General features: G+C 52.2%; 8 protein-coding genes across 9 annotated transcripts in view; 2 read left to right on the top strand and 6 right to left on the bottom strand.

The window, feature by feature from the left end:
* MYH7B (myosin heavy chain 7B) overlaps positions 1–18,646 on the top strand; it is a 35,434-nt gene extending 16,788 nt beyond the window's left edge. For both annotated transcript variants that reach the window (XM_068149769.1, XM_068149770.1), the window contains 28 exons: positions 292–462; positions 1,474–1,653; positions 1,740–1,872; positions 2,756–2,832; positions 4,651–4,738; positions 5,425–5,542; positions 6,149–6,272; positions 7,465–7,601; positions 8,024–8,279; positions 8,730–8,972; positions 9,278–9,454; positions 9,659–9,804; positions 10,296–10,386; positions 10,993–11,382; positions 12,008–12,134; positions 12,945–13,063; positions 13,308–13,504; positions 14,347–14,696; positions 15,239–15,363; positions 15,675–15,790; positions 15,949–16,141; positions 16,224–16,427; positions 16,548–16,673; positions 16,839–17,009; positions 17,303–17,407; positions 17,738–17,833; positions 17,934–18,071; positions 18,515–18,646. In XM_068149769.1, the coding sequence (XP_068005870.1) occupies positions 292–462; positions 1,474–1,653; positions 1,740–1,872; positions 2,756–2,832; positions 4,651–4,738; positions 5,425–5,542; positions 6,149–6,272; positions 7,465–7,601; positions 8,024–8,279; positions 8,730–8,972; positions 9,278–9,454; positions 9,659–9,804; positions 10,296–10,386; positions 10,993–11,382; positions 12,008–12,134; positions 12,945–13,063; positions 13,308–13,504; positions 14,347–14,696; positions 15,239–15,363; positions 15,675–15,790; positions 15,949–16,141; positions 16,224–16,427; positions 16,548–16,673; positions 16,839–17,009; positions 17,303–17,407; positions 17,738–17,833; positions 17,934–18,071; positions 18,515–18,523 (4,407 nt within the window). In that variant the 3' untranslated portion in view covers positions 18,524–18,646. The remainder of the gene's footprint in view (positions 1–291; positions 463–1,473; positions 1,654–1,739; positions 1,873–2,755; positions 2,833–4,650; positions 4,739–5,424; positions 5,543–6,148; positions 6,273–7,464; positions 7,602–8,023; positions 8,280–8,729; positions 8,973–9,277; positions 9,455–9,658; positions 9,805–10,295; positions 10,387–10,992; positions 11,383–12,007; positions 12,135–12,944; positions 13,064–13,307; positions 13,505–14,346; positions 14,697–15,238; positions 15,364–15,674; positions 15,791–15,948; positions 16,142–16,223; positions 16,428–16,547; positions 16,674–16,838; positions 17,010–17,302; positions 17,408–17,737; positions 17,834–17,933; positions 18,072–18,514) is intronic.
* Positions 18,647–18,983: 337 nt separating this feature from the next.
* Positions 18,984–70,554, bottom strand: TRPC4AP (transient receptor potential cation channel subfamily C member 4 associated protein). The gene is made up of 19 exons (XM_068149768.1): positions 70,380–70,554; positions 53,611–53,739; positions 53,244–53,360; positions 49,974–50,031; positions 48,825–48,880; positions 46,019–46,147; positions 41,840–42,041; positions 39,533–39,721; positions 37,721–37,863; positions 33,589–33,720; positions 32,931–32,989; positions 29,239–29,340; positions 28,768–28,851; positions 28,364–28,454; positions 27,906–28,046; positions 26,531–26,639; positions 25,295–25,407; positions 23,801–24,007; positions 18,984–21,576 (listed from the first exon to the last, which is right to left on the bottom strand). Exons 1-19 carry the CDS (start codon positions 70,512–70,514, stop codon positions 21,439–21,441), a joined length of 2,334 nt encoding a protein of 777 aa, XP_068005869.1. The 5' UTR covers positions 70,515–70,554; the 3' UTR covers positions 18,984–21,438.
* A 3,145-nt stretch (positions 70,555–73,699) lies between these two features.
* EDEM2 (ER degradation enhancing alpha-mannosidase like protein 2) lies at positions 73,700–85,296 on the bottom strand. Its single transcript, XM_068149767.1, has 11 exons — positions 85,140–85,296; positions 84,953–85,063; positions 84,799–84,838; positions 83,773–83,878; positions 82,235–82,360; positions 81,197–81,408; positions 79,950–80,091; positions 79,331–79,455; positions 77,574–77,718; positions 76,177–76,298; positions 73,700–74,343 (listed from the first exon to the last, which is right to left on the bottom strand). The coding sequence occupies exons 1-11, from the start codon at positions 85,244–85,246 to the stop codon at positions 73,852–73,854; spliced, it is 1,728 nt and encodes a 575-aa protein (XP_068005868.1). The 5' UTR covers positions 85,247–85,296; the 3' UTR covers positions 73,700–73,851.
* A 5,063-nt stretch (positions 85,297–90,359) lies between these two features.
* Positions 90,360–95,764, bottom strand: LOC137447109 (PHD finger protein 7-like). The gene is made up of 9 exons (XM_068150378.1): positions 95,602–95,764; positions 95,185–95,276; positions 94,997–95,095; positions 94,607–94,731; positions 94,071–94,233; positions 93,878–93,984; positions 93,539–93,652; positions 93,268–93,386; positions 90,360–93,095 (listed from the first exon to the last, which is right to left on the bottom strand). The coding sequence occupies exons 1-9, from the start codon at positions 95,609–95,611 to the stop codon at positions 92,359–92,361; spliced, it is 1,566 nt and encodes a 521-aa protein (XP_068006479.1). The 5' UTR covers positions 95,612–95,764; the 3' UTR covers positions 90,360–92,358.
* A 3,187-nt stretch (positions 95,765–98,951) lies between these two features.
* MAP1LC3A (microtubule associated protein 1 light chain 3 alpha) lies at positions 98,952–117,992 on the bottom strand. The gene is made up of 4 exons (XM_068149766.1): positions 117,882–117,992; positions 105,446–105,501; positions 102,132–102,238; positions 98,952–100,259 (listed from the first exon to the last, which is right to left on the bottom strand). The coding sequence occupies exons 1-4, from the start codon at positions 117,919–117,921 to the stop codon at positions 100,097–100,099; spliced, it is 366 nt and encodes a 121-aa protein (XP_068005867.1). The 5' UTR covers positions 117,922–117,992; the 3' UTR covers positions 98,952–100,096.
* Positions 117,993–122,924: 4,932 nt separating this feature from the next.
* Positions 122,925–131,537, bottom strand: DYNLRB1 (dynein light chain roadblock-type 1). The gene is made up of 4 exons (XM_068149765.1): positions 131,443–131,537; positions 127,766–127,841; positions 124,969–125,136; positions 122,925–123,465 (listed from the first exon to the last, which is right to left on the bottom strand). Exons 1-4 carry the CDS (start codon positions 131,443–131,445, stop codon positions 123,422–123,424), a joined length of 291 nt encoding a protein of 96 aa, XP_068005866.1. The 5' UTR covers positions 131,446–131,537; the 3' UTR covers positions 122,925–123,421.
* Positions 131,538–136,997: 5,460 nt separating this feature from the next.
* ITCH (itchy E3 ubiquitin protein ligase) lies at positions 136,998–224,202 on the bottom strand. The gene is made up of 24 exons (XM_068149763.1): positions 224,114–224,202; positions 191,255–191,345; positions 185,850–185,988; positions 183,512–183,636; positions 181,807–181,944; positions 176,197–176,239; positions 173,489–173,658; positions 170,777–171,026; positions 167,375–167,470; positions 165,823–165,997; positions 163,446–163,512; positions 161,868–161,952; positions 159,669–159,797; positions 158,887–158,959; positions 156,909–156,980; positions 155,788–155,876; positions 154,619–154,778; positions 153,326–153,459; positions 149,674–149,814; positions 144,462–144,582; positions 142,317–142,421; positions 141,997–142,093; positions 141,223–141,295; positions 136,998–139,598 (listed from the first exon to the last, which is right to left on the bottom strand). The coding sequence occupies exons 2-24, from the start codon at positions 191,322–191,324 to the stop codon at positions 139,499–139,501; spliced, it is 2,652 nt and encodes an 883-aa protein (XP_068005864.1). The 5' UTR covers positions 191,325–191,345; positions 224,114–224,202; the 3' UTR covers positions 136,998–139,498.
* Positions 224,203–244,425: 20,223 nt separating this feature from the next.
* Positions 244,426–276,415, top strand: AHCY (adenosylhomocysteinase). The gene is made up of 10 exons (XM_068149764.1): positions 244,426–244,517; positions 246,311–246,501; positions 250,846–250,921; positions 253,949–254,101; positions 256,405–256,517; positions 262,243–262,450; positions 264,758–264,845; positions 267,431–267,548; positions 273,304–273,498; positions 275,414–276,415. Exons 1-10 carry the CDS (start codon positions 244,490–244,492, stop codon positions 275,543–275,545), a joined length of 1,302 nt encoding a protein of 433 aa, XP_068005865.1. The 5' UTR covers positions 244,426–244,489; the 3' UTR covers positions 275,546–276,415.
* The last annotated feature ends 2,052 nt before the right edge of the window (positions 276,416–278,467 follow it).

Below are 278,467 nucleotides of genomic sequence, written 5' to 3'. Positions count from 1 at the left end.
CAGAGGGGTTGGACTCAATCTCTTTGGGTTCCTTCCAGCCCCTAACATCCTGTGATCCTGTGAGCTCTTGTCTGGAGCTCTTGTATTGATTGCTCTGGGGAAAACAGGCAGCTCACAAGGACTGTTCTGACGTTGCTGCAGCACAGCTCCAGTGATTCCCTGGCTCCCTGCTCTGGTAGCAACCCAGCTGAGCCTGGCAGAGCTCCCTCTTCCCACCCAGACAAAGCAGAAGAGTGAAGCCCTCACACCTGCAGCTCCTTCTTCTGATGCAGGCCTGGTTTGTTCTTGCAGTTCAACAGCTTTGAGCAGCTGTGCATCAACTTCACCAATGAGAAGCTGCAACAGTTTTTCAACCACCACATGTTTGTCCTGGAGCAGGAAGAGTACAAGAAGGAAGGCATTGAATGGGTCTTCATTGACTTTGGCCTGGACCTGCAGGCTTGCATTGACCTGATTGAGAAGGTGAGGCATGAGGCAGGGCACAGGCATGGGGACTTGTGGCAGATGGCTCATCTGCAAAGACTGGAGCAGTGAGAGGTGCTCTGCTACCAGAAGTGAAATGATTCTCTCCTCAGCCAGTGGCAGGAGCCCATCTTTGTTGACCCCACAGCTCAGATTCTCCAGCCCACTGAGTCCCTTTTGACTTTATGAAGCCACAACAGTTCTGTTCCTAGCCACCAGTGAGCCACAAAACCTTCTGTGGGCTTTTCTGCCAGGGAACAGGGATCTCTGCCCCCTGTATTTCCTCCCCACTTGCTGCCCCTCAGTGCCTCTCACCTGAGTCAGTGCTGATTCAGAGCAGCTTGTCTAAAGGATTTCTACTGTTGCATGGAGGGAACTCTTCCTTTCCTTGCAAAGGAGGAAACCTGCCAGGAGCTCTTTAGCTTGGAGAGGAGGAGCCTGAGGGGAGACCTCATTCATGTTGATAAAGATGTGCAGGGTGAGTGCCCAGAGGCTGGGGCCAGGCTCTGTTGGGTGCTGCCCAATGCCAGCACAAGGGGCACTGGTGGAAGCTGAGGCAGAGGAAGCTCCATGGAGGAAGAATTATTTCCCTGTGAGGCTGACAGAACACTGGAAGAGGCTGCCCAGAGGGGCTGTGGGGTCTCCCTCTCTGGAGATATTGAAGACCTGCCTGGATGTGCTCCTGTGTGAGCTGGTGTAGGTGATTCTGGTTGGACTGGATGATCTCTCAAGGTCCCTTCCAGCCCCTAGCATTCTGTGGTTCTGTGAACCTGATGGGCCTGGGCAAGCCCCTGTGTTGTGCAGGCCTGGCCAGTCCCACTCTGGCTGGCTGGAAGGCAGATGGAGCCTGGCTGCATCAGTGGTAGCTTGTCCCATGGGCAGTGCCTTGCACCCTCTGGCTGACTGCCAGCAGGGCCTCCCGAGCCAAGCCTTGCCCAGGGACTGCCCCGTTCTGGGATGGGACCTGCTAACACCGAGCTCAGAGCTCCCTGCACCACCTTCTCTCTGCAGCCACTGGGAATCCTGTCCATCCTGGAAGAGGAGTGCATGTTCCCCAAAGCCTCTGACATGTCCTTCAAAGCCAAGCTCTACGACAACCACCTCGGGAAGTCACCCAACTTCCAGAAGCCCAGGCCGGACAAGAAGCGGAAATACGAGGCCCACTTCGAGCTGGTGCACTATGCTGGGGTGGTGAGTCCCCTGACAGCCCTCCCACCACCTCCCCCCTGCCCTCCTGCAGGGCTGCCCTCACCTCTGCCCCTCTGCTCTGCTGCCAGGTGCCCTACAACATCGCTGGGTGGCTGGACAAGAACAAGGACCCCCTGAACGAGACAGTGGTGTCTGTCTTCCAAAAATCCCAGAACAAGCTGCTGGCCTCCCTCTATGAGAACTATGTGGGCTCTACCTCAGGTGAGGAGCATCACCACCCCTGTCTTGACCTTGTTCTCTCCCTCCCTTTGCAGCAAACCCCCCTCAGCCCCACACCCAGCTGCTGCTGCAGCATTTCTGCACACAGTAGCCCTGGGCCAAGGGCAGGCCCACGGTGCCCTGGGCAGGTTGGTTCTCTAGGCATGCAGTGCTGGCCTCGAGGCTGCACTGGGTGGCTAGAGTCACAGAATCACAGAGTTTTGTTGTTGGAAAAGCCCTCTAAGATCATCCAGGCCAACCAGCAACCCAACAGCACCATGGCCACTCGACCATGTCCCTGAGTGCCATGGCCACACATTTCTTGAACACCTCCAGGGATAGGGACTCCAGCACCTCCCTGGCAGCCTGTGCCAGTCCCTGACCACTCTTGCAGCAAAGTAATTTTTCATACTCTCCAACCTCACCCTCCCCTGGCACAACTTCAGGCCATTTGCTCTCCTTCTCTCACCTGATAACAGAGAGAGGAGACCAATCTCCACCTCATTGCAACCTCCTTTCAGGAAGCTGTAGAGAGCAATGAGGTCTCCCCCCAGCCTCCTCTTCTGCAGACTAAACAACCCCAAGTCCCTCAGCTGCTCCTCCCCAGCCCTGTTCTCCAGCCCCTGATTAGGGCCAGGCTGAGCTTGTGCTGTGGAGCTGCTCTGTGACTTCCTATGTGTGAAGCGGCCTCCTGGTACCAAGAGCTGAGGAGCAGACTAGAATGGACCAGACCAGAGCTGGGTGCTGTGGGAGGTGTTTCTGGTGGCACTACCATCTCTGCTTTACAGCAGGCAGGGGCTCTGGGTGTCTTTGGGGTGCTCCTGAGCGCCCCCCAGGCCGGGCAGCTGCCTTGCTGGTGTAATGACTCACTGTTTCAACCCAACAGAGGAACCTCACAAGCCAGGGACCAAGGAGAAACGCAAAAAGGCAGCTTCTTTCCAAACTGTGTCGCAGCTGCACAAGGTAGGAGCCAGCTCCCCGTGCCAGGCCATGAGGGAAGCACGTTCAGAGTGTCCCAGTGCCAGCCCCACCTCCCTGCCACCGCTCTGGGGTGCGCTGCCCGTGAGCTCCTGGGGCTGCAGCACCGCCGGGGCTCCCGCAGGACCGCCACTAGCAAAAGCTCCTCTCGTCCCTGGGCGAGGGGCCTGTGCCTGGCAGAGTCCCAGCCCTGTCCCCATGCTGCTGGGCAGGCTGCAGGCTGGCAGAGGGTGGCTCCCTTGGGGCTGGGGCTGCCTCTGCCCCGTGTCGGCTGGGCTGCCCAGCAGCTGCTTCGCCTCTGGGGGAGCGGCAGTTAAGACTTGTAGTGATGTTTAGCTGATGTATCACATGAACATCACTTTAAGTCTGTGCTACTTCTCTCCTCATTCTGGTCTTCGGGAAGGACAGCCCTTGGGCAGAAGAAAATGCAGGAGGATCTTGCAGGTCTCTGAGAGCAGGCAGCTCTCTGCTGTCCCCTCCAGGGAGGTGACCTGAGCTACTTTACAGCTTGGGCTACCACCCCAGCCCTCCTCCCATGCTCACCACAGGAGATAGTTTGCCCACCCCAGAGCTTAAGCAACTGGAAGCTTAAGCAGGGAGGGGGGTGTGAGCCAAGAGCTGTGTCCTGTCCTGACAGCCTCATGATGACCACAGGATGTTAGGGGCTGGAAGGGACCTCTGGAGATCTTTGAGTCCAACCCCCACACAGCAGGACCCCAGAAACCAGTGCAGGTCACACAGGAACACATCCAGACAGGGCTGGGGAAGGCTCCAGAGAAGGAGACTCCACAACCTCTCTGGGCAGCCTGTTCCAGTGCTCTGTGTCCCTCACAGTAAAGAAGTTCCTCCTCATGTTGAGGTGGAACCTCCTGTGCTGGAGTTCCCATCCATTGCCCCTTGCCCTCTCACAGGGCACAAGTGAGCAGAGGCTGTCCCTGATCCTTCCTTCCTGAGCCCCAGCCCTCAGATACTTACAGACAGTCTTCTCCCCTGATGCCAGGGTGCACTTGTCTCAGAGCCCCCACCTAGGGACACAAAGGTTTTCTTCCTTCTGGACAAGTCACAGGCCTTAGGGAAAGGTGTCTGTGGTGAGAAGTTGCTCCATGATGATGTGGAGCTGTGCAAAGGCTTTCCTGTCCCCAGGCTGGTCCTGGACAGGCTGAGTCTGTAGGAGCAGCAGGAGGCAGCCTGGAAGGATCAAGGGTGCAGATGCCTTTCCCACAAGAAAAGGCAGGGCTGTGGCTTGGCTTGAGCCCTGCCTTGCAGACAAAAGAAGGCCAAGGCTGGATCAGCAGGACCCTCTGTGATGGGCAAAGGGCACAGGCAGCACTGTGGAGGTGCAGGGAACGCTTGATGAGATGAGGTCTGCAGGCAGTGTGGGTGCCAGTGCTGGAACTGCAGGGTGCTGAGCACAGGGCAATGGGCACCAGCAGAGCTGTGTACCAGGAATATGCTCAGTCCTGCCTCCCTGTCTCTCCCCTGCAGCAAGCCTTTACCTGCAAACACTTGAGAAGCATCTGGCTCCTCTTTGGCACAGCAAAGCCTGCAGGTGCCCTTTGGCAGGTCTGCCAGCCCAGTCCCCTCTGCCCTCGCTCACACCCTGGCAGGAGGCAGTGGTCCTGCAATGGGGCTGAGGGTGTCCTGCTGGCAGGTGGCACAGAGAGCAGCCAAGCAGGAGTGATGAGTAGTAAGGGCTCTCAGGGTCTGCTCTCTGCCTGCCCATGGGGAAAAGGGGCTGGAGAGGGGTGTGGTAGGGGAGCAGGGCTGTCACCTCATGCCTCATCCCCTGTGTCTGCCCTACAGGAGAACCTCAACAAGCTGATGACCAACTTGCGCTCCACTCAGCCCCACTTCGTCCGCTGCATCATCCCCAACGAGTCCAAGACCCCAGGTATGCAGAGCCTGAGACACCTCTGGGGGCTGGCAGGGACTCCAGCTTCTGCCCAGTCCTTTTCTTGCAGCACCTCTGCTGCCACTGAGACCTGGTCCCACCTCATTGTGGGAAGCCCTGTGACCTCTGTCAGTCTCCTCTCCTGAGGAGGACTTTTTGCCAGGCTCCCCTGCTGGCTGAGCAGTGACAGTTGTGCTGCCTTGAACTCAGGTCCAGCAGGCACAGCTGAGGCTTTCATGCTGACCTTAGAATCATAGAACTGTTAGGGTTGGAAGGCACCTCAAGGCTCAGCCAGCTCCAGCCCCCCTGCCATGGCCAGGGACACCTCACACCACAGCAGGTTGCTCACAGCCACATCCAGCCTGGCTGCAAACACCTCCAGGCAGGAGGCTTCCACCACCTCCCTGGGCAACCTGTGCCAGTCTCTCCCCACCCTCATGGGGAAGAGCTTCTCCCTAACATCCAATCTCAATCCCCCCATTACTATTTATGTTCCCTTCCCCCCAGTCCTCTCTCTCCCTGACCCCCTCCAAAGTCCCAGGGCCCAGGCTGCAGTGCTGGTGCTCAGCTCAGGACCCAGAGCCCTGTTCAAACCCAGAGTTTCCAGTGTTCAGGCCCCTGCTGCAGCTCCATTTCTCCCATCCTCTTGGGGTGAATGTCTGCTCCATCTCTGCTCTCACCCACAGGAGCCATGGATGCCTTCCTGGTGCTGCACCAGCTGCGCTGTAACGGCGTCCTGGAGGGGATCCGCATCTGCCGCAAGGGCTTCCCCAACAGGATCCTCTACGCCGACTTCAAGCAGCGGTAACTCCCTCTTCTCCCTTGCCCAGCAGCCATCACACCTTCTGAGGGCACACAGTCTGCCTCTGCCCTGCTCCCCAGCTGCTGCAGGGCTGGTCTGAAGCACTGCAGCGCTCCCAGTGCGTGCGGGGTTTGGGATGGCTCTGCCGCTGGCTCTGCCGTGCCAGCCGTGGACAGTGTGGAGCCAGGAGTGAGGAGGCAGGGGGCTGGGGATGCTGGAGGTGCTGAATGCAGAGCTGGAGCAGATGGGGAGTGGCAAGCCTCAGGTCCTCTAATCCTGGCTTAGATCTCTGCTCTTGAGATGCTTACCATTTGTTACCTGGCCCCATCCAACCTACCTGGCCTGGGTAGGCCCAGGCCCAGTGGTCTCCTCCTGCACAGTCTGCCTTGTGTTCAGGGACTGAGATCTGGCAGGGTTCCCTGGTGTCTGCTCTGCAGCAGAACCCATCCTGTGCCAGGAGCTCCTGGTTCACACATGGCTTCAGCCTGGGTGGCAGCAGTGTTGCTTCCAGGGGTGGCTGCCATGGCTGGGGTGCAGGGATGATCCTGGAGCCATCAGCTCTGTGCTGGAGTGCTCTTGCATGTCCTCCCTCTGCTCTGTCCCTGCAGCTATCGTATCCTCAACCCAGCAGCCATTCCAGATGACAAGTTTGTAGACAGCAGAAAGGCAACAGAGAAGCTGCTGAGCTCCCTGGAGCTGGACCACTCACAGTACAAGTTTGGTCATACCAAGGTGAGAGCAGGCAGTGGGTTTGGGGAGAGAGACATTAGCCTTCCTGTCTCTCTGCAGTCCCAGTTTGCTCTCCATGCCCAGCTTGTTCACTGCCTGGCCACAGCCCTCCTGAAGCCTGTGCTCTGCAGGCTGAGCATGGCCATTGAAGGGATTGAGGAAGGCAGAGGAAGAAACAGCTTGGGAAGTTACAGGCCTGAGCAGAAGGTCACTGTTGCCAGACCTCATTCCACCCAACACAGCAGCTAGGCCCTGCTGGGGGATGTGAGGGGATGTGCTCAGGGCTGGAGGTCTGGCACCCAGATCCTTTTGTGGGGTTCAGCACCAACCAGTGCAGAGTGTGGGTGCATGCCCAGGCAGCCCTTGGTGCTTGTGTGACCCCAGTGCCAATCCAGGCCGGAGAGCAGCCCTCTGGAGAAGGACTTGGGGATGCTGGGGGGTGAAAAGCTGGAGATGAGCTGGCACTGTGAGCTCACAGCCCAGAGCCAGCTGTGTCCTGGGCTGATCCCCAGCAGTGTGGGCAGCAGGGGCAGGGAGGGGACTCTACCCCTCTGCTCCACTCTGCTGAGACCCCACCTGCAGTGCTGGGTTAGCTCTGGAGTCCTCAGCACAGCACAGACATGGAGCTGTTGGGACAGGGCAGAGAAGGACACAGCAATGCTGGGAGGGCTGGAAGCCCTCTGCTGTGAGGCCAGGCTGAGGGAGTTGGGGTTGTGCAGCCTGGAAAAGAGAAGGGTCCAGGGAGACCTTCTGGTGGCCTTGCAGTGCTTAAAGGGCTGATCAGAAAGCTGGGGACAGAGTTGAGCAGGGCTTGTTGTGACAGGCCAAGGGGTGATGGTTTGGAACTCCAAGAGGCAGTTTTAGACTCAAGAGAAGGGAGAAGTTTTATCCTCTGAGGGTGGTGAGGCCCTGGCCCATGCTGCCCAAAGAGGTGGGAGATGCCCCATCCTTGGAACCATTCCAGGTGAGGCTGTCTGGGGCTCTGAACAACCTGCTCTAGCTGCAGCTGTCCCTGCTGACTGCAGGGGGGTTGGACTGGATGAGCTTGGAAGATCCCTTCCGAAGCAAACCAATCTGTGATTCTGTGACCTCTGCTCTGGGCCACGTCTGGCCCAGGTCTGCCTGGCAGGTGTTACCCCTGAGCCCTCTGTTCCCTCTGCTGATGACTCCCTTGTCCTCACCCACCTGCCTGCAGGTGTTTTTCAAAGCTGGCCTGCTGGGCATGCTGGAGGAGATGCGAGATGAGCGCCTGGCCAAGATCTTGACCATGCTGCAGGCCAGGATCCGTGGGCACCTCATGCGTGTGGAGTATCAGAAGATCATCAGCAGGAGGTCAGTGTTGTGGTGGGGAGAGCAAGAGCAAGAGCTCTGTGTGTCCTCTTGTTCCTTCCTCACCCTTCAGTGGGCTCACCTGTGGGGCTTGCCTCTGTCTTACAGTGGCTGGGTAAGGCCCTGAAGGGGTGGAGGTAGACCTGTAAGAGGTCTGGCATGGGCCTGGGTCAGTGCATTTAAGTGGGGAGAGCCTTTGGTTTCCACTAGAAGATTCAGAGTGATGTAGAGTGAGGTGACCTGGCAGCCAGGCCACACCACCTGTCCTGCTGGGGCAGTGTGCCTTTCATTCAACATATCACCATTTGTCCTCCTGGTGAAGAGCAGAGCCATGCCCAGGCCTGCAGGAGCTGGGTCTCTGCTGCAGTGAGGATGGGAGGTGGACAGTCTCCAGCCATGATGATGCTGTGCTTGTATCCCTCCAGGGAAGCCCTCTACACCATCCAGTGGAACATCCGGGCCTTCAATGCTGTCAAGAACTGGTCCTGGATGAAGCTCTTCTTCAAGATCAAGCCTTTGCTCAAGTCTGCTCAGACTGAGAAGGAAATGTCCAACCTGAAGGAGGAATTCCAGAAGCTGAAGGAGGCTCTGGAAAAGTCTGAGGCTAAAAGGAAAGAGCTGGAAGAAAAGCAGGTCTCCATGACCCAGGAGAAGAATGACCTGGCTCTCCAGCTGCAGGCAGTGAGTGCCTCCTGCTCTTTCTGGGTGTAAAGATGGTGCAGGGTCCATGGGTAGAAGAAGGAGCAAAGTGTGCTAGATCCCTCCTTCAGCCTCCTGCAGGTTTGAGAGCCTCCCATTGCCACAGTCTGCTTGAAATGCAATGTGAGACTTGGTCAGACCTGCAGCTGTGTCTCAGACCTGCAGCTGTGTCTCAGACCTGCCAGCTCGGGGCTCCCGTGGGCGTCTGTGCCCCTCTGGCTCTGGGAAGGGTGATCCCCACACACTGGTGTGGGGTGGATGACAAACAGGCAGTAACTGGAGCTGTCTTTTCTGTTCACCTGAGCACCTTGGGCTTGCTCTGCCCCTTCCACAAGGAGAGCTTCCACTCTAGGCTGGCACAGCACAGCTGAGAGCCTGCCGGGGTGGTCCTGGGGCAGGGCCTGAGTGCTGGTCCTCCTGTGCCTGCTCCAGGAGCAAGACAACCTGGCAGATGCAGAGGAACGCTGTGACCTGCTGATCAAGTCCAAGATCCAGCTGGAGGCCAAGGTGAAGGAGCTGACTGAACGCCTGGAGGATGAGGAGGAGATGAACTCAGACCTCACTGCCAAGAAGCGCAAGCTGGAGGATGAGTGTGCAGAGCTGAAGAAGGATATTGATGACCTGGAGATCACCCTGGCCAAGGTGGAGAAGGAGAAGCATGCCACGGAGAACAAGGTACCTGCCCTTCCCTGCAGGGTGCAGCCCCGTTGCCCTGGGGCTCAGAGCTTGAGAGGACATCAAAGAGGAACAGCAGGGACAAAGCTGAGGGCAGACTCCTCTGCTGTCCTGCCCTTTGGTTTGGGGCCTTGGCAAACAGCAGGTGGAAGCAGCCTGGCCGAGGGGACAGAGGCTGCCTGCCTCTGTGGTGCCAAGCTGCTGGTGACCATGGCCTCCTGCCTTTCATGGGTCAGGCTGCTCTCTGAGTTTTGCATGCCTCTTCTCTGAGAAGTTGTGCTCAGGTTCTGACCTCACTGGTCTAGGTTAAAAACCTGATCGAGGAGATGGCTGCTCTGGATGAGATCATTGCCAAGCTGACAAAAGAGAAGAAAGCACTGCAAGAGGCCCATCAGCAGGCCCTGGATGACCTGCAGGCTGAGGAAGACAAGGTCAACACCCTGACCAAAGCCAAGGTCAAACTGGAGCAGCAAGTGGATGATGTGAGTCAAAGGGCACTGCCAGTGAAGTGAGGGAGGTTTGAGTCACACTTTCCCTCGTGGGAAGCAGTCCTGGGCTGAGGGAACAGCTCTGGAAACCAATTAGGCTCTCAGGGCTGGGTGAAGTTCCTACAGCAATGGACATGGGGGAGGCTGGGGCTACAGCAGGTCCTTCCCCTCCTTATCCTCTCTCTCTTCTTTCTCCAGCTGGAAAGTTCTCTTGAACAAGAAAAGAAATTGCGCATGGACCTGGAAAGGGCAAAGAGGAAGCTTGAGGGAGACCTGAAGCTGACACAGGAGTCTGTAATGGATCTGGAGAATGACAAACAGCAGCTGGAGGAGAGACTCAAAAAGTAAGTTACTTGTGTCTGGGCTGTGTGCTTACTCTGCTGGGCCAGGGTCCACCTCTGACACTGTCTCCTGTACCATCCTCCTAGCTCAGGAAGTGTGGTTTGATGAGTACAGGTTTCATTGCTCATGTCCCATTCTCATTGGAGAAGAGGAGAAAAACACCTAGAGACCTTACAGGGGACACCTCAGAACTGGGCTGCCTTCCTCAGAGCAGTTCATCAGCTGCTTCTTAGCCCTGCAGTCCTGCTCCTGTGGGTTGGGTTGTCATAGTAGCCTCATAGTAGTATCACAGTAGCAGTCAGGGTTGGAAGGGACCACAAGGATCATCTAGTTCCAACCCCCCTGCCATGGGCAGGGACACCCCACACTAGATCAGGCTGGCCAGAGACCTCTGTCCTCTGGACCTGGGTGTTAGAGGGTAGGGAAAGATCTTCTTGTGGCTTGGCAGGCCGGTGTTTGTCTGACCCAGGGGTTCTGCCTTCTCTCTGTACAGGAAAGATTTTGAGATGAGTCAGCTGAATTCAAGGATTGAGGATGGGCAAGTGACTGAGGTCCAGCTGCAGAAGAAGATCAAGGAGCTCCAGGTGTGGTGGGAAAAACTGTTCTCAGAGCTCAGGAGTCCTAAATTTCCATCAGATATAATGTGCTGGGGAATCTCCATGGGCCAGGCCCTCTGCGAGCACAGAGGCATCTCCTTGGCAGGAGAGTGAGGGAAAAAGCTGGCACTGTAAGCAGGAGCCAAGCCCTCTGCCAAAATGTGATGGGCCCAAAGTGCAAGAATAAACTCTTGGGGTGAATGCTGGCACCAGCATGAGGAGCAGCTTCTTGCCCAGACTGGAGCTCTAAATCCAGTGCCCAAACTGCAAAGTTCCAAATCTACCATGTGGGGCTTCTTTCCAGCAGAGACATGGCCCCCAGGTTCAGGCTGTGTGCACTGGGGGTGCCCACTGAAGGGAGGGTGCTCTCAGCCTGGCTCCTGCTGGCTCTCAGAGGAGAGCAGGAGCTCTGCCAAGCAGCAGCCTCCAATGCCTACCTCTGGGGATCCCGAACCAGCCCAAGCGTTGTCCCCAGGCTGGTGGCTGGCTGCTGCCCACCATCAGAGGAGACACTTTGCTCCCCTGTGGAGAGCAAGGATGCTGGGGCTTCAGCTGGTGCTTGGGACACCCACACCTGCTGTGTGTGTGCGGCAGGCCCGCATCGAGGAGCTGGAGGAGGAGCTGGAGGCCGAGCGCGCCGCCAGGGCCAAGGTGGAGAAGCAGAGGGCGGAAGTGTCGCGGGAGCTGGAGGAGCTGAGCGAGCGGCTGGAGGAGGCCGGCGGCGCTACGGCCACCCAGCTGGAGATGAACAAGAAGCGGGAAGCGGAGTTCCTGAAGCTGAGGAGGGACCTGGAGGAGGCCACCCTGCAGCACGAGTCCACGGCGGCCGCCCTGCGCAAGAAGCACGCCGACAGCGTGGCCGAGCTGAGCGAGCAGATCGACAACCTGCAGCGCGTCAAGCAGAAGCTGGAGAAGGAGAAGAGCGAGATGAAGATGGAGGTGGATGATCTCTCCTCCAACATCGAGTACCTCACCAAGAACAAGGTGGGTGCTGGTGCTGTAGGTGCTCAGCTCTTCTGTCAGCTGCCTGCAGCGTGTTTGGCACGGCTGTGTCCATGGGATGTTGTCCTAGGTGGGATCATCGAATCGTGAAAGGTTGGGAAAGGCCTCTGAGATCATGAAGCCCAACCTTCTACCCAGCACTACCATCACCACTAAGCCATGTCCTGAAGGGCCTCATCTATTGTTTCTGAGCACCTCCAGGGATGGTGACTCCACCCCCTCCCTGGGCAGCCTGTTCCAGTGCAGTGCAGCAAAGACATTTTTCATAGTATCCGATCCAAAACCTCCCCTGGTACAAGTTGAGGCCACAGAGGTAGCTCTTCACTGTGGCCAAGTTCCTCTTTCCTGCTAAGTGTAGCTTGTCCCTGTGACACTGTGGCTTTGCTTGCCCTACTCAAGTCTGGAGGATCTGGGAAGGCATTTCCTGGAAGGCTGACTGCAGAGATCCACTCTTAGCTTAGCAGGGACACGAGAGCTCCAGCAGGCTCTCTGCCATGTGTGACACGGCTTGGCTGAGGAGGGCAGCTGGCTCCTGGGGTGATGGAGTCGCTGAGAGCTTCCTGGGAGGTTGGTGCTGGGCCTCAGAGGCTCTGCTTGGTGCCTGCAGGCCAATGCTGAGAAGCTGTGCCGCACCTACGAGGATCAGCTGAACGAGGCCAAGGCCAAAGTGGATGAGCTGCAGCGGCAGCTGAACGACGTCAGCACGCAGCGGGGCAGGCTGCAGACCGAGAACGGTAGGGGCAGGGAGGGGCAGCTGAGGGGGGGAGGTGAGGGGCAGCTGGACAGACTTGTCCTGTCCTCCCTCTGCCACAGACAACAAACATAGCAGTGGAGGGGTGTGGGATCACAGGATATTAAGAGTTGGAAGGGACCTCCTGAGATCATCGAGTCCAACCCCCATGCCAGAGCAGGAGCATAGAATCCAGCACAGCTCACACAGGAACTCATCCAGACAGGGCTGGAAAGGCTCCAGAGAAGGAGACTCCACAACCTCTCTGGGCAGCCTGCTCCTGGGCTCTGTGAGCCTCACAGTGAAGAAGTTCCTCCTCATGCTGAGGTGGAACCTCTTGTGCTGGAGTTTATATCCATTGCTCCTTGTCCTATCCCAGGGAGCAAGTGAGCAGAGCCTGTCCCTGTCCCCTCCCCCTGACCCCCAGCCTCAGATACTGATGGACATTTATTAAATCCCCTCTAAGTGTTCTCCTCTCCAGACTAAAAAGCCCCAGGGCTCTCAGCCTCTCTTCTTAGGGCAGTGCTCCAGTCCCAAGGATGTCCTTGGTGTGCCTCCACTCAGGCCTCACAGAGGTGCTGGATAGCTTGGCAAGGAGGAGAGGACCTCTGTGGTGATGCCAGTTGCACTGGGGCATGTGTACTGAGCTTAGGCAGCCAGAGGAGGGGTTCCTAGCTGGCCTACTTTGCCTTCAGCTGCTGGCACCTCTGCCCATGGGCCCCAGTTGGGCCTTCTGGAGGTCTCACAGGCTGTGGGCAGTGTGGGCCAAAGCAGGCTGCAGCCCTTCAGCTGTTTTGGCTCTGTTTGAACCCAGGGGAGCTTAGTCGGCTGCTGGAGGAGAAGGAGTCCTTCATCAACCAGCTGAGCCGTGGCAAGACCTCATTCACACAGAACATTGAGGAGCTCAAGAGGCAGCTGGAGGAAGAGACCAAGGTGAGGCTCTGGGGCATGGCTGCTCTCTCAGTGGCACAGATCTGAACGGGAGGTGTCTCTTGCTGTGGCAGTGGCCCAGATTCTGGGACTGGGGAGGTGGGACAGAGCCTGCACACAGGAGGCCCAAGGGCCGCTCTTAGCCTGGAAAAACAGAAGTTTCCTCCTGCTGCCCCAGGCCTGGTGCCATGGTTGGTGCCCTGCAGCCTGGGCCAGCTGCTCCTCTCATGAGCTCTCCCTTCCTCAGAGCAAGAATGCCCTGGCCCATGCCCTGCAAGCCTCCCGGCACGACTGCGACCTGCTGCGGGAGCAGTACGAGGAGGAGGTGGAAGCCAAGAGCGAGCTCCAGAGGAACTTGTCCAAGGCCAACGCAGAAGTGGCCCAGTGGAGAACCAAGTATGAGACAGATGCCATCCAGAGGACAGAGGAGCTGGAGGAAGCCAAGTGAGTGTCAGGGGACAGGTTTCCATTCAAGGATGGATTCTTCCCCGGCCCCAAGGGGAGGCTGCACCCTTCTGCCTGCACTTGAGGCCGCTGGGGCAGGCTGCAGCCACCCATCCTTGGAGTGCTGGGGTGGTGCTGGGGTGGTGCTGGGGTGGGGTGGGATGGCCCTGGGGTGGGGTGGCAGATGCTGGGCTGAGGTGGTGCTGGAGTGGGATGGTTCTGGGGTGGGGTGGCACCCGCTGGGGTGGGATGGTGCTGGGGTGGGGTGGGATCATGCTGGGGTGGGATGGCACCGGGTGGGATGGTGCTAGGGTGGGATGGTGCTAGGGTGGGATGGCACTGGGGTGGGGTGGCAGATGCTGGGCTGAGGTGGCGCTGGGGTGGGATGGCCCTGGGGTGGGATGGTGCTGGGGTGGGATGGTACCCGCTGGGGTGGGGTGGGATGGTGCTGGGGTGGGGTGGCAGATGCTGGGCTGAGGTGGTGCTGGGGTGGGATGGTGCTGTGGTGGCATGGCAGACACTGGGGTGGGATGTCAGATGCTGGACCGGCAGAGGCTGGGGAGGGCTGGTGGACGCCAGGGTGGGCTGGTGCCGGGGTAGGTGGGCTGGTGCCAGGGTGGGATGTCAGATGCCAGGGCGGGCTGGTGCCAGGGCTGGCAGGTGCCAGGGTGGGATGTCAGATGCCGGGGCGGGCTGGTGCCAGGGCGGGCTGGTGCCAGGGTGGGCCGGCAGAGGCCGGGGCGGGCTGGTGCCGGGGTGGGCTGGCAGGTGCCGGGGTGGGCCGGCAGAGGCCGGGGCGGGCTGGTGCTGGGGTGTGCTGAGGCTGGGGCTGCCCTGGGCAGGAAGAAGCTGGCCATCCGGCTGCAGGAGGCCGAGGAGGCGGTGGAGGCCGCCCACGCCAAGTGCTCCTCGCTGGAGAAGACCAAGCACCGCCTGCAGACGGAGATCGAGGACCTGTCGGTGGACCTGGAGCGCGCCAACGCCGCCTGCGCCGCGCTGGACAAGAAGCAGCGCAACTTCGACAGGATCCTGGCCGAGTGGAAGCAGAAGTATGAGGAGACCCAGGCGGAGCTGGAGGCCTCGCAGAAGGAGTCACGCAGCCTCAGCACCGAGCTCTTCAAGCTCAAGAATGCCTATGAGGAGTCCCTGGACAACCTGGAGACCCTCAAGAGGGAGAACAAGAACCTGCAAGGTAGGATTGGGCTCAAGCTCTGCCCCGGGACCCTTTGCCCGGGGTCCTGCTCTCATGGGCAGCCTGTGGCCTCCCTGTGCTCAGCCCTGAGGTGTGCTGGGGCTCAGTTGTAGGAAGGGAGCAGACTTTGTGCTTGGCCAGGCCTCACCTGTTCCCTCCTTGGAGGGATGCAGCAGCCCAGCCAGGGAGCCAGTGTGTGTCCTGCCCTCTTGCTCAGGGACACTCTGGGCAGTGTCACTTGGCTCTCATTTCCAAGTGGTGCACGTCTGGCTGCCCAGAGTGCCCTGGCCATGGCATGGCCCTGGCTTGGGGGTGTTGCTCTTGGTCAAGCAGGTCTCCATGGACGCTTACCTCCTCTCCCACACCCTCTCCTTCCCCCAGAGTATAGGGGAATGCTGCATGGCCCAGAAATCACCCCAGGCACAACTCTCCAGGGGCTTAGGGGGACATCAGCTGAGACTGGCAGGGGGATGGGGGAGACCCCTGGGTGGGAATGACCCCATAGACTTGTTCCTGACCAAATGCTGTTCTGTCCCTGCCAGAGGAAATTGCTGACCTGACTGACCAGATCAGTATGAGTGGCAAAACCATCCATGAGCTGGAGAAGCTGAAGAAGGCACTGGAGAATGAGAAGAGCGATATCCAGGCAGCTCTGGAGGAGGCTGAGGTGGGTCCCACCCATGCTTTTGTGTGCCCATTGCCCTCACAAGCCACTGGCCCACCCTGCAGCTCTGGTTGGATGCTGCTGGAGTAGAAACCCACAGTGCTGGCACGTTGGCAGTCCTGAGCTGGGCTGGCACCCCTGAGGACCTGCTCATGGGGGTTGTGCAACCACAGCAAGGCACTGGGGGTGGCCCCACCTGCCCTGCTCCTCATAGCTCTGTGCTGGGAGCAAGGCCAGGCCAGGCTAGGCTAGGGTGGGTGGATGAGGAAATCCACTCCCAAGGACCACCTTCTCATGGCTGCTGCTGTCTCTAGGGAGCCCTGGAGCACGAGGAGAGCAAGACGCTGCGCATCCAGCTGGAGCTGAACCAGATCAAGGCTGATGTGGACAGGAAGCTGGCAGAGAAGGACGAGGAGTTTGAGAACCTGAGGTGTGTGCTGAGAGGGGCCAGGCTGGGCCAGGGCCGTGGGGCCAGGCTGGGTCATAGCTGTGAGGACAGGCTGGGCCAGGGCTGTGGGGACAGGCTGGGCCAGGGCCGCCCTGGGCTGGGTGTCCCCTGGTGGACAGGGCTGCTGCTCCCTCCCACAGGCGCAACCACCAGCGTGCCATGGACTCCATGCAAGCCACGCTGGACGCGGAGGCCCGGGCCAAGAACGAGGCGGTGCGGCTGAGGAAGAAGATGGAGGGAGACCTGAACGAGATGGAGATCCAGCTGAGCCACGCCAACCGCCAGGCCGCCGAGTTCCAGAAGCTGGTCCGCCAGCTCCAGGCCCAGATCAAGGTTGGACCGGCACGGGTCGGGTGGGGCTGGCGCCGGCCCCGGCCTCCTCCCCTGTCCCCGCTGAGCCCTGGCTGCCCGGCAGGACCTGCAAATCGAGCTGGACGACACCCAGCGCCAAAACGACGACCTGAAGGAGCAGGCGGCCGCCCTGGAGCGCCGCAACAACCTGCTGCTGGCTGAGGTGGAGGAGCTGCGGGGGGCTCTGGAGCAGGCCGAGAGGAGCAGGAAGCTGGCAGAGCAGGAGCTGCTGGAGGCCACCGAGAGGGTCAACCTGCTGCACTCCCAGGTAAGGGACTGCCGGATCTCGGGGTTGTGCTGGCACCGGAGTGGCAGAAGCCTGTTCGGCGGCTGGGCCACTGGCCGCCATGCAGATGGTCCCAGTGGCATGGCCCTGCTCTCTCCACAGAACACAGGCCTGATCAACCAGAAGAAGAAGCTGGAGGCTGACATCTCCCAGCTGAGTGGAGAGGTGGAGGACGCGGTGCAGGAGTGCCGCAACGCTGAGGAGAAAGCGAAGAAGGCGATCACCGATGTGAGAGCACAGTGGGCATGGTGCTGGGTGCCTCAGCATGGGGTCCCAGCACCCTGTGGGGCTGGTGGGTGGGAGTGGAGGGTCTCAGAGCTTTGCCATTGATCCCTTTTATCTGACTGGGCTGCCTGGCCTTGTGGTGATGGCTCTGTGCTCTTGGCCTTGCAGGCTGCCATGATGGCAGAAGAGCTGAAGAAGGAGCAGGACACGAGTGCACATCTGGAGAGGATGAAGAAGAACATGGAGCAGACCATCAAGGACCTGCAGATGCGCCTGGATGAAGCAGAGCAGATTGCTCTCAAGGGGGGCAAGAAGCAGATCCAGAAGCTGGAGGCTAGGGTGAGGTGGCAGGGGCAGAACCTTGGCTGTGCCACTTAGGAGCAGGTTCCTGGTGCTGCCCCTGTGGCTCTGCAGGGCACTGGCACTGTCCCCTCCCTTTGGGGCCAGCCTGTACCACAGTGGGACTGAGGGCAGGGAGGGGCAGTCCCTAAGGTCCTGCAAGCCTGGGGTCAGCACCAGCCCTTGCTCGGGGTGGCTCAGCCTTGGCTGTGGCTGCTCTGACGTAGGGAAAGTGATCTGGCCTCAGCTGGGGCTGGGGAGCAGAGCACTGAGCTGGCCTCTCCTTCCCCCAGGTGCGGGAGCTGGAGGGAGAGCTGGATGTGGAGCAGAAGAAGATGGCTGAGGCCCAGAAGGGCATTCGCAAGTACGAGCGGAGGATCAAGGAGCTGAGCTACCAGGTACCAGCACCAGGCACAGCTCCAGCCCAGCAGGACTTGGCCCAGCTCTCCCTGTGCTCAGATCCTGGTGTTCAAATCCCTGCTCCAGTCCAGACCAGCTCTGACTTGTGCTGGGACCAACAAGGGCAGGACAGACTTCTCCCTGTCCTGGAAGCCACCAACTGCTCTGTGCCTGTGTCTTACTCCTTTGCTGGCACCTCCTAAAGGAGGTGCTGGGGAGCCAGGGCACATGGGCTGGGTGGCTGGGTTGGTGCTCCGTACAGCACCACTGGTGCTCTGGGATACTGGGGAAGCTGGGGCCTGGAGCTAATGGTGCTAGGGCACTTGCAGGCTGAGGAAGACCGGAAGAACCTGGCCCGGATGCAGGACCTGATCGACAAGCTGCAGAGCAAGGTCAAGAGCTACAAGCGGCAGTTCGAGGAGGCGGTAGGTGCCCGTCCCCACTCCCCGAGTAGAGGACAGGTTTGGCCTTCCCTGGGCTGGCTGCAAGGGCCTCATGCACCACCTCTCCCCTATGCCCATGCAGGAGCAGCAGGCCAACTCCAACCTGGTGAAGTACCGCAAGGTGCAGCACGAGCTGGACGACGCCGAGGAGCGCGCGGACATCGCCGAGACGCAGGTCAACAAGCTGCGCGCCCGCACCAGGGAGGTCATCGTCTCCAAGGTGAGGCCACCCGGCTGGGGGGAGCTGGGGGCACAGAATCATAGAATGCTTTAGGTTGGGAAAGTCCTCTAAGATCGCCAAGTCCACCACTAAACCATTTCCCTTGGCACCACCCACATCAGCACAGCATTGAAACCCCTCCAGGGAGGGGGACTCCAGCACTGCCCTGGGCAGCTTGTTCCAAGGCCTTGACAACCATTCTGGGGAAGAAATTGTTCATGTCCAACCTAAACCTCCCCTGGTGCAACTTGAGACCATTTCCTCCTGTCCCATCACTTATTCCTTGGGAGAAGAGGGCAGGTGATCTGCCACACCTGGAGCCAGAGGAGCAGCTGCATAGCCCATGGTCACATCCTACCCAGTGCTGCCATGGCTCTGCCATTGGTGCCAGGGTGCTGCCTGCCTCCAGGCCCTCACCAAAGCCCTTTTGGTTTTGTTTCCAGCACGAGTAGCAGGAGCCTGCCTGCCTGCCCTGCCCTGCCCTGTCCCCAGCTGCCTGTTGAAGGTTGGAGGCAAATGGCTGCAACAGTCACTGCCAGCTTTGCACCCTGTGAATAAACACAGATCTGCCAGGACTTGCTCTGCTGTGTCTGTCATGGGGGAACAGGGGACAAAGCTTGGAGCCATGTTTGGTACTAGCAGAAGGGCACAGACCTCCTCTCCTGCTCTGGCCTGCTGGTCCTGCATGGGCACAGGGGAGAGGTGGGTGCATGAGGCCCTTGCAGCCAGCCCCCCAACACTCTTCAGCCCCTCTTAGCTGCAAGGGAGCAGCGCTGAGGGCAGAAGAGACCTCCCTGAAACCATCATTCTTGGGAAGAAGAGAGCACAGCCCAACTCCAGCCCTGCAGGGCAGAGGGGAGGGCTGGGGACGGCGCCGGCCAAGGGGCTGCAAAGAAAGACATCTCCACTCACTTCTTTAAAATAGATTTCTTTAATAGTTTCCATTCAATATGCTTATTTGCAGTTAGTAAATTGGCATTAATCTGGGCAGCAGGAACCTCAGCAATCCAGAGGATGGTTAGTGACAGGGATCCCACCTCCACCCCCCTGAGCTCTCCCCAGCCCCGCGCTGGACGCTTCCTCTCCCTGCTCTCCGTAAGACAAAACGAGGATGAAGGACAGAGCTCTTGGTCCCTTCTCAAAAGGAGATTCTTGAGGCATTTGGCCTGGACAAACAAGCCCACAGCAACGTGGCCCTCACTCAAAAATGTGCCTGTGACCCTCTCTGCCAGCTCCTGCCCCTGCCCGCTGCTGCGGTGGGTTCTTCCCTGTCCCTTCTCTGCAGCCAGCCTGAAGGCAAAAGCAAAGCCGAGCTGCCTCTGGCAGGCCAGGTCCCCAGCTCAGCGTGCTCCCACTGCTCAGGAGGAGGGAGCCAGGAGCCAGAGGGCAGCTGGCAGGATGCCACAGCCCAAGCAGGCACAGCTTGGACCCTGACTGTAGGTTCTATGAACACTGAGATGGAAAGGAGACTCTGCAGGGTTCTAGCAGCAATCAGTGGATGCACCAATTAACTAGACTAGGGAAAGGCATCCCTCAACTGAAAAGCCTTTTAATTTGAAGCATTTATTTAAGTGTACACCTATTACAGTTAAGAAGCAAAAGATACACCAAAACCACAAATACCCAAGGAACAAAAAAGGTACAGATGAGAAAGAAATGAGCTCGGGGAAGGGAGGGGGCAGAGTGGGGTGACCCCACGAAGAAGACAGTTGCAGCTGCTGTAGCCAGGAGCTCCCCAGCACAAAGGGTGAGCCCAGGGTAACCTCAGGGGAACAGTGCAGAGCTTGCCCAGCCCCTAGGGAGGGACACAGAGGGCCTCAGGAGCTCCTGCAAGGCTCCAGGTTCCACACCAGCTCAGCAGCTCTGCCCCACAAGCAAAGTACTGGCTGCGAGTCCACAGCAGGACACCCAAGTGTGAGATGGGTGAGAGCAGGAGGGTGACTGCTGGAGGACAAGCCCTGCAGCTGGGGTCTCTCCTCCAGGCCCCAGCACAGGGAGCCTCAGAGCAGGACCCATCCTGCCAGCAGCGCCTAGAGGCAAACTGCTACAGCTCTGGGACGGCCTCACCACCTGTCCCGCTCCAGAGCCTGGGCAGAGCTGAAGTCATCAAATAAGTTAAGGAAAGTGAAAAAGATTCAGATGCACATTCCAAAGGGAACTGGTTTCTTCCAGCTGGAGCTGCAAGACACCTAGGTTTTGACTTGAATGCAGTGGCTCAGAGGACTTCAGGCTCTATTCATTCCTGGGAACGCGACTGTGGTGGAGCCACACAGTCAGTGGCGGTGAGCAGGCAGGGCCTGCGTGGGTTTGGCCATTCACCCAATTCCCCCTTTTCCCAAAATATCCTGCAAACTTCTCTTCAACCAGGAGTGTTTATTCCCAGCCTTTCAACACATTCTGATTAAAACAGATCCAGGATAAAACTTGACACCTCCAGCAAATATTGCACTTCGAGATTAATGTGTGTGTTGAGATTAAGGACTGACAGCAGAGACTGGCGGAGGACTTCCAGGCAATAGGAGGTTAGCATATCAAGAGCAAGGGGTCCTGAAAAGGATTTTTAAAACCAGATTAGTCACCCAAGAAGGGACAAGCTCCAAGTTTAGAAAACATGAGTACATTTTAATGCTAGTGGCTCCCAGGAACAAGCCAACCCCTGCTGGGATCCCACCGCTGCTGACATGCCTCTGTTCTCCGCAGTGCTGCAAAACGCCTTCAGGTGGAAAGGGTCTGCAGGGAAAGACAGCAGGAGCAGAGGTTCTCCTAATGCACAGACAGACAGATTTAGTACCAAATGATCCAAAAGGAGATGGTGAAGAGGTGACTGGAGCTAGGGCTCTCAGGAATTAAAAGCACACGCACACACGCTCACACCCCAACCAACCCTCAACCCCTGATTCCCAGCCCCGACGGAAGAGTTACACCCAGAGGGAGTCCTCCTGGTGGCTCTGCGTGTGGCTGGCGTGCCAGGGTCCCAGCCAGACCAGCTCCTTGGACCTCACATCTGGAGAGCAATTTGTGTGCTTTTGGACCTGCTAAGTTCTGGCAGCCAGAGATGAGCCCCAAGTCCATCAGCACACAGGGAGCATCCTCGTGTGTCAGAGAACCCCCCGGGCCAGCCTGGCCGGGCTGGCAGGCAGGACAAAGGAACAGCCAGAGGCTGGGTGCTGCAGGTCAGTAATTGTTTTATCCCAGAACACCTGGAAGGTACATCCCTGAATGTGTTGCCCAGAGAGCTTGCCAAGCCTGGCCCGGTGGGGGTCGGGTGGGGGGCTGGGGGCCGCACACACACAGAGGACACGGCGGATCCCTGAAGTCCACGGGCTGAGAGGTACCCTCGGAGCGCGGGCGGCAGGCAGGGCGCGGCTCACTCCTCGGCAAAGTCCCTGTCAATGTCCATGTAGGCCTCGTCGATGTAGCTAACTATGGCACAGGGGGAGGTCCGGTCTGGACTGAGCAGTATAGATACAGTCTCTTTCCAGTAGGTAAAACTAATACAGGAGCTCTGTGGGAAGAGACGGAGAGGTGGTTAGCGTGCCCCGTGGGCAGCGGCCGCGGCAGCAGGCCTGCCAAAGGATGCAGCAGAGAGAACGGTGTCCAGAGACAGGATGAGGGGCAAGGGGAGCAAGCTGGAGCAGAGGAGGTTCCAAGGGAACAGAAGGAAAACTTTTTCCCCACTGTTGAGGGTGACAGAGCCCTGCAGCAGGCTGCCCAGAGAGGTTGTGGTCTCCTCCTCTGGAGACTTTCATAACCTGCCTGGATGCATTCCTGTGTGACCTGTTCTAGTGACCCTGCTCTGGCAAGGGGGTTGGACTTGATGATCTTCCCAGGTCCCTTCCAACCCCTACCATTCTCTGACTCTGTGATTCACCTCCTGTTCAGCCTGACTCCCCAGCCACACAGCTGAACACACCTCCTTCCCCATCCACCTCATCCTCCCTGGGGTGGATGCTGAACCACCTGCCACTTCTACAGCCAGCCTCTCACTATCACAGAATCATTTAGGCTGGAAAAGGCCTTTAAGATCATCCAGTCCAACCCTTCTCTATCTCTACCAAGCTGGTGACAAACCATGGCCCTCAGCACCACATCTCTGCACTCTTTGATCACTTCCTGGGATAGGGATTCAGCCACCTCCCTGGGCAGCCTTTTCCAGTGCTTTGAGAATCCTTTTAGTGAAGAAGTTTCTTCTGCTCTTCAACCTAAACCCTCCCCTGGTGCAACCTGAAGCCACTTGGCCTTCTTGAACCTCATCCCATGGGCCTTGGCCCATTGATGCAGCCTGTCCAGGTCACTCTGTAGAGCCTCCCTACCCTCAAGCACATCAACACTGCCTCCCAGGTTGGTGTCTTCTCTTACTTTACAGAGGATGCCTCAGTCCCCTCATCTAGGTCATCATAAGACATTCAAGAGAACTGGCCCCAGCACAGCCCTAGGGAACACCATTAGTGACCAGCCAGGCTTTTTTGGCAAGCACAGCCCTGCCAAGAGCAGTGCAGGGTGGCCACCACCCCAGCCAGCCTGTGTGGGCCAGCAGGCAGGGCTTGCCTGTGAGTAGTACACACACACAAGCCTAAGCTTCTCTGCTGCCCAGTCCAAACACAAACTGGGACACTGCAGGGCTGCAGAGCAAGTGATGCACCCTGTCTGCTCACATCCCTCCTGCATCACTCTCTTAAGGCCTCTCCAGCAGCCCTACCCCACATGATGTACAACCCAAAGCCTTTACACGCTGGACAACTCCTGATTTCCATGCCCCCGGTGGCTGCCCACACAAGCAGCACCACAGTGTGCAGACAGCATGACACAAGCCTGAAATGCAGCAATGGCAGAGCTTTGGTCTCAGCACCATCTCCTCCTCCACAGCCCAGCAGCACAATGGATGTGTCAAACCCTGGCACCTGAGCTGGCCCCATGTTTTGCTGCAGCTCCCCAGCCCAGTACCGACCCAAGCAGGACATGAGCTGTGCTAAATCAGGCTGACAGCAGTGTGCTGCACATCTGCATTGCTCAGTGGTGCTCCCTCCATCACACTTTTCCTTTCTGAGGAACTGAAGCTCCTTATCTTAGCTACTCCCAGAGCTCTACACTGCTCCTGGTGAGGTGCCTCATCTCTAGCAGGCTGCCTAGAGTGCTGTGCTCAGGTCACAGCTGTGGGGCTGCCTGCTGCAGGGGACACACACCAGAGAAAGGCTTTTCCACCACAAATCAGACAGAACACACATCTGTTAAAGCTGCTACCCAGTCACTGAAAAGTCATGAAATAAACCTCTGCAACCTCCCTTCAGCCTCCTAGGGCATGTGCAAGGGAGGCACTCTCTCATCACAGGCTGTTTCTGCCTCTTCTCAGGGCCCCAGACAGAGCAGCTCGGAGCAGAAACATGCAGAGACTGCTCTCCACAGGGCAGCTGCCTTCTCTTCCAGCAGCTGCACACCAGGAAGAGAGGAGATGGTCTGGTTAAGGTGCTAACTAGTATGGGAGCTGGACTCTATCCTGCCTCCACATCCCTGTGCAGGGCTGCCAAGTCTCACTTGTGTGTGCCAGAGCCAAGAGCCAAGGTCTTGTTTGCAGCTCTTACCCGCAGCACCCGAGGGACCTGACCTGGTGAGGCGATGAAGTTACAATGGGGGCAGAACTTGCTCCCTTCTTTCCCTCCACCACCTCTCCCCTCCCCATTTCTGCTGGGTGAGCAGCAGCCAGCCATTGCCAGGGGAAGAGCTTCACCTACATTTTCTAAGCAGGTGCTGTCTTTGTCCTTGTTGAGGTAATGCTGCTGCCAGAAGCGCAGGAGGCTGTGGAAGTTGTTGAGGATGAAGCCTGGGTACTTCTCCGTGTACTCCATCTGTTGCAAAGTGCGCAGGTAGAAAGGGAGTTTGTCTTTCCTCCGGGCCAGCATGAGGATAACCAAGCTGGTGTTCAAACAGCTGACGTTCTCCTGCCAGGAGAGATGGCACAGAGCTCACAGGGCAGCCCTCAAAAGGAGCCAGCAGCCCTGTGCACCAAACGCGCTCGGGGGGAGCGGGCAGGGGAGGTGCTCCTGGGCGGAGCGAGAAGGAAAGGACACAGAATGGTTTGGGTTGGAAGGGACCTTAAAGATACCTAGGAGATCATAGAGGAGAGGCTGAGGGAGCTGGGGTTGCTTAGCCTGGAGAAGAGGAGGCTCAGAGGAGACCTTATTGCTATCTACAACTACCTGAAGGGAGGTTGTAGCCAGGTGGGATTGGTCTCTTCTCCCAGGCAACCAGCACCAGAACAAGAGGACACAGTCTCAAGCTGTGCCAGGGGAGGTTCAGGCTGGATGTTAGGAAGAAGCTCTTCATAGAAAGAGAGACTGGGCATTGGAATGTGCTGCCCAGGGAGGTGATGGAGTCACCATCACTGGAGGTGTTTAGGAAGAGCCTGGATGAGGCACTTGGTGCCATGGTTGAGTTGATCAGATGGTGCTGGGTGATAGGTTGGACTCCATGATCTCAAAGGTCTTTTCCAACCTGGTTAATTCTATTCTGGTTTTTTCTATTCTAGTTCCAACCTCCTCTGCCACAGGTAGGGACACCAAGTTGCTCAAAGCCTCATCCAGTCTGGTCTTAAACACTACCAAGGATGAGGTGTCCACACCTTCTCTGGACAACATGTTGCAGTGTCTCACCACCCTCACTGTCAACAATTTCCTCCTCATCTCCAGTCTCAATCTCCCCTCTCCCAGCTCAAAGGCATAGCCCCATGCCCTGTCACTACAAGCCCTTGTCAAAAGTCCCTTCCCAGCTCTCCTGTAGCTCCCTTTTAGGCTGCTACAAGGTCTCCCTGCAGCCTTCTCTTCTCCAGCCCAAACAGCCCCAACTTTCCCAGCCTGTCCCCATGGTGGAGGTGCTCCAGCTCTATGATCATCTTCATGGCCTCCTCTGAACCCTCTCCAACAGATCCACATCCTTCTTGTGCTGGTGACCCCAGAGCTGGACACAGTACTGCAGGTGGGGTCTCACCAGAGCAGAGGGGCACAATCACCTCCCCTGACCTGCTGCAGCCCAGGACACAGTTGGCTCTTTGGGCTGCCAGCAAACATTGCCGGTTCACATCAAGCACCTCCTCAACCAGCACCCCCAAGTCCTCCTCTGCAGGGCTGCTCTCATTCCACAGGGGTCTCCTCAAGAGAAGCTGGGTTTCTCCCTGCTCCCAGCCCCGTTCATCAGCACAGAGTTATCAGCAGGAGAAGCACAGAGTTTACCTGTGTGAGTGTCTGGACGTGGATAATGTTGATGAGACGGAAAAGGAAGGACATCCGCATGGACATCTGGGACATGTAGGACAACAGGCGGCACTCCGACAGCACCTCTGCAACTGCAGCAACACAGTCAGCACCTGCCCCCACAGCTGACACTGGCCCAGCAAACAGGGCTGTAAGCACCTGGGGCTCAGGCTGCAGCACCAAACCTGCCAGGGGGCACTTTCCCACCTAAGCTCAACAGCTGCAAAGGGCAGACTGAAATCCACAGAACCGGTTCTGCTGGAAAAGGCCTTGAAGATCATCAAGGCCAACCAGTAACCTGGGTCAGCAAAGCTACACCACCTCCCTCAGCACCACATTTGGATGGGGAGGGTAACAACACTGGAGCAGGCTGCCTAGAGAGGTTGTGAAGTCTCCTCTGTAGATCCTCAAAACACACATTCTGGGTGGCTCTTCTCTGGCAGTGGGGGTTGGACTCGATGAGCTTTTCAAGTCCCTTCCAACCCCTACCATTCTGTGACACCTATGCATTGTTTAAACACCCCCAGGGATGGGGATTCAACCACCACCTTGGGCAGCCTGTTCCAGTGTTGAGAATCTTTCCAGGGAAGATTTTTCATCTTATATCCAACCTAAACCTCCCCTGCTGCAACTTGGGGCTCCTTGGCCTTGTTGAACCTCATGCCACTGGCCTCGACCCATCAATCCAACCTCTTCAGGTTGCTCTGTAGAGCCTCCCTCCCCTCAAAGCAGACCAACACTCCCTCCCTCACTTGGTGTCTTCTCTAACTTTACAGAGGATGCCTCAATCCTCTCACCCAGGTCATCAACAAAGACTATAAAGAGAGCTGGCCCTAGCACTGAGCCCTCAATCCCCCTGGCCTCAACTCACCAATCCAGCCTGTTCAGGTTGCTCTGTAGAGCCTCCCTCCCCTCAAAGCAGACCAACACTCCCTCCCAACTTGGTGTCTTCTCTAACTTTACAGAGGATGCCTCAATCCTCTCACCCAGGTCATCAACAAAGACTATAAAGAGAGCTGGCCCTAGCACTGAGCCCTCAATCCCCCTGGCCTCAACTCACCAATCCAGCCTGTTCAGGTCGCCCTGCAGAACCTTCCTACCCTCAAGCAGATCAACTTAGTGTCATCTTAATGTGACTGAGGGTGCCCTCAAAAGCCCTCATGCAGATAACCATTATCCCCACCTACCACAGGCAGCTCCCCTCTCGTTCTTTACCTTTAGCATCAGACTGATTCTCGAAGCGGTCCAGGGACAGCGTAATGCAGCGAACGAGCATGTTGGAGTCAACCAAGGAACTGTTGATCTGATTCAGAAATATCTGGAACTAAAGAGAAAGACTTTTTATTGGAAGGAACCCCCCAAAAAAATCACCCCCTTCCCCTCCCATCTGCCATGAACACTCACAAGAGGACCTTTTATCCCCTCGTGAGAATGTATATGGCCAACCGGTGTGGATTACACTGCAAAGGGAAGAGGTCAGCGAGCCCAAGCAGGAAGAGCTACCAACAGGCTTTGGTCAGCAGGGCAACAAGAAGCGGTCTCCAGATTGTGAACACTGCCAAGAGTTTAGTCTTGAAGGTTATTGGAGAAACAGGCTTGAATTCTGAGCACAAGCACCTCAAACATGCACTTCACCAATGTATGGCTCCACAGAGGTGGACAATTTCCCCTTGCCCCCAGAAAGAAGAGTTCTGAATGCCAAAAGACTCATGGTCAGTACCCTTTGGTTATCTCTAGCAAGAGCCAGAGGACACACACGGCCCTGGGCTGTGCTATCACTGCAGGCCTTTGCAAACAGCCCCTCTGCCTTCTTGTAGGCCCCCTTCAGGTACTGGAAGGCCACTAGTAGGTCTCCCCAGAGCCTTCTCTTCTCCAGGCTGAGCAACCCCAGCTCCGCTCTCTGCTTCTGTTCTCTAGGGTCTGCCAGACCTGACAGCAAGCAGAGGAAAACTACAGAGTAACTTAAGCAAGAGAAGGCTTTAAGAAGGCTCAAACCCCACCCAGCTGAGTGCACAAAGTGCCCAAAAGCATGAAGGCACTTTGCACAGAGAGCTGCCCACTCCTGAGCTATGGAACTAAGTTTTCAGGGTAACTTCAGGGTGACTTTTCAGGGTAACTCATCAGCCATGACTTCTGAAAGGGTCTGTACATTCAAATAACATCCCAGGTAAGATGTGACTCTGCAGCACCAACTCTTGATGAGCTGTCACAGTGCTCTACAGGAAGAGCCTCCCCCTCAAGCTTCAGTAAAATGTTTTTTTGCAGAGCTTGTCTCAGTATCAACTCTCAGCTTAACCCAAATCCCTGTGACTTGACAAGAAGTCTTCTACCACCTCTCAGCCCTCACCTCAGTCCTGCCTGATCATGACCAACGTTTTCTGAAGACCTCAGGGCTTGCTGACTCAGAGCAGCTGGGAGCCCTGCAGCACCATCCACCCTTTGGCAGCTCACCCTTCGGGGTTTTCTGTGTACCAAGCTCAGCAGCCACACCGAAGCCAGCAAACTAACCCGAGCTGCCCTGGTTCTAAGAGCATTTGGCTCTCAGAGGGTGCAGTGTGACTCAGTGGGGACAGCCTTTACAAATGCTCACCTTCTCATCTGTGTTGATGTACTTGTTGAACCTTTTGAATGCATCAATATTGAATTTCATCAGTTCTCCCAGAAGGTCAAAGTAACTCTGCAGCACGTCCCGTGATTTGCACTCGCTGTCAACAATGCAGTAGAGAATATGCTGCCATGGGAGGAAAAGAGGTTACTGCCCAGGCCAGCAGCAGAGCACAGCCTCTGCCTTACTCACTATTTAGAACTTTGAGCTGTAGGTTTAGTTCTTAGATGACAGAACTAAAGACATCCACAGGGGTGAGTCTCCTGCTAAATGAAACCTCCCCAGTGCTGCAGGCTGTGGGACTGCCCACCCCACCCCACGCTTGCCTGCCTGCCACCAGCTGGATTCACAGCCAGTATTTCACACCACATCTTCACTCCCCTTTGAATTCATTACAGAGAAATCCTTGCTTGCTGTGGAGACCACAGAGGAAGCTCCATTACCTCCAGAAGCCCTCTCTTTAGCAGGAACATCTGGTCTGCATAGGAGGTGGTGCCTCGAAGAAAACTTTCAACTGCCCTTGCTTGCCAAAACCTGAGGAACAGCAGGAAAGAGGTTTCAGCTCTGGAGCAAGGGGAATACTTCAGCACAATGATGATTTAAATCAGGTTTCCTTATCTGTTTCATCCCAGTCTGAAGCTGGAGTCAGATTTGTGGACCCTGCAGAGCAGCCCTGGCTCTACTGGGGATGAGGTCTGGTGTTCTCCCTCATCTGCACTGCCAACCGTGGCCAAGTGCAACAAGGCCAGAGCTTTTGCTTAGGGTTTCCAGTCATTTCCAACTGCTCTGAACAAATCAGCTTCCCAGTCAACTCAAACCAGCATGTTACAGTGCAAAGTGAGCCCACCTGAAGGAGGATTCAGCTGGCTCCTTCTTCATGACCTGAAGCAGTCTGGTCAGCAACCCTCTTTTTCCGTCACAGACAAGACTCCTAGAGCATGGGAAGAAATGCCAGTGTGAGTGGAGGGGCTGGCAAGCACTGTGCCTTGGAGAGCACTGACTCCAGAGCTTTGAACCACCCAAGTCCCAGTATTAAACACACAGGACAACTACTCATTCACAGAATGATTTGGGTTGGAAGGGACCTTAAAGATCACCTAGTTCCAACCCTCCTGCCATGGACAGGGACACCTCCCACTAGCCCAGGCTGCTCCTCATCCAACCTGGCCTAGCACACCTCCAGGGAGGGGGCACCCACAACCTCCCTGAGCAACCTGTTCCCCAAGACTGAAATTAAACTGTGGGGGACAGGAGGACCTCAAACCTCTGCTTGTAAAACACTGGAAGGTGCTGACCTAAGACCTCTCTCCTGACTCACCTGTCTGTGTTGACAACTGCATCCACCTCAGGGATGTTGGCTTTATGGGAGATGGCACTCAGCTCATTAAGTTCTTGGCTGTTTAAAAGGAGGTACTTGTTCCTAAAGAGAGACAGTGGGGGGGAGGGGGGAAAAAGAAGAGATGACTTCAAGAGGCAGACAGCTGTGCAGTTCTGTGAAGAGTAAAGCCATGTGCCACTGAGGGCTGCAGGTCCAGGCAACCAGCTTCCACCTCTCCAGCTCTTTAGCCCTTCACACTCTACTCCCCCCAAACACAACACCCTCCCAAAGCTTGGCCAGCCAGCTGCCTCCCAAATCATAGAATCATAGAATTGTTAGGGCTGGAAGGGACCTCAAGCATCATCTAGTTCCAACCCCCCTGCCATGGGCAGGGAAGAAGGATGCTGGAAAAGGCTCCTTTGCTCTGTCCCAGTGCCACAGAGCCAGCAGCACCTGCACAGACAGGCAGGAAGGGAAAAGGGCTTTGGGGAAGCATCAGCCCTGCAGAGTATGGAGGCCAAAATCAGGGCTGACTGCTCCAGCACAGGGCAGCAGCCACAGATAAATCCAGCACAGTCCAGCAGCCAGAGCAGAGGAGTCCTCCAGCACTCAGAGCTTGTGTGTACCACATCTCAGCTTCAGCACTGACCAGCTCTCACAGGGTGGTTTATTGCTGCCATGCTCAGGAGCTTAAGCTTTGTTGTGTTAATATTTGCTTTGCAAAACCTTAATGGTTTGCTGGGTTTCAGAAGACTTCAGTAAGAAACTTTTTCACAGCTGCCTCCAGGCTCTCTGTCTTATAGTGACCATGATCTTTATCAGTAATAGAGCTCAGCCAGAAAGCAGACACTGCCACAGCAGTACTGAATCATCCCAGGAGCTTATTACTCTGAGCAAACTGGAAACAGTTCATGAAATGGAGAAAATGGTGGAGGAATGGACAAAAACCCCAAGGACCCTGCATGAAATTCTCTATCAAATATAGAATAGAATAAACCAGGTTGGAAAAGACCTCAGAGATCATGGAGTCCAACCTATCCCCCAACACCATCTGATCAACTAAACCATGGCACCAAGTGCCTCATCCAGTCTTTTCCTAAACACCTCCAGGGATGGCGACTCCACCACCTCCCCAGGCAGCACATCCCAATGGCCAACTTCTCTTTCTGGGAAGAACTTCTTCCTCACCTCCAGCCTAAACCTCCCCTGGCGCAGCTTGAGACTGTGTCCTCTTGTTCTGGTGTTGCTTGCCTGGGAGAAGAGACCAACCCCCACCTGGCTACAACCTCCCTTCAGGTAGTTGTAGAGGGCAATGAGGTCACCCCCAAGCCTCCTCTTCTCCAGGCTAAGCAGCCCCAGCTCCCTCAGCCTCTCCTCACAGGGCTGTGCTCCAGACCCCTCACCAACTTTCTTGCCCTTCTCTGGACACCTTCCAGCATCTCAACATCTTTCCTAACCTGAAGAACCCAGAACTGGACACAGGACTCGAGGTGTGGCCTAACCAGTGCTGAGCACAGGGCACAATGACCTCCCTCCTCCTGCTGGCCACACTGTTCCTGATGCAGGCCAGGATGCCCTTGGCCTTCTTGGCCACCTGGGCACACTACTGGCTCATGTTCAGCCTACTATCAACCAGTATGGGTGTGCAAAGAGAACCCAGTCAGAAGAACACAGCAGCTACACAGAAGATAACTTCTCAGAGCAGAAGGGTGATGGGGATGCCTTCTTGCTCCAAACAATGTCTTCCAGATTGGTGCCCACTGAGGCTGCATGTGCAGCTTCTTTTCATCTGCATCCCCAGGTTTGTGTGATGACAATGCAGCCTCTCTCTGCAGGCAGCAGGGAGCCCTGCAAGTCTGGTCTGCACACAGTTTACTGGAGCTGCTGTTAGTGCCCAGGCACTTGCTCTCAGCTTGTCCTCAGCTAACTCAGCTTCTCTGTGATTCCATGGAAAGCTCACCCAGCTGTTTAAAAGCCCTGAGCAGATTTCACCTGCTCAGATGTTACAGCTGAAAGCTGTTCTCTGTTTAAATGAGTCCAAGGGCTTTGCAGTAGCTGCTTAACCACAGATCATTTGGGGTTAGAAGGGACTGCCAGAGATCATTGAGTCCAACCCCTGTGCCAAAGCAGGATCACCCAGGGCAGGTCACACAGGAACACATCCAGGTGGCTTTTGAATGTCTCCAGAGGAGACTCCACAACCTCTCTGGGCAGCCTGCTCCAGTGTTTTGTCACCCTCACAGTGAAGAAGTTTTCCCTTATGTTTTCCTCTGCTCCAGCTTGTACCCATTGCTCCTTGTCCTATCCCTGGACATCTCTGAGCAGAGCCTGGCTCTGTCCCTGACACTCCACCCTTCACATCTCTATCAACATCAATGAGATCATCTCCCAGCCTCCACCTCTCCCAGCTCAAGATCCCCAGCTCCCTCAGCAGGGAGATATTCCACTGCCTTGAGCATCTTTGTGGCTCTGTGCTGGACTCTCTCAAGCAGTTCCCTGAGGTCCTTCTTGAACTGAAGGGCCAGACCCAGACACAATATTCCAGATGTGGCCTCACCAGGGCACAGGGGGAGGAGCCTCTCTCAACCTACTAACCACACCCCTGAGGAGACTTTATTGGAGAACTTGGAGTGCTTCCTGGGCAAGCAAGGTCTTGCATGGAAGATTTCCAGTAGGGCTGCCTTCCCCTTATGTTTAGAGCACATCCAACAGCTCCTCCTTCCTAAAGCTAACACTCCACATCCAAGAAGGCTGATGCTTCTGATCTGCATCTCTAACAAACCCACCCACAGCTATCACCCTGCCTGTGGGCAGGGCCAGCTAGGCAACAAGTGCCATGTGCCCCCAGTGCAGATGTTTCCAAGGCCTGGGACACCATCCTGCAGGACTGAATCACAGCAACAGGACACTGGTAGAATGCCAGATGTGATTCTGCAAGTCAGAACAGAGCACCAAGACCTTGGTTTCAGGGGTACAGCACCACACCTCAACTACTCTGGCAGACTCAAGCTCCTTAAGTATGCTTTTTGAAGGCAAACAGAAGCTTTCTCCCCAGGTCCAACCCAGCTTCCTGTTGGCTAGCTGACAGCACATTGTTCCCTGAACACATCCCTATCCAGTTTAACCAGGTCTTCTCCACTGATGGCATTTACACAGTGATCAAATCTTGCCAGCTTTTTTCACAAGGCAGAAGAGTGTTGGTTAACCTCTCCAGGGGTCCAGTCTTTCACCCTCCTCTCTCACCAGCCTTTGTTTCATGCTTGATCCACTCTAGATCAAACCTGCAACACGTCCCCACGGGGTACACATGCTCTGGTGAGCACACTGGCTCACCACCAACTCTCAGGGAGAAGGCAGATAAACAGCATCATGAGAGCTGCCTCCTTGTTTCTTCAGCCAGAAAATGTTAACTCCTCCTATCAGTGTTTCAGTTTGTTCCAACATGGAGCAGCAAAGGCCTATTTTTGACCACCACAGACATATTAAGACACTGTCCACTGGAGGGAACACCCTTAGCTTCTTCCTAGCATGAGCTGAAAGGCAAACGAACATCTGGGTCAAGTTTAAGAACAGTGTAAGTGCTACTTCACTTCAATATTTAAGGCCAAGTTTCAATCACATGGAAGCCACACTGTGCCTTGGACACCCAGGGTTAACTGCACCCACCCAGGCCACCAGCTTTGCATACTCACTCATGGTGATCACTAAAGCTCTGCAGAAGCCTCAAGAACTGGATCTTTAGAGTGATGTCCTACAATAAAAGACAAGAAAGGGTCAAAAAAGTTTTGCTTCAGTATTTTTGGGGGGGATATCATTAGGCACCCAGGGATGTGAAAGAGCTGAATCCAAACTTATCCAAATCAAAGCTGTCTGGACAGCAGAGCAAGTAAGCTGCACAAATGGAGAGGGCTGCACTTTGCAGGCCAAAACAGAAGTGGAGGCTACCTCCAATTGTAGGCACACAATGGTTAATAACTTCTTAGAAGCTCAGCACTGTACTGAATGACCCAGGCTAGCTAGGGATGGGGGGAAAAATCCAACCCAAGAAAAACCCAACCCAAAAACCCCACCTGGGACCCATTTTGTATTCTGTGCTAGACCCAATGAGATTTCACTTCCTTCAGTTTTGGTTTATCTTCTGCTTTTGGACTCCAGGAACCACAGATGTTACTCCTCTCCCAGTTCCCAAACTAGGAGAGAGGCTGCAGTGCCCTCCACTGAAGGGCTAAGGTGAAGCAAAGACCAAGCTGAAGTGAAAGCAGTAATTCACAAGCCCTGTGCTTCACAATTCCTTTCTTACAAGCACCCAGTGACTCAGTGCAATCCCCCAGCATTCAGAATGTTACTCACTGGGCTGCAGTCACAGTTTTGGTTGTGTCCATGCAGAACCAGGGCTGAAGCAGAGTGCTTTCTCCAGATGAGTTTGTCAAACAAGTTATTGAGGCCAGGGATCAGCTTGAACTCTGCTATCATTTTGTGAACCTGCAAGACAAGAGCAGTCCACATGTTGGTTGCTGCCTCCAACAGGGAGGGAAAGTAGCCTGGGAAACAGATGGGCACAATTATGGCATCCTCTGGCAAAAAGAGAGGGAAGGAGGGAAGTCCAGCATCCAGCCTCTGTGTGTTGATGTGCACACTAACCATGCTGTATCATGAGAGCAGTCTCCATTTGGTGGGCATGGAGAGAACACAGACATCCTGAGGAGGATGAAGGGGTTGGAATATCCTTCTGATGAGGCAAGGCTGAGGCCTGGGGCTGTTTAGTCTGGAGAAGGGAAGGCTTAGAGGGGATCTTACTAAGGTTTATAAAGATCTGAAGAAGGGGCCAGGCTCTTTTCAGTGGTGTCCAGGGACAGGACAAGGGGCAGGCAATGGACACACAATGGAACACAGGAAGTTCTACCTGAACACGAGGAGAAACTTCTTGACTGTGAGGGTGCTGGAGCCCTGGAGCAGGCTGCCAGGGAGGTTGTGGAGTCTCCTTCTCTGGAGGTTTTCAAAACCCATCTGGATGTTTTCCTGTGTGACCTGCTTTCCTGCCTTAGGTGATCCTGCTTTGGTAGAGGGGGTTGGACATGATCACCAGAGGTCCCTTCCAACCCCTACCATTCTATGATTTGGGGAGAAAGCTGTTAGCCAGCAGTTCAGTTAGCCACTGTGCCTCTGGAAGTGGCTTCAGACATCAGGAGAGCACTTACAAACCACCAAAAGTCCATCAATACCTAACTTCTATGCATCACAACACTTAGGTGCCAACATCACAAGCCATCCACTGAGGGTCCTCTGCCTTTAGTTCACACTGCTGAAGCTGAGGCAGTCCTCTGAAGACCACACAATTTAACAGCATCACTGAATTCCAGCATGGTGGGGGTTGGAAGGGACCTCTGGAGACCACTTAGTCCAACCCCAGCTCTAAAGAAGGGGCACCCAGAATGGGTTGCCCAGGATCACATGCAGGCAGGTCTAGACTCTCACCACAGAAAGAGACTCCACAACCTCTCTGTTCCAGTGACCTAGGCAGCAAAGCAGAGACCAGCAGCAACACAACCACACTGCACTTCAAGCTTTGCTCCTTAAGGCTAAGGGAAAGTTGAGCTTCTTCAGAGAATGCAAATGCCAAGTCACTCTTGGTTTATTTACCAGTCTGCCCAGCTAGGACAGGGGAGATCATGATGAATTTGAGAGGCTACAGAGTTACTCATGAGGGGGAAAAAAAGGCTAGTAATTGTGGTGTGCACAGCTGGTAAACAGCTGCAGTTCAAGCTTTCCCACTTCTGGTGTAAGGAAGGTGAAAAATGAGGAACAGCAGAAACAGAGAGTAGGACTCCTAGCAGCTGTAGGGGCACAGGACTGGGAAGTCCAATGTGGTGTAAAGATCAAGTGCCCAAAGTAGTAATGGTAGTAATTCACAGAATCACCAAGCTTGGAAGAGACCTCAAAGATCATCAAGTCCAACCTGTCACCACAGACCTCATGACTAAACCATGGCACCAAGTGCCACATCCAATCCCCTCTTGAACACCTCCAGGGATGGGGACTCCACCACCTCCCTGGGCAGCACATTCTAACGGCTCTCTGTGAAGAACTTTCTCCTCACCTCCAGCCTAAACTTCCCCTGACACAGCTTGAGACTGTGTCCTCTTGTTCTGGTGCTGGGTACCTGGGAGAAGAGACCAATCCCCTCCTGGCCACAACCTCCCTTCAGGTAGTTGTAGAGGGCAAGGAGGTCTCCCCTGAACCTCCTCTTCTCCAGGCTAAGCAACCCCAGCTCCCTCAGCCTCTCCTCATAGGGCTGTGCTCGAGGCCTCTCAGCTTCCTCATTGGAGAAGGCTCCAGGGAGACCTCCTGGTGGCCTTTCAGTACTTAAAGGGGTTGAACAGAAAGGTGGGGGCAGACTTTTGAGCAGGGCCTGTTGTGACAGGACAAGGAGTGATAGTTTGAAACTAAAAGAGGGAGAGATTCAAACCAGAGAGAAAGAACTGTTTTACGGTGAGGGTGGTGAGACCCTGGCTGTCCAGAGGGGGGGTTGATGCCCCACCCCTGGAAGCATTCTGGGTCAGGCTGTTAGGGGCTCTGAGCAACCTGCTGGAGTTGCAGATGTCCCTGCTGAGTGCAGGGGGGTGGACTGGATGACCTTGAAAGGTCTTCTCTCACCTAAAGCATTCTGTGGGTCTGCTGCAGACACTGCTCTTCCTTGCTTACTGGAGCCCTCCAGGCAGAGCAGCTCAGCTCTAGCTGTTAACCTGCCTGCCTCTCAGGAAGGAGGATGATTCCACTGGGGTCAGACAAGCCTTGGAAAACCTGACATAATTAAGGACTGGAGGATGCATCGTGCAGGGGACAAAACATGTTTGGGATTGTAGTAACTTGAGTCAGCCCTTGAGACGAAGTCAACATGCCAGCTTCAGCCTCAGCCAGCTTCCCTGCTGGCATGGGGGCAGAAGGAACAGAGGAAGAACAGAGCTGTCTTCCCAGGAAATTAAAACCAAAGTCTGCTTCCAAGCTATTTCAGCAGCCCACTTTCTACCTTGTCACACTGGCCAGCAACACACCAGCAGTGAGGCAGGGAAGGCAGCCAGCACCTCTAGCTCCTTGAAGAGGGAGCAGCAGGACGAGTGCAGGCTGCAAGGAGTTTCTGCAGGAGCTACAGAACTGCATGCTGGTGCTGAAATCAGGCAGGGGATCAATTATCTGGCTTGACACAATGGATTAAAACAACAGCCCTCCAACAGATCCATGTTCTGGGAGCTGCAGCTGTGTCCTGGGTTTTCTTTCCTTTTTCCCCTCCATTTGATTTTATGCCCAACAGAAACAGTAAAGAGAACAGCCACAGGAGTCTGACTTTCTTATGGGAGTGATTGTGGCTTCTGCCAGGATTGTGCACTTCCTCTGGTTTACTGTCAGGCAGAATCTACTTCTTTGTGATGCCAAGCATCCATTTGTAGCTTCAGAGTGAACAGGTTCAGGACTGTACTACAAACACAACCTCTGTCTTACATTCAGAGATTTAAGGGCCTGCCTGTGGCAGGTACTTGGGACTCCAGCAGTGGGAGGTCACTAACAAAGAACAAAACCACCAAGATAAATGTGCTCAAGCAACAGCCCCCTAACAAAGCTCCTCTTGCCTAATGCAACAGCCCTTCAACAACTCAAACCAGTTTGATCCTCCCAGTCTCCAGGGCATCTCAATGCCCCTGCTATTCCAAGCTGCTCTGTTGAGCTGAGCAGACTGCCAGTGTTGGAAACCTGTCAGAATTGCACCAGGGGGTGGCTTTGCTCTTCCCCTCACAATGTGCTTCTGACCCCTTTAAACCAACTGCAGCCAAGCTGCAGCAACTGGCTCTCCATAAGGCTGTGTGAGGCAGGGAACAAATTGTTTTCCATTTCTGAAGTAAGAAATGCAACAGGAAGAGCTGAGTGGGGATTTCTAGGCAGTGCCTGCTGCAGGCAGCACTGAAATGTGTCCTCCCAGCTGAGAGTTTAACAGCTCGCTCACACTCAGCTGAGACATGGGAACCTACTGCAAAACTCAGCCTGCCACAGATCACCCCAGAGAATTTCCAAGCAGCCAAAAAAGGCAGGACCTGAAAAGTCTCTTTCCAAGAGGGTCACCAGTGCAGCAGGAAGGGCATCACCTGACTGCAGCCCCTGCAGCATTCAGGTTACCCCCACACCCTTCCTCACGCAGAGAGGTAGGATGCTCAGCCAGGAGGCATCACCCTGCATCAGAGCAGCAACTCTGCAGAGAGTTGCTGCACAGACACACACTCTGGTCAGCACAGCCTGTGACCAGCCCTGCCCAGCGCCTCAGCCTGCTCCCAGCAGTGGAACACTGCCCGTTTGTTCGTGCAGCGACGGGATTTGCCCGGCTTTATGCCTCCCGCTCTGCCCTGCCTGTGTCTGCGTCCATGACCTAATTAACAAGCACTGAGGTTTAAAGAGACACCAACCTCTGCACACGTGACCCTGGCCAAGTGCTCACCTGATTCCTTTGTCTCCCCATGAGCAGCACACACAGCACATAGAGCACCTCCAGCTTGTACATGATCTCGTGCATGATCTTCATGGACTGCGGCAGCTGCGTCCGCGTGGAGGTGTTGGCCAGGCCGCTCTCGTCCGAGGACTCTGAAGGAGATGGCAGAGATGGGAGCCTGAGGCAGCCTCAGGAGTTCACACAACCATAGAATCAACCAGGTTGGGAAAGACCTGAGAGATCATCAAGTCCAAACTATTACCTATCACCCAACACCTCCTGACATCTAAACCATGGCTCCAAGTGCCACGTCCAATCCCCTCTTGAACACCTCCAGGGATGGGGACTCCACCACCTCCCTGGGCAGCACATTCCAATGGCCAATTCCTCTTGCTGGGAAGAACTTTCTCCTCACCTCCAGCCTAAACCTCCCCTGGTGCAGCTTGAGACTGTGTCCTCTTGTTCTGGTGCTGGTTGCTTGGGAGAAGAGACCAACCCCCACCTGGCTACAACCTCCCTTCAGGGAGTTGGAGAGAGCAAGAAGGTCTCCCCTGAACCTCCTCTTCTGCAGGCTAAGCAACCCCAGCTCCCTCAGCCTCTCCTCACAGGGCTGTGCTCCAGACCCCTCCCCAGCCTTGTTGCCCTTCTCTGGACACATTCAAGTCTCTCAATGTCCTTCTTACACTGAGGAGCCCAGAACTGGACACAGATTTCTTACTTTTACACTGATACACTGCAGATGTAAGTGCAGCAACCCTGCTTCCATCTTCTTCTCAACTCAAAACAGTGACAGAAAGCCAAAAAAAATAAAGCAAACCAAACACCCAATTTGAATGCTCCAGAGACAAAAGCAAGCTGCAACTTCACAGGAGATAAAAACCAGATTGTTAAAAACAGTTACTTAGTTTTTCCATACTAAGCTAAGTGGCATCAGTGAGCTAAAATAAGTAGGATCATCCATCTGAATGTAGGGTGTAAGGTAATGATAGGACTGGGGGGAATGGAAACAAACTAGAAATGGGTAGATTCACATTGGATGTTAGGAAGAAGTTGTTCCCCATGAGGGTAGTGAGGCACTTGCACAGGTTGCCCAGGGTGGAAGCTTCATCCCTGGAAGTTTTGAAGGCCAGGCTCTCTGGAAGCCCTCTGCTGTGAGGCCAGGCTGAGAGAGTTGGAGTTGTTCAGCCTGGAGAAGAGAAGGCCCCAGGGGGACCTTCTGATGGCCTTTCAGTACTTAAAGAGGCTGATCAGAAAGCTGGGGACAGACTTTTGAGTAGGGCCTGCTGTGACAGGACAAGGGGTGATGGTTTGAAACTACAAGAGGCAGCTGTAGACAACTGCTTACTTTTTCCATACTAAGCTAAATGGCATCAGTGAGCTAAAAGAAGTAGGATTCTCAATCTGAATGTAGGGTGTAAGGTAGGACTGGGGGGAATGGAGAAAAAAAACCTAGAAATGGGTAGATTCGGTTAGGAAGAAATTCTTCCCCATGGGGGTGGTGAGGGACTGGAACAGGTTGTCCACAGAGATGGGAGATGCCCCATCCCTGGAATCCTTCCAGGCCAGGCTGTCTGGGGCCCTGCTCCAGCTGTAGATGTCCCTGCTGACTGCTGGGGGGTTGGACTAGAAGATTGTTAAAGATCCCCTCCAACTTAAATCATCCTATGAACATCTGAGCCGTGCCCAGATGCTGACACATTCATCCCTCATGCCAGAACAGAGGAATTATGAGCAGCTGGAAGGAAAAGCAACACAGGGCAAACAGCCACGGTTACAACACTCCTCAGCCACCGGCGGCTCCAGGAACGCACGGGCAGCTACCTGTACTGCTCTGCTCTGCCTCTTCATTTGCCACCCTCATCAGCGCATCGAGTACCAGGGCATTGTCCAGCCAGGTGTACCACTCCTCCAGCTCCTGCAGGAAGCTGGAAGTCCCTGTTGTCTCAGACACCTTCCGTGTGGCCAGCTTGCACAAGCGCTCGATGAAGCCAGGGATATTCAGCAGCGTAGCTGGAAAAGAATTTGAGTCCAGCTGAGTGTCACCAACACAACAGTCACCAGGCCCTCTTATACCACAAGGTACCAGAACATCTACATTAGCAATACAGAACCAAATCCCATCTGGGTAAAGTGATCCAAAGGTGGCAGCAGACAGTGCAGTCTCCTGGGAAGGACGGGAGGGAGCGTCCATACCCCAGGCATAATTCAGTCAGCGTTATACTGGTTTGTGCTGGACTTGCACTGGAAGAAACTAAGTTCTAGCCTACTTTAACTGCTTCTTTCTGGCCAACTCTCCTTTGCTGGCACTGCTGTTTCCCAATCCAAAGTGAGTCAGTATCAAGAAACTGATCTGGCTCAAAATGAAGCTGGCAGAAACAAAGCAGCAGCCCTTGGAAGGGGCAGCCCTTGGAAGGGGCAGCCCCACCATCCCTTTCCTCTCTGCGAGGTCACCTCCTTCATTTTGCCTCCTGTGGCATTTGTCTCCCAGCAAACAGCACTGCAGGGGCTGGGCAGAAGGCTGTCAGCTTTTTTAAGTACTACTTTCCTGAATTAGCTCATCATGGAGCAAACCAGATGGGTAACACATGAGAGCAGCCCCAGTTAGAGGGTTTTAATTGTTGAGGAACTGCACCCTTAGAAACAGCAGCTCAAGGACAGAAGTCACTGGACTGCAAAATGCTGGGGGGGGGAGGGTGCTAGGAGCTGCATTTTGGCTTGAAGTTTTCACAGAATAATTTAATTACAGGATCTGCTGATCATAGATAGATGGCCAAGTCTTCACAGCTGCAGATGAAAGTGGAAAACAGCAAGTATTTAGCCATGAACACTGTGGAAGAGCTGCGAGCTTCTGCCTGCTGGTAGCAGCTCTGAAAGAATAAGCTCCCTGATGAGTTTATTGCAGTGAACAGTTTTAGATACAGTCTCTAATTGTGGAAACAAAAAATGATTAGTTAAACATTGACTTGGCTGAGTTCAGCTCTCTGGGATTCAAGCTTGTTCAGTTCAACTAATCTAAATTAAACTTTGCACCCACACCAACACACTGTCCATTGCTCTTTCCAAGCAGGCTCTGGCAGAAGCACAGGGCAGAAGACAATAAGCTCCTCCTCCTTCAGAGCTTCTCAGCTCCTGCCTGCCACCTCTAGCTGGGTGCTGTGGAGGTGGCAGTGGTTACAAATGGGGCTTTGCTGTTGAGGGCTAACACAGAACGTCAGGGGATGGGAGAATCAGCTCCAAGTTGCCTTTCTGCACTTCCTAACTCTGTTTGGCAAGGGTCTGTGCAAGCACCTGCCTTCAGAATCCAAAAGCTTTTCAGCATAGCATGAGCTGAAAGCAGAAGGTTCTACACTGAAGGCTACTTTAGAAAGGAAGGTCGTGGATGTCCCCTCCCTGGTGCTCAAGGACAGGTTAGATGAGGACTTGAGCAGGCTGGGCTGGTGGGAAGTATCCCTTCCCACGGCAGGGAACTAGATGAACTTAAACCTCCCTTGCAACCCAAACCATTCTATGAATCTATGAAACCCATACTCATCCTTCCAGGCAAGACTCCTGCACCTGAGAAGTCCTCAACCAAATAAGGAAACCTGCACTGCACCCAAAGTTGAAGCTGAGATTAGGCAGTGGTGGTGACAGGGGGCAACTTGATGAATAATAACAACATGCCCTTGCTGATAAAGACAGACATCCTGCTCAGGCCAGCTCCAGATAAAATCCAGGAGGGAACTGCTCCAGCAGCAACCACACTGCATGCAGCTTCAGCTCAGGAATTCACATGGTAAGGAGGACACTGAATTACTGAGAGCTGCTACAGGGAAGGGACCGGGGGAGAGAAAAGAAACTCAATTATTCTAAGCCACTCAGTTCACTGGGGAGGGCTGAAATGCCAGAAATGAACTCACCTCCTTACTAACACCATGTGAAACTGAAAGCTACAAAGTAGGTTTTGTTAACAAAAGAAGATTGTTTCCAGGAAACTGCCGGAGGAAAGTGAAGAAAGAAAAAGGCTTTGTAAGGCAGAACGTTGACAGCAGCCTGTGGAAACACATCCTACAGCTGTGCCACTGAGAAGAGGGAAGCTTTACAGCCCTGCTGAGATTCCCCTGCCTGGGTGCACAGTGTAACAGTTACCTTGGTTGATTTCAGCTCGAGAAGGACCCAGGTTTTTCTTCTGCTGGGCGTTTTTGGCCAGGAGCGTGTGCTTGTCGTCACTGCCCGTGTCCAGCTCAGAAATGGTGACAGCCAGGATCCTGCAGAAGTTGGCAAGCTGCTGCTGGTCAAAGCTGGATACAAGGCTTGCAAGATTGGGAATATCATCCAGTTGTATCATTTCCTGGGGAAGGCAACATCCAGTGAGCAAGGGGCAGGAGAGGTTGAACACAGACATCGACCTTCCCCGGAAGAGCTGCCTGGGGTTTGAAAATCAGCAAGGGAGAAGCAAGCAGCAGTACCAAGGGAAGAATCTGAGCACAGCAGTCGTTTACCACTGCTGTCACTATGTTTATCAACTCCAGGAAGTAAAAATACCCACATTTCAAAGCCTGAGCATTTAAAAAAAGGCTCCCAAACTCCATGTAGTTAAAAACCCATCCAAACCACCAAGGAAAGCCACAACCTGATTCACACACTGATCACACACAGCTTGCCAGGGAGGTAGTGGAAACCTCATCCCTGGAGGTGTTTGCAGCTAGGCTGGATGTGGCTTTGAGCAACCTGCTGTGGTGTGAGGTGTCCCTGGCCATGGCAGGGGGGTTGGAACTGGCTGAGCCTTGAGGTTCCTTCCAACCCTGACAGTTCTGTGATTCTATGATTCTAAGCTTTGTGCATCTGAGTGCTGAGCCCAGCTCCTCAGCAGCTGTGGCAGCTGCCTGCTGTGCTCTGTGGCAGGAGCAGCCTGATGTAGAAGAGAATAGAATTAACCATGTTGGAAAAGACCTTTGAGATCATCAAGTCCAACCTATCACCCAACACTATCTGATCAACTAAACCATGGCACCAAGTGCCTCATCCAGGCCCTTCCTAAACACCAAGTGCCAGGTGCTGCACTTTGGCCACGGCAACCCCATGCAGAGCTACAGGCTGGGGTCAGAGTGGCTGAGAGCTGCCAAACAGAGAGAGGGACCTGGGGGTGCTGATCAACAGCTGCCTAAACATGAGCCAGCAGTGTGCCCAGGTGGCCAAGAAGGCCAAGGGCAGCCTGGGCTGCATTAGGAATAGTGTGGCCAGCAGGAGCAGGGAGCTCATCCTGCCCTGTGCTCAGCACTGGTTAGGCCACATCTTGAGTCCTGTGTCCAGTTCTGGGCTCCTCAGTTTAGGAAAGATGTTGAGTTGCTGGAGCGTGTCCAGAGAAGGGCAACAAGGCTGGGGAGAGGCCTTGAGCACAGCCCTGTGAGGAGAGGCTGAGGGAGCTGGGGTTGTTCAGCCTGGAGAAGAGGAGGCTCAGGGGTGACTTCACTGCCCTCTACAACTACCTGAAAGGTGGCTGTAGCCAGGAGGGGGTTGGTCTCTTCTCTCAGCCAAGCAACCAGCACCAGAAGAAGAGGACACAGTCTCAAGCTGTGCCAGGGGAAGTTTAGGCTGGAGGTGAGGAGAAAGTTCTTCACCAAGAGAGCCATTAGCCATTGGAATGTGCTGCCCACGTTGGTGGTGGAGTCCCCATCCCTGGAGGTGTTCAGGAGGGGATTGGATGTGGCACTTGGTGCCATGGTCTAGTCATGGGTCTGTGGTGACAGGTTGGACTCAATGATCCTCAAGGTCTCTTCCAACCTTGGTGATACTGTGATACCTCCAGGGATGGGGACTCCACCACCTCCCTGGGCAGCACATTCCAATGGCCAATCTCTCTTGCTGGGAAGAACTTCCTCCTAACATCCAGCCTGAACCTCCCCTGGTGCAGCTTGAGACTGTGTCCTCTTGTTCTGGTGCTGGGTGCCTGGGAGAAGAGACCAACCCCCTCCTGTCTACAACCTCCTTTCAGGCAGATGTAGACAGCTGCAGTGTGAGGTGTCCCTGCCACAGAGTCTCACAACTAGACGATCCTTGAGGTCCCTTCCCACCCTAACAACTCAGTATTTATGCATTGGAAAGTTTCAACTTCATTTTTCTCCCCTTGAAACTCAGGTGACAGCTGACTTCTAGATTATTTTTCCTCATTCCCCCCTTCCCCCCTCCCCCCCCCCCATCCAAAGATTGTTTTAATAGAAAGCTTTTGAAAACAGCTTTCAGCAAACAGCATTTCTGGTCAGCTAAACTAAGCCTGTTTCCTAGCTCAGGAAATGTGTCATCTTCAAATTCACCCCAAAAATGCAGTTAAGAAAGAATCCTCTCCACAGAATGCTTGAGGGTGTTGATCAACATCCAGATGAAGATGAGCCAAGGATGTGCCCAGCTGGCCAAGAAGGCCACCAGCAGCCTGGCCTGGATCAGCAATAGTGTGGCCTGCAGGACCAGGGCAGGAATTGCTCCCCTGTACTCAGCACTGGAGAGGTCTCACCTTGAATACTGGGTTCAGTTTTAGGCCCCTTACTCACTTCAAGGAGGACACTGAGGTGCTGGAATGTGTCCAGAGAAGGGCAATGAAGCTGGTGAAGGGTCTAGAGCAAAAGATTTGTGAGTAGTGGCTAAGGGAACTGGGATTATTTAGTATGGAGAAAGGGAGGTTGAGAGGAGAGCCTCTGGCTATCTACAACTCCCTGAAAGGAGGCTGGAGCCAAATGGGGGCTAAAGAAATGGCCTCAAGTTGCACCAGGAGAGGTTTAGGTTGGATACTTCTCCACTGAAAGGGTTCTCAGAGACTGGAACAGGCTCCCCAGGGAGGTGGTTGAATTCCCATCCACAGAAGTGTTTAAAAGAGGCAGAGAGGTGGTGCTGAGTGCCATAGAGAATGATTGGACAGGATGGTTTCTAAAGGTCTTCTCCAACCAAAATACTTCTGCAAGTCTGTGCACACAGACACACTGCATTCAGGCTTTTCCCAGGGTTACACATCCTTGGCACTAAGGTCTAATAGTGCTTGAAAGAAAGGTCAAAAACCTCATTTGTGCAGAAGACCTAAGTGCCCTGTTCCCCCAGCCTACAACTTCTGAGAGAGGTGACAAACCCCAAGGTAAGAGAGCTGCATGGGAAGCCCTCTTGATTTTGGGACTACCAAAATCCCTGCAGTGTAATCAGAAGGCAAGGATGAAACATGAATTTACATGAGGTTCATGCTCCTCATCTGAGATCATAGTATCATTCAGGGTTGGAAGGGACCACAAGGATCAGCTAGTTCCAACCCCCTGCCATGGGCAGGGACACCCCACACTAGATCAGCCTGGCCACAGCCTCACCCAGCCTGGCCTTAAACACCTCCAGGGACAGGGCCCCAACCACCTCCCTGGACAACCCATTCCAGGGCTTCACCACTCTCATAGGGAAGAACTTCCTCCTCACCTCCAGCCTCAATCTCCCCACCTCCAGCTTCATTCCATTCCCCCTAGTCCTATCACTCCCTGAGATTCTGAGCAGTCCCTCCTCAGCCTTCCTGGAGCCCCCTTCAGATACTGGAAGGCCACAATGAGGTCACCTGGGAGCCTTCTCTTCTCCAGACTGAACAGCCCCAACTCCTTCAGTCTGTCCTCATAGCAGAGGTGCTCCAGCCCTCTGCTCATCCTCCTGGCCCTTCTCTGGACACCTTCCAGCACCTCCACATCCCTCTTGTAATAGGGGCTCCAGAACTGGAGGCAGTACTCCAGGTGGGGTCTCACAAGGGCTGAGTAGAGGGGGAGGATCACCTCCCTTGCCCTGCTGGCCACACTTCTCCTGATGCAGCCCAGGCTCTGATTGGCTTTGCGGGCTGCAAGTGCACACTGAGAGCTCATGTTGAGCTTTCTGTCCACCAGCACCCCCAAGTCTCTCTCCTCAGGGCTGCTTTCCAGCCAGTCACTGCCCAGCCTGGATTTGTGCCTGGGATTGCCTCGACCCAGCTGCAGGACCCTGCACTTGCTCTTATTGAGCTTCATGAGGTTGTCTTGTGCCCACCTCATGATACAGGTTTTACTTTCATGACAGCCAGGTACCCACCCCCATCATCCTCTGCAGTGATGTTACAGCATTACCAGTATGACACCACACACACATCACTTGGTTTCTGCATGAAATGTGCCTGAAGTTAATGACCACTGGGAACAGTCAGGTTTCAAATGAGCTACAAGAAGCGAGAGTGTAGGCTTAGAGGGTTATCAGCAGTAGCTCTTCACAGGAAGAAGGTTTTTTTTCCCCTCCACTAGCCTGAAAAGCCATACAATCAGAATGCAGAAAGCACTAACTAACCTTTTTAACTCCCAGGATATCTTCAATGAGTGTTGCAGTCTGGAGGAATGTCTTCTTGTTTGTCATCAGAGTAAACAGGAACAACACAAAGTCGTTTCTCTCTGCCAGTCGCCTCGTGACACCTTCCGTCTAGAAAGCAGCAAAAGGACACCCAGACCAGAGTCAGAGCCCACCTCAGGAAGCCACACATTAGAGGCACAGGTAGGACAGTCCCTACAGATGATGTGTTACCAAATCAGCTACCCCTGAAAGCGGGAAACCTTGTGTTTATGACAGCCAAAAATAGCTCCGGTCCTTGCCTGGAGTTAGCATGAAGCCTGCAATCCCAACAGGCTCCAGGATGAGAGGCTTCATCTCAAGGCAGTTGTTTACTTGCCTTGAATCAAATGTAAACACTGCATGCCTGGAAACACATCAGAGAGGCTTGTCTCTGTTTTCCCAGACAAGCTGCAGCCAGCTCCAGTATGGAAATGCCATCCCCAGATTTCCCCTGAACTCTCAAGCGTTGCTCTTGGCTGGGCAGCATCTGAACGACGGGAACCAAGCCTTGGCCTCAGTGACCTCAGTGACAAAGCAGGAGGCACACTACAGCATGAACTAAGGTTCAGCACTAAGTTCATAAAGGCCAGCTGTCATGGGCTGACCTCTGCTGAGAGCACAGGCAGTCTTCTCTGCAGTTAAATGTCAATCTTGGTGTTTGCTGAGCTGTCTACTATCTGTGACTGCTCACCAACCCAGACCTGCTTACATACTGCCCCAACATGGACTCACAGGAATAAAAACAGTTAATACAGCACAGAAACACTGAATCCTAGCATGGTGGGGCTTGGAAGGGACCTCTGGACATCATCTCCTTCAGCCCCACTGCTACAGCAGGGTCACCCACAGCAGGGTGCCCAGGATCACCAGGTCCAGGTGGGTTTGGAATCTCTCCAGAGAAGGAGACTCTACAACCTCTCTGGGCAGCCTGCTCCAGGGCTACAGCAAACTCAAACAAGTTTCTCCTCATATTAAGATGGAACCTCCTGGGTTTCACTTTGTGCCTTTTGCTCCTTGTCCTATCACTGGGTACCACTGAGAGGACTCTGGCCCCAGCCTCTTGACCCCTGCCCTTTAAGTACCGATCAGCGGTGATGAGGTCCTCTCACAACATCCAGCACACAACTCCTGTGACCCTGAGCACTTCTCGTTGGAGAGAGAGCAGAGATACTGCAGTGGATTAAAACAGCAGCCAGCACATCAACTGCAAACTTGTTTGATAGTAGTTTGTGTCACATTCAGTTTGCAAAAGCTGCATTACTTGTAGTTAAAAAGGATAACCAAATCAAGAACCAAGTGTTGCCTCTCTGCCCCCTCCCTTGTGGCCACAGATACTCAGGAGGGAGAACATGAGCTGTTAAGACTGAAGCTCTGGAGATGAGGTTGATGTTTTTGGAACAGCTCCAAGCCAGTAACTGCCTTTCTCTTTCAATTTTTGTTAAACAATGCTCCCTAGGTTATGACATAATCAGAAGTGGGATTAAGTAATCCTGAGGATGTTCCCTGCATGAATCATCAGAGGCCTGCACTTTCAGCTGCAGTACTGCAGTCACACTGTATCCTACCACCCTAGAAGTGCCTGCTTGGGGAAGGCCTTAAGGTCATTGAGTCCAACCTAACATCTCTCTGTACACAACTGTTAGACCATGACCAAGGAGGAGAGAAGGCTTAGGGGAGACCTCATTACCCTGTACCAGCACATAAAGGGTGGCTACCAGGAGGATGGAGACTCCCTGTTGACAAGGAGTCCCATAGGAAAGACAAGGGGTAATGGGGACAGGTTACTGCTGGGGAGATTCCCATTGGAATCCAGATGAAAATGTTTCCCCATGAGAACAGCTGGACACTGGAACTATCTCTCAAGGGAAGCAGTAATTCCCCTACACTGGACAGTTTGAAGACTCAGCTTGCAGGGTGCTGGGCTCACTTCAACTGGCCCAGCACCTAGAAAGGTTGGACCAGCTGATCCCTGGGGACCCTTCCAACCTGGCATTCTAGGATTTCAACAGGCCTTTAACTCAGTGTCCATCCCAGCACTGGTCTGTCACCAACTGAATTGCATTAATAACACTCAGCCCAGGAAGGAGTTGCAGGCTCAAACAATCTCCTTTGCCAGCCCCACTACTCAACAGGAGCAGCTGTAGCTTGGCTTAGCTGGCATCCATTTCCAGGTCTGAACACAACAAAGCCTGGCTCAGCCTTCCCATGGAAGCAAAGATACAGGAAGGGCCAAACAGAAGGATTTAAGCTTGACAAGAAACCAGAAATTACGGGAGTAACACATCAAAATATAGGGCAGTCCTCTACTGAACTGAAGGAGTTCCAGTTCCTAACAGAGGCCTTCCAGTACCTGAAGGGGCCCTACAAGAAGGCTGGAGAGGGACTGTTTACAAAGGCCTGCAGTGGATGAGAGGCAATGGTTTGAAATTGGAGAAGAGCAGATTTAGGAACAAATTCTGCACCATGAGGGTGGTGGAAGACAGCAACAGGTTGCCCAGGGAGGTAGTTGAGGCCTTATGCCTGGAGATATTCAACTTGCATGCTCCACAAGGCTCTGAGAAACCTGATCTAGTGGAGGATGTTCCTGCTCACTGCAGGGAGGGGTTGACCTAGATGACCTTTGGAGGTCCCTTCCAACCCAACCCATTCTGTGATTCTATCAGTTAAGTGCAAAGTTTCCCAGCACTCTTAAATCATGCTTGTTAAGAGCCTGTGTGTGTCCTTCTCAAGCAAAAGAGGAGCCCTTCCCCACAGCAGTTGTACTTACACAAATACAGGTGTTGTACAGTATGCTTAAACAGTCCTTGATGAGGTCATCACTTACTGCAAAGGAGAAAACAGACATTCACCAGCTGTCCATGACCAAGGAACCCTGCTGTCCCCAGCAGTGACATGGACAGCTACAAAACCAGTGGCAATTTCAGGCTGCCAGCTCAGCTCACACGTGCAAATGCCTTGGAGGTGAGAAACCAGAGGGTCAGAAACACTCCACACCTGACCTGGTCCCATGCCTTCTTCCAGGACTGCTACCAGCACTGCCCACCCAGGCCTGCACGCAGGGCTGTGCTCATGGTCTGCTGCACTTTCACTTGCACACAAAATGCTAGGGGTGTAGAAAGAATTTCAGGGAAACCACCTCAAAATCTCTCAGTGTGAGAAACTCCTGAGATCCATTTGTGCCAATTCTTAGGCAGAGGTGGGGGGGGGGGAGAACAAGGGCAGTGCATGCAGTTTTCATCAGGAATTCCCAGAAAAGCTTTCAGTCTGATTGACTCCAGCATCTTCATATTCCAAACATGTCTTCAGTACAGACATGCAACAGCTGCCTCCAGCTCAAGTTCAAGTTATTTCACCTTTGAAGTTCCCTGCCTTGAGGGGCATGGGAAGTAACCATGACATTTCCCCTCCTCTGGTTCAAGGAACCAGCAGATGACAGACAGCAGAAGGGCAAATACTAAACCAGAGCTGCCCCAGCAGGAAAAGTGCCCCACTGGCAAGTTCTCCTTACAGCAGCTGGGAAATGAGTAGTCTCTGGGAGTCACTCATCAAAACAGCACACTTTTCATTAGCTCACAATCTCTCCATCTCCTATTACACTGACAATGGTCTGTGGCTTATTATTAATAGTTGTTAAGCGGAGCTACAGCCACAGCAACAATAAAAGCTTCCAGGGATTGTAAGTGTACTGGATCATGCTATGCTGAGCACATGAATGCTCCTGGGCTGTGCTCTGCAGCAGGTGACCATCCTAAATCCCACCATCAGCTGGGAACAAAGGAAAGCATGATTCATTTTGGAACAGGAACTTGCTGGGATGGAAAGAGAGTCACAGAAGAGGAGGAATTTCGGGCTGAAATAGGACACAAGGCAAGAATTGGAGGGGGGGGAGGGGAAGATAAGACACTTATTTACTTACTTTTCTGCTTCTTTTTCTGTGTAATGAGAGTTGGTCTCATGAGAATTTCTACTAGGAGCTGTAAAACAAGATGAAGAGTGAAGAGAAGAATCACTGAGACAGCAAGCACCATTTCATTTGTCAGTGACAGCCCCAATTTCAGCCTTTGCTGAAGTCACAGAGGTGAGTAATGGAAGCTCCACAGTCAAACCCCAACCAGTGTCAAGATTATGCTGACCAGAAATAGTTGCATTTGCCCTGAGTGAATGCTAACAGCTCTGCAAAACAATCTCCCACTGGCAAGTGTTAAAGAACTTGAGTTCACAAGGACTACCACTCCACCTGTAGCCAGGTCACATCAAGGTTGGCTATCACACACCTTCCAGAGCAATGAATCCTCTGCCAGAAGCTGCACAGAGATGTCAGTTTGGAAAAGGCTCTCCCTAAGTATCATAGTACAGTATCATAGTATCAGTCAGGGTTGGAAGGGACCACAAGGATCATCTAGTTCCAACCCCCCTGCCATGGGCAGGGACACCCCACACTAGATCAGAGTGGACAGAGCCTCAGCCAGCCTGGGCTTAAACACCTCCAGGGATGAGGCCTCAACCACCTCCCTGGACAACCCATTCCAGGGCTTCACCAGTCTCATGGGGAAGAACTTCCTCCTCACCTCCAGCCTCAATCTCCCCACCTCCAGCTTCATTCCATTCCCCCTAGTCCTATCACTACCTGAGATCCTGAGCAGTCCCTCCCCAGCCTTCCTGGAGCCCCCTTCAGATACTGGAAGGCCACAATGAGGTCACCTCAGAGCCTTCTCTTCTGCAGACTGAACAGCCCCAACTCCTTCAGTCTGTCCTCACAGGAGAGGTGCTCCAGCCCTCTGCTCATCCTCCTGGCCCTTCTCTGGACACCTTCCAGCACCTCCAGATCCCTCTTGTAATAGGGGCTCCAGAACTGGAGGCAGTACTCCAGATGGGGTCTCACCAGAGCTGAGTAGAGGGGGAGAATCACCTCCCTTGCCCTGCTGGCCACACTTCTCCTGATGCAGCCCAGGATCTGATTGGCTTTCTGGCTGCAAGTGCACACTGAGAGCTCCTGTTGAGCTTTTTGTCCACCAGCACCCCCAAGTCTCTCTCCTCAAGGCTGCTTTCCAGCCAGTCACTGCCCAGCCTGGATTTGTGCCTGGGATTGCCTCGACCCAGCTGCAGGACCCTGCACTTGCTGTGCTTCAAAACACATTTCAGGGCCAGACAGAACTTAGCTGATGAGACTGAAATATGGAGCAGCTAAGTGCCAGCCACTGCCTGAGTATGTCCTGGTTTGGGTTGGAACACAACTGATTCTGCTCAGGGATTTCACTCCCAGCTCAGTCTCTGCTCAGTGCCAGCACTTTCTGAAGTTCAGGGCAGGTCTGCACAGCCAGGGGCTGCTTCTAGCAGGAAGAGGCTGCTGGGCAGAGTCACTGCCAAGGGCTGGGCTACAGAAAGGCTCTGGCTTAGACTTGCTCCTGGGAACACCAAGGACACTGCCATATCTTGTGTCTCAGCTTGGAGTGTAGGAGGTCAGATTTGGCTCCTGCAGGGAGGAGCAGACAGGGCAGGTAACCCTCAACTGCCCAACAAGAGATTGCATCCCATGGATGCTATCTTCAGGGTCAAGCTGAGGGATCACCAGGGTGAAGCCTCTCCTTCACTGGCCAGTGTCCCAGAAGGATTCTGTCCCTTCTGCCTTCAATCCCACTCCATGTGTTTCTGAACTCATTTCTACAATCCAGCTCCTGAATTTGGTGATCATCTGCTGCTGAGCCCAGTCTGGGACTCCCCCCAGTTCCTGCTCCCAGCATCAGCTGTGACAATGGTGACATCATTACCACCAGGGGTTGGGTTCCATATTGGTTTGTGTCTCTATTCCATTGGATTGTCCTCATTTCCATCCCAGCTGGTTTAGTTTCTCCCCCTTGGGAAGGCAGAGGGGTTCACAGAGAGCCTCTGTCACTCATCCAGTGGCCAGCCCACCCCTCACCCTAGAGAGTAAACTTCCAGATACAGCTCCAGACATGCAGTGCTGTCTCATTTTTGTCTAAGCAATGTTAACACTCAGCTCTCCCACACTAGGCATATGGTTCTGTTCAACACAAAAATGATCTCTAGCTGGTTTAGCCTGGACCAGCCCAGACACTGCAAACTGTTGAGTCCTCCAGAGTTACTCATGCTTCACAGTTCAGAGTAACTGCAACACAGAGCCAGCACAGGGCACACAGAACCAGATCAGACACCTCCCTACCAAGTGTGACTGCAGGATTGTCAGGAACACAGAGCACTGCCTGCTACCACTGCCTTCAACCACATCCAACCCACTCCTATCAGCCAAATCTCTGGCTCTAGCACCAGATAATTGCAGTGTAGCTGGGGAAGCTGGTGGACAAGAAGCTGGACATGAGCCAGCAATGCACATTTGTAGCCCAGAAAGCCAATGGCAGCCTGGGCTGCATCAAAAGCAGCATGGCCAGCAGGTGGAGAGAGGTCATTCTGCCCCTCTGCTCAGACCTCATCTGCAGTGCTGTGTCCAGTTCTGGGGACCCCAACACAAGAGAGGCATGGACCTGCTGGAGAAGGTCCAGAAGGATGATCAGAGGAGTGGAGCACCTCTCCTAAAAGGACAGACTGAAAGGATTGGGAATGTTCAGCCTGGAGAGGAGCAGGCTCCAGGGAGACCTCAGAGGTGCATTTCAGTATCTGAAGGGGACCTACAGGAAGGCTGGAGAGGAACTGTTCAGAAGGGCCTGTGGTGATAGGACAAGGGGCAGTGGTTTGAAACTGGAGCAGGAGAGATTTAGGTTGGACATCAGGAGAAAGTTCTTCACAATGAGAGTGGTAGAGAGGTGTGAAGTACTGGAACAGGTTGCCCAGAGCTGTGGTTGAGGCCCCATCCCTGGAGACATTCAAGATCAGACCTGCTGTGGCCCTGGGCAGCCTGATCTAGTTGGGTGTCCCTGGGGGTTTGGACAAGATGACCTTTGAGGGCTCCTTGCAAGCCAATGCAATCTGTGACTCTGTATCTGATAAGGAAAGAGAATCATATAAGGAAAAGGCCTCCTTTTGATGACCTTGGAAGATCCACCCTTTGCAGAGCCTGAAGCAGGCACAATTCCACTGCTTTCCAGCAAACTGGCAATGCCATTCTGTAGCTGGGATTTGGGAGCTCCAGAGGTCTCAAAGCCACATCCTGCTCAGTGCTGAGACTGCCATGCAGAAGCCTTTTGCTGCTGGGGAAGGACCCCACACTTACATCGACTCCTCCAAACAAGTCAAATGTGTATGTGTTGGGGAAGGTGGACTCTTGAGCAGCTTTCCTGTCCTCTGTCACAAATGCCATGGCTTCCATTGAAAGAAGTGGGGAAATTTCCTGCAGGAAGTAACATAAATTAGTTAATTAATAAGGAAATACAAGCTGGTGCCTACAGAAAACTGCTCCCCAGTGGAAACCCACTTGTGTGACCTACTGGTTAGTCCCTCACAGGCATCCCCAGCTCTTGCCCACCAGCCAATTCAGACCTCAGCAAGCAATCAGGTTCAAAGAGGAAAAGATGCCCACAGCAGAGTCTAAGGAAAGCAGCAAACCCAAGAAAAGCCTGGCAGAAGAGGACTGGCAGTACCTTTAGGATGCTTTGGCACTGGGAGAAGTCGCTGTTGGGGTGGCTGTGTTCATACAGCTTCTGCAGTAGTAAGGGGATCCCATTCCATTTTGCTTGCTTGTCTCTCTCCTTTAACAAGGCCTCTGTGATCTGCAGAGGAAGAATGCAATTCCCATGTGTCCAATCCTTCATTACCAGGAAAACAACCTCAGCACCTCCCCAGAACACCAGTATCAGAACATCACAGCAAAACCAAGCTGCTTGTGGAGAGCAGCACTATGAAATCCAGCCCCACTGCCCAGGCAGCATTGAGCCAGGACTGCTGGGTACAGAATTCTCCATGTGGTCAAAGTCTCTTCTGCAGGACATGGCTTAAAGCAGCTGTAATCATTCTGAGTACTTCATCTCATTTTGTGTGTTTATACTGATCACCTGTTCTAACATGGGGACACATTAGTCTCCAAATCACTCCATTAATAGAACTCTGGACACTTCACTGCCTGGGGAAATGAGTGCCCTTTACACTAGCAGCAGTGACACTGGTCCAGGGGAGACTCAACACTGGGGATGGAAAGCATAGAATCAACAAGGTTGGAAGAGACCTCAAAGATCATCAAGTCCAGCCTGTCACCCAACACCTCATGACCACTAAACCATGGCACCAAGTGCCACATCCAATCCCCTCTTGAACACCTCCAGGCATGGGGACTCCACCACCTCCCTGGGCAGCACATTCCAATGGCTAACAACTCTCTCTGCGAAGAACTTTCTCCTCACCTCCAGCCTAAACCTTCCCTGGTGCAGCTTGAGACTGTGTCCTCTTGTTCTGGTGCTGCTTGGCTGCTTGGGACAAGAGCCCAACCCCCACCTGGCTACAACCTCCCTTCAGGGAGTTGGAGAGAGCAAGAAGGTCTCCCCTGAGCCTCCTCTTCTCCAGGCTAAACAACCCCAGCTCCGTCAGCCTCTCCTCACAGGGCTGTGCTCCAGACCCCTCCCCAGCCTCGTTGCCCTTCCCTGGACACCTTCAAGTCTCTCAATGTCCTTCTTAAATTGAGGGGCCCAGAACTGGACACAGGACTCAAGGTGTGGCCTAACCAGTGCTGAGCACAGGGCAGAATGAGTTCCCTGCTCCTGCTGGCCACACTGTTCCTGATGCAGGCCAGGATGCCCTTGGCCTTCTTGTAACTTGTTACACTCAGCAAGTGATGAGCATCTCCTCAGCCAAGATTCTGAAGCCATTACTGGTCATAGCAGTGACCCAAATCACTAAGATTCACAAGCAGGCCCCAGAAGAATGGATCAAAGCTACAGGGAAAATGTCTTCTGCAGTCATAAATGGAGACCAACAACTACATCAGTGGAACCCCACCACTGGTGTTATCCTCTGGGAAGCAGGCTGCAACCATGACTAAGAGCACCTCAGTAGTTGCTACTACAGTTGGGCAAACCTCCTCCCAATCTTCCTCCTTCTCCTCAAAGTATGGAAGAAAATTCTCAATAGTCACCACTGTATTTCACACCAGAAAGAAAAGGAGCCAGCAGCACAAGGCTACCAAATATTCTGTTTAGAAGCCACAGAAGATGTTTTGAGGCCTGAACTCTTCCAAGTTACTTTATAGGATAGTAGGAGTTGGAAAGGACTTCTAGAGATTGACTCCAACCTCCCTGCCAAAGCAGGGTCACCTAGGGCAGGTCCCAAAAGCAAGCATCCAGACAGGTCATAAAGCCTTCAGAGAAGGAGACTCCACAGCCTCTCTGGACAGCCTGCTCCAGGGCTCCACAACCCTTACAGCAAAGAAGATTTTCCTTATGTTGAGGTGGAACTTCTTATGCTCCAGTTTGCCCCTTGTCCTATCTCAGGACACCTTTGGAAAGAGCCTGGCCCCTTCTTCTTGACACCCACCCCTCAGATCTTTATTAAAAGATCTCCTCTCAGCCTTCTCTCCTCCAGACTAAACAGCCCCAGGTCCTTTCCTCCTCAAACAGCTCTTCCACTCCCTTCATTATCCTTCTAGCCTCTCTTGGACTCTCTCCATCTGGTCCCTGTCTCTCTTGAACTGAGGAGCCCAGACCTGGGCAAAATACTCAGATGAGGCTTTACCAGGGCAGAGTAGAAAGGAAGGAGAACCTTCCTCTTCATTAAGTTCACCATCCACTCAATGCTGACTGAAACATCTTTTCTTAGCAATGCTCCAGAGCAACCCCACAGAGGGACTGATCCTTGCATGGGAAGGTAAGGCAGACAGCAATTATAGCCAGCAGGATTTTTCACAGCCATACAGAAAGTTTATTCCCCCTCCAGATGAAAAGCAGAACAAAGAAACCCCCAATCCTCTGGGCAGCAAGACTCTCCAGGCATGGAGCATCCCTGCTGTAAAGACAGGCTGAGAGAGTTCAGGCTGTTCAGCATGGAGCTGAGAAGGCTCTGGTGAGAGAAACCTCCCAGTATTGGAAGGACACTACAGGAGAGCTGGGGAGGGACTTCTTACAAAGGCAGGGAGTGACAGGACAGAGGGTGACAGCTTCACACTGGAAGAAGCTGGATTTAGATGAGACATTAGGAAGAGACTCTTCACAAGAGTGGTGAGGCACTGGAAAAGGGCAAGCTGGGGAGGCTCCTAGCCTGGAAGGGTTCAAAGCCAGGTTGCCTGGGGCTTGAGCAGCCTCATCTAGCAGGAGGTGGCAGGTGGGTTGCAATTAGATGATCTTTAAGGTCCCTTCCAAGCCAAACCATTCCATGACTTCATGAGTCAACTCTGCCCAGTTTTCCCTTTTCTCTGCTCTGTGACTTCTCAGTAGGAGCAATCACCAGCACTGCAGGAGCAGGGCACAGAGCTCCTCCTCCCTTGCACAAGAAAGGCAAGGCAGCCAAAATGGCTTCTCCTGTGAGTAATGGTTCAGCTCCTTTGAAGTCACTAATTTCCATCTCCCCCTTGTAATACTGGGCACACAGACAGCAAGAGGAGCTCCACCACTACCCCATCCCAGGTGTGGGAGGAGTCCACAAGCCCACGAGCAGTGGGAGGAAGCGGACTAATTGCTGGGTAAAGCACAAAGAACACACAGCAAAATGCCAGGGAAAGAATCCAGCTCGCTGGCTCCAGCTGATGGGGAAGATACCACAGGCAGAGATGACGTGCAGGAGCTGCAATCTCGGCTCCCAGCAGCACAGCTCAGAGCTCAGCAGCCAACTGCTCTCAGAAAAGGTCAAAAGCTCTTCGTGGATGTTAAAACCTTGCCTGTGTTCGGCACTCAGAACCTGAGGATGGGATCACAGAACCCTTTTGGCTGGAGGCCTCCAAGATCATCAAGTCCAAGCATTACCTAACTCTACCGGTAAAGTCCGGCGCTAAGCCACATCCCTCAGCACCACAGCTCTGCCTCTCTGAAACACCTCCAGGGATGAGGGCTCCACCACCTCCCTGGGCAGCCTGTGCCAGTCTTTGAGAACCCTTTCAATGAAGGAGAGGGACCTGGGGGTGCTGATTGACAGCTGCCTGAACATGAGCCAGCAGTGTGCCCAGGTGGCCAAGAAGGCCAAGGGCATCCTGGCCTGCATTAGGAATAGTGTGGCCAGCAGGAGCAGGGAGGTCATTGTGCCCCTGTACTCTGCACTGGTTAGGCCACACCTTGAGTCCTGTGTCCAGTTCTGGGCCCCTCAGTTTAAGAAGGACATTGAGAGACTTGAAGGTGTTCAGAGAAGGGCAACAAAGCTGGGGAGAGGCCTTGAGCACAGCCCTGTGAGGAGAGGCTGAGGGAGCTGGGATTATTTAGCCTGGAGAAGAAGAGGCTCAGGGGTGACCTCATTACCCTCTACCACTACCTGAAAGGTGGTTGTAGCCAGGAAGGGGTTGGTCTCTTCTCCCAGGCAGCCAGCACCAGAACAAGAGGACACAGTCTCAAGCTGTGCCAGAGAAAGTTTAGGCTGGAGGTGAAGAGAAAGTTCTTCCCAGAGGGAGTTATTCGTCATTGGAATGTGCTGTCCAGGTTGGTGGTGGAGTCCCCATGCCTGGAGGTGTGGGGATTGGATGTGGCACTTGGTGCCATGGTTTAGTCATGAGGTCTGTGGTGACAGGTTGGACTCGATGACCCTCGAGGTCTCTTCCAACCTTGGTGATACTGTGACACTGTGAAATAAGTTTTTCCTAGTATCCAACCTACACCTCCCCTGGTGCAACTTGAGGCCATTTCCTCTTGTCCTATCACTTATTACTGGGGAGAAGAGACCAACTCCAACCTGGCTTCAATCTCCTTCCAGGGAGCTGTAGAGAGCCAGGAGGTCTCCTCTCAGGCTCCAGGATAAACACCCCCAGTTCCCTCAGCTGCTCCTCACCAGACCTGTTCTCTAGTCCCTTTGCCAGCTTTCATTGCCCTACTCTGCACCCACTCCAGCACCACAATGTGCTTCTTGGTTTGGGGGTAGGATCCATCTCCACTCTCATTTTTCTCCCTGGTAAGGCTTCTGAGAGGCAGTCACTTGTGCTGATCTGCACAGAGCTTCCAGAACTGGAATTCTGAAAGGATGAAGTAAATGTTTCCTTGCTCTCATCTTCTTTTAACTGCTTTCAAAATAAAACACCAAAAAGAGCTTCCCCTCTACTCCCCCCCCCCCCTTCCTCTTGATTCAATCCATGCCTTCAGTTTCCTTGCATTCTCCAGCTTGTGGTCCCAGTTCTTTACTTAGGAGGCTGCCCTGGCTCTGGGTATTTCCATTGTGGTGAGGCAGCATTTGCCAATGCAAAGATTTGGGATTCTGGGTGGGGGGGAAGGGATTAATATTCAATTAGGTTGTATGGAGCTGCCTTTGTTTGCAGCAGTGCTGGTTAAAACTGCAGCCCATGATTTCTGTAACAGCAGCTCCTCCTTGATGGTTTTCATTTATAAACAAAGCCCTTCTTGCTCTTTTTGGGCAGACATTATTGAAATGGCAGCAGCAGCAGCACTGGGGCTTCTGAGGCCCCTGTTCCTCTCCCAAGATGCCCTGTAACATCTTTATTGATGATCTGGATGAGGGCATTGAGTCCATCAGCAGTACATTTGCAGGTGACACCAAGCTGGGGGCAGGAGTTGATCTGCTGGAGGGTAGAGAGGCTCTGCAGAGGGACCTCAACAGGCTGGACAGATGGGCAGAGTCCAAGGGCAGGAAATTGAACACATCCAAGTGCCAGGTTCTGCACATTGGCCACAGCAACCCCATGAAGTGCTACAGGCTGGGGTCAGAGTGGCTGAGAGCAGCCAGGCAGAGAGGGACCTGGGGGGGCTGGTCGATGGTAGGCTGAACATGAGCCTGCAGTGTGCCCAGGCAGCCAAGAGGGCCAATGGCATCCTGGCCTGCATTAAGAACAGTGTGGCCAGCAGGAGCAGGGAGCTCATTCTGCCCCTGTACACTGCACTGGTGAGGCCACACCTTGAGTCCTGTGTCCAGTTCTGGGCTCCTCAGTTTAGGAAGGAGGTTGACTTGCTGGAGTGTGTCCAGAGAAGGGCAACGAAGTTGGTGAAGGGTTTGGAACACAGCCCTGTGAGGAGAGGCTGAGGGAGCTGGGGCTGCTTAGCCTGGAGAGAAGGAGACTCAGGGGTGACCTTACTGCTCTCTACAACTACCTGAAGGGAGGTTGTAGACAGGCAGAGGTTGGTCTCTTCTCCCAGGCAGCCAGCACCAGAACAAGAGGACACAGTCTCAAGCTGCACCAGGGAAGGTTTAGGCTGGATGTCAGGAAGAAGTTCTACACAGAGAGAGTGATTGCCCATTGGAATGGGCTGCCTGGGGAGGTGGTGGAGTCACCATCATTGGAGGTTTTCAGGAGGAGACTTGACAAGGTGCTTGGTGCCATGGGTTAGTTGATTAGGTGGTGTTGGATGATAGGTTGGACACGATGATCTTGAAGGTCTCTTCCAACCTGGTTTATTCTTTTCTATTCTAAGATGTTTTGGTCTTATCCAAGCAAGGGAGTCCTGGTGCAATCCAACACTGATTTCTTAGAGCTTTCCTTCCTTCACTGAGCAGCTCAGGATAAACTAGCCAAAATCTCACACACACAGCTTGAGGGGTTAGGTATTTGGCAAGAAGGGGAGGCTGCAGGAGCCCAGTCAGAAATTAAAAGCAAGGGACCTGCCTAAGAGATGGGAGCTAGGCTTTGACCATCACACCCTACTGGTGTTAGAAGACAAAACAAGTACCAATTACTGGGGAAAACAAAAGATACCAGCCTCAAAACTTCCCTCCTCCCCAGGTGCAGCAAACCAACCCAGGAGAAGCCTCAGGACGCCACACAGTCACTTCTGAGAAGTCTGCTGTAATGCTTCCAAGTTCTGAATCACAGCCACAGCAGCCCAGGGGACTGTACAGCATGGCTCTCCAGAAGCACTTCTCTTCCAAGCAGGCCTCAGCACAGAGCTCCCAAACCAGGCCAAGAGTCTGAAGCAGTCTGTCCCACACCAGTTGGACACTGCTAGTCTACTGCATGCTGTTCAGCAGCCAGAGGAGCAGACACCTAACCAGGACCAGCCACCTCCTCTTTTTCCAGCAGGGCTACTGGAGCCAGGGCAGCATGGTGGCAAACAAAGAGGATTTAAACAGAGAGTTACAAAGGTGTCACCAAGCCCAGCCAGCACTGCAAAGCAGAGCACACTGTCATGTTCCCTTCCCAGTCTCCCAAAGGACTGGGGCCCAGCATTTCCCAGAGGATTACTCCAAAGACTGCTAACTACCACAGCAATGCTTTCCTACTACAGAGTTTAAATATCTTCTGTGCATATTTTTGCCTGAGAACATACAGAGGGCTGAACACACAAACCTACAAAAGCTTTTGCTACCTCACTAATCCTTCAGTCTCAAGCTGCACCAGGGGAGGTTCAGGCTGGATGTTAAGAAGAAGTTCTTCCCAGCAAGAGAGATTGGCCCTTGGAATGTGCTGCCCAGGGAGGTGGTGGAGTCACCCTCCCTGGAGGTGTTTGAGACTGGATGGGGTGCAGAGTGCCATGGTTTAGTTAGATGGTGTTGGATGATAGGTTGGACTCAATGATCTCAAAGGTCTTTTCCAACCTGGTTAATTCTATTCTAATTCTTTATCATAAACCCTTCTAAAACATTTCAGTAGCTGTGACCTTAAAGGCTACTAAATAATTATGAATACTACCTAAAGCTTTCTCAAGTTCTAGATTAATATTTACCTCAATCCATCCCTTTGTATCAACTTCTCTCCCCTTTCCTTTCTCCTCTTCCTCTTTGCTCTAGTATTTGCTACTGTCTAGCCACCAGACACAGTCTCTCCAACAGCTTATCCTCCTGAATGCCTGGTGCCCACAACTGTGGTAAAAGCATCACTAAAAACACTACAGACCAAAGGTCATCCTGCTGAAGAGCAGCTCCACAGAGGAAGACCTTTGAGTCTCAGTGGACACAGCAAGTTATCCATGGCACAGCAATGTGCACATGTGGCCAGGAGGGCCAATGGCATCCTGGGGTGCCCCAAGAAAGGAGTGTCCAGCAGGCCTAGGGAGGTTCTCCTTCCCCTCTATTCTACCCTGGTGAGACCACATCTAGAACATTGTGTCCAGCTTTGGGCTCCCCAGTTCAAGAGAGACAGGGATCTGCTGGAGAGAGTCCAAGGGAGGCTGCAAGGATGACTGGGGGACAAACACCTCTGCTATGAAGAAGGACTGAGACCTGGGGCTGTTTAGTCTGGAGGAGAGAAGGCTGAAAGGGGAACTTATTAATGTCTATAAATATCTGAGGGGTGGGTGTCAGGATGAAAGTGCCAGGCTCTTTTTGGTGCTGCCCAGTAACAGGACAAGAAACAACAGGTACAAGCTGGAACCCAGGAAGTTCCACCTCAACACCTTTACTGTAAGGGTGACAGAGCTCTGGGACAGGCTGCCCAAGGAGGTTGTGGAGTCTCCTACTCTATAAAGAGTTTCAAAGCCTACCTGAATGCACTCCTGTGACCTGCCCTAGGGAATCCTGCTCCGGCAAGGGGGTTGGACTCTATCTCTAGAGATCCCTTCCAATCCTTAACATTCTGTGACTTGTTGCTGGTCTGAGATCGTGTAGTTATGACTGCTTTAAAATCTCTTCCCCTTCCTTTCCTCTCCAAGTGTGTTCCTGCACTGTGACAATTTGCCACTGCCCTGCAAAGCAAACCTCTCACTTTCCTGAGCTTGGCCCCAGTTCTGCTGTAAGCTGTGGTCAGTGACACATCTCTCTGCTTCCCAAAGTTGCTGACAGCCCATGAGCAATGACAGAAGCAGTTACACCAGGAGCTACTCCTCCCATCTGCACTCCAGAGCAGGACACAGAGTTTTCTAATAAAACTGTGTCTCTGTCTCACATTTTCTCCTTCAAACATTCCACTGTCTTGCTGAACTCTCACTACAAGAGGCTGCTTTCTGTCATCTTTTCAAAGGCATAAAATAGTGCCTCTGCTTGCCCAGAGATGGGGTCAAGGCCCCTCCTCTGGAGACATTCAAGGTCAAACTTGATGGGGCCCTGTGTGCAGTCTGATCTAGCTGGAGGTGTCCCTGCTGACTGCAGGAGAGTTCCTCTCCTGACCTGATGCACTCTGTGATCCTGCAATTCTGTGTTCCCAGGCTTCCTTCACAACACTGAGGGGCTGACACTGATGGACCTTAGAGCTCTGACACCTAGAATCACAGAAACATAGAATCATTAATGTTGGAAAAGACCTTTAAGATCATCAAGTCCAACAGTAACCCAACCCCCACACCCACTAAACTCTATCCTGAAGCACCACATCCACAGCTTCTTGAAGGCCTTCCAGAGACAGAGACTCCACCACCTCCCTGGGCAGCCTGCTCCAATCCCTGATCACTCTTTCAGGAAAAGATTTTTTTCCTGATCTCCAACCTAAACCTCCCCTGGCACAACCTAAGCCCATTTCCTCTCACCCCATCACTGGTTTCTTGGGAGAAGAGACCAACACCAGCCTCCCTCCAACCTCCTTTCAGGTACTTGTAGGGAGCAATGAGGTCTTCCCCTCAGCCTTCTCCATCACTTGTTTTTCCTGATTCAAGAATTTGTTGCAATCAGGCAGTAAGGTGAGCCTGGAAGTGCTTAAAACAACCCACAACAAACCCCAAACCAAAGGGCAGAATCTCCATTCTCTTTGATTTCCATGACTGCTCCTGCAGTACATACTCAAACATCCTGAAAGCTTAAGAGGAAAGAGAGACTGAAGGTTATGGATCTCAAGAACCAGGTTGGCTCTGTAGACTTCTACCAAAATCAAAGCCTCTCCATGTCCTTTCCCTCAAACCATTCAGGCCATAGGTTTAAACAAAAACCAACCCAGGAAATGAACATTTGTGCAATGAAATATTTATTTTTCCTCTCAACAGTGGTGACTTCAAAAGTCCTCTCTGACAGGCTGCCAGGAGGATGATTAGTCAGGATTTTGGGGAGTGCCCTGTCCTCCCAGCTCTGTGTTACGTTTTCCTTTCTGGCTGCTAACACACATGCCGCAGCCTGGCTGAGCTGTCCTTCCCCACACAGCTTTCCACTGAAAAGCCTAAACCCAATGGAGGGAAGGGAGGCCATCCAGAGGGACCTGGACAGGCTGGAGAGGTGGGCACAAGCCAACCTCATGAGCTTCAACAAGACCAAGGGCAGGGTCCTGCAGCTGGGTCGAGGCAATCCCAGGCACAAATCCAGGCTGGGCAGGGACTGGCTGGAAAGCAGCCCTGAGGAGAGAGACTTGGGGGTGCTGGGGGAGGAGAAGCTCAGCAGGAGCTCCCAGTGTGCACTTGCAGCCCAGAAAGCCAACCAGAGCCTGGGCTGCATCAGGAGAAGTGTGGCCAGTAGGGCAAGGGAGGTCATTCTCCCCCTCTGCTCAGCTCTGGGGAGACCCCACCTGGAGTACTGCCTCCAGTTCTGGAGCCCCTATTACAAGAGGGATCTGGAGGGGCTGGAAGGTGTCCAGAGAAGGGCCAGGAGGATGAGCAGAGGGCTGGAGCACCTCTGCTATGAGGACAGACTGAAGGAGTTGGGGCTGTTCAGTCTGGAGAAGAGAAGGCTCTGAGGTGACCTCATTGTGGCCTTCCAGTATCTGAAGGGGGCTCCAGGAAGGCTGGGGAGGGACTGCTCAGGATCTCAGGGAGTGATAGGACTAGGGGGAATGGAATGAAGCTGGAGGTGGGGAGATTGAGGCTGGAAGTGAGGAGGAAGTTCTTCCCCATGAGAGTGGTGAAGCCCTGGAATGGGTTGTCCAGGGAGGTGGTTGGGGCCCTGTCCCTGGAGGTGTTTAAGCCCAGGCTGGATGAGGCTGTGGCCAGGCTGATCTAGTGTGGGGTGTCCCTGCCCATGGCAGGGGGGTTGGAACTAGATGATCCTTGTGGTCCCTTCCAACCCTGACTGATGCTATGATACTATGAAATGTCCCCCAGGTTTTCATTTTAACACAGAGGCACACTGCAGAGACACAACTACTGCCCTAAACAGGGATTCCAGAGGGTGTTCCAAGGGAGAAGTTGGGCAGTGCTGTGCTGCAGCTGTGGCAGCAAGTGTGGCCAGTCACCAGCTGGGCCTTTTGCCTGCAGTTCTGGTACAGAACATGAGAGAACACCAGGCCAAGAGCTGGAGCTGTTCAGTGTGGAGAAGAGAAGGTTCCAGGGAGACCAGGGTCAAGCAGAATGTTGGGGACAGACATTTTACCAGGGCCCGTTGTGACAGGACAAGGGGTGATGGTTTGAAACTACAAGAGGGAGATTTGGACTAGAGAGGAGAAAATGTTTGACACTGAGAATGGTGAGACTCTGGTCCAGGCTGCCCAGAGAGGTGGGAGATGTCCCATTCCTGGAACCACTCCAGGTCAGGTTGTTTGGGGCCCTGAGTAACCTGCTCTGGTTGCAGATATCCCTGCTGACTGCAGGGGGGTTGGACTGGATGACCTTTCAAGGTCCCCTCCAACCCAAACCATTCCACGATTCTGTGTCCAAGCCCTCCTAATTTTGTACATAAGAAGGAACTCCACTGCTGGTATTAAGCTAGGAGATATCCACATAAGATCACCTACTTCCAATCTCTCTTCAGCTCCTAGATTCTTCAAAGTGTAGGTCAAGTTTCCTGTAACTGCTGTTTCTCCATCTTCCACAAGCCTGGATGGAGGCCATCACCTTTTCTCCTGCCAACCCAAGAGCCAGGCATGATCCCAGGAACATGCTGTCCCACTAGAAATCTTGTGATAGCTTCTAGCCAGGTCTAACCATCCCCACAGTTCCCAAACTACTGCTCTACTCTACCAAGGGAAGGAAGAGATCTCACACATCTCAAACCCCCACAATGTTTCCCAGTGTGAGACAACTCCAACACAGACCTTTAACACCAGCAGTACCTCAAACCCATGGCAGAGGGCTTGGAACTAGATGATCCCTTCCAACCCTGACAATTCTGCCTGAGGGAGCTGGGGTTGCTTAGCCTGGAGGAGAGGAGGCTCAGGGGAGAGCTTCTTGCTGACTACAACTACCTGAAGGGAGGTTGTAGCCAGGTGGGGGTTGGGCTCTTCTCCCAGGCACCAAGCACCAGAACAAGAGGACACAGTCTCAAGCTGTGCCAGGGGAGGTTTAGGCTGGATGTTAGGAATAAAGTTCTTCCCAGAAAGAGGAATTGGCAATTGGGATGTGCTGCCCAGGGAGGTGGTGGAGTCCCCATCCCTGGAGGTGTTCAAGAGGGGATTGGATGTGGCACTTGGTGCCATGGTTTAGTAGTCATGAGGTGTTGGGTGACAGGTTGGACTTGATGGTCTTTGAGGTCTTTTCCAACCTTATTGATTCTATGATAGCAGAGGGGCAAAGAAACATCACATCTACCAGAGCCTTCTTCCCACGCTGCTTCAGGCACACAAAAGACTACTGAAGACCAACCCTACCACTTCTGAGCCTCTCCAGTGTCTGACAGAGCTCTGGTCCCTGTTACATAAAAAGCATGCCCAGGCTTTCTCACACTCACTAGCTGCCCTCCACTGAAGAGCTGTAAGCCTGCTAAGAGCTGTACAATTAGAGCTCCTCAAGTGGATTACATTCACGTGAATGTGGTGGTGGTGGAAGGAGGAAATAAAATGGCTTAGAAAACAAAATACCTGCCCAAGAGTTTAAAAACTACTCCAGACTACTGGGAAGCTGTAATGGTAGGAGCTGGAAACCTGGATGACTGAGGTAGAGAATGTTTGCTTTCAACAGAGATGGTTTGGTGTGGACAGGGACTATCCCCTGCTAAGGGAAGCATCTACTCCTAGGGATCATGAAATCCAGCTGGAAAACATGGACTCCTTTTTTCCACTCCAATTGTTTCAGCTCAGCCTTGGCAATCCTCTGAGAAAAAGACCAGCACTGATGATCTGCTCTTGGGCCTGCACCAGGAGCAAGGGAACTTGCCAACAAATGGCTGGTTAGCCCATTATTGTATTGCTCTGCCTCCAGGGATTCACAGAGCTGCACCCAAGATGGGTGTTAGAAACATGCTGTCCACAGCTGGCTTGCAGCACGTGGAGAGTGTGCCCTCTGAGGCCAGCTGAGCTTGATCAGCTGAGCCAAAAAAATCAGAGAATCAACAAGGTTGGAAGAGACCTCAAAGTTCATCAAGTCCAACCTGTCACCACAGACCTCATGATGATTAAACCATGGCTCCAAGTGCCACATCCAATCCCCTCTTGAGCACCTCCAGGCATGGGGACTCCACCACCTCCCTGGGCAGCACATCCCAATGGCTAACAACTCTCTCTTGGTGAAGAACTTTCTCCTCACCTCCAGCCTAAACCTCCCCTGGTGCAGCTTGAGACTGTGTCCTCTTGTTCTGGTGCTGGTTGCCTGGGAGAAGAGACCAACCCCCACCTGGCTACAACCTTCCTTCAGGGAGTTGGAGAGAGCAATGAGGTCACCCCTGAGCCTCCTCTTCTCCAGGCTCCCTCAGCCTCTCCTCACAGGGCTGTGCTCAAGGCCTCTCCCCAGCCTTGTTGCCCTTCTCTGGACACCTTCAAGTGTCTCAATGTCCTTCTTATATTGAGGGGCCCAGAACTGGACACAGTACTCAAGGTGTGGCCTTAGCAAATGTTCCTTTGCAGCACAAACCCCATCAGGCCTTACTGACAGTACAGTACCTCTGTGCACCCAGGACACTGTGCCAGGAGAGGGCCTCCAGCACTCTCCCTCACTAGAAAATGTGTGTCACTGCTGGAAAGCTGGCCTGCTTAGAGTTCACCCCACCTGAAAAGCCTCTGTTGCTTGCTCTGTACCCAGTGCTAGGACAAATCCTGCTCCAAGGTTATGCAATCCGATCCCAGGGACTGAGGCCTGCGTGTAGGGCAGCAGCTGATGAGAGCCATGTGGCTACAATGGATCTGAACAGATAATGCTAATATCCACTGAAGCCTGCTGCAACCATCCACCTTCATAACACAGCTACAAAACCCCAGCAAGAAAGCTATGGCTCCTGGTGGGTGAAAACAGCAAGAACACAGGAGGATCCAGAGTTCAGAGTCTTAGCTGCCTGGCTGGGGGTGTTGATTGACAGCCAGGTGAAGATGAACCAGTGTGTGCCCAGGTGGCCAAGAAGGCCAAGAGCATCCTGGCCTGGATCAGGAATAGTGTGGGCAGCAGGAGCAGAGTGGTGACTGTCCCGCTGTACTCAGCACTGATGAGGTCACACCTTGAATGCTGGGTTCAGTTCTGGGCCCCTCACTCTAAGACACTGAGGCACTGAAGCAGGTCCAGAGAAGGGCTGGGGAAGGGTCTGGAGAACAGGTGAGGAGCAGCTGAGGGAAGCAGGGTTATTTAGACTGGAGAAAAGGAGGCTGAGGAGAGATCTTCTCAGTCTACAACTTCCAGAGAAAAGGTCAGAGTGAGACAGGGGTTAGTCTCTTTCCCCTAGTAACAAGTGCTAGGACAAAAGGAAATGGCCTGAAGTTGCAGCAGCGGTGCTTTAGGCTGGATACTAGAAGAAACTTCTAATAGGGCTCTCAAAGACTGGAACAGGCCTCCCAGAGAGGTGGTTGAATCCCCATCCCTGGGGTGTTTCAAAGTGGTAGAGTTGTGGTGCTGGGGGACATGGTTTAGTGTCAGGCTTGGTAGGGTTAGAGAATGGTTAAGACTTGATCTTAAAGCTCTATTCCAACCAGACCAATTCTCTGATTCTAAAGCTGCCAGGTACCCAGGTGGCTGCTGCTGCCCTCAAACACAGAGCTACATCTCTGCAAGAGCAGGCTGATGGACTTTCAGAGGTAGGCCTGTCAACAATCACCCTTACCAACTCAAAGAGAAGCCCTTGCTTCCCTCACACAAAAATGGATCTGGAGATCAGCTAAAAATAGCACGTAAAGCTTCGTTTAAGAATAAATGCCACTGCTGCCTACACACAGCACTGATTGTCTCCTGGAGATCAGCTGCTGAGACAGGGAGAACACTGCAGCAGAACACTGCTCAGCTGGCAGGAACCACAGCAAGGAATGGGTGTTTCCCAGGCCCTCTGGATCAAGACCTTGAAAAGGGTTTCTCTTCTTTCACAGGCTACCAGCAGTGCACTCCAGGCAGCACCTGACCCAAAACTTCCTTGCAAAGAACAGGAATAAAGAGCTGGAAGGACATTCTCTTGCCTTGCTCTTCTATACCCCACCACAACAGCTTGGAAATTCAATCTGCTCACAGGCTGTTCCAGAGCAAAGGTGAAAAACTTCAGAGTTGAGAAACTTAAGCAAGGGCTACCACAGTGCCAATGAAGAGCCAGCTGCAGGAAAACTGCAAGCAGCCTAAAAAAAACACCCCAGAACTTAAAGAAGCAGCAGCCAAAAGTGCCTCATACTCCTTTAAAAGTTACATCAAAGTGGTTTATATTTAGATCATCCACAAACAAAAAGCTGCTTCAAGTACAGAGAGGCACAATTTACAACATTCAAAATCACTCAGGGAGGGTTTTTTTCCCCCCTCCCCCATCTTAGTCTAAGTGATTTTAAAATGTATTCCCACAGCATTTATGAAGCATTGGAGCCTTGGGCCTCCAAGCTTTAAGTCTTCCAGGCCAGCACAAGGATGCTGACATTTACAAAGCCAAAAGAAACAAACAAAACCCCAGCAACAAACGAATCCACCTCGAACTTGGGCCATGGGGAGATGAGGGACACGAAACTCAACCAAGTTTCCTCGATTACTGCCAAAGCCTGGTCGTTTTCTTCAGTGCTCGTTCCCAGCAGCTTATACAAGCCCCAAATTTATGCCCAGCACCACTGCCTTGCTCAGGCAAAGCAAAGCCCAGAGCAGAGGTACCAGCCCAACAGATGATGCTAGCACAGCCTCACAGGTTGATCTGATTTGTATCACGCTGATTGCAGGGGAGTGAGCCAGCGAGAGCCTAGCAGGGGGGAGAAGGAGGGAGCCAAGTTAGTGAGGCAGCGTGCTGCTCTGTCTGCATGCAGGATGAAATAAACCCCCTGAATCAATCTCACAGAAACAACTTCCTCCAGAAGACATCAGGTTTAAATTCGTGCCTTTTCTGAGCTATTTACCAAACAACAGCACAACGAGGGCAAAGCAGCTGCTGAAGATCACCTCCTGCTCTCTTACCGACCTCAGCCACAGAATAAGGCACGGAGAGCCACGAACAGGCTCCTTGTTCATCAAGGAGAACGCTGTCTGCACTAGTGAAAACCACCTAGAGAAATCCCCGGGTTTTTTTTGGTCCATTTTAACTCTCCTAAGACACTCCAGCTCCATAAATCATCAGCAGAAAGCAAGTTCTTTACCCCACGCCTCAGTTTCCGAGCCTTTGCATCACTTCACATTTAATCTGCAAAGTAAACGCCGATTATCTTTCATGTAAATCAATTAAGAGCCCACAGCTCATGAGCAGCCTCTTTAAAAAGCCAGCAGAAGCACATGGCCAGGCACTAGTCTAAGTTAATGAGCTGATTTCATTCCTCAGTGTTTCCCAGCATCATCAACTGGGAAAGATGACAAGTGTGAAATGGACTTGGAATAGTTTCATGGAAAGCCACCGGCATAAAACCTACCCCATTTCAGAGCTAAAAGCCTCCCGAGCCCTAATAACACGAGGCTGCCTTTGTCCATCAGATATGCTTAAATTGTGATGCTGCACTGCTGTGCTTCTCCTTTTCTTTGCAGGAGAACGCCACGACCTCTCTCACAACCAAAGCAATACGGGACGGCTCTTTTACAGCATGGCGAATGCTCATCCTGCTCCAGGCTCTCTACAGGGAAACCAAGGATGGGAAGGAGGGAACAGGAGCGTGAAGGCCCAGAGACATCCTTCCTCCCTACCGCGTGAGGTTGCTGCACCCCCCTCCCCTCCCCTCCCCCCGCCGGCCCCCTCCAGCACCAGGCGCAAAGCGCGCCCGGCAGGGCAGGCCGGGGCGCCCCAGGGAGCGCTCAGGTCCGGATGGGGAGAGAGGCTTTGGGCAGATGCTCCTCCTAGCAAACCTTGGCGGCAGGCCCTGCTAGGCCAGCCGGACTCCCACCGACTTCGGGGCTCCGGGAGAGGCGTGACAGCCCCGGGCCGGTGCCGAGCCTCCCCGAGGGGGCGCGCAGGCCGGCAAACACCCGCTCCCAGCCGTCGACGGAGCTGGGCCTCGAGGGTCGGGCTACGAGGGGGGGTTGCAGGCCCTGCCCGAGGCCGGCGGCGGGCACAGTGCCGGATGTGCCCGGGACAGGAGCTGGAGCAGGCCACGTCCCACGGCCAGAACCCCCAGGTCAGAGCTCTTCCCGACCCCGCCGACATCCAGGCCGGGACTGGGGCCTCCCCCACGCCGCCGGCCCCCATCCCCGTCACCCCCTACCTGCGCTCCACGCGTCAGGCCGCAGCCGCTGAGCTGCCCGTGCCGAAGCTGCGCCAGGATGTTGGTGGCCGCCGCACGGGCTCCACGCCGGCAGCCGCCGGGCCCAGGGCCTCCCGCAGCCGCCGCCGCCGCCATGGCCGCTGCTCCGCTCGGCCGCAGACAAACAGGAAGCGCCCCCCTCCCCCCGCCGCTTTGTACGGCGCCCCCGCCCGGGCCCAGGGCGCAACGCCGGCCGCGGGGCACGCCGGGAAATGCAGTGCGGGGAAGGGCGGGCGACCATGCGCAGCGCAGGGGCGCGGGGCATGCCGGGAAGGAGAAGGGCGCCCCCCGCTGCCCTCCGGCGGGACAGGAAGGGCTGAGGAGCAGCCCCGGGCCAGGGCTGCTTGCCCCTGAGCACTCTCGGCCCTGGCAGGAGCTGCTTCACCTCCACAGCCCGGTTTATTTCCACCAAAGCACCTACACGTGCTTTAATATTCCCTTTTTACCATTAATTTACTGCCACCAGCTGAGGCAAACACCTCAGACTCATTTCCCCCTCTCTTTTCCTTTTTCCACTCCATTAAGACAGTAATTTGCAAGATGCTTGTCCCACCCTCCCATCCATCCACAGCCATCCATCCACCTCAGAAACCTCAACACCTCAGAAAACGTGGCTTACGTTTGGGGCTTTGCAGGTTGCTGAGGGTGGAGGGAATAAACCAAGAGATACAACTATAGCAGCAATGGTGAATGCTAAGTTTGGGGTTTGTGCTGTTTTTCACCAGTCAACCAAAATCCAGTTTCCCTCCAGCTTTTGACAGGTGCCAGGAGTAAGCAGCGTAGGTGGGGCCATTTCAGGGCTGACCTGCCTCCTTTGGAAGCCCTCCAAGCCTGCCACCATCCATCTGTGTTTCACACATCCCGTTCTGGATCCCCGACAAAGCTCCTCTGCACTCTGCTAGCATGACCAAGTGCTCACCATATTGCTTCTTGGAGCTCTCCCTCCAGTTGGAACATGCCAAAATAGACCTGCCATCGCTTCCCACAGATGTCCTTCACTGGGAGGAGGAAAGGCAGCAGGAGACCTCAAGTTTTAGATTTCCCCCCCCAGCTGAATTGTTATGGTAATGTTCAATCCATCAATTAAAAGCAGAACCTCTTACACTGTACATAGAGGGAATGGAATCTGATCTCTAGTGGGAACACCAACCATCTCATCCCACCACCAGTTAGAGAGAGGCTCCCAAACATCTCTTTCATCATGTTACCTCTGAAACAGCACAACTTGTACACATCAACATGGCCGAGTCTCGTTCTCTGTCCTCCACACTCTGCCCTCCAGCAGCTAGGTCAAGTCACAAGGGTTTTCCAGTTAAAGGCTTACTAAATCTTCTGAGGAAAACACATCACAGGTCTTTGTCTCATAGGAAACTCTTACTAAGATGGTAGCTGCCCTCAAATACTGGAACAAACAACAATTAAGGCTGTCTTGTGTTCTTCTGTAGCCCTAATGAAGATCCATCTATTTACAGAACAGCAGCTGTGGACAGGGGAGTTCTTTCAGTCCAGCTATGCTGAGGAAAAGATTTTCCCCCCTAAGGCTACTGCCCAGTGGTTCTGCTACTGGAGCACCAAATAAATGGTTAGCAGAGATGTACTGTGTTGGTGACCTGCAGCCTATGCACCTTCCTTAACTTCGTGGGTGAAACAATGCTAAGAGAGAATCAAGACTGAGCACTGAGTGAAGCTGTCAGAGAAGGCTGCATTTTGTTCTCTCACAGATTAGGTAAGGAACAGCACCTGAGATACAGACAACTGGAGAAGAAAAAGATAACTTTCTGGTGACAACAAGGAGACACTATCAAAAGCTAAATCAATTTGTCTAACAGTGCCCCAATGCTCCTCTCAGTATCATCCCTGAAACATCAAGGCAGCATTTCTGCAACAGCAACTGTCCCACCTGTGGAAAGGAAAGGAGGGCAAGAAGTAAAAGGGCCTGTACTGGTTACCAGTTCTTCCAAGATGTGTCTGCCCAAAGCTGTGAGGGTCTCTTACTGTGGATTACTCCCAGCTGCAACAGGATTTCCACCCTGAGGGGCAAGAGTGCAGATTTTCTGTGCCTTTACAGCAGTAGTACAAACTGAGACAAAACCCAATAGCTTCTCAAAGTCCAGACCAGCAAAGACTGGGCCTGGCCCCAGCTGTATTGAAGTAGTGGCCACATGCATTACTCATCCTGCATCCCTAACTCACTCACATCCCTGCAGCTTGTTTGTGCTTGCTCCTGACTTCTCAACTTGCAGCAGGCCTGAAGAAAATCCATCACTTTTCTGCTCCCTTTAGAAAGAAAACCTCTTTGTAACACTGATTTCTATTTCTGAGCAGTGCAGGCACCTGTCAAACACACTCATGACACATTGAAAGGTTTGGATTTGCATGTCAGCTGAACACCAAGAAGTTTCATGCTTTCAGCTGTGAATAAGAAGACAGAAGTGCAGTTTGGTTTCCATCAGTCTCATGGAGCTCTCTCACTACCTGCTGCAGTCTCCTGCACCAAGGCAGGGCTGTTGTTCAGTCTGACCCAAGACTCCTTCTGTCCCATCCTTCAACATGCTACACAGACAGCTTGGCTGGTCCACCCTGAGGCTGTCATCACCGTCTGAGATGGCTGATGTGGAGTTATGCAAGTGAGGCCCAAAGGGAAGTTTAAAAGAGGAAGGAAATGGGGAAAAGCATGTTAGACTCTGCAAGAAGCAAGCCAGCTCCACTGCAGGGGCAATGAAACCTCTGCTGGGTCCCACTCCACCTCAGTTTGCAGATGCCCTTAGCTGGACACTTACTAAAGTGGTTTCAGATACTGACCCACGTGGCTTCTACACACCAAGGAATACTTTCCTGTGTGGCCACTGCTCTCCTCCCCCCATGCCATACTTCATGCTCCACAGACATGCTAGGCCTACAAACCTGAGCCCCCACCTCAAAATGAACAGGCTGTCTTGACTGGACATCACCCCTCAGGGGATCTGCATGTTCACAGAGGCCAAAGACAAATGGTGGAAGCACACTGCAGAGGAGACTGGCAGGCTCAGAAGTGAAGCTACAGCTTCACCTGCTTCTCCCCTCATGCCAGGGAACTGCTCAGGCTCATTTTTATGGAACCAAGTAAGCTGTGGACTCTGTGTAAGCCTGCAATAGCTGCAACTGCTTGCAATGAAATAAGGAAGGTACCTCTAACCTGCAGAGTTTTCTTCTCCTGAACACCTCTTTGCTTTTCAGGCAACCCCTGGGTTTAAGATAAGCTACCTGACAGCACTGACAGATGATTTCTGAACCACATGTCCTGCAAGGGCAGTAGCAGAATTTAATGGGAAGCTGTTTCCCTTTGCAACACAGTTCTCATTGTGAGGTACAACACTTTCCATTATGAAACCAGAAAAAACATTTCCAGAGTCTGAATCAAGTTCAGTAACCGAAACTGCTGATGAAACTCCAATCAGGTGTTATCTAGGAAGACCTGTCCCAGTACTGCAAGTTTAGAGTTAAAAGACTGACTGGGGCAACTCAGGAGGGAGTGTGAACTCTTCTTGGTGTTTCTCTTCTCTCCACCTTTCTCTGGTGAGCCATCCTCAGGGCTTTTTGCACTTTCCCTTTCCCCAGGCTTGGAAGCTCTTTTCAAAGTGAATTTCTTGGTTTTCTTCAGGGAGTAAAACTCCCTCATCAAGTCCTCCACCTCCCACTGCTCCTCCTTCCGCTTCCTGCAGCAGTGCAGGGCAGCAGGGTCGATAGGGTGGGCTTCAGTGTTGAAGACATATCCTCCAGCACTCAAGACACACTCCCCATAGGGTGTAATGACCACGTCGAAGACCGAGCCGTCGTTGTGGATGAAGTTGTCTGGGTCGAACAACAGGTACAGGTATTTGACTGTCTCAGCCAGAAAGAAGGATTCCATGCGGTTATCCAGCCTGTGATCTCTCAAGTCTTTGATCTGCAGGAGAAAAAATGCAGTGGGCTACAGCTGGACTGAACAGTCACTAAGTTATGGAATTAAGAGGGGGGGGGGGGGGGGGGGGAAATAATAGAAGCAGCTGGCAGTTCAGTTAAACAGCAGAGTATGACACCAATTCACCCTGGGGTTAAACAGCTGCATGCAAAGACATCAGCAAGGTTCCAGAGGTTGACTTAGCATAGTCTGGTGATAAGCAACAGGAAACACTATCAGGAGAAATGCACTGAGTAAGGAGAAGGGTGAGCAAGCTTCTCATATCATTTCCCCTGCTAAGAAAAATGCTAAGGCTTCTACCTGCTTCTCACAGTATCACTAAGGTTGGAAGAGACCTCAAAGATCATCGAGTCCAACCTGTCACCACAGACCTCATGACTAGACCATGGCACCAAGTGCCACATCCAATCCCCTCTTGAACACTTCCAGGGATGGTGACTCCACCACCTCCCTGGGCAGCACATTCCAATGGCAAATGACTCTCTCTGGGAAGAACTTTCTCCTCACCTCCAGCCTAAACTTCCCCTGGTGCAGCTTGAGACTGTGTCCTCTTGTTCTGGTGCTGGTTGCTAGAGAGAAGAGACCAACCCCCACCTGGCTACAACCATTTTTCAGGTAGTTGTAGAGAGCAATAAGGTCACCCCTGCGCCTCCTCTTCTCCAGGCTAAACAACTCCAGCTCCCTCAGCCTCTCCTCACAGGGCTGTGCTCAAGGCCTCTCCCCAGCCTTGTTGCCCTTCTCTGGACACCTTCAAGTGTCTTGATGTCCCTCCTAAGCTGAGAGGCCCAGAACTGGACACAGGACTCAAAGTGTGGCCTAACCAATGCAGAGTACAGGGGCACAATGACTTCCCTGCTCCTGCTGGCCACACTATTCCTAATGCAGGCCAGGATGCCCTTGGCCTTCATGGCTACCTGGGCAGACTGTTGGCTCATGTTTTAGTTTCTCAGCACTGGTTAGGCCACACCTTGAGTATTGTGTCCAGTTCTGGGCCCCTCAGTTTAAGAAAGACATTGAGACACCTGAGCGTGTCCAGAGAAGGGCAATGAGGCTGGGGAGAGGCCTTGAGCACAGCCCTGTGAGGAGAGGCTCAGGGAGCTGGGGTTGCTTAGCCTGCAGAAGGCTCAGGGGAGACCTTGCTGTCTACAGCTACCTGAAGGGAGGTTGTAGCCAGGAGGGGGTTGGTCTCTTCTCCTAGGCAACCAGCACCAGAACAAGAGGACACAGTCTCAAGCTGTGCCAGGGGAGGTTTAGGCTGGAGGTGAGGAGAAAGTTCTTCCCAGCAAGAGAGATTGGCCATTGGAATGTGCTGCCCAGGGAGGTGGTGGAGTCCCCATCCCTGGGGGTGTTTAGGAAGAGACTGGATGGGGTGCTTGGTGCCATGGTTTAGCTGATAAGATGGTGTTGGGTGATAGGTTGGACTTGATGCATCTCATTCTTTTCCAACCTGGTTAATTCCATTCCATTCCATCCCATCCCATTCCATCCCATCCCAGCTGAGGGAGAACTCCTCATAGCTACCAACCCACAGGAGGCAGCAGAAGCTCCTGATACCTTCCCACGTTCTGGGTTCTGGTGCAACAGCCCATGACAGAACCTGACCCAGTGTTCAGGCCATGAGGGAAGTTACTGCCAGAAACATGACCAAATCATCCTCACAGGGAAGTACAAAAGGTTGGTTTGAAACAGAACTCAACCCAAGTGATCACTTGGCTCGAGGGCAAAATACCACTCCTGAGAATGCTTTCTAAAAGCTGCTTTCCCCACCCCACTCCCCCCCAGCTATTTAGCTGATTTAGCAGTTGATTTGGCACTTACAGTTGCAAATCCACAGTCCACCTTGCTGATTTTCTCTATTGACTCCACTGCATCTCTCCCCAGTTCCAAGAGGGTGGGGTCCCTGGTAGCTCGGTACAGATACATCGCGCTCTCGATCAGCTCTGCCAGTAACAGACCCCAAAGGTTTGCAAGCAGAAAGATTACCCAACCATGCACACAGGGAAGAGGAGACATTGCTTCAACTGATTTAAAAAGCCTGCTTTTGGATGGACAGGTAAAGAGCCTGGCTTGCATTGTCTTGCCTCTGGCTCAAGGATGAATATTTCATGTTCCTAAGGATGCACTACAAAGAAATCCACTCTGAGCAGACAGCATCGGCTCAATAACCAGTGAATAATGCTCCCCTCCCACATTCAGGGGGTGGGAGAGGAGCAAGAGAGAAAAGGATTCAACCTCAGTTGTCAAAGGAAGAAAAGATGTTTCCAGAAAGGATTACAGACAAGAAATTCTACCCCCCCCCAACCAGAGTTTTAAACACTGCAAGCCTCTGAAACACGGTGGGATCTAAACCACCACAAAACAAGCACTGTGGAAGCTGCCCAAGGGGCAGTGAAGCTGGTGAAGGGTCTGGAGAACAGGTCCAGTGAAGGGCAGCTGAGGGAACTGGAGTTGTTCAGACTGGGAAAAGGGAGGCTGAGGGGAGACCTTCTGGCTCTGCAATTCCCTGAAAGGAGGTTCCAGCCAGGTGGGGGTTCTTCTGCCAAGGAGTCTGTGATAGGGCAAGAGGAAATGGCCCCAAGCTGCACTAGGGGAGGTTTAGGTTCAACATGTGGAACAATTTCTTCACTGAAGGTTTGGTTGAGCCCTGGAACAGTGACACTGTGGTCTGCTTCCCTTGAAAGGCAGCTCTGCCTCTGTGCATGGCAGAAAGCAAAACCCACGACTTTGCACAGGCAAAGCAAAACAGAGGAGGAGCTTTTGGAGGCCAGGGGTGCAACATCTGGAGGTGTTCAGCCTGGAGAAGAGAGGGCTCCAAGGAGACCTTAAAGCAGCCTTCCAGTATTTGAAGGGGGTGACAGGAGGGATGGAGAGGGACTTTTTATAAAGGCATGGAGTGACAGGATGAGAGGCAATGGCTTTGAACTAGAAGAACCTTGATTTAGATTGGACATTAGGCAGTAATTCTTCCCCATGAGGGGGGTGAGGCATTGGAACAGGTTGCCCAGAGAAGCTGTGGAGGCTCCAAGCCTGGAAGTATTTGAAGCCAGAGCCCTTGAGCAACCTGGTCTGGTGGATGGTCCCACCTGACCCATGGCAGATGGGTTGAACAAGATGATTTTTAAGGTCCCTTCCAGCCCAAACTATTCCATGATTTTATTTTGCCACCAGAGCAGAAGCAGGACTTCACATTCCTTATGTTATTCCAGTTCTCTTACCAGGCCTGAGTGGATATCCTTCCCTCTTGTCCACTGTATAGCCCTGGGGAATGTTGTAGAACTCTGGCAGCCCACCAAACTGCTTCCAGACAGTGTAATAGTTGAGGAAGGTTCTCATGGCATTATCTACGTCCCCAATCAGGCTCTGACAGAGAGGAAACAATCAGCAAAGCAACATCTGGGTGAAGAAGAAACAGGAATTGATGCAGTAACACTCCTACAGTGACAGAAATGGGTTATTCCTAGTCTGAATGGGGTAGGTGATACTTAGAATAGGTAGGAGTGAGGAGGTAGGTGCTGCTTTACTGTTGGCTCTCTTTCTGCACACCTCAGTAATATGAAGTCTCTTTCCTTTTAATTGGGCTGGGTTTCCTGAGTCATGTTTCTTTCAGTGGATCACAGCATCCAGTCTGTTTCGGTAGGGAAAATGAAGTCCCAGATCAAACATGACTGATGAGAAAGAAAACCTCTCAGTGGGAAAGTATGGACACAAATAAAGCATTTATGAGGTGGTGGGACTGCCTTTTGCTTTATGTGCCCATCTGGGTTATGAGACCACTGTCAGTGGAGTTCCACAGAATCATTTTAGTTGGAAAATAGAAATAGAAATAGACTAAACAAGGTTGGAAGAGACCTTTGAGATCATCAAGGCCAACCTATCATCCAACACCATCTAATCAACTAAACCATGCCACCAAGCACACCATCCAGTCTCTTCCTAAACACCTCCAGTGATGGTGACTCCACCACCTCCCTGGGCAGCACATTCCAATGGCCAATCTCTCTTTCTATGAAGAACTTCCTAACAGCCAGCCTAAACCTCCCCTGGTGCAGCTTGAGACTGTGTCCTCTTGTTCTGGTGCTCATTGCCTGGGAGAAGAGACCAACCCCCACCTGGCTACAACCTCCCTTCAGGGAGTTGCAGAGAGCAAGAAGGTCTCCCCTGAGCCTCCTCTTCTCCAGGCTAAGCAACCCCAGCTCCCTCAGCCTCTCCTCACAGGACTGTGCTCCAGACCCCTCCCCAGCTTTGTTGCCCTTCTCTGGACACCTTCCAGCATCTTAACATCTTTCCTAAACTGAGGAGCCCAGAACTGGACACAGTACTCAAGGTGTGACCTAACCAGTGCTGAGTACCTTTATGATCAAATCCAACCATTAACCCAGCACTGCCAGGGCACCACTATACCATATCCCTTCAGCACCACATCTACAAAGCTGCCCTCCCATTGTGTTTCATAACAGACTTGCTTTATAGAGTCAACCACTGCTCTTCTACAAGCTCAGATTACTGCAGATGTCAGCAGAGATCAACCCAAAGTTTGAAACCAGCACAATGAGAGTAGTATTTGTAACTCTAACATTAACCTTATTGCTGTCTAAAACTCCCTGAAGGAAGGTTGTAGCCAGGAAGGGGTTGGTCTCTTCTCCCAGGCAACCAGCACAAGAACAAGAGGACACAGTCTCAAGCTGTGCCAGGGGAAGTTTAGGCTGAAGGTGAGGAGAAAGTTCTTCCCAGAGGGAGTTCTTAGCCATTGGAATGTGCTGCCCAGGGAGGTGGTGGAGTCCCCATCCCTGGAGGTGTTCAAGAGGGGATTGGATGTGGCACTTGGAGCCATGGTTTAGTCATGAGATCTGTGGTGACAGGTTGGACTTGGGGATCTTTGAGGTCTCTTCCAACCTTGGTGATTCTGTGATTAAAAACCAACCCAAGACAGATGAACAAAATGCCCACATGCTGCTGGTATAACAGCTCTTACCTGTAGGCCTGGCCAGTAGGCCTCCAGGGACTGAAAAACAGGCATGGACACTGTTCCTTTGTACATCTGAACCCAGAGGTACCAGTCATCAAACTTGGTGTAATTTTTGATAGCTTTGTTATACTCTATAAAGAAACACAGATGTGGGAGGGTAATCCAAGAACAAGAAGATCCTTTCAAGGATGAGAGAAGCTGCTGTTTCACTTCAGCCACATCAAATGAGCACCTTCTTGAGGGGTTTGCTTTGGTAACTCTTTGTAACCACAGATTGTTCAGAAGTATCACAACAAACACTTCAGGAACAGTCTGCACCATGAAGGTGGTGAGACACTGGAACAGGCTGCCCAGGGAGGTGGTGGAAGCCCCATCCCTGCAAGTTTTTAAGGCCCTGGATGTGGCTCTGGGCAACCTGATCTAGTGGAAAGTGCCCCTGCCCACAGCAGGGAGGTTTGAACTAGATGATCCTCGAGTTCCCTTCCAACCCTGACAATTCTGTGCTTCTGTAACTCAATGTACCCTCTTAGATTCTGCATCTTCTTCCCAATCCCACATGCAGGATCCACAGATGCAGCTGAGAAGCCATTCCTGGCACCCTCTACACAGAAACCAAACTGCTCACCTAGAAACATGGACATCAGCTCCTCATCCTGCAGGAGAATGGCTCCTTTAACGAGGTACTCAAAGTAGGAGTCCACTCCTGCTCCAATGCCAGCATCTTGGGCCACCCACTTGGCAGTTAGCACATCAATGTGGTTACCAACCTGGAAACAGTAAGAGGAGAAGGAATGAGGAAATTAATGTGGAAATAAAGGTGATCTTCTAAATTATAATGGGGGAAACCCCCACAAGACAACCTCACAAGGAACTCTTGGGCTTGGGACCATCCCTTTCACAGCTTCACCAGATCCACACCAAGCAGCATTTTCTCCACTACAAGACACATTTGGCAGATTCACAGAAGTACAAACTCTCTAAAAACATAAGTGGAATTTTAGGCTTCCAATATCAACGCTGTCCAGGCTAAAATGAGCCAGCATTGTACTACTGTAAAATATGCCCCATTTCAGCATGATGTGTCTGGTCCTAATCCACATCCTACCAAAGAGCAGAGGATGAACAGATACAGAGCTACAGGCCACAGGATGTCAACAGCATGAGTTTTAAGTAGATCCTCCAACCATGGGACTCTTCAGCACAGAAAGGCCCAGCTGATGGAGAGTAAAACACACAACTGTGACTTGCTTAGCAAAGATGACAATCCCCAGCTATTTAGTTCCTTTCTTGAACAAGGATTAGGGCTCTAAACCAAGAATAAACAGATTCCAAACCAAACAGGAGGAAATAGCTCTTCATGCAGCATATGAACACATCTGTTCCCCTTCACCTAGGTTCCAAAAGCAGCTACAGAAATTAACTGGAGAACGATTCACCAGGAGATAGTGAACACAGAGACAACACCTCCAGTTCTGGGCATTCATCAAAGAGCAGTGCTACAGAGGCTGGTAATATTTTGGTGCCCTTGCTGTGCTCTTATTCTCTGCCACAGGCTGTTGCCCCCCAGGCATCAGACAGACCTTTTATTTAGTCTGTGACAGCTGCTGTCAGAAACTCAGCAGTAGCCAGTAGAAGGCATTTGTCTCCCAGTCACATCTGCTGTGGAACAGAACAATGGCATCCCATTGGGCTGCACCACTGAAGCAGAGATGGGGATGCTTGCAGGTGTTCAGGAACAATGTCCAACACCTGGCTTCAGCCCTGTTACCTGCACTGTGGTTACTCCTCTGTCTCTCTCCATTTAGAGAGAGCTTGATCCACACAACCAGATAGGAAGCAGGCCAGCAAATTCCAGATCCATTCCTCACTCACCAGCCCAATGTCTGAGCGGTTTTTCCACAGAGCCTTCAAAGCTTTCCTGGCAACATCTTCGAACACTGGGTCACCAGTGAGGTGGCTTAAAGTGGCAAACTCCACTATAAATGTCCCAATTCCAGCAGTACAGGTAACTGGTGTCTCCCCAGGGTTTACTCCATGCAGGAAGTTCACTGTTCCATATGGCATGCCAGTTGGGGTCTGAAAAGCTGCAAAACAGGATTTGGGGTTCGTGTGAGGGTTCACTGTTAGGTTTGTCAGACTGTCAAGTGAATGTGTGCCTCACATTCCACTGCACACAGCCTAGAAGCATGACTCGAGCAACTGCAAAGAACAAAAAAGAGAAGCAGAGTGTGATGTTGGGACTGCCAGAGAGGGTACTGCAAGCAGCAGAGAGCCCTGGGGAGGTACTGCAGGCTCTGGCCAGCCTGATCTAGTGTGAGGTGTCCCAGCCCATAGCAGGGGGGTTGGAACTAGATGATCCTTGTGGTCCCTTCCAACCCTGACTGATACTATGATTCTACCTCTCCTACCTCACCCACAGCATCAAACTGCAGCCCCAGTTTTGCTCCAGCACAAGCAGGGTAGTCAAAATGGCACTGCACACACTGGTCAGCAAACTGCAAGCACTGAGTTTGTGATGAGCCAGTGGTAGCCCAGAGGGCACAGCACAGGAGAAGACACAGAATCATAGAACAGTTTCAGTTGGAAGAGACCTCTAAGGTCATTGAGTAGCAGGGCACAATCCCAGCAGCAGCCCACAAAGGGGCAGAGAAGGCTGCAGCTTCTTGTCTTTACAAGCTGCTGTTTGACAGCTTTATTTATTATTTATACTAAACCCATTTCCCCTCAACTAGCAACAAACCAACCCTCCTGTTAAGTACAGACAACAACCAGCATGCAGATGTACAGCTGGTGTCACGTGCTCCACCAGGTATTGCCTGCCAGCTTTGAGCTCAGGGAACAGAGGACTGTCCTGTGACACACCAAACAGCTCAGTCACCCCTGAGGGACACAGACCAGACAGCTTCTCACCTGGCAGGAGTTTGCGAGCTGCTTCCTCTGCCATCCTCAGGAGAGGTCCAGAGCATGGCCAACCTGCTTCCACTTCCACACCAGCCTTCTTTGATAGCAAGTGTGCAGAGAGGAGGCCACCCACCACTGGAAAGTGCACAGCAAGAAGCCAATGAAATCTGGTACCAGTTGTGTGGGATCATCAAGTTGCTCAGGCTGGAAAAGACTGTTAGTATCACCTAGTTCAACCCAACACTACCAAGCCCACTACTAAACCATGTTCCTCAGCACCACATCTACACAGCTTTGAAACCCCTCTGGAGATGGGGACTCTACCACTGCTCCAGGCAGCCTGTTCCAGGGCTTGGCAACCCTCAAGGGGAAGGAATTGTTCCTCATGTTTGACCTAAACCTTCCTTGGTGCAACTTGAGGCTGTTTCCTCTCATCTTGTCACTTGTTACAGGTTGGACTCGATCTTTGAGGTCTCTTCCAACCTTGGTGATACTGTTCCTTGGGAGAAAAGAACAGCCCCCTGCATCACTCTCATTGCGCAGGAGATCCTGGGCTGCATCAGGAGAAGTGTGGCCAGCAGGGCAAGGGAGGTGATCCTCCCCCTCTACTCAGCTCTGGTGAGACCCCACCTGGAGTACTGCCTCCAGTTCTGGAGCCCCTATTACAAGAGGGATCTGGAGGTGCTGGAAGGTGTCCAGAGAAGGGCCACAAGGATGATCAGAGGGCTGGAGCACCTCTCCTATGAGGACAGACTGAAGGAGTTGGGGCTGTTCAGTCTGCAGAACAGAAGGCTCCCAGGTGACCTAATTGTGGCCTTCCAGTATCTGAAGGGGGCTACAGGAAGGCTGGGGAAGGACTTCTCAGGATCTCAGGGAGTGATAGGACTAGGGGGAATGGAATGAAGCTGGAGGTGGGGAGATTCAGGCTAGATGTGAGGAGGAAGTTCTTCCCCATGAGAGTGGTGAAGCCCTGGAATGGGTTGTCCAGGGAGGTGGTCGAGGCCCCGTCCCTGGAGGTGTTTAAGCCCAGGCTGGCTGAGGCTCTGGCCAGGCTGATCTAGTGTGGGGTGTCCCTGCCCATGGCAGGGGGGTTGGAACTAGATGATTCTTGTGGTCCCTTCCAACCATGAATGATACTATGATACTATGACTTCCTCCTTATGGCCAACCTAAATCTCCCCTGCTCCAGTTTCAAACCATTGCCCCTTGTCCTATCACCACAGACCCTTCTAAAGAGTCCCTCCCCAGCCTTTCTGTAGGTCCCTTTCAGCTACTGAAATGCTGCTGTAAGCCTTCTCATCTGGTGTGTAACCCAAAACTCAAAACCTGGCACCAGAATATCGAACCTGCCACATCTGCTGCTTTGTGTTGAGGCAGGAAGCACAACAGGGCTGTGCAGAGCCAAAGAGGAAGTGACACCAGTGAACCTTTGCGTTTCCACATCCTGCATCACAAACCCACTCTGACCTCATTTTACCTCTGGGTACCGTTCAGAGAACTGTGCAGGAGGAAGTCCAGCATGAACAGCAGGGGGAAACCCACCTCACCTCGAATGTTGGTTTCGAAGACAGAGGCATTGACATCAATATCAAAGTCCACCCCTTCCTGCAGCACGTTGACGACTCGCTGAAACTCAGAAACGTTGCCCAAGATCTGCAGGAGGAGCAGCACAGCACAGGGCGAGACTTGACAGGAAAACCAAGCTGCAATTCAATGCTAAAGGCTCATTCCAGTTTTACTGTTTTGTGACATTACTGATTACAAATAGCACCAAAAAGCTGATGGGTATGTCCTGGGCTGCACTAAAAGCAGTGTAACCCGCAGGTCAAAGGAGGTGATTCCCCCCCTCTGCTCTGCTCTTGTGAGACCTTGCCTGGAGTGCTATGTCCAGCTGTGGGGCTCCCAACACAAGATGAACGTGGACACGCTTGAGCAGGTCCAGAGGAGGCCACAAAGATGATCAGAGGGCTGCAGCACCTCCCCTATGGGGCAGGCTGCCAGAGTTGGGGCTGTTCAGCCTGGAGAAGGCTCCAGAGAGGCCTCAGAGCAGCCTTGCAGTACCTGAAGGGGGCTACAAGAGAGCTGAAGAGGGACTTTTTACAGGGCCTTATAGTGACAGCTTTAGGGGCAATGGTTTTGAGCTGGAAAAGGGAAGATTTAGACTGGAGATTAGGAATAAATTCTTCCCAGTGAGGGTGGTGAGATGCTTCAACAGGCTGCCCAGAGAGGTTGTGGATGCCCCCTCCCTGGGGGTGTTCAAGGCTAGGTCAGATGAGGCCTCGAGCAACCTGGTGTAGATGATCTTTAAGGTCCTCTCCAACCCAACCCATTTTATGACCCCATGACCTCTGTGCACTTTAGCCTTTATTCCACAGTCAGAAGGTGCCAGGGGCAGGGAGCTTTGGCCACCTGCGTGCCAGGGCTGAAGTGAAGCGAAATGCTGGACCTCTTTGGTCAACTAATAACCAGCTTCCCGTCACTAGGATGCAAACCCCAGGTGCGGAGGAGGCGGAGAGCAGCCCCGGGCAGGCTGAGTGCCGCGGCTGGCGCGGGGGCAGCCCCTACTCACTCACCAGCAGGGTGTCCAGGGCGTCGATCAGCGTGAGGGAGAAGCTGCGCAAGGGGAGAAGCGCGGTGAGGCCGTGCGGAGCGGCTGGGGCTCCCAGCAGCGGGACGCCCCGCGCCCAGCCCCGCGGCGGGCGGTGTCCCCATCCCCCCCAACCCTACCTGCCCCAGGTGTCCTGCCCGTCGCACGTCAGCGGCCGCAGCTCATCGTAGGGGAAGGCGCTCTCCAGGTAGTGCTCGTAGGCGTGGTAGAACATGGCTCGCACCCGCTCCCTGCGGCACAAGCACAGCCCGCTCAAGCCCCGGCCCGGCTCAGCCCCCCGGCCGCGCCGCCCGGCCCCGCGCTCACCGGTACGAAGCCACGTCCGGCCCGCGGGCGGCCGCGCCGGTGCCCGCTGGCGGCACGGGGAGCCGCAGCGCCCACAGGCACAGCAGGGAGCCCAGCGAGCGCAGCATGGCCCCGCCGCACCGGCCCCCGACCGCACCGACACCCGCACCGGCCCCGGCCCGCCCCCGGCCGCCAGCCAACGGGAGCGGCGCGGCCGCCGGCGGAAGCGCCTGAGCCGCGGCTGTGCTTCCGGGGCACTGCGGCATGCAGCCGCGGAGATCTTAGAATGGAAAAGACCTCAAAGATCATCAAGTCCAACCCGTCACCCAACACCTCATGACTGCTAGACCACTAGGTCTACTAGGTCGGACCTGTGCGGGCGTGTGGCGGGTTAGGCTCAACCGCTCCGTCAGCCTCATAGAATTGTCAGGGTTGGAAGGGACCTCAAGGATCAGCCAGTTCCAACCCTCCTTGCCTAGAGTAGGTTGCTCACAGCCACATCCAGCCTGGCTGCAAACACCTCCAGGCAGGAGGCTTCCACCACCTCCCTGGGCAACCTGTGCCAGTCTCTCACCACCCTCATGGGCAACAACTTCTTCCTAACATCCAATCTGAATCTACCCATTTCTAGTTTTGCTCCATCCCCCCCAGTCCTGTCACTCCCTGACACCCTCAGAAGTCCCTCCCCAGCTTTCTTGGAACCCCCTTCAGATACTGGAAGGCCACAATTAGGTCTCCTCAGAGCCTTCTCTTCTCCAGACTGCACAACCCCAACTCTCTCAGTCTGTCCTCATAGCAGAGCAGCTCCAGCCCTCTGCTCATCCTCATGGCCCTTCTCTGGACACCTTCCAGCACCTCCAGATCCCTTCCTGGAACAGAGGCTCCAGAACTGGACACAGTGCTCCAGCTGTGGTCTCAGCAGAGTGGAGCAGTGGGGGAGAATCACCTCCCTGGCCCTGCTGGCCACACTTCTCTTGCTGCAGCCCAGGCTCTGCTTGGCTTTCTGGGCTGCAAGTGCTCACTGCTGGCTCCTGTTGAGCTTCTCATCCACCAAGTCCTTTCTTCAGGGCTGTTCTCAAGCCAGTCCCTGCCCAGCCTATATTGGTGCTTGGGATTGCCCCGACTCAGATGCAGGACCTTGCATTTGGTCTTGTTGAGCCTCATGAGGTTGTCATGGGCCCAGTGCCTTTCCAAAGGAAGAATTGTCTAAGGGGGAGCTGGAATAGCACAAGAGGAAGCAGACAGTTCACCTGGTCTATGTGTATGTAAATTACAAAGGCCCTCTGCTAAGTGCCTTACCTTGAATCTTGCTGTAAACTGGTAGGGGGTCTGTCTGAAGATAGCAGACATGGAACATAGCCTGAACTGCTGAACTTCTAGGACAGAGTGCAGGCTTAGTAGACTACTGAATAGTAACTTCTCCACCCAAAGAAGGGAAGAGCCTAATTTAAATGACCATAGGATGTGTGATGCAGGAGGGGTTACATGTGAAGGGGGGCATGCAGTAGGCATTTGGGGAAGGACTGTAAATCCTGATGACCATGGGGAAAGGGAGAGGGAAATTTGCATCCAGGAATTTAGAATAAAAGGGGAGAAACCCCACAAGGAATTGTCCTGTGGGCTCTCCCTTTATTCAAATGAAGTTTTACAAGACTCCCCTGTCTCTGTTGTGAACAGGAACTTCTAAATAGGAAGAATTCTTTCCTTACAAGGATCATCGAGGCCCCGCACCCAGTCAAGCTGAGTCTTAAATGTGTCCTATGTAGGGGGCTGGAAAAGATGAAACATCACCCTCCCACCTTCCCCCCATCTTCAGAAAGGGAAGAAAGAGGACCCAGGCAACTATAAGCCAGGCAGTCTGACCTCTGTCATGGAGCAGATCCTAAGGGCAATGAGGCTGGTGAGAGGCCTCAAGCACAAGCCTTATGAGGAGAGGCTGAGGGAGCTGGGGTTGCTTAGCCTGGAGAAGAGGAGGCTCAGGGGAGACCTCATTGTTGTCTGCAACTACCTGAAGGGAGGTTGTAGCCAGGAGGGGTTTGCTTGTATCTCTCTGTAAAACACTCACTGCTTTTCCATTTAAACTTTCCATCACTTCTGTAATCCATTTGGGTCAGTCTCATTTTTCTGCCCCGGTGGGAGGCAAGAGAGGATCAGTGGACAGCAGGGGGGGTTGGAATAAATCTCCAGAGGTCCCTTTCTAACCTCCACCACGGTGGGGTTTTGTGATCGTCTCCCAGGGCTGTCCCACTAGATGTCAGTGCACACTCGGGTAGCGACTCGGCTGCCCACAGCTCCGCTCTGCAGCGGCAACGGAAAGCCGCCGAGTAATTGCCACATACTGTTCACTTGCTGCAGCTGTAATTCAGCTTTCTGGGGCCATCTGTCATAAAGCTGTCTGCTTGCTTGTTCCATGGCTCAAGGCTGCTGGAGTAGCTCTCACTGTGTTCCTGGGAGAATCCAGCTGCTGGAGCTGACTTCACCAGAAGCTGTCACAGGCCATTACTGGAGAGCATTTCAATAAAGTTCATTTGCTAGACTTAAATTTAAGAGTGCTCTTGGAGCACTGTCATTTGCCATGGAGTGGAACAGAAATCTCTCTATCAAAGTCAGTTACTGAATTCTGAAAGTTGACTGTTTTTGGAAAGAGGTAGGGGGTGTGAGTTGAAAGACAAACCAGGACAAGACAGAGGCAGAGCAGCTGCTCTTCATGGGCATCACATGGAGACCATGGAAGGTAAAATCCATTACCAGCATGGCCATGGAGGAGGCACTTCATGAACACAAATTGCACTGATTGAAGTGTGGTTATTAGTCACTGCACCCCACCAAACCTGTGCAAAATATTTTCATGGGAGAAAAAATGTAGCTAAGTCTAACAGAGCTGAGCTGTCCATCACAAGAGCTTTCTGTGTCTTGACCTGCTGGGGCTGTGGACAGTAAACACCATAGAATCTTGAGTGCAGCACTTACAGGATGGCCAAGGGATCAGGCCTAGCCAGCATGGATTTAGGAAGGGCAGGTCCTGCCTGACCAACCTGATCTCCTTCTATGATCAGGTGACTGCCTGGTGGATGTGGGGCAGGCTGTGGATGTGGTCTACCTGGACCTCAGCAAGGCCTTTGACACCGTCCCCCACAGCACACTCCTGGCCAAGCTGTCAGCCCATGGCTTGGACGGGAGCACACTGCGATGGGTTAGGAACTGGCTGAAGGCTGAACCCAGAGAGTGGTGGTGAATGGTGCCACAGCCAGCTGGCAGCCAGGCACTAGTGGTGTGCCTCAAGGATCAGTGCTGGGCCCTGTGCTTTTTAGCATCTTTATTGATGATCTGGATGAGGGCATTGAGTCCATCATCAGTAAATTTGCTGACAACACCAAGCTGGGGGCAGGAGTTGATCTGCTGGAGGGTAGGGAGGCTCTGCAGAGGGACCTCGACAGGCTGGGCAGATGGGCAGAGGCCAAGGGCATGAGATTGAACACATCCAAGTGCCAGGTTCTGCACATTGGCCACAGCAACCCCATGCAGTGCTACAGGCTGGGTTCAGAGTGGCTGAGAGCAGCCAGACAGAGAGGGACCTGGGGGTGCTGGTTGATGGTAGGCTGAACATGAGCCTACAGTGTGCCCAGGCAGGCAGGAGGGCCAATGGCATCCTGGCCTGCATCAGGAAGAGTGTGGCCAGCAGGAGCAGGGAGGTCATTCTGCCCCTGTATACTGCACTGGTTAAGCCACACCTCGAGTCCTGTGTCCAGTTCTGGGCTCCTCAGGTCAGCAAAGATGTTGAGTTGCTGGAAGGTGTCCAGAGAAGGGCAACGAAGTTGGTGAGGGGTTTGGAACACAGCCCTGTGAGGAGAGACTGAGGGAGCTGGGGTTGCTTAGCCTGGAGAAGAAGAGGCTCAGGGAAGACATTATTGCTCTCTACAACTACCTGAAGGGAGGTTGCAGCCAGGTGGGGGTTGGTTTCATCTCCCAGGCAGCCAGCACCAGAACAAGAGGACACAGTTGCAGGCTGTGCCAGGGGAGGTTTAGGCTGGAGGTTATGAAGAAATTCTATACAAAGAGAGTGATTGCCCATTGGAACAGACTGCCTGGGGAGGTGGTGGAGTCAACATCACTGGAGGTGTTCAGGAGGAGACTTGATAGGGTGCTTGGTGCCATGGGTTAGTTGTTTAGGTGGTGTTGGATTAGTTGATAGGTTGGACACGATGATCTTGAATGTCTCATTCAACCTGGTCTATTCTATTCTATTCTATTCTATTCTAACCATAGAATCATAGAATCAATAAGGTTGGAAGAGACCTCAAAGATCATCAAGTCCAACCTGTCACCCAACACCTCCTGACTACTAAACCATGGCTCCAAGTGCCACATCCAATCCCCTCTTCAACACCTCCAGGGATAGTGATTCCACCACCTCCCTGGGCAGCACATTCCAATGGCTAACAACTCTCTCTGGGAAGAACTTTCACCTCACCTCCAGCCTAAACTTCCCCTGGCACAGCTTGAGACTGTATCCTCTTGTTCTGGTGCTGGTTGCCTGGGAGAAGAGACCAACCCCCTCCTGGCTACAACCTCCCTTCAGGTCACCCCTGAGCCTCCTCTTCTCCAGGCTAAGAGCATGGTGTCCAGGCTGGGAAAGGTATGCTGGAGGTAGATGAATGTTCAGAGGGGTCAGTTGAGATTGATGAAGAGGGAGAGCAGATAATGCAGGTGGACCAAGGCCCCCCACCAGAGCAGGGGAGTGCTCCCCATCCTCTGCCCAGATCTGGCTTGGGTCACCTGCTGCCAAGCTGGGGCTGGGGACGGTGATCCCCACTGCAGGGACACAGCACCCTGTGCCTTTCTTATGGTGGCACAAACCCAACCACTGCTGCCCTGACAACCTGTCTGGTCCCCTTGTCCTGCAGGCACAACTGCCACCACCATGCTGCCCTCAGCACCCAACCTCTTTGGGCAAGGAGCTCAGCAACCCACGTGTAGATGGCCAGGCAGGGCTCAGCACTGGCAGCAGAGTCCTGCTCTGCCCAGCGTGTCCCTGGGCTGTGGCACAGCCAGTGCCTGTCAGGACAGAGCCCAGGCTGCAGCTGAGCCCCTCAGGAACTCCTCAGCTGTGCTGGGCCAGGGGCTGCTCCTTGGGCCAACAGCCACATCCCTGCCCTTGCCTCCAGGTTGATCAGAGCTGTGGGGTCTGGAGCAGAACAAAGTAATTCAGAGAAGATTTGCTCTTTGTTGTTTGGTTGTGGGTTGGTTTATTTTTTTAAGTCATTTATTTCAGCCCTTTTGTAACTATGTTTGGGTTTGTCTTTCTCTAAAGATGTTTAAGTCCTTCTCTCAGTATAGAATCACAGAACTGTCAGGTTTGAAAGGGACCCCAAGGACCACCTTCTCCAGGGACTCGGCATCCTGAACCCTCCTCCTGCCAGCACCACTGATGTTTTGGGCCACCTGCAAGGAGGAGCTTCACCCTGACACTGCAGGTGGGAGCCATCTCGTTTCCTCCTGTGCCGACGGCTGCTGGCCTGGCTGCCAGTCTCATGCACTGGGGAGCTGCCCTGGTCTCCTGATGGTGTCTCTCTGGTGCTGCTCGGGCTGCGGGTCTGTCGGTGCAGTGAGCTGCAGGGTGGCTCCTGCAGCAGCTGTGAAGGCTGGAGCAGGAGAGCAGACTCGGCTCTGGCTTCCCTTGAGGTTTCTTCCACAGAGCTGCTTTTCCCGGCTGATGCTTTGATTCAAAACATGAAGCTCTATCCTTTTCCCTCCAGATTCCTTCAAACATCTTGCGAGCTGCCCTGGCACTCCCAGGGAAATCAATTGCTGGCACCAGCCCACCGGGGAGGGATCAGAGCTCTCAGGGGGGCTCTGTGAATTCCTTTTCCCGTGGCTCCTGGCAGGGCTGGGCTGTTGCTTGCGGACCCTTTCCGCGCAGCATCGGTTCGTCTCCAGGCTGGGACACGGTACGGCGGCCAAGGCCATCTGAGTGCGAAGCAGTTCCTTTGTCTCACCACGCGGTGCCGGCATGTGCTGGCTGGTGTGTGCCTCAAATCGGCTTCTCTCGTCGGAGCTCTGTTTCCTGGAGGCATTTTCAGACTCACAGTTCGCAGCTTTTCCCCGGGAATCCAGCTCCGGGCGGCGGAGGCGCTGGCGAATTTCCCCTGGCTCCTGTGCGCTGCGGCGGCGGCTGGGAGCCTCTCCTGTGGCCGCCGGGGCGGCTTGCCCCTGGCTTCTGAGGGACGGGCGCGGGGCTCAGCTCGCAGCTTGGCTCAGAATGGCATTTCGGCAGCGCTGTGCTTTGAGGATTGCGGCGGTTTCGCGGCCTACGTTTGCCTGGTGCCGGGCTGGATTCATGGGCTGGATTCATGAGCTGAATGGGAGTCTCCATGTGGGCTCGGCTGTCGCTCTGCGGCGGGCTCTGGGCGAGCCAGGTTCTCGCTGTGCCGAGTCCCGCGTGGGCTGCATGCAGGCTCGTCCCGTTTAGAACAGGCGGCGTGGAGGCTTTGGCGGCGCTGGCGGCTGCAGGGGGACGTGCTCGCCCTTGGCAATCTGCGGCGGGCGATTGATTTCCTCTCTGGAGCGGCGCTCGCCTGCTCGGGAAGGCTGATCGCCGCCGCTGGTCTTTAGCGCTGCCGTGCGCGTCGGGCTCGGGGCGTGACCGGCGAAGTCCCTTTGACGCGGCCCGTCGGTCGGAGCTAGCGGCGAGCGGGGAACAGCTTCCCTCGGCGTGGTTTCGGTGCCTTTTGGGCTTTGAGTGTCAGGCGGCACGGTCCCGGCTGGAGGCGAGCGGCGATCGCTGTCAGGCTTCTGCGACCCGGTGCTGGGAGCGGGCGGCGAAAGCAGTTTCAAATGAATTGGCCACGGTGAGTGCTGCGCGGGCAGGCGCGGTGCGCTTTGGGACGATGCGGGCAGCTCCCTTTGCCGCAGGTCAGGAACAGAATTGCTTTCTGCCTCTGCGACTCCTCTTGAGGAGGCAGTCGACTTCTTTTGCAGTTCTCCTAATCTCCTAAGTTATAAACCTCTGATTCTGTGTCTCCATCATTTCTTGTACTCTTTTCAGACGAGACGTTGTTTAAATTCCTCTAGCATCGGCACGCTGCTGGTGCCCGAGGTCACCGCAGGAGCGCTGCTGGGCTGGCTGCATTCTCGGAGGTGTGGGCAAGGTGCTCCCAGTCCCTGGGCCCAGCTCCTAATGCTGCTCCCGAGAAAGGGAGAGGAGTGTGGAACCTGCCAGCGTGGAGATTCCAAACCGCCTTCACTGTGGAGGTGGTGCAGGGGGATCAGGGCCAGCACTTGGGGATGCTGCAGGGCTGTTCCTTCTGCGGAGGCTCCTGGCTGGGGCTGGGCTGTAGGGAGCAGCTTCCTCTCGACGCTGCAGGCGGGACCTAGTGCGCGCCTGCACAGGCCCAGGGCTGCTGGACTGGCTGGCAGGCTCAAGCCCTGGGCAGCTGCCCTGCTGCCCTGCTGCTCTCTCTCTGCTGGGCCTTGGGCTGCTGCTCTGCGGGTGCAGTGAGCTGCAGGATGGCTCCAGCTGCCCCTGTCTGGAGCTGCTGCTCTGGCTGGCTGCTCTTGCCCTGCAGGGTGTGCCCCGGCGTGTTCTGGGCCGCCTGCAAGGAGGAGCTTCACCCTGACCCTGCAGCTGGGAGCCACCTCGTTTCCTCCTGCGCCGACGGCTGCCGGCCTGGCTGCCAGTCTCCTGCACTGGGGAGCTGCCCTGCTCTGCTGAGGGTGTCTCTGGGGGGCTCCTGGGGCTGCTGGTCTCAGGAACCGTTGAGCTGTGGGATGGCACAAGCAGCATCTGGCTGGAGGGGAGGGCCTCAGGATGAATATTTGATGCAGCTTCCTCTGGACACTGCAGGCAGGACTCATCCTGCACCCTCACAGGCCCAGGGGTGCTGCCCCTCTCCACTTCCTCTGAACTGCTGGAGGATGCTGCCCCTGCCTCCTGGTTAGGGGCACCTGGGTCAGGAAGCTGCCAGCTGTCACTGGAGTCTGTAGAGGAAAGCAGAAAGGTCAAGGGCACAGCCTCCAGCTGTGTGGCAGCAGAGGCCTCTGCAGTGCCCCCAGCCCTCCCCGAGCAGAGAGGCTCTGCCAAGCCCAGCCTGGGCACCGCTGCCAGCACCCCAGCCCGGGGTGGGGAGCAGCTGAGTGCTTTGCCTCTTACCTCTGCTGGGGCCAGCACAGCTGCTGCACTCCCAGCTGCTGGTGCTGGGCCTCAGATGGGAGCATTGCCTGTGGGTGCCCTCAGCAGCACAGGAGCTGCATAACAGCAGTTGCCAGGGCCTGGGGAAGGAAATGGGTTCATGGCTGTGGGGACAGACTGAGGGCAGCACTGCACCATCTGGCACAGCTCTTCTTCCTCGAGCTTCTGCTTGGAGCCCTTGGCCAGAGAGGGGTCCTGTGCAGAGCCCCAGGTTGCAGCTTTGCCAACTTACCCTTCTTGCTCTGCCTGCTCCCTGCCTCCTGGGCACAGGCACTCGCTGGCATCACAGTGCCTGTGCCTCTCACCTAGTTCTTCTACATTTTCCTGGACTACCCAGGATGGCAGTCTGGTGGAGAAAGGGATATGGATGAGTCCCTGCTGCCACCCTGGCAGAAGGCAGATGCAGGCCATCCTTGCTCACCCTGCCCTGCCCTGCCCTGGCTCCAGCTCCTCCCTGAAGCTGAAGCAAGGAGTCCCAGGAGAGCAGGGAGCCAGGACTGCAGGGGCAGGCCCTGGGCTAGCAGAGTGCTTGCACCTTCCTGCCTTGGGAGGTGGATGGAAGGAGACCAACCTGTAAGGGATTTGGATGCCCATGTTGAGCATTTCAGGCAGGAATGCATTCTGATCCCTACATGCTGGGCACTGGAATCTCAGCTGGCCAGTCTGCAGAGCTTGTTCCTGCAGGGGCAAGGGGAGGAGCGTGAGTTAGGTGCTGCTGCTGCTGAGCAGCTGTGGTCTCCTGGGAGCGAGGGATGGGCTCCTACCTGGATGCACTCCCGGTGGAACCATGCGTGTTGGCACGCCGGGCACACCATGGTCCTGTAGGACGTTTGGCTGTCCACAGGCTCCAGGCAGATGAGGCAGGTGGTGTCCTCCTCTGGAACCACCTCCACTTGCTGCTGTGGGTGGTGCTCCCTGCAGAAGGACCTGGGGAGAAGAGGAAAGAGCCATCATGGGTGAGGAGACGTGTCAGGGCCTTCTGTGGGGCTGGAGGAAAGGGGAGAGGAGTTACCTGCTCTAGGGAGCATAAGGGTTAGGGTTAGGATAGGATTAGGGTTAGGGGTAAGGCTAAAGTTAGGTAATTTTAGGGTTAGGGTTAGGGTTAGGATTATGGCTACGCTTCTGATCTGACTCAAGGGTAAGGGTCAAGCAAGGAAGGGTGAGGATGTCTGAAGGAGCCTCAGAGCTCTTCTTTGGGCAGTGGGAAGTGTCACAGGGAGTTGCTTTCTCCTTGGCCTGAAGCTGAGAGGCAGAGGAATGCAGGTGGGAAGCCTCCCCTGTGAGGGCCAGCTGCCCTTACCTGTAGAGTCCAAAGTACTGGGTGACACAGCCACCCCGTGTGGCACAGGGGAGATGGAAGCTGACATCACAGCCTGTCTCCCTGCAGGTGATGGTGGCTCCACTCTGGTGGCAGACAAAGCACTCCTGTAAAGGGCACAGCAACTTCTATCAGCCTCGGGGCCTTTGCAGGAGCAGCCCCACGCCTCTGGGTCAGGGCGCTGCAGGGTCACAGCCCACAGACCCCTCTGGCAGGCTCGACTCCTGTGCAGGAGCCTCTCTGGAGCTGCTGGGAGCAAGACTCAGGAGTCTGGAAGGTCTAAAGAGCTGTCTGCAAGGGCCAGGCATTCTTGCTCCAGCCTTGGGCTAGGCTGGCCCAAGACAGATCTCCCTGCTTGTGTCCTGTCCTCACCCTCCGTGCTGCCCTCTCCATGGCATATTCAACCTCCTCATGCAATAGCACCACTCCTCCTGCCCCGTCCCTTCGTGCAGAAATCTCGTTGGCAAAAAACTGCAGAGGAGGAGAGAGAAGGAGCCCATGAGGAGAGTGTGGCAGGGAGTGCCTGCAGGAAAACGGGAGGCAGCCCCCAGGGCACTCACCAGGCATAACAAATGGGCACGGAGCCCTTGCTGCTGCAGGATTTCTCCACAGGCGTCCAGGTTCACCTGTGCCTGACGGCACAGCATGCATGCTGCAGAGGGGAGAGCAAACCCCAAGAGCAATGAGCACTTCTGTAGGGATGGGGGAAGTGTCCCCAAGGGCCTGCTCTGTTGCTGCCTGGCTGGCTGGTGGGCAGGGCTGCAGGGCTTGCAGATCAGCATGGCAGGCACAGGCTGTCCCAGCAGGTGCCCACTGGTCAGGCCTGAGCCCTGCTTGCTGAGGAGAGGAGGGGCTGTGCCCTGGGGCCCTTGGGGGAGCTCCTTGCCTCCCCCTCTCACTCCTCTCTCAGCCCTAGGCTCTGCTGACCAGCCTCACCACTCCCTGTGCCAGGCTGCCAAGGGGATAACTTTGCTCACCACGCTCCATCTGCTCGAGCGCCTTCTCCTTCCTTGCAGACACGGCACACGGCAAGGGGCAGCTCTGGAGAGTTCCTGTCCCAGCAGTGCTGAGCTCTCTGCTCCAAATGCTCCTCTGCTGACTCTGAGAGAGAAGCAAGAGCTGCAGCTGAGCCTGGAGCACAGCCCCAGAGCCCTGAGGTGCAGGGGCTCCCCTCCTGCCCTGGCAGCCCCTTCCCTCTCCCGCCCTCTCCCTACCTCACCAAGTCGCCAGGATGCAGGACCTGAGCCCTGTGCTGCCTTTTGTAGGCTTTCCCCCTCGCCTGGCCACTGACTCTTGTGACGTCAGCACGGCCCTTGTGACATCAGCATGGCCCTTGTGACGTCAGCACGGCCCTTGTGACGTCAGCACGACCCTTGTGACGTCATCCCTGCTGGCCCGCGGGGGCAGGGGCCCGAGCCCTTGGCACCCATGCAAGCAGGGTAGCAAGGGCAGAGTCCAATGCCAGAGGCCCTGGGACAGCTCTGGAGGGTGGGCAGCGCTGGCCAAATGCTGCCGTTCAGGCAGCGCCGCTCCAGGGCTCCAGCCCTGGCCAAGGCAACTCTCTGCTCCTGGCCCTGGCATGGGCAGCACTGCCAGCAGCTCGGGGAAGGCTGCCCTTCCTCTGCAGCGTGCCAGCAAGGCTGCAGCCACAGCGCTGGCTCTGCCTCTGGGCTGCCCACGACAGGGGACAGAAGGGAGCCCTGCGCCTGGCCTAGGCTCAGGCATCCCATCCTCTCACGTGCACTTGGGCTCTGGCTCATAGCACGGGACCTCAGGAGGGCACCCAAATGTGGCAGGGGGCCACCCTTCTGTCCTGAGCTCCAGAGTGCTCTGGTGATGTGCTGCCTCCACCACAAAATGCAGCAGGAGCACAAGCTGAGGAGTCCCAATGGGAATGGCCTTTCTGCATGGCAATGAACTGCCTTTCAGAGGCCAACGTGAGCCTTCCCTTCATGGGGGCGGAAGCTGCAAGGGACTGAGGGGCAGCTCTGAGGCAGTGGGAGGGAGACTTGATCTGTTTGAGGGTAGACAGGCTGCTCAGGGGGATCTGCACAGGCTGGAAACCACGAGCGTGGAATCCAAAGGCCTAATCACCTCTCCATTGGGACTGCCACACATCCTTCTGCAATGGAATGAACAGCAATGAATGTGTGTGCTGCAGTCCCTCTGCAGAAACCTAATGCTGGTCATCCCTGCTCTCTACTGCAGCAGCTCAACTTCCATGGCACACTGAGGCCTATTGGGAAGGCACTGGGTGCACACAGCTGCATCAAGCCACCTGTAGGTTGTCAGAAGAGCAGAGGCTTGTTCCAGTCTGTACAGCCACCCAAAAGCATTTCTCTGGGCCTTTGATCCCCATTCTTCTTTGATTTAGCTCTCTGGCTGTCCCACAGCTTCCACAGAGCTGACAAATGAGTGGAGGAACTCCCAATGTAGAGATAAAAACCCCAAAAACCTTTATTGTGGGGGTGGTGCAGGGGGGTCAGGGGCAATGCTTGGGGATGTCCTCCTGTGGTATCTTCTGGGTGGGCAGGAGGGAGCAGCTTCCTCCTGACACTGCAGGCAGGAGCCAGTTTGCACCCACAAGGGTCCAGGACTGCTGGACTGTGTGGCAGGCTCAAGCCCTGGGCAGCTGCCCTGCTGCCCTGCTGGTGTCTCTCCGGTGGTCCTTGGGCTGCTGGTCTGTGGGTGCAGTGAGCTGCAGGATGGCTCCAGCTGCCCCTGGCTGGAGGTCCTGCTCTGGGTGTTTGCTCACTTGCCCTGCAGTGTCTCCCATGGCATCCTTTGGGCTGCCTGTGCTGAGGAGCTTCATCCTGGCACTGCAGGTGGGGCAGGACCAATGCGATTTCTTGCTTGACTTTTGGCTTAGGATGTGCCACCTGAAGTTGCAGCAGCTGAGGGCAGCTGCTGGATGCATGCAGTGTGCAGGATTCCTTAGCTGACCAATTCTGCCTAGAGCAAAACAATCACCCTGCAGGTGCCAGTGTGGTGGCTGAAGGGCTGATCCTCCCTTCCCTCCCACCATGGGCAGAGAAAAAGGAGACTCAGACAAACGGACTGGAAAAGTGCTGGAAAGTTTCAATGGAAAAGCAGTGAATCTTTTACAGAGAACCACAAGCACAGTGACAGAAGAGATCCCACAGCATACCCAAAGACATCCCAACACTTCCCTCTCCCCACCTGAGGGTACACCCAAGTCCCCAGGGCTCTTTCTTCCCCCTCCCCCCACTGCCACTGTTAGGCTAATCTCAGCTGGCCAGATGTGAGATTGCCCTTCCCCCTTTTCCTCCCAGCCTTGGCTCCAGCCAGGCCTCAAAGCTGACTCCCCTCCATTAGCAGATAGGGCAGTGAGGGAAGAAAGAGGAAGTGCAGCAGCCTGCAGGTGGTTTTATAGGGAGCAGGGCATTATAGGATGAAAGACCTCGCTTCCCATGTCCACCCACTGGCCTGGGCCCTCGGGACACTGCAGGTGTGGCAACAGGAGGCACTCAGCCTAAACCACCACAGGCAGGAACAACAGCCTCACCTTGGCACCCTGGATGGGCACATGCTGCAGAAGCCACCTCCTTGACATGCTGGCAGCTCTTGGGGGGGAAAGATTTGAGCTGACCTGTGTGGTTGGGGGTTACTGGGTAAGGGATTGACAGCAAAGAGTACAGAAACAGGCACCCTGAGCAAGACTCACTGGGGCTTAGGAACAGCCTGGGGGGTTAGGGCTGCTAGGGACTTGTGCTGCCGTTAGTTAGCTACTTCTGGCCAGGGCTTTGGTGTGGGGATGCTGCTAGGGACATGCTCAGGACTTCTGTTAGCTGCTGCTTCTGCTAAGGGCACCCAGGACTTCTGCTGTAAGTGGACTCTCAGACTGTGCTGCTAGGGACATGCTCAGGACTTCTGTTAGCTGCTGCTTCTGCTAAGGGCACCCAGGACTTCTGCTGTAAGTGGACTCTCAGACTGTGCTGCTGGGGATGGTGCAAGAAAGGACTTCTGAAATGAATCTGAGATTCTCTGCCCTCTGCATTTCTGGACTCTGGCTGCAATACAGCAGCAGGCTTCCTGCCTTCATTTGCCACCCAACAGCTCCCGCCCCAGGGGAGAACAAGAGAGTTGTCTTCCAAGCACCACGACCGTTCCACGAGGCCAGCCTGGCACCTGCAGGGAGCACAGTCCTGTACTGCAGGCCACTGCCAGAAGCAAAACCCTGGCCCTGGGCAGCACTGAGGCTTTGGCTGCTCACAGGCACAGCGCTGGGGTGCAAAGCCCTCAGCAGCCCGACCCAAAGGACGTATCAGGGACGTGAAGAGAGAGAAATGAGAGGGGGAACAGAACATTCCTACAAGACACAACTTGAATTCATGTTTATTTTATATATATATTTATATATATATATTTATATACCCTTGTGGGGGTCCAGCTGGGTGGGATTTCATCATAGACATATTTGTAATTAGGGGTTTGGGGTTTTATTTTTGGTATAATACATGAGAAACAGAAAGGGAAAGAGAGCAAATCTGAAAGGGGCACATTCCTTGAGCGAACTCTGCCACACTGCATGCACTGGGGAGACAAAGAGGAGGGACATGGGTTTATTAAATAAAAATTACCCAAAAAAAACCACAAAAGAGGAAGAAAAGGAAGAAGAAGAAAGAGAGAAGCCAGGGGGGCAGCTGTCCAGAGAGAAGCAGCACTGGAAATGGCAAACCTGTATAAATTAACAGTAAATTCCACTCTGACATCTACTATGGTTCTTTAAAGTGCAATGAAGCCTGATTTATTTACCTACAGAATACAGGAAAGATTCCACCCCCCCCTCCCCCCTTCCAACCTATCCCTAAAAAAAAAGCAACCAACCAGCAACCCTCCAAACAACCAAACCAAACCCCACCCCAGGAACATAAACCTAAAGGCTATACACTATCCACAGCCCTACAGAGACGCCTACATCTACTCAGTAGCACCAAGAATCTGGTATGGGTGTCATTAAAATCAACTAAAACTCGGGGGCAAAGGGCACAGCTGGCTGCTGCTTTGCAGACCTCCTGCCCTGGAGCAGTGTCTGGCAGGAGAGGCAGCTCTGCCCCCGCTGGAAGCGCAGGTGACAGTGCCCTGTCCTCTCCCCGGCCCAAGCCTCTGGCAGCAGGCTGCAGCCACACACACACAGCACAGGGAGAGCAGCTGGGGGGCAGGGAGGGCAGGCTGGGAGCTGAGGCCCCAGGGGCAGGGGGTGGCCTCAGGGATGTGTGCAGCTGGGAGCAGGGTGTGAGGGAGCAGGGCTGATGAGAGGGAGGGCAGGGCTTGGGGAAGGTCAGCACATGGCAGGAGCCTCTTTGGGGACAGGGTGATGGGAAGGGGAGGCAGGGAAGAAGGAGGCCAGCAGAGTCCCCATCTTGTGAGCCTCTGCTTGTGTTGTCTGCCAGGGCTGGGGGCCTGAGCGCCACAGTTCGTCTGTCTGCGTGGGCCACCTTTCAGCTGGCCTCAGTAGCCAAAGGTCTCCTGGGAAGCATAGACCATGTAGAGGAAGCCATCCTCATCTTTCTCCTGCTCGTAGATCTCCGAGATGGGTGTAGACACACTCACCATGCTGTGCTGGTTCACCAGCAGGAAGAAAGCCTGGGTGGGGTTCAGCTGCAAGCGACGCCTGTCGGGGCAAAGGCAGCAGAGCTGGGTCAGCTCACCTGGTAAAGGCAGCCTGACAGCAACTCCTACCTCCCCCCAGCAATGCTGCTCACATGGGACCAGGCATACACACCTAACACCTCCTCCCACTGGCTCAGGATGTGTCCAGCAGCCCAGATGAGCTGCTGGGGGAACTAAAGCCTCCTGAGCCAGGACTGAGTCAGAGCTGGCAGATAAGCTGGCCAAGCCACTCTCCATCATTTCCCACCAGACCTGGCTCACTGGAGAGGTCCCAGACGACTGGAAACTGGCCAGTGTGATCCCCATCCACAAGAAGGGTCAGATGGAGGAACCTGGAAACTACAGGCCTGGCAGTCTGACCTCAGTGCCAGGGACAGTGATGGAGCAGATTATCCTGGCGGCAATAACTGCGCACCTGAAGGATGGCCAAGGGCTCAGGCCCAGCCAGCATGGATTTAGGAAGGGCAGGTCCTGCCTGACCAACCTGATCTCCTTCTATGATCAGGTGACTGCCTGGTGGCTGTGGGGCAGGCTGTGGATGTGGTCTACCTGGACTTCAGCAAGGCCTTTGACACCGTCCCCCACAGCAAACTCCTGGCCAAGCTGTCAGCCCATGGCTTGGACAGCAGCAACTCTGAGCTGGGTTAGGAGCTGGCTGGAGGCTGAGCCCAGAGAGTGGTGGTGAATGGTGCCACATCCAGCTGGCAGCCAGGCACCAGTGGCATCCCCCAGGGATCAGTGCTGGGCCCCATCCTCTTTAACATCTTCGTTGATGATCTGGATGAGGGGGTCGAGTCAGTCATCAGCAAGTTTGCAGATGACACCAAGTTGGGAGCAGATGTTGGTCAGTTAGAGGGTAGAAAGGCTCTGCAGAGGGACCTCGACCGACTGGACAGATGGGCAGAGTCCAACAGGATGGCATTCAACAAGTCCAAGTGCCAGGGGCTGCACTTTGGCCACAACAACCCCAGGCAGTGCTACAGGCTGGGGTCAGAGTGGCTGAGAGCTGCCAAACGGAGAGGGACCTGGGGGTGCTGATTGACAGCCACCTAAACATGAGCCAGCAGTGTGCCCAGATGGCCAAGAAGGCCAATGGCATCCTGGCCTGCATCCTGGGCTGCACCTTGAGTCCTGTGTCCAGTTCTGGGCTCCTCAGTTTAGGAAAAATGTTGAGATGCTGGAAGGAGTCCAGAGAGGGCACTGAGGCTGGGGAGAGGCCTTGAGCACAGTCCTATGAGGAGAGGCTGAGGGCTTTCTACAACGACCTGATAGGTGGTTGTAGCCAGGAAGGGGTTGGTCTCTTCTCCCAGCCAGCAGCACCAGAACAAGAGGACACAGTCTCAAGCTGTGCCAGGGGAGGTTTAGACTGGAGGTGAGGAGAAAGTTCTTCCCAGAGAGAGTTGTTAGCCATTGGAATGTGCTGCCCAGGGAGGTGGTGGAGGCACCATCCCTGGAGGTGTTCAAGAGGGGATTGGATGTGGCACTTGGTGCCATGGTTTAGTCATGAAGTCTGTGGTGACAGGTTGGACTTGATGATCTTTGAGGTCTCTTTCAACCTTGGTGATTCTGTGACTCTGTGACTCTGCAAAGTCCTTTCTCCCAGCGCTGCTGGCAAGGGCAAAGCAGAGGGGTGGCCTCTTCTGTCTGAACCAAAGAATTAAAGAAGGGAAGTGGAGTCCCCCTCATCAGCTCATGGAGCACACAAGGGAGAGGTCACAGTCCTTCACCAGGTGCTAGGAACCTGCCCCACTTCAAGCCTCCCAACACCACAATGCTGTGGTTCTCATGTCCCCAGCCTCAGCAGCTGCCTCTGCCTCATCCCACCCCTGTTCAGGGCCTGTGGGTGAGCAGAGGCTCACAGCATGCCACTCACCGGATTATTTTGACCAGCTCACTCATGTTGACATGATCTGGGACAAGGAACTTGGTCTTGTCCAGCACTGGCAGCTGCTTCTCCCCTTTGTAGCGTTCGATGATGACCTGGGGAGAAAGCCACTGGAAGGTTTAGGTGCAGTTTACAGTGCCCCAAGGGCTGTCCCCAAGCTCAAACACAGATCCAACCAGCACAAGTGGAAAACCTGAGGGAAGGCTCCACTTTGCTTCACAAAACCCAAAGAGGAGGGAAGCAGTGAGCAGCAGGCTGCCTTGAGGAGAGAGTCACCTGTCTGCCTGGGCCAGCTGTGGAGAGCAGCCAAGAGAAGAGAACCGAAGCACCAACTGCTCCTGCTGCCTGAGAAACAGCTGCCAGTAGGATGGATTCAGCTCTGGGCTGCAGCTCTTCAGCATGCCCCTGCTGGCCCAGGAGGAGCTGCAGGTCCTCCCAAACAAGCAGTCTGTAGAAGGCACAATGAAGCCACCCAAGGCACTCCTTCAGGAAGGGGTAGTTTGGCTTTCACTGCTCCCACTCCTCAGGATAGCTCAGACACACCGATTCCACAGAGGATGGGAAACCCACAGCCACTGCTCCTGTGTGCCACAACTGTGTGGTGAGCTCCCAGGGCCCTTCAGCACAGTGCCACCATGGGGATGCCTTCTTTGTGTTCTAAGAAAGAAGGGTTTGGGCAGGTAAAATAAGTCATGATGTTGCCTAGAGAGTTCAACACATTCCCCCCACACTGCTCCTGTGGAAACTCTCCCACCACATTCCAGCAGTGCATGTGGATGCAGAGCTCTGGCTCCTTGCCTTCATTTCCCAGGCACTGGGGCTGTGCCTTGACACACACATTTGACACATGGTGTCTGTCCTTCCTGCTAGAACCTTCAGGCACTGTCACCAGCTCTGCCACAGCCCTGGGGACGTGCAGAGCCAGCCCAATGCCATGAAATCCATGTTCAAAACAGTGCTCAACCACCATGTGGATGACAGTGTGCTGGTACTCAGGGTGCTGGAAGGGGCAAGTCCTGCTCTGCTGAGCTGGCATGGGGACACCACAGTAGTGGCAGAAGAGAGGAAAGAGAAAGGATTAATTTTGCTCAAAGATGCTGTGCTAAAATGAAAAGAAGAACCAGGCTGGGAGGCTCTGTGGATCTGCTGGGAGGGCAGGAAGGCTCTGCTGGGAGGGCAGGAAGGCTCTGCTGGGAGGGCAGGAAGGCTCTGCAGAGACCTGGCCAGGCTGGCTCAAAGGGCTGAGGTCAGTGGGATGAGATTCAACAAGGCCAAGTGCTGAGTGCTGCACTTGGGCCACAACCCCATGAAGGCTCCAGGCTTGGGGCAGAGAGGCTGGAAACTGCCCAGCAGAAAAGGACCCCGGGGTGTTGCTTGATGGCTGGCTGAAGATGAGCCAGGGGGTGCCCAGGAGGCTGAGAAGGCCACCAGCAGCCTGGCCTGGGTCAGTAATGGTGTGATCAGCAGGTCTGGGGATGTGATTGTCCTCTACTTAGCACTGCTGAGGCCATGCCTTGAGTTCTGTGCTCAGGTTTGGGCCCCTCCCTCCAAGAAGGACACTGAGGTGCTGAGGCATGTCCAGAGAAGAGCAACCCAGCTGCTGAAGAGCCTTGCACACAAGTCTTGTGAGGAACACCTGAGGGCCTGGGGTTGGTTAGTGAGGAAGCTGAGGGGAGACCTCATCACTCTCTACAGCTCCCTGAAAGGAGGCTGGAGCCAGGTGGGGGTTGGTCTCTTCCCACATGCAACAAGTGACAGGACAGGAGGCAATGGACACAAGTTGTGCCAGGGTTCAGGGTTCAGGGTTCAGGGTGGATTTGAGGCAAAATTTCTTTGCTGCAAGAGGGGTCAGGGACTGGGCACAGGCTGCCCAGGGAGGTGGTGGAGTCCCCATCCCTGGAGGTGTTTCAAGGCTGCCTGGATGTGGTGCTGAGGGCTGTGGTTCAGTGGCAGCAGCTTAGCAGCGGTGCTGGGATTGTGAGCTCTGGGGGAGCTGTTGGGCTTGATCTCAAAGGTCTCTTCCAACCTCAACAGTTCTGTGGCTCTAAGAACAAGGCAGGGATGGAACAGAATGTGCCCAGAGCAGATTGAGACATTAGGCCTTGGAGACTGGTACTGAGAGACTGGATGCAATTTTAAGGCAAGGCTGATGCTCACCCAACATTGAGAGCAACCTGAGCTTGTCCCACGTTTGGTCACACATGCTGTGGTACTGCAGACTGCCCTGAGCATGGACTTTCTGAGTTCTCAGTCCTCTCAGGAAGAGAAGCAAATACTCAGCTAGGGTATCACAGGCAAAGAGCAGGACAGCACATTAGGTCTGACAGGGGAGGAAGAACTGGAGGCAATTCAGTCTCAGGTACACATGTCAGGAAGGTGCTGTGTCAAGCAGCAGGGCCCAGGCTCTGTTCAGTGCTGGGACAGCACAGGGGGCAACAGGCACAAACTGGAACCCAGGAGGTTCCAGCTCAACATGAGGAGAAACTTCTTTGCTGTGAGGGTGCTGGAGCCCTGGAGCAGGCTGCCCAGAGAGGTTGTGGAGTCTCCTTCTCTGGTGGCTTTCAAGCCCCACCTGGATGTGTTCCTGCATGGCCTGCCCTGGGTGACCCTGCTCTGGCAGGGGGCTTGCACTTGGTGATCTCCAGAGGAACCTTTCAACTCTCACCACTCTGTGATTCTGTGTCAACACTGGGTGCTGGGAAAGCACAGGATGGCTGTGGCAGGAGTCATCCTACCAGAGTCTCCTCAATACCTCCCTGGAGGTTTTTAAGGCCAGGCTAATTGTGGCTCTCAGCAACCTGATCTAGGGTGAGGTGTCCCTGCCCATGGCAGGGATGTTGGAACTAAATGATCCTTGAGGTCCCTTCCAACCCTAACAATTCTGTGATTCTCTAATACAGCAAAGATCATCTCACTCATCTTCCTCTGGGCAGGTGCAGAGGAATCCTTACCAGGCTATGCAGGAAAGGTCAGGTAGCTCCTGCAACACAACCAGAACCCAACAACAACAAATCCCCCCAAACCAGTGCAGAGCTTTCTCCTGCTGCAGCAGCTTGGAAGCATATCTGAGCTCAGATCAGAGGCTGGTCTCAAGGCAGGCAGCTTGGGGTTTGCACTGCTGAGAAGGTGATCTGCTGCTGAGCAGCTGGCAGGCACGAGGCACTGGAGAGCACCCTGTGTTGATTCTGGGGAGCAAAGTCCTGCACCTCTGTGGCTGGCTGGTGGAGGCTACCCAGCAGCACAGGGGGTGATGAGGAGAAGAGAGGAAGGCCTGCTGGAGAGGAGTGAGGATGGCAACTCACCGGGATCTTGTTTGGGTGCTGCTCTCGGATCTGCTGCACTTCCTTACACCGATCCGCTGCAGGCAGGGAAGGAAAGAGGCAAAGTCAGAACCATCAGGCTGTGCCACGACCAAGGACCCACCCTGCCAGTCACAGACTGGCAAAGGAATGCAAGTTCTGCCCCTCAGGCCCCTCCTGAGCACTCTGCAGCAGTGACACAGGCAGTCAGATGTCAGCTTCAGTGACCATCCACCCATCAGGGCTCCCTGCCCCTCCAGACATCCCCAAGGCAGGGAGAGGTGACCCTGCCTGGGAAAGCTGGGCAACAGACACAGAAACCAAGTGAGTCAAGCCAGTACATAAGGATTGGTGGTGTGATAGGACAAGAGAGAGTGGATTGAAGCTTGAGGAGGGGGGATTTAAACTGCAGATTAGGAGGAAATTCCTCACAGCATCTGTGTGGCACTGCACTGTGTGCCCATTTACCTGGGGAACTTTCATATGTCCCCTAAGGGGCCAGGTGAGGGAGCTGAGGAAGAGAAGGCTCCAGGGAGACCTCAGAGCAGCCTGCCAGTACCTGAAGGGCTCCAGGAGGGACTTTGGACAAGGGCTGGGAGTGCCAGGCTGAGGGACAACGGCTTTGAGCTGGGAGAGGGGAGATTGAGATTGGAGATGAGGAGGAAATTGTTGTCAGTGAGGCTGGGGAGACACTGGCACAGGTTGCCCAAGGAGGCTGTGGCTGTCTCCTCCCTGGATGTGCTCAAGGCCAGGCTGGATGAGGCCTTGATCAGGGTGGGCTGGTGGGAGGTGTCCCTGCCCATGGCAGGGGGTTGGAACTGGATGATGTCTAAGGTCATTCTGAGATTCCAAAACCATTCCTACATCCGCCTCAGGCAAATGCAGCTCATGACCATCAGTGTCAGGCAGCAGCACAGCTTTAGGCTCTCAGTGCTAGAAGTTCAGGCTCTTGGTGTCTCCTGGCTGCATCTCCAGAGGAGATGATTCTCCAGCTAGGGCCAGGTTTTAGCCATTCCCTTCTGCCTGTTGCACACTTGCAGTGCGGCAGCCCAAGAGCCCTGCCTTGCAAAGCAGAGTCCCTACCCCAGATCTGCACAGGAGGTACCACAGCTGATGCTCTGACAAAGCATTTCTGCATCTCCTGTGGCAACAGCATGAGAGACTGCAGCAAGGAGGTGCCCCACACTCTCCAAGGTCTGCTCTGCAGTTCTTCTCACACCTCCTAACTCCTTTTCCTCCCAGTTCATCTTTACTGACACCCACAACAGGCAGCACAGCAAAGCTGCTGCAGTCCTGGAGCTCTCAGGAGAATTTCAGTGCTCTCACTGCTCCACCAGAGGGTCCTCCAGTGCCCACAGTTCAAAGCAGTAGGAAGGAGGAGAAGGAGCCAAAGGAGGGCCAGGTCCAGCTGTGTGTGTGTGTGCTCCTCCTGAGACCTTCCAGAACTGTGCTCCTCCTGGGACCCTCCAGAGCTGTGCTCCTCTTGGGACACTCCAGAGCTGTGCTCCTCCTGAGACACTCCAGAGCTGTGCTCCTCCTGGGACCCTCCAGAGCTGTGCTCCTCCTGAGACACTCCAGAGCTGTGCTCCTCCTGGGACCCTCCAGAGCTGTGCTCCTCTTGGGACGCCCCCGAGCTGTGCTCCTCCTGGGACCCTCCAGAGCTGTGCTCCTCCTGGGACCCTCCAGAGCTGTGCTCCTCCTGGGACCCTCCAGAGCTGTGCTCCTCCTGGGACCCTCCAGAGCTGTGCTCCTCCTGGGACCCTCCAGAGCTGTGCTCCTCCTGGGACCCCCCAGAGCTGTGCTCCTCCTGGGACCCCCCAGAGCTGTGCTCCTCCTGGGACCTTCCAGAACTGTGCTCCTCCTGGGACCCTCCAGAGCTGTGCTCCTCCTGAGACCTTCCAGAGCTGTGCTCCTCCTGGGACCCTCCAGAGCTGTGCTCCTCCTGGGACACTCCAGAGCTGTTCTCCTCCTGGGACCCTCCAGAGCTGTGCTCCTCTTGGGACACTCCAGAGCTGTGCTCCTCCTGAGACACTCCAGAGCTGTGCTCCTCCTGGGACCCTCCAGAGCTGTGCTCCTCCTGAGACCTTCCAGAGCTGTGCTCCTCCTGGGACCCTCCAGAGCTGTGCTCCTCCTGGGACCCTCCAGAGCTGTGCTCCTCCTGGGACCCTCCAGAGCTGTGCTCCTTTACTGCAAGAGTGGTCAAGCATGGAACAGGCTGCCCAAGGAGGTGGTGGAATCACCATCCCTGGAGGTGCTCAAAACCCCAGCAGATGTGGCACTTTGGGACATGGGCTGGTGGCCATGGAGGTGTTGGGTTGGACTTGATGATCTTAGAGGCCTTTCCCAACCCTGATGATTGTATGATGCTCCTCCTCTGAGCACCATTACTCTGGGAAGCACTTCCCAGCCTACAGCAGCCCATCAGATGTGCCAAGGGTTTCAGGGTCACAGCAGGTAAGCTGGTGGGTGAGGGCCAAGAGCTGCCTAGAAATGCAAGAGCTGTCTGTCCCAGGAGCTGTCATGGAATCACCCTGCTGCACAGACAGCCCCCAGCACAGCACCAGCTCCAAGCCTGACTCCCCTCACCTGCTCCCTGCAGCCCCAGGTGCTCAGGACCCACCAGGAGCTCACAGGCCAGCTGTTGGAGTGTTTGCTCCCCACAAACTGAGCACTTCTGTAACCACTCCAGCAAATCTTACACACTTCATTGGGCTTGGCCATCCTCTGGGAGGAGGCTGGAATGTATGTAGAGGTCACAAGACTACAAAACTAGCAGCTCACAGAAGCTTTTGAGCTTTCCAAGAGGAAAACATCCCTCTGCTGGGAGCTGCCAGACCTCTCTTCTGCAGAACCCCATAGGCCAGCAAGATTATTTGTACCTCAAATCCTGGGAGACCTCAATGCTCTCCACAGCTCCCTGAAAGGAGGCTGGAGTCAGGAGGGGGTTGGTCTCTTCTCCCTAGGGTCAGGTGATAGGAGAGGAAATGACCTGAAATTGTGCCAGGGGAGGGTGAGCTTGGAGATGAGGAGAAATTTCTTTAGTGTAAGAGTGGTCAGGGATGGGCAGAGGCTGCCCAGGGAGGTGGTGGAGTCCCCATCCCTGGAGGTGTTCATGAAATGGGTGGCCATGACTCCTGGGGCCATGGTTTAGTGGCAGTGGTGGTGTTGGGCTGCTGGTTGGACTGGGTGATCTCAGAGGTCTCTCCCAACCAAAACACTTCCATGAGGTACTGGAAGATTTGGAGCTGTTTGCCTTTGGTTTCATAACTGAAGATGTAGTTCCTCATGTTTCCTTTTGCCCCTACCCAATGCTCCATGGCATCCAGAGCTCTTGTGATGCAGTTTTCCCCTGAGGTCCCAACCAGCAAGGAGCTGTGCAGCAAGCAGCACTGCACATGACACTGGCACAGCAGTGCCTCTGCAGGAAGGCTGAAGGACACAGTGACAAGAAGCACCCAGGGCACAGCACCCAGCTGGAGCAGCCAGCCAGAAGCTCATACCCCACCTTCTGCAGAGCTCAGCTCCCACGTGTTCATCACCTACAAGCTCCAGCAGGACAGAGGAGCTGAAGGGCTGGAGACCCAGAGCAGGAGTGGGCAATGCCCAGCAGTGTGTGCTGCAGGCCAGCTCAGGCTTGCTGGGTAGCAGCACAGCCTGCAGGAGCTGGGTCCTCATGGGTGGGTTTTGCTGAAGACATGGCCAAGTCATGCAGGTGAACACCAAGAAACACTTTTGTCATGGAACACCACTCCATGACATCTCCAACCACCAGCTGTATGCACCATGGCTGCCTCAGCAGCTGGCCTAGCCCTGGGCTGGAAGGGTTGTTCTCAGGCCAGTGGCACTGCAGGAGCCTCTCACATGCAGGGAAGGAGGGCAGAGCCTGTGAGCCCAGCTGTGCCCTGACCCTGCTGCTAAGGGAGGGTTGGTGTCCCAGGCTACCTAGCAGAGCAGTGCAGCAGGAGCCCACCAGGGATCTTGATCCTTGGTCATATTTTACTTCCCTCTGCAAAACTGGGGTGCTCCAGGCAGGACAAGTAACTTGGGATCAAAACTCCACTGTCACAGTATCACAGTGGCACAGCACATTAGAGGTTGGAAGGGACCTCCAGAGATCATTGGGTCCAACCCCCCTGCCAAAGCAGCATCACCCAGGGCAGTCCACACAGGAATGCATCCAGGTGGGTTTGGAAAGTCTCCAGAGCAGGAGACTCCACAACCTCTCTGGGCAGCCTGCTCCAGGGCTCCAGCACCCTCACAGCAAAGAAATTTCTCCTTATGTTGAGCTGAAACCTGTTCCAGTTTGTGTCCATTGTTCCTTGCCTTATTACTGTGCACCACTGAAAAGAGCTTGGCCCCCTCCACCTGACCCCCACCCCTCAGGTATTGATAGACATTGATCAGATCCCTCTCAGCCTTCTCTTCCCCAGACTAACCAGCCCCAGGGCTCTCAGTCTCTCTTCACAGGGGAGATGCTCAGGTCCCCTAATCATCCTTGTGGCTCTCCCTTGGACTCTCTCCAGCAGGTCTCTGTCTCTCTGGAACTGGGGAGCCCAGACCTGGACACAGGATTGCAGGTGCAGAGCAGAGAGCAAAAGAACCTCCCCAGCCCTGCTGGCCACACTCTTGCTACTCCCCAGGATGCTGTTGGCTCCCTTGGCCACCAGGGCACACTGCTGTCCCATGCAGAACTTGATGTCCACCAGCACTCCAAGGTCTTTCTCCATGGAGCTGCTCTCCAGCAGGGCAGCCTCCAACCTGTCCCAGTGCCTGCTGTTATTCCTCCCCAGGTGCAGAACCCTGAAGTTGTCCTTATTGCCCTTCAAGAGGTTTGCCTGCAGCCAGCTCTCAGCCTGCCCAGCTCTGCTTGGATGGCAGCACAGCCTGAGGGGTGTCAGCCACCACCCCCCAGCTTTGTATCATCAGCACACCTGCTGAGGATGCACTCAATGCCCTCAGCCAGGTTGTTGATAAAGATACTGAAGAGAGAACTGGGCCCAGCTGTCTTGAACTGTATCACAGGATCAGAATCACAGGAAACACTCAGCTGGAGGAGACCTCAAAGATCCTCCAGTCCAAGCCTTGACCCAGCACTTATGTCTGATAGGATGCGTGTCCTTGCTCCTGCTCCTGCACTGCCAGAGGAAGGTGTCCCCAGCAGGAAGGGGGAGCTGATCTGCCTGCAGGAGGCTCCATTTCGTTGTCACAGCTTCATGACAAGATGTGCCGTGCCTGGGAGGATTTTGGACTGCCTGGCTCCTGAAGCTCTGTGGCAGCAGAGGAATCTCTGCAGTCTTGTTCATTTGCATAGGTTCTGGATCTTCCTGGCTCCAGAGTAGAGCCTGAAAATGGATTTTAAAAGGCAAACAGGAGCCAGCTTCATTTTGTTCAGCAGTCTCAAAGTCTGAGCATGGCTTTGAGCCTGGCTCCAGCAATGAGCATTTGGACCTGGCTCAGTGTGAGGGCTCAGCTCGTGACCAGACAGAGCCACACACAAACCGGGGAGTCTAAATACACGACCACACCTGGAATGCTGCACCCAGCTTTGGGTTCCCCAAGTCAAGAGAGACAGGGAGAGAGTCCAGTGGAGAGCTCTGAGGATGATGAAGTGTCTGGAGCACCTGGCTGATGAGGAAAGGCTGAGAGCCCTGGGGCTGCTCAGCCTGGAGAGGAGAAGGCTGAGAGATCTTACTAATGGTTACAAGCATCTGCAGAGTGGGTGCCAAGAAGGGGCCAGGCTCTGTTCAGTGGTGCCCTGTGACAGGATGAGGAACAATGGGTACCACTGGAACCCAGGAGCTACCACCTCAACATGAGGAGCAACTGGAAGCCAGGAGGTTCCACCTCAACATGAGGAGAAACTTCCTTACTCTGAAGGTGCAGAGCCCTGGAGCAGGCTGCCCAGAGAGGCTGTGGAGTCTCCTTCTCTGGAGGCTTTCAAGCCCCACCTGGATGTGTTCCTGTGTGACCTGCCCTGGGTGACCCTGCTCTGGCAGGGGCCTTGGACTGGACGGTCTCTGGAGGTCCTTTCCAAGCCCTACCATGCTGTGATTCTATGTCAAGCCACTTGCTCTCTGGTTGCACAGAACTGTGCCACCCCTGCCATGAGCCATGGACCTCTGTTGTTCTAACAGCTTAAAACAGGGCTTCCAACTCACTACACCTCCTGAGCCCGGGGAGGAGGCAAACAGGCACCCCCTTCTGTGCCATGTTTGGATCCTATGCAGGATATTTCCATCAGAGCTGCAGACAGAGAGCTGTTGAGCTGTTCTTTTGCTCACCATTTAATCACAGTTTCATTAGCCTTGGAAAAAGAACAGCAAGGTCCCTCCCTACAAGCCAGCGGGAGGCTGCCCTCTGCAAGGGCTTCCCTCTAGCTTTTATTTGACCTTTGATGGCAACCTTCACAGTTCCAAGCCTCCAAGACAGCAGGAACACACTCAAGTTTCTCAGAACTACTCAGGGCACTTCAGACTCCCCAGGCAAAGCCCTGGCACTCCTGACAGAGCCACGCTTGAAAGCACAGCACCACAGGCACACATGCAGAGAGACTTTGCACAGCCTGGGGCACTGCTATTTGTACACAAAACAGGCCAGGACATGTCTGGATTGGCAGGGCCTGCCTGGGGACACCTGCCAGGCACAAGAGCCTCGGATCCATCCCTCCACGTGCCCTACAGACACCACAAGTCTGAAGGCAAAAGGCAGGAGCGTGGAGTCAGAGGTGCCGCAGCCTGCACAGAACATCAAGCAGGCAGCTGCCCATTCCGTCACCCCCAGGATGTCACACAAGCAGGGTGACACTCCTGAAGACCTCCTGAGGGACTCCTGCCCATGATCCATAGAATCAGAGAACACCAGGTTGGGAGGGCCCTCAAAGATCGTCTAGTCCAACCTTTAATCTCCCTGAACCACAGCTGACACCCCCGTTCCAAGACCTCTCCCATTACGACCCCCTCACTCGTATGGTGCCCCAGGAGTCACAGAGACCTAAGTAAGATTGTACCCTGGGCTGCAGCAAGAGAAGCACAGCCAAGCAGGGCCAGGGAGGGGATTCCCCCCCTCTGCTCCACTCTGCTGAGACCACAGCTGGAGCTCTGTGTCCAGTTCTGGAGCTTCTGTGTCAGGTAGGATCTGGAGGTGCTGGAAGGTGTCCAGAGAAGGGCCACGAGGAGGAGCAGAGGGCTGGAGCTGCTCTGCTGTGAGGACAGACTGAAGGAGTTGGGGTTGTGCAGTCTGGAGAGGAGAAGGCTCTGAGGAGACCTAATTGTGGCCTTCCAGGATCTGAAAAGGGCTACAAGAAAGCTGGGGAGGGACTTTGGAGGGTGTCAGGGAGTGATAGGACTGGGGGGATGGAGCAAAACTAGAAATGGGTAGATTCAGCTTGGATGTTAGGAAGAAGTTGTTCCCCATGAAGGTGGTGAGAGACTGGCACAGGCTGCCCAGGGAGGTGGTGGAAGCCTCCTGCCTGGAGGTGTTTGCAGCCAGGCTGGATGTGGCTGTGAGCAACCTGCTGTAGTGTGAGGTGTCCCTGGCCATGGCAGGGGGTTGGGACTGGCTGAGCCTTGAGGTCCCTTCCAACCCTGACAATTCTAAGTACCAGTCACCACTGCTGAGCTCAGCTGTGAGGAGATACCCAGCCAGACACACCCCCATGGAGTACCACCTACCACCTCTACCACATCCCAATGTCACCTGAGCCACCATTTACCTACCTAGGAGTTGTCTCTGCAACTCAGCATTGCTTTTAACTGGTTCTTCATGATCACACACCACTTTACATGTCGGTGATCCACCACTGAAGCACTTTGCTTCAGCACTGTCTGAAATAGTTCAGTGTCACCTCGTGGGGGGATCTAATGCACACAGATGACACATCCCCACTGGGACTGACCAAGGAACACAGAAGCCAAGGGAGATGACCTGTCTGTGGCTCCTGGCTGCTCAGTGACCAGTCCTACAGGTGCTGGATTCATCAGTCTCCACCTGCCTGGTTCAAGGGGACATCTGAGGTCCTTGGAGTGAGCCAAGTGCTAAGAAACAAAGGGCACAGTGGCTCTGCTGGTACTGGCTGCCAGTCAGCAACTTTCATTACAGAGAACAACAAAAATAGTACCAGTTGTGGTCTCCATGGCTAGCTGGCCTTTGCTCTGGATGTCTGCTCACAGAAGCACAGAACTGTCAGGGTTGGAAGGGACCTCAAGGATCAGCCAGTTCCAACCCCCCTGACATGGCCAGGGACACCTCACACCAGCCCAGGCTGCTCAAGGCCTCATCCAGCCTGGCCTTCAAAACTTCCAGGCATGAGGCTTCCACCTCCCTGGGCAACCTGTGCCAGGCTCTCACCACCCTCATGGGCAACAACTTCTTCCTAAGGTCTAATCTAAATCTCCCCTCCTCCAGCTTGGATCCATTCCCCCCAGTCCTATCCCTCCCTGACACCCTCAGAAGTCCCTCCCCAGCTTTCTTGGAGCCCCTTTCAGATCCTGGAAGGCCACAATTAGTTCTCCTCAGAGCCTTCTCCTCTCCAGACTGCACAACCCCAACTCTCTCAGGCTGTCCTCATAGCAGAGCAGCTCCAGCCCTCTGCTCATCCTCAGGGCCCTTCTCTGGACACCTTCCAGAACTGTTCAGTTCTTCTCCCAGGATTTTCTCTAATGCTGACAATTAACTGCCCTCCCCCCATCAAATCCTGTCACACAATGTCCTCAGTAACTAATACTGGGGGACACAGGCAGCCAAGCACCAGCCTGCATCAGCAGCCTCACTTCGAGGAATCCTGGCTCTTGCAGCACGACTGCTGCAGCATCAATACCCTGAGCAGAGCACAAGGATGAGCTGACTCCCTAACCACCCTCAGATCAAGAGGCTTTTCCAAGCCACCACCAAGCAAAAGTGTTACTCCACCAAGTACAGGATGGTGTGAGAGCAGACAATTCATCCCCTGCTTGTCCTTCAAGCAGTACAAGCACAGCTGGCTTACATGAGATGAGCCTCCAGAGCAGGCAACACTTTGTCAGAGTCCAGGGAAGAGGGAATGCAGCTCCACACACTGCCTTTATCCTAGAATGGGTTGGGTTGGAAGGGACCTTCAAGATCATCCAGTTCCAACCCCCTGTCATGGGCAGGGACACCTCCCACCAGCCCAGGTTGCTCAAGGCCTCATCCAGCCTGGCTTTGAACACCTCCAGGGAGGGGACAGCCACGGCCTCCTTGGGCAACCTGTGCCAGTGTCTCCCCACCCTCACTGGAGAAAATTTCTTCTTAATCTCCAATCTAAATTTACCCTCTTCCAACTCAAAGCCATTGCCTCTTGTCCTGTCACTCTCAGCCCTCTATGACTGTCACCCAGCCAGGGGCTCCAGCTGAGCACTGCATGGATGTCTCACTGGGAGCAGGACACCAGCATGGAGCCAGCTGACTTGCAGCTAGCCAGCTGGTCGAGGTTTAAGCTCCGTGTGCAGTGTGTAGCCGCACTGGTTATACACTGCCCTGAAAACAGAGCTGGGAGCCTGCTGGCTGCCTTGTAAGAGCAGAGCAGAGGAGAGCAGAGCAGAGGAGAGCAGAGGAGAGCAGAGCAGAGGAGAGGAGAGCAGAGGAGAGGAGAGCAGAGGAGAGCAGAGCAGAGCAGAGGAGAGGAGAGCAGAGCAGAGGAGAGCAGAGCAGAGCAGAGGAGAGCAGAGCAGAGCAGAGGAGAGCAGAGCAGAGCAGAGGAGAGCAGAGCAGAGCAGAGCAGCCAATTCCGAGCAGGCAGTGGCAGAGCGGTAGGAGGTGCGAGCACGACCCAGCGCCCAGAAGGGCTGAGCTCTGCACGGGAAGCTCCGCGGTGTCGTCAGGCGCGGCCGCGGCCAGGACGCCCTGTTCCTGTACCACACACCACAGCTTTCTTCTGGGAATTGTTTTGCACTCCTGCAGTGGCTCTGCCTGCACAGAAGACAGCCTCGCAGTCAGGTTCAGCACCGGAAAGCAGATGGTTACTGCTGGATTTCGCCCCCCTGCACCCAGACCGTGGTGCTCAGCTGCAGACGTGCGGAGGACCGGAGCAGGTCAGAGAGCATCGCGTTCTCGCCGCTGATGGCACAGAAGATCTCAGCACTCAGTGTCCTCAACACAACCTGGCTCAAACCCCTGGCGTGCCCCTGCCAGCCCTCTTTGTCAAGACATTTCATTCAGGATAGACACAAAACAAGGCAGAGCAGCAGGCAGAAGGAATTCGTAGAGAAATAAAACCTCCAAAATAGAAGAGGGAAAACATGGATTGAGGAGAGCAGAACCTTCAGCAAGGGCTGGAAGAGCAAGACCTGAGCAAGACACCTGGCATGAAACTGCAGCCTGGGTGCCTTTTGTCAACAGCCACGTTCCTGACTGCCTCTGCTCCGGTGTTTTGGAACCTTCCCACTTCTGGGAAGTTCTGAAGCCCTAGAAACGAAGCCATTCTGAGAGCATTGCCCCACTGCTGATGCTCTCCTCCAGCCCTCTCCAACTGCACTGTAAACAATGGCTTCCTGCTCCCATTGTGTAATGCTTCAAAGACCAAAACAAGCTGTATTTACTTTCTCCAACAGAGCAATGCCAGCCCTGACCCGCAGCAGCTGCGTGGGCTGCCAGGCCTCCTCCTTCCCCTCCTCCTGGCTGAGCTCTGCAGCCCAGTCAGCTGAGAGAGCAAAAGGGCAGAGGGAAATACACCGAAACAAGGAGTACCAAACTGCCTCACCCCTCCTCTTTCCCTCCCAGGCTATTTTAATCCTGCTTTCTCTCAGCCACCCTGAGCCTCGGATTTTGTTTTCCTCCTGGCTCATGCAAAGTCTGAGCAATCCGCAAGAGCAAACCAGAGTCCTCCTGGTCATAGTAAGCTGATTCTCACCGGCTGAAGAGTAGGCAGCTACCAAGGGTTTGATTTAGGACTTTACTGCCTTTACTATATAGCTCAGGAGCACATGGCAGGGTTCCAAGCGAGTATCCCTGGGCACCCAGACTTCATTTTGCTCTTGTTTGTGACTGTTGACTTGGCTCGGTGGCAGGAGGAGGCTGGGTAAGCGAGTCAAGGCTGGAGGGGTTGTGCCAGCAAATGACCAAATATTTACAGTCTCCAAGAGAGCAGCGAGGGGCTGGACCAGCAGTTCAGCAGGAAAAGCTCCAATTTTAAAACTCAGATAGGAAGCAGAGCCTCACCTTCACTGCAGCAGTATTTGACAGAAAAGGAGGCCCTTTTTGTGTTGCTGTGAGCACAGCGATCTCAGCATTCTTCAGGCAGTAAAGCCCAAGCAACCCCCCCTCAGGATGCAACCTGCCAGAAACATCCACCTTCCCCCGTGGCAAGCTGGCAAAGGTCAAGTGAAACAGGAGTAAATGTTTCATCTGATTTCATTATCAGGTCTGACAATCAAACCTAATACCTTCTGTGGTAGCCTCCTTGCTGGCTGTGCTTCCCCACGGTGCCCTTTGAACAAAGGGATGGGCATGGCACGAACATTAACTCCTCTCGGTCTCAAGAACGATCACAGAATTGTTTTGCTTGGAAAAGCCCTCTGAGACCACCCAGTCCAACTGTCAGCCTCAGACCACCGCAGCCATTAAACCATGTCCCAACGTGCAACACCCACAGGTTTCTTCAACACCTCCAGGGATGGGGCTAGAGAGGGGGTATCAGATTCTTGGCACGACCACTCTAATGCTGGGGAGCACAGAAGGGGATTTATGAGCAGTCATTGTGCTCTGACAGTCAAAAGGGTAAAGACTGGACCGTGGGCAAGCGTGAAACATGAATGGTGACCTCTTGGCTGTTACCCTCACCCTGTCGATTTCAGAGCCCCTTGTAGCCATCGCCCCACGCCAGCCACCCCAGCTCCCCGGATGCCTACACAGCCCAGCCACCGCCCCCCTGGGTGGGCACACCAGCCGAGGGCGATGGCTCAGTAAATACCACACACGGCTTTCCTGCACGCAACTACAGCAGCTGCCCTCCCAGCCACGCTCGCTCCGGGCGAATCCGTTATTCCGTAAAACATGGAGGCTGCTCCCTAGGCAAGCCCCAGCCCTGCCCAGGCCCGACACCGGCAGGTACACCGGCAAAGGCTTCGGTAAAGAGCAACGCCCGAGGCTCGGTGCTGCTGGGGGCACCCTCAGAGCAGCCCAAGGCTCCTGCGCCAGGGTGGGAGGCTCCCGTCCTGCCTCGCCAGTGCCTGCCCCACCTCGGCGCCGCTGGCCCCGCAGACGGCCGGAGCCCCGCGGCGCGGAGCGCTGCCCGCCGGGATGACATCACCGCGCGGCGGCTGCGGCACCGGCAGCCCCCCGGCCGCCCCCTCCCGCGGCCCGTTTGGCTCTGCCGACGCCGAGCCTCTGCCCTCCCCACAGAGGAGCGGTCGGAGAAGGGGAGGACGGGGTCGGTATCACCCCAGAGGTCGTGGCGGCAGGGACACCCCCACCCGTCCCGGCTCACCGAAGGTGCGGCGCTGCTTGAAGGGCCGGTCCGAGGGCATGGCGGGCGGCGGCGCGAGTGCCGGCAGACGGCTGTGGCCTGCGCTGGGCTGCGGCGGAGCGGGACGGTGGCGTCACCGCGACACCGCCCGGCAGGGGCGGCGCTCGGCCGCGGGAGGGTGGCCAGGCCCGCCCGGAGCCCCGCCCCGAGCCCGCTCCGCCGGGACCGCGCGGCCGGGAGGTGCAGGCGTGGGGGCAGGCAAAGGATGCCGGCAAAGGATGCCAAGAGCATCCCGGCCTGCATCAGGAACAGCGTGGCCAGCAGGAGCAGGGAAGTCATTGTGCCCTGTGCTCAGCGCTTGTCAGGCCACACTTTGAATCCTGTGTCCAGTTCTGGGCTCCTCGGTTTAGGCAGGAGGTTGACTTGTTGGAAGGTGTCCAGAGAAGGGCAACGAAGTTGGTGAGGGGTTTGGAGCACAGGAGAGGCTGAGGGAGCTGGGGTTGCTTAGCCTGGAGAGGAGGAGACTCAGGGGTGATCTTACTGCTCTCTCCAACTCCCTGAAGGGAGGTTGTAGCCAGGTGGGGGTTGGTCTCTTCTCCCAGGCAACCAGCACCAGAATCAGAGGACACAGTCTGAAGCTGTGCCAGGGGAGGTTTAGGTTGGGAGTGAGGAGAAAGTTCTTCCCAGCAACAGAGATTGGCCATTGGGATGTGCTGCCCAGGGAGGTGGTGGAGTCCCCATCCCTGGAGGTGTTCAAGAGGGGATTGTATGTGGCACTTGGAGCCATGGTTTAGTTGTCAGGAGGTGTTGGGTAATAGCTAATAGGTTGGACTTGATCTCTGAGGTCTTTTCCAAGGTGGCTGACTCTGTGATTCTCTGTGAAGGGCAGCTCCCGGGGTCGCGGCACAGCCCCTGCCTGCCGCCCCAGGGACCGCCTGTCACGGCGATCAGCCGCATCCCACCCGCCAGCACCGGGCCCGCCGCCTTCCCCTCGGGGCGGCGAGTCCCTGGCCCGCGGTGCTGCGAGCACGGGAGCGAGGCGCTGGGGTGCGGGAGGCTCGCTTGGCACCAGCGCGGAGCGCGCCGGCGGAGCTCGGCTGGCCCCCATCAGCGGTGCCCCCGCTGCAGCCGCAGGGGAGCCGGCGCCGGGCCTCGTTGGACACCAGCAGCCGCACGGCCGCGGCTGGGGGCTTGGAGGCGGCAGTGCCCGCAGCACGCAGCTTCTGGCCGTCTCGGCTCAAACAGCCCCGTGGTGGCTCCTGTTAGCCAGGGCAGAGGCCAGTGGCAGGGGAAGTGTCCATGCGGCTGCCTGCCGGCACAGCTCAGACCCTGGGTGCATCTGTGAGCTTCCACAGCCAACAAACCTGCAGGGAAACCAATCTCACCAAGACAATCAGATGTCAGGAAGCGCAAGAGCATCCTGGCCTGGATCAGAAACGGTGTGGCCAGCAGGAGGAGGGAAGTGATGGTGCCTTTGGACTCAGCCGTGGTCCAGTTTTGGGCAGCAGAGTATGAGAGAGACAGTGAGGGGCTGGAGGGGGTACAGACAAGGAAGCTGGTGAGAACCCCTGGAGAACAGGGCTGGGGAGGAGCAGCTGAGGGAACTGGGATTGTTCAGTCTGGAGAAGAGGAGGCTAAGGGGAGACCTCATTGCTCCCTACAGCTCCCTGAAAGGAGACTGCAGCCAGGTGGGGGTTGGGCTCTTCTCCCTAGGATCAGATGACAGAGGGAGAGGAAATGGCCTGGAGTGCCAGGGGAGGGTGAGGTTGGAGATGAGGAAAACTTTCTTTGCTGCAAGCGCAGTCAGGGATTGGAACAGGCTGCCAGGGAGGTGATGGAGTCTCCATCCCTGGAGGTGTTAAAAAAAAAGGGGCACTTGGGGACATGGTCTGGTGGGCAGGGAGGTGTTGGGTTGCATGTGATGCTCTCAGAGGTCTTTCCCAACCTTTATGATTCTATGATCTGCCATTCCCAGGCTACCTCTCCCCTTTCCCAAATGATGGATGAGTCTGTTGTTTTCCCTCCTGCATTCAGAGCCACTGAATGTCTTAAAGACCACAGCACAACTAGGGCAGGCTATTTCTGGAGCTACTGGAAATGAATCAACAACTGCAAACAGAGTGTCACCACGTCACCCAGAACCAGAGCTAATATTGCTCCTGACTGTGCTGCAACCACAGCTGCAGCCTGCTGAAGCAGCCCTTGCTTGCTGGGAATTGGTGTGAAACAATGCTAAAGGATGGGTTAAAAAAGACAGGCAAGATGCAGCTGTTAAAAACCTGCTCCAGTTACTGGAAGTGTCACCAATTAAAAGAAAGAAATGTGTTTAACTACAAGCCAATTCTTTTCTCCCTGCAGAGTTTGCCCAAGAAAGGAAACCAGTACTCTGCATGGCTAACATCCTGGATCTTCCCTGCCTAAGCAGCAGCAGTAGTTAATTAAGCACAGAGTGGTAAGGAAAAGTGAACTCTGCAGACTCACATTGGTAATTAAGACACAGATGGAGATCTTCATGTCCAAGGTAGGTCCTTTCATCAGAAAATACACAAGGGAAGGCAGGACTGGTGAATGAGATCTGGCAGGCTGATCAAGTGTACAGCCTGAGTGCCCAGGCAAAGGGCTTGTATCATGGAATCATACAACTGTCAGGGTTGGAAGGGACCTCAAGGCTCAGCCAGCTCCAACCCCCCTGCCATGGACAGGGACACCTCACACTACAGCAGGTTGCTCACAGCCACATCCAGCCTGGCTGCAAACACCTCCAGGCATGAGGCTTCCACCACCTCCCTGGGCAACCTGTGCCAGTCTCTCACCACCCTCATGGGCAACAACTTCTTCCTAACATCCAAGCTGAATCTCCCCATTTCTAGTTTTGCTCCATGCCCCCCAGTCCTATCACTCCCTGACACCCTCAAAAGTCCCTCCCCAGCTTTCTTGTAGCCCCTTTCAGATCCTGGAAGGCCACAATTAGGTCTCCTCAGAGCCTTCTCCCCTCCAGACTGCACAACCCCAACTCCCTCAGTCTGTCCTCATAGGAGAGCAGCTCCAGCCCTCTGCTCATCATCATGGCCTTTCTCTGGACACCTTCCAGCATATCCAGATCCTTCCTGGAACAGGCGCTTCAGAACTGGACACAGTACTCCAGGTGGGGGTCTCACCAGATTCTCTGAAGGAATCCTGCCAAGCTGGCAGTGTATTTTTGTCAGCAGCAATGGTGGTGATACTCAGTCTCCAGCTGACAGGGCAGCACTGGTCAGAGCCCACTGAGCCTGCACACCCCAGCTGCCACAGCTTGTCCAGCAGGTGACACTGGTTCAGGCTGCAGCTCTAGCTCTGCTAACCCAAGACCAGCTTGCACTGGTGCAACCCTGCCAGGCTTTCATCCCCTAGAGCTGTAGCTATACATAACAAAAGCATTAAGGAGTACAGCACCATCAGCGCTCAGCAGGAGGCTGCAGTGAGGTGGGGGTTGGTCTTTTATCCCTACCATCAGGGGATAGAACAAGAAGACAAGGCCTGAAATTGTGCCAGGGGAGGGTTAGGTAGGAAAAATTTCTTTGTTGCAAGAGTGCTCAGGGAATAGAACAGGCTGCCCAGGGAGGTGGTGGAGTCACCGTGCCTGATGGTGTTCAAGATGTGCAGGCTAGACTCAGCTGCTCAAGGCCTCATCCGACCTGGCCTTGGGAGGAGGCATCCACAGCCTACCTGGGCAGCCTCTTCCAGAGTCTCATCACCCTCACACTACAGAACTTCTTCCTCAGCTCCAGTCTAACCCTGCTCTCCCTCAGCATTCCCCCTTGTCCTGTCTCAGACACCCTCAGGAAAAGTTCCTCTGCAGCCTTCCTGTAGGATCCCTTCTGGTATTGGCAGGCAGCTCTAAGGTCTCCCTAGAGTCTTCTCCAGGCTGAACACCCCCAGCTCCCTCAGCCTGTCCTCATAGCAGAGCTGCTCCAGCCCCTGGACCATCTGTGGCCTCCTCCAGACTCACTCCCACAGCTCTATGTCCTTCTTGTGCTGGTGACACCAGAACTGGAGGCAATATTGCAGGTGGGCTCTGAGCAGAACAGAATCGAGGGGTAGAATCCCCTCTCTTGCCCTGCTGACCACATTCCACACACACAGCTGCCTGCAGGGCTGCATGAGGGCACTGCTGGCTCAGGGGCAGCTTCTCAGCAACCAACACCCCCAAATTCACAGTCTCAAGCTGTGCCAGGGGAGGTTTAGACTCGAGGTGAGGAGGAAGTTCTTCACCGAGCGAGTCGTTTGTCATTGGAATGTGCTGCCCAGGGAGGTGGTTGAGTCACCATCCCTGGAGGTGTTCAAGAGGGGATTGGATGTGGCACTTGGTGCCATGGTCTAGTCATGGGGTCTGTGTTGATAGGTTGGACTCGATGATCCTCGAGGTCATTTCCAACCTTAGTGATACTGTGATCTTGCTCTTCAGGGCTACTCAACCCACTCTGCCCCCAGCCTGGATTTGGCCTGACCCAGGTGCAGGACCTTGCACTTTGACTTGTGAACCTCCTGCAGTTGGCACTGACCCTACTTTCTCAAGCCTGTCCAGATCCTTCTGGATGGACCCCTTCCCTCCAGTGAGTCTCCTGCACCACACAGCAGCACACTTGTATGAAACACAAAGAAGTGGTACAAAAACTCTCCAAGACATGGAGACCTCCCTGGAGGTGGGGAGAGTCAGGCTGGAGGTGAGGAGGAGGTTCTTCCCCATGAGAGTGGTGAAGCCCTGGAATGGGTTGTCCAGGGAGGTGGTTGAGGCCCTGTCCCTGGAGGTGTTTAAGGCCAGGCTGGATGAGGCTCTGGCCAGGCTGATCTAGTGTGGGGTGTCCCTGCCCATGGCAGGGGGGTTGGAACTAGATGATCCTTGTGGTCCCTTCCAACCCTGAATGATGCTATGAGGCAGAGTGCATTGCACAAGCACTCAGCTTAAATCCTTGTTGAGAGAAACCAACAGGTGAGTGAGATTAGGCCTAGGAAGCTGCTATCCTTTGAAGAAAACCTCAGTCATGAGAAAGCCTCCAGAAGGAAAACACATCAGGCAACAAGAGCCACTGCTGACACTTTTTAATTTGCTATGGTCAGACTTCTCCAAAGGAGCAGAGTGAGCCAGGACTAGAGGACAGGCCAGTTGGATAGTTACAGTCACTCCAAAGTACTAAAGTCTACCTCAAACAGTGGGGACAGAAGGGTGGGGACATGCCAAGGGTAACAGTTTGGTTTTCCATGCCATTGTGAAGAGCTCTGTTGTGTTCTCAGCTATTCAAACAATCTGCTGCATTGGTTTTTTTTCCTCAGCTGCCCAAGTCTACTTCCCCACCTGCTCCTCCCAGGGATTTGTAGTACACATACAAAAAGGAAACAAAACCAGAAGACACTTTTTTGGTGTGTTTGTAAACAACAAAACCACCTGCTTCTGCTTTTCCCAGAGGTTACTGAAGTGGCCCCAGCAGAGTTAACACTAAATGCTCTATTCTCTACCATTAAATTAAACAGTTGGGCAAAGGGGGGGAAAAGAAAAAACCAAGGATCAGACCAAGTCAATGTAATCATTCAGTTGGATTCTGGATGACAATCAGGAAGTAGTCTTTATCTGGAAGGAGAAAACAAAGAAGAATGATTCTTTCCTTGCTGATATTTGTTCAGAGCCACAGGGAAGTTCAGCTCATTGATAGCTTGGGGGAGATACAGTCCTGAACAATGGAATGGTCCAGGCTGGAAGGAACCTCCAAAGGTCATCCAGTCCAATCCCCTCTACAGCCAAGCAGGGATATCCCCAACTAGATCAGGTCGCCCAGAGCCCTGTTGAGCCTCACCTTGAATATCTCCAGGGATGGGACCCCAACCACCTCCCTGGGCAACCTGTTCTAGTGTTCCAGCACCCTCATGGTGCAGAACTTGTTCCTCACATCCAATCTAAATCTGCTCTGCTCTAGTTTGAAGCCATTGCCCCTGGTCCTGTCACTGCAGGCCTTTGCAGACAGTTCCTCCCCATCCTTCTTATAGCCCCCTTCAGGTGCTGGAAGGCTGCCTTCAGGTCCCCCCAGAGCCTTTTCCATGCTGAACACCCCCAGCTCCCTCAGCCTGTCCTCACAGCAGAGCTGCTCCAACCCCCTTGAGCATTTTCGTGGCCTCCTCTGGACCCTCTCCATCAGGTCCAGGTCCTTCCTCTACTGAGACATTCCTCCTCCAAGAGCCAAAGGCTTCCCATGTCACCCTGAGCTGAACTCTGTGCCTAGGAAGTAACATGTGATGTTACATGGCACATGTGATGCTGGAACCAAGCAGGAGGTGCCAGACAGTGATTCCCCTTGGCTCACAGGCTGGGCTGTCGACTTCCCTCATCACACAGGCAGACTGCTGGGCTGCAGTGGCTGTAGCTCCATTTTTCCCTGGAGCAACACTCACTTATCCTTCACATGGAGATCAGAGGCTGCCTCAGCATAAACCCCAGAGCCATTGACCAGTCCCTGTGGAGCAGACTGCAGCTGCAACTCCTTCATTGCCTCTCCACCAGCACAATTCCACCTTGGAGCCAGCGCAGCATCAAGGCACAAAGCTGAGCTCCTGCTACAGCAGTGGACTGTACTCATCTCACTGCTGCCTGTTCCACAACTGGGTGAAGTACTGAGGACAAAGAAAGGAGGCTGCTGCTGTATTCCACAGCTCAGGATTTCAGTGGCTCTGCTCTATTATCACTTTGCTCTGAACTAGACAAAGCTATTAAACTGTTCTATCACTTTGTGCCCAGCACTGGACTGAAATAGCTCTCAAAACTCCTTCCCAATACTCCTTCCCAGCTCCTGTAGTTTCACACTGAAACCCACAAAGCAGGAGGGGCTGCAGCAAGCTCTCAAACCACTAACACCTTCTGCTTTGATCAACATGAAATGAGGGAAGTGACTTCCCACTTTCAACCCTGAGAAAGCAAATTCAGGTCACCGATAAAAGCTTTCAACCCTGAAGCGAGAGAGCTTCTTGGAAAAGAGGATAACAATATGAAGAGGAGCAGCAGGCAAACTTTTCTCTCAGTCTGCCAGCATCAATCTCCCAAGGGAAGAGCTGTGCTGGAGCTCCTGCTGCCCCCCAGCCTCACCTGGTGCCACCATGATTTCGTTCTTCTTGGAGCGGATGCGCAGGAAGGTGAGGTCGTTCTGGGGGTCGATGTCTCGCACGGTGCTCCTCGCCTTCATGATGAAGCTGTGCATCAGGCCTGCATACTGAATGGTGGTGGAGTTGTCCATAGTGCTTTTGATGGGAATGCCTGCAAGGAGTGGCACAGCAAGGCTCAGGGCCACAGCAAGGCTCAGGGCCACAGCTCCTCAACCAGCTCTGTCTTGGCCATCGGAGAGTCCAACTGCGGTGGCTGTTTGGGTTGGTTAAGAATGGTTTGGGTTGGAAGGGACCTTAAAGCTCATCCAGTTCCAACCCCCTGCCATGGGCAGGGACACCTCCCACCAGCACAGCTGCTCAAAGTCTCATCCAGCCTGGCCTTAAACACACCCAGGGAGGTGGCATCCACAGCCTCCCTGGGTAACCTGTGCCAGTGTCTCCCCACCCTCACTCTCAGCAATTTCTCCCTCATCTCCAGTCTCAGTCTCCCCTCTCCCAGCTCAAAGCCATTGTCCCTTGTCCTGGCACTCCCAGCCCTTGTCCAGAGTCCTTCCCCAGCTCTCCTGGAGCCCCTTCAGGTACTGGCAGGCTGCTCTGAGGTTTCCCTGGAGCCTTCTCTTCTCCAGGCTGAACAGCCCCAACTCCCTCAGCTTGTCCCCACAGTGGAGGTGCTCCAGCTCTCTGATCATCTTCATGGCCTGTTTCACCTCAGCAGATGTTGCTGCTGCCTCAGGGTTTAGGAGTGTTGAAAGGCTTGAAAGAAGAACATGAACAGAGACCAGATATGGAAAGGCTAAGCCCTGGAGCCCCAGGTGTAGGTGGGAAGAACTGCTTACCTCTAGTAGCACCAGAGCCCTTTGGTTCATTTATAAGGTTTATAAAGAGAAATAAGCAACTACAAAAATAAACATCTGAGGGGGAGAGAGGAAATCCCAAGGTCTGAGGAAAGGCTCCTGACCCTCTCAGTTCAGTGATATGTGAGCAAGCTAGGCTGGGATCAGTGCTGATGATGGACATCAGCTGCTGCATCGCTGGGCTGCAAAGCTGAGGCTCCACTGCTTACCCACAAGAGCTGAGGCAGTCCTGAGAGGTCTCTGCTTCCATTTGTGTGCTCCAGCCCAGAGGACAGAGACAGTGCCACTGCCTGGCCAGAGCTTGTCCTCCCTTCAGACTTCTGCCACCTACCAGAGAGGTTTTCCCAGCCACCATTCAGCTCACGTCCCAGACCAATTCGGCAGGCAGCCACCCAAGACTGGCCTGGCAGAAAGATGCTGCAGGTGCAGCTCCAGGGAGTGCAGATTCAGCCTGGAGAGCACAATCCATTATTTGCTATCAGGGAACACAAGCTGCATCCCAGCAGGCAATGATCTGATCTTCAGCACACTCATGGAGGGCTACTGTCTGTCATCTTTTCTAAGGACTGTTTCTAGGAAACACTCAACTGAAATGGATAATCACAGAGTCTGGGGAAGCTGGGCTGCTCACAGTGTGTTTGGAGTGCTCAGAGCAAGTCTGGTCTGTTAGGCTCCTCAAGTGACTCCTCCTGAGTCTCAGGAGGCCACAAGCACAAGGCAGCTGCTATAAGCCACTCCAGTCTGCCAAGACAGCAGCATCCCGGAGAGGCACAGCAGCAAGACTTCAGATGTCAGGAGTGCCACTGGGAAGAGTCTCAGACACTGGCCTAACTCCAATATTTCTAAGCTTCAGCAATTTCTGTTACCTATTTCCTAAAACAATCAAGTGAGCCTGCAGAAAAGCAGCCATGGGAACCCAGTTACCCTTTGTAGCCTATTAGCTATCTGCTTGGGCTACAGGAAAACCTTTGCAACCAGCACAGCCAGTGGTGCTCACAGAATCAACCAGGCCTCAGAGGTCATCAAGTCCAACCTATCACCTAACCTCCTGACAGCTAAACCATGGCTCCAAGTGTCCCTTCCAATCCTTTCTTGAACACCTCCAGAGATGGTGACTCCACCACCTCCCTGGGCAGCACATCCCAATGGCAAGTTACTCTTTCTGTTGCTGGTTGCCTGGGAGAAGAGCCCAACCCCCACCTGGCTACAACCTCTCTTCAGGGAGTTGGAGGGAGCAAGAAGGTCTCCCCTGAGCCTCCTCTTCTCCAGGCTAAGCAACCCCAGCTCCCTCAGCCTCTCCTCACAGGACTGTGCTCCAGACCCCTCACCTGCCTCATTGCCCTTCTCCAGACACCTTCAAGTCTCCCAATGTCCTTCTTAAACTGAGGAGCCCAGAACTGGACACAGGACTCAAGGTGTGAACCAGTGCTGAGTACAGGGCAGAATGACCTCCCTGTTCCTGCTGGCCACACTCTTCCTGATGCAGGCCAGGATGCCCTTGGCCTTCTTGGCCACCTGGGCACACTGCTGGCTTCTGTTCAGCTGCTGTCAACCACTACCCCCAGGTCCCTCTCTGCCTGGCTGCTCTCAGCCACTCTGACCCCAGCCTGTAGCACTGCCTGGGGTTGTTGTGGCCAAAGTGCAGCCCCTGGCACTTGGACTTGTTGAATGCCATCCTGTTGGACTCTGCCCATCTGTCCAGCCTGGCAAGGTCCCTCTGCAGAGCTCTCCAACCCTCTAACAGATCAACTCCTGCCCCCAGCTTGGTGTCATCTGTAAGTTTACTGCTGATGGACTCAATCCCCTTGTCCAGATCATCAATACAGATAGTGAATAGGATCAGGCCCAACACTGATCCCTGGGGGACACCACTCCTGGTGAGTGCTTTGGCTGAGGTAGATCTCAGAAGAGGGGCTCACACAGTACCTTCAGAATTAACAACAATGATCCCTTGCACTCCCTTTTGGCTCTGGATTCGCTTCAGTGTTTCTTCCACCTCAGCCTGCAAACAAAGCACAAACCAGTAGAAGATTACAGCTGCTATTTGCCCTCCACCAAAGCTTTGCTATGGTGTGCCTGAAAGCAAAGGTGGGCAAAGATGATTCAAACAGCACCTAAGACATCATAGAATTCCAGAATGGTTTGCTTTGGACCCCAAAGCTCCTCCAGCTCCAACCCCCTGCCATGGGCAGGGACACCTCCCACCAGCCCAGCCTGATCAAGGCCTCATCCAGTCTGGCTTGAAACACCTCCTGGGAGGGGACATCCACAGCCTCCCAGGGCAACCTGTGCCAGTGTCTCCCCACCCTCACTGCAAAGAATGTCTTTATCACCTCCAGTCTCAGTTTCCCCTCTCCCAGCTCAAAGCCACTGTCCCTGGTCCTGGCACTCCCAGCCCCTGTCCAGAGCCCCTCCCCAGCTCTCCTGGAGCCCCTTCAGGTCCTGTACAGCAAATGTCTGTACTTTGGCATGATCTTTTCTGTACCTTTTGTTTCCCATCTCTCTTCACTCATTTTTTATTATCATCTTGTGGAAACTTGGAACTTCCTTCTACTCTTTCCCTCTGCTCTCCCCACCAACCCTCCTGCAACCAGTACTGCTGGATGCTGGCAGCTGGGAGACTGCTTACAGACTGCTACAGCTGAGGCGTCAGGAGCCATCATCTGTGTGTGGAAACAGATGGAGAAAAGGAGGAAAAGAAGCCTTGTAGGGGCAAGACTCCCTCTTCCCTTTTATCAGATGAGTGCTAGGAGTATCATAAAGAAGAAAGGCAAGGGGGACCCCAAGATGAAATGCTGTTTATTGATACCTGTGACCTGTGCTGATGCTATTGATTTATACCTGTGATCTGGGCTGGGATAGCTCCAAGGTTATCATCACCAACAATGATTTGCAGCTCCCAAAATCCACTTCAAAGAAATGATATGAGAAATACTATGAGAGATACTATGATACCCAGGAGATGGGGAGATTCAGGCTGGAGGTGAGGAGGAAGTTCTTCCCCATGAGAGTGGTGAAGCCCTGGAATGGGTTGTCCAGGGAGGTGGTTGGGGCCCTGTCCCTGGAGGTGTTTAAGGCCAGGCTGGATGAGGCTCTGGCCAGGCTGATCTAGTGTGGGGTGTCCCTGCCCATGGCAGGGGGGTTGGAACTGGATGATCCTTGTGGTCCCTTCCAACCCTGACTGATACTGTGATACTAAATAACCAAACAGGACAGAGAAAACCTGAAAGCTAAGGCAGTGGGTCCCTTTGCCTTCTCTATTAAAATAACCATCCCAGATCCTCCCACACAACTTCCACTGCTCAAGGCACCCATCAGAATTTCATTACAGGTGCTGTAAGAGGGTCACAAAAACTCAAGCACCTGAGCTGTTTCCCACAGCTGGTTGCAGGGTTGGCAGTTTTGATTGCCATGAAAGGCAGGCAGCCATGCAGCACCTCTCACACCCTGCTGGGCAGTGCCAGAGGAGCGGGCCAGGGCCGAGGGAATCGCCTGAGCTCAGGGAAGGTCACACCTGCATGGGGTACTTGGCCAAGACAACTTCCTCTTAGGCTTGGTGAGGGACCTCCCTCTTTGCTTCCATCCTGCAGCAAATGAGCTCAGCCATGTGTCAGCTGGGAAGAGGACTTGCCCCAGGAGAACAGCATGGCTGCCAGCAAGCCTTCTGCTGAGTGCTGCCAGTGTGAGCAGCCTGGGGCCACACCAGCTGCGGCTGGTTGAAGGGCTGGCACCACACCTGGCCTTCATGAAGCCTTTTCCAGCATGGAGAGAGTGAGTCTTTCCAACAAAGCACTTAGTTATTCCTGAATGCTGGACTCTTTTCAACTGGGAAACATGGGAAGTGAGCCAATCAACCACAGGGTGTACGAATGCAAGAGGGACAATGGTGGCAAACAAAACCTGAAACAATGCATTGACTTCTTACCAGCAGCAGCTAAGTCCTGATTAATTCATTATTATTCCTTCACTGGACCTTAGCAAACCTGCTAGGAGGCAAAGAAACATCCACACAAAACACCACCAGTTTCTAATCCCTGTGATGAAGTACCAGCTAATCTACCTCACCAGGTGGTGTGAGCTGCTCTGCTCACTGCTGCTGGGCTGGGAAGCTCTGGCTCCCTCTGTTCTCACTCCCTGACACACACACACTCCTGTACCACTTCACACACACCAGCTCTGGCTCCACAAGCCAATTCAACTCAGCACCCCAGCAGAGCTAGCACCAGAGAAAAAGCACACATTCAACTCCTGAAACAAAAGAAAGGGCTCAGTAACTACAAGAGAGAGTACACAGAGGAGGAAATCAGAGAGCCACAGAATGGTTTGGGTGGAAAGGGACCTCAAAGATCATCCAGTTCCAACCCCCTGCCATGGGCAGGGACACCTCCCACCAGCACAGCTGCTCAAAGTCTCATCCAGCCTGGCCTTCAACACACCCAGGGAGGTGGCATCCACAGCCTCCCTGGGCAACCTGTGCCAGTGTCTCCCCAACCTCACTCTCAATAATTTCTCCCTCATCTCCACTCTCAGTCTCCCCTCTTCCAGCTCAAAGCCACTGTCCCTGGTCCTGGCACTCCCAGACCTTGTCCAAAGTCCCTCCCCAGCTCTCCTGGAGCCCCTTCAGGTACTGGGAGGCTGCTCTGAGGTCTCCCTGGAGCCTTCTCTTCTCCAGGCTGAACAGCCCCAACTCTCCCAGGCTGTCCAAGATGCAGCCTGGAAAAGGAGAATGAATGCTGCCCCATCACCTATTTGCTCTTAGAGACCTTTACTGTGCATACAACAGCAGCCATAATCTCCCTGTGCCCCCCTAGAAAGCCTTCACTCCCACCTTCACCTAGCAGTTCTGTCTCATCAGAGCGGATCAGTTCCCATCTCCAGCTTAGCTCCCTCTTCACTTATTCCTGCTTTGATCCCCACTTCATGAGCGTGCAGCAGCCAAGGAGAGAGGTGAACAGGGCACGATCAGAGCAACGGCCGCCAGGCTCCGCAGACCGTCAAGCAGCCGGTTGTCTTGAAACACCTTCCCCACCACCGCCCCAAGCGCTTGCAGGACCGCCGAGGTTCTCCTCCACAGGGATGCTCAGCCCATGGCGTGTCCGTGCCCGGCAGGCTCAAGGGACCGACTCCCGGTCCCACCGCAACCACCCCGGGCCGGGCTCAGCGTCCCGGGGAAGGCTCCGGACGAGCCGCCCGCCTCAGACAGCGGCCAGCGAGCACCTCCCGGCCGAGCACCGGCAGCATCACAGCCACGCCCAGGCGTCCCTGGCACCGGAGCCCAACCCAGCCAGCCGGGGCTGCGGGGAAACCGCGAGACGGCCCACAGCCGCCCACAGCCGCCCCTGGCTTTGCTCGGCGCAGGACACGGGCCACAGCGGGGCTGCCTCTCCGGCCCGGGAGATCGCAGGACCTCGCCTCGCCCTGCGCCGGCTGCAGGAGGCGGAGCGCACCGGCTCCCGCACCGGAGCCCCCCGCGGCCGAGCGGCAGAGGCGGCGTCTCCGCGGTCGGCATAGAGCCAGGCCCCACCGTGCCCCGCGGGGCAGCGACAGCCGGGCCCCGACCCCGCCGGGCCCCGACCCCGCCGGCCCCCCTCAGCCTCACCCACCATGGTGAGCCGCCGCCGCCTCTCGCCCCGTCACGGCTCCGCGCGCCTGCGCCCCGCTCCGCACAGGGCGGGGAGCGGCCTGCGCCGGAAGCACTTCTGCCGCCCCGGAAGTGCCTCTCCCGCGGCGGCGGCGCGCGCGCGGGCCCTGCGCTCTGCCCCGCCTCGGGCAGCGCCCGCCCCGCCTCGGGCAGCGCTCTGCCTGCCTCGGGCAGCGCCCGCCCCGCCTCGGGCAGCGCCCGCCCCGCCGAACTGGCGGATCCGGCGCTCTCGGTTAACCCGCACGAAGTAAAGGCGGCGGAGGGCGCTGAGCCCTGCGGCAGAGACGCCTCAGCTGCTGCTGAAGCCCCGAGACGAGGAGAGGCGCTGGGCAGAGCCTTGGCATCCTGGCGCCAAACCCCAAACCTGCTGCGAGGACTGGCAATAAGGAGTCACAGCCGCAAGCAGCTTCTGCCCCTGCGAGCAGAAGAAAGGGTAAATGCTCAGCTGGCCGCTGGAAAGGCTGGTGGGGCCCTGCAGGCAGAACACCATGCTCAGGAACTGTCTCTAGCACGGCCCTGTACAGCCACAGAAATAGCACTTGGTACCTCGCCCTTTCCATCTGCAATCCATTCCTTGCTTGAACTGAATGTTGCTTCTTCCAGCATTGCAACCCTGCAAGCAGAAGACTGACGTTCAGCAACTGCCCAGCTCCTCCCAACAGCTGGAAGATATTTGTTAGATAAAAAGTAGAAATATTAGAATAGAATAAACCAGGTTGGAAGAGACCTTCAAGACATCAAGTCCAACCTATCATCTAGCACCACCTAATCAACTAACCCATGGCACCAAGCACCCCATCAAGTCTCCTCCTGAACACCTCCAGGGATGGTGACTCCACCACCTCCCCAGGCAGCCCATTCCAATGGGCAATCACTCTCTCTGTGTAAAACTTCCTCCTGACCTCCACCTGAACCTCCCCTGGCACAGCCTGAGACTGTGTCCTCTTGTTCTGATGGTGGGTGCCTGGGAGAAGAGAACAACCTCTGCCTGTCTACAACCTCCCTTCAGGTAGTTGTAGACAGCAATAAGGTCACCCCTGAGTCTCCTCCAGGCTAAGCAACCCCAGCTCCCTCAGCCTCTCCTCACAGGGCTGTGTTCCAAACCCCTCCCCAGCCTCCTTGCCCTTCTCTGGACACCTTCCAGCAAGTCAACCTCCTTCCTAAACTGAGGGGCCCAGAACTGGACACAGGACTCAAGGTGTGGCCTAACCAGTGCAGTGTACAGGGGCAGAATGACCTCCCTGCTCCTGCTGGCCACACTGATCCTGATGCAGGCCAGGATGCCATTGGCCCTCCTGGCTGCCTGGGCACACTGCAGGCTCATGTTCAGCCTACCACTGACCAGCACCCCCAGGCCCCTCTCTGCCTGGTCTCTCTCCAGCCACTCTTGACCCTCTTGCACTACAGTAGTGTTGGATCAGTTGAGTGGACACAGGATCAGGCCTCTTCAGAGATCAGGAACAAATCCTTAAGGATCCATGAGATAATGGCTTCCCCCCACCCCCCCAGTGGATATTTACAACTCTGCAACCTAATCAAAGTTCAGTGTCTGTTATCACTTCAGCAATTAGCTTTAAAGCTGGCTACAGAAAGTCATTTTACCATAATCTGATTCAACTTCTAGTCCAGCCACTGATAGAACTTGGTGAACACATCACAGCTGCCACCAGCAAGGTTTTGTCTAAACAAGCACTTCCATGTGGGAAACCATGCCTGCTTTCCTTGTTGTGCCCCTACACACTTCCTATGCTCCTACCAAGTGGTTGGTTCTGTCTTCCACATGCTGTAAACTTCCTCCACTGAAGTTCTCCCAGAAGCTTCTTGCTCATCCATGCAGGTCTCCTGTGCTCAATTTCTTATTCCTAGGGATGCACCAACCTGGAGCGTGAGGGAAACAGTGCTTGGAAGAAGGCAGCACGGAAGGCTTGCTGCTCCTAACAGAACTGTGCTAGCTCAGCCTGTGTGGATGTGGGGGAAAGTAAGCAGAGGGAGAATCTAGTGGGAAGCTCTGCAGCAAGTAGGATTGTCCTCAGTGGGAGGGAGTCAGTTTAGGGAACAGTTAAACAAATTACACATAAAAAAAGTTCAAGAGAGCTGATGGGATGCACCCATGAGCACTGAGGGAGCTGGCCACAGTCACTGTAAAACCCATCCCAATTGTCTTTGAAAGGTCATGGTGGTCAGAAGATATCAGGAGCTATGTAACTACCACTTCCCTTCAAGGAGGAAGATCAGAGAACTACAAAGCTCTCATGAGACTGACCAGCCTTCTTCCCCTCCTTACCCTTGTACAGAACATCAAGCTTGCAGAGGCACACCTCACTGCTCTTATCACTACAATAGCAGTACCAGAAAATCTCCAAGCTGTGCCTCTTGCAGAACCTTTCTCCAGACCATTTCCCTCAGACTACCACTGCTAACAGAGCAGCAGCCTCCCTTGGGCTCCTTGGGGCTGCATGCCCAGACACCTGAGCACTGCAGTACAGCAATGGTTTCAGCTGCAGTTTCTAACCAGCCACCAAGGCAGCTGTGCCTGAATCACAGAATACAGCTGGGTGGAAGAGACCTCCAAGCTCATCCAGTCCAGCCCTCAACCATGTCCCAGAGTGCCAGGTCTACCTTAAACACCCCCAGGGATGGTGACTCCAGCTGTTTCAATCTTAAAGAACCCTTTTAAGTGAAGAAACATTTCCTAGCCTCCAGCCTGAACCTCCCCTGGGGCAGCTTGGAACCATTGCCTCTGCTCCTTGCCACAAAGGAGAAGAGGCTGCCCCCTCCTCACCCCAACCTCCCTTCATGGAGTTGTAGAGAGCAATGAGGTTTCCCTCAGCCTCCTCTTCTCCAGCCTGAACACCCACAGCTCCCTCAGCCCCTCCTCTAGCCCAGGGGCTCCAGGCCCTTCTCCAGCCTCAATGCCCTTCTCTGGACAGACTCCAGCCCCTCAATATCCTTCCTGGAGTGTGTGGCCCAGAGCTGAACACAGCACTCGAAGTGTGGCCTCCCCAGGGCTGAGCACAGGGGGTTGGTCACCTCCTGTCCCTGCTGGCCACAGCATTGCTAGTACAAGCCAGGATGCCATTGGCCTTCTTAGCCACCTGGGCACACTGCTGACTGTCAACCAACACTGCCAAGCTCCTCTTCAAGTTGTAGCTTTCCAACCACACATCCCCAGGTCTGTAGCTTATCATGGGACTGTTGTGACCCAGGGGGAGGAGCTGGCACTTGGCCTTGTTGAACTTCATACCCTGTGAGTTTCCAATGCAATCAAACTCATGGAATCAGAGAATTGTTTGGGTTCTCAGAAACCAGATTTGCTGCAGAGCCTCCCAGTGTTCACCCCCACTGTTAACACTTTGCAGAACTGCCAAATGTCCTCCTGCAGACACACCTTTTCTGATGAAAGTGTCCACTCCCTTCTCCTGCACCCTTCCCATCAAAGAAGCCTTCACAGAACATGGTGTGAGGAAGAGGAAGATTCTACTGAGATCCAGGTCCTTTTGGAATCACAGAAGAGCTTCAGCTGGAAAAGCCCTCTGAGATCATCAGCTCCAGCCATCAACCCACCACCATGGCCACAGGTTTCTGGAACACCTCCAGGATGGGGACTCCACCACCTCCCTGGGCAGCCTGTGCCAATCCCTGACCACTCTTGCAGCAAAGAAAGTTCTCCTCATCTCCAGTCTAACCCTCAAGTCTGATTTCAGTCCTGGAAACACTGGGGATTTGAAGCAGGACTCAGGGTAAGACAAAACAAATGAACCTGGGAAGAGCTCTCCCTGGGTTCTCAGAAACTAGAAGAGAATGGTTTGCTGCAGAGCCTCCCAGTGTTCACCCCCACTGTTAACACTTTGCAGAACTGCCAAATGTCCTCCTGCAGACACACCTTTTCTGATGAAAGTGTCCACTCCCCTCTCCTGCACCCTTCCCATCAAAGAAGCCTTCACAGAACAGAGGAAGATTCTACTGAGATCCAGGTCCTTTTGGAATCACAGAAGAGCTTCAGCTGGAAAAGCCCTCTGAGGTCATCAGCTCCACCACCATGGCCAGCAAACCATGTCCCCAAGTGCCATGGCCATAGGTTTCTCATACACCTCCAGGGATGGGGACTCCACCACCTCCCTGGGCAGCCTGTGCCAATCCCTGACCACTCTTGGCAGAAGTCGGGAAAGAAACCTTCCCGAAGAGCTCTGCTAGAAAGACAACTTCAGAGAGGCTAACTCCTCCATTCCCCCTGGAAAAAAAACCACCCCCCACAAAGAGCAGGCAGAAGAACAACACAGAGATTACCAGCTCTTGAAGTAGTTTATAAAAGTGTTTGCCTTGCTGAGATCCTGTTACAGTTACCTGAGTAGTGGAAGTTACAATGCAAGGAAATGTCAACAGAGACTTTCAGTACAGCAGTTTACAATCCAGTGCTGCTGATCCCAGTTTACACACACAACTTCACTACAGCACACACACACACACAGAGCCATCCTTGAAGGAAAAGACACCAGTAAAAAAAGGGGGCTGGAGATACCAATGGAACAGAGAGAGTTGAGATTACACAGCCAGTGCAGCATGGAATAAAAGCACAAACTAAAAACCCCAAAAGAATTAGACCTGTTGGGTTCCCCCCCCTCCACTTTGCTCCTTTCCTTTTGCCACAAGCAACTGGATTAAACCCCCCCCCCTCAAAAAATAATAATCCCAACTTCCACAGCAGGTTGGCTGAGGACATGAATGTCATTAGGAGAAGGACATTTCCTGAGCTCTCCAGAATAAGGCTTTGTTAATTCTTAGATCAGCAGCTCAGCAATTTGCTCATCTCATAAGGCCAAAAAAAAACCAACCCCCAATAAATAAAATCCTAAAAGAAAAGTTGTTTGGATAGTTGAAAATCAGGGATTAGTTGAGAGTGGGACATGAATAGGCTTGTGACATAGAATTGTTAGGGTTGGAAGAGACCTCAAGGCTCATCCAGTTCCAACCCCCCTGCCATGGGGCAGGGACACCTCACCCTAGATCCTGCTGGGGATTTGTGCAGCTCAGGTTGGAAGTCACAGGGTGGGGGGGCAAACGTATTAACCTCTGCTGAAAAACAATGTTACTCCTAAGGCCAATTGCTAAACCCTGACAGCTGGGATCCTAGATGCTGGCAGCTCATCCACATCTTCACCAGATCCCCATGTAAAGAAGAGCAAAGTGCACCAATGGTTTCTATTAATTCCTTTTTATTTCTACACGACATGCTGTAAAAAAAAAGAAGACTTGGAACAGATTTGCTAGCTGACAGAGGGCTAAGGAACCTCACCCTCTGCCTTCACAACCACTGCCAATTCAACAAAGCCATTTGGGAAGAGTTTGGGCCAAATCCAAAGTTTCCCAGATTATTCCTCCTCCCCTCCCTCCTCTCTCCCCCCCTCCCCCCCTCCCCCATTTCCAATGAATTCTTTCTTTGTAATATTTTCAAACCAGATCTGGTGCTTTGGGATATCCAGCCCCCTTTTCTTCCCCCCCCCCCCCCCCCATCCCCTTCCCCTCCATCCTAATACAGCAGGAGAGACACAGAAACATGCCATTTAAATTAAAAGAGAAGAGAAAAACAAAAAAAATAAGGATGGAAGAAGTGGAATCCTGGACTGCAAAAAATATATACAAGCATTTTACCTTTTTTTTTTGTTGCTGTTGTTTGTTTCCACTTTTTCTTGTGTTGGTTTTTTCTTTAATCCTGAACTAAACATTTCAACCATAAAAATATTAAAGAGCCACACCCTATAGAACTAGGGCTAAGGCTATTTCAATTATAACTATTCTTTTCTCTTTAAAAATATAGGGCTGAAAGCCTTCTGGGTGGTATTTATACACGGAGCAGTGTTCCTACAGGGTTTCCTACGTGAATCAGAAAGCAGTTATGCAGAACACACACACGGACTATGCTTTTGTTTGTTTGTTTCCAGAGCTTACCTCTTTGCATTCTCTTGCTTAATTTAAATCTCTCTTTGTAAATATGTTAAGGGAACTACTACTCTTTCACTGCAAGAATTCATAGAAACAGGAAGTATTTATAAGGCTTTTTGTTGTTTTCCCCCTCTGGTGTTTTGTTTTCCTCCTCGTGAGCGGCAGGCTGGAAGGAAGCCATCGAACGGTTTGAGGCTGGCAGGTTTTCCTCTCAGCGAAGCCATGAAGTCAGGTTAGTTCTCACCGTCGGTGCAGCAGTAAGAGGGTGGTTGCTACACCGTCAGCAACTCCTTTCCATGCCTGTCTTAAGAGTGTGCACGTGGAAAGAGCTGGTCACACTGAAGTCTAACCATGCTGCCTTCCAAGAAGCTCCTATCACTTTTGGTATGACCTCAAAAACTCTTGAAAGCAGTTAAAGACTCTGTTTTGGTGATTCTCAGGCCTGAATCTGGTTTTTTTCCAACCCTCCCCTGCCTCTTACAGTCTAGACAGAAGGGACAGCAAGTAAGAAATATCCTTTTCAAGCCTGGAAGCTCAGTTGTACAGTTTCTCACTGTCCTTTTTCAGCTCCCTTAACTAGAAGCCACTTACAAACAGCTCCTGGCCCAAGGCTCTGAGCTGCAGTTATGCTTTAGGTATGTGCTACATGCTACTTCAAGTGTCACCTCTCTCACTATGGCTAACAGCTCATCTCATTGAAGTTTGTTTTCCTCCCTTCAGACAAGGGAAAGAGCTGACCATGCCCAGAAAGTGCATTCAGTCTAGAGGAGCAGTAAAATGCAAAATGTGTTACTGTAAACCAGAAGAGAATTGATTCTAAAATGAAGTAAAAATGGTCTTAATCCAACAGGAACTCACTACAAAAGTTACTTAGCTACAAGCAGCTTAGGATGAATTAGCTTAGAAACCTTCCCCTAAAACTTTAGTTTCAGTCTTTACAGAACTCCTTACTGATGCTCCAGCTGTTACCCACAGCTGGAATCGGTGTCTGAGCTCTCTAATCCTCAGAGCCTCAGCCAGTATTGCCTCTCAGCAACCAAAGCCACCAAGTCTCATCATTTTGTCTGAATCCAGTTGGTTTTTGTACCTCTTTCCTGAGAGCCCAAGAAAAGTCTTCAAAGCAAAGTGACTGCAACATGTAAGAACAGTAACACTGAGCAGGTCCACTGCCACTGCTGACGAGGAACACCGGCCTGGAACCCAGGAACCCCACTGGAGTCAGTGCCATCCCAGCTGGCCTTGGCTTTTGCAGAACAAGTGAAGTACCACAGTGTTAGTATTGATGTCAAGGTTACATATGTGACACAGGGAAGAAAGCTCAGAACTCTTCTGAGGGCACACAGCAGTGTTCCAGTAACTTTGGGCAGGGGTATTTGTTTTGCTGAAATCAGCAGGACTGGGGGTAAAAAAGGAAGAAACACAACCCCAAAGCAAACAAAGCAAAGCTATGCCCTGGATTTGTGCCACAGTTTGACATCCCCTTAGCAGCAGCTTGAGTCCAGCTGGCATGTGAGCAGACTCTGGGTGGGGGAACAGAAAACAAAGACAACAAACCAACAGTCTGGCCACACTTGAGTCAGTAAAAAGAGCTTACAGAATGGGTTTGCTCACAGTCTCGAGAGGATGGTTACAAGCTGGCTGGACTAACTCTGCTGCAAAGAGGCTTAGGATGCTGCTGCAGCATTGCAGCTACCAATGAACTTCCCAGTGCATCAGTAGCAAAAAATGCTACTAAAAAGGAAAGACAAAACTATTGTTAAAAACCTGTCAGTCATTAAAGGACACATTCTAATTAATGAATGGTACAACGAAGCAGAGCCCAAAGCTGTATTAAACCTCTACACAGGTCGGAATAAGTCATCTGTAGCCACATCTGATTGCTCATTTGATTTCTGAAAAGTGCTCAGTAGGAATCCAGAGTTAATTTGGAGACAACCTCAGGATTACATCCATTCACTTACACATTAGTACTGTTAAATAAATCCAAGTCAAGTCTACTTTACAACGACGTGTGCAACAAGCAGGAGTGAAGAACGCGCGTCGCGTTGAGCTCGCGTTCTTCGAGGTGCAAATTCCAGCTACTCTTGCCCAAATCCTTCTGTTTCCTCAATTGCAAACAGCAGCTTCTCCTTCAGCTGCTCATAATTCTTGTAGGGTGGAAGGTCTAAGCGATTGAAACTGCAAAGAAAGAGAAGAGTTTAGTAGTGGAAGTTAATGAAATCATCGCGGAAAATCCTGTGGGCGATTCAACTTTCTTTAGCTGTGGAGCTGGATACCTGGATCCGTGGCCTGGTGAAAAGCTGACTGCTGACAGAGATCTATAGATTTCTGAGAGCAGAAGGGTGAAAAGCTGACTGCTGACAGAGATCTATAGATTTCCAAGGGCAGAGGTTCGAGTTCAAGAGCTTGAACAGTGCTCTTGAACTCCAGAAACGCAGGGTGCTTGGTGAGCAGTAGCACCTCCCTGTGCTCCTTGCCTAACTAGAGTCAGCATTCCCATGTGAAGTGCTAGGTGTGGATGGTTTTACTACCCACAGATAGACCTGAATAGAAGCTGCCTTTTCCCTAGGTCATTGGTATCAAGGCAGAGGGGAGGGAGAGCCACAACCTGTGCATGCTGCTGCTGCTAACTTCACATTTTCAGTACTACACAAATCCATGGAATTCACAGATGGCATCAGGTTGGAAGGGACCTTCAAAGGTCATCTTGTCCAAATCCCCTGAAGTCTGCAGGGACATCTCCAACTGGATCAGGTTGCCCAGGGCCACATGAAGTCTGATCTTGAATGACTCCAGGGATAGGGCCTCAGCCACATTCCTGGGCAACCTGTTCCAGTGTTTCACCACCCTCACAGTGCAGAACTTCCTCCTGATGTCCAACCTAAATCTCCCTTGCTCCACCTTCAAACCATTGCCCCTTGTCCTCTCACCACAGGCTCTTCTGAACAGTCCCTCCCCAGCTCTCCTGTAGGTCCCCTTCACATATTGAAATGTAGCTCTAAGGTCTTCCTAGAGCCTACTCTTCTCCAGGCTGAAAGGCCCCAATTCTTTCAGCCTTCATAAGAGAGGTGCTCCAGCCTTCTGATCATCTTTGTGGCCTCCTCTGACCTTCTCCAGCAGATCCATGTCTCTTGCGCTGGTGACCGCAGAGCTGGACACAGCAGCCCAGGTGGGGTCTCAGCAGAGCAGAGGGGCAGGATCCCCTCTCTCCATCTCTGGCCATGCTGCTTTTGATGCAGCCCAGGTGGCCATTGGCCTTCTCTGCTGCCAGTGCCCATTCCTGGCTCCTGTCCAGCTTACATCCACCAGCACTCCCAAGAGCTTCTCTGTAGGGCTGCTCTCAATCTCATCACCCCCAGCCTGGATTGATGTCAAAGATAACCCTGACCCAGCTGCAGAACCTTGAACTTTCCCTTACTGAACCTCATGAGATTCTCCTCAGCCAGCTCTCCAGTCTGTCCAGGTCCCTCTGGATGCCAGCCTGTCCTACAGTCTTAGCCTCATCACCCAGCTTGGTGTCATCTGCAAGCTTGCTGGGGGTGCCTCAATCTCATTGTCTGTAGCACTGATGAAGAGGCGGGGACAACAGTCGTCCCAGTCCAGACCCTTGAGGGACACCACTTGTCCCCCAGCTCCATCTGCACATCAAATCAATGGAATCTACTCCATGCCACAATAGTCTTTCATAAGTTCAACTAATTCTTGGCAGTGAAGTGTATTGGCATAACTTGGTGGCTGCTTTCCAACAGTCTCCAGTAGATTGCTGTTAGCAGAGGCAATGCTCTGACCTGTGCATACTCACCAGGTATGACTTCTAGGCAACCAGTTTTCCTTTCCAACTTTTTCAATACAGAATTTTTGGGGTCCATTGCTCCCTGTAACAAATTCAAATGAACAAGACATAGGTCTAGCTACACAAAGGGTGAAGCATTCCCCTCCAGCTCTTTTTCCATCATAACTCAAGCATACACAAGGCTTACAGAACAGTATTCATTATACAATTCATGTACAGTGTCCATAAACATATCACAGAAACACAGAGTGCTAGGGGTTGGAAGGGACCTCTGGAGGTCCACTCCAAGCCCCCTGCCAGAGCAGGGTCACCCAGGGCAGGTCACACAGGAACACATCCAGGTGGGGCTTGAAAGCCTCCAGAGGAGACTCCACAACCTTCCCTGGGCAGCCTGCTTCAGGGCTCCAGCACCCTCACAGCAAAGAACTTTCTCCTCATGCTGAGGGGGAACCTCCTGGGTTCCAGTTTGTCTCCACTGCCCCTTGTCCTGTGCCAGGACACTGCTGAGGAAAGCCTGGCCCCTTCCTATCACCACCCTTCAGCTATTTGTAACCATTGGTCAGATCCCCTCTCAGCTTTCTCTTCTCCAGAGTAAACAGCCCCAGGGCTCTCAGCCTTTCCCTATCAAACAGATGTTCCAGTCCCTTCATCATCCTCACAGCCTCCATTGGACACACTGCAGTATATCCCTGTCCCTCTTGACCTGGGGAGCCCAGCACTGGACACAATACCCCAGATGTATATAACACAACTTGGTGCATTAGTGAGGCTGGCAATGCATACCCATGAGGTCAGCAAATCCTCCCACTGGCAATCTGCATGTTCCAGTAACAAACTGCAGGAGTCTCATTCTCTTCTCATTGTCTATTTCTTTGACAAACTGAAAAACAGGAATTGAAATCAACATTTAGGTCTAGATTTGATGTTCAGACCTTATCACCATTTACAGCCACAGATCAAGGAACCACAGGGCTGTCAGGAGCAGGTGGATGGCAGTGACACTCTCCTTACACAGCTGGTCAGTGCTTTTGACTATTGTCTACCAAGCTGTAGCTGTGCTCTGTAGCTTCTGTTGATCTGAGAAGAAAACTAAGTCTACAAACCTGCCAGAACCACACAATCTGTCTGCTGGTCCTGGTGTAGTGCCTGTAGATGGTGTGCCTCTGCCAGTCATTCAGGTCAATCTCTTGCATTCCACACAGAAGCACCTTCAGGGAAGGAAAAGAGAACTAAAGGTGAGCACAAGTCAGGACTTTCCTTCTAGGACTTCCCACAGCATAAACTGCAGCCACACTCAGAAGCATCTGCAAGGGCAGTTCATGGAATCATAGAAAGGCTTAGACTGGAAGGTAGCTAAGAGATCATCTACTCCTGCCATAGGCAGGGACACCTCTCAACTAGACTCAGCTGCTCAAGGCCTCACCCAGCCTGGCATCTAACACCCCCAGGGAGGAGGCACCCACAACCTCCCTGGGCAACCTGTTCCAGTGTCTCACCACCCTGGTACTGAAGAACTTCTTCCTCAGCTCCAGTCTAACCCTGCTCTCCCTCAGCTTTAAACCATTCCCTCTTGTCCTGTCTCTAGACACCCTCATGAAAAGTCTCTCTGCAGCCCTCTTGTAGGATCCCTTCAGGTATTGGAAGGCAGCTCTCAGGTCCCCCTGAAGCCTTCTCTTCTTCAGGCTGAACACCCCCAGCTCCCTCAGCCTGGCCTCACAGCAGAGGTGCTCAAACCCTTTGATTACCCTTGTGGCCTCCTCTGGACTCACCCCAACAAGAGTTCTTGGGTTTAATTTGAAACCTTACCCAAACCTTCTACAAGGAACAAGGAGAGCTTATGAAGGGCATACAGAGAAGCCACAAAACAGAAAGCATTCCTGTCATGAAATAAAAGGAGCAATTGCTTGTGTTTAGACACTCAAGGCAGGAACAATTCCTCACTGCCCAGCCATACAATTCTCTGTTAGGGAAATCATCTTTTGGGTTTGTATTTTTCTTTTTAAATCTAATAGATGCCTCAGAAAGTTTAATATTGAGAGACCAAAGCCATCTAGAACCTGGTGCAGTGATCACCCATTGCCTGTCTGGTTTTCTCTCTTTTCTGGCAAGTCAGCCATTATTTGAACACAGGCAAATTGCTAAGGAATACAAAAGCAACCTGATCATTTTCCCCTGGCAGAACAGCAGCATTCCAGTACCTGAGGAAAGCTAGGAAGGGACCCTTTACAAGGGCTAGTAGTGATAGGATGAGGGGGAATGGATTAAAGCTTGAGGAGGGGAGCTTCAGACTGGACATTAGGAAGAAATTCATTCTTGACAGTGAGGGTGGTGAGACTCTGGAATAGGTTGCCCAGGGAGGTTGTAGATGGCCCCTCCCTGGGGATTTTTAAGGCCAGGCTGGATGAGACCTTGAGCAACCTGGGATGGTGGGAGGTTGGAACTATGGCAGGGGTTGGAACTACAAAATCATGAAATGCTCTGGGTTGGAAAGGACCTCCAAAGGCCATCCAATCCCCCTGCAGTCAGCAGGGACATCCTCAACTAGATCAGGTTGCCCAGAGCCCTGTCCAGCCTCACCTTGAATATATCCAGGGATGGAGCCTCAACCACTTCCCTGGGCAACCTGTTCCAGTGTTCCACCACCACAAAGAACTTGTTCCTAACATCCAATCTAAATCTGCTCTGCTCTAGTTTGAAGCCATTGCCCCTGGTCCTGTCCCTCCAGGTCTTTGCAAACAGTCTCTCTCCATCCTTCTTGTAGCTCTCTCCAGGTACTGGAAAGTTGCTAGTAGTCTCCCTGGAGCCTTCTCCTCTCCATGCTGAACACCCCCCAGCTCCCTCAGCCTGTCCTCATAGCAGAGGTGCTCCAACCCCCTGATCATTTTTGTGGCCCTCCTCTGGACCCTCTCCATCAGATCCAGGTCGTTCCTGTGTTGAGGGCTCCAGAGCTGGATGCAGTACTGCAGGTGAGGTCTCACCAGAGCAGAAACTAGAGGATTTTTGAGGTCCCTTCCAACCCAAATCAATTCTGTGAGTCTATGAATCATGGCCTTTAGAAACATGATAGTAGGCTGCAATGAGGAAAGGTGAAGGTGAACACAGGAACCAAATACCACTCCATGAAGTTTCCCTCACATGCTCTGTAAAACAGAGTTGTCAGCCACGGTGAGTTCTGCTCTCCAGACAAGAATGACTGCAGGTTTTCTGTGTATCCACCTGGATCTAGCAATAACCAAACAATCTTTTACCTCCAGTTCCTTAGCATCAAAATACTGCAAATACTGTTGTGGCAGAATTTCATTGAAGCCTTCAAAGAAAGCCTGTGTCTGCTCCTCAACACCTCGGGAAAGTCTCCATTCTGCTACTAGCCTGTAGAAGAAGATACAGAGAGATGATTCAAATGACCTGGGCTGAACCAAGCCCACAGCTTTGTTAGCTTGGTTTTGGGTGAACTGCAAAACAAGTTAAAATATGGAAAAAAAATAAATGGAGAATCCAGAAGGTTCTGGGGATAGAGCAGTGTGCAACTTTATTGGACTGTTAGGAAGTTCTTCACAGAGAGAATTGTTAGCCTTTGGAATGTTCAAGTGCCATGGGCTGCACTTTGGCCACAACAACCCCAGGCAGTGCTACAGGCTGGGGACAGAGTGGCTGAGAGCAGCCAGGCAGAGAGGGACCTGGGGGTAGTGGTGGACAGCAGCTGAACAGGAACCAGCAGTGTGCACAGGTGGCCAGGAAAGCCAATGGTATCCTGGCCTGCATCAGGAAGCGTGTGGCCAGCAGGAGCAGGGAAGTCATTGTGCCCTGTGCTCAGCACTGGTTAGGCCACACCTTGAGTCCTGTGTCCAGTTCTGGGCCCCTCAGTTTAAGAAGGACATTGAGAAACTTGAAGGTGTCCAGAGAAGGGCAATGAGGCTGGGGAGGGGTCTGGAGCACAGCCCTGTGAGGAGAGGCTGAGGGAGCTGGGGTTGCTTAGCCTGGAGAAGAGGAGGCTCAGGGGAGACCTTCTTGCTCTCTACAACTCCCTGAAGGGAGGTTGTAGCCAGGTGGGGGTTGGTCTCTTCTCCCAGGCACCCAGCAGCAGAACAAGAGGACACAGTCTCAAGCTGCACCAGGGGAGGTTTAGGCTGGAGGTGAGGAGAAAGTCCTTCCCAGCAAGAGGAATTGGCCATTGGGATGTGCTGCCCAGGGAGGTGGTGGAGTCCCCATCCCTGGAGGTGTTGAAGAGGGGATTGGATGTGGCACTTGGAGCCATGGTTTAGTTGTCAGGAGGTCTGTGGTGACAGGTTGGACTTGCTGATCTCTGAGGTCTCTTCCAACCTTATTGATTCTATGAAATGGCTTGCAGAGATAGGATGAGGGCAATGGTTTGAAACTGGAGCAGGGGAGGTTTTGGTTGGACATCAGGAGGAAGTTCTGCACAATGAGGGTGGTGGAACACTGGAACAGGCTGCTCAGGGATGTGGTTGAGGTTGCATCAAGAACACTGTGGCCAGCAGGAGCAGGGAGGTCATTCTGCCCCTGTACACTGCACTGGTTAGGCCACACCTCGAGTACTGTGTCCAGTTCTGGGCCCCTCAGTTTAGGAAGGAGGTTGACTTGCTGGAACGAGTCCAGAGAAGAGCAACAAAGTTGGTGAGGGTTTTGGAACACAGCCCTATGAGGAGAGGCTGAGGGAGCTGGGGCTGCTTAGCCTGGAGAAGAGGAGACTTAGGGGTGACCTTATCACTCTCTACAACTACCTGAAGGGAGGTTGTAGACAGGCTGATGATGGTCTCTTCTCCCAGGCACCCAGTACCAGAACAAGAGGACACAGTCTCAGGCTGCGCCAGGGGAGGTTCAGGTTGGATGTTAGGAAGAAGTTCTATACAGAAAGAGTGATTGCGCTATGGAATGGGTTGCCCGGGGAGGTGGTGGAGTCGCCGTCATTGAAGGTGTTCAGAAGGAGACTTGATGGGGTGCTTGGTGCCATGGGTTAGCTGTTTGGGTGGGTTGGATTGGTTGATGGGTTGGACACGATGATCTTGAAGGTCTCTTCCAACCTGGTTTGGTTTATTCTAATAAAGGTTTATTCTAATAAAGAGGTCCCATCCCTGGAGACATTCAAGATCAGATTTGATGTGGCCCTGGGCATTCTGGTGTAGTTGGAGGTGTCCCTGCTGACTGCAGAGGGGTTGGACAAGATGACCTTCAAGGGTCCCTTCCAGCCCAATGCAATCTGTGAAACCTTCACTCTGTGCAAGCAGTTCTGTTTTTTCTTGAAATGAAAACCCTATGTTTCCCAGGGCAAGTACTGTAGACTCAAAGAAGGGGCAGCATCTACTCACTGATGATATTGATGAGCACAGCAGTCCCCAGGTATCTGAAGAATGAAAAGCAACCAAAAAAAGCAGAGCTGTATTTGTCTAATCTTGCCCTCAGAAATCTCAGCCATTAGCCATGAAAAGGTAAAAGCTGGGTCAGGTTGTTCTGGTCAAGATGAAGAGGGCTGCTGGCTTTCCAGGAAACAACTATGGCCCTTTGGAAAGTTCCATTTTTGTTCCTGCCAAGCATGAAACTCTGCTCTGTGGCAGAAAGTCCACTCTCCATCACTAAAAAAGTGAGATGCAGGCAGGAAACACACAGAACCTGAGCCCAGGGAGGAGCAGGCATTATGCTGAATGCAAGCCCAACCTGCCAGGAGAACTGGAGTCTGATTTCAGTCCTGGAAACACTGGGGATTTGAAGCAGGACTCAGGGTAAGACAAAACAAATGAAGCTGGGAACAGCTCTCCCTGGGTTCTCAGAAACTAGAAGAGAATGGTTTGCTGCAGAGCCTCCCAGTGTTCACCCCCACTGTTAACACTTTGCAGAACTGCCAAATGTCCTTCTGCAGACACACCTTTTCTGATGAAAGTGTCCACTCCCTTCTCCTGCACCCTTCCCATCAAAGAAGCCTTCACAGAGCATGGTGTAAGGAAGAGGAAGATTCTACTGAGATCCAGGTCCTTTTGGAACCACAGAAGAGCTTCAGCTGGGAAAGCCCTCTGAGGTCATCAGCTCCAGCCATCAACCCAACACCACCATGGCCACAGGTTCCTGGAACACCTCCAGAATGGTGACTGCACCACTTCCCTGGGCAGCCTGTGCCAATCCCTGACCACTCTTGCAGCAAAGAAAGTTCTCCTCATCTCCAACCTAACCCTCCCCTGGCACAATTTTAGGCTATGTCCTCTTGTTCTAGCACCTGATACCAGGGAGAAAAGCCCAACCCCCACCTCACTGCGCTCCTTTCAAGGAGCTGTAGAGAGCAATGAGGTCTCCTCTCAGCCTCCTCTTCTGCAGACTGAGCTACCCCAGGTCCCTCAGCTGTTCCTCCTAAGGTCTGCTCTCCAGACCTTTCCCCAGCTTTGCTGTGCCTGCAACGTGTGACTGTTTCGTTCTGCTGGCAGGAACATGCTGCAAGCTTCTGTGTTGAAGTTCACGCCTTACAGCAGAGCTTAGGTACTGCTGCACATGGAGGCAGAGGAGGATATTTCAGGACAAAGCAGCTCACTGTTCACATCTTTGTTCAGTGGCTCCCTTCCCTCTTAACTTACTGCTTTAAGGCATTCTGCTGCTGCAAACAACATTTCCAGTACAACTCCTAGCACTGTTCCTGACACACTTCAGAACACACAGCCTTAAGCTTTAACAAAACCCAAACCAGAAATGGCTGGGGAGAAAAATCACAGACTGCATCAGCTTGGAAAGGACCTCCAAAGGTCATCTTGTCCAACCACCTGCAGCAAGCAGGGACACCTCCAGCAGAGACTCACAGATTGGAAGGGTCCCTCAAAGGTCACTGCAATAACAAACGCATGCAATGATTTCATGAGATACCTGACACTCACATTTAGTGTCCTCATCTTCTGCTAAACCTAAATCCCTAGGAAAAAAGGTGGACCTTCTCCTGTGACCTCTGGGAAATGTGCATTTAAAGCACTCCTCTCTAGCAATATTCCTCTTATAACTATGATACCAAAAGGACTGCTGCTTTTTGCCTGCAATGACTCAGAGAAAGAATTTCACAGTATCACAGTATAATTAAGGTTGGAAAGGACCTCGGGGATCATTGAGTCCAACCTATCAACACAGACCCCATGACTAGACCATGGCACCAAGTGCCACAACCAATCCCCTCTTGAACGCTTCCAGGGACGGTGACTCAACCACCTCCCTGGGCAGCACATTCCAATGACAAAGACTCGCTTTGTGAAGAACTTCCTCCTCACCTCGAGTCTAAACCTCCCCTGGTGCAGCTTGAGACTGTGTCCTCTTGTTCTGCTGCTGGCTGCCTGGGAGAAGAGGCCAACCCCTTCCCAGCTACAACCACCTTTCAGGTAGTTGTAGAGGGCAATGAGGTCTCCCCTGAGCCTCCTCTTCTCCAGGCTAAACAACCCCAGCTCCCTCAGCCTCTCCTCACAGGGCTGTGCTCAAGGCCTCTCCCCAGCCTTGTTGCCCTTCTCTGGACACCTTCAAGTCTCTCAATGTCCTCCTTAAACTGAGGGGCCCAGAACTGGACACAGGGCTCAAGGTGTGGCCTAACTAAAGCAGAGTACAGGGGCACAATGACTTCCCTGCTCCTGCTGGCCACACTATTCCTAATGCAGGCCAGGATGCCATTGGCCCTCTTGGTCACCTGGGCACACTGCTGGCTCATATTTAGGCAGCTGTCAATCAGCACCCCCAGGTCCCTCTCTCTTTGGCAGCTCTCCAGCGACTCCAACCCCAGCCTGTAGCTCTGCATGGGATTGCCATAGCCAAAGTGCAGCCCCTGGCACTTGGACTTGTTGAATGCCATCCCGTTGGACTCTGCCCATCTGTCCAGTCGGTCGAGGTCCCTCTGCAGAGCCCTTCTGCCCTCTAACTGACTAACATCTGCTCCTAACTTGGTGTCATCTGCAAACTTGCTGATGACTGACTCGACCCCTTCATCCAGATCATCAATGAAGATGTTAAAGAGGATGGGGCCCAGCACTGATCCCTGGGGGACACCACTGGTGCCTGGCTGCCAGCTGGATGTGGCACCATTCACCACCACTCTCTGGGCCCGGCCCTCCAGCCAGTTCCTAACCCAGCTCAGAGTGCTGCTGTCCAAGCCACGAGCTGACAGCTTGGCCAGGAGTTTGCTGTGGGGGATGGTGTCAAAGGCCTTGCTGAAGTCCAGGCAGACCACATCCACAGCCTGCCCCACAGCCACCAGGCAGTCACCTGATCATAGAAGGAGATCAGGTTGGTCAGGCAGGACCTGCCCTTCCTAAATCCATGTTGGCTGGACCTGAGCCCTTGGCCACCCTTCAGGTGCACAGTTACTGCCCCCAGGATAATCTGCTCAATTTCAACAGTGCTTCTGATTTCATAGTTAATCTTTTCCTGGTAGAGCTAAAGAAAGAAAAAAGGTGGGGATAACAGTACTGTGAAGTCCTCATTCATCCTCACCTGATGTATTCTTCTTTGTTTTCTTCTGTGACTAGTATGTTGCTACCATTTGGCTTCAAATCATGGCTTTTGATTTCACCCAGGATTTCTTTATCAACAGAGAAAAACATTTCCAAGCCACATTCTTCAATGTCATTCTCTCTGGAAGGAAACAAAAGACAAACTAGTGATTTGGAGTGAGTGTGTTGAGCCTTCATGCTCCACAGAGGGGATTGGCATGAAGAACCTTAAGACAACAAAGGTTTGGAGCTAAATAAACGAGGTAAGGAAATGTTCCTGCCCAGTGGGGATGGTTTGCAATCATTAATGACTCATTACCAGTGTGCACACATGGATCATCCTCCTCATCAGACAGTTGTCATCAGCAGTATCCTAATATTTACCAGTCACAGCCTGGTATCACAGAATTAGCAGGGTTGGAAGGGACCCCAAGGTCCTGTTCCAACTCCCCTGCCATAGGCAGAGACACTTCCCACTAGAGACCAGGCTGCCCAGAGCCACATTCAGCCTGGCCTTATAAACATCCAGGGATGAGGCTTCCACCACCTCCCTGGGCAGCCTGTGCCAGTGTCTCACCACCCTCATGGGGAAGAAATTCTTCCTAACATCCAGTCTGAATCTCCCTTCTTCCTCTAAACTTGGATCCATTCCCTCCAGCCCTATCACTCCCTGACACCCTCAAAAGTCCCTCCCCAGCTTTCTTGTAGGCCCCTTCAGATATTGGGAGGCCACAAGAAGGTCTCCTTGAGCCTCCTCTTCTCCAAACTGAATAATCTCAACTCTCTCAGCCTGTCCTCATAGCAGAGGCTCTCCAGCCATCCAGAAGCCTTTGTGCTCTGCAGGACTTCCACATGCACCAGAAGAACCATACACAGAATGACCAACCTCCCTCTTTGAGCAGCACCAGAAGACCATGTCACTGTTGGGTGTTAGAGAAAACCACACATGGCTTTGAAATGTGGCAAGTGGTCAGCTTATGTGCACTACACAAATGTAAAGGTCCAACTAAGCCTACAGATAATCACAAAACATGAGACTGGAAGGGAACTCCAGAGATCAGATCCACCCCACCCCCACGCCCTGCCAAAAGCAGGATCCCCAAGGGATGCACAGGAATGCATCCAGGTGGGGTTGGAAAGTCTCCAGAGAAGGAGACTCCACAACCTCTCTGGGCAGCCTGCTCCAGGGCTCCAGCACCCTCACAGCAAAGAAGTTTCTCCTCATGTTGAGGTGGAACCTCCTGGGTTCCAGTTTGTGCCCATTGGTCCTTGCCTTATTACTGCGCACCACCCAAAAGAACTTGGCCCCCTCCACCTGACCCCCACCTCTCAGATATTGATAGACACTGATCAGATCCCTCTCAGCCTTCTCTTCCCCAGACTAAACAGCCCCAGGGCTCTGTCTCTCTCCATAGGGGAGATGCTCAGGTCCCCTGATCTTGGACTCTCTCCAGCAGGTCTCTGTCTCTCTGGAACTGGGGAGCCCAGACCTGGACACAATACTCCAGGAGTGTTCTCCCCAGGGCAGAGCAGAGGGGGATCAGAACCTCCCCAGCCCTGCTGGCCACACTCTTGCTACTCCCCAGGATGCTGTTGGCTCCCTTGGCCACCAGGGCACACTGCTGTCCCATGCAGAACTTGATGTCCACCAGCACTCCAAGGTCTTTCTCCATGGAGCTGCCCTCCAGCAGGGCAGCCTCCAACCTGTCCCAGTGCCTGCTGTTATTCCTACCCAGGTGCAGAACCCTGAAGTTGTCCTTATTGCCCTTCAAGAGGTTTGTCTGCAGCCAGCTCTCAGCCTGCCCAGCTCTGCTTGGATGGCAGCACAGCCTGAGGGGTGTCAGCCACCACCCCCCAGCTTTGTATCGTCAGCACACCTGCTGAGGATGCACTCAATCCCCTTTGTCTTGAAGCATTCAGCTTGGAGCAAGAATCCCAAGGACAGCTAGAATAATGCATGAGCATTAACTGAGAAGTGCTCAATGCTTGGTATTAACCCTGAAGGCAAACATCAGGTCTGACAAACAGAAACATTCATTAAACTACATTTGTTACCTTCACACCAAACTTCTCTTTCCTAAACACGTAGTAGAGAGAGAAACACTGAGTGGATTTTGGCTGACTTCTTTCAATCAATGATTTGAAGTTTCAGTGGAATCTACTCAAGCTATGGTATTTGCCACATCTGTGTAATGTCCAGCTCAGGTCATTGAAAACCAGCAAAAATGCAATGCAGGAAGCTGTGCAGAATATTCAAGGAACCAGAACAGGTTTTTGCATTACAAACTCATTCTTTGTGTATCTGCAATTCCAGGAAAGATTCCAGCAGTGCTCTGCCATTGATGTCTTAAGCTTTCCAGTGTGTGTGTGGGGGAGTGTTTAGCAGTGAGTTTGCAGCTGCTTCCTGGCACAAATGAAAAATCAAACCCATTGTTGCAAGCAACTGATGTCCTTTACCTGGACCTGAGCAAAGCCTTTGACACTGTCCCACACCACATCCTGGTCTCCAGGCTGGTGACACAGGGGTTTGATGGGTGGAGCACTGGATGGATACAGAACTGGCTTGATGGCTGCACCCAAAGAGTGGCTGTCAATGGCTCCATGTCCCAGTGGAGGCCAGGGACAAGCAGAGACCCTCAGGGATCAGTCCTGGGACCAGGCTTGTTCAGCATCTTTGTGGGTGCCATGGACAGTGGCATTGAGTGCACCCTCAGCAAGGTTGCTGATGACACCAAGCTGTGTGGTGCAGCAGACAGGCTGGAGGGAAGGGAGGCCATCCAGAGGGACCTGGACAGGCTGGAGAGGTGGGCACAAGCCAACCTCATGAGGTTCAACAAGACCAAGGGCAGGGTCCTGCAGCTGGGTCGAGGCAATCCCAGGCACAAATCCAGGCTGGGCAGTGACTGGCTGGAAAGCAGCCCTGAGGAGGGAGACATGGGGGTGCTGGTGGACAAAAAGCTCAACAGGAGCTCTCAGTGTGCACTTGCAGCCCAGAAAGCCAACCAGAACCTGGGCTGCATCAGGAGAAGTGTGGCCAGCAGGGCAAGGGAGGTGATCCTCCCCCTCTGCTCAGCTCTGCTGAGACCCCACCTGGAGTACTGCCTCCAGTTCTGGAGCCCCTGTTACAGGAGGGATCTGCAGGTGCTGGAAGGTGTCCAGAGGAGGGCCAGGAGGATGAGCAGAGGGCTGGAGCACCTCTCCTGTGAGGACAGACTGAAGGAGTTGGGGCTGTTCAGTCTGGAGAAGAGAAGGCTCCCAGGTGACCTAATCGTGGCCTTCCGGTGTCTGAAGGGGGCTACAGGAAGGCTGGGGAGGGACTGCTCAGGCTCTCAGGGAGTGATAGGACTAGGAGGAATGGCATGAAGCTGGAGGTGGGGAGATTCAGGCTGGATGTGAGGAGGAAGTTCTTCCCCATGAGAGTGGTGAAGCCCTGGAATGGGTTGTCCAGGGAGGTGGTTGGGGCCCTGTCCCTGGAGGTGTTTAAGCCCAGGCTGGCTGAGGCTCTGGGCAGGCTGATGTAGTGTGGGGTGTCCCTGCCCATGGCAGGGGGGTTGGAACTAGCTGATCCTTGTGGTCCCTTCCAACCCTGACTGATACTATGATGATACCATGATTGTATTGCAGTTTCAAGAACAAAATCAAATCAAACTCACTTTACCCAGATGAGAGAGTTGTAAAACTCTGGGTCAACAGATTCCAAATCCTTGAGTCCCACTGGCTTGTTTAGGATGCGTTTGTAGAAGGGCAAAGAGAAACCAGTGTCAATGAATTTCCCATGGAACAGTGCCTGGAGAAGATGAGAACAGACAAAATAATGCTAGGGATGATTGAGCACTGAATATGCCAACATTCTGTACTCTGTACCAATGAACTTTGACAGCTGAAGCGTGAAAACAACCCAGAATATCATGACTGCTACTATGCAACTGTAGTCATAGCCCAACAGCACCTGGTAACACTCTCAACTCATCTGATGGTACAATCATAAAACGCTCTGGGTTGGAAGGGACCTCCAAAGGTCATCCAACCCAACCCCCCCTGCAGTCGGTAGGGACATCCTGCACTGCATCAGGTTGCCCAGAGCCCTGTCCTGCCTCACCTTGAATAGCTCCAGGGATGGAGCCTCAACCACCTCCCTGGGTAACCTGTTCCAGTGTTGCACCACCCTCATAACAAAGAACTTGTTCCTCACATCCAATCTCAATCTGCTCTGCTCTAGTTTGAAGCCATTGCCCCTGGTCCTGTCCATTCAGGCCTTTGCAAAGTGTCTCTCTGCAGCCTCCAGCAGCCCCTTTAGATACTGGCAGGCTACTATTAGGTCTGCCTGAAGCCTTCTCTTCTCCAGGCTGAACACCCCCAGCTCCCTCAGCCTCTCCTCATAGCAGAGCTGCTCCAACCCCCTGATCATTTTCATGGCCTCCTCTGGACCCTCTCCATGAGGTCCAGGTCCTTCCTGTATTGAGGGCTCCAGGTGAGGTCTCCCCAGAGCAGAGGGGCAGGATCCCCTCTCTCCATCTGTAGCCACACATAAAGATGTGTGATGCAGCTCAGGCTGCCATTGGCTTTCTGTGCTGCAAGCTCACACTGCCTGCTCATGTCCAACTTCTCACCCATCAGCACCCCCAAAGCCCTTTTCCTCAGGGCTGCTTTCTATCACCTCCTGCCCCAGTCTGTACTGACAGTGAGGATTGTTCCAGCCCACATACAGACCCCTGCACTTGCTCTTGCTGAACCTCATGAAGTTCCCCTGTTCCCACCTTGTTCCCAGCTTGTCCAGGTCCCTCTGGATGCCATCCTGTCCCTCTGGCGCATCAACAGCACCTCTCAGCTTGCTGTCACCTGCACACTTGCTAATGGTGCACTGGATCCTGCTGTCTCTAGCACTGATAATCTTTCTTTCTAGCCCAACTAGCCAAGAGAAGCCCTTCCTGGTTTTGGGCACTTACCATGGCAATGAATCTCCCAATGAATCTGAAGTATTTCAAATGGTCTGGGTTAATGTAAGAGGCTGGGTTTATCTGTAAGCAGTAGTTATCTTTCCCTGCATATTCAAACAGGCAATACATTGGGTTCAAAACTTCATGTGACAATAGAAAGAACCATTCCCTGTAATCACACAAACAATAAAAACACATTCATAAAATAAATTAAATGAGAAGGGGTTTTTTTTTAGCTACCTCACATCTGACTTAGGAACTTGGTGGCACCTAAGTGCCGACTGACTTCACCACCAGAAAGGAGGCTAAGCCCAAAGTGAAACCAAACTGGAGCTGACACAAACTAGGCATGATTTGGCAGTGGTTTGGATGAAGAACATCCAGAGCTAAATGAGCAGATTAAAAGCCCACCAGTGCTTCAAACCTCGGGGTCTTAGGGAATGCTAATTAACACAGGTACTCCTGGTTCCATTCCAGTAAGGACTTGTGGCTTCAAAGTAGATTTTTATTCCCTTCTCCAGTAAACCTCTACTTTGATATTAAGAGTTCATAGGTTCATAGAATGGTTTAGGTTGGAAGGGATCTTGAAGATCATCTCATTCCAACCTCCCTGCAATGGGACACCTCCCACTAGCTCAGGTTGCTCAAGGTCTCGTTCAGCCTGGCCTTAAACACCCCCAGGGAGGAAGCATCCACAACCTCCTTGGGCAACCAGAGTCTCCCTACCCTCACTCTAAAGAATTCCTTCCCAATCTTCAGTCTAAATCTACCCTCCTCAAGCTTAAAGCCATTGCCCTGCCTCCTATCCCTACAAACCCTTGTAAAAAGTTGCCCCCCAGCTCTCCTGTAGCCCCTTCAGGTACTGGAAGGCTGCTCTAAGATCTCCCTGGAGCCTTTTCTTTTGCAGGCTGAACTCTCACAGTTCAGTAAACTGTGCATCTCTTTAATCACAAAGACCATTACAGTAATTCCTAGTTCAAACTGAACACAACTTCATGTGGTTTCAAGGCATGCATGCACCTCAAGGAACTGGCTCCTCAGATACTCCAAGGGATGACAAGGGACAAACCTCACTAACATTTTGAGAGCACTGCAGTTTAACTGGTTGCTTTTGGGAAGCCTCCAACATCAACAGCTTGCAGAAATAAGGTATTATTTGGCATTTCAGTTCAGTTTACCTTGCAACACCTCCATAATCTAAGCCTTCTTCACCAGGGAAAATAACCCACAAACGTCTCCGGAGATCCTGGGGGCTGAAGCTCATTATCTTAGTAAAAGAAAAACAATCAATTCTTTATGTGAAAACAGCTCTGAGCACTGTCCAGACTCAACTGCTACTTGCTGTCAAACAACAGACATGGAGTAATTCAGACCATCAAGTGAACTGTGAGCATGTGAAGTACCTGCTTGGGAAGGTGAAGAGTTAATGCAAACCGATTGCCATGGATGAAAATGTCAGAGATGTAAAAGGAAACAACAGGCCTGAACCTCCCCTAGATTTCTGCAGCAATCATCACCAACAGAAGTATCTGCAAATGATGAAGGACTAAGAGGTACAAAAATTAACTCATGTCTTGGTGATTGGGTCATCTAAATTACTGCTAAGGGCCCTTGTTTCCTAAGGAAGCCTTGCTGATGGTTGTGGCACTGCATTGGCTACCTCTTGATTCTTTCCAGTACAATTTTATTACCTTTAGGCAGTTCCAGAAATAAGCCTGGAGCTATTTTTCAGTCACAGCCCTTGTTTTCATAGATTCATAGAATGGGTTGGGCTGGAAGAGATCTTAAAGATCATCCAGTAACAACCCCCCACGCCATAGGCAGGGACACCTCCCACTAGGCCAGGTTGCTCAAGGCCTCATCCAGCCTAGCTTTGAACACCCCCAGGGAGGTTGCATTCACAATCACTCTGGACAGTAAGAAAAGCAACCTGAAGACATAGGAGGAAGACTAAAACAAAATAAAGCAATCAGCTAAGGACAGGGGAAGCTAAAAGTTCTTATCTTCTTAGGTGAGGGCTGCATACTCTGCAGTTACTTTGAAGTCAGAAAATATGGATGTGGCCAAGAGAAGCACCTGCCAAGAGGAACTGTTCTGTGCACTTCCAAGCCTGTTCTGTGTATCTTCCTAGACTGACAAAGGGCTGCTTTTGGCCTCAGTTTAGCAAGCAATGGAAATGAAGCAAAATTCCAAAGCACACACCCTCACTGCAAAAGAGAGGGGAGGGAGGGGCTGCAAGCAAGAGGGGAGGGAGGGAGTGCTCATCATCCCCACTACTGAAGATGTTTTAATACAATACCTGTTGAAATGAGTCCTCAAATAATGTTTTTCTGCTCACTGTGATCTTTATGTGCTGTGGCATTGCCAGTTGCTGCAATGAAAGGGGTAGAGGTGAAGGGTGCAGCCAGTTCCCAGCACAGGTTTGGACTGGTATTTGTTGCATGGATTGGTGAATTTCAGTAATCCACAGAAAAGCAGTAATGAAGGGATTGGAATTTAGATTACTTCAAGAACAAACTGATTCCAACAAACTCATTCCTACAGTGAGTTAATCATGCCACCAGATCCTGCTATGAGTAGGTTCAAATATTGGAATCATGGAGTTTTTGGGGTAAGAAAAGCCCTCTAAGAGCATCAAGTCCAACCATCAATGCAACACTACCAAGGCCATTAAATTATGTCCCAAAGTGCCAGGTCTACATATTTCTTGACCCCTGTGAGAACCTGTGCCAGTGTCTCACCACCCTCACTCTAAAGTTGAAGTTTCTTCCTTATCTCCAATCTCAATCTCCCAGCTCAAAGCCATTGTCCCTGGTCCTGTCACTCCCAGCCCTTGTCCAAAGACCCTCCCCAGCTCTCCTGCATCCCCCTTCAGGTACTGGAAGGGTGCTCTAAGGTCTCCCTGGAGTGTTCTCCAGGCTGGACATCCCCAACTCTCCCAGCCTGCCCCAATAGGGGAGGTTCTCCAGCCTTCTGGTCATCTTTGTGGCCTCCTCTGGACCCTCTCTTTGTGGGTCCAGTTCCTTGTCCTCCTTGTGTTAAGGGCATCACAACTGAACAGTGCTCTAGGTAGGGTCTTACTAGGGCAGAGAGGCAGAATCCTCTCCTTTGTCCTGCTGGTCACAGAATACAAAATAAACCAGGCTGGAAAAGACCTTTGAGGTCATCAAGTCCAACCTATCACCCAACACCTTCTAATCAACTAACCCATGGCACCAAGTGCCACATCCAGGCTCTTTCTAAACAATTCCAGTGATGGTGACTCCACCACCTCCCTGGGCAGCACATTCCAATGGCCAATTACTCTTTCTGGGAAGAGCTTCTTCCTAACATCCAGCCTAAACCTCCCCTGGTGCAGCTTGAGACTGTGTCCTCTTGTTCTGGTGCTGGGTGCCTGGGAGAAGAGACCAACCCCCACCTGGCTACAACCTCCCTTCAGGGAGGTGGAGAGAGCAATGAGGTCTCCCCTGAGCCTCCTCTTCTCCAGGCTAAGCAACCCCAGCTCCCTCAGCCTCTCCTCACAGGGCTGTGCTCCAGACCCCTCCCCAGCCTCATTGCCCTTCTCTGGACACCTTCAAGTGTCTCAATGTCCTTCTTAAACTAAGGAGCCCAGAACTGGACACAGGACTCGAGGTGTGGCCTAACCAGTGCTGAGCACAGGGCACAACGACCTCCCTGCTCCTGCTGGCCACACTGTTCCTGATGCAGGCCAGGATGCCATTTGCCTTCTTGGCCACCTGTGCACACTGCTGGGTCCCTCTTTGCCTGGCTGCTCTCCAAGCACTCTGTCCCCAGCCTGTAGCACTGCATGGGGTTGTTGTGGCCAATGTGTAGAACCTGGCACTTGGATGAGTTTAATCTCATGCCCTTGGACTCTGCCCATCTCTCCAGCCTGACAAGGTCCCTCTGCAGAGCTGTTCTACCCTCTTACAGATCAACTCCTGCCCCCAGCTTGGTGTCATCTGCAAATTTACTGATGGTGGACTCAATCCCCTCATCCAGATCACCAATAAAGCTATGACACTTCAGCTGATGCAGCCCAGCACATGGCTGCCAGCTCACATTTTCCCTGATTCCAACAAGAGCTAACGCCACAGCTCACCTAGCTCTAAAGCTTACATGAGTTCATACAAGCCTTGTATTTACTCCCTCCTCATTGAATTCCCCTTTACCCCTCCTTGGGGATTACTGTGACTTGCAAGAGTTCCTTTAAAAGCATGTAAAGAAACCCCCCACAAATAAATGGAAGCAGATGTTGGCAAGGAATGACTCCATACCTGACACCAGAACCTGAAATAATGGACCTTGGCCTTGAAGTCTCGCACGTAAGCTATCTGGGGCCCGTTGTCTCTGCAACCAAAGGGAGAGAGAGGGTCAAGTTTGGAAGTGGTTTTGTCATTTAACCAAAAGCCTCAGGTACAGAGCTGCATGGTTTAGTTGGCTGTCCAGTTGGAAGATTCTTATTCACTCTTTTCCAATTTGTTTTGGGGGTAGAATATTGTCTCAGTCTTAAACTGAAAACAAACCAAACAAAAAATCATCTTTTTTAACCTGTGGAGTAGAATCACAGGATTGTGAGGGGTGGAAGGGACCACAAGCATCAGCCAGTTCCAACCCCCCCGCCATGGGCAGGGATACCTCACACTCCAGCAGGTTGCTCACAGCCACATCCAGCCTGGCTGCAAACACCTCCAGGCATGAGGCTTCCACCACCTCCCTGGGCAACCTGTGCCAGTCTCTCACCACCCTCATGGGGAACAACTTCTTCCTAACATCCAAGCTGAATCTACCCATTTCTAGTTTTTTTTTCCATCCCCCCCCAGTCCTATCACTCCCTGACACCCTCAAAAGTCCCTCCCCAGCTTTCTTGGAGCCCTCTTCAGATGCTGGAAGGCCACAATTAGGTCTCCTCGGAGCCTCCTCCTCTCCAGACTGAACAGCCCCAACTCTCAAGATGAACATATGAAAAGGACATACAAAGAGGGGAAAAAACCCTTTCCAAGATGATGCCTGCTCAGCTTCTCTTCTGAAAATGTAGCCTAGTGGTGACAGCACTTACAGAGCAGACTTGCCCGTGCGGGGATCGATGTAGGTAGTGGTTCTCCTGTTGTGATCCACAAAGTACGGAATGCCATCCACAGTAAATCTCATTTCCCAGCCCTCTGGCAAGGGTTTCTCATTTAATTGGCTGTGGACACAAGAAAGCACATGGGAACTGATCAGCTTAATGCATGAAAGTCAGTTCAACAACAGACAGCAAAAATGTGGGCAGATCTAGACAAACTACAGATGGAGAAAGATTCCATTCTCTATTTCTCCTCTCTCTTGCTTTTTTTTTCCTTTTAAATTTTCCTGGCAGCTCTCAATTAGGCCACAATGATTATGTGAACAAACAGTAGCTCATTTAGTTGCAGCACCTGGAGTACCAGCAAATAGAAAGCTAGGGGGAAGGTGTGAGCAAGGTTTATTGAGGTTTCCTCCACTTCAATCTTCTATCTATTCAGGTTTTAATCCAAAGCTGCCATCATTGTAATAAGCAGCTCTTGGTACCCCCGTGTGTAATCACACACCAGCCAAAACAGCTTCAGAGTGACAAAAGCAGAATAAAATGTAATTACTGACCTTGTATAATTGAGTTGTTCAGTGCTGGTGTAAACACAACTAGATCTCAATATATTCAAGAGACCCAAGCAGAGTCACTCCAACTGCTCTCATAGTGACCTCCCTCCACACAACTACAGCAGTTACCTGTGTGAAGGAGGTTGCTGCTCCTATACAACCCCACAAGCAAATGCGCTGCCTTCTTGCTTGCAAACAGGGCCCTACAGTGTAGTTAGAAACAGAATCATTGATTCTCTGACCCATGGATTCATAGACACAAGCACAGGCAGCAACAGACACAAGCACAGGCAGCAGCAGACACAAGCACAGGCAGTGTCATAATTCAGATAGAAACAGAGAATCAGGTTCAGATTCAAGCAGAGATTCACAGATTCAGAGGGAGAGCACAGAGGGAGCGCACAGATTCAGAGGGAGCGCACAGATTCAGAGGGAGCGCACAGATTCAGAGGGAGCCCACAGATTCAGAGGGAGAGCACAGAGGGACCCACAGATTCAGAGGGAGAGCACAGAGGGACCCACAGATTCGGAGGGAGAGCACAGAGGGACCCACAGATTCGGAGGGAGAGCACAGAAGGACCCACAGATTCAGAGGGAGAGCACAGAGGGACCCACAGATTCAGAGGGAGAGCACAGAGGGACCCACAGATTCAGAGGGAGAGCACAGAGGGACCCACAGATTCAGAGGGAGAGCACAGACAGAATCAAATATTTAGATAGAAGCACAGAGAGAATCACAGCTGGAGCACAGAGAGAATCAGAGTCCTAGCTAGAGCACAGAATCACAGAGTCCCAGCTAAAGCACAGAGAGAATCATAGATTCCATGATTCTAACTACACTGCAGGACCATGTTTGCAACCAAGAGTGACAGTTTTGCTTAAAGGCACAGCCCAAAGATAACTGCATACTTGCTTGTTGGGTTATAAGAGTATATATATGTATAAGAGTATGTATAAGAGTAACAGCATCCTCCACACAGGTAGCTGCTGCTGATGTGACTGGAATGGAAAATTTCTCATCTCTGCCTATAGCTGTTACTCTTCCACACATCCTAAGCTACTCCCCTGCCTCTCTTCTCACTCCTCTGCAGAGGACAGGTGATGCTGCTTCACCAAGCAGAAATGTTCAGCTCAAACAGGAGCAGCTGGAATCAAACACTCTTCACTCTCCAAGAGAGTGCTCTGCTACATTGAGTGGTTTTTTTCCCTCTAGTTCCCTTTCTAGCTTTTTTTTGTCTCAAAGGTATGAGGAGGGGTGCAACAGCTGATTTCAGGTCAGTCTCTGTTCTGTCTACTGGCTACTGACTAGGAACTACTCAAAATTCTCCCTCAGGATCCTGTGCACTATCCCATCACTACCCCAATGATACATCCACTGAGACAGGCATGTCTTGCTTATAAAGAGAGCAGGAGCTGCTCTGGGGAATGAGCTTACTGCTGCTGGCCAAGGCTCCCCTGGTAATTGGACTAGGTTGACAGCTTCCACTTTGGTTGGCACCTTTGAATACTGTAACAGGCTGGCTGCAGTTTGTGTAGGACACCAAGATTCAGCTGTGGGCAGCATTTCCCAGCTCTCAGGCTCACTGCTTTGTTAGAGTTTTCACTCCAGGCTTACAGGAAGCTGAAGCTGGTTTCTTACCCCTGACTCCTGGGATCTTCCCACTGAGTGATTCGTGTGTTGTGGTTGACAAAATACACTCTGCCATTGCTGTCAGTTCTCTTCTCTGAAAAGATCCAAATGAAAACACAATTATTAATATCTGCCTAATGTATTGCTTGAGACTGCATCAAACTAACTAACTAAAAATCAATCAACAGACCTCGCCACAGCCTCTACAGCCTTCAGGTTTCCCTGCCCCTCCTCTGACTCAGCATCTTTTCACCTTATTCATGGATTCATAGCATGGTTTGGGTTGGAAGGGACTTTAAAGATCATCAAGTCCCAATCCCCTGCTGTGGGCAGGGACACCTCCCACCAGCCCAGGCTGCTCAAGGCCCAAACTGGCCTTGAACACCTCCAGGGAGGGGACATCCACAGCCTCCCTGGGCAACCTCTTCCAGTGTCTCCCCACCCTCACTCTAAAGAATTTCTTCTCATCTCTAGTCTCAATCTCCCCTCTTCCAGGGCAAAACCACTGTCCCTCATCCTGTCATTACAAGGCCTTGGTTCAGAAGTTCCTCCCCAGCTCTCCTGTAGCTCCCTTCAGGTACTGGAAGGCTGCTCCAAGGTCTCCCTGGAGTCTTCTCTTCTCCAGGCTGAAAGCCCCAAGTCCCTCAGCCTGTTCCCATAGAGGAGGCTCTCCAGCCCTCCGATAGTCTTTGTGGCTCCTCTCTGTCCTCACTCCATCAGCTCTGTGTCCTCCTTCTACTGGGGACACCAGAACTGGAAGCAGGATTGGAGGTGAGGTCTCAGCAGAGCAGTCAAGAGGCAGAATCCCCTCTCTTGTCCTGCTGCTCACACTGCTCTGGCTGCAGCCCAGCACACAGCTGCCTGCTGGGCTGCAGGAGGGCACTGCTGGCTCCTGGGGGGCTTCTCAGCAGCCAACACCCCCAAATCTTTTTCTTCAGGGCTGCTCTCAACCCACTCTGCACCCAGCCTGGATTTGTGCCTGGGGTTGGCCCAGAACTTTGCCTGTGTACCATAACACTTGAATTTTTTGATCTGCTTGGTAGTCACAGCAGAAGTTAGTTTTACCTTGACATTTTTGGCCACCTCTTCACAATTACCTTAACTGTAAATTTTAAGCCTGTAAAGCACAAATTAGTTTACTCCAAGGTGACGTGCAAGTCAAGAAGTGATTATTTGCCAGGGTGAAAAAGGCTTTCACACCAACAGAGCTCTGCAAGAATTGGCTTGGAGAGGGAATTTGGCTGATTTAGAAGAGATCTGGAGTCTGATTTAGCACAAATGGGATGGGGGCAGGGGAATCCTCCCCGAGGAAAGTGATAAAAAGGAAGGATGCCAGTGTGAAAGAGGCTATTATGGCAGCTACAAGGAGTAAACCAGACCACTTTACACTTTCTGATCTACTTTGAAACTGTCCCTCCTTGTCAGGACTCTTCAACAGCATGCTTGATTAGAATTTTAAATGGTTTTTTTAATCCAGATTTTCATGTTGAAAAACTAGCCCAGAGCAGCTGACAAAAATCATTTGGCAGAAGCATGCTTGGATGTTTAATTACACTGCACTACAAAACACTTGCAAGGCAGTCTTACCCCATCCATGTGGCAGAGGGCCAAGAGGATCAAACTCTTTGTTCTGTGTGGATGAAAAGTCCTGGTTCTGCAAGTCACACAAACAAATGGCTGCATTAATGACCACTCATTTGCTTTCCAGATGTTCCACCACAGCCCAGCAGGGATTACTGCAGTAAATGCATTTTTATTCATGGTCCATGGAAGCAAAGATGCCAACCAGTTCTTTTTCTCCATGGAGAAGGCCTACTTCACAGACCTGGGCATGCTTAATTAACTACAGTGCTAAGCAAATGGGTTCCCTTTCAGTGCTCCTGCCTACACAGGAGGGAAATTTGTACAGCAGCACCCAAAATAATCAGAAAGCAAAGCACTGCATCCCTGCACTCAGTATAGTCCTCTCCACCACTAGCCTTGAGGTCCTTTTTTTAATCTACACAGACAGCAAATGTAGAATCTAGATCATGCCTGTCAAGAATCACAGAGCTGTCAGGGCTGGAAGGGACCTCAAGGATCAGCCAGTTCCAACCCCCCTGCCATGGCCAGGGACACCTCACACTACAGCAGGTTGCTCTCAGCCACATCCAGCCTGGCTGCAAACACCTCCAGGCATGAGGCTTCCACCACCTCCCTGGACAACCTGTGCCAGTCTCTCACCACCCTCATGGGGAAGAGCTTCTTCCTAACATCCAAGCTGAATCTCCCCACTTCTAGTTTTGCCCCATGAGCCATTGCTAACAGCATGAATTGGAGTTACATGGTTTAGTGTTAACCCTTCAGTGCTGGTCAAGGGTTGGACTGGATGATCTTTGAGGTCTTTTCCAACCAGATGTTGGCTGCTGTGTAATCTGCTCTTCCTCAGAGGTAAACAATGGATTTCAAGTTCTGGAAGGATTCTTTTCCATTTCCCTGCTTTCATAACATTCAGTCTGCATTACAGAATCACAGAATGTTAGGGGCTGGAAGGGACCTCCAAGGCTCATCCAGCCCAAGCCCCTGCCAGAGCAGGGTCACCTAGAGTACATCACACAGGAACACATCCAGGCAGGTTCTGAGTATCTCCAGAGAGGGAGACTCCACAGCCCCCTTGGGCAGCCTGCTCCAGGGCTCTCTCACCCTCACAGAGAAAAAAAATTCTTCCTCATACTTCCATGGCACTTCCTCTGCCTCATTTTCCACCACTGCCCCTTGACCTGTCATTGGGCACCACTGAGAAGAAGATTATTTTGCTTTGCCTAAAGCAGGAATATGTCCTGTGTGCTTGCTCACCTTCCAACATCTCTGCCCAAGCAAATAAAAGACAGCTTAATAAACCAGCTTCATACTCAGCTGGGGCTTGTTTGAATCAGTGTCTTTTACCAGTATTATACAAGAGCTTTATCAAAGTTCACCACTTATGCTCAGCTGATGGATTAAACAAAATAATCAGGGCATTGCATGTGCTGCCTGCAGGCATGGCAAGGACAGGAACTAAGGTTACCAGTTATCATTTCCTGCCATGCTATGCACACACAGAGAATAAAGCACAACAAATTCTGCTATCTGTATGGGCAAAATCACAGACTCAGATTGCACTGGGTTGGAAGGGACCCTCAAAGGTCATCTTGTCCAACCCCTTGCAGGCAGCAGGGGATCTCCAACCAGATCAGGCATCTACAGACTACATCAAGTCTCAGTTTGAATGTCTCCAGGGATGGGACCTCAACCACATCCCTGGGCAGCCTGTTCCAGTGCTTCACCACCCTCATTGTGAAGAACTTCCTCCCTGCTCCAGTTTCAAACTGTTGCTCCTCATGCTATCTCTACAAGCCCTTGTCAGAAGTACCTCCCCAGCTCTCCTGTATCCCCTTCAGGTACTGGAAGGCTCCTTTAAGGTCTCCCTGGAGACTTCCCTTTTCCAGGCTGAACAGACCCAGGTCTCCCAATTTGTTCTTGTAGGAAAGGTGCTCCAGCCCTCTGATCATCTTTGTGGCCCTCCTCCAGACCCACTCCAGCAGATCCACATCCTTCTTGTGGTGGTGATCCCAGAGCTGGACACGGTGCTCCTGGTGAGGTCTAACCAGAGCAGAGGGGCAGGACGCCCTCTCTCCACCTGCTGGCCCTACTTCTTTTGATGCAGCCCAGGATGCCACTGACCTTCTGGGCTGCAAGTTCACACTGTTGGCTCACATCCAGCTTCTTGTCCACCAGCACCCCAAGGCCTTTTCTGCAGGGCTGCTCTTCATCTCATTACCCCCCAGTGTGGACTGATATCGAGGGCTGAATCAACCTAGGACCTCATCACCCACAAGGATGCCCCAAACCCAAACCTACTTTCACCATTCAGAAGAGGGAGGGCAAGATATTTGGGGGGGGCAAAAAAAACACCTTTTCTAGGCCTAGAAGAGAAATTGCTTACCCCATAAATAAACCTCTGATTGAACTGCTGCATAGCTCCTTGCAGCTGGCTGCGCTGGAGCTGCCACTGCTCATAATTCCGGACAGACTCCAGGGTGGGTCTCTGCCACGTCGTCGTTCTGGTGAAGTGGTCAACGTAGTAAATCCTCCCCATGTTGTCAACTCTCCTCTCCCAGCTTGGAAAACAAAATGGGAAGGAGCAGTTCTCAACAGCAGGCAATGTGAAGGGCTCAAGAAGCACTTTCAGGCGAAGCAGCTGCATGCTGAAGTGGTTGTAAGGCGTGGGCTACGCCAGCAGATTTGGGGTTTCTCCACTAAAAGCTATGCCAGAACTGAAATTCTTCTAAGCTTTCCATGGATAGAACAGAATAAACCAGGTTGGAAGAGACCTTCAAGATCATCAAGTCCAACCTGTCATCCAACACCACCTAATCAACTAACCCATGGCACCAAGCACCCTATCCAGCAGTGTGCCCAGGTGGCCAAGAAGGCCAATGGCATACTGGCCTGCATTAGGAACAGTGTGGCCAGCAGAAGCAGGGAAGTCATTGTGCCCTGTGCTCAGCACTGGTTAGGCCACACCTTGAGTCCTGTGTCCAGTTCTGGGCCTCTCAGTTTAGGAAGGACATTGAGAGACTTGAAGGTGTCCAGAGAAGGGCAACAAAGCTGGGGAGGGGTCTGGAGCACAGCCCTGTGAGGAGAGGCTGAGGGAGCTGGGGTTGCTTAGCCTGGAGAAGAGGAGGCTCAGGGGAGACCTTCTAGCTCTCTCCAACTCCCTGAAGGGAGGTTGTAGCCAGGTGGGGGTTGGTCTCTTCTCTCAGGCAGCCAGCACCAGAACAAGAGGACACAGTCTCAAGCTGCACCAGGGGAAGTTTAGGCTTGAAGTGAGGAGAAAGTCACAGAGAGTAATTAGTCACTGGAATGTGCTGCCCAGGGAGGTGGTGGAGTCACCAATCCTGGAGGTGTTCAAGAGGGGATTGGATGTGGCACTTGGTGCCATGGTCTATTCATGAGGTCTGTGGTGACAGGTTGGACTCGATGATCCTCGAGCTCTCCTCCAACCTTACTGATATTGTGATCCTACCAGCTGGAAAAGCCTGATGACCAAAGCAGATTTCAAGAGTACGGCAGATAGGCAGCTGGGAAAGCTAAGACAAGAGCAGAGACTGCTAACAGTAACCTCAGGATAAAGAGCCAATCAAGAGCATTCTTGTCTCAGCTGAGAGCTACCTCAAGCCCAAAATACTTGTCTGTGGTTTAGGCTTCCTTTTACAGCTGGTGGAGTCTCCTGTCTTGAACTGACATCTGTTTCTCAGTAAAGATGCACTTGCTTCCTATCTTTGCCAGGAGATGCAGACTCTGTTATCTTTGCATCCCATGCTCCAGGCAGTTTTGCAGAATGCCTTGGACAGAGTCCAGAGCAGCTGCTTGCACTGGGTTCACATTTCTCTTTACAACCCTGCTTTCTAGCTACAGAAACTGGTAAGTCAATCAATGTCTGGAAAAAAACATCCAGAGAGTTGCCAGACAAGCTCTGGCTTCTCCTGGCTCACCTTGGAGGAAGAGGCTCTGGCCGGTCCCACGTTGTCCTTTTCTCCACGTGATCCACGTAGTAGACTCGGCCATGTTGGTCTACTCTCTGCTCCCAGCTGGAAAGGGAAGAGTGCTTTTAGCTCTCTCCACATCAAGCTACTTCAACCATTCATGAATAGAATAGACCAGACCAGGTTGGAAGAGACCTTCAAGATCATCGTGTCCAACCTATCATCCAACACCACCCAACCAACTAAACCATGCAACCAAGCACCCTGTCCACTACCTCCCCAGGCAGCCCATTCCAATGGGCAATCACTCTCTCTGTGTAAAACTTCCTCCTGACCTCCAGCCTGAACCTCCCCTGGCACAGCCTGAGACTGTGTCCTCTTGTTCTGGTACTGGCTGCCTGGGAGAAGAGACCAACATCTGCCTGTTTACAATCCCCCTTCAGGTAGTTGTAGAGAGCAAGAAGGTCACCCCTGAGTCTCCTCTTCCCCAGGCTAAACAACCCCAGCTCCCTCAGCCTCTCCTCACAGCATTAAGATGAAACAAAAAGGACTGCTTTTATAACATGCTTAATTCTAGATAAAATGCTTGAAACTAAGACTTGCTTCACAGCTTCATAGAATGGGTTGGGTTGCAAGGGACCCTAAAGGTTACCCAGTTCCAAACCCACTGCCATGGGCAGGGATACCTCCCACCAGCCCAGCTTGCTCAAGGCCTCATCCAGCCTGGCCTTGAACACCTCCAGGGAGGGGACATCCACAACCTCCCTGGGCAGCCTGTGCCAGTGCCTCCCCACCCTCACTAGCCCAGGCTGCTCAAGCCCCCATCCAAGCTCCAGGGAGGGAGCATCCATGATTCGGCATGGGTCACATTTATGCAGAGTTCATAAAGGCACTGGTTGCATTTTCTGCACCTGCAGCATTTGGGATCCTGATTGACAGCTGTATGTGCATAGAGCTGGGGAAGGGTCTGGAGAACAGGGCTGGGGAGGAGCAGCTGAAGGAACTGGGGTTGTTAGGGTTGAAGAAAAGGAGAGGAGCTCTCTACAACTCCCTGAAAGGAGGTTGGACTCAGGTGGGGGTTGGGCTCTTCTCCCTAGGATCAGATGAGAGAAGGAGAGGAAATGGCCTGAAACTGTGCCAGGGGAGGGTTAGGTTGGAGAGGAGGAAAAATGTCTTTGTTACAAGAGTGGTCAGGGATTGGCACAGGCTGCCCAGGGAGGGAAGTGGTGGTGTCCCCAGCCCTGGAGGTGTTCAAGAAACCTGTGGCCATGGTTTAGTGGCCATAGTGGGGTTGGGTCAATAGCTGGACTGAAGAATCTCAGAGGGCTTTGCCAACCAAACCAAGTGTGTGATTCTCTGAAGCAAATGTAACATCAGAGGAAAAAAAACCAAGCATGCTCCTTTACCATTGCTGTGGGTATCTACAAGGTACAGCAACAAGAGATGCTTTCAAGACTGCTTTTCTATCCCACTGTTACCCTGTGAGTAAGCAAAGTAATTCAGAGCTCTCCTACCTTTAGCTTCAACTGCCTGCAATTTAAGGCAGCAATGTCACCAATTACACCATTCACATGGGGATGCTTTTGTTTAGAATTTGAATGAGAGCTCTGAGGCAATGTATCTCAGCACCTGAAGCAGGCCTACAAAACAGCTGGGGAGGGACTTTTGACAAGGGCTGGGAGTGCCAGGGTGAAGAGGCAATGGCTTGGAGCTGGAAGAGGCAAGACAGACTGGAGATTAGGAAGAAATTCTTTCAAGTGAGGGTGGGGAGACACCAGCACAGGTTGCCCAGGGAGCCTGTGGATGTCCCCTCCCTGGAGGTGTTCAAGGCCAGGCTGGATGAGGCCATGAGCAACCTGGGCTGGTAGGAGGTGTCCCTGCCCATGGCAGGGGGGGTGGAATGAAATGATCTTGAAGGGCCCTTCCAACCCAAACCATTCTATGATTTATTATCTAGCAAATACAGGTTGCCCAGGGAGGTGGTGGAAGCCTCATCCCTGGAGGTGTTTGCAGCCAGGCTGCATGTGGCTGTGAGCAACCTGCTATAGTGTGAGGTATCCCTGGCCATGGCAGGGGGGTTGGAACTGGCTGATCCTTGAGGTCCCTTCCAACCCTAACAATTCTCTATGACAGACAGTACTGTGCCCACACTACTCCCAGGAGCTGCAGTATGAAGTCCTAAACTTCAGGACATACAGAATCATAGAATCAATAAGGTTGGAAAAGACCTCAGAGATCATCAAGTCCAACCTGTCACCACAGACCTCCTGACAACTAAACCATGGCCCCAAGTGCCACATCCAATCCCCTCTTGAACACCTCCAGGGATGGGGACTCCACCACCTCCCTGGGCAGCACATCCCAATGGCCAATCTCTCTTGCTGGGAAGAACTTTCTCCTCACCTCCAGCCTAAACCTCCCCTGGCACAGCTTGAGACTGTGTCCTCTTGTTCTGGTGCTGGCTGCCTGGGAGAAGAGACCAACCCCCACCTGGCTACAACCTCCCTTCAGGGAGTTGGAGAGAGCAAGAAAGTCTCCCCTGAGCCTCCTCTTCTCCAGGCTAAGCAACCCCAGCTCCCTCAGCCTCTCCTCACAGGGCTGTGCTCCAGACCCCTCCCCAGCCTCATTTCACTCCTCTGGACACCTTCAAGTGTCTCAAAGTCCTTCTTAAACTGAGGGGCCCAGAACTGGACACAGGATTCAAGGTGTGGCCTAACCAATGCTGAGCACAGGGCACAATGACTCCCCTGCTCCTGCTGGCCTCACTGTTCCTGATGCAGGCCAGGATGCCCTTGGCCTTCTTGGCCCCCTGGGCACACTGCTGGCTCCTGTTCAGCTGCTGTCAACCAGTACCCCCAGGTCCCTTTCTGCCTGGCTGCTCTCCAGCCACTCTGACCCCAGCCTGTAGCTCTGCCTGGGGTTGTTGTGGCCAAAGTGCAGCACCCAGCACTTGGACTTGTTTATGTCCTGCTCTAGCAGCTTCTCTTCAACTCACCTATACCAATAGTTTACTACCTTAATTGTAACTGGAAGGCTGCAGGCTGTGCATCAAACTGCGAAACCTAAACCTTCTATCTTTTGCTGACATGGGAAAGTATGACAAGTATCAAAGATACCTGAAAGGTTCTTCTCTTGAATAAACCATTCTTGGAGACAGAAGAGTTATGAATATGTCCAAGCTAATAATGGGGGAGGATGGGAGGAGGCTATCTGCTATGCAGCAAAAGGCAGATGTCACAAATACTTTGTTACACCTACCCTAAGTACAAGAATCCCAGAAACCACAGCATTCCTAGGTTGGAAAAGACCTTTAAGACCATCAAGTCAAATCATTAACCTAACACTTGACAAGTCAGCACAAACCAAAAAGCAAAACCCAAACCACACAACAATAAATCACTGCACTCATACCCAGGTGGAAGAGGACCTTGACTGACTGTGGTAAGTGCTTGAGGTGGAGGATTCACTGGTTGGACTTGTCTTGATACTGGAGGTGTGGTGAGTGCAGGAGTTGCAGGAGCTGTTGTTGCAGGAGCTGTAGCTGTAGCTGTTGCCCCCTCAGGGCTCTGTTCTGGAGGTGTACTTGCAGCTGTGCCTGCCAGTGAGCCTGCACTGGCCCCTTCATTCTCTGTGGACGTGGATGAAGGACCATTGACACTTGCTGTGAGGTCAGAGATATCAAAGAGAGAAGGGAAAACAGCTTTTAACTGACACTTACCAGCAGTCTATTTTAGAAGCAGTAAATCACAAAAGCCAACATGCAAGAACTGGCACTGCCAAGCACACACACACAGAGGGGGCATCTCATACAAGACCTAAAAAGCAACCTTGCTCACTTTGTACAAATGCTTGAGTCCCAGAACTGCCATCAATGGCTCAGGGTTGATACTTCTCATGGAAGAAGTCATCTTTACCAGAGCAGGAAGCCAGCATCCCATAGACACTAAACAACTGGAAACACAAAACCCACTTCCTTGCACTGAGGAGTTACTTGTTTTATTATTTAGCATAAGAATTTAAGGGATAATAAACATAACATTTTCATAGCTTCCCAGATTGCATTGGGTTGGAGAGACCCTCAAAGGTCATCATGACCAACCCCAGGCAGGCAGCAGGGACACCTGCAAGTACAGCAGGCTGCCCAGGGCCCCATCAAATCTGATCCTGAATGTCTCCAGGGACAGGGCCTCCACACCCCTGGGCAACCTGTTCCAGTATTTCACCACTCTCATTGTGCAGAACTTCCTCCTGATGGCCAACCTGATTCTCCTCTGCTCCAGTGTCAAACCATTGCCCCTTGGTCTATCACTACAAGCCATTCTAAACCTGTTTTCAGCAGGTCCAGGTCCTTCTTATGGTGGGGAACCACAGCTTGACACAGCACTGTAGGTGAGGTCTCCCCAGAGCAGAGGGGCAGGATCTCCTCTCTCCATCTCCGGCCATGCTGCTTTTGATGCAGCCCAGGCTGCTATTTACCTTCTGGGCTGCAAGTGCCCATTGCTGGCTCCTGTCCAGCTTCTCCCCCACCAGCACCCCCAAGTCCTTCTCTGCAGGGCTGCTCTCAATCTCATCACCCCCAGCCTGGATTGCTATCAAGGATTACCCAGATCCAGCTGCAGGACCTTGCACTTTTCCTTATTGAGCTTCATGAGATTCTCCTCAGCCTGCTCTCCAGCCTCTCCAGGTCCTAGGCCACTGCACAGAGAGGAGTTCTTGGAAAGGGAGGGGAATACATACAGCCTTGAAACCTTTTCAAGCCTTTTCCTGAATGCCATTTTGTGACTGGGAGTAAAAGTCAGGCCTCATTACTAAACTACATCTTTAAAAGCAATGACTGTATCACAGCTTCCCACCCAGACTCAGCCCTTATTACTTGTAATAATGAAACTGCTGAAGCAGAGGGCAGTGTATGGGGGAAAGGAATTACCCTAAAAGCATCAACTACCTTCTCAGGACTATTTAAAGGTTTGTAGTTTTATAACAACAGGATTAAGAATGAAAAAAAAACCCAACAAACCAAAAGCCTACCCATTCCAGTGCAGGAAAACAATGAAGGAGTAGCAACAGTGCTGCTATGAAGTGTGAGCAGCAGGATAGGGAGGGGACTCACTGCTGAGACCCCACCTGCAGCACTGCCTCCAGCTCTGGTGTCTCCAGCACAAGGAGGACATGGAACTGGTGGAGAGGGCCCAGAGGAGGTCATGAGGATGATCAGAGGGCTGCAGAACCTCCCCTATGGTGACAAGCATGCAGAAAAGGCAGCTCCAAGGAGACCTTAGAGCAGCCATCCAGTATCTGAAGGGGGCTCCAGGAGAGCTGGGGAGGGACGTTTGACAAGAGCTGGGAGTGCCAGGATAAGGGACAATGATTTTAAACCAGAAGAGAGGAGATTGAGACTAGAGGTTAGGAAGAAATTCCTTAGTGTGAGGGTGGGGAGACACTGGCACAGGTTGCCCAGGGAAGTTAAGGATACCCCCCTCCCTGGAGGTGTTCAAGGCCAGGCTGGATGAGGCCTTGAACACCCTGGGCTGGTGGGAGGTGTCTCTGCCCATGGCAGGGGGTTTGAAACAAGATGATCTTTAAAGCCCCTTCCAACCCAAACCATTGGATGAATCTGTTTCACAGAGTTAACCTCTAAATGCAGGAGCAAATATCCAGTGTTTCAAACCCAAATGTTATAAACTGGAGGCAGTTATCATAGTATCAGTCAGAGTTGGAAGGGACCACAAGGATTATCTAGTTCCAACCCCCCTGCCATGGGCAGGGACACCCCACACTAGATCAGGCTGACCAGAGCCTCATCCTGGGAGTCCTTCAGTAGATTTCATCTCAAGCCTCAAACTCAGTGGATGTCTTAGTGCTGTACCATCCACTTGTGTTCCTTTGGTCCCAGCTGCACTCTACACAGCAGTATCACCAAAATCATTATTTAGCACACATGGAACTAGAGCTATTTCTAATTAACAGGAGCAGTGATGAGACAACAGGTACTGACTGCAAGCTACAAACCAGTCCTTCAGAAGATACCTGCCCAAACATTCACCATGAAAAATCCAAGGTACAAATCAGCACCAGAAGTGGCTCCTCACCCCCAGGAGGTGCAGCTGGCCCTAGAGTACCTACCTGCTACTGAAGGGGGTCTGCGGGGAGTGGGTGGAGGTGGTCTGGAAGGCCTGGGAGGTCGAGAAGGTTTGCAGTTCCCATTTGTGAGCAATGGAGAATCACTGCCATTAACAGTCTTGTTTTCACTGGCAGCAGCATCTTCAGAGCTTTCCAGGCTGTTGGAGTTAGTCCTGTGGCAGGAAAAGACAAAGCAGAGCTGTTCTAACAGGGTAGGGATGCCATGAAACTTTATGGAAGCCACTAGAATGTAAGAGTTGTGCTGAGGTGAGATTCCTCCATTCACAGCAATGATAACTGTCTAACAACCTACTAAGGGTTGATCTCCTGAGGTGCAGGACACCTCCACTAATGAAGAGGTTGTGAACTAGATGTCTGTCTGGGACATCTGTCACTGAAATCTCCTCTTCTGCTTCCCAGCTCTACACAACTGCCTTCAGGCTCAGGATGTCACTGCTCAGCTATTTCTGCCCACAAATTCCACTTGTCTCTGACGAGATGGGAAGCTGTCAAAGACCCAATAACAGCCTGTGTGGATGTGCTCCACAGCATCACTTCATGGTAGGGGTTGGAAGGAACCTCTGGAAACAAGACCAACTTCCCCTGCCAAGGCAGAGTCACTTAGAGAAGGTCACACAGGAGCATGTCCAGGTGGGTTTTGACTGTGTCAAGAGATGGAGACTCCACCACCTCTCTGGGCAGCCTGCTTTAGTATTCTGCCACCCTTTAAGAAGTTCCTCCTCATGTTTAGATGGAACTCCTTATGTTCAAGTATGTGTCCATCACCCCTTGTCCTGTCACTGGGCACCACTGACAAAAGCCTGGTCCCATCCTCCTGACATCCTCCCTTTAAATACTGATAGCACTGATGAGATCTCCCCTCAGAGCCTTCTCCACTCCAGACTAAAAATCCCCAATTCTCTATCTTTCCTCATCAGGGAGATGTTCCATTTCCCTCAGCATCTTTTTAGCCCTTTTCTATACCCTCTCCAGTAAGTCCCTGCCCTTATTGAACCAGGGAGCCCAGCACTGGACACAGTACTCCAGGTGTGGCCTCACCAGGGCAGCATAGAGTGGGAGGATCAAATATTTGTAGCACTGCCAAGTAATGAAAGTGGCCTGGAGCTCCTTGCAGGTTAATCCACCATCAAGTATGGCCACACTTTATCCTAGCAAACAGCAGGGTGCATGATCTGACATTGACCTTAAACCACTGCAACTGCTAGGCAGCTTCTGGTGTCTTCTTGGTATCTTTGGTGTCTTCTAAACAAAGCCAAATAGATTCTGACACCTCCATGCAAAACAGTGTAAAAGTGTCCAGAGACTGGCAAGGAAGCTGGTGAAGGGTCTGGAGAACAGGGCTGGTGAGAAGCAGCTGAGGGAGCTGGGGGTGTTTAGTCTGGAGAAGGTTGAAGGAAGACCTCATTGCCCTCTTCAACTCCCTGAAAGGAGGTTGAAGTGAGGTGGGGTTTGGTCTCCTCTGCCTGGTAGCAGGTGATAGGATTAGAGGAAATAGCCCAAAACTCTGCCAGGGGAGGCTCAGGTTGGAGAACAGGAAAAATGTCTTTGCTGAAAGAGGGACCAGAGATTGGAACAGGCTGCCCAGGGGCACGATGGGCTCACCATCCCTGCAGCAGTTTGGGAGGCATGTGGAAATGGCACTTCAGGACATGGTTTGGGGGGCATGATGGTGTTGATAGTTGGACTCCATGATCTCTAAGGTCTTTTCCAACTAAAACAAATCTACAATTCTGTTTTTAATAACCAGTGCCATTGACTCAGAAATCACAGGGGTCACAGGAGTTGGAAGGGACCCAAAGTGATCATCCAGTCCAACCCCTCTGCCAGGGCAGCACCTAGCTCAGGTCACACAGGAATGCATCCAGATGGGCCTTGAAAGGCTCCAGAGAAGGAGACTCCACAACCTCTCTGGGCAGCCTGTTCCTGTGCTCTGGGACTCTTACAGTCAAGAAGTTCCCCCTTGTGTTGAGGTGGAACCTCCTGTGCTGCAGCTTACATCCATTACTCCTTGTCCTATCCCAGGGCACAAGTGAGCAGAGCCTATCCCCTCCCTCCTGCCCCCCAGCCCTCAGATATTGATAGACATTTATTAAATCCCCTCTGAGTCTTCTCTTTTCCAGACTAAACAGCCCCAGGGCTCTCAGCTTCTCCTCACCAGGCAGTGCTCAGTCCCCTAATCATCCTTGTAGCGCCCCACTGGACCCTCTCCAGCAGATCCCTGTCCCTCTTAACCTGGGGAGCAATATTCAGGTTGGAAAAGACCCTCAGGATCACCAAATCCAACCCATAACCCTGTTCTACAAAGTTCACCCCCTAAGCCATACCCCCAGGCACCACATGGTCTCCATGGGGACTCCATTGATTTTAATTTTTTTAATATATTTTACTTTGGTTAATCCTTGGGGAAAGGATGAAGGATAAAAAAAGAGGCGGGGGGAAAACCCAAACCAAAAGGGGAGTTTTGGTTTGGGATTGCCTGGAAGCAAACTGAAGCTAAAAGATGAGGCTCATAAGGAAAACAATCTGATATGTGAAGGGATAAGAGTACAGTATTTATGTTTAGGGACACCCTCAGATCTCTGCAGGGAACACTCACAATCTCTGCAGCTGTCTCTACAACCCCCACAATTCCTTTCTCCAACCTGCAGACACTAAAAGGCAGCAGAAAGAAGGGAGGAAAGAAGCCTTACCGTGTGTCACTCCGTACTCTGGAGCTATCATTCTGTGTGGGACCTTAAAAACCAGAAAGAAAAAGACAACAGAAGTATAAGCAACATTCTGAATCACTTCCAAGGCAAGAGGCAGTCTCAGCTGGTCACCTTTCTTTTACATTTGGAGGTGTTTCGCTGGGCTGCTCATCTCCTGTCTTGCCTGCCTCTATGTGTTTTAATCCAAGGCCACAGTGAGTGGCATTTTCACCCTCTGGAGGATGCAGGAGGACAAGCTGTGTGGTGCAGCAGACAGGCTGGAGGGAAGGGAGGCCATCCAGAGGGACCTGGACAGGCTGGAGAGGTGGGCACAAGCCAACCTCATGAGCTTCAATAAGACCAAGGGCAGGGTCCTGCAGCTGGGTCGAGGCAATCCCAGGCACAAATCCAGGCTGGGCAGGGACTGGCTGGAAAGCAGCCCTGAGGAGAGAGACTTGGGGGTGCTGGGGGAGGAGAAGCTCAACAGGAGCTCTCAGTGTGCACTTGCAGCCCAGAAAGCCAAACAGATCCTGGGCTGCATCAGGAGAAGTGTGGCCAGCAGGGCAAGGGAGGTGATCCTCCCCCTCTGCTCAGCTCTGGTGAGACCCCACCTGGAGTACTGCCTCCAGTTCTGGAGCCCCTATTACAAGAGGGATGTGGAGGTGCTGGAAGGTGTCCAGAGAAGGGCCAGGAGGATGATCAGAGGGCTGGAGCACCACTCCTATGAGGACAGACTGAAGGAGTTGGGGCTGTTCAGTCTGCAGAAGAGAAGGCTCCCAGGTGACCTCATTGTGGCCTTCCAGGATCTGAAGGGGGCCTACAGGAAGGCTGGGGAGGGACTGCTCAGGATCTCAGGGAGTGATAGGACTAGGGGGAATGGAATGAAGCTGGAGGTGGGGAGGTTCAGGCTGGAGGTGAGGAGGAAGTTCTTCCCCATGAGAGTGGTGAAGCCCTGGAATGGGTTGTCCAGGGAGGTGGTTGGGGCCCTGTCCCTGGAGGTGTTTAAGCCCAGGCTGGCTGAGGCTCTGGCCAGGCTGATCTAGTGTGGGGTGTCCCTGCCCATGGCAGGGGGGTTGGGACTGGATGATCCTTGTGGTCCTTTCCAACCCTGACTGATTCTATGATACTATGATCATTTGACTGCATGAATATTGCCCAACACATGCAGCTCAGTAACAGTCTTAGAACCACAGAATCATTAACAGTTGGAAAAGACCTTTAAGATCATTGAGCCCAACCGTAACCAACTACCATGACCACTAACCTGCATCCTGAAGCACCACATCTACAGCTTCTTAGACACCTCCAGGGATGGTGGCTCCACCACCTCCCTGGGCAGCCTGGTCCCACCCCTGACAACTCCTACAACAAAGAATATTTCCCTAATCTCTAACCTAACCCTTCCCTGGCACAATTTCAGGTCCTTTCCTCTCCTCCTATCACCTGATACTAGGGAGAAGAGACCAACCCCCAGATTCACTCCAACATGCCTTCAGAGAGTTGTAGAGAGCAATGAGATCTCCTGAGTGTCCTGGAGAAAAGGATGCTCAGGGGTGACCTTATTGCTATCTACAACTGCCTGAAGGGAGGCTGTAGACAGGCAGATGTTGGTCTCTTCTCCCAGGCAGCCAGCACCAGAACAAGAGGACACAGTCTCAGGCTGTGCCAGGGGAGTTTCAGGCTGGAGGTGAGGAGGAAGTTCTACACAGAGAGAGTGATTGCCCATTGGAATGTGCTGCCCAGGGAGGTGGTGGAGTCACCATCCCTGGAGGTGTTCAAGAGGAGATTGGATGTGGCACTTGGTGCCATGGTCTAGCCATGAGGTCTGTGGTGACATGTTGGACTTGATAATCTTTGAGGTCTCTTCCAACCTTGGTGATACTGTGATAGAGGACATGGATACAAGGTGTGCCAGGGGAGGTTCAGGCTGAACATTAGGAAGTATTTCTTCACTTCTTCAAACATTGCAATGGTCTGCCCAGGGCAGTGCTGGAGTCACCATCCCTGGAGGTGTTCAAGTGTTGTGTGAACCTGGTGCTTAGGGACATTGTTTAGTGCTGACCCTTCAGTGCTGGGTCAAAGGTTGGCCTGGATGATCTTAAAGGTCTCTTCCAGCCAAATACATTCTGTGATTCCCCAGCCTGGACCCTCCCCTTCCTCTGTAAATTATTTAATATGAAGGCATCCAAGCAGGTACAAACTAGGCCTGCACTCCAAGCAGAATCACAGCAGCTCAGCCTAGATTTGCAAATATTTTACAACTGCTTCATTCAGCCAGCTTGGAAAACATTTGCCAGCATTTGCAGCCCTTGAGCATGAGCTACTCAGTCATGGAGAGAGCACAAACACTGCATTTCCAAAACATTAAACAAATGTCACTAACAAGGAAGTCACACATCACTTCTGATGGGAGCTGTGTACAGCTGTGAGCTAAAGACAAGGAAGCAGCCATGTAAAGGCTTGTGATAAGGTGCTGCTGGTGGGCTGTGTGAGTTGAATCCCAGAAACTGAGGTCTTAACTTCAAAAGCTACTCAATAAATGTGTTTGCCTGGAAATACCTTTAGCCTCTACAATAAGAATGTGTCAGACTGCTCAAAAGATTTAAGTCTTCCCTCATGTGCTCCACACCCCTCATTATCTGGGAGCCTCTGCTCACCCCCTGGCTTGGAATGTCTATGTCTGTCTTCCCTGTTGAGCCCTGAAGTGTAACTAGTACTCAGTTCCACCACCTCCATGCCACCTTCTGTTCACTAGCACCTTTTTCTCAGTAGGTGGATTTCAGCAAATGGAGGAAAAGCAAAGATAAAACCCAAGAACTGCATAAGAGGGAAACCACAGAATGTTGGAGGTTGGAAGGGACCTCCAGAGATGGAGTCTAACCCCCCCTGCCAAAGGCAGGGTGTGTTCCTTTGATTAATTATCTCTATCATAGTATATCAGTCAGGGTTGGAAGGGACCACAAGGATCATCTAGTTCCAACCCCCCTGCCATGGGCAGGGACACCCCACACTAGATCAGCCTGGCCACAGCCTCAGCCAGCCTGGGCTTAAACACCTCCAGGGACAGGGCCCCAACCACCTCCCTGGACAACCCATTCCAGGGCTTCACCACTCTCATGGGGAAGAACTTCCTCCTCACCTCCAGCCTGAACCTCCCCACCTCCAGCTTCATTCCATTCCCCCTAGTCCTATCACTCCCTGAGATCCTGAGCAGTCCCTCCCCAGCCTTCCTGTAGGCCCCCTTCAGATCCTGGAAGGCCACAATGAGGTCACCTGGGAGCCTTCTCTTCTCCAGACTGAACAGCCCCAACTCCTTCAGTCTGTCCTCACAGGAGAGCTGCTCCAGCCCTCTGCTCATCCTCGTGTCCCTTCTCTGGACACCTTCCAGCACCTCCACATCCCTCTTGGAATAGGGGCTCCAGAACTGGAGGCAGTACTCCAGGTGGGGTCTCACCAGAGCTGAATAGAAGGGAAGGATCACCTCCCTCGACCTGCTGGCCACACTTCTCCTGATGCAGCCCAGGATCTGATTTGCTTTCTGGGCTGCAAGTGCACACTGAGAGCTCCTGTTGAGCTTCTCCTCCCCCAGCACCCCCAAGTCTCTCTCCTCAGGGCTGCTTTCCAGCCAGTCCCTGCCCAGCCTGGATTTGTGCCTGGGATTGCCTCGACCCAGCTGCAGGACCCTGCCCTTGGTCTTGTTGAAGCTCATGAGGTTGGCTTGTGCCCACCTCTCCAGCCTGTCAAGGTCCCTCTGGATATCAAGATATCCCAGCCCTGCTCTACAAGCCCCACAGTATCTCAGCATTTACCTTTTATGCACAAAAATATTTCCAGCCAATCAGATCATGTGGCTGATTATTTCAACAAGATGCAAGGAAAGGTGGAGTGAAAGCTCTAAGAGAGAATGGCTACAGAGCTACTGTGTTAATTCTTTTCCCCTGTGATACTTGGATGGAACCTCAAAGCCATTTCCCCACATCCTTTAGGAAAAACCCAAACCCCTACACCAACAGAGGCCTAAAAACTGCCACTGAACTGCTGAGGTAGTTGTGACAGCAGACAGCCTCTCCAGTGCAGCATTCTGGGGAAACCACCTCTTAGCTATTCTCATTTTTCAATGCACAATACCCTCAAGAACGTTCTGCCACTTGTCCTGCACCAATGGAATGAAAACTAAAGGCTTTCATCACAGTTTGCATTGCTACACAGAAATTAGCACAGGGCAGAAAATAAAGCTGCTGATCTTATTTGCCTTACAGTAAGGCTGAAAAATCTTCACTGTGGACTAGGCCCCCAGCTCAAACAAAAGTACAGAAGAGTTCTGGTCTCTACAAACAGGAAGTTACAGAAGCTGCTGTTGTTGTGATTATTAAAACACTGTGGCAAAGCTTCCAGGAAAAAAAGGCTTTGCATACAGAAGGCAGAGGGGGGAGTTTGAAAAAGACCTCTGGAAGTCGCTGAGTTCAACTTCCCTGCTAAAGAAAGTTTGCCTAGATCAGGTTGTGCAGGAAGGTGTCCAGGTGAGTCTTAAAAGTCTCTGGAGAAGGAGGCTCCATGGTCTCTCTGGGCAGCTTGCTCCAGGGCTCTGTCACCCTCAAAGTATCATAGTATCATTCAGGGTTGGAAGGGACCACAAGGATCAGCTAGTTCCAACCCCCCTGCCATGGGCAGGGACACTCCACACTAGATCAGCCTGGCCAGAGCCTCAGCCAGCCTGGCCTTAAACACCTCCAGGGACAGGGCCCCAACCACCTCCCTGGACAACCCATTCCAGGGCTTCACCACTCTCATGGGGAAGAACTTCCTCCTCACCTCCAGCCTGAATCTCCCCACCTCCAGCTTCATTCCATTCCCCCTAGTCCTATCACTCCCTGAGATCCTGAGCAGTCCCTCCCCAGCCTTCCTGTAGGCCCCCTTCAGATACTGGAAGGCCACAATGAGGTCACCTTGGAGCCTTCTCTTCTCCAGCCTGAACAGCCCCAACTCCTTCAGTCTGTCCTCACAGGAGAGGTGCTCCAGCCCTCTGATCATCCTCCTGGCCCTTCTCTGGACACCTTCCAGCACCTCCAGATCCCTCTTGTAATAGGGGCTCCAGAACTGGATGCAGTACTCCAGGTGGGGTCTCACCAGAGATGAGTAGAGGGGGAAAATCACCTCCCTCGACCTGCTGGCCACACTTCTCCTGATGCAGCCCAGGATCTGATTGGCTTTCTGGGCTGCAAGTGCACATGGAGAGCTGATGCAGTAAAGAAGCCTTTCCTTAAGTTCACGTGAAACCTCCTCTGTTCTAGTTTGTACCCACTGCCCCCTTTCCTGTCAGTGGGCACCACTGAAAAGAGCCCAGCCACATCCTCTTGACCTCCACCCTTTAGGTATTTATATGCATTGAGAAGATCCTCTGTCTTCCCTTGTCTGGGCTAAAGAGTCCCAGGTCTCTCATCCTGTCCTCCTATGAGAGTCCAGTCCCTAATCCTCTTTGTGGTCCCTCTGTTGGACTCTTTCCAGTTGTTCCCTGTCCCTCCTGAACTGTGGAGCCCAGAAGTGGACAGAGGACTCCAGCTGCAGCCTCACCAGGTGTATGTTGAGGGCACAATTGAATTGCAAGTTACTTACTTCTTGTAGTTGAGGTATCCCCATTGGTTAGGAGCTCAGGATCCACCTGCATCCCGTCTAGACAGACAGATAAATCTCCTACCACTTCTGCTGGCTCTCTGTCACCAACAAGATGCAATGTCACTACTACCTGCTCAACTGAAGAGACACAGAAAAGAATGGGAGCTTAGCACATGACAAGTAAGTGCATTTTAATCAAGCAGCAAACCATAGACCTCATTTCTAAAGCAATTCATCCACCCCTCCTCAAACCCCTACAGTTAAGAGTTCTTCAGGTCTTCATTGATACCATGAGCAGATATCAAATCCATCTCCTGAGGAAAATCTTTCACAGTTTTCTAATGACATTAAGATTCACATTTACAGTGGGAAGATCCTGCACCACACCTCCAGACCAAAGGTGCTTTCAGGGTAAATAACTGGCTTTCAGTGAAACAGAACTGCAAATAAATGTTCTTGATGAAATGATTTGAAAGAAAACACAGTGGATGAGAGCAGGGTGTCTGGTGTCTTACAGAGCACTTCAGCTACCCAAGGTAACTTGCACTCAGATCCAGCAGGACAGGCACCCTGGTAGGAGAGGAGCTCCTTACACTGCTATCAGCATGCTGCACTTACAGTGCCCCATCTAAAATTGGGAACAAACACTTAAATAGTAGCAGAGAATGGCAGGGGCTGGAAGGGACCTCTAGAGATCGAGTCCAACTGCCCTGCCAAAGCAGGATCACCCAGGGCAGATCACACAGGAACACATCCAGGTGGTTCTTGAACGTCTCCAGAGAAGGAGACTCCACAACCTCTCTGTGCAGCCTGCTTCAGTGCCCCAGCAGCCTCTCAACAAAGACATTTTTCCTCATGTTGAGGTGGAACCTCCTGTGTTCCAGTCTGTGCCTGTTGCCCCTTGGCCTATCACAGCACACCACTGAAAACAGCCTGGCCCCTTCTTCTCGACATCCACCCTTCAGATATTTGTATCCATTGATAAGATCCTTTCTCAGGTTGCTCTTCTCCAGACTAAAGAGCCCCAGGGCTCTCAGTCTCTCTCCACAGGGGAGATGCTCAGGTCCCCTAACCATCCTCATGGCTCTCCCTTGGACTCTCTCCAGCAGGTCTCTGTCTCTCTTGAACTGGGGAGCCCAAAACTAGACACAGCATTCCAGCTGTGGACTACTGCAAGACTTCTTCAAGGACAAAAGGTGTGACAGCAGCAGGCTGCATGCTCTAACCATACACCTTCTGAAATGGGGGTGCAGAACCCTGCATTTCTCTGTGCAGCTTCACAGGATGCACTCAAGGCTAAGCAGTGCTAAGAGACATGAAATAATGCATCATGTCCTTAGAATACAATTTAGCACAAAACCAGCTTTACACATTTCCTGGTCTAGAGCCAGGAGTGTAGCTGAGTTCCCATTTTTAAGCTCTATAGATGGAAACACACTTCTTTAATTAGGCTTTTACTCCTGCACACAGCAGCAGCAAAGGGAAAACCACCATGCTTGCAGTGACACCAGAGCACAGGGTGTGTAATGCACAAAGATGAAGCACTTCTCCTCCCCTGAAAGTAAAGGGGGGAGCTCATAAATGCAATTTGTAGCAACAAAAGGAATTCCTAGGGGTCACCTCCAGGGCTGCACACAGCACTCAGCAGCAGAAGGCTGCTGTCAAACTCTGCAGCACTCCACGGCACTGCTGATCTCCCACTTACGTTTCATGCTGTTTGATTTCAGCGTCTCCTGAATATCCAGAGCAGCGCTTCCCAGAAGGACATCAGATTTTAATGTCTGATGGCTCCAGACTCTGAAGTTTAATTTACTTACAGGAGTGACAATTCTGAAAAGAAGAACAGTGAGCACTGTGTGAGGACCTTTGTTGGCAGGGGGAAGGGAGTGAGGCCAGTCATGTACTTCAGCTGTCACCTCAAATTACTTAAAGACAAAGAAAGAAGGGTGGTAACATCAAACCTCTTCCAATTATCACATCTACTATGCAGTCATGTTCAGATGTTATGCAAACCAAGACTGTTCACAGACTGACTAGATTATTATGAGTTGAAGGGAAATACCTACAGAAGCACTCCCAGCTCCCAGTTAACCTCTGAATGCCACCAGGATTGATTCCTGCAGGTCCCCAGTCCGTGAGCATTCAGCAGTTGTGTACCTTGAGGTGAGAATTTTTCCCACACAGAGAGGGAAGGCAGCAAATTTGCTCTCTGAAGAGGCTGCCAGAAAATGTTAGGATTAAATACTTGTAAATGCTAAAAATGATTCCAAGTCCTTCAGCAGATGCCTGCTCCCCTAACAAGCTGGCACATCCTCACAGCAGAGATGCCAGAGCAGCAGGAGTAGTTAACATTATGCTAGTATACTTCTGGCTGCACAATGCATTTACTGTCAACAGAAGAACACACTACAACCTCCACAGCTTAAGAAACCCAAAGCTTCCCTCACCACCCCTAGGAGCAGGATCTGTTACTCATTTGTCTGCTAATTTGATTATTTCCTAGGAGAACTGGTTCCAGGGTTTGCTACCAGAGAAGTCTCTTCTGGGCCCAACTACCACAATAGCTTCTCTTCACTCCAAATCAATTAAGTCAAAGCATCACAGTTTGATTTCTTGCTTTCTTCATGCTTTCCCAACCACTTCTACTCTCACTTCACTTTCCTGGGGCTTTTCTGAATGTACTTTTTAGTGACACACAAATAGGAACTTCAGAGGTCCCTTCCAACCTCTACCATTCTGTGATTCACTCAAAGCATGGTGCTGTAACTGGAAAGAAGCCTTCCAGAGAGGAGGTACAACACAGGCAATGTAAACCTCTACACAGCCCAAACAAGAGTCTAGGTTCTCTCTGAAAACTGTTGTGGGATGGTAAGGTCATAGATCCACACTACTGCTGCCTCTGCCCAACCTGTGGCAGAGATGCTGCCCCTCTGCCATCAGCAGTCACTGCCTAACCCTGAAAGCTGCTGATCAAGGCTTCCCTCTGCACTCAGACTCCCACATCTATGCCTGCAGTTCTGCCCTGGGACAGTCCCTTAGAGAATAAACAGGCAAGCAGCCTGCCACAGCAGCCCTGCAGCTGTCCTCCCTCTAACTCCAAAGCAAGCAATGCTCATTTCATGACTGCTAAATCTCACCAAACATTTAGCAGCAAGATGAGGGCAGCTTTATTTAGAATAAACCAAACCAGGTTGGAAGAGACCTTCAAGATCGTGTCCAACCCATCAACCAATCCAACCCACCTAAACAACTAACCCATGGCACCAAGCACCCCATCAAGTCTCCTCCTGAGGAGGCTCACAGAGGCCATGTGACCAGGCAGATCCTGGAGACTAAAGGAACTCCAGCAGTGCTAGGAAAACCCTAAAAAACTTAAGAGATATATTTTTTTCCTATTTCCATCTCAGAAAGATTCTGACAAGAGCAGAAAGCAGAGCATCACAAACTAGCTGATGTCACAATTCAGAATGGACTCAGACAACTTCTTTTCCACTAGGCAGTTGCTCTTAGAGGTAAAATCATAGAACCATAAAATTGTTTGGGTTGAAAAAGCCCTCGCAGATCATTCAGTCCAACCTTCAACCCAATGCCACCATGGCCACTAAACCATGGCCCCAGGTGCCATGGCCACAGGTTTCTTGAACACCTCCAGGGATGTGGACTCCACCACCTCCCTGGGCAGCCTGTGCCAGTCCCTGACCACTCCTGCAGCAAAGGAAATTTTCCTCATCTCTAACCTAACCCTCCCCTGGCACAATTTCAGGCCATTTCCTCTCCTCCTACCACCTGATACTAGGGAGAAGAGATCAACCCCAGCTTCACTCCAACCTTCTTTCAGGGAACTGCAGAGAGTAATGAGGTCTCCCCTCAGGCTCCTCTTCTCCAGGCTGGAGCAGATTTCCTCTAAACACTACCCAAATATCTTCCTATCCCATGCCAGTGAACACCTTGTTAAAATAAAGGTGCAGCCCTTCAGTCCACCATCAACTGCATTCAGTTAGCTCAAATACATTGGATAAAACCAAACCAACCATCAGACTTACACTGTGAGATGCTGTTTCCACTTTGGACTATTTGTGTTGTTGCATTTTTCTGTCTTCTTTGATTGCCCATCCACTGAGACCTCCACATAAGGGCTAGGGCCAAACCATTTGTTTTTCTCTTTCAGTTTTGCTGAGATCACTGTTAAGAGAGGGGAAAAGTCACTCCATAAGATTTCAGTTGCCAACAGTGTCTTTTCAGGTGTGGGCTTCAGCATTCAAGCACCAGGCCATTGATAAAGAAATGAAAACAGATGAGATGGGCAAAACAAAAAGCTCTTGCACTCCAGATGGTTCCACACAATACTACAGCCCTCAGAGGCCTAAATCATGCAGCAGTGCTTCTGGGCCAGGAGATAGCAATTAATAATTACTAATTGGGTTAGGAACTGGCTGGAGGCTGAGCCCAGAGTGGTGGTGAATGGTGCCACAGCCAGCTGGCAGCCGGGCACTAGTGGTGTGCCCCAGGGATCAGTGCTGGGCCCTGTGCTCTTTAACATCTTTATTGATGATCTGGATGAGGGGATTGAGTCAGTCATCAGCAAATTTGCAGATGACACCAAGCTGGGAGCAGATGTTGGTCAGTTAGAGGGCAGAAGGGCTCTGCAGAGGGACCTCGATCGACTGGACAGATGGGCAGAGTCCAACAGGATGGCATTCAACAAGTCCCAGTGCCAGGGGCTGCACATTGGCCACAACAACCCCAGGCAGAGCTACAGGCTGGGGACAGAGTGGCTGAGAGCTGCCAAACAGAAAGGGACCTGGGGGTGCTGATTGACAGCCACCTGAACAGGAGCCAGCAGCATGCCCAGGGGGCCAAGAAGGCCAAGGGCATCCTGGCCTGCATCAGGAACAGTGTGGCCAGCAGGAGCAGGGAAGTCATTGTGCCCTGTACTCTGCATTGGTTAGGCCACGCCTTGAGTCCTGTGTCCAGTTCTGGTTTCCTCAGTTTAGGAAGGACATTGAAACACTTGAAGGTGTCCAGAGAAGGGCAACAAAACTGGGGAGAGGCCTTGAGCACAGCCCTGTGAGGAGAGGCTGAGGGAGCTGGGGTTGCTTAGCCTGGAGAAGAGGAGGCTCAGGGGTGACTTCATTGCTCTCTCCAACTCCCTGAAGGGAGGTTGTAGCTAGGTGGGGGTTGGTCTCTTCTCCCAGGCACCCAGCACCAGAACAAGAGGACACAGTCTCAAGCTGTGCCAGGGGAAGTTTAGGCTGGAGGTGAGGAGAAAGTTCATCACTGAGAGAGCCATTCCTCATTAGGATGTGCTGCCCAGGGGGGTGGTGGAGTCACCATCCCTGGAGGTGTCCAAGAGGGGATTGGATGTGGCACTTGGAGCCATGGTCTAGTCATGAGGTCTGTGGTGACAGGTTGGACTCCATCTTTGAGGTCTCTTCCAACCTTGGTGAGACTGTGATAATACCCACTGTAAGCACTTAAGTGTGGAAAGCAGAAAACACCCTCCACAACCTTCTCCTGTCTGTCAGCAGCCAAGACAATTCCTGGAGGTTATTCCACTTGCTGGCTGCAGAGCTGAACAGATGATCTGGAGCTGTCGTGGAAAACTGCCACTGCTTGTGGTGAAAGGATCATGGAGTGAACCCAGCACCAGTCTACTCTCAACCCACAGAACAGTGCTGAAGCCAGAGCGAATTTCCAACTGGCCACTGAACTCCCCTCTGGTCTAACAGACATCAACCTGCTCTCTGTGTTTTTCTCAGCCACCTCAGCTGCACTGCACCCTTAAAAACAGCTGACTCCTCTGAGCCCATATGGCTAATCCACCTAGGCTCTCTTTATAGTGCATGCTCCTTTAGAGATTTAGAGAAGGAGCTTAGTGTAAACTGCTCTGCACTGCTCCCAGGGGAAGCTGCTCTATGACAGACACCTTGCAGAAATGAACTGTAATATCAAAGAGTGGTTTGGGTTGGAAGGGACCTCAAAGATCACCCAGTTTCAACTCCCCTGCCACAGGCAGGGACGCCTCCCACCAGCCCAGGTGGCTCAAAGCCTCATCCAGCCTGGCCTTGAACACCTCCAGGGAGGGGACAGCCACAGCCTCCCTGGGCAACCTGTTCCAGTGTCTCCCCACACTCACTGCAAAGAATTTCTTCCTCATCTCCAGTCTCAATCTCCCCTCTTCCAGCTCAAAGCCATTGTCCCTCATCCTGTTACTCCCAGCCCCTTGCCAAATGTCCCTCCCCAGCCCTCCTGGAGCCCCTTCAGGTACTGAAAGGCTGCTCTAGGTTCTCCCTTGAGCCTACTCTTGTCCAACCTAAACAGCTCCAGCTCCCTCAGCCTGTCCCTACAGGGGAAGTGTTTCAGCCCTCTGATCATCTTTGTGGGCTCTTCTGACTACATTCCAGCAGTTCTGTCCTTCCTGTGTTGGGAGCCCCAGAACTGGATGCAGTACTCCTGGGGGAGTCTCACCAGAGCAGAGTACAGGGGGAGAATCATCTCCCTTGCACTGCTGGTCACACTTCTGTTGCTCATAGAATCACAGAACTATTCAGGTTGGAAAGCACCCCTGGGACCATCAAGTCCAACCACTTACCCTTCTCTACAAGGTTCACCCCTAAACCATAGCCCCAAGCATCACATCCAAACCACCTTGAAACACATCCAGGGTTGGTGACTTCACCACCTCCCTGGGCAGCACATTCCAATTCCTGACCACTCTTGCTGGGAAATAACTTTTCCTAATGTCCAGTCTAAACCTCCCCAGTCACAGCCTAAGGCCATTCCCTCTCATTCTATCACTAATTACTGTGAGAAGAGACCAGCAACAACTCCTCCACAGCCTCCTTTCAGCAATGAGGTCTCCCCTCAGCCTCTTCTTCACATTAACCATTCCCAGCTCCTTCAGTTGCTCTTCACCAGATTTCTTCTCCAGGCCCTTCACAGCTTCCTTGCCCTCCTCTGCCCTGGCTCCAGCACCTCCACATCTCTCTTGGACTGGAGGTGCCCCAAACTGGACACAACACTCCAGGTGTGGCCTCCCCAGAGCTGAGTCCCAGGGGACAATCCCCTCCCTGCTCCTGCTGGACACAGCATTGCTGATCCCAGCCAGGAGGCCTTTGGCTTTCTTGGCCACCTGGGCACTGCTGGCTCCTCTTCAGCTGCTTGTCCATCAGCACCCCCAGGTCCCTTTGCGCCAGGCAGCTTCCCAGCCACTCTGCTAATCCTGTGCAGAGGCAGTGCCAGGGGTTTGTCCCAACTCTGGGCACCCTCTTCTCCACAACAGCAGCTCTGCAAGGCAGTGTCTGCCCCCAGTGCAGGACCTAACCAGATTGGACTCGATGATCTTTTAAGGTCTCTTCCAACCTTGGTGATACTGTGTGATAATGCAATACCTGCCACTTGGCCTTGTGGAAGCTCCTCCTGATAACATTGGCCATGGATCCAATCTATCCAAGTCCCTCTGCAGAGCCTCCCTACCCTGGTGCAGATCAACACTGCCACCCACCTTGGTGTCATCTCCAAACTCACTGCTGACACACTGTGTCTTTGTCAAGACCACCAAAGATGTTAAACAGAAGTGGCCCCAACACTGAGTCCTGAGGAGCACCACTCCTGTCCTGAGTACTGAAAGGCTGCAATAAGGTCACCCCAGGGCCTCCTCTTATGGCTGAAGAACTCCAATTGCCTCAGCCTGTCCCTGTAGCAGAGGTGTTCCTGCCCTCTGATCACTTTTGTGGTCCTCCTCTCGACCTGCTCCAGTAAGTTCACATCTTTCCTGTGCTGACTTCAGAGCTGGATGCAGGACACCAGATGGGGCCTGACCAGAGTGGAGAATGACTCCCCTTGACTGCTGGCCACACTTCTTTTGATGCAGCCCAGGGTGCAGTTGGCTGCAAATGCACACTGTCACCTCATCTCCAGCCTTTTATCCACCAGTAGCCTTAAATCCTTCTCTGTGGAGCTGCTCTTAATTCCTTCAGACCCTGGCCTGTATTGATACCAAGGATTGCCTCAAGCCAGGTGCAGGGCCTTGCACTTGGTCTTGTTAGTATCACAGTATAACTAAGGTTGGAAAGGACCTCAAGGATCATTGAGTCCAGCCTATCAACACAGACCCCATGACTAGACCATGGCACCAAGTGCCACATCCAATCCCCTCTTGAACACCTCCAGGGATGGGGACTCCACCACCTCCTGGGCAGCACATTCCAATGACAAATGACTCGCTCGGTGAAGAACTTTCTCCTCACCTCGAGTCTAAACCTCCCCTGGCACAGCTTGAGACTGTGTCCTCTTGTTCTGCTGCTGGTTGCCTGGGAGAAGAGACCAACCCCTTCCCAGCTACAACCACCTTTCAGGTAGTTGTAGAGGGCAATGAGGTCACCCCTGAGCCTCCTCTTCTCCAGGCTAAACAATCCCAGCTCCCTCAGCCTCTCCTCACAGGGCTGTGCTCAAGGCCTCTCCCCAGCCTTGTTGCCCTTCTCTGGACACCTTCAAGTGTTTCAATGTCCTTCTTAAACTGAGGAGCCCAGAACTGGACACAGGACTCAAGGTGTAGCCTAGCCAGTGCAGAGTACAGGGGCACAATGACTTCCCTGCTCCTGCTGGCCACACTATTCCTAATGCAGGCCAGGATGCCATTGGCCCTCTTGGTCACCTGGGCACACTGCTGGCTCATGTTCAGGTGGCTGTCGATCAGCACCCCCAGGTCCTTCTCTGTTTGGGAGCTCTCAGCCACTCTGACCGCAGCCTGTAGCTCTGCCTGGGATTGCCGTAGCCAAAGTGCAGCACCTGGCACTTGGACTTGTTGAATGCCATCCCATTGGATTCTGCCCATGAACCTCAAGAGATTCACATGGGCCCACTACTCAAGCTTGGCCAGGTCCCTCTGGCTGTCATCCCTTCCCTCAGGTGTGCTGACTGCATTGCTCACTTGTGTTGGAGCCCCTTCACAATGGTGGTCATAATATGTAACAAGGGAGAAGCAATAAGTGACATTTAGTGCAGAGCAGGTGAGATTCACTTAGCTTGAAATGTAAAAAGATTGCTAGGAGAAAGTGTTAGACTTGGTGACTGTGACTCTGCTGCCAGTTCCAAACACCTGATGTAATACCATCACATTCCAAAGAGGACTGCTCTGGACAATCCACTGAACAGCATTCCAAAAGAATAGAATAAGGCAAAAGAATTCTTCTTGGGTTTTTTGGTTGGGTTTTGGTTTTCTTTTTACCCCCAAATGAATCATCCCAAAATACAATTCAGCTAAACCCCTGAACTGCTGCATTTCTGCCAAGCAGTGATGACATAACACCATCACTTCCATTGTCCCAGCTCTCTTGGGTTTTGTGCAGCTCAGAACTTCTTGGAATGCAGCACACCAGTAACTTGAGTTCAATAAACACTTCCAACATTGCTAGCCAGAAAAGATAGATCCTTTCAAAAGGCTTACCAGTGATCTGAAGCTGTGATTTCATGGACAAGCCACTGGATGGTCCTGATCTGGACCCACTGCCAGCCATAATAGGGGCTGGATCTTGAATCTAGATGAAGAGACAACGTAGACATTTCAATCCTCAGGAACTCCAAAGTTAAATCAGCTGCTTTTTGCCATTACACTGCACCCAACCCCACCACACTGCTTTTCTTCCTGCTTCCTTTCCATTTGCCCAAAGCACAGAAAATGGTTTCTAAAAGGCTTGGTCTCTACTGTAAGATGATCTGCAAACATTCATGTCCTGGGCAGAAGAGGTCTTGTGATACTGTCCCTTCAATTTGCCAACAAACTGAGGGTGAGTGACATCTAATCTCCAAGTTTGCTCTACCTTTTGTGTCTGGAAACAGCTGCCTGTTTTCACAGAACCACAGCAGGGACCTCAGAGATGATCTGCTCCAAATCCCTTGCCACGGGCAGGGACACCTCTCAACTGGACATGGCTGCTCAAGGCCTCATCCAACCTGGTCTTGAACACCTCCTGGATGTTTCAAGTCCTGGATAATAAGTTCATCTTCCCCCATCAAGTGTCACTTGTTTATTGAAAACCCAAGAGAAACCCATAAGCACAGGGAAAAGGCTGAAAAAATACTACATTAAAAAGTGAATTTCAAATGGAGAGAAAGCTGCTTCTGTATGGCTTTTGCTGTCACTTGGGTGGATGCATAGAATGCTCTGGGTTAGAAGGGAACCCAAAGGCCATCCAGCTCCAGCCCCCACCATGGCCAGGGACACCTCTCACCAGCCCAGGTGGCTCAAGGCCTCATCCAGCCTGGCCTAGAACACCTCCAGGGAGGGGACAGCCACAGCCTCCATGGGCAACCTGTTCCAGTGTCTCACCACCCTCACTGGAAAGACTTTCTTCCTCATCTCCAGTCTCAATCTCCCCTCTCCCAGCTCAAAGCCATTGTCCCTCATCCTGGCACTCCCAGCCCTGGTCAAAAGTCCCTCTCCAGCTCTCCTATAGCTTCTTCAGGTCCTGGAAAGCTGCTCTAAGGTCTCCCTGGAGCCTTCTTTTCAAGCCCACAGGCAGGGGCTGTTATTCTAGGAAGCACTTCACCACAAAAGGAAATCCTCATTTCTGAAGGAGATGAAGACAACCTCCCCCTACAATGAGCCCAACCAAACGCACTCCAGCCCTGTGCTAGCCTGATCCTCCCAGCACCACAGCAAGCAGGAATGCCTACTGGTTTGGAACTTAATGCAGTGTTGGGTTTTGGGGGGGCAGGAGGGAGAAAGCAGACAATGTGCATTACAGAGCTTCAATCTTAGAGCAAAATGCAGCAGGGTGCTGCTGTACTCAAAAGAGACATCCCTTTGGAAGCAGCCAGATAGCCTTGCATCTGCTCATTTGTAAAACCCATTTTCAGCTCAACATCCCTTACCAACTAACCTAGATATGCATCAGCAAGTCCTCTACACTGCTACCAAAGTAGGCTACCCACTAGCTCTGCTTTCAGCTGTGACAGTTACTCTCTTTCTAGCTGGCACAGTGCTGTGGTTTGGATTCAATGTGTTGTAACATGCTGATGTTTAGTCATTGCTAAGTAATGCTTAGCTCAGGTCAAGGACTTCCCTTTCCCATGCTCTGCAAGTGGGCAGGTGCATTAGATGCTGGGAGGGAGTGTGGCCAGGACAGATGACCCAAACTGGCCAAAGGGATGTTCCCTACCACAGGACATCATGACCAGTATGTCATCTGAGGGAGGTGACCAGAAGGGGCTGATCACTGCTCAGGCACTGGGCAGCAGGAGAGGAGCAACTGCAGTGAGCATCATTTGTCTTTCCTTTAGCTTAATTTCTTTGTTAGCCTCCTTTTCAGCACTATTATTATTACTACCATATTGATTTGATTTAAATGATTAAACTATTCTTACTTAAATCCACAAGTTTTACAGCACCCCTTGTCCCACAATTCTCCTCCCCATCTGACCAGAGGTGAAGAAGTGAGAAGCACCTGCTTGGTGCTTAGCTGCAGGCTGGGGTTAAATAACAGCATCACTGGAAACTGAAGAGGTTACAGAGGACTCCAAATTACCTTCTCACTACAGCTTCAAGGCTGCTTACTGCATCCCTCTCACACCATGTTCCCTCCACTGTGCCATTTCCTCACTGTCTTCTGTGGTCATAACCCACTGCAAAAGCACTGATCCATCTCTCTGCCTAACCTCTCTCTGGCTCCCATGTGTTGTGAGGCTCTGCTGCTCTGGCCCAGGAGCTGGCTAATCAGCACATGCAAATCTCCCAGCCCACTGCTCCACAGCTTTGGTCAGCCACAAATCTGAATCCCAAAGCAGATCACATATCAGGGGCCAAGCCCTTGGGTCATGGTCTGCACACACTATTTCCAACAAGGAAAGGTACTTGTTAGCTTAAGCTCCTGATATCTGTATCTGGAGCACAAGCCTATGTGTGAACTCACCAGCTGATAACACCACACAGCCTGAGCAAGTGCAGGGCTGCTCTCTGTGTGCCATGCAAAACAGAACTCGGAACAGGAAAGGGAAGGGCCAAGGGGCACAGCCTTGAGCATCAGAAGTGCCATCTAGAGTACCACACCTTGAGTACTGTGTACTCAGTACTGAGTCCAGTGCCCAGTTCTGGGCCCCTCAGTTTAAGAAGGACATTGAGACTCTTGAAGGTGTCCAGAGGAGGGCAACAAGGCTGGGGAGAGGCCCTGAGCACAAGCCCTATGAGGAGAGGCTGAGGGAGCTGGAGGTGTTTAGCCTGGAGAAGAGGAGGCTCAGGGGAGACCTTCTTGCTCTCTCCAACTCCCTGAAGGGAGGTTGTAGCTAGGTGGGGGTTGGTCTCTTCTCCCAGGCACCCAGCACCAGAACAAGAGGACACAGTCTCAAGCTGTGCCAGGGGAAGTTTAGGCTGGAGGTGAAGAGAAAGTTCTTCCCAGAGAGAGTTGTTAGGCATTGGGATGTGCTGCCCAGGGAGGTGGTGGAGTCACCATCCCTGGAAGTGTTCAAGAGGGGACTGGATGTGGCACTTGGTGCCATGGTTTAGTCGTCATGAGGTCGGTGGTGACAGGTTGGACTTGATGATCTTTGAAGTCTCTTTCAACCTTACTGATTCTATAAGGAGGAGCTCCTCGAATTTAAGGGTTATGGAGCACTGCAGCAGGCTGCCCTGGGAGGTGGGGGTGTCTCCATCTCTGAAGACATTCAAAACCTGCCTGGATGTCTTCCTGTGTGACCTCTTCTAGGTGACCCTGCCTTGGCAGGGAGGTTGGACTCGATGTCCGGAGCTCCCTTCCAACCCTCACGGTCCTGTGAAATCACATTTCAGTGATTTGCTTTTTAGAGGCTGCACTCTGACCTGTTTGTATAAATCCACAGTAATAATATCACAGAATGGTAGGGGTTGGAAGGGAGCTCCAGTCCAACCCCCTGCCAAAGCAGGTTCACACAGGAACACATCCAGATGGGACCTGAATGTCTCCAGAGGCCTCCAAAGCCTCTCTGAGCAGCCTGCTCTAGGGCTGCAGCATCCTCACAGTAAAGAAGTTTGTCCTCATGTTGAGGTGGAACCTCCTGTGTTCCAGCTTGTACCCATTGTTCCTTGTCCTGTTACTGGGCACCACAAGAAAAAAGCCTGGCACCTTCATGTTGACACCCACCCCTCAGGTATTTATAAACACTACTGAGGTGCCCTCTCAGCCTTCTCTTCCTTGCTAAACAGCCCCAGGGCTCCCAGCCTTTTGCTTCCCACCCTTGGCTGATGCTTTTGTTAACCACTGGAGAGTATGAAACCACAAAAAATAGTACCAGTGACTTGCTTCTCTAGAGTGGGGCTCAGCACTGTTCGTTACTGAATTCCAGATGTGAATCTCTCAAATCTAAATCCAGCCAGAGTGAAAAAGCTTTTCATGAAGGTACTTCAAAAGTAGCTGGGACAGAGTTATACTGGAGAGAGTCCAAGGGAGGCTACCAGGGTGATGAAGGAACTGGAACAGCAGTCTGAGGAGGAAAGGCTGAGGGACCTGAGGCTGTTGAGTCTGGAGAGGAGAAGGCTGAGAGGAGATAGAATAGAATAGGATAGGATAGAATAGACCAGACCAGATGAGACCTTCAAGATCATCACATCCAAGCTATCATCCAACACCACCTAATCAACTAAACCATGGCACCAAGCACCCTATCAAGTCTCCTCCTAAACACCTACAGTGATGGTGACTCCACCACCTCCTCAGGGAGTCCATTCCAATGGGCAATCACTCTCTCTGTGTAAAACTTCCTCCTAACCTCCAGCCTAAACCTCCCCTGGTGCAGCCTGAGACTGTGTCCTCTTGTTCTGGTGCTGGCTGCCTGGGAGAAGAGACCAACCCCCACCTGGCTACAAACTCCCTTCAGGTAGTTGGAGAGAGCAAGAAGGTCTCCCCTGAGCCTCCTCTTCTCCAGGCTAAGCAACCCCAGCTCCCTCAGCCTCTCCTCACAGGGCTGTGTTCCAAGCCCCTCACCAACTTCGTTGCCCTTCTCTGGACACCTTCCAGCAAGTCAACCTCCTTCCTAAACTGAGGGGCCCAGAACTGGACACAGGACTCGAGGTGTGGCCTAACCAGTGCAGTATACAGGGGCAGAATGACCTCCCTGCTCCTGCTGGCCACACTGATCCTGATGCAGGCCAGGATGCCATTGGCCTTCTTGGTTGCCTGGGCACACTGCAGGCTCATATTCAGCCTACCATGGACCAGCACCCCCAGGTCCCTCTCTGCCTGGCTGCTCTCAGCCACTCTGTCCCCAGCCTGTAGCTCTGCATAGGGTTGCTGTGGCCAATGTGCAGAACCTGGCACTTGGATGTGTTCAGTCTCATGCCCTTGGACTCTGCCCATCTGTGATCAGATATTTGTAATCAATGATCAGAAGGGTGGGTGTCCAAACAAAGGGCCAGGCTCTTTTCAGTGGTGTCCTGTGATAGGACAAGGGGCGATGGACACAAACTAGAACGCAGGAAGTTCCATCTCAACACGAAGATAAACTCCTTTGGTGTGAGGGTGCTGCTCAGAAGAAGTTGTGGAGTCTCCTTCTCTGGAGAGTTTCAAGTCTCATGTGGATGTGTTCCTGTATGATCTGGCCTAGGTGACTCCCTAGGGGGAGCTGGACAAGATTTGGACTCAGTGGACTAGAGGTCACTTCCAACCTCTGCATTCTGTGATTCCACAAAATTTCAAAGACTTAGAGAACAATTCTGGTCCTGTGGTTAGTTCTACCAAACCCACTAGGTACCCTTCATGCTTTAAGAAAGCATCTCCATAGTGCCTACAGCAACACAGACCTCCTGGAGAGCCTAAAGGAGTTTGCATTTCCAAGAAGAGCTGCTGTTTTCCACCTGGAGGAATACTGCTGCACACAACCCAAAGGCAGCTGCTCCAAGTGCTAATTTCCAGTTGAAGCCACACAGTGAGCATGTAGGGCATACAAAGAAGCTCCTCATGAAGCTAAATATGCTCAGTACATTATTTTGATTAATACTTGATCGCTGAACTCACACTGCAGCTTTTCTCTCAGCTGGGCACTAATTCAAGGCTCTCCCCTACCCTGCATGTGTGCACCCAAGCTATTAAGATTCTTCATAACACAGAGAAATTGAATCAATTTTAATATCTCCACCCATTTTTACCTGGAACAGATCAGCAATTAGGGAAGTTTCTAGAGCAGCACACAGGAAAAGGGGAAGAGCAGAAGAGGACTGGCTGTTGGAATAAATCTCATAGGGAACGAGGCTAAAATACATGAATTAGTCAAGTAAGAATCCCTGATGGTTATTGAAGCACAAGGAGATTGCAAAGGACCAGTCACACACATCAGCTGATTTCACAGAATGGCTTAAATTGGAGGGGACTTCAGAGCTCAGCTACTCCAACCTCCCTGCCATGGGCAGGGATGCCTCTCGACTACTCTTGGTTGCCCAAGGCTTCATCCAACCTGGCCTTCAACACCTCCAGGGATGAGGCATCCACAGTCCCTCTGGGCAACCTATTCTAGCATCATCACCCTCAAACTGAGGAACTTCTTCCTAAGATCCAGTCTAAGCCTACTCTCCCTCAGCTTCAAACCATTCCCCCTTGTCCTGTCTCTAGACACCCTCACAAAAGTCCCTCTGCAGCCTTCCTGTAGGATCCCTTCGGGTATTGGAAGACAGCTCTAAGGTCCTCTCAGAGTCTTCTGCAGGGTGAACAACCCCAGCATCAGGTGAAAGGATTGAAAGCTGTAACAGAGCGGGGCAGTACAGCAGACCATGCAATGAACCATTCTAAAGCTTGCCTGACCTTCTTGAGCAGCTGCAGCCCCAGTCCCAGGCAGGTTTGCTTGCTTTCAGAACACGCCAACATCGTGTGTAGATTGTTAGATAAACCATGCCCAGTCTCATAACTGCAGGTGCCATTGTTTGCACTCAGGCAGGTCTGATCAATCATTGCTCACAGCAGGAAACTCTCTCCCTGCATCCTTTGGGATTCAGGTCATCCAATTCCACTTTTCATGACATTTGCCTCCTGGGAAGCCTCCCCTCTGCCAGGACCTGATGCTGTGAGACCAAGCTTGCATCTTCAGGAGCATTTTGATCCAAAAGCAGCAAACTCCATCAACAGAATTTTTTTTGTGAGTGGTGTGGGAGAAAGGAGACATTCCAGCAGAGTGCAGCCCAGGTGCTATAAACATTTTCTGAAGGAGGAAAGCATAAATGGGGGATATCCTCATTTGGTTTTCTTCTAACACATCACGAGAAAGTGTGGAGCAAAGCACCTTTGAGTGCTGCTTAGTGACAGCTAAGTCAGGGAAGAGGTGAGAAGGATGTTCTAACCCATAACATCAGGGAGTATAAATAGAAGAAAACCACTCTCAAAGGCTTAAAAGCCCTTCAGAGAGTTACACCAATTTAACTTCTGGGGACTTCATTCATCTACAGGATTTGCCTGTTAAAGAGATGGCTTATTGAAGAAGGCAATTTTCTTTCATGTGTACTTGAAAGATGAATAGGGTCAGAATGAATCAGAGTGGTTTGGGTTGGAATGGGCTGTCCAGGGAGGTGGTGGAGTCACCATCCCTGGAGGTGTTTAAGAAGAGCCTGGATGAGGCACTTGGTGCCATGGTTTAGTTGAATAGATGGTGCTGGGTGATAGGTTGGACTTGATGATCTCTGAGGTCTTTTCCAACCTGGTTAATTCTATTAGAAGTTGAGGAAGGGACTTCTAGAGATAGAGATCAGAGTCCACCCCCCAGGCCAGGCTGCTCAAGGCCTGGAATACTTACAGGGAGGGGACATCCACAAGCTCTCTGGGCAACCTGATGCAGAGTCTGACCACCCTTGTATCGAAGAACTTCTTCCTAAGACCCAGCCTAATGGAATGGGCTGCCCGGGGAGGTGGTGGAGTCACCATCATTGGAGGTGCTCAGAAGGAGACTTGATAGGGTGCTTGGTGCCATGGGTTAGTTGATTAGGTGGTGATAGGTTGGACTTGATGATCTCAAAGGTCTCTTCCAACCTGGTTTATTCTATTCTAAACCTACTCTCCCTCAGCTTAAAACCATTCTCCATTGTCCTGTTGCTAGAGGCCCTTAAGGAAAAGTCCCTCTCCAGCTTTCCTGTAGGATCCCTTCAACTAATGGAAGGCAGCTAACAAGGTCAAGCTTCATCTTGAAAGTAAAGAGTGGCTGGAGAAAACTGTTTTTCTTGGTTTATATGTTTACCAGATTTGACTCTAAAATAAGGTTTAAGGACATGGTCAGTTTTGCCCAACCAAGGGAAAAAAAAAACACCATAGAGAAAGAAACTGCTGAGTTATCAACCAGAAAGAAAAGAACAGGCACAGATTATAAGTGTTGAGTACAGATTAGAAAGGAAAGCAGTGCTGAGGTTTACATCAAGGGATATTTATGTCAGGAACAGGAACAAAGAGGGCTGCAGCAGCAGAAGGCAGCTTAGCTCCCTTCCCATTACTGCCTGTCAGCAGCACCACACCTTCACTCAAAATGCAGCAAAATCCAAGTAGTCTCTGCCATAAAACATCTGCTGAAATCTCAAATCCAGATGTCCAAACTGTTTTCTGAGCAAATGTGAAATACAGCACATGCTGAGTCCACAACCAGCCTCTGGGGCTGATTCCTGAGCTGTTGGTGTGGTATCTCCACTGCTATCAACAATTGTGCCCCCCAGATTAGAGGCAGCGTTGATATGGCAGCTGGCACCACGGGCACAGTTCCCTTCTGCTGTGTACACACAGTTCACCTATTGACAGAACTAACATGCATCAGCTGTTCTGATAAGAACAAGGGAGATGCAGACCCAAAGATAACACTTGAGTCAATTCAATACACTAGCTGCAAATGTATTTGTGGGAAACAACTTCCTCAGTTTGGGATAACCCAAGTAAGATAACCTCCAGTGGCTGCAGTGAGGGAACACCAAGATGCATAAACCACAGAGGATGGGAGAAGAGGTGTCCAGCCGCTGTCCTTCCCCTAACATGGACTTTTTCATAGAATCAGAGTGGTTTGGGTTGGGAGGGACCTTAAAGCTCATCGCAGTCACAGTATCACAGTGTCACTAAGGTTGGAAGAGACCTCGAGGATCATCGAGTCCAACCTATCAACACAGACCTCATGGCTAGACCATGGCACCAAGTGCCACATCCAATCCCCTCTTGAACACCTCCAGGGATGGGGACTCCACCACCTCCCTGGGCAGCACATCCAGTGGCTAACAACTCTCTCGGTGAAGAACTTTCTCCTCACCTCAAGCCTAAACTTCTCCTGGCACAGCTTGAGACTGTGTCCTCTTGTTCTGGTGCTGGTTACTAGAGAGAAGAGACCAACCCCTTCCTGGCTACAACCTCCCTTCAGGTAGTTGTAGAGAACAACGAGGTCTCCCCTGAGCCTCCTCTTCTCCAGGCTAAGCAACCCCAGCTCCCTCAGCCTCTCCTCATAGGACTTGTGTTCAAGGCCTCTCCCCAGCCTTGTTGCCCTTCTCTGGACACCTTCAAGTCTCTCAATGTCCTTCTTAAACTGAGGGTCCCAGAACTGGGCACAGGACTCAAGGTGTGGCCTAACCAGAGCTGAGCACAGGGCACAATGACTTCCCTGCTCCTGCTGGCCACACTATTCATGATGCAGGCCAGGATGCCCTTGGCCTTCTTGGCCCCCTGGGCACACTGCTGGCTTATGTTTAGGTGGCTGTCCAACCCTTCTACCACGGGCAGGGATCCCCAACTAGACCAGCCTACTCAAGGTACTGGAAGGCTGCTCTAAGATCTCCCTGGAGCCTTCTCTTGACTCCAGGCTGAACAGCCCCAACTCTCCCAGTCTGTCCTCGCAGGAGAGGGGCTCCAGCCCTCTGATTATCCTTGGGGCACTCCTGTGGACGCACTCCAGCAAGTCCAGATCCTTCCTGTGTGGGGGGCCCCAGAGCTGGACACAGTACTCCTGGTGAGGTCTAATGCAACAGTCCTAATTATACTTTATACTGTTTGGCTCTATTATAAATAACTACCACCCTGAATCTTTCTATTGGATGTTTTTCTGCTACCTTGTAGTCAATTACAACAGAAATGTTAGGAACAGAGAAGGCATGGAAATGGGTGTGTATAAACCCAGCTAAGCAAAGGTTAAAAGACTGGCTTTGACAACAAAGGCCATTTCTTGCAGCAACAAGACTGAGGAGTGTTTGTGTCACGACCAGGATGCTTCCACTCTGATAGCACTACAGCACAGCTGATTGGCCAGCAGCAGAGCCTGTGCTTTAAAGAGGAGGCTGTCAGCAGCATTACATCATCTCACATGTCATTCCTTTTCCTGTCAGCCCAACAAGAAAACACATTGCAGCTGTAAAGATACTCCAGATAAGGCCAGAACAACCAGCCTCAGCCTTCACTCCAGGTTCACGGAGGCTGAAGTAAGCCAGAATCTAAAGCAAAGGACTAGCATGAAACAACTCCTCTCCAAAAGAGACCCCACTTGGAGTACTGCATCCAGATCTTGTGCCCCCAACACACAAAGGACATGGACCTGTTGGAGAGGGTCCAGAGGAGGCCACAAAGATGATCAGAGGGCTGCAGAACCTCCCCTGTGGGGGCAGGCTGAGGGAGTTGGGGCCATTCAGCCTGAAGAAGAGAAGGCTCCAGGGAAACCATATAGCAGCCTAAAGGGAGCTACAGGAGAGCTGGGGAGGGACTTTGGACAAGGGCTGGGAGTGCCAGGATGAAGGACAATGGCTTTGGGCTGGGAGAGGAGAGACTGAGAAGGAGAGGAGGAAGAAATTCTTGAGAGTGAGGGTGGGGAGACACTGGCACAGGTTGCCCAGAGAGACTGTGGCTGCCTCCTCCCTGGAGGTGTCCAAGGCCAGGTTGGATGAGGCTTTGAGCACCCTGGGCTAGCAGGGGAGGTCCCTGCCCATGGCAGGGGGGTTGAAATGAGGTTATCTTTAAGGTCCCTTCCAACCCAAACCATTCTGTGAATCTGGGAAAATATCTATCAAGTACTTTGTTGTCACTACCTGGACACTGCCTATGCACACCAAAAAAACCATCCTGGTGCTTGAGAGCAAGGACATGAGTGTGAGAGAGAGAGTAACAGAAACATAACAGAATGGGTGAGCAAGGTGATAAGGAGACTTGAACAGCACTTAGCAGGTTCCCTTGCTGGGAAGTCTCACACTGGGTTTTGTTACAGTAGTTTCCTGGGTCCTGATGCACAACACAAATGCTAACCAGTCTGACACCACACTGATATCCTACAGCAGCATCAAAGGGTGGCTCTGCTCTGTGTCTTGAAAAGACTTTGAATTACAGCAGCAAAGGCTCTGGAACTTCAGACTAGCAGCCTTAAGCAGCTTCTCCACAAGCCCTCGAGCAATGATCTCTGCAGCTCTAATCCTCAGCACCAACTTCCTAAGCATCTCCCCCTTCCAAAGAGAACTGAACAGGAGCAGCTCTTCTGGATCCCAAGTTTGTACATTCCTAAGCTGAAAACCACTTAACATGACTATATAAACAAAGAGATTTCCCAAGGAAAGGGAGAATTACTCTGGACATGTTGAGGCCAGACACCAAGCAATATTCCCAGTGTGAATTCTACTTCAATGCACCATTTCCCACAGCATCCCCCCGGAGAAGGTGGCTGCTCAAGGCTTGGATGGGTGGATGCTTTGATGGGTTAAGAACTGCCTGGGCCCAAGGGGAAAAGATTTAAATCAAGTCGGTGGCTGGTCACAAGCAGTGAGCCCAGAACTCAGTACTGAGGCCAGGTCTGTTTAACACCTTTATCAATGATCTGGACAAAGAGACTGAGGCACCCTCAGTAAGTCTGCAGATGACACTAAACTGGGTGGGAGTTCTGATCTGCTGGAGGGTAGGAAGGATCTTCAGAGAGACCTGAACAGGCTGGATTGATGGGCTGAGGCAAGTGGGGTGAGGTTTAACAAGGCCAAGTGCAGGGTCTTGCACTTTTGTCACAACCACCCCATGAGTGCTCCAGGCTTGGGGCAGAGTGGCTGGAAACTGCCCAGTAGAAAAGGACTGGGGGAGTGGTTAGTTAACAGCAGCTGAAAACGAGCCAGGGTGTGCCAGGGCCTGGAAAGCAGGAGAAGGGCAGTGACTGTCCCCCTGTATTGGACACTGGTGAGGCCACACCTCAAATCTGGGGTTCAGTTTTGGACCCCTCACTCCAAGAAGGACATTGAGGGGCTGGAGGAGGGCCAGAGAAAGGCAACAGAGCTGGGAAAGGGTCTGGAGAACAAGTGGGGTTGTTCAGCCTGGAGAAGTAGAGGCTGAGGGGAGACCTCATTGCTCTCTAGAACTCCCTGAAAGGAGGCTGGAGTGTGGTGGGGGTTGGCCTTTCTCCCTAGTATCAGGTGAGAGAAGGAGAGGAAATGGCCTGAAATTGTGCCAAGGGAGGGTTAGGTTGGAGAGGAGGAAACATTTCTTTATGGAAAGAGTGGTCAGGGATTGGCACAGGCTGCCCAGGGAGGTGGTGGAGTCCCCATCCTTGGAGGTGTTCAAGAAACCTGTGGCCATAGCACTTGGGGCCATGGTTTGATGGCCATGGTGGGGTTGGGTTGATGGTTAGATTCACTGATCTTAGGAGTTCCATGATTCTGTGATAATACCAGTGACCACCAGCATTCCTTAGGCCAACTGCAGTGATCAGAAAAACTGGTCTATCAACTTCAACCTGCAGAGGAAAATGCATCCAACACTGCCTGCAATCCAAATGGAACTGTCTTCAGGCCTCCCAAACCAAAGACTCGCACCAAAATTATAACTAATTCAGTCATTAGCATTTCTGTGCAGCAGGAAGCCTGCTTGCCCAGCCTGCACCCTAGCAGAAACATTGCACAGGAGTTTTCTGCTCCCCATTTTAGTACTGGGGGAAAAAAAAAAGACCTGTCAAGAAAGAGCACTGCAAGAGAGGAAATTCAAAGAAAGAAACTCATGTACTTTGACAGTTTCATCCCCTTCCAGTAGTGCATTCAGTAATTCCCTTACCCCAAGCAATGGCAGGCAGGACAAAATGCACAAAACAGGCTTTGCCACCAACTCAGATCACAGTATCACCAAGGTTGGAAGAGACCTCAGAGATCATCGAGTCCAACCTGTCACCACAGACCTCATGACTAAACCATGGCACCAAGTGCCACATCCAATCCCCTCTTGAACACCTCCAGGGACGGCGACTCCACCACCTCCCTGGGCAGCACATCCCAATGGCTAACAACTCTCTCAGGGAAGAACTTTCTCCTCACCTCCAGCCTAAACCTCCCCTGGCGCAGCTTGAGACTGTGTCCTCTTGTTCTGGTGCTGCTTGCCTGGGAGAAGAGACCAACCCCTTCCTGGCTACAACCTCCCTTTAGGTAGTTCTAGAGAGCAATGAGGTCACCCCTGAGCCTTCTCTTCTCCAGGCTAAGCAACCCCAGCTCCCTCAGCCTCTCCTCACAGGGCTGTGCTCAAGGCCTCTCCCCAGCCTTGTTGCCCTTCTCTGGACACCTTCAAGTTTCTCAGTGTCCTTCTTAAACTGAGGGGCCCAGAACTGGACACAGGACTCAAGGTGTGGCCTAACCAATACAGTGTACAGGGGCAGAATGACCTCCCTGCTCCTGCTGGCCACACTGTTCCTGATGCAGGCCAGGATGCCGTTGGCCCTCTTGGCCACCTGGGCACACTGCTGGCTCATGTTTAGGCAGTTGTCAATCAGCACCCCCAAGTCCCTCTCTGCCTGGCAGCTCTCAGCCACTCTGTCCCCAGCCTGTAGCACTGCCTGGGGTCATTGTGGCCAAAGCGCAGCACCTGGCACCTGGATTGTTGAATGCCATCCTGTTGGACTCCACTCATCTGTCCAGTCAGTCGAGGTCCCTCTGCAGAGCCCTTCTGCCCTCTAACTGAGCAACATCTGCTCCCACCTTGGTGTCATCTGCAAATGTGCCCTCATCCAGATCATCAATGAAGATATTAAAGAGGATGGGGCCCAGCACTGATCCCTGGGGGACACCACTAGTGACTGGCCTCCAGCTGGATAACTTGCAAATGAATTTCCTTTGGAACTGAAAGGATGTTAGCTTCTGCTAACTTTCAAGAAATGCTTGGGGGGGGGAGGAAGAGACAAAAGCCTTCATGACCATGGTATGTTGATTCCAAAAAGCCTGGCAAGAAAAGCCACTGCAGAGAGCTGCACAGGGTAATTAAATCCATTTGTGCAAACAAAGAGTCTATTTTTATTTCAGCCGTTTCCTCCTCATGGTACAACCCATTTCAAAGAGGACAACACTTCACAGATGCAAAACCACCACCAAGCCTCACTGCTGTAGTCTCAGAAATAGAGCCATACCTAAAATGGCAGGGCTGAAATGTCACCCTGGGAACACAAGCCATGTTGAACTTGGCGTGCATGCTAACCCAGAGGCAGAGAGAAGGGAAGTGGGAGTAGGGCAGAGGAGGAGACAATGAAACTGGCATCCTAACTACCACAGATTTCCCAGCTGCTGCAGTTACTGCTCTTAACTGGACATTAACTGAAATTAACTGCTGCATTTTACAAACCACTGCTTTTAGAAGCTCATCTTGGCCTTTTAAACTCTCTTTTGAAACAATCTTTTGTAATTATGCAGTTTCAACACGATGCTGCACTGACTCAGAACCACGTTTTGCCTTAATACCTCTGTGATGAGGTGTCAGGAGAGTCTTCCAGCGGTGCATGAGGGGCCCACACAGGAGGAGCAGGCTCCTGAAGGACTGCACTTCATGCAAAGCAACTCATGTCAGAGCAGTTCTTGAAGCATTGAAGGCCAGGGCAAGGACCTCACACTGAAGAAGTGAGATACAAAGTCGTACGAAGTAACTGCAATGTCTATTCCCTATTTCCATGTGCTGCTCAGGTCAAGGAAGAGGTAGAAGAGCTGGGAATGAAGGAGTGAAGTTGCCCTGGGAATGACAGAGTGAAGTTGAGCCTGGAAAGAAAAGGGAGGAGCAGGGGCAAGGTGTATGTAGTTTTGCTTTAATTTCTTACTATTCTACTCCATTTATAGTTGGCAATAAAATTGATCTTCCCCAAGTCTGTTTTGCATATGATGGTAACTGGGGAGCAATCTTCACATCCTTATCTCAACCACCAACATTTTCAATCTTATTTTCAGCCTCTTCCTGCTGAGGAGGGAGAATGAGACAGCAGCTTGGCAAGCACCTGGCAGCCAGCCATGATTAACCCATGACACTTCTGTTAGGAGGAGACTTGATAGGGTGCTTGGTGCCATGGTTTAGTTGATTGGATGGATGATGGGTCAGACACAACGAACTCAAAAGGTCTCTTCCAACCTGGTTTATTCTATTCTAAAGGAAGTTCAGCTTCCAAGATACACATTAAACTCAATCAGAAACCTACCAGCTGATGTATTATGCCCTGAAGAGGTGAAGGTCCCAGACCTGGGGGGGACTGAGCATACAGTGAACCAGCTTCTCAGAATAAGCAGTATTGTTCTTTTGTTGGGAAACTGTTCTTTTGCAGCACCTTCAAAGTTCCTCTGACCTTACATCATTCCTGTTATTAGGACTGTTAGACTGTTGTTATGAATCTCTAGTAATAAATGCATCAGGCTCCAGCAGTTAGAACTCTCACATCTTATAGAAACTAATGACAGCTTTCCCTGCTCATTCTCCCACTTCCGTGCACTGTGAACCATGTCCTGCACAGAGCTTTGAGGAAATGCAGGTTAAAACCCAACCATCTGGGCTGGACCTTCAGGGACATCCTTCCTCAGAGAGGAAGGAAAGACATTTAGAGCCTGAAGCAATGTAATGAAAAGATACAGAATCACAGAATGGTAGAGGTTGGAAGGGACCTCTGGAGCTTGAGTCCAACCCCCCCACCAAGGCAGGATCCCCTAGGGCAGGTCACACAAGAATGCATCCAGATGGGTCTTGAAAGTCTGCACAGGAAGAGACTCCACAAACTCTCTGGGCAGCCTGCTCCAGGGCTCCAGCACCCTTACAGTGAGGTTCTTCCTCAGGCTGAGGTGGACCTTCCTGAGTTCCACTTTGTATCCATTGCCCTATATGCTATCATAAGACACCACTGAAAGAGCCTGGCCCCTTCTTGACACCCACCCTTCAGATATTCGCAGACATCAATAAGATCTCCTCTCAGTTTTCTGACATACAGAATAAACCAGGTTGGAAGAGACCTTCAAGATCATCATGTCCAACCTATCATCCAACACCACCTAATCAACTAACCCATGCAACCAAGCACCCTATCAAGTCTCCTCCTGAACACCTCCAGTGATGGTGACTCCACCACCTCCCTGGGCAGCACATTCCAATGGGCAATCATTCTCTCTGTGTAGAACTTCCTCCTAATCTCCAGACTAAACCTCCCCTGGTGCAGCCTGAGACTATGTCCTCTTGCTCTGGTGCTGGTTACCTGGGAGAAGAGACCAACCCCCACCTGGCTACAACCTTCCTTCAGGTAGTTGTAGAGAGCAATAAGGTCACCCCTGAGTCTCCTGCTCTCCAGGCTAAGCAAGCCCAGCTCACTCAGTCTGTCCTCATAGGGCTTGTGCTCCAAACTCCTCCCCAGCTTTGTTGCCCTTCTCTGGACACATTCCAGCAAGTCAACCTCCTTCCTAAACTGAGGGGCCCACAACTGGACACATATATTGACAGAGCCTTAATGGGCACAAACTTCACATTTAAAACTCAATGCTGTTTTACTTCCAGGCTTCTAAAATCAAAGCAGCTAGAAAGTAGAAGCATTTGCCAGTGAAAATCTTGGAAGAGAATTTCCTCAAGGAAAAAGCAGAGCGTGCAGGCAGTTACAAGCAGTTCCTGTAAGCCTGTGCACTAGCAGTGTGCTGAGAGGTAACCAACAGCACTCAACTCATTGCTTCCTTTGGATTGCACCTGTTTTATAAACACAGTATTCTACAGCATGCAGCTGTGGATACACTTTACCTAACCAAGACTGAGCCCTAACCGCAGGAAAAAAAAAGCAGCCCTCCATTTGTTTCAGAATTTGGAGATTATGTTTCTCAACACTACTCCAATTTTCTCACAAAGGGCAACTTTGAGCACAAAGAAGCATTGAAGTCCAAGATAGTTACAAAACAGAGTTACCAAAAGCAGCAAGAGCGTTTGTTCTGCCTGCCCTAGGAAATCTCACCTAGCCCTAGCGCTACGTTTACGCCTCAGAGACTAGGAGGTTCCTACAAAGCAAAAATCCCTCTCCTGAGCATCTCAACCACATTCATCTTGAGTCAGCAACAGGTTATTTAAAACCTTACCATGAAAGCATGAAAAGCAAACCTCCCGAAGAACTCTACCCAAAGTCTCTTCCTGCCTGTTGCTGTGAGAAAGGGAAGGAAAGAAATCATCTGGAGGCCTCCACGCAGCACTTCTTGAAGCCTTTTACTGCTTCCTCATTTCCCTTTTTGTTCATATTCAACAGAAAGGGACCTGGGGGTAATGGTTGACAGCTGCCTGAACATGAGCCAGCAGTGTGCACAGGTGGTCAAGAAGGCCAGTGGCATCCTGGCCTGTATCAAAAATAGTGTGGCCAGCAGGAGCAGGGAAGTCATTCTGCCCCTGTACTCTGCACTGATTAGGCCACACCTTGAGTCCTGTGTCCAGTTCTGGGCCCCTCAGTTTAAGAAGGACATTGAGACACTTGAAGGTGTCCAGAGAAGGGCAAAAAGGCTGGGGAGGGGTCTGGAGCACAGCCCTGTGAGGAGAGGCTGAGGGAGCTGGGGTTGTTTAACCTGGAGAAGAGGAGGCTCAGGGGAGACCTTGTTGTTCTCTACAACTACCTGAAAGGTGGTTGTAGCCAGGAGGGAGTTGGTCTCTTCTCCCAGGCAACCAGCACCAGAACAAGAGGGCACAGTCTCAAGCTGCACCAGGGGAAGTTTAGGCTGGAGGTGAGGAGAAAGTTCTTCACTTAGAGTTGTTAGCCAATGGAATGTGCTGCCCAGGGAGGTGGTGGAGTCATCATCCCTGGAGGCGTTCAAGAGGGGATTGGATGCGGCACTGGGTGCCATGTTCTAGTCATGAGGTCTTGGGTGACAGGTTGGACTTGATGATCTTTGAGGTCTCTTCCAACCTTGGTGATACTGTGATACATCCAAGGAAATTGCTCATTCCTTTTCAGCGTGTATTAGTTGACTGCCATACCTCAAGGCTTCTGGGCCTCAGTGAGGGAAATACTTGCTGAAGTTGATACTGTTCTTTTGTTACAGATGTTTTCCACCTCTGCTACTTCTACAAAGTCCTTGCACATACCTTTCAGAAACACTGTAGCAGACCCATCTCTTTCTTGTTATGATGCCTTTCAGAATGACAACAGCCATTTCCAGGCTGAACTCTCACTGTCTGTTCCCCAATCTCATTTGCTGTAGCTATGTCCACTTCAGCAAGTGCTGCAATGTGATCAAGTAGAGCTGGGAAGCAAGACAGCTCCACAGACCAAATACTCCCCTCTGGTAGGTACTCCAGCCCTATAGAAAACCTCCACTGACTTAACCTAGAATGGTTTGGGTTGGAAGGGACCTTAAAGATCATCTAGTTCCAAGCCCCCTGCCATGAGCAGGGACAGCTCCCACCAGTCCAGGTTGTCAACACCTCATCTAACCTGGCCTCAAGCACTTCCAAGGATGGGGAATCCATGATCCTCCCTGGGCTACCTCATTCTCCTTCATCACTGCTGTTCTCTTTAACTCTGTCAGTGTGAATACAAGCATTTTCATGCATGGCTATGCTTAGCCACTTTGTTTCAAGCTTCAGAGCAAATTCTCTCATAGAATATTTTCCTTTAGAAAACTTTTAAAAGAAAACTCTGAAAGTTCCCCACACTCTATCACTGGGATAAATCTGCCTTTTCCCTGCACTGATTCTAAGCTGGAAAGCTGTTTCGGAGCAACCCCTCCAAAAAACCTGCAAAGTCATGACCACAGCAGTTAAAACTAAGTAAGCATTAAGAATCTTTTGAGTTAAGCACATGAAGAATGCATTTATAGCATCTGTTTGACTTGGATGATTAATGCTGAAGGTAAAAAACAAAAGCTCTGTCATGAAGCACAAAGTGTTTGTGTCTTCAAAGAGGGTGACAGATGGCATCTCTGAGCTGGACCACAGAACTCATTGTTTCATGTGGAAGGAAGACCAGCAACAGAGTACCACTTCCTGTGCAAACAAGTGTTTCCTTTTACAGGCAGGATAAACTGCAGCAAGTATTCAGCACCTACCAAGATGCTGAGAGATGAACTTTCCTTCCACACTTCTTCCATGCACTAGAGAAAAACTAGGGGTCAAAACTAAACTTTCTGATAGTCTTTGACATCCTGTTTGAGCTCAGTGAAGCCTATACTATGCCATGTGAAAGTCAAAAGGCCATTCAGCTCCTCTGAGTGATGCTCCACATTCCAGGCACTGAAAAAAATAATCAAATGCCACTCATTTCTTCAAAAGAGCAAGACTCATGGAATCATTCAGGTTGGAAAAGGCCTTTAAGATCACTGAGTTCAAACAAACCAACTACCATGAACACTAAACTACATCCTGAAGCACTACATCTACACACTTCCTGACCACCTCCAGGGATGGTGTCACCTCCCTGGGCAGCCTGTTCCAATCCCTGAACACTCTTGCAGGAAAGAAAGTTTCCTCTCATCACTGAGAGAAGAGACCAATACCAAAGAGTGATCCAAGACACTACAGGATGGTCAGTCTCATCTCAATCCCAGGGAAGGTCAGGGACCAAATTCTCTAGGGTCCACTTCTGAACATATCATGAAGACAAAGGTGATTTGGATTAGTCTGGATGGATTTACAGGAGATGAAGTCAAGTTTGACCAATCTGACAGCCTTCTGATGAGATGACTTGGTAGCTGAGAAGGGAGCAGTGGATGCTGATTATCTTTGAGACTGTCTCCTGTAACATCCTCCTAGACAAGATGAAGCATAGGTCAGAGGACAGTGGGGTGGGCTGAAAACCTGCCTGAACTGCAAGGCTCATAGGGTCTTCTCAAGTCCTCTATGAAAATTCAAAACACAAGCCTACACTGGGTATTTTTTCTCAATAGCTTGAAAAACTACTTCCATTTACCTGACTGCTGCTCTCTCTTAAGAGCAGCAATGCAGTACAGCTTGAGTCAGCCTTCTACAAAATATCCAGGACCATACATCCCCTTCAACTGATGACAATCAGGCAATGTGAAGTTGAAAAACATGCCCACATGAAAGCCAAGTTCAGCTGTCCCAACAGAAAGAATGCTCTTGTATACTTCCTATGCACACTTCTTTCCTGGCTTATTTTCATTTTCCTTTGCCCTGATAAGAAACCTCAAACAGTCAGATAGCACTGCCTTGGTACCTGTGGCATCCCTTCATTATTTATATAACATCAAAGATGGGGAAGCCATTGAATATCATGGTTAGCACTGTTTATTCCAAGAGACATTTTACTTTGCTAGTTGTAGGTGTCCAACTCTTTATTCCTTTCATAGTTTCCTTCCTTTGAACTCATAGGATGATACTTTTCCAAAGCCAGGCAGTTCGCCTTACATTGCTCTGCGTCTCTCCCACACACCTCTAAAGCCTCTGTCCTGATCTCTGCAGTATTTCCAAGCTATTTACACTAAAAATATCCCAGAGGTGACAAATTTGGTCTGCAGTGTCACTTAAAAGATGTTGATCCTGTTTCTACAAGTTCCTCCTAGGTATCTACATAAATTAACCCAAACCTCAGTGGGAAAGAATGTCAGTGGAGTTTCACTGGTGACACTAGCAGAATCATACAATGGCCTAGGTTGGAAGGGACCTTAGAGGTATGTGCTCCAACCTCCCTGCCATGGGCAGGGATGCCTCTCAACTAGACTTGGTTGCTCAAGGCCTCAAGAAAGTGATGCTGCCCAAACTCCCAGTGCTATGTACAGGCGATTCGATCGTGGAGGCACAGCTATGGATAGAACACAGCAAGGTGATAAATTCACATCAGCGTGCTGTTCTACCACTCCAGCCTGATGGTTTGAACACATCCATTAACTTCCACTAACTTCACAGCTCCCAGTGCATACATTTAGCTACCCTATCTCATTAGCATAGAAGTCATAGAATCACAGGATTGTTTTAGTTGGAAAAGGCCTCTGAGATGATCCAGTCCAACCATCAACCTAACACCGCCATGGGCATTAAACCATGTAACCAGCTGCCACATCCACACATTTCTGGAACACCTCCAGGGATGGGGACTCCTCCACCTCCCTGAGTGGCATCAGAAGAAAACAAATGGGTTTGTATCACAGCTCTTTTGAAAGGTATTGCGAAGGCATTGCTTTTGAAGTGCAAATCAAACAGCTCTACACTATAAACTCTCACAGTAAGACAAAACACAAGGCCACCACCTTCTGTTTCAGCATTCACCTTGCAGCTTCTAAGCAAGTCACTTGAGAAGCAGCTACACGTTCAGTTATTAGCAGAGGACAGTACCTACAGAGGATTTTGTAATCTCTGGCCATTGAGTTTTGCTTCTTATTTACAGCTGAGTGCTTGTTTCATCACATTTCCCCATTCCACTCCCAGTGCTACGTTTCATTATCAGTGGCTCACACATGTCCTTATTCAAACACACTGGCAAAGCTTTTAACTCTGGAAGGAATGAGAAGAAAGGCCAAAAGCTGGACTATTAAATCATACTACCACCTGTGCTCATTATTAAGAATGACAACCTCACTCACTGTTACAATTCTTTTACAAAATGGTTTTAAAAGTAGCCTTTTGAAAGGCTGTTGTTTACTTGCCCAGTCTGTAAATGCAGAAGCCAAACCAGATCCTGTCACCTGGGAAACTCAGCTCTAGCAGATCCACTTTTCAGAAGGGTAAAGCTGGTATCTCCACAAACCTCAACATGATCACAGTATCACAAAGGTTGGAAGAGACCTCGAGGATCATCGAGTCCGACCTATCAACACCGGCCTCAGGACTAAGCCATGGCACCAAGTGCCACATCCAATCCCCTCTTGAACACCTCCAGGGATGGGGACTCCACCACCTCCCTGGGCAGCACATTCCAATGATGAACGACTCGCTCAGTGAAGAACTTCCTCCTCACCTCGAGTCTAAACCTCCCCTGGCACAGCTTGAGACTGTGTCCTCTTGTTCTGCTGCTGGTTGCCTGGGAGAAGAGACCAACCCCTTCCCGGCTACAACCACCTTTCAGGTAGTTGTAGAGGGCAATGAGGTCACCCCTGAGCCTCCTCTTCTCCAGGCTAAACAATTCCAGCTCCCTCAGCCTCTCCTCATGATACTTTAGGATGTCCTGTACAGAACTGTACAGCACACAACACTCTGTTTTAAGGGTGTTCAAGTGTTCAGTACCACTGATGAAGGTTCTCAGGTAAACAAAGCTACTTTCCTCCAGGGATAACAACACAGTGCCCCAGGCAAGCCCCCAGTTCTTTGCTCCCAAGAACACAGATAAAAAGGGCCATGGAGGTATCAGGAGAAAGACACTGGCAAATGACACTGCCTGAGAAAAAACTATCTTGCTAAACAGATTGTCACAGTAAGTACTGGAGCAGTAAACCAAACCAGACAGCACAGATCTGCAATTCAACCTGGCAAGGCTCATCAAAGAAACCATGAATCACTCTCTACTACCAGTGACAACACACACCTGAAATTTGCTGATTATTTGAAGTCTCTTCAAAAAGAAAGTTCTTTGTCACTTGCTGCTTGGACTTGCTTTAATAAATTAGATGGCATAAGGCACAGTTCCCCTTGATTAACTTTGACTCAGCCGTAAAAACAAGAACTACTGGAGTCAATGCACTAAAGTTCTTGCAGCTAACCAGTTACCAAGGTGAAGCTTGAGGAAGGCAGATTTAGACTGCATGTCAGGAAGACATTCTTTACTGTAAGGGTGGGGAGACACAGGAACAGCTTGCCCAGGATGGTTGTAGATGCCTCCTCCCTGGAGATGTTCACAGCCAGGTTGGATGAGTCCTTGACCAACCTGGTCTAGTGGAAGGTGTTTCTGCTAATACCAGGGGGCTTGGAGCTAGATCATCTTTAAGGTCCGCTCCAACTCAAATCATTCTATGAGTCTCAGAATACACCACCACTACCCTGTAAGAAAAATAAGCTGCTTCTCTAAATAGGATTAAGCACTACAAATAACCAAAGAAACTAGAACTGGAGATGCAACATTTGCAACAAAATGAGGTAATACTCCTGTTTTCTAAACTCAGTGCCAGCCAGAAATAAAGGTTGCATCTTTCCAACCTAAATTAGGCATTACTAAAGAGATTATTACAGTATCACAGTATAACTTAGGTTGGAAAGGACCTCGAGGATCATCGAGTCCAACCTATCAACACAGACCTCATGACTAGACCATGGCACCAAGTGCCACATCCAATCCCCTCTTGAACGCCTCCAGGGACGGTGACTCCACCACCTCCCTGGGCAACCCGTTCCAATGACGAACGACTCCCTCTGGGAAGAACTTTCTCCTCACCTCGAGTCTAAACTTCCCCGGTGCAGCTTGAGACTGTGTCCTCTTGTTCTGGTGCTGGCATGACATTTAACACATCCAAGTGCCGGGTTCTGCACATTGGCCACAACAACCCCATGCAGTGCTACAGGCTGGGGTCAGAGTGGCTGGAGAGCAGCCAGGCAGAGAGGGACCTGGGGGTGCTGGTCCATGGTAGGCTGAACATGAGCCTGCAGTGTGCCCAGGCAGCCAAGAGGGCCAATGGCATCCTGGCCTGCATCAGGAAGAGTGTGGCCAGCAGGAGCAGGGAGGTCATTCTGCCCCTGTACACTGCACTGGTTAGGCCACACCTCGAGTACTGTGTCCAGTTCTGGGCTCCTCAGTTTAGGAAGGAGGTTGACTTGCTGGAACGAGTCCAGAGAAGAGCAACAAAGTTGGTGAGGGGTTTGGAACACAAGCCCTATGAGGAGAGGCTGAGGGAGCTGGGGTTGCTCAGCCTGGAGAAGAGGAGACTCAGGGGTGACCTTATTGCTCTCTACAACTACCTGAAGGGAGGTTGTAGACAGGCTGATGATGGTCTCTTCTCCCAGGCACCCAGCACCAGAACAAGAGGACACAGTCTCAGGCTGCACCAGGGGAGGTTCAGGTTGGATGTTAGGAAGAAGTTCTATACAGAGAGAGTGACTGCACTATGGAATGGGTTGCCCGGGGAGGTGGTGGAGTCGCCGTCATTGAAGGTGTTCAGAAGGAGACTTGATGGGGTGCTTGGTGCCATGGGTTAGCTGTTTGGGTGGGTTGGATTGGTTGATGGGTTGGACATGATGATCTTGAAGGTCTCTTCCAACCTGGTTTGGTTTATTCTAAAGGTTTATTGGTTTTTTGGTTGCCTGGGAGAAGAGACCAGCCCCTTCCCAGCTACAACCACCTTTCAGGTAGTTGTAGAGGGCAATGAGGTCACCCCTGAGCCTCCTCTTCTCCAGGCTAAACAATCCCAGCTCCCTCAGCCTCTCCTCACAGGGCTTGTGTTCAAGGCCTCTCCCCAGCTTTGTTGCCCTTCTCTGGACACCTTCAAGTCTCTCAATGTCCTTCTTAAACTGAGGGGCCCAAAACAGGACACAGGACCCAAGGTGCAGCCTAACCAATGCAGAGTACAGGGGCACAATGACTTCCCTGCTCTTGGCCACCTGGGCACACTGCTGGCTCATATTCAGGTGTCTGTCGATCAGCACCCCCAGGTCCCTCTCTGTTTGGGAGCTCTCAGCCACTCTGACCCCAGCCTGTAGCTCTGCATGGGGTTGCCATGGCCAAAGTGCAGCACCTGGCACTTGGACTTGTTGAATGCCATCCCACTGGACTCTGCCCATCTGTCCAGTCTGTCGAGGTCCCTCTGCAGAGCCTTTCTACCCTCTGACTAACATCTGCTCCTAACTTGGTGTCATCTGCAAACTTGCTGATGACTGACTCGACCCCCTCATCCAGATTAAGTAGCTGTTGAGGTATCTAAATCTAAAATGTTGAGGTATCTAAAAGTCTGCTATGGGTCACTGTCCTTTTAAAACTGCAAACTACCACAAGCAAATCCTCCAGTTCCAGAAGAATCATCTTCATGTTTTCTAACTGCAGCAGAAGTCCATCACCTGCTTCCTAGGAATCTTCTGTGAAAGACCAGATGGTAACACAAAAGCAGGGCCAGGAGTGGACAACACAACCGTTCTAACCTAGCAGAATACAACTGCTTGCTACATTCTAGCTCATGCCTCTCTGAAAAACAGAACATGCTCTGTAGGAAGACAACTGCACATGCAATCCCAGAACAGACTATCTGCCAACAATAAACATTAACTGCAGCCTTCAGCTTCAAGGGTATATCCATACTGCAGGGATTCACCTTAAAGCTCGCATCTGAAGATGCTTAGAACTGCCTCCTAAACTAAGACTTGACAATGGGCCAGAGGTAATTTGGACAAGTGTGACAGCAATAGAGCTGCAGCAGTTATCAGGGCAGTGCAGATGGTGAGCTCCAGCCTGGCAGCTCCATAACTGCCAAAGCAGCGGTCCCACCTTCCCCTTCACACTCCACCCAGCACACTGCCCTATCTTTGTCAGCTCTAGCCCTAACTCCAATACATCTTCAGGAAATTAAAGCCTGAGGCCTCTACTAACTGCAAAACTTGTGGGTTTTTTTCTCTAAGCCAGCCATATTTTGCATGCCCTGGTAAAGCCTTTGACACACGGAGTGTAACTTGGTGTGAGGACACTTCTTACAGCATACTTACAGCCCTTCATGGATATCCAGGCACCATGTGACAAACCAAACAGGCATTCACATACCAGACTACAAGTATAGGCTGTGCTGCTTGTGGCTGGGACAGAGCTCATTTTATTCCCAGTAGCTGGTGTGGGGCTGTGGAAACACTGCTGGTAGCACTGGGATGTTCTTACTGCTGAGCAGCACTTACACAGAGTCAAGGGCTTCTCTACTCCTCACACCACCCCACCACTGAGCAGGCTGGGGGTGCACAAGAAGCTGGGAGGGGACACACTTGATCCCAGCTGAGCAAAGGGATACTCCAGACCATATCATGTCATGCTCAGCATATAAAGCTGGGGGAGGATGAAGGCAGGAGCTGTGTTTGTCTGCCCAAGTCACCTTTACATGTGATGGAGCCCTGCTCTCTGGGAGATGGCTGAGCCTGCTGCTGGGAAGTGCTGAAGGAATTCCTTGTGCTTTGCTTGCACACCTGGCTTTTGCTGTACCTGGTAAACTGTCTTCAGCTTAACCTAGGAATTTTCTCACTTCTACTCTTCTGATTCTTTTCCCATCCCAGCAGTGGGCAGGGAGCAAGTGGCTGGGTGGGTTTAAACCAGAAGAAAGGCCCGCATGGTGACACTGCTGTATCCTCCCAGATACAAACCCTGATTCAAAGTCACGTGAAGAGTTCTGGCAGTTGCTCTACATTTTGTTCTGACACTTCTTTCCAAAATTTATTCAGTCTGCATTTGAGTCATGGAGGCAGAAATACAGAGTGCAGAGCTTACTGTTTTAAAAATAGGAAGTGAGATTCCAGAATGTGAAGAAATCCCAGCTGTGGCACAAGCTTTCCCTCCTAACAGGCTCTGTCACTACTGTCTACAAAGTGGCTTCCCTCTCAACTCCCACACTGTCCATTCTCAACTGCAAGTTTCATTTTGCTGGTGTCTGCCACACTCAAATACACAGCTGGCTGGGAAGTTCACAGCTTCCAAGTGAATACACACCAGGCTGAAAGCATTTGCACCTCCAATATCACCATCAGGATAATATTATTTTATGCAGACACCCAGATCCCTGATGAAAGCAACACTTCTCTTCAATGTTCAGTAATCATTCAAGCTGTCACTAATGCCCTAAAGTCTTCTTGTTCTGAAGGGCCTGAGGAGGGGCAGAAAGGAATCATAGAATCACAGAACAGGAGGTGTTGGAAGGGACCTCTAGAGATCAAGTCCAACCCTCCTGCCAGAGCAGGATCACCTAGGGCAGGTCACACAGGAACTCAACCACACAGGTCTTGAAAAGTCTCCAGAGGAACAGACTCCACAACCTCTCTGGGCAGCCTGCTCCAGGCCTCCAGCACCCTCACAACAAAGTTTCTCCTCATGTTGAGGTGGAACTTCCTGGGTTCCAGCTTAGACCCACTGTTCCTTGTCCTGTTACTGGGCACTACTGGAAAGAGCCTGGCACCTTCACCTTGACACCCACCCTCAGATTTATAGACATTGATAAGGTCCCCTCTCAGTCTTCTCTTTTCCAGACTGAACAGCCCTAGGGCTCTCAGCCCTTCTTCATAGGAGAGATGTACCAAGTCCTTTAATCACTCTCATAGCCCCTGCTGGAGTCTCTCCAGTAAATCCCTGTCTGGGGGATCTAGGAAGGGAAAAGGAGAAAGTATTGATATGCCACACCTCACAGGGCTATGTTTAAAACCTTTAAACCATTAAGAATATCTAAATAAACTCCCAGTAATGCCAACAGGTTTCCCCACAAGCCCAATCTGCTTGCCCAACTTAGATTTCAGCACAGGGGTTAAACTACACTGATTTGATGGGTGCACAAGGAGAACCATGAGAACACTGCTGCCTTGTGACAGCTCATTCCTTGACCTGAACTAGATGGGGTTCAGGCAAATGTTTAACAACCTTAGCACTGCTCTGGAAATTGGTCAGTCCATTATACAGCACTTGCCACAGCTGCAAAAGGCAAACAAAAAGTATTCTCATGGCTTAGAAAACTTGATTTAACAACCCCCAAAATGGACTATGTCAATTATCTGCAGTACTGCCCATTGATCTGAAGTTGTCTTCTGGAATCCTGATGGAATTAGAAGTATTGCACCTGCCCAGAATTTACTAAACACCACAAGGTAAAGGGTCCTGAGATCACAGGTGACAACCACTTCATTTGGATAGCCACAGAAAACGTCTGAATGCAGAGTGAGGTGCTCAGAGTGTTTTCCCAAACCTCCAGCATGTCACTCCTCTTTGCATTACACATTATTGCACTCCAAACATCTGGAGTAAGAAGCAGCTCCTTTGAAGACTGTATCATTGAGGCAACACATGCACTAGCTTAGGTTTAAGAGCAGAAGTAGCCTTCTTGTGCTGATCCAAGAAAGAAGTTACCTCACACTGCTACTTTTGATCTTCCAGGCTCCTGTGTTTTCTTTTTTCTCACTCCCTTTAGAGAGTGAAGTTCCCTTCATAGGCAGGATTGCCTCAGATCTTAACTCAGATAGGAAAGGGTATTCAACAAAGGTTAAATCACTTTCCCAGGAGTTCCCAAGCCTGGTTAAAGATCAGGCTGAACATATTACCTCCTTAGGAACATTTTTGATGCATTAATTGCCTCATTTTTGATCAGCTCTCTGAAATGATACAACTACAGCAGTAGGGAATACAAACGGGCACACAAGGCACACTTACAGAGGCAAGCCCTTTGAAGATGAAATGATCAAAATGATCCAAAGGTCAATTAATTCAGGCTCTGACAAGCCAAAGTAAAAAAAAAACCAACAAAACAAAACCACCTTAGCTGAGGAATCCTTGTAAAAAAACCAAACTCACCCCACCTAGCTGCTTTGCAAATAAATGAAGAGAAGAAAAGCTGCTCATGGCACTGGCAGAAAAAAAATATCAAGTGTCAGAAAGGTACAAATGCAGTAAGTGGAGCTCCAGATCTCAATCCATCCAAATGTCTATGAAACCAGCAGTAAAGAAATAAAACTTTGGCTATCCAACCACTCTGTCAAGCCAAAAAAAAAAGATGATTATTAATACATAATTAAAAGGCAGCTGTCAGTGAGGACAGGAACAAGTACTGGGGATGGATAGTGACCAAAAGCATGTCAAAAATGAACCCCATAGAATCAATATCCATTCTCCATACATACTCTCCCACCTACCCAGCATCTAGTCTCTCTTAGCTTTTTTCACTGTACTGTGAGGCAAAGCTAAAATGGGTAGTAACCACTTCCAAATGACTTGCACAGGCAAAAGGTCATCACCATCAAGTGCAACTGAAGCAAAGACCCCATTTTATTTTTAAGTAAATGACTATGCTCCCATTCAAACATTTTCTATTCACAATGTATATTGCACTGCAAATGGCTAGCATCTGATCAATTAATGAATAATTCAGAATCAGATTATGGAGCTGCTTTTTTACTCTACCTTTCTATTCAAGATGACTTTAAACCTTAACTGATCTTACTTTTCCTTAGTACTAAGCTTTTAAAAGATTAACAGGTACTTAGCTAATACTAAGTGAACCAGAGTCAATCCCCAGGCTACCCTAGACCTATGAAGGACAGAAAACAGAGAGCATAAAGACTTTATAATGGCTGATATTAACATCCTCTTCTTGAAGTTCCAGCTTCCATAGCACAGGATGTAAGGGGTTGGAAGTGACCTGGAAAGATCATCCAGTCCAACCCCTCTGCCAGAGCAGGATCACCTAGAGCAGATCACACAGGAACACAGAGAAGCAGGTGTTGAATGTCTGCAGAGAAGGAGACTCCACAACCCCCCTGGGAAGCCTGCTCCAGTGTTCCATCACCCTCACAGTCAAAAAAAGATTTCCTCATCTTTACATGGAACTTTCTAATAGCTCAACTACCACCCATTGCCCCTTGTCCTGCCATTGGGCATCACCAAGAGCCTGACCTCCCCAATCCCAAAGCAGATTTGCACATTTCAGGTAAAAGGTAAGTGACTTAACTTTCACTGCTGGATCAGAGACATCAACTTAACAATCCACCTTAAGAGAATAGGCCTTTTCTTACTCCACAACACCACCATTTGAGCCTAAGGCCTCCACTTCAATGATCTAACTGCAAACGGAAGTAGTTCTGTTCATAACTGAAACAACAGGCTTCTCCTACCAGCACAGTTCAGAATAGCTCAGGCAGGTGGGTGGAAGGCAGGCATTATCAGTTTCTAAATAGGAGGACTATAATAAAACTTTAAAAACCCCAAGCACCAGGATATTAACACGCTGCCAAGTTGTTAAAATGATTTGACTAGCCAGTGTAACAAGATCTAGTATCGTGTTTCCTCAGAGGGGAGAAGAAATTACCTGCCCTTGATGTTTTACCAGGAAGTTAAACACTGCTGGTTTCATTTGTTGCATGCCCTGGTACAGTAAAAGTAGAAATTCCAGGCATAACTTCAGAGCTGGTCATATGAAGCAGTCTTGCTTTCCTTCAAATGCTCATCCCCACTTTGTTACAACACCTTCGTTTCTGTGAAGTATAATTTGCAATTCTTATGAAGATCAATCCTTCAGCTCTGTGCCACAGTAAAACCTGAATGCCAGTCACTTCTGGCAAATGCTCAGGTCCTTATTGTTTCATTCTTCAGATGAGGAATGAAGAAAATCTACCTTTCCTTCTCGAACGCATGGACACAAGAGTTAGTTCAGGTAAGACAAACCAAACCCAAGGAAGATTGCCTAAACCCTTTAAAATGCTTTTTACTGTCTCATAAACTGGGTATCTAGGAAAAAAAATATATACTCCCAAGCTGGACTATAATCATGGCTTGCCTACTTCCTCTTCTGAGGCAGCAGACACTTCAGAGCCCTGCTGTCGCTGGGCAAAGTACAGTTACAACAAGCAGCTGAGGCAAATCCTCTCCTCTAGGTTATGCAGACACATTCACTCCTCATTAGGTGTCAGAGCAGAAAGTAGTTCCTTCAATTACACGAGTGCAGCAGACTGACAAGAATTAGGACATTACACAAACCTAACAGGATAGCCCAACACAAAGTCTTAGAAACAAACAGCACCCTTAAGAGCACTCCCAGAAGCTTCACCACTGCCACCTGCAAGGGGGTTTCCTTCTGCTCTGACCCTACAGACTCCTTACCTTGCTTTTAAGCAGAAACTAAACTAGGTTTTGCTGCACCATGAAAAGCACTTCACCACAGCTAAATAGGTTTACCACTTTGTTTAAACAGCTTCAATCTACAACAGATGCTTGTTTAGATGCTATCACCAACGGATAATGGCTGATAACGCTGTTGAAAAGTAACCTAGCTACTAACATCCTGTAAACTGGAAGAACATTAATTTGCTTTGTTAATTTCTCAATGAACTTTTTCAAGCAACCCTACAGCAAGCTTTCTCAAAAGCAATCAATCAAAACTCTACAAGAGAAACCAGCACACTGCTTTACTACCTGTCTTCCTACTAGCTTATTTATTCTGCAGTAAGCTTCCCCAAACCATTCTGAAACTCAGAAGCAAAGAAACAAGACCACTTCAGGTCTGTTCCACCAGTAAAGAAACAGGGCTTTAGGAAGAGAGAGGAAAATTGAGAGAAGGCAAAGTGAGGCTGCTTAACTAATAAATATATATAAATAATCTTCTCCCAGTCTCTCTGAAGACCCAAAATAACTGTTTAATCTGTAAGAAGCTTTCAAAGTTAGGACTCAGAAGCGCCAGTTATTTTCCACTGCAACACATCACCTTTCACAGGCACCGTATCAGATCTTTGTTTCAAAGAGAAGAAAATTCACTTTGGCTCAGAATGCCACCCATGAGCCAATCGTCACTCAAGGTGAATGCATTCAGTGGAGTGAGTCAAACTGTCAGCCAAAGCACAACTAAGGGAGCAGCCCAGAGCAAGTTCAGCTTTAAACCGCTGCAGCAAAGGAGCAACGTAACCAATTCAATCAGAACTGCTTTTGGACTGTCAGAGAGAGGAATAAAATCACTTAAATGTCTCTTTGGTTTTCCTAAACAAGATTTTGATTTTTTTTAAGCATTAAAACTGCCAGAAGCAAAGATGGCCTGAAGTTCATGTTTTCTTCTTAAACATCTATGTATCTCTGTATCTTTTCTTTTAGGTGTAAACAAGCAAGCAATAGCTGCATTATTGCAACTCTCTAGCCCTTGAACGATCTTCTTACAAACAGCTGTCTGCATTGCTCTCCTCCTCTCTTTCAAGAGGATGGAGCAGAGATCATACAAAACAATGAGAAACTCGCTAAAAATAAGCAATAATATATCGGGGAAAGATAGTCTGAAATGCCCTGGTTTCTAACCCTGTCAACTCTACCGAAGCTACAAAGGTAAGTTTCGCTGGGAACGTTTTCTGTAGCTTCAAGGGTAAAGGATGCCACACGAATGACAACCAATACCCCGAGTGCTACACCTGCCTCTCTCCCTGCATCACAAACAGGTTCGAAGTTCTTCTGACAATTTAACATCCCAAATGAGTGCTATTAAAGCAAGCTGAACTCCTGAATGTCAGAGCCGATTAGATAAAGGCAGCCTCAAACGGCCGCTTCTGCTTCTACCGGGATACTGCTGCCACACAAGGTCAAAGGCAGCCTGCTCGGTCGGAAGCAGGAGGGTTAACAGCTAGAACTTGCCCGTGTTTCCAAAATAAAGCGGCGGTAGCAGCAGCGCTGCCATTCTGCCGTGTTTACAACAGCCAACACGGCTCGGTACAGACCTCCAGCTACTCTCTTGCCGTATCGCAGGGAAACATTACTTCGAGGCACGGCTGTAGCCGGACCGGACAAAGGCAGCGACCTCCCGTCCAGCGGCTCCGGCGGCAGCCTCATTCGCAGCGAGGCTCCCGCACAGGGAGGCCGCGCAGCTCACGGGGGGCTAAATCCAAAGGCTGGCGAGAGGGCAGCGCCACGGCAAGGGCTGCCGGAAAGCCCAGCCTCTGACGGGAGCGAATCCCCAAGGCCCCGAGAAGGTGAAGGTTTAGAGGCTTATCTCAGCGACAAAACGAGCTTGGAAAAGGGGTGGCAGAGTCCCACCAGGGAGGGGAAGCAAATACTGCTGGGGACAACTGGAAGAGGCGATGTAGAGCTAGGGGGGACGGGCAGTCCAGCCGGGATCCGGGCTGGAGCGCCTACCAGGCGGAGCGGAGAAACGGCTCCGCAGCGCAGGCCGGCAGCACCGGAGAAGGGGGAGCGGGGCCAGGCACTCCCTGCAGGGGAACGTAGGGGTCCTGGGAAAGGAACGATGCTGCCCTTCCAGCCCGGGCCCCCGGCCCAAGAGCTAACCTCACCGGGAAAAGCGGAGGCAATCGCGGAACGGAGGAGCTACTTCAGCGAAGCACCCACCGGGGACGAAAGGTCCCTCAGGGACCCAAGGCCTAAGCCGGCCGGGGTCTCCCGCGCCCCCCTGCCTTCGCCACCGCGCAACGGCCGCCCGGAGCCGAGAAGAGCGGCGGGGCCGCCGTGCCGTGCTGCGAGCCGCCGCGACGCAATGTCCCGTCCCCTCCCGTCCCCACCGCTGCCACCTCCTCCTCCTCCTTTCCGCCCTGCTCGCCGCGCGGACCCCCGCTCCCCTCACCGGGCTCGGCGGCGCAGCAGCTGCTCCGTCCCTCGGCCAAGATGGCAGCCGGGCCCGGCCCAACCTGAGGCAGCGACTTTACAAAGTCGGGCGGCAGCTGCGCGCGCGCCGAGTCCCCGCCGGCCGCAGGCGCGCCGCGACTACCCGTCCCAGCATGCCCCGCGCCACGCGCCATGCGCCGCGCCTGCTCGTACCCGCCCCGCCCGCTCGTCTCCGCCCCGCCCCCTTGTCGGTGTCTCCCCGCCGGTGTCTCCCCGCCGCCGGTGCTTCCCGGCCGGATCGGCTATGGTTGCAGTTTGTGCGCCTGGCTCCGCTTCTGTTCTCGCCTGAACGCTTTACGGTGGCACTTGGTTCCCTAGGCTGCAGCTGGCGTTTGCCCGGGCGCTGGTGAGGCTGCCCAGAGCAGCAGTGAGCCCTTTGGGCCCGGTCGTTCCTCACCACCCACGGAAACCTCTCGGGCCAGGTTCCTGAGAAGAATTCTCGTAAAATCATAAAGATTGGCAAAGACCTACAACTGTTAGAGCTGCCAAGTCCGCCACTACACCATGTCCGCTTCTAGGTGTATTTCGGACTTTTCCAGGGCCTGTGATGCCAGTACTTCCCCGAGCAGCCTGCTCCACTCCTTCAGTGAAGAAATTGTTCCTCATCTTCACTTCAAACTTTCCCTCTGCAACTTGAGGCCATTTTCTCTTATCACCTGTTACTAGGGAGAAAAGACCAACCCCCACCTCACTGCAACCTTCCAGAGAGCTGCAGAGAGCAATGAGGTCTCCACTCAAGCCTTCAGGCTGAACACCCCCAGCTCCCTCAGCTGCTCCTCACCAGCCCTGCTCGGCAGACCCTTCCCCAGCTTTGCTGCTCTTCTGTGGACACACTCCAGCAACTCAGTGTCCTTCTTTTATGTCTACAGGCACACAGTGAGTATATATATATATATATACACATACACACACACACGTGTATACAGCAAAAAATGGTGATTATTAAAGCAGCTCTGCAGGCTAGGCTAATGCCTCTGAACTGACACGAATGTCTGATGAAGCTCTGGCTCTCCGTGGTGCTGGGTTATCACAGGAACACTAATGACTGGAAATTTCTAATGGCACAAAGGGACACACTGGGTAATCCAAGTTTCTGCCAGACAAACTGGGACATCACTGGCAGCAGTGCTAGGTTTGTAACACACAGTCCAGGTTATGTGATTTTAATGTATCCACTGCAGGTGCTTAAGCACTTGATATTACATAACCTTCACGTAGAACCTTCCTTCTTTCTAGTGTATTTTTTCTTATCCAGAATGCAGTATTTCATAACTGAATACATGGAAATGACAATACACCTACTCTATTGACAATGAGGAGTGAGAGAGTTCACTTTCCTTGCACTGAAATCAGAGGAAAGACTCCTTTGTTTTCACAGAGCAAGAGAATCATCTCAAGTGAGGTGATTCTGCCACTTTACTCTCCTCTAGTGAGACCTCACCTAGAGCACTGCTTCCAGGTCTGAAGCCCTCAGTACAGGGAGGACATGTACCTGATGAAGAGGGTCCAGAGGAGGCCATGAAAATGATCATGGGATTGGAGCACCTCTGCTATGAGGACAGGCTGAGGGAGCTGGGGGTGTTCAGCCTGAAGAATAGAAGGCTCCAGGGAGACCTAATAGTGACCTTCCAGTACCTGAAGGGAGCTACAAGAAGGCTGTAGAGAGACTGTTTGCAAAGGCCTGCAGGGACAGGACCAGGGGCAATGGCTTCAAACTAGAGCAGAGCAGATTGAGATTGGATGTGAGGAACACGTTCTTTGTTATGAGGGTGGTGCAACACTGGAACAGGTTGCCCAGGGAGGTGGTTGGGGCCCCATCCCTGGAGATATTCAAGGTGAGGCTGGACAGGGCTCTGGGCGACCTGATCTAGTTGGGGATGTCCCTGGTGACTGCAGAGGGGATTGAATGAGCTTTGGAGGTCCCTCCCAACTTGGACTATTCTGTGTGATTCTCTGTGTGTGATTTTTCAGGAAAATTAAATGCCAGTGCAGAGTTTAGCATTTTCATACAATTGGTAGGGATGTCAAAATCCATTTTATCTTTCCTACTTCATGATGAACTCCAGTAAGAAAGATCCCTTAGCTACAATGAAGTGAGAGTTCCTGCTGATGAGGCCTAAGCAAGAAAACAGCTTGGATTGTTTTTCCCTAGCAGAATAACCTAACCATTTCAATGCCATGTAGCCATCTGCAGTTGTGGTTGACCAGGGTATATGTGAATGTAACTTCAAGCACAGGAATCACTTCAGTACCACCACAGACTGACTGACTGCTGCTCACTCAGAGTCTGTGCATACTGAAGAAGCTCTGTGTGGCTTTGTTAGTCCTGGGGAGCAAGTTAGAAACCCAGCATAAGAACCAAACAAACTGAACAGCTGAAATCACAGAAACATTCAGGTTGGAAAAGAGCCTCAGGATCACCAAGTCCAACCCATAAACCTACTCTACAGGGTTCAGCCCTAAACCATATCCCCAAGCACCACATCCAAACCACCTTTAAACACATCCAGGGTTGGTGATTCCACCACCTCCCTGGGCAGGCTGTGCCAGTGTCTGACCACTCTTGCCGTGAAAAAAATATTCCTAGTGTTGAATCTAAGCCTCCCCAGTCACAGCTTGAGGCCATCCCCTCTTGTTCTATCACTAATCCCCCAGGGATCAGTGCTGGGCCCCATCCTCTTTAACATCTTCATTGATGATCTGGATGAGGGGATTGAGTCAGTCATCAGCAAGTTTGCAGATGTTAGTCAGTTGCACCAAGTTAGGAGCAGATGTTAGTTAGAGGGTAGAAAGGCTCTGCAGAGGGACCTATACAGACTGAACAGATGGGCAGAATCCAATGGGATGGCATTCAACAAATCCAAGTGCCAGGTGCTGCACTTTGGCTATGGCAATCCCATGCAGAGCTACAGGCTGGGGTCAGAGTGACTGGAGAGCTCCCAAACAGAGAGGGACTGGGGGTGCTGATTGACAGCCACCTGAACAGGAGCCAGCAGTGTGCCCAGGTGGCCAAGAAGGCCAATGGCATCCTGGCCTGCATTAGGAATAGTGTGGCCAGCAGGAGCAGGGAAGTCATTGTGCCCCTGGACTCTGCATTGGTTAGGCTACACCTTGAGTCCTGTGTCCAGTTCTGGGCCTCTCAGTTTAAGAAGGACATTGAGACACTTGAAGGTGTCCAGAGAAGGGCAACAAGGCTGGGGAGAGGCCTTGAGCACAGCCCTGTGAGGAGAGGCTGAGGGAGCTGGGGTTGTTTAGCCTGGAGAAGAGGAGGCTCAGGAGTGACCTCATTGCCCTCTACAACTACCTGAAAGGTGGTTGTAGCCGGGAAGGGGTTGGTCTCTTCTCCCAGGCACCCAGCACCAGAACAAGAGGACACAGTCTCAAGCTGTGCCAGGGGAGGTTTAGACTCGAGGTGAGGAGGAAGTTCTTCACCAAGCGAGTCATTCATCATTGGAATGTGCTGCCCAGGGAGGTGGTGGAGTCCCCATCCCTGGAGGTGTTCAAGAGGGGATTGGATGTGGCACTTGGTGCCATGGTCTATTCATGGGGTCTGTGTTGATAGGTTGGACTCAATGATCCTCGAGGTCTCTTCCAACCCTAGTTATACTGTGATACTGTGATACTGTAATTACTTGCGAGAAGAGACCAGGAGCAACCTCTCCACACAAATGAGTTCAGGAGGTTGGGGGATTTTGCCTTTCTAAAAACATTTTTTATGAACCATTAGGTATTTGCATTCCTTTACAGGTGTATGACCATATTCACAGAGATTTACAGTTTCATATCGAAATGAACCTGCAAGAAAGCTGGGGAGGGACTTTTGCTAGGATGAGGGCAATCAATTTAAACTGTAAGAGGGGAGATTGAGACTGGAGATTAGGAAGATATTATGTACAGTGGAGGTGGTAAGACACTGGCACAGGTTGCCCAGGGAGGTTGTGGATGCCCCCTCCATCAAAGTGTTTAAGGCCAGGTTGGTTGAGGCCTTGAGCAACCTAGGCTGGTGGGAGGTGTCCCTGCCCTTGGCAAGGAGGTTGGAATGAGATGATTCTGAGGTCACTTCCAGCCCAAACCATTCTATGATTTTATCATAGTATCATTCAGGGTTGGAAGGGACCACAAGGATCATCTAGTTCCAACCCCCCTGCCATGGGCAGGGACACCCCACACTACATCAGCCTGGCCAGAGCCTCAGACAGCCTGGCCTTAAACACCTCCAGGGACAGGGCCTCAACCACCTCCCTGGACAACCCATTCCAGGGCTTCACCACTCTCATGGTGAAGAACCTCCTCCTCCCCTCCAGCCTGAATCTCCCCACCTCCAGCTTCTTTCCATTCCCCCTAGTCCTATCACTACCAATAAAAATAGTCCTGCAGGCCTTAATTAACAGAACTTTCTCTCTCATACATCGTCTCCATAAGCAATCATCTCTCCTCCATTCCTGCAGTACAGATTTCTGTCTTGGTGGGACAGTGAAGCTCAGGCTGACCAGCTGGAGTTCTGCATCTGTGTAGCTGGGTTTGCTCTCTCCCAGCTGGTATCTAACATTTGGCTTGGTTTATAGAATCACAGAATTGTTTGGGTTGGAAAAGCCCTCTAAGATCATAGAGTCCAGCCATCAACCCAACCCCACCATGGCCATCAAACCCTGTCCCCAGGTGCCATGGCCACACATTTCTTGAACACCTCCAGCAACTGTGACTCCACCACCTCCCTGGGCAGCCAGTTCCAATCCCTGACCACTCTTGCAATGAAGAAGTGTTTCCTCATCTCCAACCTAACCCTCCCCTGGCACAATCTTAGGCCTTTTCCCCATGGTTTGATTCCTCAAACTATGGGAACATTGCAGCTAAGTGCACTGTGACCTTTGACCCCATCTCTCTGAGTCAACTTTAACTTCCTTAGGAGTTTAGTGCTTGCAGGAAGAAGCTGAATGATACCCCACAAGCACATCTGTGCGACTCCTATGGAATTCCACACATGTGCCTGTCTCCCTGGGCAATATGTGTGGCCATTTGCAGTTTTTATCTTTGAAAGATAAAGGTTGCTAAAGCAGATGTGAATTAATAACACTCAGTGCCTGTTTTCAAGGACACCACAGAACTTGTCCTCTGTGTTATCATTTTATTCCTCCTTTTGTAACTGGCACCGGAGCAAACCCATTGTGCTTCAGCCCCAGCAGCCCTAATCTCTTTATTCTTCAGCTTCTGGTGCCTCAAGTTGAGTTCCACTGGTGCCATCTGCTCTGGAAAACTCATGAGAAAAATAATGCATTCCAGGTGCACAGACTGCTGATTAGTTCATGCTTGCCAGGACAAGATGAACATAGAACAATCTTCACACTGGTGCTCATGCAGAGATCATTTTCCCTGCTAAAAAGCATGGCCTCTCAGTCAGCTGGAACAACAGATAATGAACTCATGCCAGAACAACGTGGCAAGCACAGATGAATATCAGTGAGTGGCAGAAGAGCTACATGGCTAGGATTTTACCTTTCTAGTGCTTGCATACCTGGGGAAAGGACTACGTGCTTAGTTTCTTGGTCTATATTCCTTCTATAGCTACAAGATACTCAGGCAGGATGAACTTTTCATGGAATCATAACCATCAAATGGCTTGGGTTGGAAGGGACCTTGAAAATCATCTCATTCCAACCTCCTACTAGCCCAGGTTGCTCAAGGCCCTGTCCAACCTGGCCTTGAGCACTTCCAGAGAGGAGGAAGCACAACTTCCCCGGGCAACCTGTTCCAGTGTCTCACCGCTGGTTTTAAACTAGAGCAAGGTAGGTTTAGATTGGACATTAGGAAGAAGTTCTTTACTGTGAGGGTGGTGAAACACTGGAAGAGGCTGCCCAGGGAGGCTCCATCCCTGGTGTCTCAAGGGCTCAGAGAACCATCAAGGTCAAGCCTGATGAGGCTCTGAGCAACCTGATCTCGTTGGGGATGTCCCTGCAGGGGGATTGGACTAGGTGACCATTAAAGGTCCCTTCCCAGTGCACTCTATGAATTTATGAAGGCTGCACAGTGGAGAGACTAATATCTTCAAGCAGAAGATCACAGCACCTTCATGCCCTGGTTGAGTTTGGTGATCTGCATAATGATGGTTTTTTTTCTTTATATCTAATTGGTATTTTATTTGTAGGAACTTAGACTTCTTGTCCCTCATTCTGTCCCTGTGCACCTCTGCAAAGAGTATGGCTCCATCTTCTTTACACCCTCCCATTAGGCAGTTGTAGACAGCAGTAAGACCCTCTTTGTCTTCTCTAGTCTGAACACAACCATGTCTCACAGCATTTCTTCATATGTCCTGTGCTCCACCCCTGCTCATTTGGGTCACCTCCCCTGAACTCTGGTACCTCTGTGCCTGTTTTATACAGGGAAGTCAAACTGGACCCAGCACTAGCAGATGTGCTCTTAGGACTGTAGAATAAAGGGCAAGGCTCCCTTATCTTGCCCTGCTGGTTGCACTCTTGATGACACAGCCCAGGATTCAGTTGCTCTTCTTTGTCACACGGCACTCCTACTCTTTCCCAGGCCCCCAGCACCTCTTCCACCAAATTGCTTTCTAGGCAATCAGCCCCATGCCCTGCTGAATTTGGGTTATTCCCCTCAAACACAGAGCCATCTTTAACTACCCATGTTTGTCTTTGTTGAGTTTCCCAGGATTTCCATCCACCTTCATTTAGGCTCTCAGTCTGCTAATCACGGAATCACAGAATGGTAGTGGTTGGAAGGGATCTCCAGAAATCATCGAGTCCAACCTCCCTGCCAAGCAGGGTCACCTAGGGCAGGTCACACAGGAACACATCCAGGCAGGTTTTGAAGATCTCCAGAGAAGGAGACTCCAAGCCTCTCTGGGCAGCCTGCTCCAAGAATCCAGCACCCTCACAGTAAGTTTTTTCTCATGTTGAGATGGAATTTCCTGTGACTGAGTTTTACACCCATTGCCACTCGTCCTGTCACTGGGCATAACTGCAAAGAGCTTGGCTCCATCCTCCTGACAGCCACCCCTCAGGTATTTGTAGACAATGATGAGGTCTCCTCTCAGCCTTCTCCTCTCCAGACTGACAGCCCAGGTGTCTCAGTCTTTCCTCATCAGAGAGATGTTCCAGTCCCTTCATCATCCTTATAGCTCTATAGAGGGATAGAGGGATCCATTGAGCTCCCTCCAGTAGTTCCCTGTCCCTCTTGAACTAGGGAGGCCGGAACTGTGCAGAGTATTTCAGATGTGGTCTAACTATGGATCAGTAGAGATGGAGGAGAACCCCTGGCCACCCTCTTTTTAATGCACCTGAGTATACCATCGACCTTCTTGGCCACCAGGGCACATTTCTGTCCCATGGATAATTCCAAGGTTCTTCTCTGTGGAGCTACTCTTCAGCAGGTCAACCCCTATGCTGTAATGTGTCTAAGTCAACAACATAAGCTGGTCCTGGTCCTGAAGAGACAGGCCCCAAGCCAGTACCACACAGTATCAAAGTATCAAAGTATCACCGAGGTTGGAAGAGACCTCAAAGATCATCAAGTCCAACCTGTCATCACAGACCTCATGACTAAACCATGGCACCAAGTACCACATCCAAGCCCCTCTTGAACACCTCCAGGGATGGGGACTCCACCACCTCCCTGGGCAGCACATTCCAATAGCCAACAACTCTCTCAGTGAAGAACTTTCTCCTCACCTCCAGCCTAAACCTCTCCTGGTGTAGCTTGAGACTGTGTCCTCTTGTTCTGGTGCTGGTTGCCTGGGAGAAGAGACCAACCCCCACCTGGCTACAACCTGCCTTCAGGGAGTAGCAGAGAGCAAGAAGGTCTCCCCTGAGCCTCCTCTTCTCCAGGCTAAGCAACCCCAGCTCCCTCAGCCTCTCCTCACAGGGCTGTGCTCCAGACCCCTCCCCAGCCTTGTTGCCCTTCTCTGGACACCTTCAAGTCTCTCAGTGTCCTTCTTAAACTGAGGAGCCCAGAACTGGACACAGGACTCATGGTGTGGCCTAACTACTGCTGAGCACAGGGCACAATGACTTCCCTGCTCCTGCTGGCCACACTGATCCTGGTACAGGCCAGGCTGCCATTGGCCTTCTTGGCCACCTGGGCACACTGCTGGCTCATGTTTAGGCAGCTGTCAATCAGCACCCCCAGGTCCCTTTCTGTTTGGCAGCTCTCCAGCCACTCTGACCCCTGCCTGTAGCTCTGCCTGGGGTTGTTGTGGCCAAAGTGCAGCCCCTGGCACTTGGACTTGTTGAATGCCATCCTGTTGGGCTCTGCCCAGTTGTCCAGTCGGTCGAGGTCCCTCTGCAGAGCCCTTCTGCCCTCTAACTGATCAACAACTGCTCCCAACAACATGTCCCCAGTTCTCACCTTCCATGGCTGCCTGCAAGGCATTGATAGGGTCAATCTCAGTGATGATGACTCTGGCTCCAAAGCTGCGCAGGGCCTGAGCGCAGCCCTTGCCCACGTCCCCATAACCTGCCACCACCGCCACCTTGCCGGCGATCATCACGTCTGTAGCACGCTTGATGCCATCAATCAGGGACTCTCTGCAGCCATACAGGTTATCAAACTTGCTCTTGGTGACAGTGGCAGCCAAATAGTCATCAGATGGCATCAGCACCCATAAAGCTTTTTTAAACCTTCACCACTTCTGTCTGACTTAAGGCTTTGTAAAGTTGCTGATTTAGAACTGCAGGAATACTTTGTTTTCACAGACATGTACATATATATTTAATGACTGGATTTCAAAGCACTTTATAAGACACAAGTAACTTGTAACTGAGTCTTCTGGAGCTTTTTATTTACTAGGTAATTATTGCAGCAAATGCTTTCTGTTTTGAAATCAGTCTTACACCTTGCAACTGTCATCCTTAAAGAGAGGATTTTTGTTGTACTGCTTTGCTAGCAGAGTCTGAATTCATGATTTCCAATATGAAGAGAGCCTGAGGGAGCTGAGGGCTCTTCAGCTTAGAGAGGAGGAGCCTGAGGGTGACCTCATTCATGTTGATAAAGATGTGCAGAGTGAGTGCCAAGAGGCTGGAGCCAGGCTCTGCTGGGTGCTGCCCAATGCCAGCACAAGGGGCAGTGGTGGAAGCTGAGGCAGAGGATGTTCCATAGAAACATGAGGAAGACTTTTTTCCCTGTGAGGGTGACAGAGCCCTGGAACAGGCTGCCCAGGGGGGTTGTGGAGTCTCACTCTCTGGAGAGATTCAAAACCTGCCTGGTTATGTTCCTGTGTGATGTACTCTAGGTGACCCTCTCTGACAGGGGGGTTGGACTGGATAAGCTTTGGAGGTCCCTTCCAGCCCCTAAAATTCTGTGATTTCACTCATGAATATAACAGTGCTATCATAGAATCAGAGAATGCTTTGGGTTGGAAGGGACCCCAAAGATCATGCAGTTCCAACCCCCTGCCATGGGCAGGGACACCTCCCACCAGCCCAGGTTGCTCAAGGCTTCATCCAGCCTGGCCTTGAACACCTCCAGGGAGAAGGCATCCACAGCCTCCCTGGGCACCCTGTGCCAGTGTCTCCCCCCCCTCAGAGGAAAGAATTCCTTTCTAATATCCAGTCTAAATCTGCCCTATGTCACTGTATCTATTTCTAATTGACTTTTAGATCAGAATTGATCCACTTCACTTGGGCTTTAGAAAAGTATCAGTAGGAAAAGATAAATTACTTCCTGTCATCTGGAGAAGGAATGTACAAACCCCTCAAATTGGTGAGAAACTATTATTACTTAGGAGTAATCTAATTGAAGGGTGAAACAAAGACATGAGACTATTTAATGAAGTATTTTATTACTCAATTGCTCCACAGTGCATAATCAGAGAACTGGGAAGGAGTGATTAGGTGTCTGGAGAACGGAAATGACACAACCAAGATAGGTAGGATGGACAAGGCACTGGGACAAATGTTCCTCTCTTCCCCACACAAAAGGCTGAACATTGTTTTTCCCTGAGCCTGAAGAACATGACACCATAAGTCTGGGGAGTTTGCAGAAGAAGACACAGCCTGCTGGTGCTGGGGTAGGGGAAGCACACTGTGCAATTTTTAACTGATGGCTCATTCAGGCTCTTGCCTGCACAGACTTTACAAGCAGCTTTCAGGTCAGCTGGGAGCAGCGTGGTGAGGCAGCATGGTGGAAATGCAGGGGACCCACAGGCACCACTGGGATCCCAGTTACAGCTTTGCTCTCAGCATGCTGCATCTGGGACTCTTAAAGGACAGGGGCACATGCATTGGGTTGGTGCCAGTGTGAGTGGGATGCCTGCTTCTACTAGGCTCCTGAAAATCACAGGATCACAGAATGTTTAGGGGCTGGAAAGGACCTTGAAAGATCATCCAGTCCAACCCCCCCGACAGAGCAGCATCACCTAGAGCAGATCACACTGGAACACATCCAGGCAGGTCTTTCATATCTCCAGAGAGGGAGAAAAGCTTTTGAAATGTAGATGCTAGTAGAGAGGCAGCCTTTTTCTTGTGTAGAGCTAGGTTTATTCCTGTCCCACCCTGATAACCTCCCTCATTTATACAGTCGTAAATTATCTACATCAGAAAGGCTGATTCATCCCCTAAGTGGTTTACCTCCTTGCAAATTGCTCTGGTATACATCAGCTTGTGTTTCTGAGCAGAGCAGATGCTCATAAAGGCAGTGTCAAAACTAATGCAAAGAGAGAAGATCCAATTGAAATGTCTGGGGCTTGAGCCAAAGCCAAATAAAGCTAATGGACTGCTGTTCCTTGTGAGTTCTTTGAAAGTCTCTCTCAGCTTCAGGGGTCTGTACTTTTGAGTTCTTTGAACATCTTTCTCAGCTTCAGGGGTCTGTACTTTCCTTACCTTATGCAGTTCTTTGTACCAGGATACTCCAATGACCTCCACTGCAATAAGCAAAGCCACCCAAGCCATCAAGGCTGTTAAGTGAGAGGTCAAGTTGTGTGCAGGTCTGTCTGTGCCTTGGAGCTGCAGCATTATACTTTTGAACAAGAGCTCTGAACTAAATCTCTGGTCTTGGACTGCAAGGCAGCTTACAGGCCCAGGCTTTGGATCTCCCTTGCTGAGTGCTGATGGTGCTCATTCACCATTTCACAGAAACACAGAATCACAGAGTGGCAGGGATTGGAGGGAACCTCAAATGATCATTAAGTCCAAATCCCCCTGGCAGAGCAGGATCGCCTAGAGCAGGTCACACAGGAACACATCCAGGAAGTTTTTCAATGCCTCCAGAAGAGACTCCACAACCTCTCTGGGCAGCCTGCTCCAGGGCTCCAGCACCCTTACAGTGAAGAGGTTTTCCCTTACGTTCACATGGAACCTCCTCTGCTGCAGCTTGCACCCATTGCCCCTTGTCCTGTCACTGGACACTCCTGAGCAGAGCCTGGCTCTGTCCAGCCTTTCTTCTGCTCAGTGTGCACTAAGTAACTGGGCAGCTGAATCACAAACTTAAAATGAGTAACAGCAAGGAGCAGGAAGGTTGCTGTACCAGTCCCATCACATACCAGGTGCAGTGCTCATTATTTCCCAGACTGGATTAAGGGAGAATTCACTTGGTTAAACTTGCTCTGCAAGGCTTGGTCCACAGTTCAAGTTATGCTCATGCTTGCTACAGCTGCGAGAGGGAGGAGAAGATGATGTTGCACTGATTTACCACCAGCTCAGAGCCTCAGGCTCTTGGCATCTGACCCAGCCTCTTGTGTAACAGGCTGGCCCCAGGGTTCCTCTAAGGAACAAAACCTGTGTTTTTTCACATATTGAAGGTATAAGGGAAATTAAGTGGCAAGAGGTAAAAATTAGTTGAAACTCCCCTTCCTACCAGTTCAGTTATTATCTTCTGGCTCTGGCTTCAGTGTGTACAGACAGCCTGCTCACAAGTAAATCATTCCCAGTATTCTTGCAACGAAAACATAGCTTCCTTTTAACCCTTGGACTACCCCTGCTCCTCTCAAAAGGTACCATCAAGATCACACCAAACTTACTGGAATGCTGCTGCCCTCATTCACAGAGGAGTCAAAACGAAGGCTCCCTCTGCCCTCTGTTGGACAGTTAATGATGGGGAGTGGATGGTACCATAAACACAAAATCAGGAGCTGGTGAAGTGCAGAAACCTTTACTGCAGAGAAGAGAATCCTATGGCTGCAAAAGCGCAGAATCAGGTTGCTCAGAGCCCCATCTGCCCTGATGCCGAATACCAGCTCCAGCAGTGGCACCCAGCCTGCTGCCACTTCAAGGGCATGGCTCACTTGTTCCTCTTGAGCTTGGAGTACAGAAAGGTAGCTGCAGTGAATCTGGGATGTGTTGAACATAATCTCACTGGGACAAGAGCAATTGCCATCACAATGCTAATGCTTGCTACAGAATTAGAAATGTCACTGTGGATGGAGATAGCATTAACTGAACCAGATCCCAGAGGCATTATTCTGCACTGCTGCACTAGGTGACAGTGAGCAGGAAATCACATTGGGAAGGACTTCAGGCTAGCACATGAGGCAATGCATCTCTCACTTTATGCTTGAGGCAGGGAGGGAGAGTTCACTTGCAGCATGAGCAGCCTTGGGGCAGAGTGTCTGGAAAGTCTCCAGCAGAAAAGGACCTGGGGGTGCTGGTTGACAGCTGCTGAACATGTGCCAGGGTGTGCCCAGGTGGCCAAGAAGGCCACCAGCATCCTGGCCTGGATCAGCAATGGTGTGGCCAGCAGGAGCAGGGAAGTGATTGTACCTCTGTACTCACACCTGGTGAGGCCACACCTTGACTACTGGTTTCAGTTCTGGATGCCATAGTAGAAGAAAGATGTCAAGATCCAGGAGTGTGTCCAGAGAAGAACACTGAGGCTGGGGAGGGGTTTGGAGGGCATCATATGAGGAGCAGCAGAGTGAACTGGGGGTGCTTCATCTGGAGAAGAGAAGGCTGAGAGAAGATCTTATGGCTCTCTACAACTCCCTGAAAGCAGATTGGAGTGGATCTGGTATTGGTCTCTTCTCCCAGGGATAGGATAAGAGGGAAATGGCTTGAAACTGTACCAGGGGAGGTTTAGCATGGACAGTAGGAAAAATTTCTTTGCTGCAAGAGTGGTCAGGCATTGAAACAGGCTGCCCAGGGAGGTAGTGGAATACCTGGAGGTGTTCAAGAAGCTGTAGATGTGACACTTCAGGATACAGTTTAGTGGTCATGGTAGCTGGGTTATGGTTGGACTTGATGACCTTAGATGTCTTTTCCAACCTTAATGATGAGCTGTAACATCTTTGAGAGTACTCTAAGTATGTCTATGCTACCTGTAGCAGCCCTGTATTAAAAGCCAATCTAAGACACAACCAGCAAGGGCTCTAGCTCACATGGGACCCCTGCTAAGCTAAATTAGCAGCATGAGTCATCCAGCATCCATGCAATAAGGCTGCTGCAACCCTCAGCTGCTGGCTGGGGCCCTCATAAGCTGTAAAGCTACAGAGCAAAGCACTTAGAAGATGTCTGTGATGAGCATCACTGCTACAACCTTCATGAGGCACCTTGTGGCATTTATATACCATGAAATGATCTAACTGGATCATCAATCACCGTCCCTGCCCCACTGCACAGAGTGGCTGGAGCTGGCTGGGGCAGCAATTATGCATAGAGCCAATAAGGTTGAAAAAGACCTCAGAGATCATCAAGTCCAACCTGTCACCCAGCACCTCATGACTACTAAACCATGGCACCAAGTGCCATGTCCAATCCCCTCTTGAACACCTCCAGGGACGGTGACTCCACCACCTCCCTGGGCAGCCCAGTCCAACGGCTAACAAGTCTCTCTGTGAAGAGCTCTCTCCTCACCTCCAGCCTAAAGACATTAAACAGCTATCTGCTTCTCTCCAGTTAACAGCAGCTTGGAGAACTCTAAATGCATGTCCTTTATGGTACAGGGCACCCTGTGTCCTCCCATACCCTCAGCCTGTTACTTAAGCACGTTTGATTGTAAACTGATACTTCTGCTTATAAAACTGCATTTCATAAGGTTCCTTATACAAGAGCAAGAGCTGCTGGAAGGAGCTACACTTGGAAGATTTTGTTCCCCTGTTGATCACCAAACAAATTACTGTTTCCAACAGAAATGTAAGGTAAGGCTGTCCTCTCCAATCATCAATTAGAACCGTTTTAGAACCTGGTGTCTTATGAAGCCCCACAGGCAGCTGGGAGGCCTTGCTGAGCTAGCTCTTTCCATTATGAGTGTCAGAAGAGGTGAGACACAAATGTAACTGGAAGTTGAAACTGCTCCACGTTCCTCTCCAGAGGATGGCCAGTTTCTCTTCAGGATCTTTTCTATTCACTGGGAGAACAGTGTGCAGCTCAGTTACAATTGTTGATTCCTAAATGACTTCTGCCCTGCACAGAAGTGTTCAAAGGAAGTCAGTCCAGGCTTTGAAGAACTCATCTTGTTGAGTGCTATGAATTTTAAAGCCTTTTCCTTGGGAAAAAGAAAGAAGTCTAAGGCACCTCTGAAACCTCTGCAACATCTCTTTCATCTGCATCATTCACAGAATCACAGAATACTTTGGGGTGGAAGGGACCCTCAAAGGTCATCTTGTCCAATGCTCCTGCAGTCATCAGGGACATCTCCAAAGAGATCAGGTTGCTCAGAGCCCTTGCAAAGTTTGACCTTGAGTATCTCGAAGGATGGGGCTTTCACCACATTTCTGTTCCAGTATTTCACCACTCTCATTGTAAAGAACTTCCTCCTGATGTCCAGCATAAAACTCCCCTGCCCCAGTTCCAAACCACTGCCCCTCGGCCTGTCACTCCAAGCCCTCTTAAACAGTCCCTCCCCAGCCTTCCTGTAGGTCCTTTTCAGATACTGAAATATAGCTGTAAGGTCCCCCTGAAGCCTTCACAAGACTGAACAGCCCCAAATCTCTCTGTGTGTCTTCATAGAAGTGCTTCAGTCCTCCTCTGGGCTTGCTCCAGCAGGTTTATATCCTTCTTGTGTTGAGGGCCACAGAGCTGGACACAGTGCTCCAGGTGAGATCTCCCCAGAGCACAGCAGACGGGCAGGATCCCTTCTCTCCATCTCCTGCCACACTGCTTTTGATGCAGCCCAGGCTGCCATTAGCCTTCTGTGCTGCCAGTGCCCATTGCTGGCTCCTCTCCAGCTTCTCACCCACCAGCACCCCCAAGCCCTTATCTGCAGGGCTGCTCTCAGTCTGCACTTTGCCTTCATGAGATTCTCCTCAGCCACCTCTCCAGCCTGTCCAGGTTTCTCTGGATGGCATCCATCCTGTCCTTCAGTCTTATGAACCACACCCCTCAGCTTGGCATCATCTGCAGACTTGCTGAGGGTGCAATGGGGATACTTCCTCACCCCTCATCAAACCTCTCTGCAAGGTAAAAATAACATTAGTTCTCTGGTTTAGAGGGCTTCTGAGTGCTGCCACCACTATACCATAGTGCACCACAGGCAGACATGGATTTGGTTTTGCAGTGTGTGTGTAAGTTTGTGGGAAAGTGAAATCACTGTCTGCTTTTTATAGGTATGGGGTTTATTCAGCCTTGAGAAGAGAAGGCTTAGGGGAGACCTTATTACCACAGGAAGGATCTGGAGATGCTGGAAGGTGTCCAGAGAAGGGCCACAAGGATGAGCAGAGGGCTGGAGCTGCTCAGCTATGAGAACAGACTGAGAGACTTGGGACTATTCAGTCTGGAGAAAAGGAGGCTCTGAGGATACTTTCTTGTGGCCTTTCAGTATCTGAAGGGGGCTACATGAAAGGTGGGGAGGGACTTTTGAGGGTGTCAGGGAGGGATAGGACTGGGGGGGATGAAAAAAAACCCCAAACAACTAGAAGTGGGTAGATTCAGCTTGGATGTTAGGAAGAATTTGTTCCCCATGAGGGTGGTGAGAGCCTGGCACAGGTTGCCCAGGGAGGTGGTGGAAGCCTCCTGCCTGGAGGTGTTTGCAGCCAGGCTGGATGTGGCTGTGAGCAACCTGCTGGAGTGTGAGGTGTCCCTGGCCATGGCAGGGGGGTTGGAACTATCTGATCCTTGAGGTCCTTTCCAGCTCTTACTATTCTATGATTCTATGGGCCAGTACCTAAAGGGTGGCTATCAAGAGAATGGAGACTCCCTTTTGATAAGGAGCCCCATGGCAAAGACAAGAGGTGATGGGGACAAGTTACTGCTGGGGACATTCCCATTGCACTCCAGAAGAAAATGTTTCCCCATGAGCACTGCCAGAGATTGGAATCATCTCCCAAGGGAAGCAGTGGATTCCAACCCAAACCATTCCATGACTCTATGGCTCTATGAAATCTTCCTAGGCATGCCAGTAAAAAATATAGTTCTAAAGAAATGTCATATTCTCAAGTGGCTTTCCCCCCTTCCAGAGTCTCACAGCTTGTCACTGACTCTGAGTCATTTACATTTGCAGCCCAGAACTTCCCTACTTGAACCACTGCAGTAGCTGAAACTGTGACAGGATGTATAACATGAAAAACATCCTGTTGTTGTTTCATCTGCTCTGTTAGCTAGTGGAGGTTTGTGCTTTGCTGTTCATTTTCCTGTTCCTCCTTCTTCTCTACATCCTATTCCCTTCATTTTGAGCCTATCTTGTGCCATCTGGTGTCGCAAACCCACCCATGACAGCAACAGTGACAGGACCAAGGTGTACATGAGGAGTCAAGGCACTGACTACTTATACATTAGGGCATAGAACGGTTTGGGTTGGAAGAGACATTAAAGAGCATCTAGTTCCAAACCCCTTGCCATGGGCAGGGACACTTCTACTAGCCCAGGTTGCCCAAGGCCCCATCCAACCTTGAACACCTTCAGGGAGGGGACATCCACAACCTCCCAGGGCAACCTGTTCCAGTGCATCACCACCCTTGCTCCAAAGAATTTCTTTCTCATCTGCAGTCTCAAACTCCCCTCTTCCATCTCAGTCATTGTCCTTTGTTCTATCACTACAAGCCCCTGTCAAAAGTCCCTCCCCAGCTTTCTTGTAGCCCACTTCAAGTACTAGAAGGCCACTATAAGGTCTCCCCAGAGCCTCCTTCTTTTCTCCAGACTGAAAAGACCCAACTCTCCCAGCCTGTCCCCATATAGGAATGGTGCTCCAGAACCACAGAACAGCTCTGCAGAGGCATACAGGGAGAGCTGCAGATTAGCTCCTTCTCCTGGCTGGACTGTTGTAGTACACAGTGCTAGAGGTATTAGAGCAGAGGATCAGGAAACCCCATGCTGCTAGTATGACTCATCTTTAAACGCTCCTTATGCACTTAAAACCAGGGCAGAATATTTTGCCAACTGGTGGAGCACCTTCACACTAGGTGGAGCTGCTCGGTCCTCATTCAAGAGTCAGCTCCAGCCACCCTCTGCTCGGCAGGAGCTATAATCTGCTGCTGCTCCCTTTCAGCCTGCACAGGGAAGCATGCCCTGAGATGAAGTTAGTGGGAATTCTGTGAACTGGTGTCTTTGTTCTGGCCTTGCTCATTCATTTAGGCAGGACATCTTATGGGTTGCTGGGGCTTAGTGCATGAGAACATTGACAAACTGATGAGGGGCTTGCTGGGGAGGCTGTGGGCTGACACCTAAGGCAAGGCACGTTTGGAGCATTTTCTTGCCCTTAGCTCACACTGTGTAACATGGAGCTGCTGGGAAGCCTCCCTCCCATTTTACCTGTTGGCAGGGGCAGGTGTGCAGAAAGTGCAGTCTGCCAGGGATACAACTTTGGTGTCTCTGACAAGTGCTTGGGAAACTGTCAAAGCTGTCTGCTGCAAGCCAGTGCTGCAGAGCAGTGACCAATAGGTTGTTGGTGATGTACACCAGTAAAAGCAAGACTGAGGTGAACAGAACCTCAGGGCAACAGATATCACAGAAACACAGAATGGTCTGGATTGGAAGGGACTTCAAAAGGTCATCCAGTCCAGCCCCCTGTGCAGCAAGCAGGGACATCCTTCACTAGATCAGGCTGCCCAGAGCCCTGCTGAGCCTCACCTTAAGTATCTCCAGGGATGGGTCCCCAACCACCTCTGGGCAACCCGTTGCAGTGTTTCACTGCCCTCATGGTGCAGAACTTGTTCTTAACATCCATACTACTCCTTTAAGCACCTTTTGATTTCCACAACTGCTTGGTATGGTATCAGGTGTGCCAGTGAGCCTGCAGCACTCTGAATATCAATCACTGTCACATGCACATGGACTTGCTGTAGGGGTACAGGTTTCTTGCTTTGTCTTTCTGCCTACACTGTTCACTGTAGGATGAATAGTGCCCTACTCTGCCCTGGTGAGAGCACAGCTGTGACCAGTTCTGGGCTTCCCAGTTCAAGAGGGATGGGGATATACTGGACAGTGTCCAGAGGAGGCTGTGAGGATGATGAAGGCACTGGAACATCTAATGAGGAAAGGCTGAGAGACCTGGGGCTGTTTACTCTGGAGAAAAGACTGAGGGGAAATCTTAATGTTCACAAATCTCCAAAGGGTGGATGTCTAGAAGAAGGGGCCAGGCTCTTTGCAGTGGTGTCCTGTGATAGGACGAGAGGCAATGGACACAAACTGGAAGGAAGCTCCACCTTAACATGAGGAAAAACCTCTTTGCTGTGAGGGTGCTGGAGCCCTGGAGCAGGATGCCCAGAGAGGTTGTGGAGTCTCCTCTGGAGACTTTCAAGCCCCATCTGGATGAGCTCCTGTGTGACCTGCCCTAGGTGACCCTGATTTGGCAAGGGGTGGTTGGACTTGATTTCTAGAGGTCCCTTTCAAATCCTTACCATTTAGTGATTCTACAGATCACTGAAGATCAGCTGCTGCTCAGGTAACAAATACTGAACCATGTTTATGGGGAGCACTATGAGTTGGGGTCTCAGGGTGAACTCTGCACTGAGAATGGTTTCAAACTTTGCAAAGTAATTTCCTGAGAATTTCTGGGTAAGTGTGAATATTTCAGATAACAGAAGAGGTTTCTATCACCCTGGCTGCAAAGTTTGCCCCAGATTATGACCAAGGTTTATGAAAAACCCATTTCAGATGTTAGAACAGCAACAAACGTGTACATGACCCCCAAGCAAGGCTGAAGCAGGGCTCTGCCTCCTGCATGTGCAGCAGGCATTGGCTGGGGCAGGGGGGCAGGGGCTGGCAGAACTGGCTGTGCTGTCCCTGCCCTGCACCAGGCAGACTGGCTGCAGGCTAGGAGGAGCAGGTCACAGCCAAGTCCAAGGTCCAGGCAGATACAGTGCCGTACGTGCTGTGCCTCAGCAATGCAACGTGGCACCTCACCAGGTGCTGCCCGGGCTTGCAGGCCCTCGGCCCGCTGCAGCAAAGGGTCTGCATGTCACAGTGCCTGCTCACATGGACCAGCTCATGGCATGGCCCGAGGAACTCTGGGGGACCAGGAAAGGGTGTGCTGCCCCATCAGTGCACACAGTGGCTCTATGGGCACACCTGGCACTGGCGAACAGGTCCTGTCCTGGCACTGCCCTGAGACCCTCTTTGGCCCTGTGTGGCTCTAAGCCTTGTCCTGGCGCCGGGAGTGGTGGGTGGCAGGGCTGCTCTGGGTGCCACTGGCTGGCGTGGGTCTCGCTCAGGTCCCTGGAGCAGTGGTGACCTCTGGAGCTCACGATGGTACTGAGGGAGCTTCTTCTGGGAACAGCCGAAGCACCGAGGAGCTCTGGGTCTCTCTCTGGCCACGGGGAAGGCGGATCAGAAGCCAGGCCGGCCCCGCAAGCCCGGCAGGCACGGGCGCAGCCGCAGTTACCCGGGCTCGGCGCACACAACCCGGCGGGCACCTCCCGAACGGGCACAGCCCGGCACACACAACCCAGCGAGCACCTCCCGAACGCGCACCTCCCGAACGCGAACAGCCCGGCGCGGCCCCGGCACACACAACCCAGCGGGCACCTCCCGAACGCGAACAGCCCGGCGCGGCCCCGGCACACACAACCCAGCGGGCACCTCCCGAACGGGCACATCCCGGCGCGGCCCCGGCACACACAACCCAGCGGGCACCTCCCGAACGCGCACAGCCCGGCGCGGCCCCGGCGGGCACCTCCCGAACGGGCACATCCCGGCGCGGCCCCGGCACACACAACCCGGCGGGCACCTCCCGAACGCGCACAGCCCGGCGCGGCCCCGGCGGGCACCTCCCGAACGCGCACAGCCCGGCGCGGCCCCGGCGGGCACCTCCCGAACGCGCACCTCCCGAACGCGCACCTCCCGAACGCGCACCTCCCGAACGCGCACAGCCCGGCGCGGCCCCGGCGGGCACGTCGCGGCGCGCGCAGGCCGGCGTGGCCCAGGCTTGGCCCCGCCCCGCGCAGGCCCTGGCGCCTCCTCTACTTAAAGCGCGCCCGGGTCCGCCCCCACCTTCTCCTCCGCCGGCTCCTCCGCCCGCCAGCATGTCGGACAGGCTGCCTTACAAAGTGGGTGAGTGTGCGTCCTGGGCTCCGCTTGCTGCGCGGGGCTGCGGCGGCTCCCCCGCGGCTGGCGCAGTGCTCCGGGCCCGGCCGGGCCTGGCGCGGCGGGGTGCGGGGCCGGGCCGCGGCCGCGGGGGGAAGGGGGCCTGTGGCCCATGCGGAGCGGGGAGCGCGGGCGGCACGGCACGGCACTGCAGGCAGAGAGTCCAAGCCTGGAACCCGCGCTGCGCTGTGGGCCGGGCTGTGTTTGCGGCGCGCTGCTGATAGCCCCGGCGAGGAGCGAGGCGGCTCCTGGAGGCGCTGCCCCGGCTCCCTGCAGCTGCTGCCTCGTTCCGCAGCGCGGCACCAGCGGGATTTCTGCTCGCGGTTTTGCCGCTCCGGAGCCCGCGGTGCGGCGAAGCTCGGCGGCCGCCACCCCCCAGCCTCCAGCCCGCCTGCCGCGCTGCCTGCCCGGCAGGAGCCCCGCGGGCAGGAGCTGCGGGCAGGCTCTCGCCCCGGATGGGAAAGCTTAGGGGCGCCTCGCTTAAACGTTTCCCTAAAGACTTCATAGATCTTGAGCCACAATCCCCCTGCCAGATTTTTATCAAGAGCTGCGTGCTTTTTGCAGGTTAAATCGACTGAGAAGAAATTTAGTATAGAAGGCTTAGATTAATAAATGAATCGGCTTGGAGGCTATGAACCTGAAGAACCGCAGCATATGTATATGTGTTTGGTGGCTTTTTTAAGCAGCTTTGGTAAAAGTACTAAGATCTTTAGAAGGGTAGAGTTCAAGACCCTCTTGATGTAGTTTACATCATCTTTCCGTTGCCTGGGGCATTCAGTCTCCTGTTGACGTGAAGGCTGTGCAGCAGTTAGCTAACGCATAGGCGATAGCTCCAGTGCCCCCAAGGTTTCATTCTGGAGGAAGAAGCAATTAGCTTGTTTGTTTTAAATGAGGTGGGGCAAGTCTGAGGTCTTACCGTGCCTGAGTTGGCTAGGTAGGTGAAAGAGAAGTGTGATCTTAAGAGAAGTGGCAAGCTGCTGAAAGAGCAAACGGAGTGAGAGGGGCACTTGGTGGTGGCTGATGCTGCCAAGCGGTGCATCCAGACATTAGCTGTTTGGCTCTTGCCTTTTCAAGAGTCAGCATCCATGGGGACTGTGCTATTTTTCTGCTATGAGCTGGCCTGTTGGAAGTCTCTTTTGTTCACATTTTGCAGACCTTTTCTGCAGATCCTTTTCACAGAGGCAGAAGTGGACTTGTACCTGAGGTAGTTATGGTGCCTTGAAAATAGCCTTTGTGGATAGCAAAAGGGTAGGAACCTTGCAAGCTTAGCTCTCAGGTGGAGCTGGGCTGGGTTCAGCTCCTGGTACATGCTATGTGTGTTCTTGTGTGGGGAACCTCTTGCCAGACGGGCAACTTCCCCTCCCTGAAAGTCTTAATACTCTGGAAGTAAAACTCTCTACGAAGTGTTTGACCCGTGGGCAGCACTTATAAGGGAGAGAGCTTAAGGCTGGGGCTGACTCAGTTAACAGCCCCCAGATGTCTGCATGATAGGTCACAGCTGATTAGTATGCTCATACAGGGGCACACTTGTTTTCAGAAGGGCTCTTAGGTTTGGTCTAAACTTGTTTGAAAGCCTGTGTACTGTAGTAAAGAAAGAAGAGAGTAACTGGGATAAGGTCCATCTTCCCCCCAGCTCTGTCTCCCAGCTATTCCTGGGTGTTTGCTTCAGCTGCTGCAGCCAATGCCTGTCCTCAAGTGTGTGAATAGACACCGAGCTCTCTGCTGTTTAAATTCTGACACCTGTCCTCATTCCCTTGCAGCTGACATCAGCCTTGCAGACTGGGGTCGCAAGGCCATTGAGATTGCAGAGAATGAGATGCCAGGGCTGATGAAGATGAGGGAGATGTATGCTGCATCCAAGCCTCTGAAAGGGGCACGCATCGCTGGCTGCCTTCACATGACAGTGCAGACAGCAGTTCTCATAGAGACCCTGATCGCGCTGGGAGCTGAGGTAAAGTGTCTCTGAGCTTCTCATTCTGCCTGTGGAGCTGCCTGAGGGGATCCTGGCCCATGGCTGTATTTTGTGGAAGAAACTGTGCTGCAGTCTCCAGGTGGATGAAGTAGATCTTCTCTCCTCAAGTGAAAAGCATACTGCATACACCTCTGGCATGTGAGATGAGTCTCCCCTCTGGGCAAGCTGCATGGAATGGTTTGGGTTAGAAGGGACCTCAAAGAGCATCCAATCCCTCCTGCCATGGGCAGGGACACCTTCCACCAGCCCAGGTTGCTCAGGGCCTCATTCAGTCTGGCTGTGAACACCTCCAGGGAGGGGGTTTCCACAGCTTTTCTTTGCAACCTCCTACGGTGCCTCCCCACCCTCACTCTCCAAGAATTTCTTCCTATTCTCCAGTCTCAATCTATCCTCTTCCATGTAAAAGCCATTTCCCCCTCATTACTTGTCAAAAAGTCCCTCCCCAGCTTTCTTGTATGCCCTCTTCAGGCATCTTCCTGAATGCTTGTTTTGGCCTGGGTTGCTGGCTTCAGCAGCTCTATCAGCTGTGTGTACAGCAGCCTGGGCAGCAGTGCTGGAAGGTGCTCCCACACTGTTGTGCTGGGATGTGCTGTGCAGCTCTGGTGAGTGCCTCCAGCACAGATTAGTCTGTATTAAGAGCCACACTGTGCCCTGGTGAAGTCAGCAAAAACTAATGAAGCTTTCTGAAAGCTCATGCTAGCCCTCGAGCTGTGCAGGAGAACAACAGGGACACAGAGTCATCTGAGGGCTGGCAGCTCCCCTGATTTGATGTGTGACTGTGGACCAGTTACTCTGGTCCATATTTAAGACTGAGAAACCTGTATGCCATTTACTGCACTGTGTCCTCTGCCTTGCTTGGTGAATGAAGTCCAAACATCACAGCTGAGTGCACACTGCACAGGGCACAAGGAGAGCCAAGCACCTGAGCACAATCCAGATAGCTTGTGTGCTGAGCAAGGAGCTGGCTGGAGTTTGAGGATGGATTATGCTAAGTACATATGTGATCTGAAATTCCTTCTTGAGCTCAGGCTGCTCAGAGGCAGCCTGTATGGGATTTACAGATTCACAGATTGCATTAGGAGGGATGGAACCCTCATCTTGTCCAACACCCCTGCAGTTAGCAGGGACACCTCCAACTAGATCAGGCTGCTCAGGGCCATATGAAGCCTGATCTTGAAGGTCTCCAGGGATGGGACCTCAACCATATACCTAGGCAGCCTGTTCTGGTATTTCACCATTCTCACTGCAAATAACTTCCTCCTGATATCCAACCTAGATCCCCTCTGCTCTGATTTCATTGTCACTACAGGCCCTTCTGAACAGTCCCTCCCCAGCCTTCCTGTAAGTCCCCTTCAGATAGTGAAATGCAGCTCTAAGGTTTCCATGGAGCCTCCTCTTCTCCAGGCTGAGTAGTCCCAATTCTTTCAGCTTGTCTCCATGGGACAGGTGCTCCAGCCCTCTGAGCATCTTCATGGGCCCCCTGCCAGGTGCTCCAGCAGGTTCATGTCCTTGTGTTGGGAGTCCCAGAGCTGGACACAGTACTGCAGGTGAGGTGTCACCAGAGCAGAGCAGCAGAATCACTTCTCGTGACCTGCTGATCCCTACCTGAAAATGGTTAAACATTTTGGACTGTGTCATGCAGGTGTTCAGCTCTGACAGAAGGGTGAGCTCTCTGCAGCTGCTAAGGCATTTCCTTAGGAAGCAGAGGGGATGAGCCTGGCAGGTCACTTGCACTCATCCAGGTGGTCTTCAGCCTCTTCAGAGCTGCTCCACATTTGCAAACAGTGCAGTGCTGATGGAGAGCTTTGTGGAGGTACAGTCCTTTGCTTCTGATGTTATTCTCCCTCCAAGATTTAAAACCACTAGCCACTGCAATTTGGGTAGCTCCTTGCTGCTCCTCTTGGTTGCTGCATCCCAGTGTGGCTGTGTGCTTACTTAGCAGCTTGAGACTGTGTCCTCTTCTTCTGGTGCTGCTTGCCTGGGAGAAGAGACCAACCCCCACCTGGCTACAACCTCTTCAGAATGAGTAGCAAAATACTGGAAGAGGTTGCCCAGGGATGTGGTGGAGGCCCCAGCCTTGGAGACTGGGCAGCCTGATGGAGTTGATGTCCCTGCTGACTGCAGGGAGGTTGGACAAGATGACCTTTGACCTTTGAAGGTCCCTTCCAACCTTATGCAATCTGTGAGTCTGCATCTGTGCAGTGACCTATGTCTGTACCAAGTGTATACAGTGTATGGGTACTCTGTATACTTCTAATTCCCTGACACCTCCTGATGTCCTCTGCACTGATATGAGCTTTAGAAAAACCCAGGTGAGGAGGTGCAGTGCAGAAGGTCATCAATTTGGTTTCCCTGTGCTGCTTCCAGATGTGTTTTCCCTGACTAGTGTTGGCTTTTTAGGCTCACATGAGGTGCTTCCCCCTGCAGCCCTTGACCTGAGGTGTCAGTTCTTGATGAAATAAGTGTCTGAAAACTGGCTGAGGGGTTGTGCCTTACTACCCTATCAGTATCACAGAATCACCAAGGTTGGAAGAGACCTCAAAGATTGAGTCCAAGCTGTCACCACAGACCTCATGACTAAACCATGGCTCCAAGTGCCACATCCAAGCCCCTCTTGAACACCTCCAGGGATGGGGACTCCACCACCTCCTTGGGCAGCACATTCCAATGGCTAACAACTCTCTCAGTGAAGAACTTTCAGTACTCATTCAGTATCACTAAGGTTGGAAGAGACCTCTTCTCCTCACCTCCAGCCTAAACCTCCCCTAGCACAGCTTGAGACTGTGTCCTCTTGTTCTGGTGCTGGCTGCCTGGGAGAAGAGACCAACCCCCACCTGGCTACAACCTCCCTTCAGGGAGTTGTAGAGAACAAGGTCTCCCCTGAGCCTCCTCTTCTCCAGGCTAAACAATTCCAGCTCCTTCAGCCTCTCTTCACAGGGCTGTGCCCCAGAGCCCTCTCCAGCCTTTTTGCCCTTCTCTGGACACCTTCAAGTCTCTCAATGTCCTTCTTAAACTGAGGGGCCCAGAACTGAACACAGGACTCAAGGTGTGGCCTAACCAGTGCAGGGTACAGGGCACAATGACTTCCCTGCTCCTGCTGGCCACACCATTCTTAATGCAGGCCAGGATGCCCTTGGCCTTCTTGGCCACCTGGGCACACTGCTGGCTCATATTCAGGCAGCTGTCAATCATCACCCCCAGGTCCCTCTCTTTTTGGCAGCTCTCAGCCACTCTGTCCCCAGCCTGTAGCACTGCCTGGGGTTGCTGTGGCCAAAGTGCAGCACCTGGCACTTGGATTTGTTGAATGTCATCCTGTTGGACTCTGCCCATGAGGACTCTCCTCAAGGTCTGTTACAAATAAGCATGCAAACCCCTGTAGGGAGCAGAGAGCCCCTGTGTGGGTCTGGGATCTGTGGCTCTCCTCCCTCTGCAGAGGCACTTTGCATAAGGGTGTCCAGTGACAGGACAAGGGGGAATGGTTGGAAGCTGCAGGAGGGTAGGGTTAGACTGGAGTTTAGGAAGAAGTTCTTCAGTATGAGGGTGGTGAGACTCTGGAATAGGTTGCCCAGGGGGGTTGTGGATGCCCTCTCCCTGGAGATATTTAAGGCCAGATTGAGCAACCAATTCTAGTTGAGAGGCATCCCTTCCCATGGCAGGGGTGGATGATCTCTGAGTTCCCTTCCAACCTAAGCCATTTTATGGTTTCTGTGCTTGCTTGGGGAGCTACAACTGGTCTGCAGATACTCCTCAGTGCAACTCAGCAGCTTGCTGTTGCTTTTTGAGGTGCTTGAGCCTAGTTATGAAATCTGTGTGAAACCCACTATGCTCAGCTGGAGGAGCTTCCATGACTGGAGCACAGAGGGAGAGTTGGGTGAGCATAAACTTGGAGAAGGCCTCTTGATCCAGGGCGGTGTTTCAGCTGCGTTTCTGACTCTGCAGCAGGTGTGTTGCTGCATGTCCACATCCCACACTTGCTGTGTGGCTCTGCTGAAAAACCTGAACTTCAGTGAGCAAAACTTTCTAAACTCAGCCTGCTGTGCACTTCCTGGAGAGCTGCAGGTGAATGTGTGCCCTGTCCTGGCTGGCAGAAGCTCTTGTGAATAAGGAATGGGGTACACCTGAAGCTCCATTGTGTTCTCTCCCAAGGTGACCTCATTTTTGCTGCCCTAGTCACCTACTTGGGTCTCCCCTGAACTTTGCAGAGCTGCAGGGAAAAGCAGGAGTCTGCACTAAAAGGCCTTTGTGCTCTTGCTGCCTTTGTAACTCCTGTGTCTGATCTCTCAGAACTTTGTTCAGCAAACAAAAGCTTGGCTTATTTTCCAGGTGCAATGGTCAAGCTGCAACATTTTCTCCACCCAGGACCACGCTGCAGCTGCTATTGCAAAAGCTGGCATCCCTGGTAAGTGTCTCATGTTCTGCTTTGGCTCTGAGTTGTTGGGGGGTGCTGCCTGCTCCAGCTAAAGCAAACTGTGTCCAAACCAAGCTCTTCTGAACGAGCTGCAGGATAGGGATAGCCTGTCCAAAGCAGTGATTGTTACAAAAGAGGACATTTGGTTCAAGCTGCATTGCATCAGCCTAGGCACAGCACTCCTGACAATGGCTGATGTGAGGCTGTGAAAGAGCCTGCCTGGATGTCACCAGCTTTGTGCCTGGGCATTGAGGGGATTGAATTGGCTGAGTAGTTAAATAGCTTGGTGTGGAGGTGTGGGGAGGTGTTTGGTGCTTTTCAGCAAGCCTGCTACTAAATAGGGGTCAGGGCAAGGCTGTCAGTTCCACTGGGCTCTGTTGCACTGACAGGGTCAGTACTCAAGCTGTTTTTAGGCTAGAGTTAGGCCAGCTGTGGTGCTTAATGTTCCTGGAGTGGTTCATCAGGATGCTGCTGGTTTGTTATTGTCACCCTTGACTAAAGAGCAATTCCTTATGGCTCACTGTGGATATATGAAGCTGTTGCTGTGTTACTCAGCTTAAGGACAGAGTCCTTATGGCTCTGGGCTGGGAACTGTGGCCTGAGCCTGGCTGTTGGCAGAGGCTAAATCTGGTTTCTGACACCTTTGGGATGCCATTTTGTTACAATGGGCTATTGCCAAAAGCCTTTCCCTAGCTGTGGTCCATTCTAAGGTAACAGAAGAAAGTGGTCCCTTTATCAGCTCCTTCGGTGTTCCTGGCTGCAGGCATCTCTGCCTCTCCTCATCTCTGCCGTGTGATGTCAAAGGACCTGGTGGCCCTCTAGATCTGATCTTAGGATATTGCCTTCCTTGCTGCTCTCAACACCCAGAACTCAACTGAGGAGCAGTTTGCAGGTGAAGTGTTTGACCTCTGCTCTTGGCAGGCTCCTTTTGGTAATGTTACACTTTGTGTGTTTACAAGACCCTGGAGGAATGCTGACTGTGTTCTTTAATTACTGTTTTCTGGATACAGTGAGGTAGTAAAGAACATTTCTTCAGCAAGGGCAATTGCATCATTGCCTCCTGGTGGCTCAAGGTTAGTTTTCTGTGCAAACAAAGAAAAGGTCACAGTTTAGCCAATATTGGGGTGTGAGAGCACTGTGCCTGACCACAGAATCACAGAAACACTCAGGCTGGTAAAGACCTTCAAGATCACCAAGTCCAGCCCATAAACCTAGTCTGCAAGGGTCACCCCTAAACCATAGCCCCAAGCACCACATCCAAACCATGTCCAAGGTGGTGACTCCACCACCTCCCTGGGCAGCCTGTGCCAGTGCCTGATCACTCTTGCCATGGAAAATTCTTCCTACTGTCCAGTCTAAACCTCCCCAGTCACAGCCTAAGGCCATTCCCTCTTGTTCTATCACTAATTACCTGTGAGAAGAGACCAGCACCAACCTCTCCACAGCCTCCTTTCAGCAATGAGGTCTCCCCTCAGCCTCCTCTGTTTCACACTAACCATCCCCAGCTCCTTCAGTTGCTCTTCACCAGATTTCTTCTCCAGGCCCTTCCCAGCTTCCTTGCCCTCCTCTGCCCTGGCTCCAGCACCTCCACATCTCTCTTGGACTGAGGTGCCCGAAACTGGACACAACACTCCAGGTGTGGCCTCCCCAGAGCTGAGTCCCAGGGGACAATCCCCTCCCTGCTCCTGCTGGACACAGCATTGCTGATCCCAGCCAGGAGGCCTTTGGCTTTCTTGGCCACCTGGGTACACTGCTGGTTCCTTTTCAGCTGCTTGTCCATCAGCACCCCCAGGTCCCTCTCTGCCAGGCAGTTTCCAGCTACACTTCCTCAAGCCTGGAGCATTGCTTGGGGTTGTTGTGCCCCAAGTGCAGGACCTGGCACTTGGCCTCGCTGAAGCTCCTCCTGGTAGCATTGGCCATGGATCCAACCTATCCAAGCTCCTCTGTAGAGCCTCCCTACCCTGGTGCAGATCAACACTGCCACCCAGCTTGGTGTCATCTTCAAACTCACTGCTGACACATGCTGTCAAGATCATGAAAAGGTGTTCCAGCCTTCTGATCACTTTTGTGGTCCTCCTCTGGACCTGCTCCAGTAAGTTCCCATCTTCCCTGTGCTGATTTCAGAGCTGGATGCAGTACACCAGATGGGGCCTGACCAGAGTGGCAGAATGACTCCCCTTGACCTGCTGGTCACACTTCTTTTGATGCAGCCCAGGGTGCAGTTGGCTTTCTGGGCTGCAAATGCACATTGCCACTTGTGACTGACTGCCAGCTGGGTTTAACTCCATTTGCCACCACTTTGTGGTCCCTTTTACCCAGCCACTGCTGTATCCAGCAGATATTTGTTTGAATGGCTGAGTGCAGCTGAGGCTCAAGTGCAGGATGAAGCCTGGAAAGGCTGGATGGCAGTGTCTGCAGCATGTTGCTGCTGATGGCAGATGAAATGGTAGGGAAATAGCTCCTGATGAGAGCAGACAGGGCCTGGCAGGTTGGATTTTAGTGCTGAGCCAGAGACTAGAACTTAAACTCAAACTTGCTGAAGAGTTTGTCAGCTGGTGCTTAGCTCATGCTAAAGTTTAGTTCTTTTCTGCTGTGCCAGGGAAAGCTGTGACTCTATCAGTCTATCCAGTGGCTAATTGCTGGTGCTGTAGGGTGTGTTAGGGGACAACTGGGTGTTGTGAAGTCTGCTTTAGGTAGCTTTGCTTTCTCTCTCTTAATATTGGAAAAAAAGAACAGTGCAGTCTCAGATTTTCACCTCTTCTCCCTCTTAACGTTGCAAAATGGTGAAATGAGTGAAGTCTCAAATGTTAGCCAGATTTGTAGCCTGGAACAGGAGGGAAAGTGGTTTCACTTCTCATTTTGATCATTTTTTTTCCCAGTGCAAATGTCCTCCCTGGCCTGCAGGCACAGGAAATCACCTGTGTCAGCTCTGCTGCTGAGAGCTGCTGATGAAATCTGCCTTTGGCTGCTTTGCTACATGCTGAGTAAAGCTGATTGTGTCTGTTTGTTCCTGTGTAGTGTTTGCCTGGAAAGGGGAGACAGATGAGGAGTACTTGTGGTGCATTGAGCAGACCCTGTACTTCAAGGATGGGCAGCCTCTCAACATGATCTTGGATGATGGTGGAGACCTTACCAACCTGGTTCATACCAAATACCCACAGCTCTTGAAAGGTGACTTGCATTTTCTCTTTTGTCAGGCACAGCTCCGCTTGGGAGGCTGCTTAGGCAGTCTGCTCCTGTGGGAATTCCCTGCTTGTGTGGCAGGGGTGGGAGAAGAGGCACAGGCATGTGCAAACAAGCTGTGAAAATTGTTTGTAGCCTAAAACCAGAATCTCCTACCTGGGGGATCTGCTGCCATCTCTGTTCTGTGTGGTGTATAAGCTACAGGCAGCTGCCCTGGCTGTCTTTCACAGTGCCTGGGAGGGGCCACTGGTACTGCTGACTTGCAAAGCTTCCAGGGAATGGACTGTATTTTACAACTGCTTAATGTTTCATGGGCTCACAGAATGGTATAGCTGGGAAGAGGCTGTGAAGATCACCTGGTTCCAAGCCCCTGCCATGGGCAGGGACACTTCCCAGTAGCCCAGGTTCCTCAAGGCTCCATCCAACCCAGCCTTGAACACCTCCAGGAAGGGGGCAACTACAACCTTTCTGGGCAATGTCTGCTTGCAATTACTAGTTTAATATTATGCTTTTCCTTCCCCATCTTTTTAATGCACCTCCAGATGAAGTCATGACACCCTGTAGCCCTTCTTGGTGAGGGAGCTGCTTTCTGCCTTACATCAACTACAAGGCATTCAGTTTGTCAGAGAAGCTGCTGGTAGTCAGGGCTGAGACTCTTGCTCTGATTCATTATTTTCAGTGTAAGTTAGTGAAAGTGAAAACAGGTCAGTGTGGTGTTGCTAGTAAAGATTGATCTGGAGGGGATTTGACATGACCTGCAGCAGCAGGCAGGTCTGTGTGGCAAGTATGACAGGGCCTCTGTAGCTCTGCCAGTGTCCATTGTGTGTGCTGCTGGGCAAGCTTTCTGGGCTAAGGACAAAGAGAATCACAGGGTTGTTTGGAAAAGCCCTCTGAGGTTATCCAGCCCAACCTTCAACCCAACCCCACCAAGGCTGTCAAACCATGGCCCCAAGTGCCACGGCCACATGTTTCTGGAACACTTCCAGGGGTAGGGACTCCACCTCCCTGGGCAGCCTGTGCCAATCCCTGACCACTCTTGCAGCAAAGGTGTTTCCTCATCTCCAACCCAAACCTCCCTGGCACACAGTATAACTAACTAAGGTTGGAAGAGACCTCGAGGATCATCGAGTCCAACAATTTCAGGCTGTTTCCTCAACCGGTCCCAGGGAGAAGAGAGCAATACCAGCCTCACTCCAGCATCCTTTCAGGAAGCTGTAGAGGGCAATGAGGTCTCCCCTCAGCCTCCTCTTCTCCAGACTAAACAACCCCAGCTCCCTCAGCTGCTCCTCACCAGCCCTGTTCTCCAGACCCTTTCCCAGCTTTCTTGTCCACCTCTGGAGATGCTCCAGCCCCTCAATGTCCTTGTAGTGAGGGGCCCAAAAGTGAAGGTTAGATTAGAGTGAGGTCTCTCCTAGTCTAAAGCTGCTCTCTTCCATTTTTCTAAAGAATATTTTATCATAGATCACTGAATCACAGAATGGGAGGGGTTGGAAAGGTCATCTAGAGATCAAATCCAACCCCCTACCAAAGCAGGGTCACCTAAGGGCAGGCCACACAAGGATGCATGCAGGTGGTGTTTGAAAGCCCTCAGAGAAGGAGACTCAACCTCTCTGGGCAGCCTGCTGCAGGGCTCCAGCACCCTCACAGCAAAGATGTTTCCCCTCGTGTCGAGGTAGAACCTCCTGGGTTTCAGTTTGTGTCCATTGTCCCTTGTCCTATCACAGGGCATCATTGCAAAGAGCCTGGCTCTGTTCTCCTGACAGTCACCCTACAGATATTTGTGGACGTTGAGATCCCCTCTCAGCCTTCTCTTTGCCAGACTAAACAGCCTCAGGTCTCTCAGCCTTTCCTCAGAGGAGAAATGTTCCAGTCCCTCAGTCATCCTTGTAGCTCTCTGCTGTATTCTCTCCAGCAGATCCCTGTCTTTTGAACTGGGGAGCCCAGAACTGGACACAGTGTTCCAGGTGGGGTCTCCTAGGGCAGAGTAGAGGAGGAGGAGAACCTCCAGAGGCCTCCTAGATACTTTCTTGGTGCACCCCAGGGTGCCATTTGCCCTCTTGGATGCACCTGTGGCCTCTTTTAATTGTCTTGTAGGGGAAGAAGCTGGTTTGAAGTTTCAAACTACTGCCTTGGGGACCCAAGTGAGGGTTCTCCTCTCATCTCTGCTTCCTGCACAGGGTTTCTTTAAATTGGGCCTCTGTTAGATCCTTCTTCCAGCAGCTTGGTGTGTTGGTTTGCAGCAGCCAAGGATGATTCACCAACTAAGGTGAATCCTTTTACTGTCTCCACAGGAATTAGAGGTATTTCAGAAGAAACAACCACTGGAGTTCACAACCTGTACAAGATGAAGGCCAATGGGACTCTGAAAGTGCCAGCCATCAATGTTAATGACTCTGTCACCAAGGTAATGCAAGTGGAGCCCTTCTGTTACGTTCTGCTGTCTGACCAGTTTGGGGTTGGGATGTTGGCATTCCCATTCAGATGTTCTTTCTCTTGACTTGGGACTGATCAGTTATCCACAGTATCCTTGAAATGGGCCCAGGATGGGAAAAGCCATTGTATTAGTCTGCTTTCAGAAGTGCAAGGGGTTTTTTTGTATGTAAGGACATCCATTCTTCTGCCTTTTCATGATGTGAAGACACCTTGGGGATTCATGGCTCCTGAGGTGCACTCAGTTCCTGTGCCAAGGGGCATGCCCTCACTCTGAGGAGTTCAAATTCCAGAGGTAGGTGGCAAGTACTAGCTGGAAAGGTGGCATCCTGGGCTGCAGGGAAAGTGTGGTGTGATGGGTTGAGGCAAACCTCCTCCCCACCCTGGGCAGAAATAATGACTCAGACAAACGGATTGCAAAAGTGATGGAAGGTTTAAATGGAAAGCAGTGAGTGTGTACAGAGAGCCAGAAGCACAGTGACAAAAGAGATCCCAAAGCAGACCCAGAAACATCCCATCCCCACCTGGGGGTACACCCAAGACCCCCAGGGCTCCTTCTTCCCCCCCTTCTCCCACTCCACTGCTAGGCTAGTCTCAGCTGGCCAGATCTGAGACTGCCCATCCCCCCTGGCCTTGACCCTAGCCAGGCCCAAGGCTGGGAGATGTCTCCCCCAGGTTTACTGGGTGATGGAGGGGGAAGAAAGAGGAAGTGCCAGACCCCACACTGGGTCTTATAGTGGTGCAGAGAATTCTGGTAGGCAATACCTAGTTTCCTGTGTCTGCCCACTGGGCTGGACCTCTGGACACAGGAAGCACCCCCTGTAGCAGAGGGTACCCAGCCCAAACTGCTACATGTGGCCAGCAGGCTGAGAGGTGATTCTGCCCCTCTGCTCTGGTGAGACCTCACCTGCAGTGCTGTGCCAGCTCTGGGGCCCAACACAAGAGAGACATGGACCTGCTGGAGTGGATCCAGAGGAGGACACACAGATGATCAGAGGGCTGAAACACCTCTCCTACAAGGACAAGCTGGGAGAGGTGAGGCTGTTCATTCTTGAGAAGACTCCAGGGAGACCTTAGAGATACATCTCAGTATCTGAAGGATACCTACAGGATGGCTGGGGAGGGACTGTTCAGAAGGGCTTGGAGTGATAGGATGAGCTGCAATGTTTGAAACAGGAGCAGGAGAGATTTAGGTTGGACATCAGGAGGAAGCTCTTCATGATGAGAGGGGTGAAATAATGGAACAAGTTGCCCAGGGATGTCTTTGAGGCCCCATCCCTGGAGTCATTCAAGATCAGATTTGATGTGGCCCTGAGCAGCTTGCTGTAGTTGGAGTTGCCCCTGTTACCTGCAAGGGGGTTGGACTAGGTGACCTTTGAGGGCCCCTTCCAACTTGATGGAATTGTCTTCTCACAGGTAGTGACACAACAGGAGGGAGTGGCCTCAAGCTGTGTCTGGGGAGGTTCAGACTGGACATTAGGGAAAAAATTTTCATGGCAAGAGTGCTCAGGGATTGGAATATGCTGCCCAGGGAGGTGGTGGAGTCACCAGCCCTGGATGTGTTCAGAGGTTGTATGGATGTGGTGCTTGAGGATATGGTTTAGGAGTGACCCTTGCAGATCAGGGTTATTGGTTGGACTTGCTGATCCTGAGGGTCTTTTCCAACCTGAATGTTTTCTGTGATTCTGTGAAAAGTGACACCTCCATGGGCTGTGGCTGGTAAAGGTTGATTGATCTGATCAGCCCAGATGTTTTAGAATAGAATAAACCAGGTTGGAAGGGACCTTCAAGGTCATTGTGTTGAATCTATCAACTAATCCAACACCACCTAATCAACTAACCCATGGCACCAAGCACCCTATGAAGTCTCCTCCTGAACACCTCCAGTGATGGTGACTCCACCACCTCCCTGGGTAGCACATCCCAATGGGCAATCACTCTCTCTGTGTAAAACTTCTTCCTAACATCCAGCCTAAACCTCCCCTGGTGCAGCCTGAGACTGTGTCCTCTTGTTCTGGTGCTGGCTGCCTGGGAGAAGAGACCAACCTTTGCCTGGCTCCAACCTCCCTTCAGGGAGTTGGAGAGAGCAAGAAGGTCTCCCCTGAGCCTTCTCCTCTCCAGGCTAAGCAGCCCCAGCTCCCTCAGCCTCTCCTCACAGGGCTGTGTTCCAAACCCCTCACCAACTTTGTTGCCCTTCTCTGGACACCTTCCAGCAAGTCAACCTCCTTCCTAAACTGAGGGGCCCAGAACTGGACACAGGACTCGAGGTGTGGCCTAACCAGTGCAGTGTACAGGGGCAGAATGACCTCCCTGCTCCTGCTGGCCACACTCTTCCTGATGCAGGCCAGGATGCCATTGGCCCTCTTGGCTGCCTGGGCACACTGCAGGCTCATGTTTAGCCTACCATCGACCAGCACCCCCAGGTCCCTCTCTGCCTGGCTGCCCTCAGCCACTCTGACCCCAGCATGTAGCTCTGCCTGGGGTTGTTGTGGCCAGTGTGCAGAACCTGGCACTTGGATGTGTTCAGTCTCATGCCCTTGGACTCTGCCCATCTGTCCAGCCTGTTGAGGTCCCTTTGCAAGGCCCTTCTACCCTCCAGCAGCCTAGTTTTAAGCCTAGTTGGTAAATCTGGTTCAAATTCCTATCCTAACAGTGTCCCCTTGGGCATGGCAGCTCTCACTGACTGGCCTGATTCCTCTGCAGTCTGCTATCTGAAGAGTGTTTCCTCTCACCTCAGAGATCCACCTGCCACCTTCATTTCATAGCTAGTAGGCAGGAATCCAGCTTTTCTGGGAACAGGCTTTTTCCTTTGCAACCTTTTCACCCAGACTTGTGCCTCCTGCAGGATAACTTAATGCTGTTAGGAAACTTAGAAATTCAGATGTTTGGGGAAAAAAGCCTCTTGGGTGCATTTGGGTTGTGCTGATCTCATTCACTTCATTCCAGTGCCAAACAAGTGCTGATGTGCAAGCACTCCTTGGTGTTTGTGTAGTAGAAGACTTGTGCTAACCACAGATCTTCAGGAAGACATGCAGCTGAGCTGGCAGAGTCAGTTGGTTTGGGGTTAGTGTTTGAAGACAGAAGGCAGGCAGCATCCAGTTCTGTTCTTCCCTCCTGCCACTCAGCTGTGGTGGGGTGGGATGGATGTTTGCATCCAACACTCTGCTACCTTGCTCACAGGCATCTCTAAGGCTTTGCTGGCAACTGGGAGATTTGATGAGGAGGAATCAAATCTGACTGTGCTTTTTTCTTCCAGAAGAAGACTTAGACTGCAAGGGAAATCTGCTGGAGGGCTAGAAAAGAGGATTACTGACTGATGCTACCTTGGGAGTTTGAAGGGTTGCTAACAAACTTCCTGCACTATTAGTGGCAGATGTGCCTGTTGTGAGGGTTAGAGGCAATGAGTCAGGAGCTTCCTCATGCCTTAGTCCTTGGCCCCTTTCTGAGGCTGGAAGCATTATGCCACTCCACCTCCTGACTTGCTCAGGTAGTGCATTGGAGGCAGAGCTGCAACATTTCTATATATGGGCTTTGCTTTTTGGGGTTTAGTTACAGTTGTAAGCTGCAGCCTGAGCACCAAAGTATAACATCACCTCACACATGCTAGATGGCACCAAGCAGACCTGCAAGGCAGGTCCTCTTTGAAACCTCTGCTCCTACTCACACCTAGGTGTCCAGGCTTAAAGCTGCTTATGATAAGCAAAGACAAGAGTGATTGGTGCCCTAAGGCTGTGGAAGGCCCTAGGAGGAGATCTTAGCAATATTTACAAACATCAGAAGGGTGGTGTCAAGAAGAGGCCAGGCTCTTTTCAGTGCTGCCCTGTGGTGAGACAAGGGGCAATGGACACAAACTAGACCCCACTTCAACATGAGGAGGAACTTTTGGTGTGAGGGTGCTGGAACCCTGGAGCAGGCTGCCCAAAGAGGTTGTGGAGTCTCCTTCTCTGGAGACATTCAAAACCCACCTGGCTGTGTTCCTGTGTGACCTGCCCTAGGTGATCCTGCTTTGGCAGAAGGCTTGGGCTTGATCCCCAGAAGTCCTTTCCAGCCCCTAACGTTCTGTGGAAAGCCCAAAAAGCTTGAACAGGCATTGAGAGCAGAATTTTGCTGTGAGTGGTGCTGAGTTCTTTTTACCCCACTGCCTTGGGAAGCACAGCAAATTTTGGTAGCCAGGCCTCTTGAAATTCCTTACTGCTGTGACTCTTCCAGTAACCAAATATGTTTGTACAGTCCATCCTCCTGATCAAAAAAGAAGATCTAAGGAGGAAATGCAGCATCACAAAAATCTGTGCAGAAATGTTTGAGTTTAGGAAGGTGTTCAAGTGGAGAACTTTGATATCTGACCTAGCAGGGGAATTCTGATTTGGAGGTCTGGCTGTTCAGCTTGTGTTACTGTTACAGCAGGAGGATGCTGTGTGATGGGACATTAAGAGATCTGATTACTGGAGGTGTCCCTGCTCACTGCAGGGGGGTTGGGCAAGATGACCTTTGAGAATCCTGGACAAGCTGGAGAGGTGACCCAGGTGAACCTCATGAAGTTTAACAGGAGCACGTGCAAGGTGCGGCACCTGGGCTGGAGCAATCCTCACTACCAATACAGCCTGGGGGAGGAGATGATAGAAAGCAGCCCTGAGGAAAAGGGCTTGAGGATGCTGATGGAAGAGAAGCTGGCCAGGAGCAGGCAGTGTGAGCTTGCAGCACAGAAGGCAAATCACATCCTGGGCTGCATCCAAGGCAGCATTGCCAACAGAGCCAGAGAGGTGATTCTGCCACTTTGCTTGGCTCTGGTGAGACCTCACCAGAGTGGAGTCAGGAGGGAGTATCATAGTATCATTCAGGGTTGGAAGGGACCACAAGGATCATCTAGTTCCAACTCCCCTGCCATGGGCAGGGACACCCCACACTAGATCAGCCTGGCCAGAGCCTCATCCAGCCTGGGCTTAAACATCTCCAGGGACAGGGCCTCGACCACCTCCCTGGACAACCCATTCCAGGGCTTCACCACTCTCATGGGGAAGAACTTCCTCCTCACCTCCAGCCTGAATCTCCCCACCTCCAGCTTCTTTCCATTCCCCCTAGTCCTATCACTGCCTGAGATCCTGAGCAGTCCCTCCCCAGCCTTCCTGTAGGCCCCCTTCAGATACTGGAAGGCCACAATGAGGTCACCTGGGAGCCTTCTCTTCTGCAGACTGAACAGCCCCAACTCCTTCAGTCTGTCCTCCCAGGAGAGGTGCTCCAGCCCTCTGCTCATCCTTGTGGCCCTTCTCTGGACACCTTCCAGCACCTCCACATCCCTCTTGTAATAGGGGCTCCAGAACTGGAGGCAGTACTCCAGGTGGGGTCTCCCCAGAGCTGAGCAGAGGGGGAGAATCACCTCCCTTGCACTGCTGGCCACACTTCTCCTGATGCAGCCCGGGCTCTGACTGGCTTTGCGGGCTGCAAAGAATCACCTCCCTTGAGCTGCCTTTTATCAGGGGTGTGCTGAAGCCTGTATCTGGTGTAACTCTACAGACTGAAACTGGATAAACATCAAAGCAGGTGATCATCTTCCCATCCCTCATTGTGGGAACAGCGTTCAGCCGGCTGGCAGCCTCCTGGCCTGTTGCACTGGCGCAGAAGTCCATCTTCTTTCTCTAAGGGATTTTTTTGCTTGAGTGACTTTGATCTGTTGTGAAACTCTCTTCCTTTTTCTTCCTCAGAGCAAGTTTGATAACCTGTATGGCTGCAGAGAGTCCCTGATTGATGGCATCAAGCGTGCTACAGACGTGATGATCGCCGGCAAGGTGGCGGTGGTGGCAGGTTATGGGGACGTGGGCAAGGGCTGCGCTCAGGCCCTGCGCAGCTTTGGAGCCAGAGTCATCATCACTGAGATTGACCCTATCAATGCCTTGCAGGCAGCCATGGAAGGTGAGAACTGGGGACATGTTGTTGGGAGCAGTTGTTGATCAGTTAGAGGGCAGAAGGGCTCTGCAGAGGGACCTCGACTGACTGGACAGCTGGGCAGAGCCCAACAGGATGGCATTCAACAAGTCCAAGTGCCAGGGGCTGCACTTTGGCCACAACAACCCCAGGCAGAGCTACAGGCTGGGGAGAGAGTGGCTGGAGAGCTGCCAAACAGAAAGGGACCTGGGGGTGCTGACTGACAGCTAGCTAAACATGAGCCAGCAGTGTGCCCAGGTGGCCAAGAAGGCCAAGGGCAGCTTGGCCTGTACCAGGAAGAGTGTGGCCAGCAGGAGCAGGGAAGTCATTGTGCCCTGTACTCTGCACTGGTTAGGCCACACCTTGAGTCCTGTGTCCAGTTCTGGGCCCTTCAGTTTAAGAAGGACACTGAGAGACTTGAAGGTGTCCAGAGAAGGGCAACAAGGCTGGGGAGGAGTCTGGAGCACAGCCCTGTGAGGAGAGGCTGAGGGAGCTGAGGTTGCTTAGCCTGGAGAAGAGGAGGCTCAGGGGAGACCTTGCTGTCTGCAACTACCTGAAGGGGGATTGTAGCCAGGAGGGAGTTAGTCTCTTCTCTCAGGCAACCAGCACCAGAACAAGAGGACACAGTCTCAAGCTGTGCCAGGGGAGGTTTAGGCTGGAGGTGAGGAGAAAGTTCTTCCCAGAGAGCGTTGTTATCCATTGGAATGTGCTGCCCAGGGAGGTGGTGGAGTCCCCATCCCTGGAGGTGTTCAAGAGGGGCTTGGATGTGGCACTTGGTGCCATGGTTTAGTCATGAGGTCTGGGGTGACAGGTTGGACTTGATGATCTTTGAGGTCTCTTCCAACCTTGGTGATACTTTGATACTGTGATACATGCAGAAACTCTCACATCTGATGGGGTCTCTGCCTGTCAGTGTAGAGCAATCAATGATTGAGGCTGTTCAGCCTGGAGAAGAGAAGGCTCCAGAAAGACCTTAGAGCTGCTTTTCAATATCTGAAGGGGCTCTGCAGGAAGGCTGGGGGAGGACTGTTCAGAAGGGCTTGGAGTGATAGGATGAGGGGCAATGAGGGGAGATTTAGGTTGGACATAAGGAAGAAGCTCTTTCCCCTGAGTGAAATACTGGAAGAGGCTGCCCAGGGATATGGTTGAGGCCCTGTCCCTGGAAGCACAGACTTGATGTGGCCCTGTGCAGCCTGATCTAGTTGGAGGTGTCCCTGCTGACTTCAGGAGATTGATCAAAGATGACCTTTGAAGGTCCCTTCCAACCCAATGCATTCTGTGATGAATTTTGGGAGCTGGCCAGGTGAGTTTCAGCCCTGTGCCTGCTGAGGCAGCAATGACTCTAGCTTAGCTGCAAGAATTCTTTCCTTAGAGTTAGGGAAGGAGTTTATCAGTACAGGCCATGAAGATGTCTTTAGAGTTAAGAATATTGGTGAGGCCTCCATGGCATAATGCTGTATGGCATAATGCTGTATGCCTAACCTGGGATAAATTCATTATCTTGTGGAACTCTGACATCCACTGTGGGTTAAGACCCCACAGTAAACCAGGCTTTACCTTGCTTTTGGAGAGCAAACCCATGCTCTGCCTTCCCTGCTGTGCTCACAGCATGCTCTGGAAGCTGTGTTCTTTCTCTCCTGTGGGTGCCTCATGTAACTGTTTCCTGGCACCAGTTTATCCCATTTCTGTTCATAGCTGTCTGGAACCTGCAGGCATTGTAGGTGCACTTGCCCTGGCAAACTTGACCCCCTACAGTCTGAGTGCTGTGCTAGATGCTATAGCTCTGGACAGAAGGGCCTGAATGTACAGATCTGCAGACTGGAAAGAGCACAGAAATCTCTGTCCCTCACCTCTGTGCATGTTTAGTAAGAGAAGGATGCTCACTGCAGAATCACAGAATGGCAGGAGCTGGAAGGGGCCTCTGGGGGTCAAGTCCAACTTCCCCGCTAGAGCAGGTTCACTAAGAGCAGGTTGCCCAGGACTGAATCCAGGCAGGTTTGAAATGACTGCAAAGACTCCACTACCTCTCTGGACAACCTGTTCCAATGGTCCATTACCCTTCAGTGACAGAAGCTCCTCCTCATGTTTAGATGGAACCTCCTATGTTCAAATTTGTGGTGGTTATCATCTCTTCCAGTCACTGGGCACCACTGAAGAAAGTCTGGCCCCACCCTCCCTAGGAAGGCACAGACTTCATCTTCAGTCTTCCTCTCTGCTTTTCTACTTCTGCTCTTGCATCCCAGTTTTTAGTAAGTGCTGGTAGTTGGGTAGAGCAACTTTTCTTTCTCTTTTCAGGTTATGAAGTTACAACCATGGAGGAGGCCTGCAAGGAAGGCAATATCTTTGTTACCACCACTGGCTGCACTGACATTGTTCAGGGCAGGTATGGTCTGGCTGCTTTGCTTTAGTGACAGAAAGTACAGTTAGATAAGTTGTGGTTAAAGGGGAGGGGGAAAATAGTCAGCAGTGTGGTGAGAGTGTCCTGGACCTCACACAGTGGTGGTCACACAGTATCTCATTTCTGCACATCAGCATTGTAGTCTACCTAGACTGCAGCAAGGCCTTTGACACTGTCCCCTATAGCAAACTCCTGGCCAAGCTGTCAGCCCATGGCTTGGACAGGAGCACACTGCAATGGGTTAGGAACTGGCTGGAGGCTGAGCCCAGAGAGTGGTGGTGAATGGTGCCACAGCCAGCTGGCAGCCAGGCACCAGTGGTGTGCCCCAAGGATCAGTGCTGGGCCCCATGCTCTTTAACATCTTTATTGATGATCTGGGTGAGGGCATTGAGTCCATCATCAGTAAATTTGTGGGTGACACCAAGCTGGGGGCAGGAGTTGATCTGCTGGAGGGTAGAGAGGCTCTGCAGAGGGACCTGGACAGGCTGGACAGATGGGCAGAGTCCAAGGGCAGGAGATTGAACACATCCAAGTGCCAGGTGCTGCACACTGGCCACAACAACCCCATGCAGTGCTACAGGCTGGGGTCAGAGTGGCTGAGAGCAGCCAGGCAGAGAGGGACCTGGGGGTGCTGGTTGATGGTAGGCTGAACATGAGCCTGCAGTGTGCCCAGGCAGCCAAGAGGGCCAATGGCATCCTGGCCTGCATCAGGAAGAGTGTGGCCAGCAGGAGCAGGGAGGTCATTCTGCCCCTGTACACTGCACTGGTTAGGCCACACCTCGAGTCCTGTGTCCAGTTCTGGGCCCCTCAGTTTAGGAAGGAGGTTGATTTGCTGGAAGGAGTCCAGAGAAGGGCAACGAAGTTGGTGAGGGGCTTGGAACACAGCCCTGTGAGGAGAGGCTGAGGGAGCTGGGGCTGCTTAGCCTGGAGAAGAGGAGACTCAGGGTTGACCTTATCACTCTCTACAACTACCTGAAGGGAGGTTGTAGCCAGGCAGAGGTTGGTCTCTTCTCCCAGGCAGCCAGCACCAGAACAAGAGGACACAGTCTCAGGCTGCACCAGGGGAGGTTCAGGCTGGAGGTCAGGAGGAAGTTTTACACAGAGAGAGTGATTGCCCATTGGAATGGGCTGCCTGGGGAGGTGGTGGAGTCACCATCAGTGGAGGTGTTCAGGAGGAGACTTGACAGGGTGCTTGGTGCCATGGGTTAGTTGATTAGGTGGTGTTGGATGATAGGTTGGACACAATGATCTTGAAGGTCTCTTCCAACCTGGTTTATTCTATTCTATTTAAATGAGAAATTGAGGCTTTGGTCTTTCAGTTTGGATGTTGTCATGCTGCAGTTGCTCCTGTCCATCTCATGCTGGAGAAAGAAAAGGTGTAGAAGGATAGACTGACTGCTGGAGAATGAGAGCATCAGTGCTAAATTCTGTGTTAGGACAGGTAAATGTGAGCAGAAGAGGAGGCAAATGAAAGTCAAAAGTAAGGGCTGATTCCATCAGTACCCACAGCAGGCTTGACACTAGCCTGTTCTCAAATGACCCTGCAGGTTTTGTTACTGCTACTTAGATCTCAGCTGAGAGCCCCTCCCCTGTACACAAACTCATTCCTGTCTTTGCCATTATCACAGCATGGTTTGGGTTGGAAGGGACCTTCAAGATCACCTAGTTCCAACCTCCCTGCTGTGGGCAGAGACACCTCCCACTTGCCCAGGTTGCTCATGGCCCCCTCCAGCCTGGCCTTAGAAAAATCACCCTCCCTGGAAGTGTTGGAGTTGTAGTGAAAGATCAGAGTAAGTGGGAGGAGGCAAGGCTGTTGGTCTCTGGAGACATCAAACTGCTGGAAACTAAAGTCACAAAGAAAACTTCCTTTTGTGTCAGAAAGCATAATTGTAGGTATTTCAGTGGTGGTGAAGGAAAATCGTTTCATTTTCCATACTGGGAAAATCTGAGCAAATGCTGAGAGCCCTGGGGCTGTTCAGTCTGGAGAGGAGAAGGCTGAGAGGGATCTGATCAATGTCTGTCAATATCTGAGGGCTGGGGGTCAGGAAGGAAGGGACAGGGACAGGATCTGCTCACTTGTGCCCTGGCATAGGACAAGGCACAATGGATGGAAGCTCCAGCACAGGAGGTTCCACCTCAACATGAGGAAGAACTTCTTCACTGTCACAGAGCAGTGGAACAGGCTGCTCAGAGGGGTTGTGGAGTCTCCTTGTCTGGAGCCTTTCCTGCCCTGTCTGGATGTGTTCCTGTGTGACCTGTGCTGGATTCTATGCTCCTGCTGTGGCAGGGGGATTGGACTGGAGATCTCCAGAGGTCCCTTCCAACCTCTGACATCCTTTGAACCTCTTAGATTCTTGGGAAGTGTCCAGTGTCCTTCCCTGCAAGCTTGAGAGCTTTTTGCAGTAGGCTCATGCCTGGAAGATTCAGACCCACACATCTTGAGACAGTAAAATGCAGCCAGTGAGCCCAGGCTTGTTTTCCCCTAGAGCAGAGCTAAGGACCAGAGCATCTTGTGCTGGAGAAATGTTTTGTGTGTTTATTGACTTTTGATCCAACTTCTTTTTTTGCAGGCACTTTGAGCAGATGAAGGATGATGCCATAGTGTGTAATATTGGCCATTTTGATGTTGAAGTTGATGCAAAGTGGCTGAATGAAAATGCAGTAGAGGCAGTGAACGTTAAACCTCAGGTGAGCCAGCCCTTGCACATGCTCTCCTGCTGGGGAGAAGCAAAGCTGTTCAGTGTCTGGTTCCAGAGAGGGGAAATTCTCTTCAGGTGTTCTGTTTCTGGCTTTTCTTGGCAGCCAGTGCTGCTCTGGGCTGATCAGAATGGAGATTCTGCTGTTCCCTGATTAACTTGGAGCCAGCTGCACGTTGTATTCTTGTCTTGGTATTGAGGCAGTTGGTTTCAGGCAGTGCCCAGGTGTGCAGCATGGTCTCTCATGAGAAGCACCTGGTGTGGATGCATCTTTCTCCTTCTCAAACAGGAGTCTACCCCTTAGGGTAGAGAATGAATTGCATCAAGTTCACTCCTTACAGGACATCTGCTTTGGTGCTAGGGATATGGTGAGGAGGTATGGAAGTGTGCTTGCTTTGAGAGCCCCCAGCTGAAAGCAATGTCACAGGTCAGTTTCATAAAGCAAGGTAGCTGCTGAATACAGAACAGGCCAGTAGGTACCATGTAGAACTGGAAAACCTAGGAACAAAGCCCATAGGTTGTCTGGTGGCTGATCTGAAGTTCCTCTTGGGAAGCTGCTTGCTCAGGTGTTGCTCTGCACCAGAACATTCTTGGTCCTGGAGCAGGCTGCCAGGGTTAGAGTGAAACTCAAAGGGATGTCTTAGGCATTCTGTTGAGGTTTGAATAAATCCATGTCTGTTTGCAAAGCTTTTTTGATGTGGAGATTGAAGCCTCAGGAAAGGCTCCCTGGAGCTCTGCCAAACTCAGACTTCTCTTCCAGACTTACTGGCTTCATTTTAGAGGCCTGTGTAGACCAGGAGTCTGTATGTGGGCAGACAAGGTGAGATGTTGTATCCTTGCTCACCTTGCGTTCTCACTGTGTTCATGTCAAGCTGTGGCTGTAGCTACATGGGAAGATAGGGATCTAAAATCCTCAGCTTTTCAGCTGGGCTCTGAAGCGGAGAAACAAAACTAAGTGTTTTGTAACACTAGGTTTTTCTGCAGGCCAAATTGAGGGAAAATATCACATGAAGTAAGCTAAGCATCAAGAAAAGTGTGTCCAGCAGGTCTTGGGAGGTTCTTCTCCCCCTCTACTCTGCCCTGGTGAGACCACACCTGGATTACTGTGTCCAGTTTTGAGCTCCCCAGTTCAAAAGAGACAGAGACCTGTTGGAGAGAGTCCAAGGGAGAGCCATGAGGATTAGGGGAACCTGAGCATCTCCCCTATGGAAAGAGACTGAGAGCCCTGGGGCTCTGGGGACTGGGGAAGAGAAGGCCGAGAGGGATCTGATCGATGTCTATCAATACCTGAGGGGTAGGGGTCAGGTGGAGGGGGCCAAGCTCTTTTGCGTGGTGCACAGTAATAAGGCAAGGACCAATGGACACAAACTGGAACCCAGGAGGTTCCACCTCAACATGAGGAGAAACTTCTTTGGTGTGAGGGTGCTGGAGCCCTGGAGCAGGCTGCCCAGGGAGGTTGTGGAGTCTCCTCCTTTGGAGACTTTCTAGACCCACCTGGATGCATTCCTGTGTGGACTGCCCTGGGTGATGCTGCTTTGGCAGGGGGGTTGGACTCAATCTCTCTAGGTCCCTTCTGACCTCTAATACACTGTGAAGCCTTGTCTGGCTTTGCTCTTCTAGCTACCTTGCAAAGAGGGAGTGTCCTTGCTGAGAGCAGGCTTCTGGGACAGGCTTTCTTCTTTGAGAGTACCACACCCCAGAACACATCTTGGATCTCAATCTGCCCTTCCATTTTTCATAACCCCCCTGTGGCTTACTGACCACCCACATCAAACCCTTACTAAGCAGCTGAGTCTTTCCAGTATACTGTTTGTTGTTGGGACACATTACATAGGCTCAACTAGGTCTGAAGTGAAACCCTCAGGTACTCACTAGCAAGTCTGCTCTTGCCCATGATCTTAGAGCAGAGCTGGCTTCACTCAACAGCTTTTGTCTTAGAGGAGGCTGGAGCTAGCTGCTTGCTTTCTAGAAGCTCAGGGTTTAAAACTAAAACTGGGACTGCTCAAAAAGGCTAAGCTGGATGTCAGGATGGTATTGCCCCTGTACTCAGCACTGGTTAGGCCACACCTTGAGTCCTGTGTCCAGTTCTGGGCCCCTCAGTTTAGGAAAGATGTTGAGATGCTGGAAGGTGTCCAGAGAAGGGCAACAAAGCTGGGGAGGGGTCTGGAGCACAGCCCTGTGAGGAGAGGCTGAGGGAGCTGGGGTTGCTTAGCCTGGAGAAGAGGAGGCTCAGGGGAGACCTTCTTGCTCTCTCCAACTCCCTGAAGGGAGGTTGTAGACAGGTGGGGGTTGGTCTCTTCTCCCAGCCAAGCAGCACCAGAACAAGAGGACACAGTCTCAGGCTGTGCCAGGGGAAGTTTAGGCTGGAGGTGAAGGGAAAGTTCTTCCCAGAGAGAGTTGTTAGCCATTGGGATGTGCTGCCCAGGGAGGTGGTGGAGTCACCGTCCCTGGAGGTGTTCAAGAGGCACTTGGTGCCATGGCTTAGTCATGAGGTCTGTGGTGACAGGTTGGACTTGATGATCTTTGAGGTCTCTTCCAACCTTGGTGATTCTGTGATTAGGGAGGATTTCTTTATTGAAGAGTGGCCAAGCATTGACACAGGCTGTCCAGGGAGGTGGTGGAGTCCCCATCTAGGGGGGTATTCAAGCAGCTGTAGGTATGGTGCTTCAGGATATGGTTTAGTGGGTGATGGTAGCTGGGTTATGGTTGGACTTGATGGTGTTTTCCAGCCTTAATGATTTCTCTGCCTGATTGCTGTGGTGGAGGAGCAGTTGAGCAGGAGAGGACTAGTACATATCCTAAAAACTTGTTTTGAAAGAGGAGGAGAGCTGAGACTGGGAGGTGAAATGTGGTGTTAGAGCCCCAAATTCCCCCCTCAAAACAAAAGGCCTTGAGTGGAAATCCACTGCAGTTGCTTAACTCTTCCAGGACATGCAGAAACAAGCTCTCAGGAGATATCCTCACACCCTGCATGGGAATTCATCTGCATGTGGTGAGACCTTTCTCAGGCAGCAGTATTGAGTCATTACAGTAGGTGATAGAATTGCTCTTACCCTGAAGGAAAGGAGATGACCAGTTTGCCACTTAGGCTGTTGCTGGCTTCTCAGTTTTGCTGCTCAGGTTCATCCAAAGGGACTCTTCTGTGGTCATATTCTCAACCTTGTGGGCACTTCAAGAGGAGATCAGTTGTGTTGAAGGTGTGAGATCTTGTACTAGAGATGTTTTCCTGATGCCAGTGTTCTGAGACCCTGTGTTTTGTAATACCAAGTACAAACTCTCTAGCTCCTCAAACCCTAACTAAGATTGGGCAGCATTTTCCCTGTGTCTTGAATCAAGGAGAGGAATCATTGAATGCATCAGGTTGGAAGGGACCTCAAGGATCATCCAGTTCCACCCCCCCTGCCATGGCCAGGGACACCCCACACTACAGCAGGTTGCTCAAGGCCTTATCTAGCCTGGCTTTGTACACTTTGATGGAGGAGGCTTCCACCACCTCCCTGGGCAACCGGTTCCTGAGCTGAAGACTTGGCTCTGTAGCCCACCTGAGAGTTCATTCTGTGTGCAGAGTTCTGTTGTTCCCAGCAGAGCTTTGAAACTTGAGTGAAGGACCATTCCTTTTGGCCCCCTGAGGGCAGAAGAGGAGGTTTTTGTACTGTAAAGCCTTACAAGTGGGAAGAGCTACAGGCTGAGCACTCTTCATGCTTCCCCTTGTGTTAGCTGCAAAGGCTCTGGGCTGTTGCAGGCAGAGGGTTTCCCTCTCCTCTCTCCACACCAGTTGCTACAATCAGGGCTGTGTGAACTGTGTTTGCCTGAAGCAGAGTGCTCCCCACCACAGCCATCTGCCTCAACATGCCTGTGGAAAAGCCAGAAGAACTGGATGGCTCTTGAAATATGAAATCAGAGGTGAAGGTGAATGTTGTGTAGAGTCCTGCCCCTGGGAAAGGACAACCTCAGGGGGCAGTACAGGTTGGGGACTGAGCTGTTGGAGAACAGTGGAGGGGAAAAGGACCTGGGGGTCCTGGTGGATGGGAGGTTGACCATGAGCCAGCAATGTGCTCTCGTGGCCAAGAAGGCCAAGGGCATTCTGGGGTGGATTAGAAGGGCTGTGGTTAGTAGGTGGAGAGAGGTTTTCCTCCCCCTCTACTCTGCCCTGGTGAGACCACATCTGGAATATTGTGTCCAGGTCTGGGCTCCTCAGTTCAAGAAGGACAGGAAGCTCCTAGAGAGAGTCTAGTGCAGAGCCACAAAGATGATGGAGTGGAACATCTTCCTTAGGAGGAGAGGCTGAGGGAGCTGAGGGCTCTGTAGCTTGGAGAGGAGGAGCCTGAGGGTGACCTCATTGCTGGGGATGAAGATGTGCAGGGTGAGTGCCCAGAGGCTGGAGCCAGGCTCTGCTGGGTGCTGCCCAATGCCAGCACAAGGGGCAGTGGTGGAAGCTGAGGCAGAGGAAGGTCCTTGGAAACAGGAGGAGAAATCTGTTCCATGTGAGGGTGACAGAGCCCTGGAACAGGCTGCCCAGGGTGGCTGTGGAATCTCCCTCTCTGGAGATCTTCAAACCTCACCTGGATGTGTTCCTGTGTGACCTGCTCTGGGTGATGCTGCTCTGGCAGGGGCTTGGACTGGATGGTCTCTCGGGGTCCCTTCCAACCCCTAACATTCTGTGGTTCTGTGAAGCCCAGAATTGCTACAGGCTTTGCAAACTCTTGCTGGGAGCTGAGGGAAGGAGGTTGCAGCTGTAATCAAAGGTGCTGTGTTGGAAGCCCACTGCTCAGTTGTAGCTGTGGGAAGGAAGCCCACAAAGCTCTGCATGGTTGATGTAGGAAGACACTTTGGAGGAACCTGGACAGGCCGGGGGGATGGGCTGAGGCCAACAGGATGAGGCTTAACAAGGCCAAGGGCAGGATCCTGCACTTTGGCCACAAGAACCCCATGCAGGCTACAGACTGGGGAATGAGTGGCTGGAGGGGGACCTGGCAGTGCTGGGAGACAGCAGCTGAACATGAGCCAGTGGGTTGCCCAGGGGGCACAGAAGGCCAAGAGCATCTTGGTTTTTATATCAGGAGTAGTGTGGCCAGCAGGACTAGGGATGGAATTCTGCCCTGAGCTTGGCACTGGTGAGTCCTCACCTTGAGCACTGACTGCAGCTCTGGGCCCTCACTGCAAGAGAGAGCTTGAGGTGCTGGAGCAGGTCTAGAGGAGAGCAACAAGACTGGGGAAGGGACTGGAGGGAAAGGCTTGTGGGGAGAGGCTGAGGGAGCTGGGGGTGATAAGCCTGGAGAAGAGGAGGCTCAGGGGAGACCTCATTGCTGTCTACAACTCCCTGAAGGGAGGTTGTAGCCAGGTGGGGGTTGGTCTCTTCTCCCAGGCAGCCAGCTCCAGAACAAGAGGACACAGTCTCAAGCTGTGCCAGGGGAGGTTTAGGTTGGATTTTAGGAAGAAATTCTTGCCAGCAAGAGAGATTGGCCATTGGGATGTGCTGCCCAGGGAGGTGTTGGAATCACCATCCCTGGAGGTGTTTAAAAAGGGACTGGAAGAGGCACTCAGTGCCATGGTTGCGTTGATCAGAGGGTGCTGGGTGGTGGGCTGGACTGGATGATCTCTGAGGTCTTTGCCAGCCTGGTTAGTTCTGGGATTCCGTTGTGTTGTGGTGTTGTGCTTGACGGTCTGAGAGGTCTGTTCCAGCCCCAGTGGTTCTGTGGTGTGAGATGCTGTGCTTCCCCTGAGCTTGCTGTGCCCTCCCCCGGCAGGTGGATCGCTACACGCTGCGGAGCGGCCGGCACGTCATCCTGCTGGCCGAGGGGCGCCTGGTCAACCTGGGCTGCGCCATGGGCCACCCCAGCTTCGTCATGAGCAACTCCTTCACCAACCAGGTGCTGGCACAGATCGAGCTGTGGACACACAGCGACAAGTACGCTGTTGGAGTCCATTTCCTGCCAAAGAAGGTGAGTCACAGCAGCAGGAAGGTTGTGATGCTTTCAGGCTATGCCCTTCACAGTTCTTTTCGTGCATCCAGAGGGACCTGGACAGGCTGGAGAGGTGGGCACAAGCCAACCTCATGAGCTTCAACAAGACCAAGGGCAGGGTCCTGCAGCTGGGTCGAGGCAATCCCAGGCACAAATCCAGGCTGGGCAGGGACTGGCTGGAAAGCAGCCCTGAGGAGAGAGACTTGGGGGGGTGCTGGTGGAGGAGAAGCTCAACAGGAGCTCTCAGTGTGCACTTGCAGCCCAGAAAGCCAATCAGATCCTGGGCTGCAGCAGGAGAAGTGTGGCCAGCAGGGCAAGGGAGATGATTCTCCCCCTCTGCTCAGCTCTGGGGAGACCCCACCTGGAGTACTGTGTCCAGTTCTGGAGCCCCTATTCCAAGAGGGATCTGGAGGTGCTGGAAGGTGTCCAGAGAAGGGCCAGGAGGATGAGCAGAGGGCTGGAGCACCTCTGCTATGAGGACAGACTGAAGGAGTTGGGGCTGTTCAGTCTGGAGAAGAGAAGGCTCCGAGGTGACCTCATTGTGGCCTTCCAGTATCTGAAGGGGGCTACAGGAAGGCTGGGGAGGGACTGCTCAGGATCTCAGGGAGTGATAGGACTAGGGGGAATAGCATGAAGCTGGAGGTGGGGAGGAATTTCAACCCACCAGAAAGATGCAGGCTTCTAAGGAAGCAAACTCCAGATGTGGTCATGTAGGTTTGGGTGGTTTGTGCTCAAGCTGATTTTCCTGCTGAATATTGTGGCAAGGAGCTTCTGGCTCTCCAGGAATGCTTGGCTTTGGTCATGCTGAGTCTGAGGTGAGCTGGGTACTGTGGCTAACCTGTTGTGCTGAACTTGCATTTGTCTGTCTCATGGGAGGAACATCCAGTCACTTTTTGGCCTCACCTAGGGCCCTCCCCTGAGGTGCTGGGAAACCCTGTGCTGCCTCAGGCTAGCCAGGGAGTAGCACTGTCTGAGCCTTTCCAGCTCTGCTTTTCATCTGAGCCTTACATGGGTGTTACTGGTCTGAGCCAGCCACTCCTTTGCTGGGTTAGCCTTCCCAGAGCAGGAAGCTCTTCATGTGTCCCTGCATGATTTGCTCTGAAGCTTCTAATGATCCATCTGGTTGAGAGTGAGGTTTTATATGAGATGGGATCTTGAGTTCCTCTTTAAAGGCCTCAAGGAACTCTTGAGGAACAACAACATCAACACAAATCTGCTTGCAAGGAGTAAAACCAACTGAAAATCCCCCCAGTTAACCAAACACTCACTTTCTCTTCTATTTCACACTTAGAATAAACATAACTGAGCTTAACTGGATCCAAACTCTTGTTTCAGTTGCAGTTTCTTTACATTATCTGCATTATCAGTTTCATAGCTGAAACAATACCTTGTTAACTTGTCAGCTCTGCTCTGCTGAAAGTGGGAGGTGGTGGAGTCACCATCACTGGAGGTGTTTAGGAAGAGCCTGGCTGAGGCACCTGGGTGCCATGGTTTAGTTGATCAGATGGTGTTGGGTGATAGGTTGGACTTGGTGATCTCAAAGGTCTTTTCCAACCTGGTTAACTCTATTCTATTCCCAAGCATCTTATTCCTTCTGTGTGTCAGCATTGACAGCAAGCTTTCACATGCCTGTCCAGCAGCAGAGTCTAGTGGGGAAGAGTTGAAGCTGGAGTGAAAATAGGAATTGATTTTTTTGCAGTGGGTGGCAAGAACCTCAGTCATGTTGGCACTTGAGCAGAGCCACCAGTCTGGTCATAGAATCATAAAATGGTTTGAGTTGGAAAGGACTTTAAAGAGAATCTAGTTCCAAGCCTCCTGCTGTGGGCAGGGCCACCTACCTTCCTGCACTAATCAGACTCTTCTAACCCTCTTGTCTCCATGTTTTGTGTTCCAGCTGGATGAAGCTGTGGCTGCTGCTCATCTGGACAAACTGTGTGTGAAGCTGACCAAGCTGAGTGACAAGCAGGCCAAATACTTAGGCTTGCCAAGAGATGGGCCCTTCAAGCCAGACCACTACAGATACTGAGCAGGTGGCACTACCCAAAGACCAAAGTGCAGGGATGCAACCTTCCAAAGCCCTTGTGTGTGCTGGGCTTCTGAGAACAAGTCCTTTGCCATACTCCTCTTAGTGCTGCAGACCCCCTCCCCATACCAAGGGAGCTTCAGGGCCTTATTTATTAGTGGAAGAGTGAGAGGGGATCACTCTGGCTCTTGGCATTAGAATTGGTTACTTGGCTAATGTCATGGTGCAAAGGATCTTATGCAACATTTGTGGGCTCCTAATGTCCCAATAAAGGGAGCAGCACACAAGATTGCTAAATGAAACTGTCTAGTCTTGGCTAAAGTGGCTGTCAACCTCTTTGAAGAGACTGAGCAGCAAGATGGGGAACAGGAACTGCAGGGAGATGCTTTCTGCCATGCCCTACTCAAGTTAGATAATTCCTGGTAGGAGGCTTCCAGTGTCAGGCTTCTGTCCACAAAAGTGCCCTGGCTCAAGTGCCCATTGTGAAAGTGCAGGCAGTAGGGAAGAGTACAGCTTGGCTGGGCTCCTTCCTGTGACAACAAGCCTGACCTGTTTGGAGATGAGAGCTGGAGAGCTTTTCTGGTTTAATTTGCTCCACTGGGTTTGGTCAGAACAAAGACCTATGCTGCTTCCATACCAACGTGAGGAGGAGTGAGGCAAGAGAGACTTTTTGGTAGTCTTCTAGTGTGTTGTAAAGGGCTGGGAAGCCACTGAGAGGAATACTTAGGTTTAGGGAGCTTGTTCAGTCCTCTGGAAAACACCAGCAGCACACTTCTACCCCAACTTGATTCCTCAGAGTTGTCATACCTGCTGTACCTTGTCTGTCACTGACTCAAAGTGCTTTTATTAAAGATCTGACTGTGGCCTGGCTCATTCTGCTGTGGATGTGTTCACTTCTGTGTGAACCTGAACCTGCTGAAGATGTTCAATGTGCCCACATGGAGTTTCCTCAAGACAAAAGGCAGTGCTGCATCATACCCTTGAGCTGAGGACCAGCTTGTCCCAGGTGCAGTGTTTGAAGGGCTGAGTCTTGCCTTAAAAGCACTCTTCTCCTCTGCCCACACAGACTTGTCCCTGTATGCCATGGAAGTACTCTCTTGCCACTGTCCTCTTCAGGCAGCACTATGCAGCAAAGCACCTCTGTTTCTGGATGGAAGATGAAAGATGTTCATAGAAACATAGAAAGGTTTGGCTTGGAAGGGATCTTCAAGATCACCCAGTTCCATCTCCCCTGCCATGGGCATGGACACCTCCCACCAGCCCAGGTTGCTTAAGGTCTCATCCAACCTGGCTGTCAACACCTCCAGGTAGAGGCAGGGCAACCTGTTCCAGTGTCTCATCACCCTCCCAGCAAAGAATTTCTTCCTCATTTCCAGTCTTAATCTCCTGTCACTCCCAGCTCTTGTAAAAAGTCCCTCCCCTGCTCTCTTGTAGCTCCCTTCAGGCACTGGAAGGCTGCTCTAAGGTCTCCATGGAGCTTTCTCTTCTCCAGGCTGAACAGCTCCCACTCTCCCCACAGGAGAGGTTCTCCAGCCCTCTGATCATCCTCATGGCCTCTTCTGGACCAGCTCCTTCCAGGACTGGAGGTAGTGCTGCAGGTGTGGTCTGACCAAGAGCAGAGCCAGAGGGGCAGAATCCTCTCCCTGTCCTGCTGGTCACACTGCTTGGGATGCAGCCCAGCACATGGGTGGCTGCAAGAGCAGCCTCACCCTTCATGAAAGCTTGTGACCTGCCAGCCAGCTGAGAAAAAGCAAACCAACAGAGAAGAGGCTGAGAGAAGGACACCACCACCAAAAGTTCTGTGGCAAAAAAAGTACTTCCAGGAGCTAAATAGGATGAATTAAAGGGTTTGAGGTTTTACAGCATCCTTTTGCACTGGATGGGGACTGACAGCCCTTTCTGCTTGTCCAGTTCCCTGACATCCCATACCAGAGGGGTCAAGCTGGTTAGGATATTGGCTGAGGCTATTATGAAGTTTTTGCTTCTTGTTCCAGCTGTAGAGCACCAGAGGCATTTTTTCTGCCAACCTCTTATTTTTGTGTATCACTCTGGGGTTGATTGCATCAGCTGGGGAAATCATTTCCATCAGGGTATAGGGAATGGGCCACAGCCATAGGCATGGCCTTGATTGAGCAGCAGCATTCAGAAGCAAACTGAACAGCCTCTTAAGTGCAATAGTGTAGATGTTGGGAGCAATCAGGCTGAAAGCCAGAGTGTGTTTTGAGCCAGCAGTTCTTGCAGGTATCTGCTTTGCATTAACTTGATTGCCACTCACAACAAACATTTGATGCTGCTGGTTTGCCTCATGTCCAAGACTTGCTTCCTATGTGCATTTCATTAACAGCCTGATACAAACTCCTCCTTTGGCAGGGAGAGCCTTTGCCTGGGGTGGTGTCTGACTTGCCCCAAGATGCCATTTTGTAACCAAAGATCAACATCTCTGACCAAAGCCTGGCACTTAGAAGCAAGCTGTGGGGATGGAGGGGTGTCATGGAACCATAGAATCATTTCAGTTGGAAAAGGCCAACCCCCACCTTACTGCAGCCTCCTTTCAGGGAGCTGCAGAGAGCAATGAGGTCTCCCCTCAGTCTCCTCCAGGCTGAACACCCCCAGGTCCTTCAGCTGCTCCTCCCCAGCCCTCTTCTCCAGACCCTTCCCCAGCTTTGTTGCCTTTCTCTGGACCTGCTCCAGCCTGTCACTCTCCTTGGTGTGAGTGGCCCAAAACTGAACCCAGTGCTCCAGTACTTGTTGACCAAGTAGAGGTGAAGGGCTGTTACCCATCTGCTGTGTTCATTTAGTGCAGGAGGGACCCTTGGCTGTTCAAATGACTTAACCTTTGTCTACTTCCATTTTCATTCCACAAGCCTTCAAATCCTAGAATCATCTTGTTTGGAAGAGACCTTTCAGATCTAGTCCAGCCATTAA

This window comes from Melanerpes formicivorus, unplaced genomic scaffold (assembly GCF_026170545.1).
Source record: "Melanerpes formicivorus ecotype bairdi unplaced genomic scaffold, bMelFor1.0.p_v2 SCAF_19, whole genome shotgun sequence".
Lineage (NCBI taxonomy): Eukaryota > Metazoa > Chordata > Aves > Piciformes > Picidae > Melanerpes > Melanerpes formicivorus.
This window is presented reverse-complemented; position numbering and strand designations above follow the sequence as displayed.

What these genes read in the sequence shown, in the direction of transcription:
- TRPC4AP (XM_068149768.1), bottom strand. Translation starts at nt 70,514, where the DNA reads ATGGCGGCGGCGGCGGCTGCGGGAGGCCCTGGGCCCGGCGGCTGCCGG. An exon ending in ACTTGTTTGGAGGAGTCGAT is followed by an intron (nt 50,032 to 53,243) that starts GTAAGTGTGGGG and finishes CTTGTTTTACAG; the next exon opens with CTCCTAGTAGAAATTCTCAT. An exon ending in ACAGCACCTGCTTAGAAAAT is followed by an intron (nt 21,577 to 23,800) that starts GTAGGTGAAGCT and finishes CTCTTCCCACAG; the next exon opens with AGCTCCTGTATTAGTTTTAC.
- EDEM2 (XM_068149767.1), bottom strand. Translation starts at nt 85,246, where the DNA reads ATGCTGCGCTCGCTGGGCTCCCTGCTGTGCCTGTGGGCGCTGCGGCTC. An exon ending in ACGCCCTGGACACCCTGCTG is followed by an intron (nt 83,879 to 84,798) that starts GTGAGTGAGTAG and finishes CTCCTCCTGCAG; the next exon opens with ATCTTGGGCAACGTTTCTGA. An exon ending in AGGATATCCACTCAGGCCTG is followed by an intron (nt 76,299 to 77,573) that starts GTAAGAGAACTG and finishes TGTTACTGGCAG; the next exon opens with AGCTGATCGAGAGCGCGATG.
- LOC137447109 (XM_068150378.1), bottom strand. An exon ending in TGGAGAGGGCAGCACGGAGG is followed by an intron (nt 94,732 to 94,996) that starts GTGAGGACAGGA and finishes TGCCCTTTACAG; the next exon opens with GAGTGCTTTGTCTGCCACCA. An exon ending in GGCATCCAAATCCCTTACAG is followed by an intron (nt 93,653 to 93,877) that starts GTTGGTCTCCTT and finishes TTTCTCCACCAG; the next exon opens with ACTGCCATCCTGGGTAGTCC.
- MAP1LC3A (XM_068149766.1), bottom strand. Translation starts at nt 117,921, where the DNA reads ATGCCCTCGGACCGGCCCTTCAAGCAGCGCCGCACCTTCG. An exon ending in AGCACCCAAACAAGATCCCG is followed by an intron (nt 102,239 to 105,445) that starts GTGAGTTGCCAT and finishes CTTTCTCCCCAG; the next exon opens with GTCATCATCGAACGCTACAA. An exon ending in GAGCTGGTCAAAATAATCCG is followed by an intron (nt 100,260 to 102,131) that starts GTGAGTGGCATG and finishes TTGCCCCGACAG; the next exon opens with GCGTCGCTTGCAGCTGAACC.
- DYNLRB1 (XM_068149765.1), bottom strand. An exon ending in CATTGTTGTTAATTCTGAAG is followed by an intron (nt 125,137 to 127,765) that starts GTACTGTGTGAG and finishes CACTCCTTGCAG; the next exon opens with GCATTCCCATCAAAAGCACT. An exon ending in CGAAATCATGGTGGCACCAG is followed by an intron (nt 123,466 to 124,968) that starts GTGAGGCTGGGG and finishes TTCTCCTTCCAG; the next exon opens with ATAAAGACTACTTCCTGATT.
- ITCH (XM_068149763.1), bottom strand. Translation starts at nt 191,324, where the DNA reads ATGGCTGGCAGTGGGTCCAGATCAGGACCATCCAGTGGCTTGTCCATG. An exon ending in CCCTCTGCCACATGGATGGG is followed by an intron (nt 161,953 to 163,445) that starts GTAAGACTGCCT and finishes GGATCTTTTCAG; the next exon opens with AGAAGAGAACTGACAGCAAT. An exon ending in ATTTCAGGTTCTGGTGTCAG is followed by an intron (nt 156,981 to 158,886) that starts GTATGGAGTCAT and finishes CTTTCATTGCAG; the next exon opens with CAACTGGCAATGCCACAGCA.
- AHCY (XM_068149764.1), top strand. Translation starts at nt 244,490, where the DNA reads ATGTCGGACAGGCTGCCTTACAAAGTGG. An exon ending in TGATCGCGCTGGGAGCTGAG is followed by an intron (nt 246,502 to 250,845) that starts GTAAAGTGTCTC and finishes CTTATTTTCCAG; the next exon opens with GTGCAATGGTCAAGCTGCAA. An exon ending in CTTGCAGGCAGCCATGGAAG is followed by an intron (nt 262,451 to 264,757) that starts GTGAGAACTGGG and finishes TTCTCTTTTCAG; the next exon opens with GTTATGAAGTTACAACCATG.